This window comes from Thalassophryne amazonica, chromosome 6 (assembly GCF_902500255.1).
Source record: "Thalassophryne amazonica chromosome 6, fThaAma1.1, whole genome shotgun sequence".
NCBI lineage: Eukaryota > Metazoa > Chordata > Actinopteri > Batrachoidiformes > Batrachoididae > Thalassophryne > Thalassophryne amazonica.
Genome location: NC_047108.1, coordinates 10,292,660 through 10,581,017, shown reverse-complemented (window position 1 = coordinate 10,581,017; position 288,358 = coordinate 10,292,660). Strand labels below are relative to the sequence as shown.

Sequence of the window (288,358 nt, the reverse complement as noted above, 5' to 3'; positions counted from 1 at the left end):
CTGAAACATTAATGAATGAGGTGCGATGTGACTCTTTCAACTTGTGGCGCAAACAGTGACCTGTGGGGGTGAGGCTCTGCTGACAGCACCACAGACACCCAACCAACAGATTACACCTGTAGCAGACCGAGCCGGTCTCACATTGGCCCGGACAGCCACACTAGGGGCTGCAACTCAGCCACCTGATGGATGGATCTCCGGCGCAGAAACCGTGATCTGACGGAGCAACTGTGGCACAAAGTGCCGGTGTCACAGAGGGACTTTTCTTCAGCCAGTATTTTCAGAAGTTGTTTCCCAAAATCAGGAGGCTTTATGTGGATAATTTTTCTTCAGGATGTGATGATGAATCGCACTGAAACGAACAGGTAAGACTTTATATTTACTCCGTGTGTGAATTTGATGGTGGTTGATGCGTTGCCTTGCTCATCTCTGGTGGTTGGCTCTCACTGCGGTATTGTATCACTTCCTGTTCCGGAGCACAGCGGTGTTTTTCTGTATCTGTTAGCTGTTTAATCTGCGCAGTTAGATTGATCTAGTTATCTAGATTACGATTTGTTTCCCAGTGTAATCTTTACGTGCCTTAACTAAAGCACTCCTTCTGCTGAATCACCTCTAAATTATTTACACATTATTCACTTTGCGTGTTTTTAGGAATCCGCTAGGTTAGCGTAGCTACTAGCTCTTAGCCGATTTAGCATGGCGGCTTCTCCTGTCTCTCCCGCACTTTTCTGCTCTGGGTGTGAAATGTTTAGTTATTCCTCGGCCTCCTTTAGCAGTAACGGTACTTGTAATAAGTGTAGCTTATTCGTAGCTTTGGAGGCCAGGCTGGGGCGAATTGGAGACTCGGCTCCGCACCGTGGAAATTCTACAGCTAGCCAGGCCCCTGTAGTCGGTGCGGACCAAGGTAGCTTAGCCGCCGTTAGTTACCCCTGGCAGATCCCGAGCAGCCGGGAAGCAGCCGACTGGGTGACTGTGAGGAGGAAGCGTAGCCCTAAACAGAAGCCCCGTGTACACCGCCAACCCGTTCACATCTCTAACCGTTTTTCCCCACTCAACGACCACCCGCCGAGGATCAAACTCTGGTTATTGGCGACTCTGTTTGAGAATGTGAAGTTAGCGACACCAGCAACCATAGCAATTGTCTTCGGGGGCCAGAGCGGCGACATTGAAGGAATTGAAACTGCGGCTAAGGCTAAGCGTAAATTTGGTAAGATTGTAATTCACGTCGGCAGTAATGACACCCCGGTTACGCCAATCGGAGGTCACTAAAATTAACATTAAATCCGTGTGTAACTTTGCAAAAACAATGTCGGACGCTGTAGTTTTCTCTGGGCCCCTCCCCAATCAGACCGGGAGTGACATGTTTAGCCGCATGTTCTCCTTGAATTGCTGGCTGTCTGAGTGGTGTCCAAAAAATGAGGTGGGCTTCATAGATAATTGGCAAAGCTTCTGGGGAAAACCCTGGTCTTGTTAGGAGAGACGGCATTCATCCCACTTTGGATGGAGCAAGCTCTCATTTCTAGAAATCTGGCCAATTTTCTTAAATCTTCCAAACCGTGACTATCCAGGGTTGGGACCAGGAAGCAGAGTTGTAGTCTTACACACCTCTCTGCAGCTTCTCTCCCCCTGCCATCCCCTCATTACCCCATCCCCGTAGAGACGGTACCTGCTCCCAGACCACCAATAACCAGCAAAAATCTATTTAAGCATAAAAATTCAAAAAGAAAAATAATATAGCACCTTCAACTGCACCACAGACTAAAACAGTTAAATGTGGTCTATTAAACATTAGGTCTCTCTCTTCTAAGTCCCTGTTGGTAATGATATAATAATTGATCAACATATTGATTTATTCTGCCTAACAGAAACCTGGTTACAGCAGGATGAATATGTTAGTTTAAATGAGTCAACACCCCCGAGTCACACTAACTGTCAGAATGCTCGTAGCCGGGCCGGGGCGGAGGATTAGCAGCAATCTTCCATTCCAGCTTATTAATTAATCAAAACCCAGGACAGAGCTTTAATTCATTTGAAAGCTTGTCTCTTAGTCTTGTCCATCCAAATTGGAAGTCCCAAAAACCAGTTTTATTTGTTATTATCTATCGTCCACCTGGTCGTTACTGTGAGTTTCTCTGTGAATTTTCAGACCTTTTGTCTGACTTAGTGCTTAGCTCAGATAAGATAATTATAGTGGGCGATTTTAACATCCACACAGATGCTGAGAATGACAGCCTCAACACTGCATTTAATCTAGATCTTGTTCTGACTTATGGTATGGAAATAGAAGACTTAACAGTATTCCCTGAAAACTCCCTTCTGTCTGATCATTTCTTAATAACATTTACATTACTCTGATGGACTACCCAGCAGTGGGGAATAAGTTTCATTACACTAGAAGTCTTTCAGAAAGCGCTGTAACTAGGTTTAAGGATATGATTCCTTCTTTATGTTCTCTAATGCCATATACCAACACAGTGCAGAGTAGCTACCTAAACTCTGTAAGGGAGATAGAGTATCTCGTCAATAGTTTTACATCCTCATTGAAGACAACTTTGGATGCTGTAGCTCCTCTGAAAAAGAGAGCTTTAAATCAGAAGTGTCTGCTCCGTGGTATAACTCACAAACTCGTAGCTTAAAGCAGATAACCCGTAAGTTGGAGAGGAAATGGCGTCTCACTAATTTAGAAGATCTTCACTTAGCCTGGAAAAGAGTCTGTTGCTCTATAAAAAAGCCCTCCGTAAAGCTAGGACATCTTTCTACTCATCACTAATTGAAGAAAATAAGAACAACCCCAGGTTTCTTTTCAGCACTGTAGCCAGGCTGACAAAGAGTCAGAGCTCTATTGAGCTGAGTATTCCATTAACTTAACTAGTAATGACTTCATGACTTTCTTTGCTAACAAAATTTTAACTATTAGAGAAAAAATTACTCATAACCATCCCAAAGACGTATCGTTATCTTTGGCTGCTTTCAGTGATGCCGGTATTTGGTTAGACTCTCTCTCAGATTGTTCTGTCTGAGTTATTTTCATTAGTTACTTCATCCAAACCATCAACATGTTTATTAGACCCCATTCCTACCAGGCTGCTCAAGGAAGCCCTACCATTATTTAATGCTTCGATCTTAAATATGATCAATCTATCTTTGTTAGGTGGCTATGTACCACAGGCTTTTAAGGTGGCAGTAATTAAACCATTACTTAAAAAGCCATCACTTGAACCAGCTATCTTAGCTAATTATAGGCCAATCTCCAACCTTCCTTTTCTCTCAAAAATTCTTGAAAGGGTAGTTGTAAACAGCTAACTGATCATCTGCAGAGGAATGTCTATTTGAAGAGTTTCAGTCAGGTTTTAGAATTCATCATAGTACAGAAACAGCATTAGCGAAGGTTACAAATGATCTTCTTATGGCCATCGGACAGTGGACTCATCTCTGTGCTTGTTCTGTAGACCTCAGTGCTGCTTTTGATACTGTTGACCATAAATTTTATTACAGAGATTAGAGCATGCCATAGGTATTAAAGGCACTGCGCTGCGGTGGTTTGAATCATATTTGTCTAATAGATTACAATTTGTTCATGTAAATGGGGAATCGTCTTCACAGACTAAAGTTAATTATGGAGTTCCACAGGTTCGGTGCTAGGACCAATTTTATTCAATTTATACATGCTTCCCTTAGGCAGTATTATTAGACGGTATTGCTTAAATTTTCATTGTTACGCAGATGATACCAGCTTTATCTATCCATGAAGCCAGAGGACACACACCAATTAGTTAAACTGCAGGATTGTCTTACAGACATAAAGACATGGATGACCTCTAATTTCCTGCTTTTAAACTCAGATAAATCTGAAGTTATTGTACTTGGCCCCACAAATCTTAGAAACATGGTGTCTAACCAGATCCTTACTCTGGATGGCATTACCCCTGACCTCTAGTAATACTGTGAGAATCTTGGAGTCATTTTTGATCAGGATATGTCATTCAAAGCGCATATTAAACAAATATGTAGGACTGCTTTTTTGCATTTACGCAATATCTCTAAATCAGAAAGGTCTTGTCTCAGAGTGATGCTGAAAAACTAATTCATGCATTTATTTCCTCTAGGCTGGACTATTGTAATTCATTATTATCAGGTTGTCCTAAAAGTTCCCTAAAAAGCCTTCAGTTAATTCAAAATGCTGCAGCTAGAGTACTGACGGGGACTAGAAGGAGAGAGCATATCTCACCCATATTGGCCTCTCTTCATTGGCTTCCTGTTAATTCTAGAATAGAATTTAAAATTCTTCTTCTTACTTATAAGGTTTTGAATAATCAGGTCCCATCTTATCTTAGGGACCTCGTAGTACCATATCACCCCAATAGAGCGCTTCGCTCTCAGACTGCAGGCTTACTTGTAGTTCCTAGGGTTTGTAAGAGTAGAATGGGAGGCAGAGCCTTCAGCTTTCAGGCTCCTCTCCTGTGGAACCAGCTCCCAATTCAGATCAGGGAGACAGATACCCTCTCTACTTTTAAGATTAGGCTTAAAACTTTCCTTTTTGCTAAAGCTTATAGTTAGGGCTGGATCAGGTGACCCTGAACCATCCCTTAGTTAGGCTGCTATAGACGTAGACTGCTGGGGGGTTCCCATGATGCACTGTTTCTTTCTCTTTTTGCTCTGTATGCACCACTCTGCATTTAATCATTAGTGATCGATCTCTGCTCCCCTCCACAGCATGTCTTTTTCCCGGTTCTCTCCCTCAGCCCCAACCAGTCCCAGCAGAAGACTGCCCCTCCCTGAGCCTGGTTCTGCTGGAGGTTTCTTCCTGTTGAAAGGGAGTTTTTCCTTCCCACTGTAGCCAAGTGCTTGCTCACAGAGGGTCGTTTTGACCGTTGGGGTTTTACATAATTATTGTATGGCCTTGCCTTACAATATAAAGCGCCTTGGGGCAACTGTTTGTTGTGATTTGGCGCTATATAAAAAAAATTGATTGATTGATTGATTTACACCGCATGAAGACCGCGGCTTTCAGCCAATCAATGAACAGCATTAATAGACGTATTTTGACTTAAGCCCCTTTCACACTGGCGTATTCGTAGAGCTGCATATTGCACCGTTGTGTTTCATTAAATACGCCTGAAATGCGCACATACTCAGCCCTTTTTCCGTGTTCTTAGATCTGCTTGCAGCTGCGTGTGTTCGCTTTTTAATGTGTGCACACAGTCGCGTGAAGTCCTTGCCGCTATTTAAAACCAGTTCCCCTCCTGCCGGCTGTGCAGAACACATCTTGCACTTGGAAACAGTGGACTGTATCATGAGGGTTTACAGTTGCATTATTGGCACGTATGTAGCCAAAGCTGCTATTTTCTGCCTCTGTGGAAGTGTGCTCTGTTCTCTACTGCACGGTGTGGTGCACGTCAGAAACAGCCATTTAACATTTTTTTTTTTTTTATTATTATTAATATTTTTTTGTCTTGGTGGATCATTGTCATTGCGTACAGATGCTGCTGAGTCTGGTTGTGGGTGAAGGCTGCTGTGAATGAAGCAAACTTTTAAAGCTCCAGTTGCTCAGATCAGGTCAGCTGATTTGATCAGACCTGATCGATCAGGGCGTCTGATGATCGCACTAACATGCAGCAATGAGGCTTTTATTTTAAAGTCACAGCGCTTATTCAGGTTTGATCAGACACACACACAGAGACAGAGACAGAGAGAGAGAGAGAGATTTCTGAGTTTCGATTTCTGAGGTTCGATTCCCTGTTCTGAACACACACAGGCGCTGTGGGCTGTGTGATCAAGTTCTCAGCTGATTCCTCTGGATGCAGCACTCAGTTTTTGGATGTGTACAGAAGCGCTGTGTTGCCAGTGTGAAAGGGGCTTCATGAGTCAATTACAAGGAAAACCCGTAAAAAATCCATAATTAGCTGCATTCATTGTTTAAGCCGCAGTATTCAAGCGTATGAAAAGTAGCGGTTTATGTCTGGAAATACGCTATAAATTTGCACCCTGGGATCCCCACTTTTCTTCAAAGTTTAAGTCCGGCCACTCTGCTCCAGACAAAAGGAGGCCAGGCCAAATGTGGTCCACAGGCAACAAAGTAGCAGCCCTGATTGGTGCATTGGCACTGCATGATGGCCAACTTAACAAGCCACCATCTGTTATGACAAAACCACAACATGGACCACATTAAAGAATCACAAATATTTATATGTTTTTCCACGACACTAACTTCAGCAGCACAGGTGTCTGGTGTGTAACAGTTATCTGCAGTGCATAATGTACACCATGAGTGAGGGTGTGAGAGCAGTGTCCAACTTCTGCTACATCAATAGGAGTATAAAGAAAATCTCTCAAGCAGAAGTCAGACTCAAACATCTGCACCTCCCACTGAAAGCTCTGATGCTATGTTCAACTGATGCTAAGAGAAGGTTGTTTGCATGAAGTTGTTAAAGGACTGTGCTGCTGTTAGCTGACCACCAGTAAGGACTGAAAAATAACAATACTAAACCAGATTAGCATGTTGTCAATGCACTTCCAAAATCCAGTTACTCCACAGAAGATGGCCTGTGTGTTAGACAATAATAATACATGCTGTGTATGTGTCAGAATCATTATTGACTCCCAAATGAATCAGTCCCAAAAACCTTCAACGCAATGTTTTAACAACACAACCATAAGTGATTTTTTTTTTTATTTTTAAGTAAAATTTTCTCCAAACAGTTTCAAGTCCAAACTCACAGTCACTACAGTCCAGACTGGGTTTTGAGCTCATCTTGATTTTCTGCTCCAGGTTCTTGGTGATGAAGTTGGTCAGATCTCCGTCGTGGCTGACTGTTCCTTCCAGCTCCAGAGCTGAAGAGATCGTGGCCCGTCGGCCCTCTGACTGGCCACCCCTGGCCCCTCCTCGAGCCCCTAAACCACCTGTTGCAAAAAAATGTCAACATTAGTTCAATAACACTGTGAATTAATGCACACACAGAGTTAGGGAAATATTGTTTGAGCCTACTGGTCAGGACTAGTAGCACCAATTTTGTTAAATTTTGTTACTGGTCCTCCTGGTCCTGGAAGGTGAGAGCCTCCAACGGCAAGCATCAGCATAACATTAATCATCACATCATGCGCATATATTCAATCAATTTTTAAATCTATAGCACGATAGAACATTTCATTTTGTGTTGAATATATGTAAAGTAATAAACATTTGCTTACATGATCCTCTGCTTTTATGTGAACGTACTGTGAAACTTATATTTCGCCCTGTAATACTGGCCTTGTGCTCGTCTTATGCAGCCCAAATAGCTGTGTAAGCGCTATAATATCACAGATTTTTGGGCAACAATTATATCTATTGCTTCTCAGCTTAGTATGATGATTTTATGATTGTTGAGGTAAATTATGTTAAAGGTTCACATCCCATTCAGATTTTGCAGCATAATACAATTGATCTAAGTTAACTTTTTGTGTGCCATATATCTCGTATATGCAGTGTTGCTATGGTAACTCTCGCCGAGTCTGTCTGGACCAGCTCTGCTGTGCTACTCTTTCTATGCATTGCTCCTGTTAAAGATGTTCTATTTAAGCTAAAAGTAGCGTGTGGATACTGCATACTTTCACACGATTCTCCTTTGTTGACTGAGTGTCACTCATGAAGTCAGTGGTTTGACTGAGTGGCACAGCACGAGCCACTGTAATGTGCAAACAGCGGCTCAGTTATTTAAGGCGCAAGATTGAAAATAATCATCAGTCTTGTCCAACACTTAATCATTAGACCGACAAGATTTTTAACTAGGCACTGGTCTAGCAGGGAAAAATATCAGCTAGACATAGGTTAAACGTTACTGGTCTGTGTCCTCGGACCAGTGGATTTCTATTCACCTGATATAAATAACCTTTGAGGTCAAAGTGAAAGCTGAAAATTTAATGTACCACCACATGCTTGGCTGATTTCATCCAGGCTTTTGCTGTCCTGCATCCCCCGGACGTTACGGACCCAGACCTGGGCCATGACATGTGGAGGACAGGGGGCATCATCTGAAGGAAGAAGAGGAGGTGGAGGAGACGAAGATGAAGGGGTGCTTGGACCAGGAGCTGAAGAAGAGTACTGTTGTGACGACTAAAAATGAAAGCACGGAGAAGAAAAAGAAAGTCTGTTTGGATCCTTTGCCACCCTGATCCCATCCATCAGGGCAACACTTTGACTCATTCATACAACATTCTTAACTGAAGTTTAGATGTTCTGAAAGCTCAGCAACATTTAGCTGCCCCCTGATTTATCCAAATTTTAAATCATTATTCTGTCTAATGTTGGCGTTTAATGCTGAAATGGACAGAAATACAATCCAGTAGACTCACCTCAGCCTCCGTCCTCTCTCCAGCATGCTGGGTCCTCCACTTCATCTCGTTCTTCTCATCATCCTCCTCGTCCTGTTTCTCCTTTTCTCCCTCCTCTTGTTTGTCAGTGCCACCATCCACAGTCTGCTTTTCTGCTTGCTGTCTACCTGCTGTGGACAAGTCTCCTCCCTGAGATGAGTATTTAGGGGGTGTGTGATGCACAGAGTCCCATGGCAGAGCAGTGTCAGGAGGCTCAACAGGTGAGTCCATGCCTTTGGATTTTGAATCTCCTGTGTTTGTCACATGAAGAGTGTGTAATGATAAACTGGATGTTCTGTCATTAATATCAGTCTCTGTGTCCAGCTGGACTTCCCCCATGTAAACTCTGCTTTCCATGTCCCTTTTCTCTTCTGTCTGTCCAAAGGATGCGTCACCTGAAGCCTCCACATCGCAGCAGACTCTGCTGTGCCCTAGCTTTACACCGACCGGGACATGAGGTCCATTTTCCAAAGACAGGGGCGTCACAATCCCGTTAGCTATGTCTGGCACATCAGTGCCAATCACAGTGGAGAGACTCATCCCTCCACCTGCTGGGGATGAAAGAGAACAAGTGAAAATTTAGCAAACAGAAGAAAATCTTAGAAGTATCAATTACCATATTTTCCAGCGTATAAGTCACACTGAACCTTTTTTCTGCATATGGAACTGACTTTGTAACATAGCAGGAGGGTTTAACAACAAACAGAAACTCAGTGTAACACATGTGCACACAACAGATTGTGCCGTTACTCAACATAAGGACTTTTAAATACCAAAAATAAATGAAAATAAATAAGATGGACAAATAAAAATGCTACAGACAACATATTTGATGTTATTTGATGCATGCACATGAACACAGATTGTGGTCCACACAGATGGAAACACTACAATAAAACCATCAGTATATTTGAATTTTTCCATTAGCTCTTTAATATGGGATTTTTGCACATTGCTGTGGGCAGCATGGTGGCTTAGTGGTTAGCACTGTTGCCTGTCAGCGAGAAGGTCATGGGTTCAATTCGCCTGTGGCCTTTCTGTGTGGAGTTTGCATGTTCTCCCCATGTTTCCTCTGGGTGCTCCGGTTTCCTTCCACATCCAAAGACATGCAGCTTAGGTGGATTGGAATCTTTAAATTGTCTGTAGGTGTGCGAGTGGGTGCGACTGTTTGTGGCCCTGTGACAGACTGGCGTCCTGTCCTGGGTGAACCCCGCCTCGTGCTCTATGACTGCTGGGATAGGCTCCAGCCCCCCGCGACCCTTAACTGGACTAAGCGGTTGAAGATGAGTGAGTGAGTGTGAGTGCACATTGCTGTTGTGTACATTTATTACTGGGGTTTATTATGTTTAGTGTGTTGATTCCAGGGAAAGCCCAATATAAATAGCTATTATTATTATTATTATTAATTATTATTATTATTATTATTATTAACGCGTGACTTATCTGTATACAAGTCCCACTGCAGCATAAGTCACATGACCTTTCAAACTAATAAAAACCTGCGGCTTATATGGTATTTCACAGTGAGAGCACACAATCTTATCTCTGGTTGTTGTAGCTCAATTGGTGGTTAAGTTGCAACCCACGAATGGTTGATTGCACATTTTAGAAAATGCCCAGATCACTGAAGAAATATGCATTTTCATGCAGCAAACTGATGCCGTCACATGCTTTCGGTTCCACACGAAGATCCTCCATTTCCTCCAGAAAGCACTGTTTTAATCCACACTTAATTCAGACCTGGAGACACTAAGAGGTTGTTTCCCATCGAAATACTAATCATGACCTACTTTGTTGAGCTTCTGAGATCGGATGGGAAGCATATACAAAGCAGAGGGACTGCTAACCCCATAATCAGTAAGACTCATATAATCACATGTTCTTATACTAATTTTAACACGTCTGTGTAATGACACTACTTCCTTAAGACAAAACATTATCATCTAACACTGGACTTAAGTCATCTTATCATGTAGTATGACTATAAATAAATACAAAAAAACTTTAAAAACATTGGCAATTAAAAAGTCAGAGAGACAACTGGTAGCTGCATACACAGGATTAACAACAGTTTAGTATTTAAAATGTCAGAAAACATGGAAAAAATGGACAGGTTATACGAGCTCAACAGAGCATCTTCAGTTTACTATAAACTACTCATTTTAGCAGGGTTAAAATTCCTTCACAGAAGCCAGTGTATTGATATGTACTGATTTCAAACAGCTCATCTAAACTGTCATTTTAAAATCTGGCTAAACTGAGGAAAGCTGGGTGTACTGTTCTCTGGCCCAGATTATTATAAAACACTTTATATAGACATTTGCTGTCTTTCACCTGGTTTGGGGGTGTTCTAAATTTGTTTTAATTGTACTAAAATGGACTACATTTATATAGTGCTTTTCCATCTGCATCAGACGCTCAAAACGCTTTACACACTAATGCCTCACATTCACCCCGATGTGAGGGTGTTGCCATACAAGGACACACCGGGAGCAACTAGGGGATCTTGCCCAGGGGACCTTAGTGATTTTCCGGTCAGGCTGGGATTTGAACCGAGGATCCTCTGGTCTCAAGCTCAACATTTAACCACTAGACCATCACCTCTCCTAAAACACTCCTAAACCACTTTAGACAGATACCAGACCTCTGACCTAATTCAGAAGAATGAAGGAAAGTCTGTTTCCTCAAATAAAAAAATTATTCTATTTTAATTCTAATTAGTTTTTAAAAATAATTTTTGAACGTTTGCACTTTGTTTTCCTGTCAGCTGTTTAGCATATCGTGCTGTGAAGTGACGTAACTTTGCTATCTTAGCATTAGCTCCAAACCCTAAGATGATAAGTCATGAACATTCACAAGGTTTTACGCAAAAACCGCAAATGAAAAGACAACAAAGCTTAATATCGATAAAACAGAATAGAATGGCATAAAACAATCCAACATATAAATAAAACAACCCAAACAAACCACTGCGGAAGTTGCTACAGCGCATTAGCCTCAGGCACCGCTAACGTTAGCTAGCACCTCAAAATCACACACCTGACATTTTCATTTCTAACACTCAGACATCGTAAAAGACATCAGTCTTTCATATTTGTGATTATCTGCTGTAACAGTTAGTTTGAATGAATTAAACACTCACCAGCAGTTTGAATCCTGAAGAATGTAGCGACAGCCGAGTCCGACGCACAAAATCTTCCTCCAAAAACAAACCCGATAAAAACAAAAATAAATGAATACCCGAGAAAAAGTTCTGCCTGGAGGAAAAATAAAATAAAACAACAACAACAACAATAACAATAATAATAATAATAATAATAATAATAATAATAATAATAATAATAATAATAATCCCTGTTCATTCTAACTTTAGGTTTAAAATAATGTAAAAACTTTGCTGAGACACCCCACTGATATTTATTGTAGTTAGTCAAAGAGTGGAATTATTCTTATAGCCTATTAATAAATTTTGCACAAGGTCCACACTATCCTGTCACTCTGCTGCTATAGGTTCTCATTTTTTAGACATTTTTTAAATCATTCATCTGTTTTTATTGTGGCTTTTATTATTGCAGAAATGCCAGACTAGGTTCATTATACTATAATGACAAATAATGTTTATTCTATTCTATTCTATACTATTCTATTCTATTGTAATTGATACATTATTCATTCTCTACAGTGATAAGGGCAGAGGGTTTGGACAACAAAAACAGAGTGAGTGAGTGAATGAGTGAGTCCATCTCAGCCAGCTTGTGTAGGCAACAACTCCATACAATAAATGTTACTATTTTGTATGTCTCTAACTTGAAAAGTCATATAAAGAGGACAGTCCCCACTAGGACCAAACTGGGACCTTTCCTTCAAATAATTTTCTGAAAATCAAATCACCTTGCAGTTATTACATCACGCTGAGTTCAATTCTGATAAAATCTCATTGGGTTATGTTTTTAAAGCACGCACACGCACGCACACATGCATGCACACACACACACACACACGTGTCATGGCTGCATTTGTCTTTCCTGATGTGTTAAATGGAGACAAAACTTCTTCATCCTGTCTGCTGTCCCACAGATGGAGACAAAGTCCACAAAAAGGTTTGTGATCACTTTTCAAAAATAAAAACAGCCAAGAATCAGGATTTTTAATTCATGTGTTGTTTTTTTGTTTTTTTATGACAGTGTCTGCAACTCAGCATGACCTGTGACCTTCACACTCCCTCGAGAATGTGTGAAGTTTTGAACCACTGAGTGCAATGTGGAGAAATGTTGGTTTCAAACGATGGAGAGCCACGCCCTACGTTTTCTGGGTCAGCCTCAAAACTTCTCAGTCGACCCTCAGAATTGATTAATTTACAGATCTGAGTGCAGGTTACAGTAACAGCTGCAAAGGGTTTGTTTGTTTGTATATTTGTTTCTTTGGTTTTTAGGGGGTGGGGTTTGGTGCTTAGTTTATATGATATATAAGTGATTTTTTTTTTAACACGGGCACGTTGAGTTGTGTCATTAAAAGATGGTGAAACATAATTTGTTTCAGGGTGTCCAAAAAAAAAAAAAAAAAAAAAACCCACAAAGATGTTTTCTTTAGAAATGAGATGTGCTCATGCAAAAGTCCCTTATGACCAGAATCATAAATCAGTTCTTCCACACAGAGCTGTGTTTCATGAGCCTGTCATCGGCGGCTTTAGGGTGGGGCTTGATGGTGCTGAAGCCCCCTTGAATATTACAGATGGCCCCCACAAAAACAAACACTTTTCATTCAAAATCCTGTTTTCAACCCAAGGTTAATCTCTATTCAAAGACTGATCCGGTCCCAGTAACCCCCCCATTTCTATCACAACCATAAAATATTGTTTGTGCACTACACAGAGATCAAATGAGCGATTTCACCCCACTTACATAACACAGGATCAACTTATTTTTATTCTTCTGCTTTCTTTGGTTTGGTACCATGATTCCCAATTAACTGCTTCCTTGTCAAACAGTTTTGTTCAGAATCCAAAACTTTCTCAAATTAAGAAACAGGAAAATGAGACTCCAACATTAAGAAAGAATAAAGGAGAACAGTGCCATCTGTACGAGAGCTGTCTTAATAAACGACATCAGAGGGCTATTAACACGTACCCCGCCAACCCGAACTCACGCCAAGTTCATGATAGCGTCAAGAAATGTGATTTAATCAGTTAGTTTGTGATACAGTAACAAAATGGAGTCGATTTTCGTGCTTGGCTACACGACTTTACACTTTACATAAATCCTGCATGATACTGGCAGCTGCCGACAAGCTGCTAATAAAGTAACTGTATAAAGCTGCCAATGAAGTAACTGTATAAAGTAACCAAAAATTAACTAATAAAGTAACTTTTCAAAGTAACTGTGGCAACACTGATCATATGCCATCTGCATGAAATCATAATGAACTCCAGATTAGTTACAAATACTTTGCTGATCAACATGTACTTTTGATCATCCATCTCAGCTTCTTGGTTGTTCTGAGCCATACAAAAAGTGGCTTTTGGGTGATGTTTTCTTTGGACTTTTGACCAAACTATTCCTTTAGATATCTATCCACATAATATTCCCACCAAGTTTGATCCATCTAGGTTTCTTGGTTGTAGCGATATACAAAAAAAGGGAGAAAAAGGGTGTTTTTTTGGAAAATGTTTTCCAAACTACTCCAAAAATCTAATCACCTTTTGATATCTATCCAGGTAATGTTCCCACTGAGTCTGAAGGAAATCCATCCAGCCATTTTTGAGTTAACAAGGGGTGACTGAGATGTTTTCAGCCTGACCCATAAAAAAGATTGGGGAAGCACGCTCTGCTTTTTCTTGGTCAGGCTCAAAACTTCTCAATCACCCCTCATATCTTGTTTAAAGTCACACAGACACACAGGTGCCAGTTGACCAACACGCGGGGTCGTAATGAAAGTGTTGTTTATTTGTGGTGTCACAAGTGTCAAAAATGTAATTGTTGGTATTTTTAAACAATTATTGTACATGTGAACTGGCAAAATGTATGTAGTAGATATTTTAAAATTACTTTTAAATGCATATTTGCACATTTAATATAAAATCTGTCACTCCCACACGACTATGTAACCCATCACAGCCCCACCAAGATCAAAACTCTGGACCCGCCCCTGAGGCCTATACGACATCTGTACACACGATGCTCGACGCTTCCACGCTGCTAATGTTTTAATTTGGGATTCAGCTTCGACACACATACAGGAGCAGCAGGTATCTGATCCCACAAGCTTTTGGTTTCATGGAGAACCCAGTCCACCAACAGATGAATCCCCAAATCTCGATTCACACTGGTAAACTTTTTACTCCATTTTTGCCCTAAGGTGAAGTTTTTTTTAAAGCCCCTTGATGAGCAGTCGGATGATTTGCAGCTCCAAACAATGAGCTCGGGTTTCCAGATTTCCACATTCAGCTGTGTCCCATCAGGATCCAGCAGATCCTGTGTCAGGAGGGAAAATATATTCTGCTCCATTCCAGCAGTCTGGGTCAAACCGTGAAGATGTTCAGGGTCACTGAAGGTCAAATTCTAACTTGTACATTGTAAGTTCGCCCACGTATGACTTCATATTAACTAATGCAACTAACTAATGTAACTAGTAACTAATGAGTTCTAAGGTTTGCCCCATTAATTTCAATTGGGAACAATTTTTGACCTTGAGCTGTGACCTGAAAAGTTAATGGGTTCATCCTTGAGTAGAAGTTCATTAGTTAGTTAGCAATAACTAACTAATAATAATAATAATAATAAATAATAAATAATAATAATAATAATAATAACTAGTTTTCAGTAATTAGTTGTTTGTTTGTTTGTTTTTTGTATCTTAACAACCAAGAAGCTTAGTTTGATCATTAGATTTTGAGGTAGATTGGCCAAAGGTCAAAGGTCAAGAAAAAAATTGTCAAAAAATGCCACTCTTTTTTTTCCATAACAAACAACAACCAATAAGCCTCGGTGGCTCAAGCTTGGTGGATTACTTTGATGGATATCTGGAGAGAACTAGATTTTGGAGTTTAGCCAAAGGTCATAGGTCAATGTAAAGAGAAAACATGGTATGAAAACACTTTATTTTTTAGAAGTTCAACAACCAAGAAGTGTTACAGTTCACCAGATGAATGACAGGACCCAAAATGTAGGGAGCTGAGGTGAAAACAAAATCACAATTAATGGAGCACGAAAATGAGCAAGTGTGCAGGGAGGCAATGGAGCAGGCAGACCCAGGCTAGACTAGAACGCGTGGTAGACAGCAGACTGGGACCAGGACCAAGACCAAGACCAAGACCAGGATCAGGACCGGGTGGAGCTGACAGCAGGCGGGTGACACCCAAAGATCAGCTGACTTTCTGGCGAGTGTGGAATGGCGAAGCCGGGGTATAAATACAGGTGTTTGATGATTGCTGACAGGTGAGCCAATCAGCTCCATGATGCACCCGCCTGGAAACACAGAGAAGGGAGGGGGAGCAACAAGAAGCCTCGATCAAGCTTGGTGGAAATATTACTTGAACAGATATCTGAAGATTAGAATTCCAAATAGTTTGGTCAAAGACGTGGAGAAGATGCTCTGAAAAACACCTTTTTGTATAATTCAATAGTCAATGTATGAATGACATCATAATGAAGTCACATGATACATATAAGGGACAGATGTACATTTACATTGTGATACCTTTCACTGTGTCATGATGCCCACGTGTTGGTTTTGTAAAGCTGTCGTTCCTCTGACAAACTCTGACGTTTTTTCCATGAGAAACTCTGGGAGCGAGAGCCGATTCCAAAGCTGGTCGTCACCACATCTAAAGATGCTGCAAAGTCTCTAATCTGTGCTTTCAGACCTGCTTGCTCACTGTATATCACATTTATTCCATCTTAAACCTAAAAGGAGACACTCTGACCTCTGGAATCAGCAGCAATGCATTAAGATGTTTTCATCCCGTTACGCTCCGGGTTTAGTGTAAATCTTTGGGTTTGAGGCTTTTGAAGAGATTATGGGTAATCGAGAAGGTCTTTAAGAGGCAAATTATGGCCACAGGAAAGGTGAGATTTAGGAAAACGAGGTCCTGCAAAGCAAACTGAAACCATGTGCTTCCATGTACACGTGGCTTTGATAATAAAATGTGGAGTGTGCATGTGCAACCCAAATGACAGCAGGGGGCGACAGTGTGATCTGTGGGGCTCTAATTACTAACCAATCACAGAAACAATGACCCAAAGGCTGGACAACTTCATTCTGCTTCATCAGTATCACACACAGGTCATTTTAAAAACACCTCCAAATGTTTTATGCACCCTGACATCACCCCGATGTCAGGGTGCTGCCATACAAGGCGCTCACTAGGGCAATAGGGCATTGCCTTAAAGGCCTTGCCCAAGGGCCCTTAGTGATTTTCCAGTCAGGCAGGGATTTGAACCCATGAACTTCTGGTCTCAAGCCCAACACCTTAACCACTAGACCATCACCTCCCCATCACCTCCCATCACCTAAAGAATTATTTTAAACCCGTAAAGGACATAGAGAGTGCAACAGCTTCATGTGCACTTTCATTCTTTGTGATTCAGTGATACCAGAATATATGACATTTGACATTTTAAAAATTCTGCCCAAAATTGAAGCACATTTGGCCTTGTGCCCATACAGCATTTTTGAGGGTGAGTACTTTTTACCATTGCACATTATAAGATAGCCATTACCTGTTTACTGTTGTCATAGAAACAAATCCCATGTGTAGACCTTTTTTCCCTCTGAAACTGCTGGGATGAACAGTTTCTGGGTGTTGTCTCAATACTTCTCTGCCAGGAAAAAAAAAACTAAACAATATGGACACGGTGTCAGGATTTCCCTCAGAGCCTTGTTTTAATTCTGTTTTACCAGTGTCATGTGTTAGTTTCTCCACTAGATGGCGCCCTCAGTTTTGTTTCACACCTGGATCAGATGAGTGACTGATTATTGATAGACTATTTAAACCCTGACTTTCTGTTCATATATTGCCAGATACTTGTGTGCCATGTTTGTCTGTTGCCTTGCATGCCTCGTTTTGCCTCACCAGATTCCAGAGCCACCTTCAATGATTCAGGCAGTTTCCAAGATGATCATACCTGAATGCCGCCCTGTGACCTTGACTGCGTCTTCCAGCTGTGCGCTTAAGACACTGAAGCATCCCACAGCAAAAGCTCAGGTAACCTGGTCTCCCCTGTAATTCCCGTATTAGAGGGAACTGTCTTTTCGTTATGTTCCAGACCTGATGCTGGCTCTGACTACCTGCACAGCAACATTATTTTGGAACTCCTCGGCTCTTGGCGCATAGCACGTCTCGACTACATGCCAGTTAAGTTCCTCCTCGTCTCACTGAGATCCTGTTCTCACTCATCCCTGTTTGTGACTGTGCTATGATAAAGAACTGTTCCAAGAACTCTTCCTAAGAACCACATGAATTCAATTGAGAGCCAGCTGTATCAAGTCCTGTTTAATTGGAACTGCGTTACAACATGTAGCACTTGACCTCTGACCTTTGGATACAACTAATGAATTACGAACAATTCCTGAACAGTGAACTTTATTTCTTAAGAAGAGAACTGAGGGCTGTGATGGCGATGTTGTAGCAGGCAAGTTCTCTAGCCACAAGTGCTGTCCGCCGACTGGGTCTATCAGCTTTGGCATTGTCAAGCAGGGTTCGCATGTTCCACATGCCTAGAGTAAGTGTGGTTTCTTTCGGTTTCTTTGCCTTTCTTTTTCGACCATATGGTGGGATTCCCTCCAGCCGCGGCCTGCTGGTTGGGTTGGGGTTGAGGCAGGCTATGTTTGGGACACCTTTTCTAGTCCCGTCCTCATGCTATGGAGGCGAGCAGAGCTGTCCTGAAGAGGGGTGCTTGGTCACTTAGGTTGCTGCCGGGTTCCACTTCTGCCTCAGGTCGGTGGAAGACGACCCAATGGCCCAAGTCACCTGTGTGCAGGATTGCAGCTACAGCCTGAATGTAATCCGCACTTGCTGGTTAGCTGCTCCCCCATCGCCACATGACTTTTGAAGTCAAGACTCGCGCTACTTATGTTGATTTAGGTGAGAAAGGGTCACGCACAGTCAGCCAGCCTCACCCTCTCGCTCGGCACAGGCAGAGCAGAGATGCATATATTTGGAATGAGCAGAGATGCAGATATTTGACCCATACCTGGGACAGGTCCCCTCACGTGGTTTGGCCCACCTGCTGAAGAGGTGTACCAGGGTGTGGCGCTTAGAGCCACCACGTGAGAGTTATAGGATGGATGAGGGACAAGGTGCATGTCCACCTTACTGATGGTTGATTCAGGTGCAACAGACAGCCACCCCTGTATTCAGAGCCTCCTACACCACTCTCTCTCTCTCTCTCTCTCTCCTTCTCTCTCTCTCTCTCTCTCTCTCTCTCTTTCTCTCTCTACTCAACAAAAATATAAACGCAACACTTTTGGTTTTGCTCCCATTTTGTATGAGATGAACTCAAAGATCTAAAACTTTTTCCACATATACAATATCACCATTTCTCTCAAATATTGTTCACAAACCAGTCTAAATCTGTGATAGTGAGCACTTCTTCTTTGCTGAGATAATCCATCCCACCTCACAGGTGTGCCATATCAAGATGCTGATTAGACACCATGATTAGTGCACAGGTGTGCCTTAGACTGCCCACAATAAAAGGCCACTCTGAAAGGTGCAGTTTTATCACACAGCACAATGCCACAGATGTCGCAAGATTTGAAGGAGCGTGCAATTGGCATGCTGACAGCAGGAATGTCAACCAGAACTGTTGCTCGTGTATTGAATGTTCATTTCTCTACCATAAGCCGTCTCCAAAGGCGTTTCAGAGAATTTGGCAGTACATCCAACCAGCCTCACAACCGCAGACCACGTGTAACCACACCAGCCCAGGACCTCCACATCCAGCATGTTCACCTCCATGATCGTCTGAGACCAGCCACTCGGACAGCTGCTGGAACAATGGGTTTGCATAACCAAAGAATTTCTGCACAAACTGTCAGAAACTGTCTCAGGGAAGCTCATCTGCATACTCGTCATCCTCATTGGGGTCTCGACCTGACTCCAGTTCGTCGTCGTAACCGATTTGAGTGGGCAAATGCTCACATTTGCTGCCGTTTGGCACGTTGGAGAGGTGTTCTCTTCACGGATGATGCGAAGGAGATGTGTTGCACTGCATGAGGCAAATGGTGGTCACACCAGATACTGACTGGTATCCCCCCCCCCCCCCAATAAAACAAAACTGCACCTTTCAGAGTGGCCTTTTATTGTGGGCAGTCTAAGGCACACCTGTGCACTAATCATGGTGTCTAATCAGCATCTTGATATGGCACACCTGTGAGGTGGGATGGATTATCTCAGCAAAGGAGAAGTGCTCACTATCACAGATTTAGACTGGTTTGTGCACAGTATTTGATGGAAATGGTGGTATTGTATATGTGGAAAAAGTTTTAGATCATTGAGTTAATCTCATACAAAATGGGAGCAAAACCAAAAGTGTTGCGTTTATATTTTTGTTGAGTATATATATATATATATATATATATACTCATATATATATATATATATATATATATATATATATATATTGCAACAAAGTGTTCATAAGATCTGCAACTTGTGTCTAACTAGATGAAAACTGTCTAAGGTTTTATCAAAAGAGTTGCTTGTTTCAAAAAATGAGTTCAGGCCACTGTGAATTTGGTTCAGGGAGTTTAGTGTTTTAGCAGTTCAGAAAAAAACTATAACAAAGTGTGGGCTAGTTATAGAACCAGATGCGTCTTGGCTGGGGGCATCACCTGATGGGCTTCATGTAATAAAATTATCACCGTTTATTTATCTGTCTGTCTGTCTGTTAGAGGGATTACATGAAAAACTACTGCACGGATTTTGACAAAATTTTCACCACAGATACATATTAAGGCATTCAAGACTCCATTAAATATTAGAGGTGATCCGGATCTGGACTGGTGGATGTCAGATATCTTTGATTGCTCTTGTTTGTCATTTTATTTAGCCAACTGTATTTGTTTCCACAAGCTATAAAATTTCAGGATCTGAATATTTTCAAAACAGTACAAATAATATTCAAAGCAAGAAATAATCTACTTCCATATAAAATAAATTGTTTTCGGGGGGGACTTCAGAGGGGAAATGAGTTTTGCAGTAAAATATTGTGTGTCAGAACAATGTTGAAAAGTATGTGTTTCTGTGTCAGGGGAAAGATTATGAAACAGTCCAACAGATGAACTTAAAGTAAAACATTCATCAGTTTAAAAGAGTATAGAAAATACATATTTTAAATAAATATCAAGATGAAGTATGGCAGTTTAATCCAGGACAGTAATGGCACTGTAAGAAGAAATATTGTTTTGTTCTTTTGTTTTTCTTTGTTTGTTGTTTTCAATAAGAAGACTGAGCAATGTTGTTGTGAAAAGTGTAGGAACACGGACCCACAACAGGGGGCGCAAATGAACGGACAATGGAATAAGCCGAAAATATAACAATGCTGTGAATGTGCACAACAGAGCAACAGACAACACAATTGAGATCAACAGTCAAATTAGTCACAGTGATGTGTGAGCAGGCTCGAGGATAGAAGACGCCCGTCCATAAAAGAGCCGGATCCCACACGCCTTCCACTCCACCGGATCTGAAGCAACCCTGGAGCCACCAAGCGCTGGGTCCCCAGGTAGCCACTGCCTCAGGCTGTCAGATCGGGTACTGCTGGCAGGAAGAACAGACAGGTGATGGTGGGTGTGTAAACACCCAGCAAACAGTTCAGTATAAAGGTGGAAAGCACCTCCACCTCCCAATTAGAATGTTTACATGCAGATCCTGTTGGCAAAGTACGTAGCCTCCAACCGAGGAGTAGAGTACGCCAACTCCCCAAACACGACTACTCCGCACAAACAGGAACGTCTGCAAAAATACTAGTACACAGAGAAGCAAGGACGTCACTAATGTGATACTTCAGGCTGAGCGGTTTACCTGTTCGGTAGACGATTTCTCGGCAGTGAGGTGAAGATGCTGCCCGGCTCTTATGGAGATGTGGATGATGATGATGAGTGACAGCTGGTGTTGTTGATGAGTGACAGCTGCCACTCCCGGTTGCTCTGGCGCCGTCTCGTGCCTGAAGCCCGCACTTCAGGCAGGGCGCATTCTGGTGGTGGGCCAGCAGTACCTCCTCTTCAGAAGCCCACACAACAGGACCCCCCCCCCCAATGGGCGCCTCCTGGCACCCGACCAGGCTTGTCCGGGTGACGGGTGTAGAAGTCAGCCAGGAGGGCCGGGTCCAGGATGAAGCTCCTCTTCACCCAGGAGCGCTCTTCGGGTCCATAACCCTCCCAGTCCACCAGATACTGGAACCCCCGGCCCTTACGACGGACGTCCAGGAGCCGGCGAACTGACCACGCGGGCTCCCCGTCGATGATCCGGGCAGGAGGCGGCGCCGGTCCGGGGGTACAGAGGGAAGAGGTGTGGTGAGGCTTGATCCGGGAGACATGAAAGACAGGATGTATCCGCAGTGAAGCTGGCAGCCTCAGCTTCACCGCGGCAGGGCTGAGGACCTTGATGATGGAGAATGGGCCAATGTACCGATCCTTCAGTTTCTGTGAGTCTACCTGTAACGGAATGTACTTCGTCGATAGCCAAACCTCCTGCGCAGGCTGGTATGCAGGGGCCGGGGATCGCCGGCGGTCTGCATGGGCCTTGGCCCTCGTCCGGGCTTTGAGCAGGGCAGAGCGGGCAGAGCGCCACACCCGACGGCACCTCCTCAGATGGGCCTGGACCGAGGGCACCCCGACCTCTCCCTCCACAAGCGGAAACAGTGGGGGCTGGTACCCCAAACACACCTCAAACAGGGAGAGGCCGGTGGCAGATGAAACTTGGCTGTTGTGTGCGTACTCGATCCAGGCCAGATCTCTTCATCACTGACGGCACCTTCACAGAGAGATGACACAAAGGTTTCTGCACCGCAAGGGGCCGTCCCGATCAACCCTTTGGAAGCCCAGTGGGATTTATAGGTAGAGAACACTTGTGCGTCAGAGTAATCCTGAAAAAACACCTGGCAGCCTCCTCGTCCAGCCAAATACCCACAGCCCCCGAGTATAGTATAAACAAAGTTAGCCCGTTAGCCCATTAGCCTTCCTGATGAGTTGCCTGGTGGATTTTGAATCCTTCTGCATCAGACCCAATGACAAATACGTCATGAAGAGCAAGAAGGCATCAATGGGTGGAAGAAGCTGAAAGGAAAGAGATTTATATTAATACCTACAAAATAATAGATTGTGACTGGCTCAATGTATTTTGATATTGTCAGGGCATGAGTTGATCTGCTTCAGGGTTTGATTAGTTTTTATCTGATTGGTTGTTTTTTTTTCTCCGTTTAACTATGTTCTTGTTTGACTTTTTTCCTGTGCTGGGTTGTCTGTCTCTCTGGAATGTGGGCGTCTCTCTCTCTCTCTCTCTTCCTCCCTGACCATGCCCTCTTTCTGGTGCCTTCTGCGCACACCTGTCTCTTTGCTGCTCATTATCTGGAGATATATATGTTGCTCTGCTTCTTCGCCAGATCGATGCACCCTGTGCCTTCATTCCCACCTTTGATTCTCGTGTCCATTGTCCTGCCTGCTTCAGCGTGTTTTCGACCTAAAGCCTGTTCACTCCGACCTTGTTTAAGCCTGATGCCTATTATACTTTTGCTGTGTTTTTTTGGACTGCCTCTCCGTGTACCGACCTGTGCTTCCCACCTCACTAAAGTCTTGCTTCAACCAAAACTGCCTAATTGAATCTTGCATTTGTCTCCAGACAGAATTGTTGTACCATGGTGAGGACAGGAAGAGAAATGGTGTTGGGGTCATTTTAAAGGAAGAGTATGTTAAAAGTGTGTTGGAGGTTAAGCGAGTGTCTGACAGGGTGATAAGTGTGAAGTTGGAAATTGAAGGGGTGATGATGAATATCATCAGTGCATATGCCCACAGGTAGGTTGTGAGATGAAGGAGAAAGAAGATTTCTGGAGTGTGTTAGATGAGGTGGTGGAGAGTGTGCCCAAACATGAAAGAGTGGTGATAGGAGCAGACTTCAATGGGCATGTTGGTGAAGGGAACAGAGGTGATGAGGAAGTAATGGGTAGATTATGGTATCATGGACGGGAATGGGGAAGGACAGATGGTAGCCGATTTTGCAAAAAGGATGGAAATGGCTGTGGTGAACACCTACTTTAAGAAAAGGGAGGAGCACAGGGTAACATATAAGAGTGGAGGAAGGTGCACACAGGTGGACTCTTTATAGGAGATGCAAGCTAAAAGAAATCAGAGACTGTAAGGTGGTGGCAGGAGACAGTGTCGTTAGACAGCATAGGATGGTTATTTGTAGGATGAATTTAGAGGTAAAGAAGAAGAGAGTGAGAGCTCAACAAAGGATCAGATGGTGGAAGCTGAAGGAGGAAGACTGTTGTGTGAAATTTAGCAAGCAGGTGAGAGAAGCACTGGTTGGAAGGGAAGCAATTTTGGACAACTGGAAAAGTACTACAGGTGGTGAGGGAGACAGCGAGGACAGTACTGGGTATGACATCTGGACAGTGGAAGGAAGACAAGGAGACTTGGTGGTGAAATGAAGAGGTCCAGGAAAGCATAAGGAGAAAGAGGTTGGTGAAAATGTTTTGGGATAGTCGGAGAGATGAAGAAAGTAGAGAGGAGAAGGAGAGAAGAGAAGTGGCAAAAGTGAAGGAAAAGGCATATTGCGAGCTGTACAAGAAGTTGAATAGTAAGGAAGGAGAAAAGGACTTGTACCGATTGGCCAGACAAAGGTACAGAGCTGGAAAGGATGTGCAGCAGGTTAGGGTGGTAAAAGATGCACATGGTAATGTGCTGACAAGTGAGGAGTGTGTGCTGAGAAGGTGGAGGGAATATTTTGAAGAGTTGATGAATAAAGAAAATGAGCGAGAGAAAAGGCTGGATGATGTGGTGAGAGTAAGTCAGGAAGTACAAGAGATTAGTAAGGAAGAAGTGAGGGCTGCTATGAAGAAGATGAAGAGTGGAAAGGCAGTTGGTCCAGATGACATTCCAGTGGAGGCATGGAAATGTCTAGGAGAGATGGCAGTGGAGTTTCTAACCAGATTGTTTAATAAAATCTTGGAAAGTGAAAGGATGCCTGAGGAGTGGAGACGAAGTGTGCTGGTTCCTATTTTCAAGAGCAAGGGTGATGTGCAGAGCTGCAGTAACTACAGAGGCATAAAGCTGATCAGCCACAGCATGAAGTTATGGGAAAGAGTAGTAGAAGCTAGGCTTAGAAAACAGGTGAAGATCTGTGAGTAGCAATATGGTTTCATGCTGGGAAAGAGCACTACAGATGCAATGTTTGCTCTGAGAATACTGATGGAGAAGTACAGAGAAGGCCAGAAAGAGTTACATTTTGTGTTTGTGGACTTAGAAAAAGCTTATGATAGGGTGCCAAGAGAAGAGTTGTGGTATTGTATGAGGAAGTCTGGAGTGGTAGAGAAGTATGTTAGGGTAGTGCAGGACATGTACAAGAATAGTGTGACAGCGGTGAGATGCGCAGTAGGAATGACATACTCATTCAAGGTGGAGGTGGGATTACACCAAGGATCAGCTCTGAGTCCTTTCTTGTTCGCAATGGTGATGGACAGGTTGATGGATGAGATCAGACAGGAGTCTCCATGTACTACGATGTTTGCAGATGACTCTGTAGTGAGAGTAGAGAGCAAGTTGAGTCTAGTCTGGAGAGGTGGAGATATGCTTTAGAAAGAAGGGGAATGAAAGTCAGTAGAAGCAAGACTGAGTACATGTGTGTGAATGAGAGGGAGCCCAGTGGAATAGTGCAGTTACAAGGAGTAGAAGTGGTGAAAGTAGATGAGTTTAAATATTTGGGGTCAACTGTTCAAAGTAATGGAGAGTGTGGTAGAGAGGTGAAGAAGAGAGTGCAGGCAGGGTGGAGTGGGTGGAGAAAGGTGGCAGGAGTGATTTATGACCAAAGAATATCAGCAAGAGTGAAGGAGAAAGTTTACAAGACAGTAGTGAGACCAGCTATGTTGTATGGTTTAGAGACAGTGGCACTAACAAAAAGACAGGAGGCAGAGCTGAAGATGTTGAGATTCTCTTTAGGAGTGACGAGAATGGACAAGATTAGGAATGAACATATCAGCGGGACAGCGGGACGGTTTGGAGACAAAGTCAGAGAGGTGAGATTGAGATGGTTTGGACATGTGCAGAGGAGGGACCCAGGGTATATAGGGAGAAGGATGTTGAGGATGGAGCAATCAGGCAGGAGGAGAAGAGGGAGGCCAAAGAGGAGGTTTATGGATGTGCTGAGGGAGGACATGCAGGTGGTTGGTGTGACAGAGGAAGATACAGAGGACAGGGTGAGATGGAAACGACTGATCTGCTGTGGCGCCCCCTAACGGGAACAGCCGAAAGACAAAGAAGAAGATTTGTCTCCAGACAGAATCAGATATAAGGATTAATTTGAAAATATGATGACATAATATGCTTCATAAGAACAACAGGACAGTGTTCACTGTTGCATTGACAGTCAAGGGTGGAAACACTCAAGCCTTATCCCCAACCCAGAAGTGCAGTTCCTTGACTGGCCACTTGAGGTTGGCTCTAAAACAGAGCACATTCCCACCCTGCTCAGAGTGCCGCTCTTGATGGACCAACATCTCTGCTATTTTGGCATTGTGGGATAGCTCCACAGGTTGAGCTTGCTGGACTACTTTGTCCGCTCTGATCAGCGTGCCGCTCTCGTTGGAGCGACAACGCACAGAATGTGTCTCTTCCCAGATAGATCTCTTTCAGTGCAGCTTCTTGTTCTGACTTTAACACAAAGTTAACACCCAAGTCTTTCATCGGCAACTGTAAATGGTCATCAAAAGATTCCAATCGTATCTTTCTGAACTCTTCCGCTTCAAAATCCACCGTGTTATTGTTTACAACGTGCTTGAGCGATAACAGGTGAAGTTGCTCATAAATTTTAAGTTTCTTAAATATTTATTACGGCCACTCTTAGAACTTCAGTTACCTTTATAATTTTATTACTGGTAAATTGTAGAATTAATTTAGATGAGACATACTCATTATCTCACAAGAATATTGCAATTATCTGAGAACTACTTTTTGCGCAAGAATTCATCAAGCACATCGACCGCAGACGTGTACTAACACAGAATATCCAGAAACGGAGTAGTTGTTTGGCCAAAACACCAGCGTCCACTTTTAGCTTGCCATACGCTAAGCTAGTGGCGCTCGTTAGAGTGTGAGCACATTCCCATAGAAGCCCATTTTAAGATCTTCAACCTTTGAGTAGAAATAAACATGTTTACAGCCTGGTGCAAAAAAAACAAAACAAAAAAAAACAAAAAAAAAACAGTTTTGGTCTCTATAGACAGTTTCCTCCTCCGTGACAACTGAATTTTTTTTCAAACTTCTTAGTTTAAAAAGTTTTAATTAAAAAATTCTGTCTAATTGTGGGCGTGGATGCTTTGATTGACAGGAGGTGGGTCCAGCGACTCCGCCTCTCATAGCCTCCAGCCGTAACAGAGCCGCTCGCTGTTGTGTCTGTTTGGAGTATTTATTACAAACACCTGGAATAATGCGGCTTGTTGTGCGGTGAAACATCTAAGACGTCTCTGTTGCTGTATTCACACTGAGTGAAACTCTGATCTTATTTAATGTTGTATGGTAACAGCGTTAGCACTTTTAGCAGCTGTCAGTAGGTCCACTTGGAAATACGCATCTGATAAATGTCACTGTCCACACCAAAGTAAACCATCAGGAGAACAACCGCGCAGTCTCCAAAAACATGAATTAATAAACACCCAGACTGAGGTCAGCTGTTAGCTGGTGCGTCGGAGTCGAAGAGAGGGCCGTTTTCAGGCTTTTTGTGTCACACACTGGGCCACCCACGCTCCGCCCCCTTTATAGAGGGTTTTCAATCACGTGACCGATTTGCTGCAGGACAGGTGCTGTCTCCATTCTGGATTACAAGGAGGCTGACGCGTGATAGAAAAATGAAGAGAATATCCGGTTATTACGAGGCTTTAAATCCTCGAGATAAAGCTATTTATCGTGATAGATGTGTAGCAGTCGGTTCAGTGGATCCGTATCTTATACCAGATAGTGAATTTAGTGTTAATGTAACGAACTGGCCGACCGTGTCACACTGCGATATTGTGAACTAGGAAGCTGCCGACCAGGTCAGCCTCGCCGGCCTCCTGAAGAGCATCACAGCGGAGCTCTGAAAGCGGAGGTCGTCTTGAGGTCCTGAGCGATTTCTCTCACTAGGTGCTGGAAGGGCAGCTTGCGGATCAGCAGCTCGGTGCTCGAGGACCACAATGTAAATAAGCATCCGTATTGGAAGCGTTCTTGTGTTATCCTCTGCAGTATTTTTATGTATTTTATATAATTTTATTGCCGAATAAAATAAAATTCTGGGAGCAGTGGATTTCTGTTAGCGGCGGATCTCTCACAGCGCCACAGTGCCGTGAGGCTTCTTCACACCGACGTTGAAACTTCTGCAATTGTTCGCCAAATGCACGAAGTGTAATCACAGCGGCCACCGCGTCGTAATCCAGAATGGCCACGGGACACAAAATGACGTGACCGATACGTCACATGAAAATCCTCTATACATTAATGAGTTCATCGTGAATCAGTGCGGGCGGGGCTTTCAACATAGCGACAGCCAGAAAAGAGAGTCATTTCGGCTGTTCCGGTGTCACCAACTGAATGGTCCCCCATAAAAATCCGTCCGCCCTGCCTTCACTGCGCATGCGTCATTTTGGCACGACAGCAGCAATTCACCGATTATCACCTTGTTTCTGCTTATAACTGACTTTAGAATGATTTAAGAGGTTTTACTTTGTCATCCGATGGTTAATGATCACATTATTCCCTTTGATTGCTTTGGGTGTAGAGAGTCAGACTCAGAGAGTCAGACTCAGACATGCTGCTGCTGCACTCTGATCGCTTCCCCATTATGAAATAATACTGAATTTATGTGGAAATAACTGTTGTACAAAAGCTTCACACATCTGTTGTTGAGATATAGATGATGACTGGAGTGCAGTTTGAGGCAGAAATGAGGTGATAATCGGTGAGTCGCTGTGGCCGCTCTGAAATGACGCATGAGCAGTGAAGGCAGGGGGGACCAAATTTTAGAGGGGATCGTTCGGTCGGCAACGCTGGGTCTCAATAGAAAACCAATGGATGATGTCACACAGGCTCTGTCCAGTATGTATACAGTCTATGGTTGCCTTTCCCGAAAGTGTGGAACTGGCCATGCTTGTGGTTTGTGCCGCTGTCACACCGTGCTAAGCTAAGCTATGAGGTGAGCCGGTGAGTGAGGAAACTGCATTCTGTTCGTAAGTGTGACCACGAAGAGAAAGTGCCAGTGAGTGACTACTGTACATGGACAGCTGGCGATCATAATACATGTAAATGGGAGAGCCGTGCTGTGGACGTGGGAACGGCTCTCAGCTGTTTGTGTGTGGATGTTTGTTGTTTACCGTGGACCATTTCCTCTGCATGGACAAATGACGGCACAGGCAGCTGAACAATATTCTCCATGTCTCTGTGTGTGAACACAGCAGGAGTAAAATCAGCAATGCGCCTTTCAGGGTGTGTATTTATGTATTTACCACTGCTTTGTGCTTATTCACTTATTTAGATGTATTTGAGGGGGATTTTTTTTGTTGTTGTTGTTGTTCTTTTGGATACACTGCAGGATACAAAGGAGGTGGAGACATACATACATTGATCAGCAAAATCCAAGAATTTGGCTTGAAAGCCAAATTAAAGACATATTACATTTGTAGACAAAAAGTAACCTGGATTGTCTGTGTATGCTGGTGTAAGTCATGAAGTGGACTGTAACTGGCCCCAGGTGGACCTTCAGGCAGCTAAAGGTTTGTCCCCCAAGGTCACGTAACCATTCTGGATTAAAATGGTTACGGATCTGTCACACATTTTTCACATGCACATTGGCTTATTTTACTTTTATCAGCAATAATAAGGTGCCACACAAGTAAATGACTTGGAAGAAATGATTTATAATCTGGTATAGAATTTTACAAATATAGTGCTGACTGGACTGATATATGCACTTTATCACACTATAACTATCCACAGCCCAACCCTTTGGTGCCAGACTGTCTTGCCTTCATGCCTGCTTTCTCACGTTGTTTCCTTGTGTTTGATCCAAAGATGCCCATCTATGTGTTTCCTGGGTTTAGCCTGATGTTTTTTGATCTGTCAACCCAGTATGTTTGATAGCTTATTTATTGCCTGTTTCTCTGGATTACTCCTTTACTACTTCCCTCATGGACACTTTCACGACTCGGTTAGATTTGATGACCGAGCAGAACGTCCTCCTGAACCGCAGGGTGGAGGCTCTCGCCGCGCAGGTGGAAGCGCGCCCTTCGGGCGCCGCTGCAGCTCTCCCTCCCGTAGACCCTGTGCGTAGCGTTGACGTTCCACTGGTTGTTCAACGACCTCTCCCACCTTCCCCGGAAGCATACATAAGCCCCCCAGAGCCGTACGGAGGCTGTGTGGAGACGTGCGCGGATTTTCTGATGCAGTGTTCGCTCGTCTTCGCACAGCGTCCCGTTATGTACGCGACCAATGCTAGTAAAGTAGCTTATGTTATAAATCTGCTTCGCGGTGAGGCACGCGCTTGGGCTACAGCGCTCTGGGAGCAGACTTCACGGCTCCTTCTGACATACGATGGGTTTGTAAGGGAGCTCAGAACCGTGTTCGATCACCCTAATAGAGGCGAAACCGCTTCAACCGTGCTACTGTCAATGAGACAGGGGCGCCGGAGCGCAGCTGCCTATGCAGTCGGCTTCCGCATTGCGGCTGCGAGATCCGGCTGGAATAGCGCTGCCCTCCGCGCCACCTTTGTAAACGGACTGTCTTTGGTTCTTAAGGAGCACCTGGTGGCTAAGGACGAACCGCGGGATTTAGATGGGCTCATCGATCTTGTCATACGGTTAGACAACCGGTTAGAAGAACGTCGGCGGGAACGAGACGAAGGGCGTGGCCGGGCACGCGCCGTCCCTCTCCCTTCCGGTTCCGACCGTGCTCCGCCTTCCCCACGCTCCACGGCCCCTGCGCTCCGTGGGGCCACAGCTCCCCCTACTGACGAAGCTATGGACACGAGTAGGGCAACATTTAGGGCACCAGATGCACAGAGGAGACAGGCCCATGGAGCTTGTTTTGTTTGTGGTGCAATAGAGCACCATATGAGAGACTGCCCCGAGCGGTTAAAACTCCAACGCCCGCCCCTAGAAACTGGGCTAGGGGTGGGCCAAGACATTCACGTGGGACACACCCACATTGCCACACGACTCCCAGTTACGATCCTTTATGAGGACTCAACCCTGAAGGCCCCAGCACTGGTGGACACGGGCTCTGAGGGGAATCTGTTGGACAGCAGATGGGCCAGGGAGATAGGGCTCCCTCTGGTGGCGCTTACCTCACCTGTACAGGATCGGGCACTAGATGGCTCCCTACTCCCTCCGATCACGCATAAGACACCACCTGTAACGCTGGTGGTGTCAGGAAACCACCGGGAGGTGATCGAGTTTTTTGTGACTCAGGCCACTTCCCGTGTGGTTTTAGGTTTTCCCTGGATGTTGAAGCACAACCCCCGGATTGATTGGCCGTCCGGGGTAGTGGTTCAGTGGAGCGAGACCTGCCATCGGGTGTGTCTAGGTTCCTCGGTTCCTCCCGGCTCCCAAGCTAAGGAGGAGGTCAGAGTCCCGCCCAATCTGGGGACGGTGCCGGTGGAGTACCACGACCTTGTCAACGTGTTCAGCAAGGATCTGGCTCTCACGCTTCCCCCCCACCGTCCGTACGATTGTGCCATTGATTTGGTTCCGGGCAGTGAGTTCCCGTCCAGTAGGCTGTACAACCTCTCACGGCCTGAGCGTGAATCAATGGAGACCTACATCCGGGACTCGTTAGCTGCCGGGTTGATCCGGAATTCCACCTCCCCGATGAGCGCAGGTTTCTTTTTTGTGGGTAAAAAAGACGGCGGACTTCGTCCATGCATTGATTATAGGGGGCTGAACGAGATCACGGTTCGCAACCGATACCCGTTGCCCCTGTTGGATTCGGTGTTCACACCCCTGCATGGAGCCAAAATTTTTACCAAGCTTGATCTTAGAAATGCGTATCATCTGGTTCGGATCCGGAAGGGAGACGAGTGGAAAACGGCATTTAACACCCCCTTAGGTCACTTTGAGTACCTGGTCATGCCGTTCGGCCTCACAAACGCCCCCGCGATGTTCCAAGCCTTGGTTAACGACGTCTTGTGGGATTTCCTGCACCGGTTCGTCTTCGTATATCTAGACGATATACTCATCTTTTCTCCGGATCCTGAGACTCATGTCAGGCATGTACGTCAGGTCCTGCAGCGGTTGTTGGAGAACCGGCTGTTTGTGAAGGGCGAGAAGTGTGAGTTCCACCGCACTTCTTTGTCCTTCCTGGGGTTCATCATCTCCTCCAACTCCGTCGCTCCTGATCCGGCCAAGGTTGTGGCGGTGAGAGACTGGCCCCAACCCACAAGCCGTAGGAAATTGCAACAGTTCCTAGGCTTTGCTAATTTCTACAGGAGGTTCATTAAGGGCTACAGTCAGGTAGTTAGCCCCCTGACAGCCCTGACCTCACCAAAAGTCCCCTTCACCTGGTCGGATCGGTGCGATGTCGCATTCAAGGAGTTGAAACGGCGCTTCTCGTCTGCACCTGTTCTGGTGCAGCCCGATCCTAATCGCCAGTTAGTGGTTGAAGTGGACGCCTCAGACTCAGGGATAGGAGCCGTGCTGTCCCAGAGCGGGAAGACCGATAAGGTCCTTCACCCGTGTGCCTATTTTTCCCGCAGGTTGACCCCAGCCGAACGGAACTATGACGTCGGCAATCGAGAGCTCCTTGCGGTGAAAGAGGCTCTTGAGGAGTGGAGACATCTGTTGGAGGGAACGTCCGTGCCATTCACGGTCTTCACTGACCACCGGAACCTGGAGTATATCAGGACCGCCAAGCGGCTGAACCCCAGGCAAGCCCGCTGGTCACTGTTCTTCGGCCGTTTGACTTCCGGATCACCTACCGTCCCGGGACCAAAAACCAAAGATCGGATGCTTTGTCCCGGGTACATGAAGATGAGGTCAAAACGGAGCCGTCGGATCCCCCGGAACCCATCATCCCGGAGTCCGCTATCGTGGCCGCTCTCACCTGGGACGTGGAGAAGACCGTCCGGGAGGCCCTGACACGAGACCCGGACCCCGGAACCGGACCGAAGAACAAACTTTACGTCCCACCAGAAGCCAGGGCTGCAGTTTTGGACTTCTGTCACGGTTCTAAGCTCTCCTGTCATCCTGGGGTGCGAAGAACCGTGGCAGTCGTCCGGCAGCGCTTCTGGTGGGCGTCCCTGGAGGCCGACGTCCGGGGTTACATCCAGGCCTGTACCACCTGCGCCAGGGGCAAGGCGGACCACCGCAAGACACCGGGATTGCTACAGCCGCTGCCCGTGCCTCATCGCCCCTGGTCTCACATCAGCCTGGATTTTGTCACGGGTCTCCCGCCGTCCCAGGGAAACACCGTCGTCCTCACGATAGTGGACCGATTCTCCAAGGCGGCCCACTTCGTGGCCCTCCCGAAGCTACCAACGGCCCAGGAGACAGCGGACCTCCTAGTCCGCCACGTCGTCCGTCTGCATGGGATACCATCAGACATCGTCTCCGATCGCGGTCCCCAGTTCTCCTCACATGTTTGGAGGAGCTTTTGCCGGGAACTGGGGGCCACGGTCAGTCTCTCGTCCGGGTATCACCCCCAGACCAACGGACAAGCAGAACGGGCCAACCAGGAGATGGAGCAGACCCTACGCTGTGTGACAGCCGCGCACCCGACGGCCTGGAGTACCCACCTGGCCTGGATCAAGTACGCCCACAACAGTCAACTGTCGTCCGCCACCGGCCTCTCCCCCTTCGAGGTGTGCTTGGGGTATCAACCCCCGTTGTTTCCGGTGGTTGAGGGGGAGGTCGGTGTGCCCTCGGTCCAGGCCCACCTACGGAAGTGCCGTCGGGTGTGGCGTGCCGCCCGTTCTGCTTTGTTGAGGGCCCGGACGAGGGCGAAGAACCATGCAGACCGGCGGCGGGCCCCGGCTCCCACGTATCGTCCTGGGCAGGAGGTATGGTTGTCCACCAAGGACATTCCCCTTCAAGTGGACTCCCCGAAACTGCAGGAACGATACATTGGTCCTTACAAGATTCTCAAGGTCATCAATCCCGCCGCAGTGAGGCTCCAGCTTCCGGCCTCACTGCGGATTCATCCGGTATTCCATGTTTCCAGGATGAAACCCCATCACACCTCACCCCTCTGCACTCCGGGTCCGGCGCCACCTCCTGCCCGGGGCCAGCAGTACCGGATCCGGCGAGCGGAGGCAGTGGCCACCTGGGATTCGGGACTTGGCGGCTCCAGTATCCCCGGGGTCCGGTGGCGGAGGAGATCGGGTTGGTTCCGGTTCGACTTGGACAGACGTCTCCTATCGTCGAGCCTGCCCACACGACACCTTTGAATTAGACTTACTCTCTATTGTTATCAGTTGTATTTGTTGTGCCCTTTTTTCACAACAGTAAAAACAGTGTTATTTGATTCCTCCATTGTCCGTTCATTGTCGCCCCCTGTTGTGGGTCCGTGTTCCTACACTTTCACAACAGGTCGTTTGGAAAGAATGCCATGGTTACCGCTGCACTCCCTAACTCGGCAAAACTGGTTAGAAAAGTATCTCAAATTACTTTTCCAAGGCAGGTACTCTGTCAGTGACTGAGAGTGACGTTGTTTTAGTGTTTACTGGACTGTTTACGTTCTGACAGTGTGACCAAACACGTTCCACATATGAGGGAACCAATTCCTGTTCTTTAATGTTGAATCTGGTAAATTTGCTGTAAACAATCCTCTGACTAGTAGAATCAGAAGAAGAAGAAGAAGAATACCATAGTACCATACTGAATTGCAGTTTCTTATGTTCTATTTAAATTTTGGTATAATTTCTTTGCATCATGTTGAATCACATCATATCGCATCAAATCGCATTGTATCACATTCTGAGGAATTGAATCACCATCAAATTGCATTGAATCGGGAAAAGGGGTGAATCGCATCGTATCATCATGTATCATATCACTGGTAGTATATCGAATCGCTGTCAGTGATGAGATTCACATACCCACTCAGATTGCAATAGCCAATCACAGATTAGCCTTTCTGTCCATCATTTACCTGTATGAGGTCTGTTAGAAAAGTAACAGACCTTTTTATTTTTTGCAAAAACTATATGGATTTGAATCATGTGTGACTGCATCAGCCAAGCTTGAACCTTCGTGCGCATGCGTGAGTTTTTTCACACCTGTCGGTTGCATCATTCGCCTGTGAGCACGCCTTGTGGGAGGAGTGGTCCAGCCCCCTCGTCGGATTTTCATTGTCAGGAAATTGGCTGATCGACTGCCGCTTTGCTTCATCAAAATTTTTTCAGAAAGTGTGAGAGACAGCCAAGTGGAAACCATTTGGAAAATTCAGATGGCTTTCGGTGAAGATCTTATAGGGATCACACAGATTAAGGACAGTTACAACTGGATTAAAGACAGCCCACAGCGGCGGATGGCATGCTACGCACAGAGCGGCGATCGACAGTCTCAAACGACCAGATCATTTCCAAAGTGAACGCTTTGTTGATCCGGGACGTCGTCTGACTACCAGAGAAGTGCAAGACAGCTGGACATAGCACTTTTTCAGCACATTCCACTGTTACAGGAGTTTTTGTAATGGAAAGAGGAGCAGAGAAATTTGACACGGAGCCGCTCATGGCGGCGGGACGAAAGCACCTCCGTGTTGGTCTCACAGGACAAGCCCTAACATGCCCAGCTCTTGCACCATTCGGAAAATTCAGACGGCTTTTGGTGGCTTTTCAGTCCTCCACATGTCTTTTCATGACAAAAAACTCCTGTAACAGTGGAATTTGCCATTCATTTCCAAAGTAAACAGTTTGTTGATCCGGGACGTCTTCTGACTACCACAGAAATGGCAGAAGAGTTTGACATTAGCACTTTTTCGGCATGAAAAGACGTGCGGAGGATTTCGCGCGTCGGGACGGAGGCGCAGGGCACAGAACAAAAAGCAACACCGTGATGAAGCCTCACAGGACATGTTGTAGCATGTCCAGGTCGTCCACAAATTCTTGGATAGTCACACGACTGAAAAGCCACCAAAAGCCGTCTGAATTTCTGAATGGTGCAAGAGCTGGGCATGTTAGGGGCTTGTCCTGTGAGACCAACACGGAGGTGCTTTCGTCCCGCGCCATGAGTGGCTCCATGGCGAATTTCTCTGCTCCTCTTTCCATGACAAAAACTCCTGTAACAGTGGAATGTGCCGAAAAAGCACCAGCGCAGTGCAGATCCATCCCGGTGACAAACAACGCAGGCTGTTAACCTTGGCGATCGTCAAGCTGCCCATAAGCCGACCATGGGGCCTAAGAAGGTTCTGACAGCGGAGGAAGGTGACGATATTAAAAAATCTCTGGACTTCTATCAGAGGAGATTTCTGTTGTGAAGCAGCAACAGAAATCAATCATGGATCTGGTGGAGGAGGTGAAGGCATTACGGCTCCAGAACGCCGAGAAAGACCGGCATCTGGTGCAGCTGGAAAATAGAGTGGCTGAATTGGAGCAGTACACCAGAATTAACGACGTCATCATCACAGGTCTTCACATCAAACCACGGTCCTACGCACGTGCGGTAACAGATGAGAGCGGAGGGGAGCCCAGTGAACAGGAGGTCAGCTCTGTGGAAAAACAGGTTGTTGATTTCCTCCTATCTAAAGGTATAGAAATGGATTTAAATAACATTGAAGCGTGCCACCCTCTGCCCCGGAGAAATGACGGTGATAAACGAACCGTCATCATGAGATTCATCAACAGAAAACACAAAACAGCACTGTTAAAACAAGGAAGAAAACTGAAAGGGACAAACGTATTCATCAATGAACATCTCACCAAACGGAATGCCGACATCGCCAGGAAAGCACGCTTCTTAAAGAAACAGGGAAAAATCCAGCACACATGGACTTCAAACTGTAAAATATTCATCAAACTGAACGGATCACCAGAACAAGCAAAGGTTATGGCAATAAGGAACATCGAGGAGCTGGACAAATATGAACAATAGGTATGAGGACTCAAACACATCACAGCACCATGATGCAGACTGGAGCAACCCACTCATCCACATCATCTACACCTGGAGACAAGAGAGACATAATGACTAAGGATAATGATCCGTTTATTTCTGCCCAGGAGCTCTGTCTAGATACATTTAATTATAATAACTCTGCTAACCACCCCTTCGAATCTGAAAATGATCCTGATACCTTTTTCAGTGAGAATATTGTGAGACAGTGCAAATATTTTACAGAAGAACAATTCAAAAATTATAAAATCAATGATGAAGATTTTTCAATTATACATTTCAACAGCAGAAGTCTTTCTCGTAATCTGTCCACTATTAATGATTGTTTGAAAACATCCAAAAAACGTTTTCAGTTATTGCAATTTCAGAAACATGGTTAAATGAGGATATAAAGATCTGGTATATCTTGATGGTTATGAATTGTTCCTGGTTAATAGGCAGATGAGAAGGGGCGGAGGTGTTGCATTGTTTGTAAGGTCAGATTATAACTGTAAACTCATTAAAAACATGTCATTTACAGTGGACAACATCATGGAATGTGTTACCATAGAAATTACATTTATAAACTCCAAAAACATAGTTGTTAGTTGTATTTACAGAGCTCCTGGACAAATATTGACACCTTTGAAGACATTATCTTAGGAATGTACAACAAAATCAACAGAAATAAGCATTTATTTGTCTGTGGAGATTCCAATATAGATTTTTTTAAACCTCACACTCCACAGATTACCTCATTTATAAACACCTTGTATTGTTTAGGATTGTTTCCAACCATCATTCATCCTAGCAGAATAACTATGGATACAACAACTCTCATTGACAATATTTTAACTAACGTTATATCCGGTAATCTTAGTGGGGGACTACTGGTCAGTGATATCAGTGATCACTTGCCAGTTTCTCAGTCTTTGCATTGGAGGGTTGTTGTAGTATCGAAGCAATATCAAATTCATGAGTAGAAAAGTAACACCTGAAACAATTGATAATTTAAGGGAGGATTTATCAAGTCAGAATTGGTCGGATGTTTTGTTGATGATGTTGACAGGTCATATGATGCTTTCATTTCCATTTTTTTCCAGTTTGTATAATAAACACTGTCCATTTGTTGACAAAATATCTAGAAATCAATATAGCAACAAACCATGGATAACTAATGGGCTTCAGAGGGCATGTAAAAAGAAAAACATACTATACGAGGGCTGTCCGTAAAGTATAGGTCCTTTTTATTTTTTTCAAAAACTATATGGATTTCATTCATATGTTTTTACGTCAGACATGCTTGAACCCTCGTGCGCATGCGTGAGTTTTTCCACGCCTGTCGGTGACGTCATTCGCCTGTGAGCACTCCTTGTGGGAGGAGTCGTCCAGCCCCTCGTCGGAATTCCTTTGTCTGAGAAGTTGCTGAGAGACTGGCGCTTTGTTTGATCAAAATTTTTTCTAAACCTGTGAGACACATCGAAGTGGACATGGTTCGAAAAATTAAGCTGGTTTTCAGTGAAAATTTTAACAGCTGATGAGAGATTTTGAGGTGATTCTGTCGCTTTAAGGACTTTTCACGGTGCGAGACGTCGCTCAGCGCTCTCAGGCGCCTTCGTCAGCCTGTTTCAAGCTTAGAACCTCCACATTTCAGGCTCTATTGATCCAGGACGTCGTGAGAGAACAGAGAAGTTTCAGAAGAAGTCGGTTTCAGCATTTTAATTCCGGATATCCACTGTTAAAGGAGATTTTTTTAATGAAAGACGTGCGGACGGGTCCATGCGTCGGACGCAGCCACGCGGCGCGGCGGCACAGGAAAAACACCTCCGTGTTGATAACCATTTGTAAAATCCAGGCGGCTTTTGATGGCTTTCAGTGGAGTGAGTATATGAGAAATTGTGTATCAGCTGGAGATGTTCCAACTTGTCCTCAAGGCTTCCAACAGAGGTGTTTTTCCTGTGACGGAGCGTCGCGGCGGCTGCGAGCCGACGCTACAATCCGCCCGCACGTCTTTCATGAAAAAAATCTCCTTTAACAGTGGAATATCCGATAAAATGCTGAAACCGACTTCTTCTGAAACTTCTCTGTTCTCTCACGACGTGCTGGATCAACAGAGCCTGAAATGTGGAGGTTTTAAAGCTTGAAACAGGCTGACGACGGCGCTTGAGAGCGCTGAGCGACGTCTCGCACTGTGAAAAGTCCTTAAAGTGACAGAATCACCTCAAAATCTCTCATCAGCTGTTAAAATTTTCACTGAAAACCAGCTTAATTTTTCGAACCATGTCCACTTCGATGTGTCTCACAGGTTTAGAAAAAATTTGATCAAACAAAGCGCCAGTCTCTCAGCAACTTCTCAGACAAAGGAATTCCGACGAGGGGCTGGACGACTCCTCCCACAAGGAGTGCTCACAGGTGAATGACGTCACCGACAGGCGTGGAAAAACTCACGCATGCGCACGAGGGTTCAAGCATGTCTGACGTAAAAACATATGAATGAAATCCATATAGTTTTTGAAAAAAAAAAAGGACCTATACTTTACGGACAGCCCTCATATAAACAATTGATAAAACTACGAACTAAGGAAGCTGAAAGTAAGTATAAAACATATAAGAATAAGTTAATCAATATCATGAGACTCAGTAAAAAATATATTATAATGAGTTACTTGTCAAAAATAGAAATAACATCAAAACACATGGAACATATTAAATGAAATAGTAAAAAAAGAATAGAGTAACTAGAGATTATCCTTCATTTTTTCAGAGTACAACTACATCACGATTGATAACGACGAGTCTATTGCTGAACACTTTAATGAATACTTCGTTAATGTGGGTAAAAATCTTGCCAGTAAAATTGACTCATCAACTAATAACTTCTGTGTAAATAATTCAATGTTTACAAATCTGTTTCAATGTTCATTGGTGGTACTCATGAAAGGGAAATACTTGATCTGGTTCATGGTTCAAAAAGTAAGAAATCGACTGATTTTAAATAATTTGGATATGGCTTTATTAAAAAGTTATTGATTGTATAGTAAAAACCGTTCAATTATATTGCAATATGTCACTAAGTACTGGTAAATTACCTTCTCAAATGAAAATAGCCAAAGTAATTCCTCTGTTTAAAACTTGTGACAAACACACATTTTCTAATTATAGACCTATATCACTCCTGCCACAATTTTCCAAAATTTTGGAAAAAATATTTGCTAAAAGATTAAATGATTATTTACTGAAGCATAACATCATTCGTGAAGAACAATATGGATTCAGAAGGTCTCGAACTACATCACATGCTTTGATGGACTTTGTGGAAAGTATAGCAACTGCAATTGACAAACAATACACAATAGGTGTTTTTTTTTTTTTTTGATTTACAGAAAGCATTTGACACAATTAACCATGGAATACTATTAATTAAACTGCAGAAATATGGAATCAGAGGTCTGGCATATGAATGGATAGCTAGTTATTTACAAGGCAGATTTCAGTATGTTCAATTCAATAATACAAATTCTGAACTCAGGGATGTCACATGTGGGGTGCCGCAGGGCTCAGTGCTGGGTCCTTTGTTGCTTATAATCTATATAAATGATATAAGTTGGGTGTCGAGTTCACTGAGATGCATTCTTTTTGCGGATGATACAACTGTGTTCTGTAGCGGTGAAAATCTTGAACAGCTTCTGGACATAGTGTAGAAAGAACTGGAAAAATTTAAGGTTTGGTTTGACGCTAATAAGTTGTCACTCAGCCTTGGAAAACTAAATGTATTATATTTGGAAATAAACAGGCACCCAAATGTAAAAATTTAACTATAAACAATATGGAAACTGAGTTAGTAACAGAGAATAAATTTTTAGGTGTTATAATTGATAATAACTTAGCTGGAAACCACATATAAATTATGTGAAATCAAAATTGTCAAAAAACTATAGCCATTTTGTATAAAGCCAAAGACCTACTGCCGCAAGAAGGGTTACTTACTTTATATCATTCTCTGATGGTACCATATATGACATATTGTGTTGAGCCATGGGGAAACACTTACAAATCAAATACCAATCCAATATTCCTTTTGCATAAACGAGCCATACGAATCATCTGCAATAAACAATATCGTGAACCAACTCATTCTCTATTTGTGTCTTAAATTTATTAAAATTCATAGATTTGGTTGATTACATTACAATTCAAACTTTATTTCGTGTTGTGGGCTGGGGTGTTTGGCTGGTTTGGTTTTTGTTTCTGTTTCTCCCACCAGGTGGTATGCATTCAGGACTGAGTGGCTGAGCATCAGGACCTCACCCTGAACACCTGAGGCTTGTTATCACGTGCAGGTCATCAGGACTCACAGCTGTGGTGTATTTTGTCATAATCAGAGATTGCTGCATTTGAACCTTGAATGTGCGGTGTTGTGATTGCCAGAGACTCGACCTTGTGAGCAGACGTGTGAGATCGACGTCAGGAGAACAATCTCACCATCACGGACGCAGAGACCGCTCCAGGTTTGATGCCACAGTCTGTGAAGGAGGATTGGTGAGGTCTCACGCTCTTCAGTACACTTCCTGAGGTAATTTGGTTTTGGTGACTTTTATGAAGTAATGACAGTGGATTTGGTGTCCCTCACACCTTGTGTTATTGAGCTGTCACGTTATGCTAATTGTCGAATCGCTTCTGCTGCAGTGGAGATTTGAACTGAGTTGTTCCGTGCCTGCAGGGTGAGAAGCTGATGTATAGATTTAAGCCAGGAAGGTGTTGCTGATTGCGTGCACCTTTGAGTTGTGTCTCTCTGTGTGGAGTTGGACTCACCTCATGTTTTCTTTCTTCACAGACTTGGTTTGTCGCGGCCACCTGGGGGGTGTCGGCGGGGTCCCTGGGTCCGAACTGCTGTGGCTCCGGACTGTTTGCCCTGCTGAGAGCGCGCCGTGTTTTCACCTCACCAGACCGCGGACTGTTTAGTTGTTTAGCATCACTACACTGTTATGTTTATTAATTCTGTTATCTTTTGAACCGTGCTCTGCTTATTTTATGCTGGCTCCTTTCAAACGCTGGGTCGGTGCTCTGACCGCGTCCAAAACATAACATTTCGAGGCGAAAAACCAGCCTTACCGAGACAATGTCCAGATCTGGTTCCGATTGAGGGAATCCAGATATAGTTTAAGAGGTTGTGCAATTTTTATGAAACACCAGTAAGAACAATGTAAAGGGCTTTGTGTGTCTGTGTTGGGTGAGGAAATGGAACAAATGTTCAACAGAGGTTAGAATAGTAGTACCTTAGGAAGATTTAAGGAAAACTACTCAAAAAGAACATTATGCCTAAGTATCATAAGAAGCAAATATAATTTGATTTAGATGGAATGTTCAATTTATAAGTGGGGACTTATTGTATATTGAATGTGTGGGGTATGTATATGCGTATATAGATATGGTAGGTGTATAATGTATATAAGTGACTGTGTATATGTATGTATTATTTATGTTTGTAAAGTATATAGGTATATATGGCACAGCCCAAGCAGAGGGTCACCCCCAAGAGCCTGGTCTGCTTGAGGTTTCTTCCTTATAGGGAGTTTTTCCTCACCACAGTTGCCTAGTGCTCGCTCTGGGGGTTGGTAAGGTTAGTCCTTACTGGCGTAAAGTGCCTTGATTCAACTTTCTTATGATCTGGTACTATATAAATAATTATAAGTGAATAGTATATTGATGTGTATGTCTGTGTGTCGACATGTAGTAGTGAATTTGTATTTATGTAAATATGACTGATTAGAATAGTTGGACTTGTACTATCAGGGGTGGGCGCTAATAAGCTTTGCTTCAGCCCACACCCTTTCGGACTCACTAGTTTTGTCTGTGTTTGTTTGTGGAATTGTTCATTTTTTTCTATTTGAATATTTTGTGCGCCGAATAAAAAAACTTGGTCACTTGTCACTTGTATGTTCCAGGTTTCACCTCATGAAATATTCATACCATTGAACTCACGAACATTCATTATTTGTATGTATACATATATATTTCTAAATAAAATGAATTTTCTCACTGAGCATACTGGAGTTATTTTGTTCATGGCACTCGGGACTGGAAACGACTCGCCTGCATGCGCCATGGGTGCACGAGTGTGTGTAATTCATACAAGGTACCACGCAGACTCATTTAAAAGTTTACTTTTCCTGAATTATGGGACGTAAGTGGATTCCCATGCACAGTTAAGCCCGGTAATAACAGACTTTAGATTCAAGCCGTAAGCCGTTTTGGTGATGTCACTCTTGCCAGCGTTTTACAGGAACCAATTTGCAGCACTTTGCCTCCACACACTGACTGCATGTGTGGGTTTAACGTCAGCGCCATCAGAGTAGCTGAAACAAAGGGTCACAGGTCAAACTCATAAAATCTGCCCGATGTGGTTCTGAGACACTTTTGATGCTGAAGAGAAGTAAATTGGCGGCGGCGTGCAGAGCAGAAGGGAAATTGAACGTAGGTTTGGCTGCTCAAGTTCTGCAGCCACATGAAAGAAGAACCCGGCACGGAACTCCTGAATGTTTAAAGAAGCAGAAACAAGCAACAGACTACACGCACGCCTGCTTTGTGTCTGCTGCCATCAGACGTGCAACAAAAATAAAAGCATGAAACTGTTGGTACATTAAAAATAAAATCACGTGTGCACTGGTCAAAGTGGAGTTTAGGTCCAAAATAAATATAAATTCAGGTGCGTTTTTTTTTTTTATGTGGTGCACACGTGAGTCGCTGTGGAACAACTTGTAGTGTGACTTCAGTATTCAGACTGTGTTTTAAGATGTTGGACCAGATTTATTAAAAGACCGTGATCAGGATTTCAGTATGAACTAGTGCAGCACTGGGCTCTGAGGTGAACGTCTTACTCTGTCATGGTTTTTTACTTGTGTGTATTTGTCTGTTTTTATTGGACTGATCTCTTGATGTAACAATGTCTTAATACGTGTAGATTATGTTTGACTGTAAGGCAGCTTTGAGTGCCTTGGATGGGCGGTTATATGTGTGGAGGCTGTGTATGTATGTGTGTGTGTCTGGGGGGTCCCACATACATACGGTACAATCATTCTTCTTTCGGCCACAGCAGATCAATTGTTTCCATCTCACCCTGTCCTCTGTATCTTCCTCTGTGTCACCAACCACCTGCATGTCTTCCCTCAACACATCCATAAACCTCTGCTTTGGCCTACCTCTTCTCCTCCTGCCTGGTGGCTCCATCCTCAGCATCCTTCTCCCTATATACCCTGGGTCCCTCCTCTGCACATGTCCAAATCATCTCAATCTCGCCTCTCTGACTTTATCTCCAAACCATCCCACCTGAGCTGTCCCTCTGATATGTTCATTCCTAATCCTGTCCATTCTCGTCACTCCCAAAGAGAATCACATCATCTTCAGCTCTGCCTCCTCTCTTGTTGTTTGTGCCACCGTCTCTAAGCCATCCAACATAGCTGGTCTCATTAATGTGTTGTAACTTTCCTCTTCTGTCTTGCAGATATTCTTTGGTCATAAATCACTCCTGCCACCTTTCTCCACCCACTCCACCCTGCCTGTATTCTCTTCTTCACCTCTCTACCACACTCTCCATTACTTGGGACAGTTGACCACAAGTATTTAAACTCATCTACTTTCACCACTTCTACAACCCCTGGAAAAAATTATGGAATCACCGGCTTCGGAGGATGTTCATTCAGTTGTTTAATTTTGTAGAAAAAAGCAGATCACAGACATGACACAAAACTAAAGTCATTTCAAATGGCAACTTTCTGGCTTTAAGAAACACTATAAGAAATCAAGAAAAAAGATTGTGGCAGTCAGTAACGGTTACTTTTTTAGACCAAGCAGAGGAAAAAAATATGGAATCACTCAATTCTGAGGAAAAAATTATGGAATCACCCTGTAAATTTTCATCCCCAAAACTAACACCTGCATCATATCAGATCTGCTCGTTAGTCTGCATCTAAAAAGGAGTGAACACACCTTGGAGAGCTGTTGCACCAAGTGGACTGACATGAATCATGGCTCCAACACGAGAGATGTCAATTGAAACAAAGGAGAGGATTATCAAACTCTTAAAAGAGAGTAAATCATCACGCAATGTTGCAAAAAATGTTGGTTGTTCACAGTCAGCTGTCTAAACTCTGGACCAAATACAAACAACATGGGAAGGTTGTTAAAGGCAAACATACTGGTAGACCAAGGAAGACATCAAAGCGTCAAGACAGAAAACTTAAAGCAATATGTCTCAAAAATCGAAAAATGTACAACAAAACAAATGAGGAACGAATGGGAGGAAACTGGAGTCAACGCCTGTGACCGAACTGTAAGAAACCGCCTAAAGGAAATGGGATTTACAGAGAAAAGCTAAACGAAAGCCATCAACACCTAAACAGAAAAAAACAAGGTTACAATGGGCTAAGGAAAAGCAATTGTGGACTGTGGATGACTGGATGAAAGTCATATTCAGTGATGAATCTCGAATCTGCATTGGGCAAGGTGATGATGCTGGAACTTTTGTTTGGTGCCTTTCCAATGAGATTTATAAAGATGACTGCCTGAAGAGAACATGTAAATTTCCACAGTCATTGATATGGGGCTGCATGTCAGGTAAAGGCACTGGGGAGATGGCTGTCATTACATCATCAATAAATGCACAAGTTTATGTTGATATTTTGGACAATTGAAAGGATGTTTGGGGATGATGAAATCATTTTTCAAGATGATAATGCATCTTGCCATAGAGCAAAAACTGCAAAAACATTCCTTGCAAAAAGACACATAGGGTCAATGTCAATGAGCAGATCTGATTTGATGCAGGTGTTAATTTGGGGGATGAAAATTTACAGGGTGATTCCATAATTTTTTCCTCAGAATTGAGTGATTCCATATTTTTTCCTCTGCTTGGTCTAAAAAAGTAACCGTTACTGACTGCCACAATCTTTTTTTCTTGATTTCTTATAGTGTTTCTTAAAGCCAGAAAGTTGCCATTTGAAATGACTTTAGTTTTGTGTCATGTCTGTGATCTGCTTTTTTTCTACAAAATTAAACAACTGAATGAACATCCTTCGAGGCCGGTGATTCCATAATTTTTGCCAGGGGTTGTACTCTTTGTAACAGCACTATTCCACTGGACTCCCTCTCATTCACACACATGTACTCAGTCTTGCTCCTACTGACTTTCATTCCCCTGCTCTCCAAAGCATATCTCCACCTCTCCAGGCTAGACTCAATCTACTCTATACTCTCACTACAGATCACAATGTCATCTGCAAACATAGTACACAGAGACACCTGTCTGATCTCATCAGTCAACCTGTCCATCACCACTGCGAATAAGAAAGGACTCAGAGCTGATCCTTGGAGTAATCCCACATTGAATGAGTTGGTCATTCCTACTGCACATCTCACTGCTGTCACAATGTCCTTGTACATATCCTGCACTATCCTCACATACTTATCTGCCACTCCAGACTTTTTCATACAATACCACAACTCTTCCTTGGCACCCTGACATAAGCTTTCTCAAAATCTACAAACACATAATGCAACTCCCTTTGGCCTTGTCTATTCTTCACCATCAGTACTGTCAGAGCAAATATTGCATCTGTAGTGCTCTTTGTCAGCATGACACATATTGCTACTCACAGATCTTCACCTGCTTTCTAAGCCTCACTTCTGCTACTCTTTCCCATAACTTCATGCTGTGGGTGATCAGCTTAATAGCTCTGTAGTTACTTCATCTCTGCACATCACCCTTGTTCTTAAAAATAGGAACTAGCACACTTTGTCTCCACTCCGTAGGCATCGTCTCACTTTTCAAGATTTTATTAAACAATGTGGTTAGAAACTCCACTGCCATCTCTCCTGGACATTTCCATGTCATCTGGGCCAACTGCCTTTCTGCAGTTGATATTTCATAAGATGGTTTTTAAATCATTTTGTTCCTAGATGAACCTACGGCACCCCTCAGTATCCGTGCTGGCTGAAAATCTCTTATTTTCTGGCAGTGCCACAATGGAGTTTTCATCAGAAACCATCTGGTAAGGGCTGAAGACCGCGTTAGGCTTCACAATTACAAATGAGACATCAGTGTAAATAACAATTAGGTGGTGTGTACATCCTAAAACACTTGTGTTAGCCATTATTGCTAATGCTGGATTCTGGCAGCCATGTTTACTGACTAGGCTACCTCAGAGACAGATCGACAGAATTGGCACCAAGGAGGCAGTGCCGCCATCGCTGAATAGGGCAACTTGCAGTGAGTCAGCACAATAAGCACAACGTTCTGCCACAATGAAACTGACTCAACCAGCTTTCTGCCGTTGTACTTAATTAGGTGTCGTGTTTGCGAGTGTCTGTGCTGCTGAAAGTCATATGACCTGTAAAGGCGATAAACAGTTTTCTAATTATGGCTTTTCAACTACCACTACCATACATTTTAGCACTTTGAGCATCTGATGCAGATGGAAAAGCGCTATATAAATGCAGTCCATTAACTCACCTGAAAAACCACCTCATGAGCACAAAAAGTGTAGTGATATTTATAGTGATATTTATAAATTGCGTCTCCATTAAGCATATTTTCAATTTGCCACTTCAAACTGCACTATTGTGGAGTGTAATGGAAAACTGTGGAAAGACTTCCCGCACCCATCCAGTGATGGCGGACAGACCCACATGGGTCTGTGCTCTAGTTCTGGTTGTCTCTACATACTCGCTGTTCCCATTTACCCTCAAAAGTAACTGACGTTTCATATAGTGAAATTAAAGATCCATTTTGCACTTTCTCGGTTTCCAACTTTAATAAACGTGACTTTATTGAAGACGGGAGCAGATTTCTCATGTAGACGTGCTCACAGCATTTTTTTTTTCACCTGTTTGTTGGCTGCAAAACACCAAAAGTCACCAGTGGTTCATTTTCAGTCCCGAACCACAGGTTGAGAAACATGCATTTTCTGTACAAGGTTCATACATATTTTTTTCATCTACACGTGATATCAAATGTCACGTAAAGTTATTTCAGATGCAGTTTGATATTTTTAAATCTTTAGCTGAATTTAGAAAACTTTAAACCTTTTGTCTGTTAGATACCAAAAACTGCATACTTTTTTTTAACTCACAATGACAATTTTAAATGTGTTTTCTGTCAGAAACATCTCTTAATACTGAAAAATCTAAATATTACCAGTTTGGCTGCTACACATTAAATTAAAGACCTGATTAATTAGCAAAATATGCATTAAAACCATTTTAAACACAGTGAATCATAATAATTAAAGATATTTTAAAAGCAGCAAAACATTCTTTGACAAACTTTAACCACCAAAGGTTTGTTTGTTATACACAAAAATAAACCTTTACATTTTTACTAAATATTTACAACCAAACTCACGTGAGTCCAAAACAAACACCGAACATTTTCATCACTGTGCTGCAGCTCTTCCCCTTTTCCTTTTCTTTTTTCACACCTGCTGCGCCATTTGTACTCAGAGGAAAAGCATGAGGGGAAAACCTCCTGCAGATGGTTAATGTTCTTGGAAAGCCTTTCTGTGACCTCATCAAAGGCGCTATTTTTCCAGCCTTTCATCTTCAGTCATGTTGCGGTCAAACCGCAGTGATCTGAAGAAGCTAAAGCTCTTGGTGTTAGTGAGCCGTTTGAAACGTTGGATGTCCACGTCATCTGCCATTCACAAACCTCTCACAGCATGAAAAGTCCTCTGAATCAGCAGCAACTCTGTTGTCAGCATGTTCACACTTTAGTAACACGACTTTACAATCATTTACCGTACATTTTAAAATGACCTGGAATCAACAACACAGCACATTTTGGTGTACGTGTGTATTTTGTCTGATCCGTCATGCTTCCAACTCCCAGTGATGTGTTCAAGGATCCTCTGACATCTCATATTTGGCTGCTTTTGACAGAAAGAGGCGGAGTTTATGTGATTGTAAATGTCTGACTGATGGGATGAATTTTGACTTGCATCAGGGGACAGCTGATTCAGTTTGGTGGTGAGACATCTGCAAACATTTCCTTCTATTTCTTTAACATAAGATTTTTTTTATTTCACACTAGCAATTTTGTCTCATGATGTCACAAACACCAGATGGACAAAAAAGAATTCAGAATTCTCAGTGAAAGGATGAGCCTCTGGGTGCTCTTCTAGTTCATCGTATTTTTTACTTTTCAGTGGTCGAACCAAAAAAAAAAAAAAAAAAAAACCTGAGTGAATGTATGATTCAATAACTAAAAATTAACAAATAATAATATTTTTTTTTTTTTAAGTAATAAAATAAAAGCAGCACGAATAAAACTAAAATAGTTTGGAGTGCAAACTCGTCTGAAATTTCTGTTTTGTATTGTGCTGGTGAGGCTCATGGGAACTACTGAGAGTGCACTTGGTCCCATTCCAAATAAGTAGTGATAAAACGCTGTCAACACTATCTGCCTTAATTTAGCCCATGATAGAGTTGATTTAACACTGATAGAGTTCATTTTCATGATAACGGATTGGATTTACACTATGGAGTTTATTTAACACTGTATTGAAAGGGGCCACATGCACTTAGAGCAGTGTTAATTTAACATTTCCAAACTGAATTGATCAGAGGCAGAAATGAACATTTTTGTGTTTTGGAATCTCATGAGGAAAAAGAGACACTTTCACACTAAAAGTACCAGAACTAATAAGGAACTGAAGCACCAGAGATGTAACTGCACAGCTGCTTCCTTTCAAACTGCATTTTAAGTCATAAAAACATTGAACAAATTACTCCAACACTTTGATCCTCATGCTACTTTTTCAAAAATTACCATTTTTTTCCCATCAACTACGCTTCATGGAGAGACACATTGTTGTCATCCGTATGATGACGTTTGAAATTTTGTTGTTTCTGCAGAATCATACTGTGAAGTTATGAATTTGGGTTTGTTTTAAAGAAAAGCTCAGTGCGAGACGTGACAGCTTTCACAAGACTTTCTGCTGACATGGAAAAGTCAAATTCCTCGATGCTCAAAGGTACTTTCTGGTTGACTGAGCAATCGTTTTCATATCGGACACCTGTAGGATTTTTAATTCAACACAAGTACAAATACGGAAGGATTCCTATACGACTTCACTCATCACTTCCTACCACCATGTTCAAACAACACAACCCAACAGGATTCTACAGGATTCCTATAGGAAAAGAGGGGTTCTAAAATTTCTAAATAGGAATCCTATCTGATTTGAATCCTATAGGAGTCCCATAGAAAAATAAAATCCTAGGTTATTTCTATAGAATTAAAAATCCTACATGATTCTACAGAATCTCTACTGGAAACACAGCAGATTTTATAGGATTTCTACAAAAAAATCTACATAAAAATCTGATTCATCACAGGAATTGCATCAGATTCTTAGACACTCCAGTTTCTGACAGACATCCTACAGGATTGACATTGAAGAAATATTCCTGTAGGATTCCTACAGAACGTCTGGGTGGTTTGGGCACAGCGGTCAGAAATGGTTTAAAGACAGATGAATTCTCCTCTTTCATGGCTGATTATTAATGGATCTGTGGGGTCATGACGATACACTCGTAGAGAGGCGCCTGATGTGGGATTTCTCTGAAAACAGGGAATGTTAAGAAGGCGGCTGACACATCAGCCTGAAGGGCTGGAAGTGGTACAGACCAGCTAACAAAGCTGCCCATGTTTGGTGACTCCTCCATAGTTTTGTTGACATTTGAGATAAACATTTATGTAGTCGTGATCCAACGACGAGTCATGTGACAACAGCAACAACACGGGCTGTTTGTGAGGAGGACGGGTAGCTCCAGAGTAGGACCAGAGCCGGGCCATGCCTGCTGTTCCTGAAGGCGCACCACCTGGATCTGCCAATGATTTGGTGGCTTCCCTCATATGGCATCTCTAGGACTTGCATGTCTCACATCAGAGATGGAATAGAATTATTTCACATGTGAGTAAAGGCTCCATATTAGGTGGTGACAGAGTTAAACTAATAATACTCAATGAATGGATTAAATTTGCAGCAGCCGTAATGCAACACGATAATGAAAGCAAGTAAGACAAGTACGACGCATCAAAGGCTGTTGGACAAAGTGCAGCTGAAGATACTAGAGCTCTTGGTGATATTGTATTGTACCCACATTAATGGTAAATGTCCAGCAGGTGGAGATATTGCTCCATTTCCAGAACCTTGAGTACAGGCTACTGTGGGGCATGAGATGATCCCGTTGCACAGTTGTACATGATGATAATAATAAAATAATAATAAATGATGATGATCTGAACACCTGAAAGGGAGCTGAAGTGTGAAAGCGGCTCATGAGGAACCAACAACAAGCAGAGATGCCATTTAAAACAGCCATTTTTGTTTGTTTTGAAGGACTTGATGCTTAATTTGCTCATTTACTTTTGAAATGCCACGTGTGGTTTTGCACATGCGGTTCATCCTTCATTCCACATGCTGTGACTTTAAGTCTTCTATGTCTTTATTTACAGTCCTCTGTGTCCTCGTGTGTTTCAGGTGAATGAAGTTCAGTATGAACGTCTGTCACTAAAACAGATGGATTTTTTTTTTTGTGGGGGGGGGGGGGGGCTGCATGCATCTCTGTACATACAGTGTGTGTGTGTGTTGTGTGTGTATGCCCCAGTGTGTCTATGGTAACATAAATGTGCGTGCGTTCAAGTCGGTGAAAACCCGCCCTCCCGTTGTGCAACACATTCAGGCGCTCCTCGGCGCCCTCTGCTGGGGCTTGCTCCTGCTCTTCCTCCCCACAACTCTCCCTCCCCCTCCTCTGCCTCCTCCCCCTCCTCCTCCGTGCTTGTTCCGCTCCCCCTTCTGACTCTGCTTGATCTGCTCCATGTATGCATAGCGGCGGTGATTGCGCGGCGGGCGGTATCCCAGCACTCTGCAGTGCTGGCCGAGGTTTCCTGGGTGGATCAGCGCCATCATGTCCTGGTACCAGGGTTGGTTTCCTGCGTCCTGATAGGAGGAGCCAGACCAGGAGGAGAGGAAGCGATTGGCCAAAGGGCTCCAGACGGCGAGCCGCACAGTGACGGCGGTCCAGTGGTAGCCGTGCTCCTCCACCTGGCAGTGGTAGACGCCGCTGTGAGACAGCTCTGCCCGGCGAATCAGGACGCCGCGCTCAATCACCACCATCTGCTCACCTGTGACCACCTACAGAGAGAAAACAAATAAATAAATACAAATCAGCCTTCAATTCCAGAGCTCAAAAGTAACTGGACAATCTAAATGTAACAATTATTTTAAATACTAATCGTCACTTTTACAGCCAGGCTTCTTTGGACGTGCACACAAAATTAAAGTACATTTACACGGTTTTAAACATTAAACATCTTTAACGAAGTGTTTGTATGTGTGTGTGTGGGGGGGGGTGGGGGGTGTAACTCGGTACATGATAGAAGAGTAGACTCTTGGTCTTGGTGGAGGTCTGCGCTCCCTGAACGCTCTCCTATTTTTAAACTGGGGCGGCTTGTTCGAGACGAGAACTTGAACACACCTGGTGCAGTTCTGGACTGTTCTCTCCAGCCTGCTTGTACCAGGTAACAGCAGCGTGTCTGGACCGAGGCAGACACTCCAGGTACGTACTGTTACCCTCGGCAACCATCATCACTCTTTGCTCCGCCTCCACCTGCAATCCGGCTGGACAAGGGCAAAGAAATAAGATGTGGGGTCAGACAAGGAATTATTCATTTGTTCATGTTGACTTCAGTTTTTTTAATAACATTTTTCACTATTTTGTTCTTGCTTCACATAATATTTTCTCTCTCTTTCTGATTATCTGATTCAGCCTAACTAACAATAATTGATAACTGACTAACAAAACTAATCAGCTATTTTGACCATTTCCCCCCAAAATTTGGTCTTCTGAAAGTATTTAAAAAAATATGTCTTGAAAAAGTGAGTTTGTCTTATAATCAGGCTCGTCTTATATTTGGATCAATACAGTACGAGTGGGAAGCTTTCCACTCTCGGATGCTTCATTGTAACTCAGATGTTCCTTTGGCTCCTCACCTCCTTGTCTGACACACTGAGTTAGCGGGTCTTCGTCCTCCCCTAAGTGACGAGCGTTCCTCCTGCAGAGACAAACAAATTAATCATCATTAAGGACGTCCATCAGAGCACCGCTGGTTTATGACGAATAACATCTCACGAGTTAATAAGACAAACACAATGACAGTCAAATAACACACACCATCTGTCCACACGTCTTCTACTCGTTATCCCTGCAGGGATTATGAGGAGGTGATGGAACATTTCCCAGCATGCACTGGGTGCAAGGTGAGGTCCAACCTGGTCTGATCATCACTCCATCACACGGTGAAAACACACACACACACACACACACACACACACACACACACACACACACACACACACACACACACACACACACACACCACACACACACACACACCACCACATGCACTCTCTCAGCCCGTCTGGATGGGTGGAGGTTATGCAGCGTACAATCTAATGACCGTCAAAGTCACGGTACAAATCCACTTGAAATGTGTCCAATCGCACTTTGTTATCTAGAGGGCGCATATGAGTGAAACCTGAGCGCTGAGTGCAAAAAGGGCCAAAATAATGGTCCACATGACTCAAGGGCATATGAAATACTAATATGGAGTCATATATTACCTTTCTGTTGGCCACATGACCTTTCACCTTGCACTACCTTGTAAGGTAAAGGACTATAATGTTGAATAAGTGTGCGGGGAAGATGTTTTGGTCGACTTTACGACTGCGCATACGGATTGCGTTAAATAGCACATGGGTAATATTTCGCACGGATCTTTGAAAGCGAGTGATGACAATTTTTACATACAGTAGTGTTCAGAATAGTAGTGCTATGTGACTAAAAAGATTAATCCAGGTTTTGAGTATATTTCTTATTGTTACCTGGGAAACAAGGTACCAGTAGATTCAGTAGATTCTCACAAATCCAACAAGACCAAGCATTCATGATATGCACACTCTTAAGACTATGAAATTTGGCTATTAGTAAAAAAAAAGCAGAAAAGGGGGTGTTCACAATAATAGTAGCATCTGCTGTTGACGCTACAAACTCAAAGCTATTATGTTCAAACTGCTTTTTAAGCAATCCTGTGAATCACTAAACTAGTATTTAGTTGTATAAGCACAATTTTTCATGATTTCTTCGCATCTGCGAGGCATTAATTTTGTTGGTTTGGAACCAAGATTTTGCTTGTTTACTAGTATGCTTGGGGTCATTGTCTTGTTGAAACATCCATTTCAAGGGCATGTCCTCTTCAGCATAAGGCAACATGACCTCTTCAAGTATTCTGACATATCCAAACTGATCCATGATACCTGGTATGCGATATATAGGCCCAACACCATAGTAGGAGAAACATGCCCATATCATGATGCTTGCAGCACCATGCTTCACTGTCTTCAATGTAAACTGTGGCTTGAATTCAGAGTTTGGGGGTCGTCTCACAAACTGTCTGCAGCCCTTGGACAACAATTTTACTCTCATCAGTCCACAAAATATTCCTCCATTTCTCTTTAGGCCAGTTGATGTGTTCTTTGGCAAATTGTAACCTCTTCTGCACATGTCTTTTATTTAACAGTGGGACTTTGCGGGGGATTCTTGCAAATAAATGAGCTTCACACAGGCATCTTCTAACTGTCACAGCACTTACAGGTAACTCCAGACTGTCTTTGATCATCCTGGAGCTGATCAATGGGTGAGCCTTTGCCATTCTGGTTATTCTTCTATCCATTTTGATGGTTGTTTCCATTTTCTTCCACGCATCTCTGTTTTGTTTTTTTTGTCCATTTTAAAGCATTGGAGATCATTGTAGATGAACAGCCCATAATTTTTTGCACCTGCCTATAAGTTTTCCCCTCTCCAATCAACTTTTTAATCAAACTACGCTGTTCTTCTGAACAATGTCTTGAACGTCCCATTTTCCTCAGGCTTTCAAAGAGAAAAGCATGTTCAACAGGTGCTGGCTTCATCCTTAAATAGGGGACACCTGATTCACACCTGTTTGTTCCACAAAATTGACAAACTCACTGACTGAATGCCACAATCCTATTATTGTTGTGAACACCCCCTTTTCTACTTTTTTTTACTAATAGCTCAGTTTCATAGCCTTAAGACTGTGCATATCATGAATGCTTGGTCTTGTTGGATTTGTGAGAATCTACTGAATCTACTGGTACCTTGTTTCCCATGTAACAATAAGAAATATACTCAAAACCTGGATTAATTTTTTTAGTCACATAGCACTACTATTATTCTGAACACTACTGCATGTGCGGATTAATGGACATAGGCCATAACAACAACAAATAAACAAGCGAGAATGGAAATGGACTTGCAGATTTTCAGAGCAACTTTCAGTGTACAAGTGCAGACTGCAGATTTTAATTTTTTTAGCTCTTATTTTGTGCAGATGTGAATGTTTCAGTTGCCTAACATTCGAAAATCCAGCCTTTTCTTCCACCTCCTATTCTGACCGGAGGGTGCCAAATGGCACTGCTGGGGTAATTTACAACTCATTAGGCCACCTTTTCTTATGTACCTGTTCTTATGTTTCATATGTAAGTGCAGCCATTAGATTGGAATGTGCCAGTACCAGTGCCTGGCAGTTTGAGCTTTCTGCTCAAGCTTGCATTCTGACTTTGAGAAAGAAGTGTTATGCATACAAATAAAAAAAATTGAACAAATTTAAGACTGAAAAAACAAAACTAAACTTCATGAATTAAATGTAAAGGCAATTTTCTTTTAAAAGTTTGCAATGATGAGCTCTCTGTTACATTTCTTTTATCATTCCATATTTGTACAACACAATATCTGATGGAAAACAGACCATGTTTAGTTTTATAGAAAAGAGGTGAAGATGACTATTCTGTTTGGTGTTATATGAATGAATCTGTGAATTTAATATGAACAAATTTCTAAATGCTGATGGTAAACATAAAGGTGAGAACATGTTTTTGTAAATAAACACACATCTGATGAATATTTATATTGTATATTGTGAGAATCAAAAAATAATACAGGGTCAGTGGACAAGCCTTATCTACAAAATGTATGTTCAGGAACACGGTGTTGGCCAGCTGCTGTGTTTTACAACATGACTGACATTGCAGCACTGAATGCACATGTGCTTTATCAGGCATGCACTGGGGTCAAGGAGAGACGGATGAACTTCTTGGTGGAGCTTGCAAGCGAGCCAAGGAGGTGAATCAGGAAAACCTTCAACAACAACCACCCACACCTGACACAGGGAAAAGGGCATTGTGCCAGGTGAAGTGTTGCTGCAAGAAAAACCACGCCACGCCAAGCTACGATACTGAATATGATAAGGATGGACAAGCAGTACTTGAAGTTTATGCTCATGCTGCAGCTCTGTCAAGCTGACAGAGTCACATACAGTAGTGTTCAGAATAATAGTAGTGCTATGTGACTAAAAGATTAATCCAGGTTTTGAGTATATTTCTTATTGTTACATGGGAAACAAGGTACCAGTAGATTCAGTAGATTCTCACATATCCAACAAGACCAAGCATTCATGATATGCACACTCTTAAGGCTATGAAATTGGGCTATTAGTAAAAAAAAGTAAAAGGTGGTGTTCACAATAATAGTAGTGTGGCATTCAGTCAGTGAGTTTGTCAGTTTTGTGGAACAAACAGGTGTGAATCAGGTGTCCCCTATTTAAGGATGAAGCCAGCACCTGTTGAACATGCTTTTCTCTTTGAAAGCCTGAGGAAAATGGGACGTTCAAGACATTGTTCAGAAGAACAGCGTAGCTTGATTAAAAAGTTGATTGGAGAGGGGAAAACGTATACGCAGGTGCAAAAAATTATGGTGCCCGCCACAGGAAAAACACCTCCGTTGGAAGCCTTAAGGACAAGTTGGAACATGCCCTGCTGTTAAACAATTTCTCAGATACTCACTCCACTGAAAGCCACCAAAAGTCGCCTGGATTTTACAAATGGAGCCGACGCACCAATCCGTCCGCACATCTTTCATTAAAAAAATCTCCTTTAACAGTGGAATGTCCGGATAAACTGCTGATTCCGACCTCTTCTGAAAGTTCTCTGTTCTCTCACGATGTCCTGGGTCAACAGAGGCTTAAATTTGGAGGTTTTCAGCTTGAAACAGGCTGATGACGTCGCCTCGGAGCGCTGCGCAACGTCCCGCTCCGTGGGTAGTCCTTACAGCGACTGTAACAATCCAAAATCTCTCATCAGCCGTTAAAATTTTCACTGAAAACCAGCTTAATTTGTTGAATGGTGTCCACTCGGATGTGCCTCACAGTTTTGGAAAAAATTTTGATGAAGCACAGCGCTAGTCTCTCAGCAACTTCTCAGACAAAGGAATTCCGACGAGGGGGCTGGACCACTCCTCCCACAAGGCGTGCTCACAGGCGAATGACGTCACCGACAGGCGTGAAAAAACTCTTGCATGCCCACGAGGGTTCAAGCTTGGCTGATGTAATCACACGTGATTCAAATCCATATGGTTTTTAAAAAAATAATAAGGTCGGATACTTTTCTAATAGACCTCGTATTTAAATGATCCTACATTTTAGTGAAAAAAGTCACATAATCTTGTCTAAAATCCTGTTTGAACAGCAGAATGTTTATTTTCCAGGGAGAGAAAAATTCTTACCATGTTTTCCCAGAGGGCACAGTTCACTTTTCCCATTTCTTTTATCTTTCAGGTGTGTTCATGAAGCCAGCGACGACTCCATGGATTCTTGTCCTGATAAGACTTTTTCAAACAGTCTTTCTTGCCATCTTCTCTCTGTGCGACGTCGCTCCGTGACACAGACATGCTGCACAAATCTTTTTAAAAACTTGAAAGCTCTAAAAGTTTGGGATGTCCACATGCTACATTTAGCTTAAGCACCACACAGGAGCCACACAGCGTCACAGCAGTTAACCAACCAGTCCTGCTTTACGACAACTGTCATAACAGCTACACTTTGAGTGGCATTTTTCCTTCACAAAACTCAGCAGATCCGAGGAAACTGATTTGTATCTGTAACACACAGATCAGTGTCCGCAGACTTATAAAACTTACATGATGTCGTAAAAAAAGCGCACGCTGCGATAAGCATTTTAAAAACTCAGTGTTCACGATTAAAGAGTACATCACTAAAACCCCACCCCACCCCCCCCTCCCCATGATGAAATCCAGGGAATCCTGCGGATCCACTGAGTTTTCACAGTCCTGTTAATTTGTTCACTTTTTTGGTCATTTTTTTATTTGTATGCATGCATAAAACGTCTGAGAAAGTCAGAATGCAAGCTTGAGCAGAAAGCTCAAACTGCCAGTCACTGGTACTGGCAGATTCCAATCTAATGGCTGCACTTACATATGAAACATAAGAACAGGTATAGAGCCTGACCGATATGGAGTTTTGAGGCCGATGCCGATAATGATATTTGGATGAAAAAATGCAGATAATCGATAAATCGGCTGATTTGCCAATAGCCGATAAATCAGCCAATATTATTATTTTTTTTTTTTTATGAATAAAATGTTCTTTTTTGGACCCTTAACAAAAAAAGGTATGAGCTAAAAGCTGAAGCTTTGTCCTCATATTGATTAACTTTATAACAGAGAAGAATTTTCAAGTTCAAAAAAATTCAAAAATGTAATATGAGCAGTTAGGGGGCTATTCAAACGGGCTAACTAGTAAGATATCACTCCTGAAAACGATCTTTGCCGTATCATGTGAGGTAAATCTGCCCTATGATTGGATTTTGGAAAACCATGTGACGGAGAACCAATTCCGATTGGACACTCACATTGCGTACATTATCACACATCTTCTATGAGGAGTACCAAGATGGCCGACGGTGGATCGAAAGTCTGCGGAGTTACCTTTTCAGCAAAAAAAGAGTAAGTTTCTATCTCATATCATTAAAAAGTTATTTACAATTTAGTAAAGCTTGGTCCCAGAGGGTTAATGGCGAACGGCAGTAATTCCCGGAACCCTTCCGGACGACCAGTGAATCTGAATGTTTCAACCTCTTAGCAGTAAACGAAAGCTTTTCATGCTAGAAATAAAGTCTACACAACGTGGGCTTAATAAAAAGCGTGACCGACGCAATGAAGCACATTTGACACATTACTACATAAACTGAGTTAATCAAAGTGAGTTGTACTGAAATGGCAGAAATGTGGGGTGAATGTAATCGCAAAGTTATTACAAACAACATCCTTATAAACTTACTTGTATGCTTTTGTCAGCTGATCAGTGCAGTGTGACGGTGAACTACGGGGGCCGGTGATAAACACATTTAAGCAGGGGTGTAAGCAGCTCTCAGTTGAATGGAGTCAGAGCTCCATCTACTGGACAAACGGTGCAAGGACATTTTACATTGCCGACAAACATTATTTCAGTAACTGTTCTGTTTATGAGAAATTATCGGCGTTCTATCGGCAAAATTTCAGCCGATAGTGAGTACTTTGAAAAGGGCTTATATCGGCCGATAATATCGGCCGGCTGATATATTGGTCGGGCTCTAAACAGGTACATAAGAAAAAGTGGCCTAATGAGTTGTGCTAAAAGCATATGCAGAGATGTGGACTTTGTGGGGAAACTGCAGAGAAAAACTTCTCTGCACGCAACAAACTTTCCAATTTGGGTTACGACTGCCTTACTTAAAGCCTTTGGAGTCTGTAAGGATTAAATATGGTGGACGCGCTGCATGCAAGTCGAGAATAAAGTGGTTCAGTTTTAGACAAAACTGGTCAAATGTCAAGGCCACACAGAACCACATATTCTGGTCTCACGGAATGAATTTGGGTGAACTGGTGTCTAAAATGCGAGCTGTTGGTGTTGTGCTCTCTGAGTGTCCTTTCAAACCCAAAACTCCTCCAAACATCAAAAGTCCTGACAAGCTGCAGACCACGGTGCAGCTTAAAGTTGTGTGTGCAGGATGCTGACTCACACTGAGGTCTGGGTCACGCACCGTGAGGACGCATCACACTGTCTCCATGTGCACCAAGCACAGGACTGACACAACAACGTGCACTCAAACACTGTTCTCATCATCTCATCACGTGCAATAAAATGAGGAACAATCCTTCATCAATGAGTGAAACCTCATAATATCAACGTATCAGGTTTCAGATTAAAACAATGTTCAAAGTAAAAATCAGCAGAAAATACAGAAACATCATTTTATTCAAAACATTGCAAGTTATTAAAAGTATCAGATGCTGTTTGAAAAAAAAGTCCAGAATCCTGCCCTTAACATGATAAATTATCTATATATATATTTATATTTAAAAAAAAACACAGTTCTGCTGTCATTTAAGTAGTTTTTGATCAATTTATTATCAACTGAATATAAGGAGCCATTTGTGTTGTGATGTAAAGACAAAGGTTTTTTTTTCTTTTCTTTTTTACTTCTTTTTATGTGGTTTATAGTTTGACTTTTGGATTCTTATTTTTTTGCTTGTTTCCTTTGATGACAATAAAATCAAATATGATGTCGTTACTAAACTTGTGGAGTGTCTAAAACCTTTTGCCTCATCTGGTAGACATGGACGTACCTGCGCACGGTGGGCATGTAGGGGCTGCAGGCATGCCCGTCCCAGGTGCAGTACGGGTCTCTGGCCAGGCAGCATTCAGCACAGGCCTGACCGTAGAGCTCACACTGATACAGGGCCAGCTGGGCCACGCCCTCCCTGGAGCCAACAAACAACCACTGCTAGACAGAGAGGAGGAGTGAAAAGAGAGAGAGGTGACAAAGAAAAACTGGCTCAAAGATCAGTATTTATCTTGCTGGGTTCAACTAAATAGAAATTCTCAGGTCATTAAAGTGTTATGGGTCGGACGCAGCTCGGAGAACCGACCAGCGTTTGAAGGACCCAGTATGAAATAAGCAGAGCACGGTACAAAGGCTAACTGAATTTAATACATAACAGTGATACAAAAATAACAGAAAGTGCGGTCTGGCGTGGTGCGCTCCCAGCAGCGCTAACGGTCCGGAGCCAGAAGCTGTTCGGACTCAAGGACCCCGCCGACACCCCCCAGGTGGCCGCAACAAACCGAGTCTGTGAAAGAAGGAACCATTATGTGAGTCCACACTCTACACACAGAGAGAACACTTAAAGGTGTACAAACAGCAAACACTTCCTGGCTTGATTACTAATCAGCTTCCCAACCTGCAGGCATGGAACATCCAGTTCACAAAACTCCACTGCAGTGGAAGCCGATACATGACTAACATACAGCTCAATATAATAAAGGTGTGAGGGACACCACATTTACTGACTGTATAAATGTTAGTCACAAAATCTAACGTACCTCAGGAAGTGTGCTGACGAGCGTGAGACCTCACCCCCTCCTCTTTCACAGACCGTGCATCAAACCCTGGACGTTCTCTGCATCCACTGATGATGAGATGGCTCCCGAGACGACGATCTCACCCGTCTGGTCACAAGGTCGAGTCTCTGGCAAATACACACTGTATACTCCAGTCTTAAATGCCACCATGTTCCAATCCATATAGATGCACCTCAGCTGTGAGTCCTGACGAGCTGCAGGTGATCAGGGTGAGGTCCTGATAACCTCAGCAACACAGCCACTCAGTCCCAAATGCAAGCCACCTGGAAGGAGAAACAAAGGACAGAAACAAAAAGGCAGCCAGGCCCCCCCAGCCATATAACATAAAGCTGAGAATGAACTTAATGTGTGGTAGGTGCAGCAGTTTTCAGTGCACATGTGGGGCCCCAAAAGCATGAAGCTAATAAGAACATAGTAGTAGTAATAGATTTTCTTAATTTTCATAAATATTCACATTATTTTTGGCTAGAATATTGGCATTTTAATTTTCTGGTCTCTTAGCAGCCGCTCTGCTCCGTGTACAGCTGATCCAGACAGACCTCAGAAGGGAAGCAGAGTACCAGCAGGTCCTGACTAGTACTTGGTTTGAAGATCACTTGGGAAGACCAGGAGCTGGGTGTGTTTCTCCAAGTACCAGTGGAGTTGTGTCAGGAAGAGCATACAGTGTAAAACATGTGCCGAATCCCAATGTGGCTCTGTACTGGTTTCACTGCAGTGACCTCAAGAAGTGCAACACTTTTCTGGACTTTTAACGTGATATTAATGTGGGGGTCTGGGTGAGCTCTGAACTAGTCTAACGTGGGGCATTTGCTGAGGTACTCGGGGCGTCTCGGCAGTGGCACTCAACTCACCCCGAGCACAGAAAAATGTTAATCTACAATATCAAGAAGAGTTTGCCTGCCTGAAGCGCTGTGACACATCAAAAGTGTTTTATTTAATAACCAAACATGCAGGATGATGCTCCTGAACATAAAAATACGATGCGAATTGTTTTGTAAATATGACTTATTATATACTATAAGCATATTAGTCAACTTTTTCCTCAAGGTGTAGTGTTACAAAAAAGAAAAAAAATCATGACACATTGTAATATTGAATCACAACACTTTTGTGACTCAATACACAATTGCAGTGTGTACTGAATCAGCACACAAGTATCACAATACGCATCATTATCTGGAGGTAAATATATCAATCCAGCCTGGGTATTTTGTGATAAGATGTTGAGCAAACTGTGAGGCTGAGTTGACTTAAATTCTTTTGCTGTTGCTGAACTATTTCTTTTATGTGATTTAAGTCTGTGAGATATGTTTTCTTTTAATAATAGCACTCACTAACATTTTTGCCTTATGACCTCACAAAGATCCTTTTCTGTCTTTATTATGTCAGCAGAAGGATACGATCTGTAAGTGCATGTTACACTCTAAGAAATGAAACAAGGGTTTTAAATGTAATTAATACTATTATTTTCAATATTTGCAATTGTTAATTTTAGGGATTTAAGTTAATGTTTCATTTGATTTAATTACTTTCAACTACAATATTGTTTTGCACGTAATTGACAATGTTATGTGGAAAAAGTTACTTTAACTTTATCAATTAAATTTAATGTTTTATTTCTTAGAGTGTGCCTTTAAAATTCATCATCTAACCAGTGTTGTTGTGTGTACATTTTTTAATATTCTTGCTTTGATAAACTACAGTCATGTGCTAACAATAAAGAAACTAAGAGCTAAATCATGGATCCAGTTCCAGATCTGGATCCGCATCAGTGTTTTCCTCTTACAACAAACATGTTTTTCATTCGGTTTAATGAAAATCTATTCAAAACCTCTCGAGTGACTCTGACAATAAACAAACTAACATAGCAAACATAAAAAATCTAGATGTAAAGCTGGAGATTACAGAAAAAAAGGAAGAAGATGCACATGAGGGAAAGAGGGTGGAGGATGACAGAGTGAATGAGACCACATGTTTTATAATACAAGGTGCATTTGTAGTGTGTGTGTGTGGTGTGTGTGTGTGTGTGGTTCGGCTTCATCATTACTGAGGTGTCTGAGGCACTGTAACCATAGCAACTGCTGATGAAGTTGTCCTTGGAGACATAAGGTGGAGAGACGAGTGAAAAGTGTGATGCTGTGAGCAGAGTGTGGAAGTTTGAGAAGTCAATTTTTATTTCTCTCCCCTGTGTTACCTTTTTCTTTGAGAGCGTCATGGCTGTCACCGCTGATTTGTGCTGCACAAGACAAAAGAGAATAAGAACTTTGCATAGACCGAAAAGAAAAGCACATATTTTTACTTTAAACAGCATTTAAAAAAAAATAAAAGCACAGAAAGAGAATCCAAGTTCAGCCTGAGTTTTTCAATATGAGGTTCCAGTGGAATTAATTTTGTAATGAGCTGAAGCTACAGTTGTAGGAACAAGCGCCTAGTCTGCATAAAAGATGGCGCCCTGGTGATGCTTTTCTGCAGAAATATTTTACAATGTACACTGAGCTTTTGACCCTCCAAATTAATAGGCTTCTCGGGGTCACAGTGCAATCAGACAATTAGGAAATAAGTTACTGTGCTCACAAGTTTTTTCTAAAGTATGCTGTAGTGGCCTTAACCTTTTGACTCCAAACACAATCTTGGGGTCAATAAATCTAACACATGTAACATGTTCAGGGATTAAAGCAAAAAAAAAAAAAAAAAATCATCTGACTGAAAAAAATTTCACGGCTAAATCATAAGCTGTCATCATCTACCTTTTTATAGAAACCCTTGTGCGACCGCATCCTAGAGTTTAAGGTAAAACAAGGTGGAGACGTCGAAGAAAAGAGCAAATTGTTCTCCTGCTGAACAAGATTATATTTCACTCACTAACTATTGCTGCTCTTTTCTAATGCAGCATCATATTATAGAAAGACTTTAACCTACACATTATTTAAATATTTCAGGATAAACACATTTTAAAGGGACAGCTTTTCTACAGCTTTTACTTTATTCAGAAAATTGGGATTTTTGATGTCCACGGATGCATTCTGGAGGTTTTTTGATGACTATTTTCTCACCTCAGTCCGCCTCAGTTTAGTTGTGCTGCTTAATGTGTTTTGTGTTTGTATTTTATTTTGCACATTTTCACATTTTCTTTGCCTTTAAGCAAAATTGATATAACTTGATAAAATTACTAACCACAAGAGCTGTACTCATTTTTATATTACTGGCTTCCCTCATCCCAACTGACCTGATTTTAAAGCTAGAACCCCAAACAGACCCAGTACAGACCCTGAGCTTAGACATTACATAAAAAAAAGATTTTGCTTCATATCCCACTTCGATTATGCAGAAAAGTTAAATTAACTACACTTATTTTTATATGGATCATCAGTTAAACTTAGTCCTGATCTATAGTAAAACTTAGGCTCAGAGAAATACTGACTTAGACATCTTAGTTGTTAATATTGCTATTATTTTTATTATCATAAGTAGTAATAGTATGAAAAATATCTTCAAAAGTGGACCTTTAATCAAGAGGGTGTTGTGGGGAGCCCGTGCCCCCAAAACAACCTCTTTCCGTCTAGATGCGCCCCTGGTTTGCAGTCTTTGAGCAGGAACAATTAAGAATTTGTGTATTTATGTGGAAAGTGCAGCCTGACTGAGAGGTAAGAAGGTTTTATCAGCACATTTATATCATGTCGTCCTCAGAAAGAGATTTTAGGTGTACGTGTATTTTGGGGGGAAAATGTTAGTGTTTCTTGTCAATGCAGTCGCAGGTCTGCAGCTGTGTTTTTAGTTTAACTGCAGTGAGGACACTCACAGAGACACTCAGAGCAGATTTTGAAAGAAAAGTTTCAAAATATTTGTAGATCTCTGGACTGTGCTCACTGTGACACACTTGAACACACTGCCCCCCCCCACCCTGCAGGCAGGACACGACCAGGGGAAAAAAAAAACCAAAAGCAAAACAGAGACACTATTCTAGAAACTGCTTTTTGAACATTTTGAACAAGGTAAATTTTATATCTTACATCCAGCCTTGATTCTGCATCAGGACGCCGTCAGCACGAAATCTACCCTTTGGCAGCCCATCTGAAGGAAATCTGTTGTAGCGACCGAGAACTTGAATCTCTGCATGTTTGTTGGGAATTGAGCAGTTTTCTCTCCCTGCATGTATTTGTGTGTTGTGGGCATGGCGCTCCTCTCTCCTCTTTCAAACAAACCTCCCGTCTCCCATGACCTTCACCACAAATCTGTGTCATGCATTTGGGTTCTCTCGCACTGAACATAAGTGCAGCTTCAGAGCTAACTGGTCTCTGGTGGTAAAAACAAAGAACATGAAACATTACATTTTATGCACCTGAAAGACCTGCAGCTGCTCCAGAGTGACCTCCTGACCTTGACCGTGCTCTCGGGGCAGGTGGATCGCCTTCAGGACCACTCCAGAGTCTGCATTAAGCACAGCGCAGAGTTTGACAATAATTCACATATACCTCAGCTTTCATGTGCACGCTCCTGAACTTTCAGAAACCTGCCTGTGCCAATGAAGAGGACGTCGTAGGTGCCGTCCACGGCCTCCACTCTGTCCACCTGCAGTTTGCTGAACTTGTAGTGAACGCCCACCCTAACCAAGAGGGGGCGCTCTCCCAGAGGCAGAACATGTTCCTAAGACAACATAAAACTGAGTGTGAATTAATCCCCTGTGAAAGTTAACCGGTTAATTTTTGAGATAAGCCAAGCATGGCTGTGATGATAATTAAGAAGCTCAAAGAGCTGCAGTGGTCAGTTTATATCTTTAAACCGCCTTTAGATGACCTGGCTGTAAAATGGGCCACAGTCTTATTTAAATAAGTGTAACGTATTAAAGTGAACCATCAGCTGCACCTGCAGCAGTGGGTGAGTCCTGCTGAAGAAGATGACGTCGTCGGGATACTCTCTGGTCGAGCTGTAGCTTCCATAAGTGCTGCTGGGACACTGAGAGACACAAAACAAAAAACAAACCTCAGGCATCATATCTCAAGATATCAGTTATTTAAACCACAGAGAGATTATCATTTTATCCAGGTAACATGTAAAATTAAAGGAAAATGTGGAGTAAGACTTTATGAAGAAAAATTGTAGCTGTTGGCTTCATTTAAATCCTGTTGCTCACAATGGTGGCATGTCATGCCAACGTTAGCCCATTAGCATCATGGTCAGTGATGCTAACACGCTTTCAGGCTAAAGTGTCAGGCCATTAACATTGTAATGCGATGCTAGTGAGTTTTCATGCTAATATCAACCCATCAACCCTTAGCCTCATGTTATCATCGCTGGTAAGCTAACATTAGCATGTGTATGTAAGTATGTTGTATTTATAAGCACATTATAAATCCTGTTGCTCACAATGGAAGCAGCTTATGCAAATGTTAGTCCATTAGCATTGTGTTAAGTGATGCTAGCATGTTCTGTCTCTATACAGAGACTGGTAGTGCGTTTTTGAAAACATGGCTGTGATTGGTCCATACGATATGTTGGCCGCTATTGGCTATCACACCACACTCTGTGATTGGCTGTGGCATAACCGCAGAAAATACAAGTTGGTTCCACTCCTCCAGATACTGTGGTACCAGTGCTACATTGTAAACAAAGGCTGCGGCCAATCAGAGAGCAGCGTGTCTCGGCCAATTAGCAAAATGTCAGAATCCGGACTAAAAGTCATGTGACCAAATAACCCGATACCAACTCCTTTGCATTGGCTGGAGGATTGGAACCAACTTAGTTTTCATGCAGATGTTAGCTTGTTAGCAAATTTTCATGCTCTGTCAGGCCACTAGCACTGCATTATGTGACGCTAGGAAGTTTCCATGCTTACATTAGCCACCTTAGTCTCGTGTTAACATTGGTAATGAGCTAACATTAGCCTATATTCATATAAGTATGTATTTCTAAGCACATTATAAATCCTCTTGCTCACAATGGAGGCAGCTCATGCTATCATTAGCCCATTACTATTGCATTAAGTGATGCAGGTTTTCATGCAAACATTAGCACTTAATTGTTCATGCTAGATGTCAGGTTGCTAAGCACTGCTTTATGTGATGCTAGCGAGATTTCAACCAAACACTAGCCTGTTAGCCTCAGGCTAGCATTGCTAACGAGGTAACATTAGCATTTATAATACACTAAAAATACATATTTACATAACTATGTATTTTTAAGAAAGCGCATGATAAACCCTGCTCCTCACAGTGGAGGCAGTCAGGTCATGCTAACCCTAATGCTAAGCAACTGACCTAAAGACTAAACTGTGCACTGCATCCAGAAAGCATTCACAGCACTTCACTTTTTCCACATTTTGTTATGTTACAGCCTTATTCCAAAATGGATGAAATTCATTTTTTTCCTTCTACACACAATACCCCATAATGACTGTGAAAAATGTTTTTTTTTAGATTGTTGCAAATTCATGAAAAATCAAAAAGAAATCACGTGTACATAAGTATTCACAGCCTTTGCCATGAAGCTCAACAATGAGCTCGAGTGTATCCTGTTTTCACTGATCATTCTTGAGATGTTTCCACAGCTAAACTGGAGTCCATCTGGGGTAAATTCAGTTGATTGGACATGATTTGGAAAGACACACCCGTCTACATATAAGGTCCCACAGATGACAGTGCATGTCAGAGCACAAACCAAACATGAAGTCAACTGTCTGTAGACCTCTGAGACAGGATTGTCTCGAGGCACAAATCTGGGGAAGGGAACAGAAATATTTGCTGCTTTGATGGTCCCAATGAGCACAGTGGCCTCCATCAACTTTAAATGGAAGAAGTTTATGGAAGAAGTTTGGATCCACCAGGACTCTTCCTAGAGCTGGACGCCCATCTAAACTGAGCAATCGGGGGAGAAGGACCCTCAGAGTGGATTTATCCACAGTGACTGTGCTGGGATATTTAGATTGCTGCAGCAGCTTCAATTCTTCATGCCTGTTGCTCACTCTTGTTCTTGTTTCGTTGTTGAGTCCGTACATCGACACGGAGATCTGACAGGATCAGACCGAAGGCCAGATCTGTCCCACACAGTTTCAAAAGACTTCCCACATGTTGGAAGTCTGCATTCTGCAGTCTGCAAATGCAGCCTGCATTGTTTTTTTTGTTTTTTTTCTTTCAGTACGGCTGTGGCTGGAAGCAGTACATTTTTGGGTCATTCCCACTGGTGGTACTTCTGGGTAAAATAAATAACTTTTAACATTAATAATAAGTAAGCAGGCTCAGGCTCATTTTAAAGCCAGCCATAAGCTAGCTAGTAAAGCTTGCTAGACATTTCATTGAATGGGCTGGGCTAGTTATGGCCCTCACACACGGCAATTAACAAAGGGTAACAAAGCCCAAAAAAACAAGAAATCTGGACTTTCGTTCACTTTCCTTGGCATTGTTTAACCTTCGCACAGCTTTGTTCCTGCAGCTGGCGCTTTGTCAGGATTTTTAAACTGTCAAAAAATTTGAACAAATTATTTGTTATTTTTTTATCGGGGGGGGGGATGTCAGCTTCACTGGGCTCAGGCACCTTATATATGCCATAATTAATCTTTTGTGTGGATACAATGAATTATTTCACCAAAAATAAAATGAAAACCATGCTCCTGCCACAAGCAACTGCTGAATTTGAAACAACAAAAAGTCATGTCATTTCCAATGGTAATTCAACGTAGCGGCAGTGGCAGCAGCAACAGTGATCGCCTCCTGCGTGCGCTTATTGTTTTTTATTAAATATAACAATATGAGTGTAGGAATGACAATCCAGCCCTTCTGTACATGTAGCAACAGGTAGATAATTCAGACGATTACACAACCCCAGTTCCAATGAAGTTGGGATGTTGTGTAAAATGTTAAAAAAAACAATACAATGATTTGCAAATCCTCTTCAACCTATATTCAATTGAATACACCACAAAGACAATGAGCCTCATGTATCAACATGCGTACGGCGATATTTGAGCGTATATGGGTGTACGCCAAAACGGCTGCGCTACTTGGCATTGATCAGTGTGGTCGTTGGCGTACGCTGCGCTGAAAATATACACCAGGTCGAGAGGTGGCGTAAATTATACACCAAAATGAACCAGCACTGGAATCCACATAAAAATGAAAATGATCAACATGATAAACAGTGCCATTATACAAATCAATGCATATGTTACATAAATAACACTTTCCTGATTATACTACATAATAATCAATACAAATCCCGCTTTTGCGGGATTGTTGGTCTATCGAGCACGATCCGTGGCCACAGCGCTGACCGCAAAGAAAGCGCTGCTCGCCTTTTTCTCCAGAGCCTGGAGCCAGAGCAGCGCTGAGCTTAACTTTATGTGGTGTGATCGTTTTAGACAATGAAATTGATAATTACAACTGTAGTGTTGTCATTCCCTTCGCCCGTGCTGCAATCAGGTTGTCGTCTCCATTCGTTTGTTACAATAAAATAAATAAAGAAATACATTTTAAAAATAAAGAAATCTGAAAAATTAGGCGTGTCTTATTAATTGAGCGAGCAAATATCCACGTCAAGAATTATTGACATGTGAAAAGAGAATACAGTGGTCCCTCGCTATAACACAGTTCACCTTTCGCGGCCTCGCCGTTTCGCGGAGTTTTAGTCCAATTTTGCATGCTTTTTTTTTTTTACAGTGTTCTGTGTCCTGTGTGTCTGTTTATAAGAATCTTCTCGCCCAGAAAATCAGCGGGACAGCGGGACGGTTTGGAGACAAAGTCAGAGAGGTGAGATTGAGATGGTTTGGACATGTGCAGAGGAGGGACCCAGGGTATATAGGGAGAAGGATGTTGAGGATGGAGCAATCAGGCAGGAGGAGAAGAGGGAGGCCAAAGAGGAGGTTTATGGATGTGCTGAGGGAGGACATGCAGGTGGTTGGTGTGACAGAGGAAGATACAGAGGACAGGGTGAGATGGAAACGACTGATCTGCTGTGGCGCCCCCTAACGGGAACAGCCGAAAGACAAAGAAGAAGATTTGTCTCCAGACAGAATCAGATATAAGGATTAATTTGAAAATATGATGACATATATCTTCATAAGAACAACAGGACAGTGTTACTGTTGCATTGACAGTCAAGGGTGGAAACACTCAAGCCTTATCCCCAACCCAGAAGTGCAGTTCCTTGACTGGCCACTTGAGGTTGGCTCTAAAACAGAGCACATTCCCACCCTGCTCAGAGTGCCGCTCTTGATGGACCAACATCTCTGCTATTTTGGCATTGTGGGATAGCTCCACAGGTTGAGCTTGCTGGACTACTTTGTCCGCTCTGATCAGCGTGCCGCTCTCGTTGGAGCGACAACGCACAGAATGTGTCTCTTCCCAGATAGATCTCTTTCAGTGCAGCTTCTTGTTCTGACTTTAACACAAGTTAACACCCAAGTCTTTCATCGGCAACTGTAAATGGTCATCAAAGATTCCAATCGTATCTTTCTGAACTCTTCCGCTTCAAAATCCACCGTGTTATTGTTTACAACGTGCTTGAGCGATAACAGGTGAAGTGCTCATAATTTTAAGTTTCTTAAATATTTATTACGGCACGCTTAGAACTTCAGTTACCTTATAATTTTATACTGGTAAATTGTAGAATTAATTAGATGAGACATACTCATTATCTCACAAGAATATTGCAATTATCTGAGAACTACTTTTTGCGCAAGAATTCATCAAGCACATCGACCGCAGACGTGTACTAACACAGAAATCCAGAAACGGAGTAGTTGTTTGGCCAAAACACCAGCGTCCCAACTTGTAGCTTGCCATACGCTAAGCTAGTGGCGCTCGTTAGAGTGTGAGCACATTCCCATAGAAGCCCATTTTAAGATCTTCAACCTTTGAGTAGAAATAAACATGTTTACAGCCTGGTGCAAAAAAAACAAAACAAAAAAAAACAAAAAAAAAAACAGTTTTGGTCTCTATAGACAGTTTCCTCCTCCGTGACAACTGAATTTTTTTTCAAACTTCTTAGTTTAAAAGTTTAATTAAAAAATTCTGTCTAATTGTGGGCGTGGATGCTTTGATTGACAGGAGGTGGGTCCAGCGACTCCGCTCTCATAGCCTCCAGCCGTAACAGAGCGCTCGCTGTTGTGTCTGTTTGGAGTATTTATTACAAACACCTGGAATAATGCGGCTGTTGTGCGGTGAAACATCTAAGACGTCTCTGTTGCTGTATTCACACTGAGTGAAACTCTGATCTTATTTAATGTTGTATGGTAACAGCGTTAGCACTTTTAGCAGCTGTCAGTAGGTCCACTTGGAAATACGCATCTGATAAATGTCACTGTCCACACCAAAGTAAACCATCAGGAGAACAACCGCGCAGTCTCCAAAAACATGAATTAATAAACACCCAGACTGAGGTCAGCTGTTAGCTGGTGCGTCGGAGTCGAAGAGAGGGCCGTTTTCAGGCTTTTTGTGTCACACACTGGGCCACCCACGCTCCGCCCCCTTTATAGAGGGTTTTCAATCACGTGACCGATTTGCTGCAGGACAGGTGCTGTCTCCATTCTGGATTACAAGGAGGCTGACGCGTGATAGAAAAATGAAGAGAATATCCGGTTATTACGAGGCTTTAAATCCTCGAGATAAAGCTATTTATCGTGCTAGATGTGTAGCAGTCGGTTCAGTGGATCCGTATCTTATACCAGATAGTGAATTTAGTGTTAATGTAACGAACTGGCCGACCGTGTCACACTGCGATATTGTGAACTAGGAAGCTGCCGACCAGGTCAGCCTCGCCGGCCTCCTGCAGAGCATCACAGCGGAGCTCTGAAAGCGGAGGTCGTCTTGAGGTCCTGAGCGATTTCTCTCACTAGGTGCTGGAAGGGCAGCTTGCGGATCAGCAGCTCGGTGCTCGAGGACCACAATGTAAATAAGCATCCGTATTGGAAGCGTTCTTGTGTTATCCTCTGCAGTATTTTTATGTATTTTATATAATTTTATTGCCGAATAAAATAAAATTCTGGGAGCAGTGGATTTCTGTTAGCGGCGGATCTCTCACAGCGCCACAGTGCCGTGAGGCTTCTTCACACCGACGTGAAACTTCTGCAATTGTTCGCCAAATGCACGAAGTGTAATCACAGCGGCCACCGCGTCGTAATCCAGAATGGCCACGGGACACAAAATGACGTGACCGATACGTCACATGAAAATCCTCTATACATTAATGAGTTCATCGTGAATCAGTGCGGGCGGGGCTTTCAACATAGCGACAGCCAGAAAAGAGAGTCATTTCGGCTGTTCCGGTGTCACCAACTGAATGGTCCCCCATAAAAATCCGTCCGCCCTGCCTTCACTGCGCATGCGTCATTTTGGCACGACAGCAGCAATTCACCGATTATCACCTTGTTTCTGCTTATAACTGACTTTAGAATGATTTAGAGGTTTTACTTTGTCATCCGATGGTTAATGATCACATTATTCCCTTTGATTGCTTTGGGTGTAGAGAGTCAGACTCAGAGAGTCAGACTCAGACATGCTGCTGCTGCACTCTGATCGCTTCCCCATTATGAAATAATACTGAATTTATGTGGAAATAACTGTTGTACAAAGCTTCACACATCTGTTGTTGAGATATAGATGATGACTGGAGTGCAGTTTGAGGCAGAAATGAGGTGATAATCGGTGAGTCGCTGTGGCCGCTCTGAAATGACGCATGAGCAGTGAAGGCAGGGGGGACCAAATTTTAGAGGGGATCGTTCGGTCGGCAACGCTGGGTCTCAATAGAAAACCAATGGATGATGTCACACAGGCTCTGTCCAGTATGTATACAGTCTATGGTTGCCTTTCCCGAAAGTGTGGAACTGGCCATGCTTGTGGTTTGTGCCGCTGTCACACCGTGCTAAGCTAAGCTATGAGGTGAGCCGGTGAGTGAGGAAACTGCATTCTGTTCGTAAGTGTGACCACGAAGAGAAAGTGCCAGTGAGTGACTACTGTACATGGACAGCTGGCGATCATAATACATGTAAATGGGAGAGCCGTGCTGTGGACGTGGGAACGGCTCTCAGCTGTTTGTGTGTGGATGTTTGTTGTTTACCGTGGACCATTTCCTCTGCATGGACAAATGACGGCACAGGCAGCTGAACAATATTCTCCATGTCTCTGTGTGTGAACACAGCAGGAGTAAAATCAGCAATGCGCCTTTCAGGGTGTGTATTTATGTATTACCAATGCTTTGTGCTTATTCACTTATTTAGATGTATTTGAGGGGGATTTTTTTTGTTGTTGTTGTTGTTCTTTTGGATACACTGCAGGATACAAAGGAGGTGGAGACATACATACATTGATCAGCAAAATCCAAGAATTTGGCTTGAAAGCCAAATTAAAGACATATTACATTGTAGACAAAAAGTAACCTGGATTGTCTGTGTATGCTGGTGTAAGTCATGAAGTGGACTGTAACTGGCCCCAGGTGGACCTTCAGGCAGCTAAAGGTTTGTCCCCCAAGGTCACGTAACCATTCTGGATTAAAATGGTTACGGATCTGTCACACATTTTTCACATGCACATTGGCTTATTTTACTTTTATCAGCAATAATAAGGTGCCACACAAGTAAATGACTTGGAAAGAAATGATTTATAATCTGGTATAGAATTTTACAAATATAGTGCTGACTGGACTGATATATGCACTTTATCACACTATAACTATCCACAGCCCAACCCTTTGGTGCCAGACTGTCTTGCCTTCATGCCTGCTTTCTCACGTGTTTTTCCTTGTGTTTGATCCAAAGATGCCCATCTATGTGTTTCCTGGGTTTAGCTGATGTTTTTTGATCTGTCAACCCAGTATGTTTGATAGCTTATTATTGCCTGTTTCTCTGGATTACTCCTTTACTACTTCCCTCATGGACACTTTCACGACTCGGTTAGATTTGATGACCGAGCAGAACGTCCTCCTGAACCGCAGGGTGGAGGCTCTCGCCGCGCAGGTGGAAGCGCGCCCTTCGGGCGCCGCTGCAGCTCTCCCTCCCGTAGACCCTGTGCGTAGCGTTGACGTTCCACGGTTGTTCAACGACCTCTCCCACCTTCCCCGGAAGCATACATAAGCCCCCCAGAGCCGTACGGAGGCTGTGTGGAGACGTGCGCGGATTTTCTGATGCAGTGTTCGCTCGTCTTCGCACAGCGTCCCGTTATGTACGCGACCAATGCTAGTAAAGTAGCTTATGTTATAAATCTGCTTCGCGGTGAGGCACGCGCTTGGGCTACAGCGCTCTGGGAGCAGACTTCACGGCTCCTTCTGACATACGATGGGTTTGTAAGGGAGCTCAGAACCGTGTTCGATCACCCTAATAGAGGCGAAACCGCTTCAACCGTGCTACTGTCAATGAGACAGGGGCGCCGGAGCGCAGCTGCCTATGCAGTCGGCTTCGCATTGCGGCTGCGAGATCCGGCTGGAATAGCGCTGCCCTCCGCGCCACCTTTGTAAACGGACTGTCTTTGGTTCTTAAGGAGCACCTGGTGGCTAAGGACGAACCGCGGGATTTAGATGGGCTCATCGATCTTGTCATACGGTTAGACAACCGGTTAGAAGAACGTCGGCGGGAACGAGACGAAGGGCGTGGCCGGGCACGCGCCGTCCCTCTCCCTTCCGGTTCCGACCGTGCTCCGCCTTCCCCACGCCCCACGGCCCCTGCGCTCCGTGGGGCCACAGCTCCCCTACTGACGAAGCTATGGACACGAGTAGGGCAACATTTAGGGCACCAGATGCACAGAGGAGACAGGCCCATGGAGCTTGTTTTGTTTGTGGTGCAATAGAGCACCATATGAGAGACTGCCCCGAGCGGTTAAAACTCCAACGCCCGCCCCTAGAAACTGGGCTAGGGGTGGGCCAAGACATTCACGTGGGACACACCCACATTGCCACACGACTCCCAGTTACGATCCTTTATGAGGACTCAACCCTGAAGGCCCCAGCACTGGTGGACACGGGCTCTGAGGGGAATCTGTTGGACAGCAGATGGGCCAGGGAGATAGGGCTCCCTCTGGTGGCGCTTACCTCACCTGTACAGGATCGGGCACTAGATGGCTCCCTACTCCCTCCGATCACGCATAAGACACCACCTGTAACGCTGGTGGTGTCAGGAAACCACCGGGAGGTGATCGAGTTTTTTGTGACTCAGGCCACTTCCCGTGTGGTTTTAGGTTTTCCCTGGATGTTGAAGCACAACCCCCGGGATTGATTGGCCGTCCGGGGTAGTGGTTCAGTGGAGCGAGACCTGCCATCGGGGTGTGTCTAGGTTCCTCGGTTCCTCCCGGCTCCCAAGCTAAGGAGGAGGTCAGAGTCCCGCCCAATCTGGGGACGGTGCCGGTGGAGTACCACGACCTTGTCAACGTGTTCAGCAAGGATCTGGCTCTCACGCTTCCCCCCCACCGTCCGTACGATTGTGCCATTGATTTGGTTCCGGGCAGTGAGTTCCCGTCCAGTAGGCTGTACAACCTCTCACGGCCTGAGCGTGAATCAATGGAGACCTACATCCGGGACTCGTTAGCTGCCGGGTTGATCCGGAATTCCACCTCCCCGATGAGCGCAGGTTTCTTTTTTGTGGGTAAAAAAGACGGCGGACTTCGTCCATGCATTGATTATAGGGGGCTGAACGAGATCACGGTTCGCAACCGATACCCGTTGCCCCTGTTGGATTCGGTGTTCACACCCCTGCATGGAGCCAAAATTTTTACCAAGCTTGATCTTAGAAATGCGTATCATCTGGTTCGGATCCGGAAGGGAGACGAGTGGAAAACGGCATTTAACACCCCCTTAGGTCACTTTGAGTACCTGGTCATGCCGTTCGGCCTCACAAACGCCCCCGCGATGTTCCAAGCCTTGGTTAACGACGTCTTGTGGGATTTCCTGCACCGGTTCGTCTTCGTATATCTAGACGATATACTCATCTTTTCTCCGGATCCTGAGACTCATGTCAGGCATGTACGTCAGGTCCTGCAGCGGTTGTTGGAGAACCGGCTGTTTGTGAAGGGCGAGAAGTGTGAGTTCCACCGCACTTCTTTGTCCTTCCTGGGGTTCATCATCTCCTCCAACTCCGTCGCTCCTGATCCGGCCAAGGTTGTGGCGGTGAGAGACTGGCCCCAACCCACAAGCCGTAGGAAATTGCAACAGTTCCTAGGCTTTGCTAATTTCTACAGGAGGTTCATTAAGGGCTACAGTCAGGTAGTTAGCCCCCTGACAGCCCTGACCTCACCAAAAGTCCCCTTCACCTGGTCGGATCGGTGCGATTGTCGCATTCAAGGAGTTGAAACGGCGCTTCTCGTCTGCACCTGTTCTGGTGCAGCCCGATCCTAATCGCCAGTTAGTGGTTGAAGTGGACGCCTCAGACTCAGGGATAGGAGCCGTGCTGTCCCAGAGCGGGAAGACCGATAAGGTCCTTCACCCGTGTGCCTATTTTTCCCGCAGGTTGACCCCAGCCGAACGGAACTATGACGTCGGCAATCGAGAGCTCCTTGCGGTGAAAGAGGCTCTTGAGGAGTGGAGACATCTGTTGGAGGGAACGTCCGTGCCATTCACGGTCTTCACTGACCACCGGAACCTGGAGTATATCAGGACCGCCAAGCGGCTGAACCCCAGGCAAGCCCGCTGGTCACTGTTCTTCGGCCGTTTTGACTTCCGGATCACCTACCGTCCCGGGACCAAAAACCAAAGATCGGATGCTTTGTCCCGGGTACATGAAGATGAGGTCAAAACGGAGCCGTCGGATCCCCCGGAACCCATCATCCCGGAGTCCGCTATCGTGGCCGCTCTCACCTGGGACGTGGAGAAGGACCGTCCGGGAGGCCCTGACACGAGACCCGGACCCCGGAACCGGACCGAAGAACAAACTTTACGTCCCACCAGAAGCCAGGGCTGCAGTTTTGGACTTCTGTCACGGTTCTAAGCTCTCCTGTCATCCTGGGGTGCGAAGAAACCGTGGCAGTCGTCCGGCAGCGCTTCTGGTGGGCGTCCCTGGAGGCCGACGTCCGGGTTACATCCAGGCCTGTACCACCTGCGCCAGGGGCAAGGCGGACCACCGCAAGACACCGGGATTGCTACAGCCGCTGCCCGTGCCTCATCGCCCCTGGTCTCACATCAGCCTGGATTTTGTCACGGGTCTCCCGCCGTCCCAGGGAAACACCGTCGTCCTCACGATAGTGGACCGATTCTCCAAGGCGGCCCACTTCGTGGCCCTCCCGAAGCTACCAACGGCCCAGGAGACAGCGGACCTCCTAGTCCGCCACGTCGTCCGTCTGCATGGGATACCATCAGACATCGTCTCCGATCGCGGTCCCCAGTTCTCCTCACATGTTTGGAGGAGCTTTTGCCGGGAACTGGGGGCCACGGTCAGTCTCTCGTCCGGGTATCACCCCCAGACCAACGGACAAGCAGAACGGGCCAACCAGGAGATGGAGCAGACCCTACGCTGTGTGACAGCCGCGCACCCGACGGCCTGGAGTACCCACCTGGCCTGGATCAAGTACGCCCACAACAGTCAACTGTCGTCCGCCACCGGCCTCTCCCCCTTCGAGGTGTGCTTGGGGTATCAACCCCCGTTGTTTCCGGTGGTTGAGGGGGAGGTCGGTGTGCCCTCGGTCCAGGCCCACCTACGGAAGTGCCGTCGGGTGTGGCGTGCCGCCCGTTCTGCTTTGTTGAGGGCCCGGACGAGGGCGAAGAACCATGCAGACCGGCGGCGGGCCCCGGCTCCCACGTATCGTCCTGGGCAGGAGGTATGGTTGTCCACCAAGGACATTCCCCTTCAAGTGGACTCCCCGAAACTGCAGGAACGATACATTGGTCCTTACAAGATTCTCAAGGTCATCAATCCCGCCGCAGTGAGGCTCCAGCTTCCGGCCTCACTGCGGATTCATCCGGTATTCCATGTTTCCAGGATGAAACCCCATCACACCTCACCCCTCTGCACTCCGGGTCCGGCGCCACCTCCTGCCCGGGGCCAGCAGTACCGGATCCGGCGAGCGGAGGCAGTGGCCACCTGGGGATTCGGGACTTGGCGGCTCCAGTATCCCCGGGGTCCGGTGGCGGAGGAGATCGGGTTGGTTCCGGTTCGACTTGGACAGACGTCTCCTATCGTCGAGCCTGCCCACACGACACCTTTGAATTAGACTTACTCTCTATTGTTATCAGTTGTATTTGTTGTGCCCTTTTTTCACAACAGTAAAAACAGTGTTATTTGATTCCTCCATTGTCCGTTCATTGTCGCCCCCTGTTGTGGGTCCGTGTTCCTACACTTTCACAACAGGTCGTTTGGAAAGAATGCCATGGTTACCGCTGCACTCCCTAACTCGGCAAAACTGGTTAGAAAAGTATCTCAAATTACTTTTTCCAAGGCAGGTACTCTGTCAGTGACTGAGAGTGACGTTGTTTTAGTGTTTACTGGACTGTTTACGTTCTGACAGTGTGACCAAACACGTTCCACATATGAGGGAACCAATTCCTGTTCTTTAATGTTGAATCTGGTAAATTTGCTGTAAACAAATCCTCTGACTAGTAGAATCAGAAGAAGAAGAAGAAGAATACCATAGTACCATACTGAATTGCAGTTTCTTATGTTCTATTTAAATTTTTGGTATAATTTCTTTGCATCATGTTGAATCACATCATATCGCATCAAATCGCATTGTATCACATTCTGAGGAATTGAATCACCATCAAATTGCATTGAATCGGGAAAAGGGGTGAATCGCATCGTATCGTCATGTATCATATCACTGGTAGTATATCGAATCGCTGTCAGTGATGAGATTCACATACCCACTCAGATTGCAATAGCCAATCACAGATTAGCCTTTCTGTCCATCATTTACCTGTATGAGGTCTGTTAGAAAAGTAACAGACCTTTTATTTTTGCAAAAACTATATGGATTTGAATCATGTGTGACTGCATCAGCCAAGCTTGAACCTTCGTGCGCATGCGTGAGTTTTTTCACACCTGTCGGTTGCATCATTCGCCTGTGAGCACGCCTTGTGGGAGGAGTGGTCCAGCCCCCTCGTCGGATTTTCATTGTCAGGAAATTGGCTGATCGACTGCCGCTTTGCTTCATCAAAATTTTTTCAGAAAGTGTGAGAGACAGCCAAGTGGAAACCATTTGGAAAATTCAGATGGCTTTCGGTGAAGATCTTATAGGGATCACACAGATTAAGGACAGTTACAACTGGATTAAAGACAGCCCACAGCGGCGGATGGCATGCTACGCACAGAGCGGCGATCGACAGTCTCAAACGACCAGATCATTTCCAAAGTGAACGCTTTGTTGATCCGGGACGTCGTCTGACTACCAGAGAAGTGGCAAGACAGCTGGACATAGCACTTTTTCAGCACATTCCACTGTTACAGGAGTTTTTGTAATGGAAAGAGGAGCAGAGAAATTTGACACGGAGCCGCTCATGGCGCGGGACGAAAGCACCTCCGTGTTGGTCTCACAGGACAAGCCCTAACATGCCCAGCTCTTGCACCATTCGGAAAATTCAGACGGCTTTTGGTGGCTTTTCAGTCCTCCACATGTCTTTTCATGACAAAAAACTCCTGTAACAGTGGAATTTGCCATTCATTTCCAAAGTAAACAGTTTGTTGATCCGGGACGTCTTCTGACTACCACAGAAATGGCAGAAGAGTTTGACATTAGCACTTTTTCGGCATGAAAAGACGTGCGGAGGATTTCGCGCGTCGGGACGGAGGCGCAGGGCACAGAACAAAAAGCAACACCGTGATGAAGCCTCACAGGACATGTTGTAGCATGTCCAGGTCGTCCACAAATTCTTGGATAGTCACACGACTGAAAAGCCACCAAAAGCCGTCTGAATTTTCTGAATGGTGCAAGAGCTGGGCATGTTAGGGCTTGTCCTGTGAGACCAACACGGAGGTGCTTTCGTCCCGCGCCATGAGTGGCTCCATGGCGAATTTCTCTGCTCCTCTTTCCATGACAAAAACTCCTGTAACAGTGGAATGTGCCGAAAAAGCACCAGCGCAGTGCAGATCCATCCCGGTGACAAACAACGCAGGCTGTTAACCTTGGCGATCGTCAAGCTGCCCATAAGCCGACCATGGGGCCTAAGAAGGTTCTGACAGCGGAGGAAGGTGACGATATTAAAAAATCTCTGGACTTTCTATCAGAGGAGATTTCTGTTGTGAAGCAGCAACAGAAATCAATCATGGATCTGGTGGAGGAGGTGAAGGCATTACGGCTCCAGAACGCCGAGAAAGACCGGCATCTGGTGCAGCTGGAAAATAGAGTGGCTGAATTGGAGCAGTACACCAGAATTAACGACGTCATCATCACAGGTCTTCACATCAAACCACGGTCCTACGCACGTGCGGTAACAGATGAGAGCGGAGGGGAGCCCAGTGAACAGGAGGTCAGCTCTGTGGAAAAACAGGTTGTTGATTTCCTCCTATCTAAAGGTATAGAAATGGATTTAAATAACATTGAAGCGTGCCACCCTCTGCCCCGGAGAAATGACGGTGATAAACGAACCGTCATCATGAGATTCATCAACAGAAAACACAAAACAGCACTGTTAAAACAAGGAAGAAAACTGAAAGGGACAAACGTATTCATCAATGAACATCTCACCAAACGGAATGCCGACATCGCCAGGAAAGCACGCTTCTTAAAGAAACAGGGAAAAATCCAGCACACATGGACTTCAAACTGTAAAATATTCATCAAACTGAACGGATCACCAGAACAAGCAAAGGTTATGGCAATAAGGAACATCGAGGAGCTGGACAATATGAACAATAGGTATGAGGACTCAAACACATCACAGCACCATGATGCAGACTGGAGCAACCCACTCATCCACATCATCTACACCTGGAGACAAGAGAGACATAATGACTAAGGATAATGATCCGTTTATTTCTGCCCAGGAGCTCTGTCTAGATACATTTAATTATAATAACTCTGCTAACCACCCCTTCGAATCTGAAAATGATCCTGATACCTTTTTCAGTGAGAATATTGTGAGACAGTGCAAATATTTTACAGAAGAACAATTCAAAAATTATAAAATCAATGATGAAGATTTTTCAATTATACATTTCAACAGCAGAAGTCTTTCTCGTAATCTGTCCACTATTAATGATTGTTTGAAAACATCCAAAAAACGTTTTTCAGTTATTGCAATTTCAGAAACATGGTTAAATGAGGATAATAAAGATCTGGTATATCTTGATGGTTATGAATTGTTCCTGGTTAATAGGCAGATGAGAAGGGGCGGAGGTGTTGCATTGTTTGTAAGGTCAGATTATAACTGTAAACTCATTAAAAACATGTCATTTACAGTGGACAACATCATGGAATGTGTTACCATAGAAATTACATTTATAAACTCCAAAAACATAGTTGTTAGTTGTATTTACAGAGCTCCTGGGACAAATATTGACACCTTTGAAGACATTATCTTAGGAATGTGCAACAAAATCAACAGAAATAAGCATTTATTTGTCTGTGGAGATTCCAATATAGATTTTTTTAAACCCTCACACTCCACAAATTACCTCATTTATAAACACCTTGTATTGTTTAGGATTGTTTCCAACCATCATTCATCCTAGCAGAATAACTATGGATACAACAACTCTCATTGACAATATTTTAACTAACGTTATATCCGGTAATCTTAGTGGGGGACTACTGGTCAGTGATATCAGTGATCACTTGCCAGTTTTCTCAGTCTTTGCATTGGAGGGTTGTTGTAAGTATCGAAGCAATATCAAATTCATGAGTAGAAAAGTAACACCTGAAACAATTGATAATTTAAGGGAGGATTTATCAAGTCAGAATTGGTCGGATGTTTTTGTTGATGATGTTGACAGGTCATATGATGCTTTCATTTCCATTTTTTCCAGTTTGTATAATAAACACTGTCCATTTGTTGACAAAATATCTAGAAATCAATATAGCAACAAACCATGGATAACTAATGGGCTTCAGAGGGCATGTAAAAAGAAAAACATACTATACGAGGGCTGTCCGTAAAGTATAGGTCCTTTTTATTTTTTTCAAAAACTATATGGATTTCATTCATATGTTTTTACGTCAGACATGCTTGAACCCTCGTGCGCATGCGTGAGTTTTTCCACGCCTGTCGGTGACGTCATTCGCCTGTGAGCACTCCTTGTGGGAGGAGTCGTCCAGCCCCTCGTCGGAATTCCTTTGTCTGAGAAGTTGCTGAGAGACTGGCGCTTTGTTTGATCAAAATTTTTTCTAAACCTGTGAGACACATCGAAGTGGACATGGTTCGAAAAATTAAGCTGGTTTTCAGTGAAAATTTTAACAGCTGATGAGAGATTTTGAGGTGATTCTGTCGCTTTAAGGACTTTTCACGGTGCGAGACGTCGCTCAGCGCTCTCAGGCGCCTTCGTCAGCCTGTTTCAAGCTTAGAACCTCCACATTTCAGGCTCTATTGATCCAGGACGTCGTGAGAGAACAGAGAAGTTTCAGAAGAAGTCGGTTTCAGCATTTTATCCGGATATTCCACTGTTAAAGGAGATTTTTTTAATGAAAGACGTGCGGACGGGTCCATGCGTCGGGACGCAGCCAACGCGGCGCGGCGGCACAGGAAAAACACCTCCGTGTTGATAACCATTTGTAAAATCCAGGCGGCTTTTGATGGCTTTCAGTGGAGTGAGTATATGAGAAATTGTTTATCAGCTGGAGATGTTCCAACTTGTCCTCAAGGCTTCCAACAGAGGTGTTTTTCCTGTGACGGAGCGTCGCGGCGGCTGCGAGCCGACGCTACAATCCGCCCGCACGTCTTTCATGAAAAAAATCTCCTTTAACAGTGGAATATCCGGATAAAATGCTGAAACCGACTTCTTCTGAAACTTCTCTGTTCTCTCACGACGTGCTGGATCAACAGAGCCTGAAATGTGGAGGTTTTAAGCTTGAAACAGGCTGACGACGGCGCTTGAGAGCGCTGAGCGACGTCTCGCACTGTGAAAAGTCCTTAAAGTGACAGAATCACCTCAAAATCTCTCATCAGCTGTTAAAATTTTCACTGAAAACCAGCTTAATTTTTCGAACCATGTCCACTTCGATGTGTCTCACAGGTTTAGAAAAAATTTTGATCAAACAAAGCGCCAGTCTCTCAGCAACTTCTCAGACAAAGGAATTCCGACGAGGGGCTGGACGACTCCTCCCACAAGGAGTGCTCACAGGTGAATGACGTCACCGACAGGCGTGGAAAAACTCACGCATGCGCACGAGGGTTCAAGCATGTCTGACGTAAAAACATATGAATGAAATCCATATAGTTTTTGAAAAAAATAAAAAGGACTTATACTTTACGGACAGCCCTCATATAAACAATTGATAAAACTACGAACTAAGGAAGCTGAAAGTAAGTATAAAACATATAAGAATAAGTTAATCAATATCATGAGACTCAGTAAAAAAATATATTATAATGAGTTACTTGTCAAAAATAGAAATAACATCAAAAACACATGGAACATATTAAATGAAATAGTAAAAAAGAATAGAGTAACTAGAGATTATCCTTCATTTTTTCAGAGTAACAACTACATCACGATTGATAACGACGAGTCTATTGCTGAACACTTTAATGAATACTTCGTTAATGTGGGTAAAAATCTTGCCAGTAAAATTGACTCATCAACTAATAACTTCTGTGTAAATAATTCAATGTTTAACAAATCTGTTTCAATGTTCATTGGTGGTACTCATGAAAGGGAAATACTTGATCTGGTTCATGGTTCAAAAAGTAAGAAATCGACTGATTTTAATAATTTGGATATGGCTTTATTAAAAAAGTTATTGATTGTATAGTAAAACCGTTCAATTATATTTGCAATATGTCACTAAGTACTGGTAAATTACCTTCTCAAATGAAAATAGCCAAAGTAATTCCTCTGTTTAAAACTTGTGACAAACACACATTTTCTAATTATAGACCTATATCACTCCTGCCACAATTTTCCAAAATTTTGGAAAAAATATTTGCTAAAAGATTAAATGATTATTTACTGAAGCATAACATCATTCGTGAAGAACAATATGGATTCAGAAGGTCTCGAACTACATCACATGCTTTGATGGACTTTGTGGAAAGTATAGCAACTGCAATTGACAAACAATACACAATAGGTGTTTTTTTTTTTTTTTGATTTACAGAAAGCATTTGACACAATTAACCATGGAATACTATTAATTAAACTGCAGAAATATGGAATCAGAGGTCTGGCATATGAATGGATAGCTAGTTATTTACAAGGCAGATTTCAGTATGTTCAATTCAATAATACAAATTCTGAACTCAGGGATGTCACATGTGGGGTGCCGCAGGGCTCAGTGCTGGGTCCTTTGTTGCTTATAATCTATATAAATGATATAAGTTGGGTGTCGAGTTCACTGAGATGCATTCTTTTTGCGGATGATACAACTGTGTTCTGTAGCGGTGAAAATCTTGAACAGCTTCTGGACATAGTGGAGAAAGAACTGGAAAAATTTAAGGTTTGGTTTGACGCTAATAAGTTGTCACTCAGCCTTGGGAAAACTAAATGTATTATATTTGGAAATAAACAGGCACCCAAATGTAAAAATTTAACTATAAACAATATGGAAACTGAGTTAGTAACAGAGAATAAATTTTTAGGTGTTATAATTGATAATAAACTTAGCTGGAAACCACATATAAATTATGTGAAATCAAAATTGTCAAAAAACTATAGCCATTTTGTATAAAGCCAAAGACCTACTGCCGCAAGAAGGGTTACTTACTTTATATCATTCTCTGATGGTACCATATATGACATATTGTGTTGAGTCATGGGGAAACACTTACAAATCAAATACCAATCCAATATTCCTTTTGCATAAACGAGCCATACGAATCATCTGCAATAAACAATATCGTGAACCAACTCATTCTCTATTTGTGTCTTTAAATTTATTAAAATTCATAGATTTGGTTGATTACATTACAATTCAAACTTTATTTCGTGTTGTGGGCTGGGGTGTTTGGCTGGTTTGGTTTTTGTTTTCTGTTTCTCCCACCAGGTGGTATGCATTCAGGACTGAGTGGCTGAGCATCAGGACCTCACCCTGAACACCTGAGGCTTGTTATCACGTGCAGGTCATCAGGACTCACAGCTGTGGTGTATTTTGTCATAATCAGAGATTGCTGCATTTGAACCTTGAATGTGCGGTGTGTGATTGCCAGAGACTCGACCTTGTGAGCAGACGTGTGAGATCGACGTCAGGAGAACAATCTCACCATCACGGACGCAGAGACCGCTCCAGGTTTGATGCCACAGTCTGTGAAGGAGGATTGGGTGAGGTCTCACGCTCTTCAGTACACTTCCTGAGGTAATTTGGTTTTGGTGACTTTTATGAAGTAATGACAGTGGATTTGGTGTCCCTCACACCTTGTGTTATTGAGCTGTCACGTTATGCTAATTGTCGAATCAGCTTCTGCTGCAGTGGAGATTTGAACTGAGTTGTTCCGTGCCTGCAGGGTGAGAAGCTGATGTATAGATTTAAGCCAGGAAGTGTTTGCTGATTGCGTGCACCTTTGAGTTGTGTCTCTCTGTGTGGAGTTGGACTCACCTCATGTTTTCTTTCTTCACAGACTTGGTTTGTCGCGGCCACCTGGGGGGTGTCGGCGGGGTCCCTGGGTCCGAACTGCTGTGGCTCCGGACTGTTTGCCCTGCTGAGAGCGCGCCGTGTTTTCACCTCACCAGACCGCGGACTGTTTAGTTGTTTAGCATCACTACACTGTTATGTTTATTAAATTCTGTTATCTTTTGAACCGTGCTCTGCTTATTTTATGCTGGCTCCTTTCAAACGCTGGGTCGGTGCTCTGACCGCGTCCAAAACATAACATTTCGAGCGAAAAACCAAGCCTTACCGAGACATGTCCAGAGTCTGTTCCGATTGAGGGAATCCAGATATAGTTTAAGAGGTTGTGCAATTTTTATGAAACCACCAGTAAGAACAAATGTAAAGGGCTTTTGTGTGTCTGTGGTTGGGGTGAGGAAATGGAACAAATGTTCAACAGAGGTTAGAATGAGTAGTACCTTAGTAAGATTTAAGAAACTACTCAAAAAGAACATTATGCCTAAGTATCATAAAGAAGCAAATATAATTTGATTTATATGGAATGTTCAATTTATAAGTGGGACTTATTGTATATTTGAATGTGTGGGTATGTATATGCGTATATAGATATGGGTAGGTGTATATGTATATAAGTGACTGTGTATATGTATGTATATATTTATGTTTGTAAAGTATATAGGTATATATGGCACAGCCCAAGCAGAGGGTCACCCCCAAGAGCCTGGTCTGCTTGAGGTTTCTTCCTTATAGGGAGTTTTTCCTCACCACAGTTGCCTAGTGCTCGCTCTGGGGGTTGGTAAGGTTAGTCCTTACTGGCGTAAAGTGCCTTGATTCAACTTTCTTATGATCTGGTACTATATAAATATAATTATAAGTGAATAGTATATTGATGTGTATGTCTGTGTGTCGACATGTAGTAGTGAATTTGTATTTATGTAAATATGACTGATTAGAATTGTTGGACTTGTACTATCAGGGGTGGGCGCTAATAAGCTTTGCTTCAGCCCACACCCTTTCGGACTCACTAGTTTTGTCTGTGTTTGTTTGTGGAATTGTTCATTTTTTTCTATTTGAATATTTTGTGCGCCGAATAAAAAAACTTGGTCACTTGTCACTTGTATGTTCCAGGTTTCACCTCATGAAATATTCATACCATTGAACTCACGAACATTCATTATTTGTATTGTATATACATATATATTTCTAAATAAAATGAATTTTCTCACTGAGCATACTGGAGTTATTTTGTTCATGGCACTCGGGACTGGAAACGACTCGCCTGCATGCGCCATGGGTGCACGAGTGTGTGTAATTCATACAAGGTACCACGCAGACTCATTTAAAAGTTTACTTTTCCTGAATTATGGGACGTAAGTGGATTCCCATGCACAGTTAAGCCCGGTAATAACAGACTTTAGATTCAAGCCGTAAGCCGTTTTGGTGATGTCACTCTTGCCAGCGTTTTACAGGAACCAATTTGCAGCACTTTGCCTCCACACACTGACTGCATGTGTGGGTTTAACGTCAGCGCCATCAGAGTAGCTGAAACAAAGGGTCACAGGTCAAACTCATAAAATCTGCCCGATGTGGTTCTGAGACACTTTTGATGCTGAAGAGAAGTAAATTGGCGGCGGCGTGCAGAGCAGAAGGGAAATTGAACGTAGGTTTGGCTGCTCAAGTTCTGCAGCCACATGAAAGAAGAACCCGGCACGGAACTCCTGAATGTTTAAAGAAGCAGAAACAAGCAACAGACTACACGCACGCCTGCTTTGTGTCTGCTGCCATCAGACGTGCAACAAAAATAAAAGCATGAAACTGTTGGTACATTAAAAATAAAATCACGTGTGCACTGGTCAAAGTGGAGTTTAGGTCCAAAATAAATATAAATTCAGGTGCGTTTTTTTTTTTTATGTGGTGCACACGTGAGTCGCTGTGGAACAACTTGTAGTGTGACTTCAGTATTCAGACTGTGTTTTAAGATGTTGGACCAGATTTATTAAAAGACCGTGATCAGGATTTCAGTATGAACTAGTGCAGCACTGGGCTCTGAGGTGAACGTCTTACTCTGTCATGGTTTTTTACTTGTGTGTATTTGTCTGTTTTTATTGGACTGATCTCTTGATGTAACAATGTCTTAATACGTGTAGATTATGTTTGACTGTAAGGCAGCTTTGAGTGCCTTGGATGGGCGGTTATATGTGTGGAGGCTGTGTATGTATGTGTGTGTGTGTCTGGGGGGTCCCACATACATACGGTACAATCATTCTTCTTTCGGCCACAGCAGATCAATTGTTTCCATCTCACCCTGTCCTCTGTATCTTCCTCTGTGTCACCAACCACCTGCATGTCTTCCCTCAACACATCCATAAACCTCTGCTTTGGCCTACCTCTTCTCCTCCTGCCTGGTGGCTCCATCCTCAGCATCCTTCTCCCTATATACCCTGGGTCCCTCCTCTGCACATGTCCAAATCATCTCAATCTCGCCTCTCTGACTTTATCTCCAAACCATCCCACCTGAGCTGTCCCTCTGATATGTTCATTCCTAATCCTGTCCATTCTCGTCACTCCCAAAGAGAATCACATCATCTTCAGCTCTGCCTCCTCTCTTGTTGTTTGTGCCACCGTCTCTAAGCCATCCAACATAGCTGGTCTCATTAATGTGTTGTAACTTTCCTCTTCTGTCTTGCAGATATTCTTTGGTCATAAATCACTCCTGCCACCTTTCTCCACCCACTCCACCCTGCCTGTATTCTCTTCTTCACCTCTCTACCACACTCTCCATTACTTGGGACAGTTGACCACAAGTATTTAAACTCATCTACTTTCACCACTTCTACAACCCCTGGAAAAAATTATGGAATCACCGGCTTCGGAGGATGTTCATTCAGTTGTTTAATTTTGTAGAAAAAAAGCAGATCACAGACATGACACAAAACTAAAGTCATTTCAAATGGCAACTTTCTGGCTTTAAGAAACACTATAAGAAATCAAGAAAAAAGATTGTGGCAGTCAGTAACGGTTACTTTTTTAGACCAAGCAGAGGAAAAAAATATGGAATCACTCAATTCTGAGGAAAAAATTATGGAATCACCCTGTAAATTTTCATCCCCAAAACTAACACCTGCATCATATCAGATCTGCTCGTTAGTCTGCATCTAAAAAGGAGTGAACACACCTTGGAGAGCTGTTGCACCAAGTGGACTGACATGAATCATGGCTCCAACACGAGAGATGTCAATTGAAACAAAGGAGAGGATTATCAAACTCTTAAAAGAGAGTAAATCATCACGCAATGTTGCAAAAAATGTTGGTTGTTCACAGTCAGCTGTGTCTAAACTCTGGACCAAATACAAACAACATGGGAAGGTTGTTAAAGGCAAACATACTGGTAGACCAAGGAAGACATCAAAGCGTCAAGACAGAAAACTTAAAGCAATATGTCTCAAAAATCGAAAAATGTACAACAAAACAAATGAGGAACGAATGGGAGGAAACTGGAGTCAACGCCTGTGACCGAACTGTAAGAAACCGCCTAAAGGAAATGGGATTTACATACAGAAAAGCTAAACGAAAGCCATCAACACCTAAACAGAAAAAAACAAGGTTACAATGGGCTAAGGAAAAGCAATTGTGGACTGTGGATGACTGGATGAAAGTCATATTCAGTGATGAATCTCGAATCTGCATTGGGCAAGGTGATGATGCTGGAACTTTTGTTTGGTGCCTTTCCAATGAGATTTATAAAGATGACTGCCTGAAGAGAACATGTAAATTTCCACAGTCATTGATGATATGGGGCTGCATGTCAGGTAAAGGCACTGGGGAGATGGCTGTCATTACATCATCAATAAATGCACAAGTTTATGTTGATATTTTGGACAATTGAAAGGATGTTTGGGGATGATGAAATCATTTTTCAAGATGATAATGCATCTTGCCATAGAGCAAAAACTGCAAAAACATTCCTTGCAAAAAGACACATAGGGTCAATGTCAATGAGCAGATCTGATTTGATGCAGGTGTTAATTTGGGGGATGAAAATTTACTGGGTGATTCCATAATTTTTTCCTCAGAATTGAGTGATTCCATATTTTTTTCCTCTGCTTGGTCTAAAAAAGTAACCGTTACTGACTGCCACAATCTTTTTTTCTTGATTTCTTATAGTGTTTCTTAAAGCCAGAAAGTTGCCATTTGAAATGACTTTAGTTTTGTGTCATGTCTGTGATCTGCTTTTTTTCTACAAAATTAAACAACTGAATGAACATCCTTCGAGGCCGGTGATTCCATAATTTTTGCCAGGGGTTGTACTCTTTGTAACAGCACTATTCCACTGGACTCCCTCTCATTCACACACACATGTACTCAGTCTTGCTCCTACTGACTTTCATTCCCCTGCTCTCCAAAGCATATCTCCACCTCTCCAGGCTAGACTCAATCTACTCTATACTCTCACTACAGATCACAATGTCATCTGCAAACATAGTACACAGAGACACCTGTCTGATCTCATCAGTCAACCTGTCCATCACCACTGCGAATAAGAAAGGACTCAGAGCTGATCCTTGGAGTAATCCCACATTGAATGAGTTGGTCATTCCTACTGCACATCTCACTGCTGTCACAATGTCCTTGTACATATCCTGCACTATCCTCACATACTTATCTGCCACTCCAGACTTTTTCATACAATACCACAACTCTTCTCTTGGCACCCTGACATAAGCTTTCTCAAAATCTACAAACACATAATGCAACTCCCTTTGGCCTTGTCTATTCTTCACCATCAGTACTGTCAGAGCAAATATTGCATCTGTAGTGCTCTTTGTCAGCATGACACATATTGCTACTCACAGATCTTCACCTGCTTTCTAAGCCTCACTTCTGCTACTCTTTCCCATAACTTCATGCTGTGGGTGATCAGCTTAATAGCTCTGTAGTTACTTCATCTCTGCACATCACCCTTGTTCTTAAAAATAGGAACTAGCACACTTTGTCTCCACTCCGTAGGCATCGTCTCACTTTTCAAGATTTTATTAAACAATGTGGTTAGAAACTCCACTGCCATCTCTCCTGGACATTTCCATGTCATCTGGGCCAACTGCCTTTCTGCAGTTGATATTTCATAAGATGGTTTTTAAATCATTTTGTTCCTAGATGAACCTACGGCACCCCTCAGTATCCGTGCTGGCTGAAAATCTCTTATTTTCTGGCAGTGCCACAATGGAGTTTTCATCAGAAACCATCTGGTAAGGGCTGAAGACCGCGTTAGGCTTCACAATTACAAATGAGACATCAGTGTAAATAACAATTAGGTGGTGTGTACATCCTAAAACACTTGTGTTAGCCATTATTGCTAATGCTGGATTCTGGCAGCCATGTTTACTGACTAGGCTACCTCAGAGACAGATCGACAGAATTGGCACCAAGGAGGCAGTGCCGCCATCGCTGAATAGGGCAACTTGCAGTGAGTCAGCACAATAAGCACAACGTTCTGCCACAATGAAACTGACTCAACCAGCTTTCTGCCGTTGTACTTAATTAGGTGTCGTGTTTGCGAGTGTCTGTGCTGCTGAAAGTCATATGACCTGTAAAGGCGATAAACAGTTTTTCTAATTATGGCTTTTTCAACTACCACTACCATACATTTTAGCACTTTGAGCATCTGATGCAGATGGAAAAGCGCTATATAAATGCAGTCCATTAACTCACCTGAAAAACCACCTCATGAGCACAAAAAGTGTAGTGATATTTATAGTGATATTTATAAATTGCGTCTCCATTAAGCATATTTTCAATTTGCCACTTCAAACTGCACTATTGTGGAGTGTAATGGAAAACTGTGGAAAGACTTCCCGCACCCATCCAGTGATGGCGGACAGACCCACATGGGTCTGTGCTCTAGTTCTGGTTGTCTCTACATACTCGCTGTTCCCATTTACCCTCAAAAGTAACTGACGTTTCTCATATAGTGAAATTAAAGATCCATTTTGCACTTTCTCGGTTTCCAACTTTAATAAACGTGACTTTATTGAAGACGGGAGCAGATTTCTCATGTAGACGTGCTCACAGCATTTTTTTTTTTTCACCTGTTTGTTGGCTGCAAAACACCAAAAGTCACCAGTGGTTCATTTTCAGTCCCGAACCACAGGTTGAGAAACATGCATTTTCTGTACAAGGTTCATACATATTTTTTTCATCTACACGTGATATCAAATGTCACGTAAAGTTATTTCAGATGCAGTTTGATATTTTTAAATCTTTAGCTGAATTTAGAAAACTTTAAACCTTTTTGTCTGTTAGATACCAAAAACTGCATACTTTTTTTTAACTCACAATGACAATTTTAAATGTGTTTTCTGTCAGAAACATCTCTTAATACTGAAAAATCTAAATATTACCAGTTTGGCTGCTACACATTAAATTAAAGACCTGATTAATTAGCAAAATATGCATTAAAACCATTTTAAACACAGTGAATCATAATAATTAAAGATATTTTAAAAGCAGCAAAACATTCTTTGACAAACTTTAACCACCAAAGGTTTGTTTGTTATACACAAAAATAAACCTTTACATTTTTACTAAATATTTACAACCAAACTCACGTGAGTCCAAAACAAACACCGAACATTTTCATCATTGTGCTGCAGCTCTTCCCCCTTTTCCTTTTCTTTTTTCACACCTGCTGCGCCATTTGTACTCAGAGGAAAAGCATGAGGGGAAAACCTCCTGCAGATGGTTAATGTTCTTGGAAAGCCTTTCTGTGACCTCATCAAAGGCGCTATTTTTCCAGCCTTTCATCTTCAGTCATGTTGCGGTCAAACCGCAGTGATCTGAAGAAGCTAAAGCTCTTGGTGTTAGTGAGCCGTTTGAAACGTTGGATGTCCACGTCATCTGCCATTCACAAACCTCTCACAGCATGAAAAGTCCTCTGAATCAGCAGCAACTCTGTTGTCAGCATGTTCACACTTTAGTAACACGACTTTACAATCATTTACCGTACATTTTAAAATGACCTGGAATCAACAACACAGCACATTTTGGTGTACGTGTGTATTTTGTCTGATCCGTCATGCTTCCAACTCCCAGTGATGTGTTCAAGGATCCTCTGACATCTCATATTTGGCTGCTTTTGACAGAAAGAGGCGGAGTTTATGTGATTGTAAATGTCTGACTGATGGGATGAATTTTGACTTGCATCAGGGGACAGCTGATTCAGTTTTGGTGGTGAGACATCTGCAAACATTTCCTTCTATTTCTTTAACATAAGATTTTTTTTATTTCACACTAGCAATTTTGTCTCATGATGTCACAAACACCAGATGGACAAAAAAGAATTCAGAATTCTCAGTGAAAGGATGAGCCTCTGGGTGCTCTTCTAGTTCATCGTATTTTTTACTTTTCAGTGGTCGAACCAAAAAAAAAAAAAAAAAAAAAAAAACCTGAGTGAATGTATGATTTAATAACTAAAAATTAACAAATAATAATATTTTTTTTTTTTAAGTAATAAAATAAAAGCAGCACGAATAAAACTAAAATAGTTTGGAGTGCAAACTCGTCTGAAATTTCTGTTTTGTATTGTGCTGGTGAGGCTCATGGGAACTACTGAGAGTGCACTTGGTCCCATTCCAAATAAGTAGTGATAAATTAACGCTGTCAACACTATCTGCCTTAATTTAGCCCATGATAGAGTTGATTTAACACTGATAGAGTTCATTTTCATGATAACGGATTGGATTTACACTATGATGGAGTTTATTTAACACTGTATTGAAAGGGGCCACATGCACTTAGAGCAGTGTTAATTTAACATTTCCAAACTGAATTGATCAGAGGCAGAAATGAACATTTTTGTGTTTTGGAATCTCATGAGGAAAAAGAGACACTTTCACACTAAAAGTACCAGAACTAATAAGGAACTGAAGCACCAGAGATGTAACTGCACAGCTGCTTCCTTTCAAACTGCATTTTAAGTCATAAAAACATTGAACAAATTACTCCAACACTTTGATCCTCATGCTACTTTTTCAAAAATTACCATTTTTTTCCCATCAACTACGCTTCATGGAGAGACACATTGTTGTCATCCGTATGATGACGTTTGAAATTTTGCTGTTTCTGCAGAATCATACTGTGAAGTTATGAATTTGGGTTTGTTTTAAAGAAAAGCTCAGTGCGAGACGTGACGGCTTTCACAAGACTTTCTGCTGACATGGAAAAGTCAAATTCCTCGATGCTCAAAGGTACTTTCTGGTTGACTGAGCAATCGTTTTCATATCGGACACCTGTAGGATTTTTAATTCAACACAAGTACAAATACGGAAGGATTCCTATACGACTTCACTCATCACTTCCTACCACCATGTTCAAACAACACAACCCAACAGGATTCTACAGGATTCCTATAGGAAAAGAGGGGTTCTAAAATTTCTAAATAGGAATCCTATCTGATTTGAATCCTATAGGAGTCCCATAGAAAAATAAAATCCTAGGTTATTTCTATAGAATTAAAAATCCTACATGATTCTACAGAATCTCTACTGGAAACACAGCAGATTTTTATAGGATTTCTACAAAAAAATCTACATAAAAATCTGATTCATCACAGGAATTGCATCAGATTCTTAGACACTCCAGTTTCTGACAGACATCCTACAGGATTGACATTGAAGAAATATTCCTGTAGGATTCCTACAGAACGTCTGGGTGGTTTGGGCACAGCGGTCAGAAATGGTTTAAAGACAGATGAATTCTCCCTCTTTCATGGCTGATTATTAATGGATCTGTGGGGTCATGACGATACACTCGTAGAGAGGCGCCTGATGTGGGATTTCTCTGAAAACAGGGAATGTTAAGAAGGCGGCTGACACATCAGCCTGAAGGGCTGGAAGTGGTACAGACCAGCTAACAAAGCTGCCCATGTTTGGTGACTCCTCCATAGTTTTGTTGACATTTGAGATAAACATTTATGTAGTCGTGATCCAATGACGAGTCATGTGACAACAGCAACAACACGGGCTGTTTGTGAGGAGGACGGGTAGCTCCAGAGTAGGACCAGAGCCGGGCCACGCCTGCTGTTCCTGAAGGCGCACCACCTGGATCTGCCAATGATTTGGTGGCTTCCCTCATATGGCATCTCTAGGACTTGCATGTCTCACACCAGAGATGGAATAGAATTATTTCACATGTGAGTAAAGGCTCCATATTAGGTGGTGACAGAGTTAAACTAATAATACTCAATGAATGGATTAAATTTGCAGCAGCCGTAATGCAACACGATAATGAAAGCAAGTAAGACAAGTACGACGCATCAAAGGCTGTTGGACAAAGTGCAGCTGAAGATACTAGAGCTCTTGGTGATATTGTATTGTACCCACATTAATGGTAAATGTCCAGCAGGTGGAGATATTGCTCCATTTCCAGAACCTTGAGTACAGGCTACTGTGGGGCATGAGATGATCCCGTTGCACAGTTGTACATGATGATAATAATAATAATAATAATAATAATGATGATGATCTGAACACCTGAAAGGGAGCTGAAGTGTGAAAGCGGCTCATGAGGAACCAACAACAAGCAGAGATGCCATTTAAAACAGCCATTTTTTGTTTGTTTTGAAGGACTTGATGCTTAATTTGCTCATTTACTTTTGAAATGCCACGTGTGGTTTTGCACATGCGGTTCATCCTTCATTCCACATGCTGTGTGACTTTAAGTCTTCTATGTCTTTATTTACAGTCCTCTGTGTCCTCGTGTGTTTCAGGTGAATGAAGTTCAGTATGAACGTCTGTCACTAAAACAGATGGATTTTTTTTTTTTGTGGGGGGGGGGGGGGGGGGGGCTGCATGCATCTCTGTACATACAGTGTGTGTGTGTGTGTTGTGTGTGTATGCCCCAGTGTGTCTATGGTAACATAAATGTGCGTGCGTTCAAGTCGGTGAAAACCCGCCCTCCCGTTGTGCAACACATTCAGGCGCTCCTCGGCGCCCTCTGCTGGGGCTTGCTCCTGCTCTTCCTCCCCACAACTCTCCCTCCCCCCTCCTCTGCCTCCTCCCCCTCCTCCTCCGTGCTTGTTCCGCTCCCCCTTCTGACTCTGCTTGATCTGCTCCATGTATGCATAGCGGCGGTGATTGCGCGGCGGGCGGTATCCCAGCACTCTGCAGTGCTGGCCGAGGTTTCCTGGGTGGATCAGCGCCATCATGTCCTGGTACCAGGGTTGGTTTCCTGCGTCCTGATAGGAGGAGCCAGACCAGGAGGAGAGGAAGCGATTGGCCAAAGGGCTCCAGACGGCGAGCCGCACAGTGACGGCGGTCCAGTGGTAGCCGTGCTCCTCCACCTGGCAGTGGTAGACGCCGCTGTGAGACAGCTCTGCCCGGCGAATCAGGACGCCGCGCTCAATCACCACCATCTGCTCACCTGTGACCACCTACAGAGAGAAAACAAATAAATAAATACAAATCAGCCTTCAATTCCAGAGCTCAAAAGTAACTGGACAATCTAAATGTAACAATTATTTTAAATACTAATCGTCACTTTTACAGCCAGGCTTCTTTGGACGTGCACACAAAATTAAAGTACATTTACACGGTTTTAAACATTAAACATCTTTAACGAAGTGTTTGTATGTGTGTGTGTGTGTGTGTGGGGGGGGGGGGGGGGGGGGGTGTAACTCGGTACATGATAGAAGAGTAGACTCTTGGTCTTGGTGGAGGTCTGCGCTCCCTGAACGCTCTCCTATTTTTAAACTGGGGCGGCTTGTTCGAGACGAGAACTTGAACACACCTGGTGCAGTTCTGGACTGTTCTCTCCAGCCTGCTTGTACCAGGTAACAGCAGCGTGTCTGGACCGAGGCAGACACTCCAGGTACGTACTGTTACCCTCGGCAACCATCATCACTCTTTGCTCCGCCTCCACCTGCAATCCGGCTGGACAAGGGCAAAGAAATAAGATGTGGGGTCAGACAAGGAATTATTCATTTGTTCATGTTGACTTCAGTTTTTTTAATAACATTTTTCACTATTTTGTTCTTGCTTCACATAATATTTTCTCTCTCTTTCTGATTATCTGATTCAGCCTAACTAACAATAATTGATAACTGACTGACAAAACTAATCAGCTATTTTGACCATTTCCCCCCAAAATTTGGTCTTCTGAAAGTATTTAAAAAAAATATGTCTTGAAAAAGTGAGTTTGTCTTATAATCAGGCTCGTCTTATATTTGGATCAATACAGTACGAGTGGGAAGCTTTCCACTCTCGGATGCTTCATTGTAACTCAGATGTTCCTTTGGCTCCTCACCTCCTTGTCTGACACACTGAGTTAGCGGGTCTTCGTCCTCCCCTAAGTGACGAGCGTTCCTCCTGCAGAGACAAACAAATTAATCATCATTAAGGACGTCCATCAGAGCACCGCTGGTTTATGACGAATAACATCTCACGAGTTAATAAGACAAACACAATGACAGTCAAATAACACACACCATCTGTCCACACGTCTTCTACTCGTTATCCCTGCAGGGATTATGAGGAGGTGATGGAACATTTCCCAGCATGCACTGGGTGCAAGGTGAGGTCCAACCTGGTCTGATCATCACTCCATCACACGGTGAAAACACACACACACACACACACACACACACACACACACACACACACACACACACACACACACACACACACACACACACACACACACACACACACACACACACACCACATGCACTCTCTCAGCCCGTCTGGATGGGTGGAGGTTACGCAGCGTACAATCTAATGACCGTCAAAGTCACGGTACAAATCCACTTGAAATGTGTCCAATCGCACTTTGTTATCTAGAGGGCGCATATGAGTGAAACCTGAGCGCTGAGTGCAAAAAGGGCCAAAATAATGGTCCACATGACTCAAGGGCATATGAAATACTAATATGGAGTCATATATTACCTTTCTGTTGGCCACATGACCTTTCACCTTGCACTACCTTGTAAGGTAAAGGACTATAATGTTGAATAAGTGTGCGGGGAAGATGTTTTGGTCGACTTTACGACTGCGCATACGGATTGCGTTAAATAGCACATGGGTAATATTTCGCACGGATCTTTGAAAGCGAGTGATGACAATTTTTACATACAGTAGTGTTCAGAATAATAGTAGTGCTATGTGACTAAAAAGATTAATCCAGGTTTTGAGTATATTTCTTATTGTTACCTGGGAAACAAGGTACCAGTAGATTCAGTAGATTCTCACAAATCCAACAAGACCAAGCATTCATGATATGCACACTCTTAAGACTATGAAATTTGGCTATTAGTAAAAAAAAAAAGCAGAAAAGGGGGTGTTCACAATAATAGTAGCATCTGCTGTTGACGCTACAAACTCAAAGCTATTATGTTCAAACTGCTTTTTAAGCAATCCTGTGAATCACTAAACTAGTATTTAGTTGTATAAGCACAATTTTTCATGATTTCTTCGCATCTGCGAGGCATTAATTTTGTTGGTTTGGAACCAAGATTTTGCTTGTTTACTAGTATGCTTGGGGTCATTGTCTTGTTGAAACATCCATTTCAAGGGCATGTCCTCTTCAGCATAAGGCAACATGACCTCTTCAAGTATTCTGACATATCCAAACTGATCCATGATACCTGGTATGCGATATATAGGCCCAACACCATAGTAGGAGAAACATGCCCATATCATGATGCTTGCAGCACCATGCTTCACTGTCTTCAATGTAAACTGTGGCTTGAATTCAGAGTTTGGGGGTCGTCTCACAAACTGTCTGCAGCCCTTGGACAACAATTTTACTCTCATCAGTCCACAAAATATTCCTCCATTTCTCTTTAGGCCAGTTGATGTGTTCTTTGGCAAATTGTAACCTCTTCTGCACATGTCTTTTATTTAACAGTGGGACTTTGCGGGGGATTCTTGCAAATAAATGAGCTTCACACAGGCATCTTCTAACTGTCACAGCACTTACAGGTAACTCCAGACTGTCTTTGATCATCCTGGAGCTGATCAATGGGTGAGCCTTTGCCATTCTGGTTATTCTTCTATCCATTTTGATGGTTGTTTTCCATTTTCTTCCACGCATCTCTGTTTTGTTTTTTTTGTCCATTTTAAAGCATTGGAGATCATTGTAGATGAACAGCCCATAATTTTTTGCACCTGCCTATAAGTTTTCCCCTCTCCAATCAACTTTTTAATCAAACTACGCTGTTCTTCTGAACAATGTCTTGAACGTCCCATTTTCCTCAGGCTTTCAAAGAGAAAAGCATGTTCAACAGGTGCTGGCTTCATCCTTAAATAGGGGACACCTGATTCACACCTGTTTGTTCCACAAAATTGACAAACTCACTGACTGAATGCCACAATCCTATTATTGTTGTGAACACCCCCTTTTCTACTTTTTTTTACTAATAGCTCAGTTTCATAGCCTTAAGACTGTGCATATCATGAATGCTTGGTCTTGTTGGATTTGTGAGAATCTACTGAATCTACTGGTACCTTGTTTCCCATGTAACAATAAGAAATATACTCAAAACCTGGATTAATTTTTTTAGTCACATAGCACTACTATTATTCTGAACACTACTGCATGTGCGGATTAATGGACATAGGCCATAAACAACAACAAATAAACAAGCGAGAATGGAAATGGACTTGCAGATTTTCAGAGCAACTTTCAGTGTACAAGTGCAGACTGCAGATTTTAATTTTTTTCTAGCTCTTATTTTGTGCAGATGTGAATGTTTCAGTTGCCTAACATTCGAAAATCCAGCCTTTTCTTCCACCTCCTATTCTGACCGGAGGGTGCCAAATGGCACTGCTGGGGTAATTTACAACTCATTAGGCCACCTTTTCTTATGTACCTGTTCTTATGTTTCATATGTAAGTGCAGCCATTAGATTGGAATGTGCCAGTACCAGTGCCTGGCAGTTTGAGCTTTCTGCTCAAGCTTGCATTCTGACTTTGAGAAAGAAGTGTTATGCATACAAATAAAAAAAATTGAACAAATTTAAGACTGAAAAAACAAAACTAAACTTCATGAATTAAATGTAAAGGCAATTTTCTTTTAAAAGTTTGCAATGATGATGAGCTCTCTGTTACATTTCTTTTATCATTCCATATTTGTACAACACAATATCTGATGGAAAACAGACCATGTTTAGTTTTATAGAAAAGAAGGTGAAGATGACTATTCTGTTTGGTGTTATATGAATGAATCTGTGAATTTAATATGAACAAATTTCTAAATGCTGATGGTAAACATAAAGGTGAGAACATGTTTTTGTAAATAAACACACACATCTGATGAATATTTATATTGTATATTGTGAGAATCAAAAAATAATACAGGGTCAGTGGACAAGCCTTATCTACAAAATGTATGTTCAGGAACACGGTGTTGGCCAGCTGCTGTGTTTTACAACATGACTGACATTGCAGCAATGAATGCACATGTGCTTTATCAGGCATGCACTGGGGTCAAGGAGAGACGGATGAACTTCTTGGTGGAGCTTGCAAGCGAGCCAAGGAGGTGAATCAGGAAAACCTTCAACAACAACCACCCACACCTGACACAGGGAAAAGGGCATTGTGCCAGGTGAAGTGTTGCTGCAAGAAAAACCACGCCACGCCAAAGCTACGATACTGAATATGATAAGGATGGACAAGCAGTACTTGAAGTTTATGCTCATGCTGCAGCTCTGTCAAGCTGACAGAGTCACATACAGTAGTGTTCAGAATAATAGTAGTGCTATGTGACTAAAAAGATTAATCCAGGTTTTGAGTATATTTCTTATTGTTACATGGGAAACAAGGTACCAGTAGATTCAGTAGATTCTCACATATCCAACAAGACCAAGCATTCATGATATGCACACTCTTAAGGCTATGAAATTGGGCTATTAGTAAAAAAAAGTAGAAAAGGTGGTGTTCACAATAATAGTAGTGTGGCATTCAGTCAGTGAGTTTGTCAGTTTTGTGGAACAAACAGGTGTGAATCAGGTGTCCCCTATTTAAGGATGAAGCCAGCACCTGTTGAACATGCTTTTCTCTTTGAAAGCCTGAGGAAAATGGGACGTTCAAGACATTGTTCAGAAGAACAGCGTAGCTTGATTAAAAAGTTGATTGGAGAGGGGAAAACGTATACGCAGGTGCAAAAAATTATGGTGCCCGCCACAGGAAAAACACCTCCGTTGGAAGCCTTAAGGACAAGTTGGAACATGCCCTGCTGTTAAACAATTTCTCAGATACTCACTCCACTGAAAGCCACCAAAAGTCGCCTGGATTTTACAAATGGAGCCGACGCACCAATCCGTCCGCACATCTTTCATTAAAAAAATCTCCTTTAACAGTGGAATGTCCGGATAAACTGCTGATTCCGACCTCTTCTGAAAGTTCTCTGTTCTCTCACGACGTCCTGGGTCAACAGAGGCTTAAATTTGGAGGTTTTCAGCTTGAAACAGGCTGATGACGTCGCCTCGGAGCGCTGCGCAACGTCCCGCTCCGTGGGTAGTCCTTACAGCGACTGTAACAATCCAAAATCTCTCATCAGCCGTTAAAATTTTCACTGAAAACCAGCTTAATTTGTTGAATGGTGTCCACTCGGATGTGCCTCACAGTTTTGGAAAAATTTTGATGAAGCACAGCGCTAGTCTCTCAGCAACTTCTCAGACAAAGGAATTCCGACGAGGGGGCTGGACCACTCCTCCCACAAGGCGTGCTCACAGGCGAATGACGTCACCGACAGGCGTGAAAAAAACTCTTGCATGCCCACGAGGGTTCAAGCTTGGCTGATGTAATCACACGTGATTCAAATCCATATGGTTTTTAAAAAAATAATAAGGTCGGATACTTTTCTAATAGACCTCGTATTTAAATGATCCTACATTTTAGTGAAAAAAGTCACATAATCTTGTCTAAAATCCTGTTTGAACAGCAGAATGTTTATTTTCCAGGGAGAGAAAAATTCTTACCATGTTTTCCCGAGAGGGCACAGTTCACTTTTCCCATTTCTTTTATCTTTCAGGTGTGTTCATGAAGCCAGCGACGACTCCATGGATTCTTGTCCTGATAAGACTTTTTCAAACAGTCTTTCTTGCCATCTTCTCTCTGTGCGACGTCGCTCCGTGACACAGACATGCTGCACAAATCTTTTTAAAAACTTGAAAGCTCTAAAAGTTTGGGATGTCCACATGCTACATTTAGCTTAAGCACCACACAGGAGCCACACAGCGTCACAGCAGTTAACCAACCAGTCCTGCTTTACGACAACTGTCATAACAGCTACACTCTGAGTGGCATTTTTCCTTCACAAAACTCAGCAGATCCGAGGAAACTGATTTGTATCTGTAACACATAGATCAGTGTCCGCAGACTTATAAAACTTACATGATGTCGTAAAAAAAGCGCACGCTGCGATAAGCATTTTAAAAACTCAGTGTTCACGATTAAAGAGTACATCACTAAAACCCCACCCCACCCCCCCCTCCCCATGATGAAATCCGGGGAATCCTGCGGATCCACTGAGTTTTCACAGTCCTGTTAATTTGTTCACTTTTTTGGTCATTTTTTTATTTGTATGCATGCATAAAACGTCTGAGAAAGTCAGAATGCAAGCTTGAGCAGAAAGCTCAAACTGCCAGTCACTGGTACTGGCAGATTCCAATCTAATGGCTGCACTTACATATGAAACATAAGAACAGGTATAGAGCCTGACCGATATGGAGTTTTTGAGGCCGATGCCGATAATGATATTTGGATGAAAAAAATGCAGATAATCGATAAATCGGCTGATTTGCCAATAGCCGATAAATCAGCCAATATTATTATTTTTTTTTTTTATGAATAAAATGTTCTTTTTTGGACCCTTAACAAAAAAAGGTATGAGCTAAAAGCTGAAGCTTTGTCCTCATATTGATTAACTTTATAACAGAGAAGAATTTTCAAGTTCAAAAAAATTCAAAAATGTAATATGAGCAGTTAGGGGGCTATTCAAACGGGCTAACTAGTAAGATATCACTCCTGAAAACGATCTTTGCCGTATCATGTGAGGTAAATCTGCCCTATGATTGGATTTTGGAAAACCATGTGACGGAGAACCAATTCCGATTGGACACTCACATTGCGTACATTATCACACATCTTCTATGAGGAGTACCAAGATGGCCGACGGTGGATCGAAAGTCTGCGGAGTTACCTTTTCAGCAAAAAAAGAGTAAGTTTCTATCTCATATCATTAAAAAGTTATTTACAATTTAGTAAAGCTTGGTCCCAGAGGGTTAATGGCGAACGGCAGTAATTCCCGGAACCCTTCCGGACGACCAGTGAATCTGAATGTTTCAACCTCTTAGCAGTAAACGAAAGCTTTTCATGCTAGAAATAAAGTCTACACAACGTGGGCTTAATAAAAAGCGTGACCGACGCAATGAAGCACATTTGACACATTACTACATAAACTGAGTTAATCAAAGTGAGTTGTACTGAAATGGCAGAAATGTGGGGTGAATGTAATCGCAAAGTTATTACAAACAACATCCTTATAAACTTACTTGTATGCTTTTGTCAGCTGATCAGTGCAGTGTGACGGTGAACTACGGGGGCCGGTGATAAACACATTTAAGCAGGGGTGTAAGCAGCTCTCAGTTGAATGGAGTCAGAGCTCCATCTACTGGACAAACGGTGCAAGGACATTTTACATTGCCGACAAACATTATTTCAGTAACTGTTCTGTTTATGAGAAATTATCGGCGTTCTATCGGCAAAATTTCGGCCGATAGTGAGTACTTTGAAAAGGGCTTATATCGGCCGATAATATCGGCCGGCTGATATATTGGTCGGGCTCTAAACAGGTACATAAGAAAAAGTGGCCTAATGAGTTGTGCTAAAAGCATATGCAGAGATGTGGACTTTGTGGGGAAACTGCAGAGAAAAACTTCTCTGCACGCAACAAACTTTCCAATTTGGGTTACGACTGCCTTACTTAAAGCCTTTGGAGTCTGTAAGGATTAAATATGGTGGACGCGCTGCATGCAAGTCGAGAATAAAGTGGTTCAGTTTTAGACAAAACTGGTCAAATGTCAAGGCCACACAGAACCACATATTCTGGTCTCACGGAATGAATTTGGGTGAACTGGTGTCTAAAATGCGAGCTGTTGGTGTTGTGCTCTCTGAGTGTCCTTTCAAACCCAAAACTCCTCCAAAACATCAAAAGTCCTGACAAGCTGCAGACCACGGTGCATCTTAAAGTTGTGTGTGCAGGATGCTGACTCACACTGAGGTCTGGGTCACGCACCGTGAGGACGCATCACACTGTCTCCATGTGCACCAAGCACAGGACTGACACAACAACGTGCACTCAAACACTGTTCTCATCATCTCATCACGTGCAATAAAATGAGGAACAATCCTTCATCAATGAGTGAAACCTCATAATATCAACGTATCAGGTTTCAGATTAAAACAATGTTCAAAGTAAAAATCAGCAGAAAATACAGAAACATCATTTTATTCAAAACATTGCAAGTTATTAAAAGTATCAGATGCTGTTTGAAAAAAAAGTCCAGAATCCTGCCCTTAACATGATAAATTATCTATATATATATATTTATATTTAAAAAAAAACACAGTTCTGCTGTCATTTAAGTAGTTTTTGATCAATTTATTATCAACTGAATATAAGGAGCCATTTGTGTTGTGATGTAAAGACAAAGGTTTTTTTTTTCTTTTCTTTTTTACTTCTTTTTATGTGGTTTATAGTTTGACTTTTGGATTCTTATTTTTTTGCTTGTTTCCTTTGATGACAATAAAATCAAATATGATGTCGTTACTAAACTTGTGGAGTGTCTAAAACCTTTTGCCTCATCTGGTAGACATGGACGTACCTGCGCACGGTGGGCATGTAGGGGCTGCAGGCATGCCCGTCCCAGGTGCAGTACGGGTCTCTGGCCAGGCAGCATTCAGCACAGGCCTGACCGTAGAGCTCACACTGATACAGGGCCAGCTGGGCCACGCCCTCCCTGGAGCCAACAAACAACCACTGCTAGACAGAGAGGAGGAGTGAAAAGAGAGAGAGGGTGACAAAGAGGGAAAACTGGCTCAAAGATCAGTATTTATCTTGCTGGGTTCAACTAATAGAAATTCTCAGGTCATTAAAGTGTTATGGGTCGGACGCAGCTCGGAGAACCGACCAGCGTTTGAAGGACCAGTATGAAATAAGCAGAGCACGGTACAAAGGCTAACTGAATTTAATACATAACAGTGATACAAAAATAACAGAAAGTGCGGTCTGGCGTGGTGCGCTCCCAGCAGCGCTAACGGTCCGGAGCCAGAAGCTGTTCGGACTCAAGGACCCCGCCGACACCCCCCAGGTGGCCGCAACAAACCGAGTCTGTGAAAGAAGGAACCATTATGTGAGTCCACACTCTACACACAGAGAGAACACTTAAAGGTGTACAAACAGCAAACACTTCCTGGCTTGATTACTAATCAGCTTCCCAACCTGCAGGCATGGAACATCCAGTTCACAAAACTCCACTGCAGTGGAAGCCGATACATGACTAACATACAGCTCAATATAATAAAGGTGTGAGGGACACCACATTTACTGACTGTATAAATGTTAGTCACAAAATCTAACGTACCTCAGGAAGTGTGCTGACGAGCGTGAGACCTCACCCCCTCCTCTTTCACAGACCGTGCATCAAACCCTGGACGTTCTCTGCATCCACTGATGATGAGATGGCTCCCGAGACGACGATCTCACCCGTCTGGTCACAAGGTCGAGTCTCTGGCAAATACACACTGTATACTCCAGTCTTAAATGCCACCATGTTCCAATCCATATAGATGCACCTCAGCTGTGAGTCCTGACGAGCTGCAGGTGATCAGGGTGAGGTCCTGATAACCTCAGCAACACAGCCACTCAGTCCCAAATGCAAGCCACCTGGAAGGAGAAACAAAGGACAGAAACAAAAAGGCAGCCAGGCCCCCCCAGCCATATAACATAAAGCTGAGAATGAACTTAATGTGTGGTAGGTGCAGCAGTTTTCAGTGCACATGTGGGGCCCCAAAAGCATGAAGCTAATAAGAACATAGTAACATAGTAATAGATTTTCTTAATTTTCATAAATATTCACATTATTTTGGCTAGAATATTGGCATTTTAATTTTCTGGTCTCTTAGCAGCCGCTCTGCTCCGTGTACAGCTGATCCAGACAGACCTCAGAAGGGAAGCAGAGTACCAGCAGGTCCTGACTAGTACTTGGTTTGAAGATCACTTGGGAAGACCAGGAGCTGGGTGTGTTTCTCCAAGTACCAGTGGAGTTGTGTCAGGAAGAGCATACAGTGTAAAACATGTGCCGAATCCCAATGTGGCTCTGTACTGGTTTCACTGCAGTGACCTCAAGAAGTGCAACACTTTTCTGGACTTTTAACGTGATATTAATGTGGGGGTCTGGGTGAGCTCTGAACTAGTCTAACGTGGGGCATTTGCTGAGGTACTCAGGGCGTCTCGGCAGTGGCACTCAACTCACCCCGAGCACAGAAAAATGTTAATCTACAATATCAAGAAGAGTTTGCCTGCCTGAAGCGCTGTGACACATCAAAAGTGTTTTATTTAATAACCAAACATGCAGGATGATGCTCCTGAACATAAAAATACGATGCGAATTGTTTTGTAAATATGACTTATTATATAATCTATATAAGCATATTAGTCAACTTTTTCCTCAAGGTGTAGTGTTACAAAAAAGAAAAAAAATCATGACACATTGTAATATTGAATCACAACACTTTTGTGACTCAATACACAATTGCAGTGTGTACTGAATCAGCACACAAGTATCACAATACGCATCATTATCTGGAGGTAAATATATCAATCCAGCCTGGGTATTTTGTGATAAGATGTTGAGCAAACTGTGAGGCTGAGTTGACTTAAATTCTTTTGCTGTTGCTGAACTATTTCTTTTATGTGATTTAAGTCTGTGAGATATGTTTTCTTTTTAATAGCACTCACTAACATTTTTGCCTTATGACCTCACAAAGATCCTTTTCTGTCTTTATTATGTCAGCAGAAGGATACGATCTGTAAGTGCATGTTACACTCTAAGAAATGAAACAAGGGTTTTAAATGTAATTAATACTATTATTTTCAATATAATTGCAATTGTTAATTTTAGGGATTTAAGTAATAATGTTTCATTTGATTTAATTACTTTCAACTACAATATTGTTTTGCACGTAATTGACAATGTTATGTGGAAAAAGTTACTTTAACTTTATCAATTAAATTTAATGTTTTATTTCTTAGAGTGTGCCTTTAAAATTCATCATCTAACCAGTGTTGTTGTGTGTACATTTTTTAATATTCTTGCTTTGATAAACTACAGTCATGTGCTAACAATAAAGAAACTAAGAGCTAAATCATGGATCCAGTTCCAGATCTGGATCCGCATCAGTGTTTTCCTCTTACAACAAACATGTTTTTCATTCGGTTTAATGAAAATCTATTCAAAACCTCTTGAGTGACTCTGACAATAAACAAACTAACATAGCAAACATAAAAAATCTAGATGTAAAGCTGGAGATTACAGAAAAAAAAGGAAGAAGATGCACATGAGGGAAAGAGGGTGGAGGATGACAGAGTGAATGAGACCACATGTTTTTATAATACAAGGTGCATTTGTAGTGTGTGTGTGTGTGTGTGTGTGTGTGTGTGTGTGGTTCGGCTTCATCATTACTGAGGTGTCTGAGGCACTGTAACCATAGCAACTGCTGATGAAGTTGTCCTTGGAGACATAAGGTGGAGAGACGAGTGAAAAGTGTGATGCTGTGAGCAGAGTGTGGAAGTTTGAGAAGTCAATTTTTATTTCTCTCCCCTGTGTTACCTTTTTCTTTGAGAGCGTCATGGCTGTCACCGCTGATTTGTGCTGCACAAGACAAAAGAGAATAAGAACTTTGCATAGACCGAAAAGAAAAGCACATATTTTTACTTTAAACAGCATTTAAAAAAAAATAAAAGCACAGAAAGAGAATCCAAGTTCAGCCTGAGTTTTTCAATATGAGGTTCCAGTGGAATTAATTTTGTAATGAGCTGAAGCTACAGTTGTAGGAACAAGCGCCTAGTCTGCATAAAAGATGGCGCCCTGGTGATGCTTTTCTGCAGAAATATTTTACAATGTACACTGAGCTTTTGACCCTCCAAATTAATAGGCTTCTCGGGGTCACAGTGCAATCAGACAATTAGGAAATAAGTTACTGTGCTCACAAGTTTTTTCTAAAGTATGCTGTAGTGGCCTTAACCTTTTGACTCCAAACACAATCTTGGGGTCAATAAATCTAACACATGTAACATGTTCAGGGATTAAAGCAAAAAAAAAAAAAAAAAAATCATCTGACTGAAAAAAATTTCACGGCTAAATCATAAGCTGTCATCATCTACCTTTTTATAGAAACCCTTGTGCGACCGCATCCTAGAGTTTAAGGTAAAACAAGGTGGAGACGTCGAAGAAAAGAGCAAATTGTTCTCCTGCTGAACAAGATTATATTTCACTCACTAACTATTGCTGCTCTTTTCTAATGCAGCATCATATTATAGAAAGACTTTAACCTACACATTATTTAAATATTTCAGGATAAACACATTTTAAAGGGACAGCTTTTCTACAGCTTTTACTTTATTCAGAAAATTTGGGATTTTTGATGTCCACGGATGCATTCTGGAGGTTTTTTGATGACTATTTTCTCACCTCAGTCCGCCTCAGTTTAGTTGTGCTGCTTAATGTGTTTTGTGTTTGTATTTTATTTTGCACATTTTCACATTTTCTTTGCCTTTAAGCAAAATTGATATAACTTGATAAAATTACTAACCACAAGAGCTGTACTCATTTTTATATTACTGGCTTCCCTCATCCCAACTGACCTGATTTTAAAGCTAGAACCCCAAACAGACCCAGTACAGACCCTGAGCTTAGACATTACATAAAAAAAAGATTTTGCTTCATATCCCACTTCGATTATGCAGAAAAGTTAAATTAACTACACTTATTTTTATATGGATCATCAGTTAAACTTAGTCCTGATCTATAGTAAAACTTAGGCTCAGAGAAATACTGACTTAGACATCTTAGTTGTTAATATTGCTATTATTTTTATTATCATAAGTAGTAACAGTATGAAAAATATCTTCAAAAGTGGACCTTTAATCAAGAGGGTGTTGTGGGGAGCCCGTGCCCCCAAAACAACCTCTTTCCGTCTAGATGCGCCCCTGGTTTGCAGTCTTTGAGCAGGAACAATTAAGAATTTGTGTATTTATGTGGAAAGTGCAGCCTGACTGAGAGGTAAGAAGGTTTTATCAGCACATTTATATCATGTCGTCCTCAGAAAGAGATTTTAGGTGTACGTGTATTTTGGGGGGAAAATGTTAGTGTTTCTTGTCAATGCAGTCGCAGGTCTGCAGCTGTGTTTTTAGTTTAACTGCAGTGAGGACACTCACAGAGACACTCAGAGCAGATTTTGAAAGAAAAGTTTCAAAATATGTTTGTAGATCTCTGGACTGTGCTCACTGTGACACACTTGAACACACTGCCCCCCCCCACCCTGCAGGCAGGACACGACCAGGGGAAAAAAAAACCCAAAAGCAAAACAGAGACACTATTCTAGAAACTGCTTTTTGAACATTTTGAACAAGGTAAATTTTATATCTTACATCCAGCCTTGATTCTGCATCAGGACGCCGTCAGCACGAAATCTACCCTTTGGCAGCCCATCTGAAGGAAATCTGTTGTAGCGACCGAGAACTTGAATCTCTGCATGTTTGTTGGGAATTGAGCAGTTTTCTCTCCCTGCATGTATTTGTGTGTTGTGGGCATGGCGCTCCTCTCTCCCTCTTTCAAACAAACCTCCCGTCTCCCATGACCTTCACCACAAATCTGTGTCATGCATTTGGGTTCTCTCGCACTGAACATAAGTGCAGCTTCAGAGCTAACTGGTCTCTGGTGGTAAAAACAAAGAACATGAAACATTACATTTTATGCACCTGAAAGACCTGCAGCTGCTCCAGAGTGACCTCCTGACCTTGACCGTGCTCTCGGGGCAGGTGGATCGCCTTCAGGACCACTCCAGAGTCTGCATTAAGCACAGCGCAGAGTTTGACAATAATTCACATATACCTCAGCTTTCATGTGCACGCTCCTGAACTTTCAGAAACCTGCCTGTGCCAATGAAGAGGACGTCGTAGGTGCCGTCCACGGCCTCCACTCTGTCCACCTGCAGTTTGCTGAACTTGTAGTGAACGCCCACCCTAACCAAGAGGGGGCGCTCTCCCAGAGGCAGAACATGTTCCTAAGACAACATAAAACTGAGTGTGAATTAATCCCCTGTGAAAGTTAACCGGTTAATTTTTGAGATAAGCCAAGCATGGCTGTGATGATAATTAAGAAGCTCAAAGAGCTGCAGTGGTCAGTTTATATCTTTAAACCGCCTTTAGATGACCTGGCTGTAAAATGGGCCACAGTCTTATTTAAATAAGTGTAACGTATTAAAGTGAACCATCAGCTGCACCTGCAGCAGTGGGTGAGTCCTGCTGAAGAAGATGACGTCGTCGGGATACTCTCTGGTCGAGCTGTAGCTTCCATAAGTGCTGCTGGGACACTGAGAGACACAAAACAAAAAACAAACCTCAGGCATCATATCTCAAGATATCAGTTATTTAAACCACAGAGAGATTATCATTTTATCCAGGTAACATGTAAAATTAAAGGAAAATGTGGAGTAAGACTTTATGAAGAAAAATTGTAGCTGTTGGCTTCATTTAAATCCTGTTGCTCACAATGGTGGCATGTCATGCCAACGTTAGCCCATTAGCATCATGGTCAGTGATGCTAACACGCTTTCAGGCTAAAGTGTCAGGCCATTAACATTGTAATGCGATGCTAGTGAGTTTTCATGCTAATATCAACCCATCAACCCGTTAGCCTCATGTTATCATCGCTGGTAAGCTAACATTAGCATGTGTGTATGTAAGTATGTTGTATTTATAAGCACATTATAAATCCTGTTGCTCACAATGGAAGCAGCTTATGCAAATGTTAGTCCATTAGCATTGTGTTAAGTGATGCTAGCATGTTCTGTCTCTTATACAGAGACTGGTAGTGCGTTTTTGAAAACATGGCTGTGATTGGTCCATACGATATGTTGGCCGCTATTGGCTATCACACCACACTCTGTGATTGGCTGTGGCATAACCGCAGAAAATACAAGTTGGTTCCACTCCTCCAGATACTGTGGTACCAGTGCTACATTGTAAACAAAGGCTGCGGCCAATCAGAGAGCAGCGTGTCTCGGCCAATTAGCAAAATGTCAGAATCCGGACTAAAAGTCATGTGACCAAATAACCCGATACCAACTCCTTTGCATTGGCTGGAGGATTGGAACCAACTTAGTTTTCATGCAGATGTTAGCTTGTTAGCAAATTTTCATGCTCTGTCAGGCCACTAGCACTGCATTATGTGACGCTAGGAAGTTTCCATGCTTACATTAGCCACCTTAGTCTCGTGTTAACATTGGTAATGAGCTAACATTAGCCTATATTCATATAAGTATGTATTTCTAAGCACATTATAAATCCTCTTGCTCACAATGGAGGCAGCTCATGCTATCATTAGCCCATTACTATTGCATTAAGTGATGCAGGTTTTCATGCAAACATTAGCACTTTAATTGTTCATGCTAGATGTCAGGTTGCTAAGCACTGCTTTATGTGATGCTAGCGAGATTTCAACCAAACACTAGCCTGTTAGCCTCAGGCTAGCATTGCTAACGAGGTAACATTAGCATTTATAATACACTAAAAATACATATTTACATAACTATGTATTTTTAAGAAAGCGCATGATAAACCCTGCTCCTCACAGTGGAGGCAGTCAGGTCATGCTAACCCTAATGCTAAGCAACTGACCTAAAGACTAAACTGTGCACTGCATCCAGAAAGCATTCACAGCACTTCACTTTTTCCACATTTTGTTATGTTACAGCCTTATTCCAAAATGGATGAAATTCATTTTTTTCCTTCTACACACAATACCCCATAATGACTGTGAAAAATGTTTTTTTTTAGATTGTTGCAAATTCATGAAAAATCAAAAAACTAAGAAATCACGTGTACATAAGTATTCACAGCCTTTGCCATGAAGCTCAACAATGAGCTCGAGTGTATCCTGTTTTCACTGATCATTCTTGAGATGTTTCCACAGCTAAACTGGAGTCCATCTGGGGTAAATTCAGTTGATTGGACATGATTTGGAAAGACACACACCTGTCTACATATAAGGTCCCACAGATGACAGTGCATGTCAGAGCACAAACCAAACATGAAGTCAACTGTCTGTAGACCTCTGAGACAGGATTGTCTCGAGGCACAAATCTGGGGAAGGGAACAGAAATATTTCTGCTGCTTTGATGGTCCCAATGAGCACAGTGGCCTCCATCAACTTTAAATGGAAGAAGTTTATGGAAGAAGTTTGGATCCACCAGGACTCTTCCTAGAGCTGGACGCCCATCTAAACTGAGCAATCGGGGGAGAAGGACCCGAGTCAGAGTGGATTTATCCACAGTGACTGTGCTGGGATATTTAGATTGCTGCAGCAGCTTCAATTCTTCATGCCTGTTGCTCACTCTTGTTCTTGTTTCGTTGTTGAGTCCGTACATCGACACGGAGATCTGACAGGATCAGACCGAAGGCCAGATCTGTCCCACACAGTTTCAAAAGACTTCCCACATGTTGGAAGTCTGCATTCTGCAGTCTGCAAATGCAGCCTGCATTGTTTTTTTTGTTTTTTTCTTTCAGTACGGCTGTGGCTGGAAGCAGTACATTTTTGGGTCATTCCCACTGGTGGTACTTCTGGGTAAAATAAATAACTTTTAACATTAATAATAAGTAAGCAGGCTCAGGCTCATTTTAAAGCCAGCCATAAGCTAGCTAGTAAAGCTTGCTAGACATTTCATTGAATGGGCTGGGCTAGTTATGGCCCGGTCACACGGCAATTAACAAAGGGTAACAAAGCCCAAAAAAACAAGAAATCTGGACTTTCGTTCACTTTCCTTGGCATTGTTTAACCTTCGCACAGCTTTGTTCCTGCAGCTGGCGCTTTGTCAGGATTTTTAAACTGTCAAAAAATTTGAACAAATTATTTGTTATTTTTTTATCGGGGGGGGGGGGATGTCAGCTTCACTGGGCTCAGGCACCTTATATATGCCATAATTAATCTTTTGTGTGGATACAATGAATTATTTCACCAAAAATAAAATGAAAACCATGCTCCTGCCACAAGCAACTGCTGAATTTGAAACAACAAAAAGTCATGTCATTTCCAATGGTAATTCAACGTAGCGGCAGTGGCAGCAGCAACAGTGATCGCCTCCTGCGTGCGCTTATTGTTTTTTATTAAATATAACAATATGAGTGTAGGAATGACAATCCAGCCCTTCTGTACATGTAGCAACAGGTAGATAATTCAGACGATTACACAACCCCAGTTCCAATGAAGTTGGGATGTTGTGTAAAATGTTAAAAAAAACAATACAATGATTTGCAAATCCTCTTCAACCTATATTCAATTGAATACACCACAAAGACAATGAGCCTCATGTATCAACATGCGTACGGCGATATTTGAGCGTATATGGGGTGTACGCCAAAACGGCTGCGCTACTTGGCATTGATCAGTGTGGTCGTTGGCGTACGCTGCGCTGAAAATATACACCAGGTCGAGAGGTGGCGTAAATTATACACCAAAATGAACCAGCACTGGAATCCACATAAAAATGAAAATGATCAACATGATAAACAGTGCCATTATACAAATCAATGCATATGTTACATAAATAACACTTTCCTGATTATACTACATAATAATCAATACAAATCCCGCTTTTGCGGGATTGTTGGTCTATCGAGCACGATCCGTGGCCACAGCGCTGACCGCAAAGAAAGCGCTGCTCGCCTTTTTCTCCAGAGCCTGGAGCCAGAGCAGCGCTGAGCTTAACTTTATGTGGTGTGATCGTTTTAGACAATGAAATTGATAATTACAACTGTAGTGTTGTCATTCCCTTCGCCCGTGCTGCAATCAGGTTGTCGTCTCCATTCGTTTGTTACAATAAAATAAATAAAGAAATACATTTTAAAAATAAAGAAATCTGAAAAATTAGGCGTGTCTTATTAATTGAGCGAGCAAATATCCACGTCAAGAATTATTGACATGTGAAAAGAGAATACAGTGGTCCCTCGCTATAACACAGTTCACCTTTCGCGGCCTCGCCGTTTCGCGGAGATTTTAGTCCAATTTTGCATGCTTTTTTTTTTTTACAGTGTTCTGTGTCCTGTGTGTCTGTTTATAAGAATCTTCTCGCCCAGAAGAAAAAAGAGCCAACAACTACTCATAACTGTGTTTGTCACTCGGAAAAAGACACCTGCAGTGAGGTGAGTGGAAAAAGGAGCGGCGTCAGGACGCAGAGGCGCGATCTGTGAAATACTGGTCAGTCACTATTAATAATTTCTTATGTGTCCAACCTCGTACGTTGATCGTTAAAATTAAATTTGTTAGTTCTAAAAGCCATCATAATTATTTATAGGAAAACGTTCTATTTTTATTTCTCAAACAAATGTTTGGGCCTGAAAACAGTTTGGTCTTATTTTTCTACTAAGGTTTGAACTTTGAGAGTGTTTACACACAAGAGAAAAGTGAGAAAATGTTCATGCCTGATTGAGAAAGTGTATAAAGTGGTTTTACAGCTTTGAAACGTCTATAATAATTGTAAAAAATAACGCTGACGCTAACGCGGTTTCGCGTATTACGGGCTATTTTTAGAACATAACTCCCGCGATAAACGAGGGACCACTGTAACTGTGATTGGTGGAGTTCTTTTTCTTTGCCGTCTACCTGGTTTCCATGTCATAAAATGAGGGTGTGTCTGAAGCAGATCTGAATATTTATGGGCGTGTTTATTATAATTCCGATTGTTTTCACCCGCCGCATTTATCAAGGTCACATCAGGCGTACGCTGGAAATGGGCAGGTGTGCACTGCTTGATACATGTCACGGTAACTTTGGTGTACTTCAAATTTACACCGTAAATTTACGCCACAAGTGCGCAACGTTGATACATGAGGCCCATTATATTTAATGTTCAACCTGATAAACGTTTTTGTTTTTGTGCAAATATTTGCTCATTTTGAAATAGATGCCTGCAACACGTTTCAAAAAAGTTGGGACGGGGCAACAAAAGACTGGGAAAGTTGATGAATGCTCAAAGAACACCTAATTCGAAACAGTTGAGTGACATGATTGGGTATAAAAAAAAGCATCCCCAAAAGGCTCAGCCATTCACAAGCAAAGATGGGGCGAGGATCATCACTTTGTGAACAACAAATTGCAAGGAATTTAGGGATTCCGTCATCTACAGTCCGTAATATAATCAGACGATTCAGAGAATCTGCAGAACTTTCTACAAGTAAGCGGAAAGGCCGAAAAACAACATTGAATGCCCGTGACCTTCGATCCCTCAGGCAGCATTGCATTTAAAACCGGTATCATCCAGATGGTTACCAGCGCAAAGTTCAAAAGCCAGCATCTGTGATGGTATGAAGGTGTGTTTGTGCCCATGACATGGGCAAATTACACATCTGTGATGGCACCATCAATGCTGAAAGGTCCATTGAGGTTTTGGAGCAACACATGCTGCCATCCAAGCAACGTCTTTTCAGGGATATCCCTGCTTATTTCAGCAAGACAATGCCAAGCCACATTCTGCACGTGTTACAACAGCATGGCTTTGTAGTAAAAGAGTGCAGGTACTAGACTGGCCTGCCTGCAGTCCAGACCTGTCGCCCATTGAAAATGTGTGGCGCATTATGAAGCGTAAAATATGAGAACAGAGACCCCGGACTGTTGAACAACTGAAGTCGTACATCAAGCAAGAATGGGAAAGAATTCCACCTACAAAGCTTCAACAATTCGTGTCCTCAGTTTCCAAACGCTTATTGACTGTTGTTAGAAGGAAAGGTGACATAACACAGTGGTAGCATAGCTTGGGACTCCAACGAGGGCGGTCGCATCTCCACCACTCTCCCTTATCTCTCTACTTTTAACCTTCAAGTCCCTACTTCACCAGGTTGTGAATTCCTCAAAAATTATATTGGATTCTGGATCTATTGGACTACTATTGGATTAACCATGGAATTGATCAGCTGGTCTCTGAACGCTATTGACACCATTTTTTCTACAAGAAGGTCAGGACCGCAAGATGGCGTTATCAAGAACCACGGGCCCTCGCTTATCCGTCATGATTAATGAGGTTGGCAAGCCAGGACATTCTCAGACTGCGTTGACTCTTGAACCCAGATGCAAATTGGATGACACCTTGGAGCTGATGCGTGCCTTGCAGTTGAAGCTGAAGGTTTTGGAGGCCGGTGAATATTCTTAATTCATAATTAGGAATATTCTTAATTCATAATTAAGAATATTTACATGTTTAGCCGCATGTTCTCCTTGAATTGCTGGCTGTCTGAGTGGTGTCCAAAAAATGAGGTGGGCTTCATAGATAATTGGCAAAGCTTCTGGGGAAAACCTGGTCTTGTTAGGAGAGACAGCATCCATCCCACTTTGGATGGAGCAGCTCTCATTTCTAGAAATCTGGCCAATTTTCTTAAATCCTCCAAACCATGACTATCCAGGGTTGGGACCAGGAAGCAGAGTTGTAGTCTTACACACCTCTCTGCAGCTTCTCTCCCCCTGCCATCCCCTCATTACCCCATCCCCGTAGAGACGGTGCCTGCTCCCAGACCACCAATAACCAGCAAAAATCTATTTAAGCATAAAAATTCAAAAAGAAAAAATAATATAGCACCTTCAACTGCACCACAGACTAAAACAGTTAAATGTGGTCTATTAAACATTAGGTCTCTCTCTTCTAAGTCCCTGTTAGTAAATGATATAATAATTGATCGACATATTGATTTATTCTGCCTTACAGAAACCTGGTTACAGCAGGATGAATATGTTAGTTTAAATGAGTCAACACCCCCGAGTCACACTAACTGCCAGAACGCTCGTAGCACGGGCCGAGGCGGAGGATTAGCAGCAATCTTCCATTCCAGCTTATTAATTAATCAAAAATCCAGACAGAGCTTTAATTCATTTGAAAGCTTGACTCTTAGTCTTGTCCATCCAAATTGGAAGTCCCAATAACCAGTTTTATTTGTTGTTATCTATTGTCCTCCTGGTCGTTACTGTGAGTTTCTCTGTGAATTTTCAGAGCTTTTGTCTGACTTAGTGCTTAGCTCAGATAAGATAATTATAGTGGGCAATTTTAACATCCACACAGATGCTGAGAATGACAGCCTCAACACTGCATTAATCTATTATTAGACTCAATTGGCTTTGCTCAAAATGTAAATGAGTCCACCCACCACTTTAATCATATCTTAGATCTTGTTCTGACTTATGGTATGGAAATTGAAGACTTAACAGTATTCCCTGAAAACTCCCTTCTGTCTGATCATTTCTTAATAAAATTTACATTTACTCTGATGGACTACCCAGCAGTGGGGAATAAGTTTCATTACACTAGAAGTCTTTCAGAAAGCGCTGTAACTAGGTTTAAGGATATGATTCCTTCTTTATGTTCTCTAATGCCATATACCAACACAGTGCAGAGTAGCTATCTAAACTCTGTAAGTAAGATAGAGTATCTCGTCAATAGTTTTACATCCTCATTGACGACAACTTTGGATGCTGTAGCTCCTCTGAAAAAGAGAGCTTTAAATCAGAAGTGCCTGACTCCGTGGTATAACTCACAAACTCGCAGCTTAAAGCAGATAACCCGTAAGTTGGAGAGGAAATGGCGTCTCACTAATTTAGAAGATCTTCACTTAGCCTGGAAAAAGAGTCTGTTGCTCTATAAAAAAGCCCTCCGTAAAGCTAGGACATCTTACTACTCATCACTACTTGAAGAAAATAAGAACAACCCCAGGTTTCTTTTCAGCACTGTAGCCAGGCTGACAAAGAGTCAGAGCTCTATTGAGCCGAGTATTCCTTTAACTTTAACTAGTAATGACTTCATGACTTTCTTGCTAATAAAATTTTAACTATTAGAGAAAAAATTACTCATAACCATCCCAAAGACATATCGTTATCTTTGGCTGCTTTCAGTGATGCCGGTATTTGGTTAGACTCTTTCTCTCAGATTGTTCTGTCTGAGTTATTTTCATTAGTTACTTCATCCAAACCATCAACATGTCTATTAGACCCCATTCCTACCAGGCTGCTCAAGGAAGCCCTACCATTATTTAATGCTTCCATCTTAAATATGATCAATCTATCTTTATTAGTTGGCTATGTACCACAGGCTTTTAAGGTGGCAGTAATTAAATTAAATTACTTAAAAAGCCATCACTTGACCCAGCTATCTTAGCTAATTATAGGCCAATCTCCAACCTTCCTTTTCTCTCAAAAATTCTTGAAAGGGTAGTTGTAAAACAGCTAACTGATCATCTGCAGAGGAATGGTCTATTTGAAGAGTTTCAGTCAGGTTTTAGAATTCATCATAGTACAGAAACAGCATTAGTGAAGGTTAAAAATGATCTTCTTATGACCTCAGACAGTGGACGCATCTCTGTGCTTGTTCTGTTAGACCTCAGTGCTGCTTTTGATACTGTTGACCATAAAATTTTATTACAGAGATTAGAGCATGCCATAGGTATTAAAGGCACTGCGCTGCGGTGGTTTGAATCATATTTATCTAATAGATTACAATTTGTTCATGTAAATGGGGAATCCCTCTTCACAGACTAAGGTTAATTATGGAGTTCCACAAGGTTCTGTGCTAGGACCAATTTTATTCACTTTATACATGCTTCCCTTAGGCAGTATTATTAGACGGCATTGCTTAAATTTTCATTGTTACGCAGATGATACCCAGCTTTATCTATCCATGAAGCCAGAGGACACACACCAATTAGCTAAACTGCAGGATTGTCTTACAGACATAAAGACATGGATGACCTTTAATTTCCTGCTTTTAAACTTAGATAAAACTGAAGTTATTGTACTTGGCCCCACAAATCTTAGAAACATGGTGTCCAACCAGATCCTTACTCTGGATGGCATTACCCTGACCTCTAGTAATACTGTGAGAAATCTTGGAGTCATTTTTGATCAGGATATGTCATTCAAAGCGCATATTAAACAAATATGTAGGACTGCTTTTTTGCATTTACGCAATATCTCTAAAATTAGAAAGGTCTTGTCTCAGAGTGATGCTGAAAAACTAATTCATGCATTTATTTCCTCTAGGCTGGACTATTGTAATTCATTATTATCAGGTTGTCCTAAAAGTTCACTGAAAAGCCTTCAGTTAATTCAAAATGCTGCAGCTAGAGTACTAGCGGGGACTAGAAGGAGAGAGCATATCTCACCCATATTGGCCTCTCTTCATTGGCTTCCTGTTAATTCTAGAATAGAATTTAAAATTCTTCTTCTTACTTATAAGGTTTTGAATAATCAGGTCCCATCTTATCTTAGGGACCTCATAGTACCATATCACCCCAATAGAGCGCTTCGCTCTCGGACTGCAGGCTTACTTGTAGTTCCTAGGGTTTGTAAGAGTACAATGGGAGGCAGAGCCTTCAGCTTTCAGGCTCCTCTCCTGTGGAACCAGCTCCCAATTCGGATCAGGGAGACAGACACCCTCTCTACTTTTAAGATTAGGCTTAAAACTTTCCTTTTTGCTAAAGCTTATAGTTAGGGCTGGATCAGGTGACCCTGAACCATCCCTTAGTTATGCTGCTATAGACTTAGACTGCTGGGCAGTTTCCCATGATGCACTGAGTGTTTCTTTCTCTTTTTGCTCTGTATGCACCACTCTGCATTTAATCATTAGTGATTGATCTCTGCTCCCCTCCACAGCATGTCTTTTTCCTGGTTCTCTCCCTCAGCCCCAACCAGTCCAGCAGAAGACTACCCCTCCCTGAGCCTGGTTCTGCTGGAGGTTTCTTCCTGTTAAAAGGGAGTTTTTCCTTCCCACTGTCGCCAAGTGCTTGCTCACAGGGGGTCGTTTTGACCGTTGGGGTTTTTACGTAATTATTGTATGGCCTTGCCTTACAATATAAAGCGCCTTGGGGCAACTGTTTGTTGTGATTTGGCGCTATATATAAATAAAATTGATTGATTGAATTGATAATTGGGATTTGGCTGTACAAGTGGAACTGTTAAAAAGTGTTTTTCACTGCTCAGCTGCAACACTACAGGCTATCTAGCCTCAAGGTCAATTGCCCACTGTTTACCTCCAGAGGAATTTATTCAGACCTTGGTGAGATTATTCGGCTCCATTCTTATCTCAACCCACAAAGACATTAACTGACTTACACATGGACTGAAGCATGCTCCAGTTTCTCCTTTTACCTCTCTTCCTGCCCCTCCCCTCCTGTGGCAGGCCCCTGTTCTTCCCAAGCTGGCAGGCGGCGCGACTTGACAGTTGCAGCGGCTACCAACACACTCACATCGCCTCAATTGGAAAATGGACTGTTTCAAGTTTAGTGCACATAAACAATGTCAAATGTATATGTGTTGTCCTAATTCTGATGTGTGCCATTATTACGGTAAACAAGTAATAACTGCAGATTAATTGCTGTTTGTATGTGGAATGTGAGTGCAGAAATCTCGTTGTTGTAATGACAATGACAATAAAAGCTATCTATCTATCTAAACATACGAGGTCTGTGAGAAAAGTATCCGACCTTTTTATTTTTTTCAAAAACTATATGGATTTGAATCATGTGCGCTTGCATCAGACAAGCTTGAACCTTCGTGCGCATGCGTGAGTTTTTTTCACGCCTGTCGGTTGTGTCCATTCGCCCTGTGGGCAGGTTTGAGTGAGCACTGGTCCCCCCCCCCCTTGTCGGATTTTTATTGTCAGTGAAATGGCTGAGAGGCTGCCGCTTTGCTCCATGAATTTTTTTTCAGAAACTGTTAGAGACAGCCAGTTGGAAACCAGAAGCTTTTTTGAAATGTGTTGCAGGCATCCATTTCAAAATGAGCAAATATTTGCACAAAAACAATAATGTTTATCAGTTTAAACATTAAATATCTTGTCTTTGTGGTGTATTAAACTGAATATAGGTTGAAGAGGATTGGCAAATCATTGTATTCTGTTTTTATTTACATTTTACACAATGTCCCAACGTCATTGGAATTGGGGTTGTTTGAAGAGCTGTTCTGGAAGGCAGAATTCATGTTGTGGATCAGCTGATCCACAATGCAGCTGGTTGAAATAACCACACATGGGGAGTCAATGCACAGCGTTCACATGGACTGATCAATTTACTGCTCTGATATATTCAATCTTTACACTTATATTTATTCCCCCTTTAGACAGTTTTATGTTAAAAATCAATATATATGGCTTAGTAACATAATACAGTGAAACAGCAGCCACCACGGCATACCAACGTTTTCTTTTTTTTTTAAATTGGAGCAAGATGAAGCGTGCAGTGTGTCGTCAGTCTGAACCAGACAGTGAGGATTCTGATGATGGAGATGATCCCTCTGTCGTTCTGGATGAGCAAACAGAGTAGGTGGATCCACCGACGTGTGCAGAGATATCCACAGTGGGTTGGATCACACGCTTCTGATTGCAAATTCTCCAGAACTCAGGTGGTACAGCGCTCCGTCCCAGCACTGAGTCCTGGAACACAGAGCAGGTTGCAGACACACACTGCTCCAGCATGTCCAGATGTGTTTCATTTAAAGCGTGGAGATCAATGTTAGCTTCGGTTTCGTTTTGTTCTTCTTTCGTTCCTTTTGCGCTCTTGATTTGCAGGCTGTTCGGTGATGGGAAAGGTCAAAAGCTCATTCGTCCGCCTTTTCTCAGCGATTTGTGACTTTTTTACTTTTTTACCCTTTCGTTCAGGAATCGTCATATGCTGTGTGACCGGGCCTTTATCTATGAGCCAGCTTTGTAGTTACATGTAAGAAAAGGCTGAACAGTATAAATACATTTTCTTCATGTGTGTCATGAGTACCTCAATAAAACGCTAACAAGCGTTTTATTGAGGTACTGAGAGGTCATGTCCTTAAATGTGTTGCGTGTTGCCGTGGCCACCACACTATGACTCCTGATGGCAACCATCCAAGCAGGTAGACATCCCCACCTCCAAAAAGTAACCATGTACTGTCATTATAATTTCATTTTAATTGTTTTTCAATTTATATTCATTTACACTAGCGCCAATCACAACAAAGTTGCCTCAAGGCACTTCACACAAGTAAGGTCTAACCTTACTAACCCCCAGAACAAGCACACAGGCGACAGTGGAAAGAAAAAACTCCCCTCTGAGGATGAACCTCAAGCAGACCAGACTCAAAGGAGTGACCCTCTGCTTGGACCTGCTACCGACAGAAATTACAAAAACAATTCACAAAACGAATATACAGGAAATGTTGCCGTGTGCACAGGACAAGAGGGGTTTTCTGGAACAGACACCCACACCCATCTCTGGATGGAGCCGCACCTCAAACAGAAAGAAAAGAAAAAAAACAGATCAGGCATCATAAAGACACAAATACAGTATCATTTTTCAGCATTAAGCAACGAGGGAAAACAAAAGAAATACTAAGGTGATCGCCGGCCACTAGCCCTAAGCTTCACTCAAAGACCCAGAATTAGATAAGTTGATGAGGGCCGCGACCCACTCTGTTTCCTAATAAAATGAATGAGTAAAAGAAAAGTAACATACTATACCAGATACTAGCCATACGAAAGGGAAAAGTAGTTCGTCTTAAGTCTGGACTTGAAAATCCCCACAGAATCTGACTGTTTTATGACGCAGGGAGATCATCCACAGAACAGGGGCAGATAAGAGAAAGCTGTATGGCCGCAGTCTTTTTATTCACCCCTAGGGACACAAAGTAGTCCTGCACCCATGGGAATGCAAAGCCTGGGCCTGTACGTAGGGTTTAATTAGGTCAGCTAAGTAGGGAGGTGCCAGTCCATGAACAATTTTATAGGCTAGTAGCAGAACCTTAAAATCTGATCTCACAGGGAGAGGAAGCTAGTTGAAGGCATTGCCAAAATGGGTGTAATGTGGTCAAACTTTCTGCTTTGTGTCGAAGGTCTGGCAGCAGCATTTTGAACCAACTGGAGACCCCTAATGCTGGACTGCGGTAAACCAGAAAATAGAACATTGCAGTAGTCCAATCTAGAAGAAACAAATGCATGAATCAGGGTCTCAGCATCAGCCATAGACAGGATAGGATGAATCTTCACTATATTTCGCAGGTCCTTATAATATTTCTAATGTGGAGGTCAAAGGACAACGTAGGATCAAAAATGACCCCAACGTTCCTCATTTTGTCAGTGTGGTGTATGACACACAAGCCTAGGCTGAGCGTTAACTGGTCAAATTGATGCAGATGTCTCACTGAACCAAGAACCATCATTTCAGTCTTTTTCAGAGTTTAAAAGTAGGAAGTTGCTAGATATCCATCTTCTCACTGATGCAAGGCAATCTTCTAAGGATTTTATGTGGATGAGATTACCAGCAGTTATCAGCATGTATAACAGAGTATCATCAGCATAGCAGTGAAAGATAATCCCAAAATGCTGCTGTATGTGTCCAAGCAGTGCTATATAAAGGGAGAAAAGCAGTGGGTCTAAGATGGACCCTGTGGAACACCACATTTCATATCACTAAGGTTAGAGGTAGTGTTACTGTACAAAACACAGTGGGAATGACTGGTCAGGTATGACGTCAACCATGCAAGGGCACTCCCAGTAATCCCAAATAGAATATGATGATCCACGGTGTCAAATGCAGCACTGAGATCTAACAACACAAGAACCATAGTGGTGTCTGAATGCCCTGCAAGCAGAAGATCATTCACCACTTTAGTGAGAGCCATCTCTGTGGAATGATATTTTCTAAAAGCAGACTGCAGTGGCTCAAAGAGATTATTCTCAGTAAGATAGTCCACGAGCTGCCGTAACGCCACTTTTTCCAGAATTTTAGTGCAAATGATAGTTTTGATATCGGCCTAAAGTTTTTCAATACACTAGTGTCAAGATTAGGTTTCTTACGTAATGGTTTAATCACTGCAGATCTGAAACATTTAGGAACAGATCCAGAAGTTAAAGAAAGATTAATAATTTCCAGCACAGTCGGCCCAAGAGTGGGCCACAGGTCCTTAAACAGTTTTGTTGGTATGGGATTAAATAAACAGGCTGTGCTTTTGTAGATGTTATGAGTTTCATCAGCATGCCTAGTGAGATACTATCAAATTCTGTAAATCTAGGTAATACTTCAGTAATGGCATCGGCCTCAATAATAAAATAATAAAAGGCTAACAAGTACCTGAAGAAAATGTCTTGATACTATCCAGTCTTTTCTTACATATTACACATTATTATCACTTACTGAGGCGTTGCTGGACAGGTAGCATAGATTTACATTTACGCTACCTGTCTATACTGCCCACAGAATGGGCGGGTATCCCAATACCCGCCCGCTGTGCATAAAGTTATGCACATCATAGCATGCGCAGCCCAAGAACTGTCTGCAGACGATAACATGAAAAGGTGGGAAGTGTGTGTTGGTCCCAATATGGATATTCCGGATGATGTTATCATGGATAGTCTGACAATGGACAGCAGCCAAAGCAGCCAGCTTGATGAGGACGCCCTGACGAATTTGGAGAGCAGCGCTCTGGGGTACAGCCAACATGACAAGTTAAAGTGAGCCAACTTTTTATGTGCGCTGGGTGTAGTGCGTTTTGAAATGACATTAAATATTGTTAATGTGATTCCACGTGTTGTGTATCTCAGTAAGTGATAATAATGCAAATAACATGCAGTTGTCGAGTTCCTCCGTCCATGCCCAGTCGCCCAAAATGACCGATATTCACCCGAGTTAGACGAGGGCGATATATCGTCTAACTCTGAAAATGCATACCGCACGACAACTGCATGTTATTGTATTATTACTATGTGTGAACAGTTTATACCCAAGCACACTGTGACTAAAATCAGATTATGCAAAATGGCTTGTTAATATATCTATGAATGCCATTCTGGATAAAAGCTGCTTACACTGGGCATCAAAGTGAATTTGCACGTCAAAGTTCGACAAAACTGAAACCGACATGAGCTGGGGAAGTAACCTGCATCAGACTGGCGCCCCATCCAGGGGGAGTTGCAGACTCTCGTCCACTTGACGCTACAAAATCCTAGGATGAGCCCCGACACCAAAGAGCCTCAGGTCCTACATATGATTTAATGGTGCCAGATAAGGTCAGGAACATCGCCAAAGCGGATGAATCCCAACTAATACAGAACAAACTCAGAGTGTTTGGAGTCTGGACTTACAGTTCCTGGTCGTGGGTAGGGCACCTTGCCTGTAAACTCTGCCCATTTATACTGAGGCCCGTCCCTATGCAGGAAGTCGCCCTTGAAAGCCCGAACCACATCTTCCATTCGGTATACGCACACAGCAGAGCCGTTCAGAATGTCACTGAAGATAGAGAGAGAGAGAAAAACAAGCTTTCAGATGTCACAATCAGAGGAATAAATATTTCCACACCATGTCCAAGCAGACATAAATACAACAGAAGCTCCGTGTGTCTGGTGGTTTGACTTCATGAGTTACACACTCTTCAAACAGTACATTAAATAAGAAAGTTATGAGCCCTTATGTTCAGCTGCGATGACTCATTGTTGGCTTCAAGCATGAACGCATCACCGTTCGGTCCTGACCAAGTCCGCCTCAGATGAACTCATCACTTCTTCCACTCAATTAAGCATCATGGTATCAGACCTTTAGCAGAGTGTGAGTTATAGACTTGGGATGGGCAGAACTGGAACCACTTTGAGATGCCTGGCCCAGTTAGTTCTGTTACTTCAACACATTCTCACACCCAACTCCTCACACACTCAGGCAGAGTTCTACTCGTGACCAAACCTCAGTATGTGACGAGTTGGGTACCGCTTTCCCATCATTTAGTAACCTTAACTGTCACACAGATAAATGTTGCCTGCTGTTGTCGAGGGATGATGCACGAGTCAGGCCACCTAGTACATCGCTTACACAAAACCCCATGTAGTATTCAGCCAGGAGGGAGTGATCGCATGACCAAAACAAGTTATTGTTATTCAAACCCTAACCCTTGCCAAGGTTCATGTTTCTGGTGTTCTGTCCTGGTCTCTGGGTTTTGCTGTTTCTAGCGTGATCTCCTGTGGATTATATTCTAGTGTTGTTCATTTTGCTCTCTTATGATTCTCCTTCGTGTTAGGGTGACATGAAGTAAATGGAAACTTTCACTGTTGGAGGGCGGGTGCATTGGTAGCACAGTCTGTTAATCAGCATAGCTCGGTGGAGCTGATCACTGACTCAAGTGACGTAGCATACTGTAGATGAACTCGATGTAAATCTGTGATTTTGCTACTTATTACTGGTACGATGTTGAGACGGGCTCCACATATACCTTCACATTTATTCATATTTCTTCATACCCAAGAGATCCAGAAGACTCTGGCGGAGGTGAACGAAGCAGTAACAGCGCAATACTGAAGGTGACGTAGTGATAGCGAAGTTCAATTCTTGCTAGCGTTTTAGCATGAACGTCAAAGATTTTAAAGATGTTGAAAATTTTTCTGGCCCCACGACAAACATCAGCATTTCCTGACTGACGCTGACTTTGCCTTGTTGTCGAGCTTCACGCCTGCTCTCTCGTGTTGTTTGCCTCTGTGTTATTGACCCATGCTGCCATCCTGTGTTTTCAGAGCCTTACCTGCTGATTCTAGCTTTAGTCAGCTGGTGTGATGGATTTTTTGTGTATTGAACCTCTCCCTATATTTTTTGTTGCTCCCATTAAGGATGTGGTTGACTGTTGGATTGATTTCCTACGTAGCTGAACTCAGCCTATCACCACTTCACAGACTATTGTTTGGTGAAAACTGCTGCTGCTACGTGCTCTCGCACAACCTGTCAACATTGACTGTAATGAACCAGGTTTTTATCCTACCTTCACTGTGGTTCTCTGTGCTGGGGTCTCCTGCTGTGACATTACAACTCTGACCCTTGGTTCTGAATGCAAAATTATGCACAAAATAGTGTAATTAACTTTTTAACAATATCATAGGAAATGGAATGCAATAGTAGTTATGTTGTTCCCGGAGTACCAATATCTTATAGATCATAATAAAGCTTTTCATATCAGCTTTCGTACAGTATCCATATTAAACATGGATCTTAAATACACAGCAGAAAAAGGCTGTGCACCCCTTATATTCATTGTTACAATTCTATTTCATAATCTAGATGACCGACAGGCTTCCAAAAAAACCTTGGCTCATTAAGATGTTGGGGGGGGGGGGGGACTTTTTATGTGTCACATCGTCCCTCATCCACTCTCATTCTCAAATGTTTAAACACATCAACCCCAGATTTGACGCAGTTGCCTGAGTTCCATTAATAGATGAACAACTGATGAATGAAATTAAGGATGGAAATCCTCTCGTTTTGCTACTTTCCCCCCATCATCCTGGAGGATAACAAACCTCCGTGTTTGCAGTCACTGCAGAGCCAAGAAGAGAAATTTCCATTCTGAAGGAAATGATCATCTTGCACTCTGCACTTCTGCGGTTGGGACCCCACCCTGGGATTTTCATGAGATTTCTGCTCTTTCTCCACTGAGATTCCACACACGTTCCAAAACCCAGAAACAGGCCAACTCCCTGCTCTGCGATGCCAAATGTTATGGTATTTCTGCTGCTACTGTACGGCTGTGCAGTCCGCCACAGTTATGGAGTTATTCTCAAAGTATGTGACGCATTTTGAACATCTGGAGAAAATAACTACCTCACCTTTTCAGACTTTTCCTCACTTTTTATTCCATTTTCTTTCACAGTATCTACTGCACATGTCTATCCAGAAGATATATCTGCCTCTTTTTTTGTAGTTTTCATGTTTTCATGTATGAAGACTTCAGTCAAAAATTGTCACAAACATGAAAAGAAACACAGAAGGCGTTTTCCTTGCTTCACTTTAGAATCTTCACACTCCTTGTCTTTCTCTTCATGTAAATTGTTAATTGAAAAGCACTGACATCATGCCGACAAACCATCTGTGTCATTTCTGAAATTACCGGACACGTGCCAGGGCAGAACGCTCCCAAACTGAGCCGCTACATGCCCATGTGATGTAAAAACTAAACCGACAAATCATCTGTGTCATTTCTGAAATTACGGGACGTGGCGGAGCGGAAGGCTCCCAAACTGAGCCACTGCACGCCCCCAACTGAGCCGTTGCACGCCCCCAACTGAGCCGTTGCACGCCCCCAACTGAGCCGTTGCACGCTCCCAAACTGAGCCGCTGCACGCTCCCAAACTGAGCCGCTGCACGCTCCCAAACTGAGCCGCTGCACGCTCCCAAACTGAGCCGCTGCACGCACCCAAACTGAGCCGCTGCACGCTCCCAAACTGAGTTGCTGAACGCCCATGTGATGTAAAAAATAAACCGACAAACCATCTGTGTCATTTCTGAAATTACAGGAGATGTGCCGGAGCGGAAGGCTCCCAAACTGAGCAACTGCACGCCCCCAAACTGAGCCGCTACATGCTCCCAACTGAGCTGCTGCACCCTCACAAACTGAGTCATTGCACGCCCACAAACTGAGCCGCTGCACGCTCACAAACTGAGCCACTGCACGCTCACAAACTGAGTCATTGCACGCCCACAAACTGAGCCGCTGCACGCTCACAAACTGAGCCGCTGCTGTTATTATTATTTATTCAGAGCCTCACCGAACATTAACTTTAAGAAACGGGTGGATTGTTATATAGATGGTGAACCCCCACGAGAGATTTTCTGGTGAGAAAAGAGTTCTGTGCACAAAATGTGCATGATCAGGAGCAGCAGGAGGTGTTGTTCCAGCTCCCTCCTGGAACAACACCTCCTTCTTTAACCACCTGGTTTACGCAAGACACCACCAAGTGCAAAAAAACTCTCTCCCGACCCTGTCTGCTGCACCAATACACTGTGGCCACTCCCATCTTGGTGCTGACCACCTTCGAACCTGGGGTAAATGTGTGCACATCATGAACACGCCTTCATAAGGCGTATCTGAATACTGCACCATATAAATAGCAGAAAATCTCTATGGTCAACTTTAGATGAGGTTTTTGGTGTTCCATGGCATGTTCACTTTCTACAGCCAAAAGGTAGCGATGCACCATAACTCATTTTTCGTTGAACCTGGGAGCACCCATGAGCACAAATATGGATGGTATTTAAACATGTGGGCACTGGGTGTGAAAATGACAACTGTGTCGATTGGAAATTAGTAATAAAACGAGCAGTGATTGTGCCTTACAAGCTAGGCCCGACAGTCTTTTAGGGCCCATTCACATTATGTGAAGTGGTGGATGTTGGCTAACGTAGCAGATTCTCAAAAATCTCTGGGAAACTCCAGCAGTCCAAGTTTCCCGTCTTCAATGCAGGTCGACATGGCTCAGCGGAGGGCAACACTGCACTGGTGGAGCTCAACGTTTGATGATGGTCCACTGACTCACTATAAGATGTAGTTTAGCTTTCTCTGTTGGAGGGCAGGCGCATTGGTGATGAAGTCTGCAGAGCAGCAACGTAGCTTATCCTAGATTCAACGTTTGTGACATCAGGTGATGTAGCCTATATGAACCTGACGTAACTCTGCGATTGCCTCATTTACTGTGTTGTCAAGAAACGTTCTACATACCAACGTTCTTAATGCTGACGAATTGTACCGTATTTGTCGTCTTTCTGCTGCCTGACTCTGTTTTTTCTCTCTGTTTGAGGTGCGCCTCCATCCAGGAGTGGGACTGGGTGTATTCTTCTGCAGGCCTCCCGTCCTGTGCATCAGCATGGACTCCCAAAATTTTCTGTATATTTGTATTGTGAAGTGTGTTGGTAGCATGGCCCAAGCAGAGGGTCACCCCTTTGAGTCTGGTCTGCTTGAGGTTTCTTCCTCAAATCATCAGAGGGAGTTTTTCCTTACCACTGTCACCTATGTGCTTGCTCTAGGGGTTGGTAAGGTTAGACCTTACTTGTGTGAAGCACCTTGAGGCAGCTTTGTTGTGATTTGGCGCTATATAAATTAAATAAATAATACTAATACATATTCCTTCACATTTTTTCATGCCCAAAGGATCCAGAGTTGGTGAAGCGTCCAGTCAAGCCTCCAGCGTTGGTCAGCAGAGGCTGGTGGAGGGGAACAGAGCAGTAACAGTGTACTATGGCGGTGACGTAACGATAATGGACCTCAATTCTTGCTGGCATTTTATTATTATTATATTTTGTGAATGGATACCTTTTTTTTTTTTTTTTTTGCAAAAATATTTAAAAATAAACATTCAATAATAACTGAAAAACAGCAGTGTACAGGTAATATGAATGTACAGCTAATGTGATATGTGCAGTTAATAGAACACAGGCCAAACTATAATGTGCACGTATAGCTCATGACAATTAAGATTGCGCTGACACAGATCTTTTGGCAGTTTTTTGTTTGTGGAGATAGGATTTGTGATCAAGATTTCCTTAAGTAATTCTCCTGTAAACTACTTAAACCGAAAGAAAACATATTTCATGAATGATATTCACGTTTTGCAACTTACATTTTGTGAGACCTGCGTTCACGTTTTGTGGGATATTTCATTCACTGTTTGCAGCAAAAATCATTAACGGCTCGCAGATATTCATGGTGTGTGTAAATTTTTCGTTTAATGGTTCCTGATCTGCAGCAGATTCACAATCTGGGGTCAACAAGGCAGATAGGTTATTAAATACCTCATGAAATACTAAAAGCATTTTAGCATTTTTCTGTTTATTCAGAAACACTGAACATTACCTGGAAGTTGTAAACAGGCCATAGATGAGGGGGTTCTTCTTATCTTTTCCGTGAAGGATAAAGATGTCCTCTGAATAGAGAGAATAGGGAAAATATAGAGGAAAAAAAACAGAGAAAAAGAAAATCTATCAGAAAAGCCAGTAAGAGGAGAAACATAGTAATTTGGTAATATCATGGGGTGAACTGTGAAGTAATAATAATAGTGGGATTTTAGTTTGTGAAGAACATCGGCAACTGTTGCAGAGGTTTAAGGCCCGGTTGCACTGGGGAGAGGATTAATTGCGCATGAATTGAGTACACAAATTACGGGCATTCGTTGTCGTCCGCAACAAAATTGGCCAAAAATGACAAATGTCCCAGTATGAAGTATGGATATATTAATAATGTATAGCGAATATATGACGAACCATCACGGTTGTATAACACATGTACTGAGGAAATGGATGAGACGCACTGCGATTATCATGGCAGTATTACCAATGTATTGTTAATGCATTGCGCACGTGTTGTGCGTGCGCAGCATCTGCATTGTGTTTATAAAAGAAGCGCACTTGGGCCTTTCAGCATCACTATTCACACCAACACCACAGCCTCTGGAGCAACTGCTGGACTCGGACAAGTTAAATGGTATTGTAATGATCATAGAGTTGATGTTCATGTTGTCATGCAAGGGTTAACTGTTCATGAGTCTGCGGAGCGGGAGGGGGAAAGATGCGCGGGATTGTGAGACTTTTTTTTTTTTCAAAAACAGCAACTCTTCCTTTTGTTGGCATTAAATAAATGTTCTGAAAGAGAACCGAGGTCCACGGCTGACTTCTCTGCAGCTGGGGATTTACAGTATGTTGTTGGATGGCAGCAGCTATTATGTCTTTGGGGATCAATACCTACATCTGTACGTCTCCACAGCTGGACTGGCACTGACTGGCAGGTATGTCAATTTCTGCCACATATAGTACTTTGGGTTTACATGACGTGTTTGTTATGCATTTGCAAACTGTCCGCAAATCAGATGCAAAGCAGACATAATACAAACGCTTTATCTGTGGCCAATCTGTCTGCATTCGCTACAACTTTTAGTTTGTGATGTGGACGTGATAGGCATGCTATATATCCATTTTACACACTGTCCCAGTCTGCTGCCAAGCTGCAATACCCTGTCAGTTGTGGATATTAGCGGATAACGGCGGATAAACAGCGCATAAATTGAGTATGTAAGGCGGATGTTATCTGCCTTACATACTGGCAACGGAAAAACGTGCCTCTGTGGATAATTGCGGACGTTGGCCAACTCATACAAGCATGTTTCACGGATATTACGAATGTTTAGCGAATATGAGCCAATTCTGTGTGCAATCCATACGCAAATCTTCCTGAACGCCATTGGGACCAGGCCTTTACATAGAGCGTGCGTGTGCACTAGGCATGCGTAGATCCGTGAGAGACGTTTGGCAGCGATGGTGTGTTTTTTGTGTGTTTCTCTCAGTCTGACTCTGTGACTAACAGCGCGGCTCATGCTGGCTGCTTGTAATGAATCTGTAGCCGTTAATAACCACCCTGAGTGCAGCAGAAAAACGCCAACTGTCACACTAACGAACGCCTCAGTCTTCACACTGACAAACATGTTAGTTAGCCTCTTTTTCAGCTCAGTCGTGATGACAGCGGGCTTTTGGTGCTTCCGTGTATTTGAATCTCAGATTTTGGTCACAAATACAAATCCAGAAAAATGGTGCATCCTCACAGGTACCAGAGTGGGTTTGTATCAGGCATCATCAGCTCTGCAGCAGCTTTTGAATCGCCTCAGGCTCAAGTTGGTGCTCGTCGTTTGTTTTGCCACTGCGTGTGGTTCTTTCACACAGCAAACATGTCAGCCACTATTCCGTCTTCCTCCTTTATTGCTTTTATGGAACATTTCTTCATAACGGTAGAGCCCCAAATCCTTTTAGTCAGCACCATAATGTTGTTATTGTTATGAAAAAGTGCTTCAAATCAAAAACTACTGAGGAAAAAAAAAGTTTATCCATGTTGAGTGTGAAAGTGCTCAGAGGTGACAGTGAAATGAAAAAAAAAAAAATCTGACAATTAGTCTGCTCAAAGCTTGACTATACTCGTATATAGCACGCAGCAGCTGGGCAGCACAGGCACTTAGGGTTTAGCACTGTTGCCTCACACTGAGAAGGTCATGGGATCGATTCCTTCTGTGTGGAGTTTGCATGTTCTCCCTGTGTTTGCCTGGGTTTCCTCCGGGTGCTGCCGGTTTCCTCCCACATTAAAGACATGTAACGTTAAATTGTAAACTGTATAATGTCCAGGGTTCTCCCTTGCAAAAGAGATCTCGATCTCATGGGACGAACCTGGTTAAATTAATTAAATAGCTATATATGTCCTCTGCGTATGTGTACTACTATAAGCAGCAGGTTGGTCCTTGTGTATGTATCTGGTGAATCAGTAAAATCTGACATATTGAATAAATCCTGAGTTAAATCAATCTTGTAATTATTTTTAAAATAACTCAAAGTAAACTAACCCAAAGATAATGCAACACCATGAATGATCATCAAGTGTCACTAGCAGAGTCACAATGCTGACCTGGCCAGCCATGATGTTAAAAAGGAACTGCACATCATTCAGCAGACAGCTAACGCTAACCTTTGACCTCAGAAGTAGATCAATAGGTCCCACAGGTCAATGCGTGCCCAATGATCAATCGATCTTTCAACATCCAATTTCCAAGTTTTTGAGTTGTATGTTGATGAAAATATTTAGTGGAGATTATTAGTGGAGATGAGACAATGAATTAATAATAATAATATGTGAATGTATTAAGGTTACATATAACAAGTCCTATTAAACAGAAATTAGAATCTGACCTTTGACCCGGTTATAATGAACCACCATTAAATCTACATTTCAACATTTCCCTGCCAGTGTCACAACAGCTCCTTCAAAGCAGAAAACTGAATTTGACCTTTGACCCTATTTTTTTGGGGGGGGGGGTTCATCAAAGGTCAAGGATCAGCACAGCCACTGACCCACCCCACTGAACAGTTATGATAAGTTGACCTTTGCCCCAGACGGTTCTTGGCCATCCTTTCTAGAGTCATCTAGAGCGTCACAGCAGGTCCCCCAGCAAAACACAAAACTCAGCTTTACCTTCATTACAATCTCATCTACTGTAATCTGTGGATTTGGCTGAACTGTCTGATGTCAGTATTTTATTCACTGCAGTCATTTACACAGTCAGTTGAGTTTCAGTGAATTTTGACACAAAAATCTGTTCTGGTGTTTACAGTTTTTGCCAACTGCTTACACCCAAAAACTGAATGCTTAGACTAAAACTTCAAATGCAAAACTTCTTGTAACAATAGCTAAAACACAATGTGACAACACCGTAAACACATTTTCTGCTTTGCACTTTGTTTGCAATTCTTCAACACAGTTGTTGCAGAACATTACAGTTTCCTACATTAGACACTAAATTCAAAGATAAAATACCTTGTTATCATTGGGAAAACACTTTTAGTAAAAAAGCAAAACATCTGGTAACTGAAAATACTTATGCAAACATTTGAAAACACTCACACAGAAAAATCACCACCAATTATTCTGACCTTTGTCACTACAAATAGAGCTCAGGTAAGACATTTTGTCAAATCTAAAATAATGGAGGCGATTAAAGAGGAAGAGGAAGAGGACAAGGAAGACAGAGATAAGTGGACAAGGACAAAGACAAAGAAGAGCAAGAAGGAGAAATGTTTCAGATGAAATTCAAGCAACTTTTGGTGGACCATGTGATCAACCACGGGCTCAAACTGAGACAACTGCACTCTAAAAAGGTGCTGTCTGAATGAGAAAAACTGATGCAACAATTTGCATATATTTTTTCTTTTGTTGTTTCAATTTAGTTATTTCATAATGCCACAAGACATCTCTAGTTACGTAAGTTGAAATAACTTTATGTAGTTACGTAAGTTACAGTAAAATAACAACGTAGCGTAAGTTACAGTAAAAAATTCTATGCAAATTGTACATCACTTTTTTCCTCACTGAGACAGCGGTTAATTTTTTAGAGTGTGGACAAAGGGTCAACTCAAACCTCAGCCACCACACAGTGGATAGTACTGTCAGGTGCAATATCATTATGATATTACCGTACCATGTATGTAAACTACAGTACTGTAAACACTTGTGTTCATGGTTTTGATTTGTGTTTTGAATTTGAACTGTACAGTACTCTGTCTTTCTTTAGGTATTTGTAAGAAATTTTTATTTCTTTGTAAAAAAAAATAAATAAATAAATAAAAACAGGGAAATAACATTTGTTCCTAACTACTGTAGCTTTCAGCTCCTTTGAGAAAGAGTAAATAAAAATATATTGATTTCAGTGTTTTGTGTAAACACGCCAGTGTGTTGCTGTTGATTTGAAAGTGTTTCAAATGGTGCATGTGTGTATCATTTGTTGCTAGAATGACATTTGTAGAAGGGATTGTTAGGTTTTGACTGTAGGGTTTCATTTTGACAGAGCTGTGAGGTCTTCCACAACACTTGGTCTTATCTTGCTTGTGTGTAGAGTTTTGACACAGCAAGCCAAATTTTGCAAAATGTGTGTAAGTAATCGGCAAAACTGTCATCACAAGTTATCTTGATGATCCTGAGCCTTTTGTGAGAGAGAAATAAACTGTGTCCAGAGTGGCAGCTGCTGTATTTAGTCTAGTGTTTGGAACCACGCTTGCCACAACAATAATCATGTGGGTCAGTGAGAAGACACGACCTCAACACGTTCCCATGTCTGTCCAGTTTGGACCTGGGAACTGTGTGGAGAACGTTTGTTCCCCAGTTTGACTCACTGTGTTTAGACCCGAGTCAGTGGCATCTGGCAGGATACCTTGATAGTAGTTTTTTTTGGTTGTTGTTCTGAGCCTGGACACACCGCTTTACTGGACATTTTGACGTGTTACTGCCCCCTGCTGGTTGTATGAACAGCACAGCATTAGGCGGCCCTTTCTGACCTGCCGTCAGAGTCACACGAGGCTCAGCTTCTCGCTGCGTTTATTTAAATCACCACAAATCAGCCTTTTTTATTTGAGTTTGCACTTTAATCTCAGATGAAAGTGGAGAAAGCTGGTCACCATGGCAAACGCAGCCTTTTTCTGTTTCCGTCAGCATCCTGTGATATTCTATAAATACACCACCTGACTTCTAGGCTCCTGCAGTTTGTCTGACAAATATTTTAAAAATCAAAGAAAGCGTTCAGCGCTTTTAGTCTCAAAGTTTCCCGTCTGATGTTGAGATACGAACAATTACACGTCTGCTGATGGAAAAAAAATAAATCTTTAAAACCAGGAAGTTTCTGACGCTCTTCACGTTTAATCTCCTGCATCACGTCTTTTCTGCTCTCCTTTGGATCTTTCCTCCCTTCTCTTGTCCACTCCTTTCTTCCTCTCGCACCTTCACTTCCTTTTCCCATCACTTCTCCTTTTTCATATCCTCTTCACTTCCTCTACTCCTCTGTTCCCTTCATTTCCTCTTCTCTCCCATCCCAGTGCTCCTCTGATAACCTCTCATGTCCTGTCCCTCCTCTCCTCTCCCATCCTCTTTTATTCATTTTCTTCACGTTTCACTCCTATTTTTCCATCATCTTTTTTTCTCCATATCTCTTAAACATCTTTTTATCCCACCTTCCTCTCCTTCCATCATATAACATCTTCTGTCACCCCTTCAGTCTCTCTCTCCTTTTATTCCCATCCTTTTCTCATTTTTCTCCCGCTGTTGTCCTCTCTTCCTTCGCGCCTCAGTTTTTCCCATCTTCACATTCCTCCTTTCTTTCTCTGCTTCTCTCCCTTCTTCTCACCTCTCCTTTTTCCTTTCCTCTTTTCCTCCTATTCTCCTCTCACATCCAACCACCTCTTTCTGCACTCATCTTCTCTCTCTCGTTTCCCATTTTTGCTCCTTTGTCTCTGTTGTTTCTCCTTTAATCTCCTCTCCATCACTACTGTCTTCCTTCCTTCCTTCCTTCCTTCCTCTCCTCAAACATCTCCTTCCCACTGCCCTAATGTCCTCGTTGTTGTGGGAATGGAGACAACACTCCGTATCAGCATTCCCACATTCCTGACGTTCCTGCTGTTTCAGGTGGCCTCCATGGAGCTGCGCTCCTGCAGGAGGTCTAATCTCGCCTCATCTCATCACGCACACAAACCACCCACAGTGGCACATTTTGTCAGCACATTCAGCTCAAAACAAAAACCAACATAAGCAGATAACAGCCCACAGGGCTGCAGAAAAACTCACTTTTCCTCTTTTCTGCTTTTAATTGCTTCCACCAAAGAGGAGGTGAACGTTTCACCTGTCAGGTGGTTGAGTGTTTTTTCCCCTTTAACACCACAATTACTCAAAACCATAATATGGGATGTGGATGCAGGTGCAGGTGGGGGGCAATAAATACCTGGTAAATGTTATGCAGATAAAGGAAATGTTTTTAGATTTTAGGAAATAAAGCACAATAATGAAAATAATCCACTTTAAACTAAAAGGCGTTTATAGCGCACGTGTTCCTGAATGCTTAAAACTTCCAAAATATATTCCAGATCAAATCCAGAATAAAAGCCCTCATTTTCTTGGATATTATCTGTCTGCTCACCAACTTTCATCAACATCCTCTCACACCTTTCCGATTTGAATGTTGCTGTGCGCCAAACATTCTTCTGGATCTGAGTTCCAGAATTTATTACAAATCACCCCCAGAACTGAATCACTCATTTACCGGAACGCTGTCCATCTCCTCACCAAATTTCATTAACATCTGTTCATTATGTTTCGAGTTATCCTGCTAAAATACAAACAAACAGACAAACACCAGTGAAAACATTACCTCCTTTACCAATGTAAAAAAATAAAACAAAACAATGTACACTCAACAAAAATATAAATGCAACACTTTTGGTTTTGCTCCCATTTTGTATGAGTTGAACTCAAAGATCTAAAACTTTTTCCACATACACAATATCACCATTTCCCTCAAATATTGTTCACAAACCAGTTGAAATCTGTGATAGTGAGCACTTCTCCTTTGCTGAGATAATCCATCCCACCTCACAGGTGTGCCATATCAAGATGCTGATTAGACACCATGATTAGTGCACAGGTGTGCCTTAGACTGTCCACAATAAAAGGCCACTCTGAAAGGTGCAGTTTTGTTTTATTGGGGGGGATACCAGTCAGTATCTGGTGTGACCACCATTTGCCTCATGCAGTGCAACACATCTCCTTCACATAGAGTTGATCAGGTTGTCATTTGTGGCCTGTGGAATGTTGGTCCACTCCTCTTCAATGGCTGTGCGAAGTTGCTGGATATTGGCAGGAACTGGTACACGCTGTCGTATACGCCGGTCCAGAGCATCCCAAACATGCTCAGTGGGTGACATGTCCGGTGAGTATGCTGGCCATGCAAGAAATGGGACATTTTCAGCTTCCAAGAATTGTGTACAGATCCTTGCAACATGGGGCCGTGCATTATCCTGCTGCAACATGAGGTGATGTTCTTGGATGTATGGCACAACAATGGGCCTCAGGATCTCGTCACGGTATCTCTGTGCATTCAAAATGCCATCAATAAAATGCACCTGTGTTCTTCGTCCATAACAGACGCCTGCCCATACCATAACCCCACCGCCATCATGGGCCACTCGATCCACAACATTGACATCAGAAAACCGCTCACCCACACGACGCCACACACGCTGTCTGCCATCTGCCCTGAACAGTGTGAACTGGGATTCATCCATGAAGACAACACCTCTCCAACGTGCCAAACGCCAGTGAATGTGAGCATTTGCCCACTCAAGTCGGTTACGACGACGAACTGGAGTCAGGTCGAGACCCCGATGAGGACGACGAGCATGCAGATGAGCTTCCCTGAGACAGTTTCTGACAGTTTGTGCAGAAATTCTTTGGTTATGCAAACCGATTGTTTCAGCAGCTGTCCGAGTGGCTGGTCTCAGACGATCTTGGAGGTGAACATGCTGGATATGGAGGTCCTGGGCTGGTGTGGTTACACGTGGTCTGCGGTTGTGAGGCTGGTTGGATGTACTGCCAAATTCTCTGAAACGCCTTTGGAGACGGCTTATGGTAGAGAAATGAACATTCAATACACGAGCAACAGCTCTGGTTGACATTCCTGCTGTCAGCATGCCAATTGCACGCTCCCTCAAATCTTGCGACATCTGTGGCATTGTGCTGTGTGATAAAACTGCACCTTTCAGAGTGGCCTTTTATTTTGGGCAGTCTAAGGCACACCTGTGCACTAATCATGGTGTCTAATCAGCATCTTGGTATGGCACACCTGTGAGGTGGGATGGATTATCTCAGCAAAGGAGAAGTGCTCACTATCACAGATTTAGACTGGTTTGTGAACAATATTTGAGGGAAATGGTGATATTGTGTATGTGGAAAAAGTTTTAGATCTTTGAGTTCATCTCATACAAAATGGGAGCAAAACCAAAAGTGTTGCGTTTATATTTTTGTTGAGTATATATTGGTATTTGTGTTTGGAACAGTCTGCCTCAATCAGGACAATTTTTTTTCAAAAAGTACGTTTTTATATTTTAAATTCAATTCAATTTATTATAACCTTAACCCGTTTATGAGCTCCATTTAATCAGGTGTCCGTCCATACATGTTCTGGACCTTTTAGTAAAGGGTCACGGTGGACTGGACTCTGTCCCAGCAGTCACTGAGTTCAGCCTGGACGGGCTACCAGCCCCTCACAGGACCACAGGAACACAATCACACCTACAGTCAATTTACAGTCACCAATTCACTGAAACTGCGAACCTATAATACGGTGTTTTATTTGTTGCTTATTGCCATCTTGAATCTATGTATATGAGATCACATTGGAATGGGTGTTTTTATGTTTTACTGTGTGTTATCCTCAGTGATGATTCTATTTGCAAGTTACACAGATCAGTTTCTACCCAATGAATCCAAACACGTGCCTTTGAAACGTTTCCACTTTACTATAAAATGATGGTGTCTGTCTTCGAGCTAAACACTGTTTGAGTTTGCTGCACTTTTTTCTTTCATGCCCCATCTGCCACTATAACGTCCTGTGGTTAACCCGTCGCTAATCATAATCCCTTTTCATCCCTCATTTGATTTTTTTTTTCTCCTCTTTCCACTTCTGCTTGCTATAAATATGAGTTTTATGACAGTTCTGCTTCAGTACACCAAATTTATATATATATATATAGAATATAATATATATATATAATATACAGTAGTGTTCAGAATAATAGTATGCTATGTGACTAAAAAGATTAATCCAGGTTTGAGTATATTTCTTATTGTTACCTGGGAAACAAGGTACCAGTAGATTCTCACAAATCCAACAAGACCAAGCATTCATGATATGCACACTCTTAAGGCTATGAAATTGGGCTATTAGTAAAAAAGTAGAAAAGGGGGTGTTCACAAAATTAGCAGCATCTGCTGTTGACGCTACAAACTCAAAACTATTATGTTCAAACTGCTTTGTTAGCAATCCTGTGAATGACTACACTACTATTTAGGTGTATAACCACAGTTTTTCATGATTTCTTCCACATCTGCCAGGCATTAATTTTGTTGGTTTTGGAACCATGATTTTGCTTGTTTACTAGTGTGCTTGGGGTCATTGTCTTGTTGAAACACCCATTCAAGGGCATGTCCTCTTCAGCATAAGACAACATGACCTCTTCAAGTATTTTGACATATCCAAACTGATCCATGATACCTGGTATGCGACATATAGGTCCAACACCACAGTAGGAGAAACATGCCCATATCATGATGCTTCCACCACCATGCTTCTGTCTTCACTGTGAATTGTGGCTTGAATTCAGAGTTTGGGGGTCGTCTCGCAAACTGTCTGCGGCCCTTGGACCCAAAAAGAACAATTTTACTCTTATCAGTCCACAAAATATTCCTCCATTTCTCTTTAGGCCAGTTGATGTGTTCTTTGGCAAATTGTAACCTCTTCTGCACATGTCTTTTATTAACAGAGGGACTTTGCGGGGGATTCTTGCAAATAAATTAGCTTCACACAGGCATCTTCTAACTGTCACAGCACTTACAGGTAACTCCAGACTGTCTTTGATCATCCTGGAGCTGATCAGTGAGTGAGCCTTTGCCATTCTGGTTATTCTTCTATCCATTTTGATGGTTGTTTTCCGTTTTCTTCCATGCATCTCTGTTTTTTTTTTTTGTCCCTTTTTAAAGCATTGGAGATCATTGTAGATGACAGCCTATAATTTTTTGCACCTGCGTTAAGTTTTCCTTTCTCCAATCACTTGTTAATCAAACTACGCCGTTCTTCTGACAAAGGTCTTGAAACCTCCCATTTTCCTCAGGCTTTCAAAGAGAAAGCATGTTCATACAGGTGCCTTGGCTTCATCCGTAAATAGGGGACACCTGATTCACACCTGTTTGTTCCACAAAACTGACAAACTCACTGACTGAATGCCACATACTATTATTGTGAACCACCCCCTTTTCTACTTTTTTTTAACTAATAGCCCAATTCATAGCCTTAGAGTGTGCATATCATGAACGCTTGGTCTTGTTGGATTTGTGAGACTCTACTGAATCTACGTGGTACCTTTGTTTCATGTAACAATAAGAAAAATGTACTCAAACCTGGATTAAATCTTTTAGTCACATAGCACTACTATTATTCTGAACACTACTGTGTATATATATATGGAGTTTCGTGAAGGCTTTTATCCAGCGTCTCACCTAAACCTGTTTTTAAGGAGAGTATGAGCCAGAGTCAAAAGAAGGCCACTAGAAGATTTATCCTGACCTGCAGAGTGGAGTTTTATAGCCACAAATCCGGGTCTGCGGAACCCATTTCTGTCCAGACGAAAGACCTGCCAGGACATGGCGACAGGGTGACTGTACTCTGATTACAGCGAGATAACAAACATATGTAAACACGTCTGTATACACACTCAGCACGATGGTCAGATCTGATTTGGGCAACAAACTACAGCATGCACAAAGAAAGAACAAGTGAAGCCTCCACAGATGTCAATTCTTTGCTGTTGCCAAGAGAAAACAAACGTCAACAATGCAGGAACAAGACACTTTTGGATAAGACCACATTCGTGGGAACTATAAATGTGTGAGCAAGAACAATGTAACACAATGAGAAAATAAAGGAAGGGCTGATACCCTGTATGCTCTACACGCCACAGTATCAATGTATGAGTAAATTTACATCTGTCTGTCATGGTGATTTTTACCCGAGATCATCGAATATGGCCATCGGATTTTATGAAGACTTTGCATCCGTCTGTCCGTCCGTCTGTCTGTGCTCAGCATAAGTCCAGTCCTATTACTGCTAGAGTCTTCAAATTCCAAAGGGAACATTCTTGGGACACAGACCTTGGACAAGTTCAGAGATGGCTAACCTTGACCTATTTTAAGAGGTTAAAGGTTAAATCAACATGCTGTTTCAATCTGTTCCATTTTATTTTTTGAGTGGTGGAGGTGACAGCCAATCAGAGTAGAGCGGTGCCGTGACGTAAGTGGCTGGTCTCTCTAAAAACGCTTAATTTATGTGTTTATATAACATGTTTCTCACATATTCTGTAAAGACTAATGAGAAATAAAGACTTCTAAAATTTGAAAAAGCTGTTTTTGGAACCTAATAAGACCTCTGAAGTCATTTACAAGACATTTTCTTTCTTTCTTTCTTTAATATTTATTTCATTCATTTAAAAGAAAAACAGAAAAGCAAAAAACAAAAGCACCACAATACCAGAATGAAAAGGAGCAGAAAGAAGAACAAGTCTTATGATTTCTGCCCCTTTTAACAATACAATCTTTCAATATACAGCATCATAGTCACATTATTTAACAGATTGCATTTCTTTACTTGTCACATACCACTGACCCATTTCATAATTATGACCATTAATTAATAGATTACATCACTGACAGGTTACATTTAAACTTAAGACACTCCAAACATTATTAACAGTTACTTTTTTTTTTTTTTGACTTTCTTGCAGCCCACTGACTTACTTCATAGTTTCATACTTACTTAATACATCTAATTTAATATGTTTTTTAAAGAATTAAGCGACCTTAATTCTTTAATTTCTTTATTAAGATTGTTCCATAATTTGACACCATTTACTGCAATACTCCTTTCCTTTACTTGGTTCTAAATCTTGGTTTTTTAAAGACTTCTATTCCTTTCAATTTATAACTACTTAATCTTTTTTCAAACATATTTTGAATGTTTGTTGGTAAGTATTTTTATTAACTTGGTACATCGTTTGTAATATTTCAATCAACTAAATCATGAATTTAAGTACCCTATACTTAATAAACAATGGATTAGATGAATCTCTAAAACCACTGTTACTAATCACTTTTAAAGCTCTTTTCTGCAAAATAAATAAGGTGTATATAGGTTGTATATGTTGATCCCCAGATTTCTACACAGTAAGTTAAATATGGGACAATCAATGAATGTACAATGTTAATAAACCATAACTATTTAATGAATATTTTACTTTATGCAAAACAGCAATGGCTGTCGCTATTTTTCCTTTATGTAATTTATGTGTGACTTCCATGTAAGATCTTCATCAATCATGACTCCTAAAAATGTCATTTCTTTACCCTTTGTATATCCATTCCAATCTATTTGTAATGACACATTATTTTCTTTCGCTCTATCATAAACAATATGAAATTTGTCTTATTAATATTTAGTGACAATCTGTTTATATCAAACCAATGTTTAACTTTTTCCAACTCTGTATTTATCACTTGTGCTACTTCCTGTATATCTGATCCAGAGTAAACAGCGTTGTATCATCAGCAAATAAAATGCTGCCAAGCACATTGGATACATTCACAAAATCATTGATATACAAAATAACAGTTTGGGTCCAAGTACCGATCCTTGTGGTACTCCATAAATAATGTTACACAATTCTGATTTGGTATTATTTATCTGAACAAACTGTTTTCTATTTTCTAAGTAGCTTTTACCCACTGATGTGCAACACCTCTTATTCCATATTGTTGTAACTTGTGGAGCAATCTTGAGTGGTCTATAACATCAAAAGCCTTTTTCAGGTCAATAAAAATACTTACAAAATAATCCTTATTATCTATTGTTGTTGATATTTTCTCTATTAGTTCCATAATTGCCATAGCTGTCGAATGTTTTGTTCTGAATCCATACTGAGCATTATTTAAAATATGATGTTTCTCAATAAATTTATCCAATCTTGTTACAAAAACTTTTTCCATAATTTTAGAAAACTGTGGAAGCAATGATACTGGCCTGTAATTAGAAAAATTATGTTTGTCTCCATTTTTATATAATGGGACTACCTTAGCAATTTTCATTTCATCTGGAAAAACCCCCAGTTGACAGAGACAGATTACAAATATAAGTAAATGGTTCAATAACAATTTCTATTATACTTTTACAGTCATCATGTCTAAATCTTCATGGTCAGTTGATCTTTTGCTTACACAGTTTTTTACAATATTTCTTATTTCATCTTTTCCACATTGTCCAGGAAAATACTATTGACCGTATTTACCAATGTACATAATTTATCTTCTATTATTGGTTTATTTCCCACCAGACTTGACCCTACATTTGAAAAATAATCATTAAACCCATTTGCAACTTCTTTAATATCATATATCTCTTTATTTTCCTTAACAAAGTAATTTGGAATAGTTTCTTTCGTTCCATCACTATCAATCACACTTTTTATAATTCCCCATGTTACCCTCATATTATCTTTACTCTTATTTAGTTTTTCACTGTAATAATCTTTTTTTGTTTCCTAATTATTGTTAATAGTTTATTTTTATATTTTTTGTATTTATGTTCTGATTCCTTTGTTTGCAATTTTAAAAAGCACCTGTATAAATAGTTTTTTCTTTGCACAAGCATTTTTTATTCCCTTTGTCAGCCATGGTTTATTTACTCTTTTCTTACTAATTTCAATTAATTTACAATTTTTATTGTATGATTTCATCAATATTTTCATAAATGAGTTATGATGCTACATTAACATCACTGACATAAACTTCTTCCCAGTTTTGATTTTTAAGGTCATATTTTAATGCCTCTAAGGCTTTTACTGACTTATCTCTTTTAAAGTTTATATCAGTTTTTTTGTTGTACCTATTTTTATATTTAAATATTGAAAAAAATTGGTAAATGGTCGCTAATATCTGTCATGAAGCATCCATTCTTGATAATTTCATCTGTTCTGTTTGTAAATATATTATCAATTACCGTTGCACTTTGCGATGTAATTCTGGTTGGTTTTGTTATCAAGGGGAAATAACCCCAAACTATACATTGTATTCACAAAATCACTTGATCTTTGGCAGCTGGAGCTTTCTATGTTAATATTAAAGTCCCCACACATAAAAAGCGTTTTGTTTTTAATTGATGGAATAATTCAATTATTTTATCTGTAATTTCACAACACAAGAATCTGGTGCTCTGTATACACAACTAACTAAAATATTCTTAGATGTTTCATGTACAAGTTCCACTGTTACAATTTCTATGACATCATTCATAATTGTCATTTCTTCAACAATTGTACACATCAGATCTGTTTTTGTATACAGAGCAATACCACCGCCTTTTTTATATCTTCTGTTTACAAAATACAGCTCATATCCCTCCATTTGAACTTCATCCATGAGATCATCTTTAAGCCAAGATTCAGTGATTGCAACAATACTAAATCTATTTTAAACTGATTTAAATAATCTTTTATTTGTGACATTTTTACAATACAAGCTTCGACTGTTTATATGTATGAGTGACAGGGTATCTTCTGCAATTTTTTCACTATTCAGCTGTTCTACTGTATAATACTCACAACCAATCGTTTTTAAGTCAAATATACTTTCATCAATATTAGTGTCTATGTCATATATTTTATCCTGTTTCCATGTTTGATCTGATTTTTTGTTGGTCCAATTACCAACAGATGTTATATTTGATTGTCTATTCAGGTCTGTATTTCGTAAGGTCCTCCATGTTTTTGATTTGTATACCGTTTGTTCCTTCTTTCACTCTAATCCATACCCTACAATTCCAGACCCATGTAGCAACAATATGTTTCTGTTTTCTTAGTAGTCTTGCTTCCCTAGCAATATCTGCATTTTTTTTTGTTAGATGCTCATTTATATAGACACTCGTTCCTTTCAAATTCTTTGCCTGTCTTAATAACTCATATTTATATTTTCTGCTTGTAAATCGTATAACAATGTTAGATAGTTTATTTTTTCTATCTTTAGTTGGAATAGTATAACAGTCTGATATTGTGTCTTGATGGATGACAACACCTTTTTGATATAAAAAGTTTGTAACTTGTTGTTCCAATGATTGTCTTTCTTCAGGTGGTACATTCTCCCCACTGGTTCCACCAGAATCCACCACCCTTGCATATGTCCGATGCCTTGTTTCTAGTCCAGATATTATAACGTCATCTTTTCTAGTAAATTGTTCAAGTTCATCTACACGTTGCTCAAGTTTCTTAATGATCTTGTCCTTCTCTTTAACCAGATTTTGGAGTTCTTTAATTTCCACCATCAGTTTGTCTAGATTAGACATGTCTTTTGATATATGGTTTAATGAGGTCTTTATCTCCTCTATATCTTCCTCGAGTTTATCTGTTTTCCTGGGTGGTGCCATGCCGACTGTCGTGGCTCAGTATGGCCACTATTGATTACAAAAACAATTCTCACCAGTAGCCTCCACCACCACAGGTCCGGTAGCCGCACCCCAACCCTCCCCGTTGCTAACCTCGTTCACAGCCGCCCCAGCCACGGTCGTAGCCGCCGCCAGCCCTGGATGTAGCCGCTGCTAGCCGCGGATGTAGCCGACGCCTCGGGCCTGGATGTATCGCCGCCACCGATGCCTCGGGCCTGAATGAACCGCCTCCACCGATGCCTCCGCTGCTAGCCTCGGACGTAGCCGCTGTTAACCTCGGATGTAGCCGACGCCTCGGGCCTGGATGTATCGCCGCCACCGATGCCTCGGCCTGGATGAACCGCCTCCACCGATGCCTCCGCCGCCAGCCACGGATGTAGCCGCTGCTAGCCTCGGACGTAGCCGCTGCTAGCCTCGAACGTAGCCGCTGCTAGCCTCGAACGTAGCCGCTGCTAGCCTCGAACGTAGCCGCTGCTAGCCTCGAACGTAGCCGCTGCTAGCCTCGAACGTAGCCGCTGCTAGCCTCGAACGTAGCCGCTGCTAGCCTCGGACGTAGCCGCTGTTAGCCTCAGGATGTCCACATTTAGTGGACATTAGCGTGGTGATGTCACTGGCTAGCTGCAAACTGTTTTGTTTGTGTGTAAACATAACCTCTTTGTTATATATTATGTGAAATCTAGTGAGAAATAAACAATTCTAAAACTGAAAACACTGTTTTTGTAACCTGATAACACCTCTGGAGTGATTTAAATGACATTTTGCCAACGTCAGCGTGCACACTATTTTCCACTAACTAAAAACTAACTTCTGGGCTTCTCAAAACCTCAGAAATGTAAATATTGTTCATGACTGATTGATTGAGGAGCTTTATTGAACAAAATGCAAGTTGTAAGTAAGACAATAGGATCTTAATAATTATGTAAATAACATATATACTGTGTATATATACACACACACTTTGCACTGGGATACAATTAAACAACTGTAAATGATAAAGAAGACAATGCTGATACGGCCGAGGGTATTTTAGCATTGCATTATATTTTAGAGTAGGTATGATTTCATCATATATAACTTCATTATGACGTCATTTACACCAATCAATCAAAAATATTTTGGTGATCAATATATGCTTCAGATCATCCAGCTAGGCTCCTTGGTTCTTTGCAGATATGCAGTGATGGTCGGATGTTTACATACACTCATCACGGGCATGAATGTCTGGGTAATTTTGGGTGTTTAATGATGTCTTTGAACTGTTCTTTTTCCAGGGTGGAATGATTGTTACAGCAAACATCATTAAAACAACAAAAGCAAAAATAAGAATTGGGAGCACAAGTGTGAATTTATTTTGGATCTTATCTAATCCGCACACGGTCAAAAGATGAGAAAAGAAAAGGAGGACTCGAGACGATCCAAAATAAATTCAAATTTTGTGCTCCCAATTCTTATTTTTGCTTTTGTTGTTTTAATGATGTCTGCTGTAACAATCATTCCATCCTGGAAAAAGAACAGTTCAAAGACATCATTAAACGCCCCAAGTTATCCCGAGATTCGTGCCCATTGATGAGTGTATGTAAACATCTGACCATCACTGCACAAAAAAAGATGTTTTTCAGGCCATGCTTTCCTTGACCTTTAACCAAACCACTCCTAAATCTAATCACCTCTAGATATCCATCCAAGTAATATTCACACCAAGTTTGATCCATCTGGGGAGAAGAATTCCCAGCTCACAGCTTCGTTAACACACAGCGTAATTATTTCTCTGCCTTAATAAACCTCTGTGCAGAAACACTGTCAAAGCAACACATTCAAGGTTGATTATGACCCCCATGTTGGGAAAGTGTAAGTACACGGACCCACAACAGGGGGGCGCAAATGAACGGACAATGGAATAGGTCAAATAACAACACTTTACTGTTGCGAACGTGCACAACAAACACAACAGATCACACAATAGATGGAAGGTCAAATTACAAGGTGTCGTGTGGGCAGGCTCGAGGATAGGAGACGCCTGTCCAAAGCAGAACCGGAACCACACGATTTCCTCCGCCACCAGACCCCGGGAATACTGGAGCCGCCAAGTCCCGAACTCCCAGGTGGCCACTGCCTCCGCGTGTCGGACCTGGTACTGCTGGCGAGGAACAAAAACACAGTTAAACGTGGGTGCGTCTGCACCCAGCAATCTGCACGGCAGGGAAGCTACCTCCACCTCTCGTTGGAGAAAAAGTCTGTTATCACTCACAAAATCACAAAAAAAGGCTTTCAATCAAGCTGTCAGGCTGAGGATATTAGCTTTCAGGTAGAACGATATCTCGGCAATGAGGTGGAGATGCCGTCTTGCTGATATACCATTGTGGATATGATGATTGATGACAGCTGTCGTCGGTGATAAGCAACAGCTGTCACCCCGGCTGCTCCTGTGAGGCGGCAGCGCCCTCTGGTGCCTGGAGCCCGCACTCCAGGCAGGACGCCCTCTGGTGGTGGTGGGCCAGCAGTACCTCCTCTTCAGCGGCCCACACAACAGGACCCCCCCCTCAACGGGCGCCTCCTGGCGCCCAACCGGGCTTGTCCGGGTGGCGGCGGTAGAAGTCGGCCAGTAGGGCCGGGTCCAGGATGAAGCTCTTCTTCACCCAGGAGCGTTCTTCGGGGCCGTACCCCTCCCAGTCCACCAGATATTGGAAGCCCCGGCCCATCCGTCGGACATCCAAAAGCCAGCGCACTGTCCAAGCCGGCTCACCATCGATGATCCGGGCAGGAGGTGGTGTCGGACCCGGAGTGCAGAGGAGTGAGGTGTGATGTGGTTTAATCCTGGACACGTGGAACACAGGATGGATCCGCAGTGAGGCCGGAAGCTGAAGCCTCACTGCGGCGGGACTGATGACCTTGAGAATTTTAAAAGGACCTATGTACCGTTCTTGTAGTTTTGGAGAGGCCACTTGCAGTGGAATGTCCTTGGTAGACAACCACACTTCCTGCCCAGGACGATACGTAGGAGCCGGGGTCCGCCGCCGGTCTGCATGGGCCTTTGTCCTCATCCGGGCCCTCAGCAAAGCAGAACGGGCGGCACGCCACACCCGACGGCACTTCCGCAGGTGGGCCTGGACCGAGGGCACACCGACCTCTCCCTCAACCACCAGGAATAACGGGGGCTGATACCCCAGACACACCTCAAAAGGGGAGAGGCCGGTGGCGGATGACACTTGGCTGTTGTGGGCGTACTCGATCCAGGCCAGATGGGTACTCCAGGCCGCCGGGTGCGCGGCTGTCACGCAACGCAGGGTCTGCTCCATTTCTTGATTGGCCCGTTCTGCTTGCCCGTTGGTTTGGGGATGATACCCGGATGAGAGACTTACCGTGGCCCCCAGTTCCCGGCAGAAGCTCCTCCAGACGTGCGAGGAGAACTGGGGACCACGATCAGAGACAATGTCTGTTGGAATCCCATGCAGCCGGACGACGTGGTGGACCAGGAGGTCCGCTGTCTCCTGGGCTATTGGGAGCTTCGGAAGGGCCACGAAGTGGGCCGCCTTGGAGAATCGGTCCACTATCGTGAGAATGGTGGTGTTGCCCTGGGACGGCGGGAGGCCCGTGACAAAATCCAGGCCGATGTGGGACCAGGGGCGATGAGGCACGGGCAGCGGCTGTAGCAATCCCGAGGCCTTGCGATGGTCGGCCTTGCCCCTGGTACTCAAACCAGGTACTCAAAGTGGCCTAAAGGGGTGTTAAATGCCGTCTTCCACTCGTCTCCCTTCCGGATCCGAACCAGGTGATACACATTTCTAAGATCTAGCTTGGTGAATATTCGGGCTCCATGCAGGGGCGTGAACACCGAATCCAACAGGGGCAATGGGTATCGATTACGAACCGTGATTTCGTTCAGTCCCCTGTAATCAATGCATGGACGAAGTCCGCCGTCTTTTTTACCCACAAAAAAGAAACCTGCACCCATCGGGGAGGTGGAATTCCGGATCAACCCGGTGGCTAAAGAGTCCCGGATGTAGGTCTCCATTGATTCGCGCTCAGGCCGTGAGAGGTTGTACAGCCTGCTGGACGGGAACTCACCGCCTGGAACCAAATCAATGGCACAATCGTACGGACGGTGGGGGGGAAGGGTGAGCGCCAGATCCTTGCTGAACACGTCAACCAGGTCGTGGTACTCCACCGGCACCGTCCCTAGATTGGGTGGGACTCTGACCTCCTCCTTAGCCTGGGAACCGGGGGGTACCGAGGAACCTAAACATACCCGATGGCAGGTCTCGCTCCACTGAACCACTACCCCGGACGGCCAGTCGATCCGGGGATTGTGTTTCAACATCCAGGGAAACCTCAAGATCACACGGGAGGTAGTTGGAGTCACAAAAAACTCGATCTCCTCCCGGTGATTCCCTGACACCACCAGAGTTACAGGTGGTGTCCTATGCGTGATTGGAGGGAGGAGGGAGCCATCTAGTGCTCGTACCTGCACAGGCGAGGTAAGAGCCACCAGAGGGAGCCCTATCTCCCTGGCCCATCTGCTGTCTAACAGATTCCCTTCAGAGCCCGTGTCCACCAGTGCTGGGGCCTTCAGGGTTAAATCCTCATACAGGATCGTAACTGGGAGTCGTGTAGCAATGTGGGTGTGTCCCACGTGAATGTCTCGTGAATGTGTCCCTAGCCCAGTCTCTAAGGGCGGGCGTTGGTGTTTAACCGCACGGGGCAGTCTCTCAATTGATGCTCTATCGAGCCACAAACAAAACACGCCCCGCGGTCCAGCCTCCTCTGTCTACTTGGTGCTCTAAATGTGGCCCTGCTCGTGTCCATAGCGTCTTCAGCAGGGGGAGCTGTAACCACACGAGGCGCAGGGGCCGTGGAGCGTGGGGAGGGCGGAACGCGATCGGAACCGGAAGGGAGAGGGACGGCGCGTGCCCGGCCATGCCCTTCGTCTCGTTCCCGACGGCGTTCCTCCAACCGATTGTCTAATCGTATGACGAGATCGATAAGCCCATCTAAATCCCGCGGTTCATCCTTAGCCACCAGGTGCTCCTTTAGAACCAGTGACAGTCCGTTTACAAAGGCGGCGCGGAGGGCAGTGCTATTCCAGCCTGACCTCGCAGCCGCGATGCGGAAGTCGACTGCATAGGCAGCTGCGCTCCGGCGCCCCTGTCTCATTGACAGCAGCACAGCTGAAGCGGTCTCTCCTCTATTTGGGTGATCAAACACTGTTCTGAACTCCCTCACAAACCCATCATATGTCAGAAGGAGCCGTGAATTTTGCTCCCAGAGCGTTGTAGCCCAAGCGCGTGCCTCACCACGAAGCAGATTTATCACATAAGCTACTTTGCTAGCATCAGTCGCGTACATGACGGGACGCTGTGCGAAGACGAGCGAACACTGCATAAGGAAATCCGCGCACGTCTCCACACAGCCTCCGTATGGCTCTGGGGGGCTTATGTATGCTTCCGGGGAAGGTGGGAGGGGTCGTTGAACGACCAGTGGAACGTCACTGTTATGCACAGGGTCGACGGGAGGGAGAGCCGCAGCGGCGCCCGGAGGGCGTGCTTCCACCTGCGCGGCGAGAGCCTCCACCCTGTGGTTCAGGAGGACGTTCTGCTCGGTCATCAAATCCAACCGAGTCGTGAAAGCGGTGAGGATCCGCTGCAACTCACCGATCACCCCTCCTGCGGATGCCTGTGTGCCCTGTTCTTCCATTGGCCGTTCAACAGCCGGTTGACGCCCCTCGGGATCCATGACGCTGGCCGAGATATCCTGTTGGGAAAGTGTAAGTACACGGACCCACAACAGGGGGTGCAAATGAACGGACAATGGAATAGGTCAAATAACAACACTTTACTGTTGCGAACGTGCACAACAAATACAACAGATCACACAATAGATCGAAGGTCAAATTACAAGGTGTCGTGTGGGCAGGCTCGAGGATAGGAGACGCCTGTCCAAAGCAGAACCGGAACCACACGATTTCCTCCGCCACCAGACCCCGGGAATACTGGAGCCGCCAAGTCCCGAACTCCCAGGTGGCCACTGCCTCCGCGTGTCGAACCTGGTACTGCTGGCGAGGAACAAAAACACAGTTAAACGTGGGTGCGTCTGCACCCAGCAATCTGCACGGCAGGGAAGCTACCTCCACCTCTCGTTGGAGAAAAAGTCTGTTATCACTCACAAAATCACAAAAAAAGGCTTTCAATCAAGCTGTCAGGCTGAGGATATTACCTTTCAGGTAGAACGATATCTCGGCAATGAGGTGGAGATGCCGTCTTGCTGATATACCACTGTGGATATGATGATTGATGACAGCTGTCGTCGGTGATAAGCAACAGCTGTCACCCCGGCTGCTCCTGTGAGGCGGCAGCGCCCTCTGGTGCCTGGAGCCCGCACTCCAGGCAGGACGCCCTCTGGTGGTGGTGGGCCAGCAGTACCTCCTCTTCAGCGGCCCACACAACACCCCACTCTCCTTTTCTTTTGAGGCTAAATTCATACAAAATTCTAGTTCTGAGGACGAGTCACTGACTTATTTGAGTTTTCGAAGGCAACAACCATGAAACAATCATAAAGTCAAAGTTTACTTCTCTGATTTTGTGCATTTTTGTGCAGAAATGATCTGTCTGTCATTAATAACGACACCTGCTCTTAATTAATCATCAATCGAGTATGCACTAACCATCCAGCAGATGGTGGACACATCTATAGGATATTATATAGGTAAAACAAACTTGCTTTTTGGGTTGATGTGGTGCAACAAAAAGTTCATCAAATTTGAATGAGTTTGTGGTTGTTAAATACCCTTTCAATTTGTTGTCATGATTAGCATTTCTTGTTTATGAGTTATTGTGTGAACAAACTTGAGCGGATGGACTCTATCTATCTATCTATCTATGCATTCAGTCACTGTATTTTCTAGGAATATTCAGATTTCTTTCCAAACATGGTAGCTGTTTCGTTCGCCGTGCACTTAATGATCTCTGTAGATTTATCTGCAGGTCCAGGTGCTTGCATGTGCAAATGCATAAATGGGTATTTTTAAACAAAACCAGCCAATACTTTGTTGCTCATTTAAATGTAGTCTATGTGTTGGCAAGAGAATGAGAAAACATATTTTGAATGCACACAACAACTCAGTTCAAACTTGCAGACGTTTTGTGTAAAGTTTATACTCACTTTTTTTGAATCCCTGTACAGAGACTCTGAATCTGCGTCTTTCTAGTTGAAAGTCATTCTCAGTTTTCTTTTATTTTCCTTTTTCAGTGCCTCCCTGTGCATTCAGCTCCACAAGAAGACAAAGCTAAAGTTTGGAAGTCTCTGCCAGAATATTTCTCTGCAGGCTTTGATGACGATATCTCAGTTATTTAGAGCTCTGCTCAGAAAAATACACTCTTATCACACCAAGACACATTAAAATCATGTCTGATTTACAACTGCAAAAACTTTTCAGCATCTCTCATCTGATTTATTACCAGAGACCATCAAATATGGCCATCGGATATTGTAAAGACTTTGCATCCATCATCTGTCCTTCTCCCCGTGTTCACGTTGGTTCCCTCTGGGTGCTCTCTCTTCCTCCCACTTCTAAAGACATGCAGGTTTGTTGAAATGGACACTTGGAATTGACCGTAGGAGTGCATGACAGCATAACCAAGTTACGCTGTCCATCTACATGTGGCCCTGTGATCAATAGGTGTCCTGGTCAGGGTGAACCCCGCCTCTCACTCTATGTCTGCTACGACAGACTCCCTTGATTGGAGTAAGCGGGTAAAGAAAATGAATGAATGAATTTTCCGAGTATATATTTCATCAGGCGCTCATTAGTCATGTTTCTGCTCAAATCCAGCACAGACGACCAATGATCCATCGGCTAATCTCCCTAAGGAGGCTCTGTTACTGCCTCAGGTTCGTGCACTTTCTGGGAACAAAGCGCTTTGGCAGAGGTGTGCGCTCTACCTGCAGTTCTGTTTGTTTCACTTTCATCCTCTATCACTGCCTCATCTCTCCGTCTGCTGTTCATCTATCTGTCTGGCCTATTTTCTATGCAGGATTATCCTGGTGGTCGCTTCCTCCTGAGGGAATATAGTTCTTGTCTGGCCCGCAGACCAGCAGCCTCAGCCCCTATCTTCTTCCACCACCTCCTCCTCCTAACTGTCTGGCTAAAGCCCCCCCAGGTGACAGCCCCTATGTTCTTCATTTCCACATTCCTCCCTCCTCCTCTCCCTCCCTGCAAAGCCACCCTGAATGCCAGCATCCTTTCTGCCTTGTCCTCATTGTCACCTTTCCTCTTCGCCAACGTAATTTGCCTCCATCTTGTCTGGTCCTTTAACCCCAGCGGCTATTGTCCCTAATCCTTCTACACATTATCCCGCTGATATATTTCCCCTCAAACCGTTACCCTGGTCTTCATGTCGCATTAAATTTTCTTCATTTGAATCTGACACGTCTACCACAGACGTTTATATCAAACATGTTCTTCACTGTTGGTCGTTCTTCACTGGCTACTTGTTCACATGAGGGGAAATTTAAAGGTTTTTTGTCTTGTCCTGTTCTTGTGTTCAATCATAAAAAACACAAACAAACAACCAAAAAAAGAACCCTACTGATGTCACAGCACACTCGACCAATCAATGCACTGCTTTCAAAATATCGAAGTTGGAAAGTCTGTCAAGTTCCTCTTCCTGCTCACTACAGTAACAACGGTTTTGGACTCTTTGAACAAGCTATCATAACCAGTGTTGGACATCTCTAGGCCAGCCTCGCTATGTGATGACTTGGTCTTGGTTTTAGTCTGCATTGTCTGGACTCGAAGAATAAGTCGAGGCTGCTCGTTTTTGCCTATTTTTCACACTGTTTACTTCCCACCAAACCAAAAAGCAGCCATAATGGGAACTTTATACAGAAAACAGTGCTTGAATGCATTGTTTTCTACACGCACACATAGACTCACACTATGCTGAGCTATGCTACAAGTACTAATGCATAAAAATCTTCCGAGACAGTCTTGCCAGAACCAAAGCATTATTATATTCCTTCGCCTGGGTAACGTATTAATGTCTCTGTTCCCAACACATAGCGTGACAAAAGTACGCAAAGGATTATATAACACCGTGCTTGACTCACTTGGTTGTTGCTTGAAATTACACACGAGTCTGTGGGAATGGGCTGTGACAAATACAATAGACTCTGTCAACCTCAGGTGATGCTGTGCAGAGTCATGAAAATGGCCAAGCAGTTGTGACTGACCTCGAATGGCTGTTTCTGGCCTCAAAGGAGGTGAACACCACCAAGGTTAACACCAGCAAGGTTGACACCACCTGCTGCTGAAAATCTGTGGAATGCCTTGAGATACATGGTAAAAAGTTTCAAAATTAGCTTTAATTCTGGGGTACAGGTTGATTAACTTCATTTTTATCTATCAGTTTTAATGTTTTAAAAATGCCTTGGTGACAAGGAAGACAGTCTCTTGAACGATCATCAGACGGGACATCTACAACCAAGGTGGATGTACGAGGTCTATTAGAAAAGTATCCGACCTTATTATTTTTTTCAAAAACTATATGGATTTGAATCACGTGTGATTGCGTCAGACAAGCTTGAACCCTCGTGCGCATGCGTGAGTTTTTTCACGCCTGTCAGTTGCGTCATTCGCCTGTGGGCAGGCTCTGAGTGAGCACTGGTCCACCCCTCCCGTTGGAATTCCTTTGTCTGAGAACTTCCTGAGAGACTGGCGCTTTGCTCGATCAAAATTTTTTCAGAAACTGTAAGGCACATCCAAGTGGACACCATTCGAGAAATTCAGACGGTTTTTGGTGAAAATTTTAATGGCTGATGAGAGATTAAGGAGTGTTACTATCGCTTTAAGGACAGCCCACGGCGCCGGACGGCGCGCCGCGCCCCGAGCCGCCGTCGTCAGCCTGTCTTGAGCTGAAAACTTCCAAATTTAAGCCTCTGTTGACCCAGGACATCGTGAGAGAGCAGAGAAGTTTCAGAAGAGGTTGGGATCAGCAGTTTATCCGGACATTCCACTGTTAAAGGAGATTTTGTAATGAAAGACGTGCGGACGGATTCGCGCGTCGGCACCCAGCCGCTCAGCAAAACACCTCCGTTGGAAGTCTCACAGACAAGTTTGAACATGCCCAGCTGTTAAACAATTTCTCGGATACTCACTGGACTGAAAGCCATCAAAAACCGCCTGAATCTTACAAATGGTTATCAACATGGAGGTGTTTTTCTGTGGCGCCGTGCGATGAGCGGCTGGGTGCCGGTGCGCGAATCCGTCCGCACGTCTTTCATTACAAAATCTCCTTTAGCAGTGGAATGTTCAGATAAACTGCTGATCCCGACCTCTTCTGAAACTTCTCTGCTCTCTCACGACGTCCTGGGTCAACAGAGGCTTAAATTTGGAAGTTTTCAGCTCAAAACAGGCTGACGACGGCGGCTCGGGGCGCAGCGCGCCATCCGGCACCGTGGGCTGTCCTTAAAGCGATAGTAACCCTCCTTAATCTGTCTTAGCCTGGTCCGATGGCTGTGGAATCCCAGATGATCAGGATCTGAGGACCTGCTGCAGCCTTCATGCACCTTCACAGCTGTTGGGTTACAAGCAGCTGCTGGGTTACAACCAGATCTGCTGTTGAGGACTTATTGTTGTGGTTAGGGGTCCAGATGGGACTGGACCGTTCAGGAACTGGAACCAAATGCAGGGAACAAGGAGGAGACCAGGTGAATGAAAGGAGATTTATTCACAATCACTTGCAACAGAAAGAGTCAATTAATCAGTGTTAGGGTTACAGAAAGTAGGCCTGGAGAGTACAGATAGGGCCCGCTCCAAGCTGTGGAAAGCTGCAAGCTGTGGCACATCTGTGACGCAGTTCAATTAAGATGGAACTCAGCTTCAGGAATGACTTGGAAGTTCGTCGTAGTTCTGCACACAGTTCATACAGTTCTTGAGAATAAACAGAAGAAGCCACAGACAGGAGCTGAATGAGAGGCGGAAATTTCACAAACCAGGAACTTAGCTGATGGAGCAGAGCAGCACACAGGCTGCAAACAAACAACGGTTAAGCTGACAGTTCCGTTAGTGGCGTCGTGGTTTGCAGATAATGGCATGGAAGCCAGGAGACACTGCAGCATAGAAACTGCACAGGAAGGTGTCTTAAAAACACCAACGATCAGAAGACTCCACTACGGGAATTAAACCAACCTGGTTACCTTGGAGAGAAACTGCTGGAAGCTCAGGATTCATGTTGAGGAACATGCTGGTGTGAGATCCTGGCATCTTCTGGCACAGATTGTGGAGTACTGGCCAAACTGCCAAAAAATTCCGGCGCTGATGTGCTGGAACACGGGGTTTAAGTACACAAGTGTGAGAAGCAGATTAATCACAGGTGTGAGAACAGGTACTTCTGCTCCGCTTCCGCGCCACCTGAGGGAAAACAGCCGAACAACACACAGAAAACAGACGGACAACAGGGCCAGAGCAGACCATGGCAGTACCCCCCCCCCCCCCCCCCCCCAAAAGGGCACCTCCTGGTGAATAAACGGGGCAGGATGGAACCACTTGTCCAGGAAACCAGGAGAATGCCGAGGTGGGGGGAAGGCGAAGACAGGGCGGAAACCATACGACCCATTCAGAGCCCATGGCAGAGAACATTGAGGCCATGCGACTCTCAGGATCTAAGGTGGACAAAAACCTGGAAGTGGTTTGGGAACCAGGAGACACAAACATGGGGCTGGTCTGGGAACCATTGGACAAAAAACCCAGGACTGGTCTGGGAACCAGGAGACACAAACATGGGGCTGGGCTGGAAACCAGGGGACTACGACTAGGAGACAAAGACTGGGGAACTAAGACTAGGGACAGCCTGGTCTTCGAACAGACCAGGAACCAGAAACTTGGAACAGACCAGGTACTGGCTGGACACAGAACAGCCTAGGAAACTAGAGATGTGGAACAGACCAGGAAACTAGGGACTTGGAACAGACCAGGAAACTAGGGACTTGGAACAGACCTTGACTTGGAACAGACCTGCTACGTTAGCCTTCGTGGCTAACATAGCAGCTATGGGGCACACATTTCTCCACTGTATTTCACCCCAAAAGGCGATCCCATACTTGATCCACTTGCCAGGTGTCATGACGCGGATGAGGGGTTAGATTTTGACACCGTCTCTGATCAACAGCACACAAGAAAAGGAGAACCCCAAGGCCCCGGACCCCAAATCTTTGTCCTAGTGGTACCGCAGAACCAAAACAGTGTAATGTGAAATGTCAGGGATTTTGATTACATGTTGGCATTAACTATATCTAAATACTAATCAACTAAATACACTAAACTTATTTCCTGAACTAAAGCCTCGCTGACAGTCTCGGGCCCTGCCTTGTCATATTATTTTTGAAGTATTCCGGTGCCTTTAGGGTTGACAAGACTCACAACTGTGGCTGTTAAGACACAAACTAATAACTACAGTATACTGAAGTTAATTCAGCTCAGCACTGGGCCTGAAATCCAGTTTTCCTCTTGTTCCTGAAAAATACGACCTGAAATTCTCCTTCTAATCGCTTTAAAACTTTGGGTTCCAGTGTACCTACGATACCATTTCTATATACTTCATGTTTACATATAGCAGCTTCTACAAAGTCTGGCTGCGTTTTATTTACGTGTGTGATTAAGTGTGTGTGTCACAGGTTTTGTAGACTCATGGTAAAACCTATTTTTCCTCACTGTACCTCCTTTACATTCCCGTTCTTCTGCCAGATTTACTGCCGGCTCCATCTCCCTCTGTATCGACGCCTTTCCCTTCCATCCCTCCGCCCTTCACCCCTCACAACATTTTAGTTTCACCTCACCTCACTCATGACCTCCACATCCTTCAGGGAAAAATACCATCTGTAAGGCTCCAATATTTCACAGAAAATTATTTTCCAGTCTGGACTGGCTAGTGCACTGTAAAAAACAAAAACAAACAAACAAAGATGCTTCAGGAGAGGCGGCTGGAACATACGCCACCCTGGACGTAAGAATGAATGAATTGTCTCATACGCTTTAATTAATCAAAATACGGGAACAAATTATAACTTGTGCACACGATATAATATAATGTGGCCTCGACTTATGTATTTCTTCTTTCAACTGCGGTGCTGAGACTCTGTTTTAGAGAGAATTCTCAGGCTGGAGCACACACACACACCAAGAAACTACACGTCTTCACACAGACACACCGAGAAACTACACGTCATCACACAGACACACCGAGAACCTATATGTCCTCACACAGACACACGGAGAACCTACACGTCCTCACACAGACACACCGAGAACCTACACGTCCTCACACCGACACACCGATAACCTACACGTCCTCACACAGACACACCGATAACCTACGTCCTCACACAGACACACCAAGAACCTACACGTCCTCACACAGACACACGAGAACCTACATGTCCTCACACAGACACACCGAGAACCTACACGTCCTCACACAGACACACCGAGAACCTACATGTCCTCACACAGACACACCGAGAACCTACACGTCCTCACGGACACCAACAAAATGAAATTAAAAAAAATGAGAGAGAAGGGGAAAGAGAGAGGGGGGGAGGAGAGAAAGAACAGAGAGAGAGAAAGAAAGAGAGGGGAAGAGAAAAAGGAAAGAGAGAGTGGACAGAGAGAAGAAGGGAGAGAAAGAGGGAAGAGCGAAAGAGTGAGAAGAGGGGAGAGAAAGAGGAAAGAGGGGGAGAGAGAGAGAGGGGAGAGACTTGACTTTTAAAATACATTTATTTAATTAATGGGAAGAGGGGAGAGAAAGAGTAAAGAGAGGGGGGAAGAGAGAGAGAAGGGGAGAGAGAGGAGAGAAGGAGATGTGGGAAGAGAAAAAACAAAGAGAAAGGGAGAGAAATAGAGAGAGAAGAGAAAGAGGAAAGACAGAGAGGGGGACAGAGAGAGAGTGGGAAGAGGGGAGAGAAAGAGGAAAGAGGAGGAGACAGAGAGAAGAGGGAAGAGAAAGAACCAAGACAGAGGGAGAAAGATAGAGTGGGAAGTGCGGAGAGAAAGAGGAAAGAGAGAGAGGGAGAGAGAGAGAGATGCTCAGTGTGTAAGTGCAGCTCATTCCATGTTTTCCTATGTAGAAGTGACTCCATCAGCCCTGATGTCCATCCTGTTGGATCCTATGGATCCTGCTGGATCCCATTGGTGCTGGTGCTTATCCCTGGATTCCGTAGCATGCAGCAGATGAGAGTCTATGGTCCCAGTCCAGTGCAGGTTACTTCCCTTTTCCGGCTGGGTGACTGAGGCGATGCAGCTGAAGTGTGTTGTCCAATTGAACCCAATTGTTAGTCCACTTTCTTATCTCTGACGTGTCAAATCATCCAAAGGTCAGTTCAGGTTACCTACGTTTAATTAAAAATGTGCTTTTGTGCTATTCTGGGGTGTTGTAGCTTCAGGGGAATAAAAACTTGCAAAAGAGGGACGACTGTGAATGAACCTGCTGCTGTAAGTTCATTAGGAGACATTCATTGTAAAATCGTTCATTTAATTCTTCTCGTTCTGGCTTCATATCGATCCACCACCCTTCCACTGACCAGGGCTAAAATCCTTCACTTAGAGAAGTCAGGAAGGGCGGATGAAAAAGCCTCATCCACTCCTTCATCCTCCCTTCCTGCTGCTTTATTTTTCTATATTTCAGCCAGTTTTCTATCCTCCACCCAGAACTTTCTCCTTTTTCTCCACCATTTGTGAGAAACACTCAAAGTATATTCACCTTTTCCTTTCTCTTCTTCCTGCTGGCCTTGATTCCCCTCCATCCTCCTCTTGAGCCATAACCTTCTTCTTGGCCCACTTACCCTGTGTCGTCTTTACCTCTCTTTAATCTTTTGTCTGATCCTCCTCCTCTTCCTCCTCCACTCTTTCTCCTTCTCTCACAGTGAGCCTCCATTCAAGCAGTTCATAATAAACCCCCTGACTAAGAAACACGAAAACATGATTAATTTCCTTCACTATTACAAAATGTTTTCCTGCTCGTGTCGAAAGCTCTTACTGATGAGGTAATTAAGCAATAAATAGCAATGAAAATAACGACTGTTGCAATTAGAAATTGAAACACTCTCATCGTGGAACTTCGGACATCTTTAGCAGATGGACGGCAGCCTCATGGTCCATGATGATGATGGTGATGATGATGAGAATCTGGTTTGACAGCAGACGGTGACGGTGTTCCAGCAGCTTCCAGTTCATGGTTGGCCTGTGCCTTGGTTGTTCCTGACCATCCGACCACTTTCATCCCAACTGAGTGACAGTTTGGGTTTTTTGCAGACCTATGTAAAGTGGCTCCACCTCTCAATAACTCAAACTTATGCACAGTCGAATGGACTCTGCAGTTACTTAGAAGAGACTTTCTCAACGTGTTTAAATTGAGGATCCTCTTTCTCAGATCTGCACTGAGCTTGTTACATATTCCCATTGGACTATATGTTGGTGACGCCAATGAGTGCTGTCAATCAAACATCACCACAAACACAAAGTTAAAAGGTATTTTGACTTTTTGTTGATTTCAGTCCAATCCTGAATCAAGGTCCAGGCTTTTAATGGCTTTCAAGACTCGGCCATCAGAAGTGTATCTGTGTGTGGTGAACGTGCTGAACTTCTGAAGTCGTTCACTTATCTCAGCAGTGACACTCGTGTCTGTGGGTCCTGGGCCTTTGAGACTGAGAGACACCTGGGAAGAGCATATGGAGCCACGAGGTTGTGGGCGGAGGTGCTTGGTGATGCTGGTATCTTTGCAAAACAGTAAAGGTCCAGGTCTTTTGGATCTTGGTGCTTCCTGTCTTACTGTACAGCTGTGAAATTTGGATGTCATCCAGTGACCTAAGATGAGAACTGGATGCTTTTGGTACAAGGTCTCTTCAGCAGATCCTTGGGTACTGATGGAATGACTTTATACCAAATGAACGGTTACTAAGAGAGACTTTGATGAGGAGGATCATTTGCATTGCGAGGAAGCATCAGCGTCAACATTTCATCCATGTGGCGCGTTTCTCTGTGCCAGAGTGTTCAGCACACAATGGCTGGAGAAGGATAACGGGGCACCCACAGTTCACCTGCCTGTGGCAGGTAGATGGTTATTTTAGAGAGGTGGAGATGAACTGGTTCGCTGACTGGGTGGTTGCCATCCGGGACAAAAGGCGATGTTAAGGTGATGTGGATGCGGTGAAGTGCAGCACCAGCACATGTTCCCAGACTTGACGTGTTATTTTCAGAAAAACCTAAATGAATTCAAAAGTTCTTTTTGTAAAGATGCATGTTGTGGCTCAGTAAAAGAACAGCTCAAAGATTGTTGCCATGACATCCATACCCATGTGTGTACAGTGCATGCAGAAAATATTCACAGCACTTCACTTTTTTCATATTTTGCTATGTTACAGCCTTATTCCAAAATGGATGAAGTTCCCCCCCCCCCAACAATAAAAATCTGCACACAATACCCCATAATGGTGAAAAGGTTTTTCCTTATATTTTTGTAAATTTATTGAGAAAAAAAAAAAAAAAACAAAACTAAGAAATCACATGTACATAAGTATTCACAGTCTTTTCCATGAACCTTAAAATTGAGTTCAGGTGCATCCTGTTTCCACTGATCATCCTTGAGATGGTTCTACAGCTTAATTAGAGTCCCCCTGGGGTAAAATCAGCTGATTGGACCATGATTTTGGAAAGACACACATCTGTCTACATAACAGGTCCCACAGTTGACAGTGCAGGTCAGAGCAAAAAACAAGCATGAAGTCAAAGGAATTGTCTGTACACCTCTGGGACAGGATTGTCTCGAGGCACAAATCTGAGGAAGGGAACAGAAACATTTCAGCTGCTTTGAAGGTTTCAATGAGCACAGTGGCCTCCATCATCTGTAAATGGAAGAAGTTTGGATCCACCAGGACTCTTCCTAAAGCTGGCCACCTATCTGTATTGAGTGATTGGGGGAGAAGGTACTTAGTCAGGGAGGTGACCAAGAAACCAATGGTCACTCCGTCAGAGCTCCAGCATTCCTCTGTGGACAGAGGAGATCCTTCCAGAAGGACAACCATCTCTGCAGCAATCCACCAATCAGGCCTGTATGGTAGAGTGGCCAGACGGAAGCCACTCCTTAGTAAAAGGCACATGGCAGCCCACCTGGAGTTTGACAAAAGGCACTTGAAGGACTCTCAGACCATGAGAAACAAAATTCTCTGGTCTGATGAGACAAAGATTGAAGTCTTTGGCATCATGTTTGGAGGAAACCAGGCACCATCCCTAGAGTGAAGCATGGTGGTGGCAGCATCATGCTGTGGGGATGTTTTTCAGCAGTAGGAACTGGGAGACTAGTCAGGATTGAGGGAAAGATGAATTCAGCAATGTACAGAAACATCCTGGATGAAAACCTGCTCCAGAGCGCTCTTGACCTCAGACTGTGATGACGGTTCATCTTTCAGCAGGACAATGACCCTAAACACACAGCCAAGATATCAAAGGAGTGGCTTCAGGACACTCTGTGAATGTCCTTGAGTGGCCCAGCCAGAGCCCAGACCTGAATCCGATTGAACATCTCTGGAGAGATCTGAAAATGACTGTTCACCGACACTCACCATCCAACCTGATAGAGCTTGAGAGGTGCTGCAAAGAGGAATGGACAAAACTGTCCAAAGATAGGTGCACCAAGCTTGTGGTACCACATTCAAGAAGACTTGAGGCTGTAATTGCTGCCAAACGTGCATCAACAAAGTATTGAGCAAAAGGTGTGAATACTTATGTACATGTGATTTATTAGTTTTTATTATTTTTAATAAATTATTGTACCAAAAACAAAAAAAAACTTTTTTTCATGTTGTCATTATGGGTGCTATGAGTAGAACTTTGAGGGGGAAAAATGAATTTACTCAATTTTGGAATAAGGCTGTAACAAAATGTGGAAAAAGTGAAGCGCTGTGATACTTTCCAGATGCACCGTACGTCACAGACTGAAATATCCACTGATGGAAACTCTCGGATCTTTCCTCTTGGTCCATCCTTTGGTTTCTTTCCTGCATGAGAAGCTGGTGACCCACTGATGACTCCGTGCTTCCTGACTTGTGGCCTTTAACAAGTGGATCTCACATATGCAGACAAAAATAGATAACAGAAAATACCTCAGTGCGTCATGACGCTGTGTGTAATCACAGTGTGCTGCCGGCCTGAATAACACAACTCTCCAGAAAAACATCAACCACAACAAGGACAGCAGCAGCTCTTCAGAAACATCTCAGAGATGACAGCAGGATTCTTCTCCAAGAGCGAGGAAGCGATAAACAAACAAAGAATAAATTACAGCTTAAACACGCCTGAACTCTGAACTACACATAAGCCACAACACCAACACACACTTACAAACCGCCGAGGGTAACCCACCAACATGGAATACGCCCGAGTATATACGGTTCCCAGAACACGACTGCTGCCATGGATACTACACTACTTCTACCCAAACAGCTGTCTGTCAAAATAGCTGTGGAACACCCTTACTGGCGTAACTGTTGCAGAGGGAGAAGCAGAACAGACAGAGGGCTTCTGCTGGCAGAAACACACTACATGACAAAACTAACATGCAGTAATTGAGATTGGCTTGTTTACTGCATATTACACCACTTCACTTTCTTTTCTAACAACCATTACACCCAATTGGCACAACTACGTCTGACTGTTCACCTTCTGTGATGGTCATGCTTCGGCTTAGACATCACAAATTTGTTCGAAATGTTCGAAAGCCTCTAGATTGGTCACAACAATGTTCTACAGTGCTACTACTACCACAGATTGCACGTTTTCATCACCAACTGGATATCCAATTATTATTTATTTATTTATTATTGCAATCGGGTGTCAAAATTGACAATGGGATCCCGACTGAACAGAGAATTATTTCAAAATGTAAGTAAACCAACACTGAGAAAAAAGGAAGCTTGAATCATTTTTTTTTTTTTTAATTCTATGTACTTCATAGAGCAGGTAGCTTAGTGGACAAGGAAGTGGCTTGCAAATATGTCGACCTGCATTCAAATCCTGCTCATGCTACCTGTTTGTGTCCTTGGACAAGATACCTAATCCGTGCTGTCTCAGTCCAACTAGCTGTAAAAATGGGGACCAGCTTTGGCTGGGGAAGTAAATATAAGGCATCATTGTAAAGCACTTTTGAGCATCTGCTAGATGGAAAAAATGCTACAGAAATGCAGTCCTTTTCTAATTTGTTTCTCTCAAAGTAGATTCATAATTTAAGGCCAGCGTGCTCAACCAGTCGATCGCAGGCTGAGTTCCAGTCAATAATAGTAATAAAAAAATCTCACGTGTTTCCTTCTAGCTGCGCGTGTGCAGAGTATGGTTGCTAGGTTGTAACTAAGACTCGAAAGGGTGCAAGAAGCTAGACTAGACTGAGTGGATACTACAATGGCGGAAGCTAACAAAACTAATACATATCATTTTCATTCAGAGTGGCAGGAGGAATTTCCACAAGAGCTACAATACAAACTTCCCGGCTAAATCACCTCTGCACTGTCGAAAAGTCCAGGGATTGAAAAATTGGCTAGCAACACAACAGTCCCTAAATATGGAAGACGTAACGGATGTGACTAACAAGACTGCGTGTTGTGTTCGGGCCAGCAGTCTGCAGAGGTGTTTATTCCATGCGCAGCTGGAGGAGACAGGCACCAGTGGTGGGCACAGTTCAGCTAATCCGATAGCAGATAATTATCGAAGCTAATGTTTTTGCTATCGGATTAGCTTTTCAGATAAGTTTTAAAAACATCATCGGACTAATTATCTTCCGATAAATTTAGTTCCGATAACTTTCAGTCCGATAACATTTAATTTGCTGGTAAAGTTTAACAGTCAGAAACATTTATAAACCCTAAAATCAAACATTTTAGTCTGTTTGTTGTGTGTTTGTAGCCACGGAGCAGACTGGCTGCCTGTCGCTTGCTGATGACGTCATCATTAAGTGCAAAACGTGATTGGCCGGTCGACGCAGGGAGCATTGTGGGTAGTGTAGTTCAGGTTCACTTTGCACACGTTACAGTGACTTGTCCACTCAACACAAAAACAAAACAGACTAATTTTAACATTATTTTATTTTATTTCTTTGTGACTGTAATTTAATCGCCAAGACTCGGTGGTGGAGAGGAGCCTTCACGGCACAGCTATGTGTACAGAGGGACTTTTCTTCACGTTTAGACATTGTTTTGGATTTAAAACATGGATTATTTATTCAGATGAATCCCACTGAAACTAACAGGTAAGAATTTATATTTACTATGTGTATTTTACTCTGCCAATCAATGCATTAATGGATGTATTTCGGCTGTTTAAGCCACAGGGTTCAAAGCGTGTGAAAAAAGCAGCAGCTTTTAGCTTGTAAATGACGGTGCATCTAATACCCAGATAAACTGTGACTTCTAAGACTGTGTGTTACTGCTTTTGAAAGATGATGACAGTGTTTGGGGTTTTATTTTTTGTTTATTAATTTTTCATGTGTTCTTTGTGTTTGTGATGCTTGAATTTACTCAGAAGCCCGACGCTTAAAGTGAAACTGGTTTATTCGAAGCCGACAGTTTAATCTGATGTGGCCACGTCCAAATCAGTAATAATAGTATCGGTTATCTCTAATAAAGATATTTTTTTAGCATTTTAGTATCGGTTATCGTCATAAAAGATAACTTTTCAGTTATTCTTATTAATGGTTATCGAAGCTAACTTTTTTGGTTCGCTGTGCCCACCACTGACTGGCACAGAAACCCAGATCTGTTGCTGCACAAGAGGTAAATATACTGGACATGGTTTCTGAATTGTTGATTGAAATTAAAGAATTTCTGAAACATTCTAAACCATGCTGAATATGCCAAAGCTAGAAGACAGTCAGTGGCTCTTGGGTTTAGCCTTTTCTTACTGATCTGACTGACAACGTCAAGGACCAACACATCATCAACATGGATCAGCTCTGTGAACACGTTTAAAAGCCGTACACCTGCTATCAGTAGGTTGCAACAGTGTGGTCTGTGGAACTTTCCACACATGGACACAGAACTTAAGCATCAGGGCAAAGACTGTGTAGAGCTTGTGAGTGCATGCTATGATGATCAGCATCTTATCAGAATTTGGCAGGCACTTTACTTACTGACTTTGCATCCATTGAGCCTGTTGTTAGTCTTCTCTATTTTCCATTTGGGGATCATAAGATGTGGACTGTAATAATGTCCAAAGTGGCATCACTCTTCACCTGAATAGCTGTGCTATGGAGAATGAGGATCTTCACACGAAAAATGACATTGAGCTCATATCCAGAGCAACACCTGGCACGAATGTCAATTGTGAAATCTAATGCGAAGAGAAGTACCCCAACCTCAGACAAACTGCACAGATATGACTGCCACTTTTTGGATCAGCATGTGTGTGAGGCTGCCTTCACACATGAAAATCATCAATCAAATACAGATCCACCATGATTGATGAATACTTGGCGGCCTGTTTATGGCTGGCACTCAGCTCCGACTGTCCGGACTATGAGAAGTTCCAGAAGTTCAACTAAGGTAGAGAACAATTGTATAATTTGGGTTGTTTGTTGTTGTAGTCCTTGGCCTACTTGTGCTTATTCTTTGCACCACGCACATTTACTTAATAATGTATTATTATTGACAAAACTTTATCTTTGTGCCAGAAAATTGTGTTATTATATTGGTGCATACTAAATTGTGGCTATGCTATGGCTTTGAATGTGGCTTGGTAGATCTCGACACACTATCAACTTTAAAAGTAGATCTTCATTAAAGAAAGGTTGGGCACTCCTGATTTAAGGTTTCAAACAAAGTCTACATTCAAGCACTCAGACAGAAGCAGCCACTCTGCAGCAGTACATGTTGTCAGTGTGGTTTTAAAGATCTTTTTTTCTGAATTAAAGCACTAAACTGAGCTCGATGGGTTAACGTTGTGCACATGGGTTGCAGGAGGATTTTTGCTTTTTTCTTTTTTGTGGCTGTCCTAGCTTGTATACTGTTGATGTGCAATCTCAAACACATTTCTGTCAACACTTATCAGATGTGCAAGACGTCCCCACAGGCATGCAGGGCAGAAATGTTTATGCCCCCGACAAGTCACAACTGCACCGCAGCACAGTCTCATACTGTATACGAGGTGTGTCTGGTCCAAATCTGTGAGTGTGTGCGTGGAAAACAAACAGAAGGCACATTTCGTTTATGGCTGAAAGACGACTGTTTACAAAAACTGTGACGATAAGAAAACTGGTCTCGTCTGTGGTCCTCAATCGCTGGGCCTCTCTGCTTTTAGAGCAAGATACAGAAACAGTTACCAACTTGGAACTGAATTCTTCTCCAAAATGTTGGCAAACTAAAACTGCTGAATAACAGAACCATTTTAAAATGATGATCAAAAGGATTTTAGCTCTTTAAACATCATGACGTTTATTGCCTACTCACGTCACAACTTTCACATCTTGTGACCTCAACGACACATACAGGACTGGATTATGAATCCATGATGTGTTAGGTTCTAGTCGGTCTCCCAGTGGTCTAATGGATAAGTACTGGTCTCCTTATCACAGTGTGTCAAATGAAGTCCCGTGGTTGTGAACAGAGTGTCATGGCAGAAAGAAAAGGCGCTGGCCTACTCAATTCTGGATTGTGGTTCTAGGTTGCTATTTGGTGTGGTAGTGAGCCGAGTTGTGGGTCCATAACCCAGAACAAGGTCATTATGTCTGTTGTAAGCTAGGAGCCAGGGCTTGCACCTACCTGTAGTGTCATGGGTCACATGTTGAGGTTTGGGTTATATTGTCCATGAGTCATTATTATTCTATGTGTTGTTCAGCTAATTCTCCCATGTGGTAAATATTTGCTGGTGCTTCACTTTAACATTTCTGCCATGTACCTTTCATGTTGCTGAATGTCTGACTTCCAGTTTCCAGCCTTCCGCATGTTTGATTGTTTGGTGGCCTATTTAACTGCTGTTAGAGAATTCCCTTTTCACCAGACTGTGTAGGTTCTTCCTGCTTTCTAGCTTTATAATTCCCACAGCATCTTACTTCAACCAACAAAGCAGGAAGGAGGTTATGTTTTCACCCATTTGTTTGTTTGTTTGTCTGTTTGTGAAAACCCTGTAACCCACAATTTTTCATATGTCATTATAAAATTTTTACAGAGGATTCATATCCCAATAGGCAAGAACTGTTTCAAGTCAAAGAAAAATCTTGGAAAAATCCCTATCCTTTAACATTGAATTAATTTTCAAAAATTCATAGCTCTGTCAAAGAAGATCAAATTTCTTCCATATTTGACAGCATTATGTAGGATGGTATCCTTTATCAATTGGCAAAGTTTGATCTGGATCTGATTCAGATTACAGATTTTATGGGCATTTAAATTTAACACTGAAAACCCCACTTATTGTATATTTTACATTATATCTTAATTAAACATGCCCCAACCACTCTCATAGTTTAAAGTGAGGTGCAGACTGGCACTCACTATCGCCTGACAAAGACTGATCCAGACCTGATCCGGATTGTGGATTTTGTGGACATTTAAATTTAATATTGAAAAGCCTATTTGGTATACATTTTGCATTATATCTCAATCAAAAGTGCCTCAATCACTCTCATTTGTGACAGTGAGGTGCAAATTGGCACTCTCAATGAAAAGACTTTGATCTGCATCTGATCTGTATTGCGGAATTTCCGGATACATAGGTGTCACCCTGACTCCAAAAAAGGCAAAGAGGGTGCAGGTTTCTTTGTAACCACCGACTCCACCAGGCGATTTCAATTTCAGTTAAATTTCAATTTATTTCATTTATATAGCGCCAAATCACAACAAGGCTGCCTCAAGGCACTTCACACAAGCAAGGTCGAACCTTACCATTGATGAACTCATCTCATCTGATGTTAATCAGTGAAATCACCAGGTTAGTGCAGCAGATAACTGAAACAATCCTTCACTTGGTGATACATGCATCAGATTTGGCATGAATGTTCCTCATAAATCAGTGTTTGAGGAAAAAAGTGCAGGCCACTTAAAAATCCAATATGGCGTCCAGGTAGGGGTCAATGAAAAATTACATAGGGGTGAAAATTTAAAAATGCTCCAATCATATTGAAAGCTATACCACATTATGTGTCTGATCACAAAGATTCCAAAAAGGTATAGTTTGGACTATCTATGACTGAATGTTATGGAGTTATGGGGTAAAAAAAGCAAGAATGGTGACAAAGGTCAATTTCAGTTTGTACAAGGGTCAAAAGTTAAACTTGCTTCAATTTTGGTAAAAGGTGGTGGTTGGTGGTTACAAAGAAACCTGCACCCTCTTTGCCCTTTCTGGAGTCACGTTACCACCTATGCAGATATTTGATTTTAACATTGAAAGCCCTTTTGAGCTACATTTTGTATTATATTTTAGTTTATGAAAAGTCACTTCTACCAGGACTTTGACCATGAAAATGTTTCCCAGGGTAAAAATTGTGGAACTGGAAACTATTTTTTGGCAGAGGTATGCACCCTACGAGCACGGTGCTCTAGTTTTGTGTGTTTGCCTTCCTGTTACAGACCTTTGCTGTTGTGTTGTGTCATTTTAGATTGTTCGCTTGGTTTGACAACTCTGTTACTAACCATTTGCCTGTGTTTTTGGATAACCCTCTGCTTCTTCTCACAGACAGCCAGCTGCCTGTTTGACCGATCACCTGTGTGCCTGTCATCGGCTAAGCCTGCTGCCAGCTACTTACTGTGCATTTTCATCTGAAATTAGCTGTATTTTTACATACCCTCTGTTGTGGTCCTCTTCACTGGAGTCCATTAGCAAACAGTTACATATAACTGAACCCACATATTTCAGGAAATAGAATTTCCAGTTTACTTCATGTAAATAAAATGTGTTGGTATTTTTTTTCCCCAGATGCCACCATCAACATTTCATGAGCAACCTCTATCAGATTCTTTGAGGGGGTGTGATTTGTGTGAGGATACTGAGTGCAAGGCTGAAGTGCTGCAGCTCTTCAGCTTTAAACACAGGAAAATGAGAAAAATCCTTGATAATGAATAAACCCACAGCAACCAAATGGTGAAGCCAGTTGCCGTGGTTACCAAGGCTGAAGCATTAAGACAAACCCAAGGTGACCAACAGGCCTGCTGATCACCGTGGTAACAGTGGAGCCAGTCAGACATTGCTGTTATGTGGTTGAGAACTTTTAAGTTTCTTTGGTCTCTTTCATTGTTGGAACAGGAAAACACCAACTCTGTATTTTGTACACACCCAGGATCAGGTTGAGGTTAAAAATCTTTGAGGCCATCTGACCATGTAAACTAAAGTTTTCTTCCAGACGACAACCTACATGAATTAAACTTAAATTCTGCTCAAGTCCACACAGAAACAGGCTATTCTTTTTAAAATGTGTGTTAAGTTTCTTTGAATCTCATTTTGAAACTGTGCGTGGAACCCTGAGCCTGATCTCCACATCCACCATCAGCTGTACGTTCTTACCTTCACAGATCTACACTTAGGCTTGGATTCATGCAGTTGTTCTGTCTGCTTCATTATACTGACTGTGGCAGACTCAAAGTTCATCATATCAGTCAGGGTTTAGAATTCATCATAGTACAGAAACAGCATTAGTGAAGGTTACAAATGATCTTCTTATGGCCTCAGACAATGGACTCATCTCTGTGCTTGTCCTGTTAGACCTCAGTGCTGCTTTTGATACTGTTGACCATAAAATTTTATTACAGAGATTAGAGCATGCCATAGGTATTAAAGGCACTGCGCTGCGGTGGTTTGAATCATATTTATCTAATAGATTACAATTTGTTCATGTAAATGGGGAATCTTCTTCACAGCCTAAGGTTAATTATGGAGTTCCACAAGGTTCTGTGCTAGGACCAATTTTATTCACTTTATACATGCTTCCCTTAGGCAGTATTATTAGACAGCATTGCTTAAATTTTCATTGTTATGCGGATGATACCCAGCATTATCTATCCATGAAGCCAGAGGACACACACCAATTAGCTAAACTGCAGGATTGTCTTACAGACATAAAGACATGGATGACCTCTAATTTCCTGCTTTTAAACTCAGATAAAACTGAAGTTATTGTACTTGGCCCCACAAATCTTAGAAACATGGTGTCTAACCAGATCCTTACTCTGGATGGCATTACCCTGACCTCTAGTAATACTGTGAGAAATCTTGGAGTCATTTTTGATCAGGATATGTCATTCAATGCGCATATTAAACAAATATGTAGGACTGCTTTTTTGCATTTGCGCAATATCTCTAAAATTAGAAAGGTCTTGTCTCAGAGTGATGCTGAAAAACTAATTCATGCATTTATTTCCTCTAGGCTGGACTACTGTAATTCATTATTATCAGGTTGTGCTAACAGGGACTAGAAGGAGAGAGCATATCTCACCCATATTGGCCTCTCTTCATTGGCTTCCTGTTAATTCTAGAATAGAATTTAAAATTCTTCTTCTTACTTATAATGTTTTGAATAATCAGGTCCCATCTTATCTTAGGGACCTCATAGTACCATATCACCCCAATAGAGCGCTTCGCTCTCAGACTGCAGGCTTACTTGTAGTTCCTAGGGTTTGTAAGAGTAGAATGGGAGGCAGAGCCTTCAGCTTTCAGGCTCCTCTCCTGTGGAACAAGCTCCCAATTCAGATCAGGGAGACAGACACCCCCTCTACTTTTAAGATTAGGCTTAAAACTTTCCTTTTTGCTAAAGCTTATAGTTATAGGATCAGGTGACCCTGAACCATCCCTTAGTTATGCTGCTATAGACTTAGACTGCTGAGGGTTCCCATGATGCACTGAGTGTTTCTTTCTCTTTTTGCTCTGTATGCACCACTCTGCATTTAATCATTAGTGATTGATCTCTGCTCCCCTCCACAGCATGTCTTTTTCCTGGTTCTCTCCCTCAGCCCCAACCAGTCCCAGCAGAAGACTGCCCCTCCCAGAGCCTGGTTCTGCTGGAGGTTTCTTCCTATTAAAAGGGAGTTTTCCCTTCCCACTGTCGCCAAGTGCTTGCTCACAGGGGGTCGTTTTGACCGTTGGGGTTTTTCCGTAATTATTGTATGGCCTTGCCTTACAATATAAAGCGCCTTGGGGCAACTGTTTGTTGTGATTTGGTGCTATATAAATAAAATTGATTTGATTTGATTTCATTTGTCTGGCTGTTGTTTGGTGTTTCTGAGTCGACTCACGTAGCTGGTCGAAGTGCGTCTGCAGTCCGTCTGGTCCAGGAACTGAACACACCATGCGAGCCTTCTGGAAGGTGCTCCACTTATTAACCAGACTTCGCTGACCACCAATATCATTCTACACAAACAAAGAAATGGATGAAAATTAGACACAAACACATTCTGCGTCCACTCAAATGTTGGTCTAATACAGTGAAATACAAGAATTAAACCTGCAAAGATGCTTTAATTCAAAGAAGGCGCATGTGAGAATTTCATTATTCACATCTGCTGTGGGAACAAAAGAGTAGAAAGAAACCATGAAGTGGAAGCTACACCTGGGAAGAGCTCATGAGGTTTCTGGACAGAGGTGTTTGGTGATGAAGATACCTTTGAAGGAAAATGAAGGTCCAAGTCTTAAGTGTCCTGGTGTTTCCTGTCTTACTGTATGGTTGTGAGACGACACACTGATGACTGGATGGCTTTAGTACAAGGTCTCTTTGGAGGATCCTCAAGTGCCAATGGAATGATTTTGTGTCAAGGGAGTGGTTACTTTATGTGAGAAAGACTCAGATGAGACTCAGACGATTGCATTGTGAAGGACCATCAACAACATTTTTGCCGATAACAATGAGGACCTCAGCAACTGGAAGGGGCCAGGGAATGCCAACCTTTCAGCTGGGTAAGATATAATATATTATATATATATATATATATATATATATATATATATATATATATATATATATATATATATATATATATATATATACTTAGTAAGTTGTGGTAAGTTTTGTGGTAGTGACACGTCCACGTTCAGGGGAGTGGCCCAAAGTCTATTTGGATAAAGCTGGCACACCCCCTAATGTTCCAACATACAAAGTATGTATGAAATTCTTTGTTAAAACCACAAGTGAATACAGACAGAAAAACAGATGGTATACTGCAGATTCTGAAAAGTATATCTGTATAAACATCCAGTCAGACAGTGTCCAGCACATACACAGTCTGTGTGTTCATGCAAACACAGGTTTATTTAAACTATCCGCTGGCTTTTTCTCTGATATGAGCACACACACGTTGTGTCTGTCACAGACTTGTTGTCTCTTAAACACTCTCCATACCTTGCAGACTCGTGCCACTCTCGAGTAGAGTACTTTCCCAGCAGCCCCCTCTGCCTCCTGAGCGCGCTCGGTGAAGAACACGTAGACCTTATCGTCCTCCGGGTTATCAGTTTCAGACAGCGGCGCTACCCGCACAAACTGGGCATCTGCAGACAAAGACACAGGAAAGAGAGGCGGCCGTGTAAACTATGGACAAAATAAAAGCACTGTCCATCTTCGTGGTATGCACGTAGCGTACACGTACAAGCATTAACCTGTCCTGAGACACTGTACATCACATGGATGCAACTGAGAAAGAAACAACGTATATCGTGTTATCTGCAGCGGCGTCCACACGCTGGCCTGATAAACATCCTGCAGAGCGTGCAGGAAATGTTTACAGACATCTATTTATATTAACATTCGTTCAGTATGACAGCAGAGTTACTGCTGCAGGTCTGGACCACTCAGAAATATAACTCATATATCTACGTAAACACTGACGAATGCAGGATGTTCCCTTAAATAACTCGTACACACCATCAGGCCGTGGCTACTGGATTATTGATTTATGGATTCGCCGACTGCTCTCAATATCACAGACTCGGTGACAAAATTGCCACTGGGAACATTTTTTAATTATTTTTCCTGCTGACTGCTTGGTGTGCCATCCAAAAATTTCAAGACTTGAATGTGACCTCAAGAGTGGTGTTATGTTCTGGGTCTGTGAGCTTTAACTGATACCCTACATTATTATCACTTTACCGAGGCGTTGCTAGGCCAGTATCGTAGATTTACATGGACGCTATCTGGCTGTACCCGCCCGCTGTGCATAAACAAACGACATCATAGCGCACAGACCAAGAACTGTCCGCAGCGGAAAACATAAAAAGGCGAGAAGTGTGTTTGGTCCCAATATGGATATTCCGGATGATTTTCTCACGGATAGTACGACAATGAACAGCGCAGCCAAAGCAGCCAGCTTGATGAGGACGCACTGGCGAATTCGGAGAGCAGCGTGCGCCAGCCGACACGAAAAAAAGTTAAAGTGAGCCAACTTGTTATGTACGCGTTACGTGTTATGTATCTCAGTAAAGTGATAATAATGCAAATAACATGCTGTCATCGCGCGGTATGCATTTTCAGAGGCCCGACGTTCACGCCCAGTCGCCCAAAATAACTGATATTCGCCCTCGTTCGTCCCTGAAAATGACCGATATTCGCCCGAGTTAGACGAGGGAGAATATCGGTCATTTTGGGCGACTGGGCATGAAAGTCGGGCCTCTGAAAATGCATACCGCACAACAACAGCATGTTATTGTATTATTATGGAGGAAACTCAATTTTTATCAGAGTGTTTCCAAAGGATCACGGTGTCTGTGCGTCCTGTCCGACCATGGAGGAGCTGCACCATCTAATGGAATTAGGTTTTAATGCATGGACAGGCTGTGCATGCATGTGGAAATAAGTCTGTTTCCAGGCTTGCAACGACCCCCATGCACACGGCGACAGCTGGCTTCATTCGGTGATCCGGACTGATTTTTTTTTTTTTTCATTGTCTGTGAGGGCATCAATGGAAGTTGAGAGACACAGCTCCTGGACATCATCAGACATGTAGGTTTCCACAGAAACGCTGATTTCATCTTTTTTGAAATTTTCCCAAAACAAATCAGATGTTTGGGTCTATCACAGATCCATGGATTGCTCCGTGAATCCACCACAATTGACTGCCTTCATGGTCTTCATCAGCCAGCGCGGCCCGCAACATTAACACTGTTCTGAGCTCTTCGTCTCCAAATGCCGCACCGATATATTAATGTTTAAATCAGTCCACGGTGTGAACTTTGCAGAGATTTGAAGAACAATTGCAAAGATTACACAATTGCAATTTTGCGTCACAGTGACTTGATTTTAAAGTCGGCAAAAAATCACAGTCTGTTTGGAAAAAATGCTGCAGCTCCGCAGATTTGTTTGTTCATGAGATTGTTTACTATAAAAGTATCAAACATTGGTCCTGGTTCATATTTTCAATAAAAAGGTCAAACCATCAATTCCCGAATTGATGGGTTTTGGAATTGATTTTTTTTTTTTTTTTTTTCTTCCACAAACCGACCCATCAAACCATGTTTCTTCTGTGTAGGCTCTCAGTTGTCCAGGCGGTTCCATGGTAGAGAAGCTTGAATCTTCAGATTCAAGCTTCACTACCATCAAACCATGGTTTTCCTTGTTTTTTCCAACCGACCCCGGCCCTCCAGTCCCAGAAACATCAGTAAACCAATAAAACCAATATATGGCCTGAATGAATGAACATATGGACCTGTTAGTATGAGTGGTCCTTGAATGCAGCACAAATTCTGCACTAACCAACTTAAATATGCAACAAAGCGGCGGGATTTAACACTGAAGTTGTTTTCCACTTGCTTACCCTGCAGCCAGGTGGAGTCGTACTGCTCAGTGCGGATGACATGACGTCTTCCAAGACTACGGAAGAAGGCGGAGTCCCGACTCATGAAGTCCGACGTGATGCCTGCATACAGTTCTCCGTCTACTCAAAAAACCCCAAAGGTTAGATCAGCTCTCTAGCAGAACCTTTTGGAAGTTGTTCCAATATATTCTCACTGCGGTTAATCTGACAGCACAATCTGAGGTACAAACAGATTTTCACTAATGAAAGCATCACATTTTGTAGTTTTGTTGGACGTACCAATGACAGCGGACGCTGTTTTCTGGAAAGGGTCATAGGGACATTTTCCCTTCCCGCACTCGGTCTGTCTGTCGTATAACGCCTGATGTTCTGACTGGTGCAGAAAACAGAGGCTGAGGTCAATGACACAGAGAAAATCAGCTGGACAGAAGACAAGAGAAATCAATCAAAACTGCTGATGCAGACTGACAGGCTTAAGTCTTTAGTCCTTCATTTGTCCACACTGACGAATGACATACATGACAGTATCATTACGAAGCCCGTGTCTGAGACAAACACAGAGTGAGCAGCTAATTAGAGGCTAACGGGACTAACAGGTGGGATTTTAAAATGTGTGAAGTCCAGTGTTAAAGTAATCGGCACTGACGGCTCCTTTAAATCCTAAATCTGAACCTTTGCTCTGATCTCAGAAAACCTTTCTGATCTTACATGACCTTTCATGGTATTAGCTCCTCCCTCGCACACACACACACACACACACACACACACACACACACACACACACACACACACACACACACACACACACACACACACACACACGCACAGTTTAAAAAATGAGTAAAAGCAATTAAATCCAAAAGTAACTAATCGTTTACCATCAGCTTATTGTGGTGGAGAGGTTTACATGTCACTATGAACCTGAGAGCTGTGTTGTCTGGTAGAGTCACCCATGGCAAATTGGTCTCAGGTGAGGGACGAGACTAAGAATGGTTCACAAAGACTCCATAGACAAACGAGGCAGAGGGAATGTGACCCAGCCCAGATGAAGCCCAGGGGCCCCCGTCTGGAGCCAGCCCTGGGTGGAGCGTCAGTGAGCGCCTGGTATCCAGGCTTGCCACAGAGCTGAGATCCATCCAAAAATGCTGAAAGCTCTGGGTGCAGAGAGATTAGCCTGACAACCAGCCTGGCTATGAACTGGGCCAGATACTGGCCTCCATTTTGGAGTGAGATTTCCCACTCCTAAACGACCAATAGGAGAGCAGAGCTCGCGCCCCATCAAAGTGAGGCTGACGTCAGCATCTCAGCCGCCAACCAATCACAGGCTAGGAGAGACAGGCCAGTATCTGGCCCAATTCAGGGCCGGTTGTTGGGCTATGCAAGTACTGTCTTGGATGAGAAGTCACATCAAAATTGTGTTGAGGTCTGGGACAGTGCCTAGGTAGTGGCAAACTGGGGTGGTGGTTCCCATATTTAAAAAGAGGGACCAGAGAGAGTGTGCCAACAACAGGGGCATCACACTACTCAGCCTCCCTGGTAAAGTCTACTCCAGGGTGCTGGAAAGGAGGGTTCCGTTGATAGTTGAACCTCTGATAGAAGAGGAACAATGCGGGTTCTGTCCTGGTCATGGAACAACCGACCAGCTCTTTACTCTCACAAGGATCCTGGCGGGGGCCTGGGAGTACGCCCACCCAGTCTACATGTGTTTTGTGGACTTGGAGAAGGCATATGATCGAGTATCCCGGGAGATACTGTGAGAGGTGCTGCGGGAGCATAGATTGAGGAGGTCAAATCAAATCATTATATTCATTATATCATTATATTGTAAGGCAAAAGCCATACAATAATTACAGAAAAACCCCAACGGTCAAAACGACCCCCTATGAGCAAGCACTTGGCGACAGTGGGAAGGAAAAACTCCCTTTTAACAGGAAGAAACCTCCAGCAGAACCAGGCTCAGGGAGGGGCAGTCTTCTGCTGGGACTGGTTGGGGCTGAGGGGAGAGAATCAGGAAAAAGACATGCTGTGCAAGAGAGCAGAGATCAATCACCAATGATTAAAAGCAGAGTGGTGCATACAGAGCAAAAAGAGGTGAATAAAAAGAAACACTGGGTGCATCATGGGAAGGACCCTTCTCAGGGCCATCCAATCTCGGTAGTCACAAAGTCAGAGCTGTGTTTGGGCCCTTGGCAGTAAGTCGGACTTGTTTCCGGTGGGGGATGGCCTCTGTCAGGGCTGTGCCTTGTCATCAATCCTGTTTGTGATATTCACGGACAGGATATCGAGGCGTAGTCGGGGGGAGGAGAGTTTCCAGTTGGGTAGGCTCAGGGTCTTGTCACTGCTTTTTGCAGATGATGTGGTCCTGTTAACATCAGCCTGTGATCTCCAGCACTCACTGGATCGGTTCGCAGCCGAGTGTGAAGTGGCCGGGATGTGTATCAGCACCTCTAAATCTGAGACCACGGTTCTCAGCAGGAAACCAATGGATTGCCAACTCTGAGTAGGGAATGCAGTCTAGACCTAAGTGAAGCAGTTCAAGTACCTTGGGGTCTTGTTCACAAGTGAGATTACAATGGACTGGTCAATCTTTGTTCCTGCTCTCAGCTATGGTCATGAGGGTTGGGTTATGACCGAAAGAACTAGATCGCAGGTACAAACAGCCAAAATAGGCTTCCTCAGGACTGTGGCTGGTGTCTCCCCAAGAGATAGGGTGAGAAGCTCGGCCATCCATGAGGAGCTGGGAGTAGAGCTGCTGCTCCTTCATGTTGAGAGGAGCCAACTGAGGTGGTTCGGGCATCTGGTAAGGATGCCCCCTGGGTGCCTCCCTAGGGAGGTGTTCCTGGCACGTCCAGATGGGAGAAGGCCCCGGGGAAGACCCAGGACACGCTGGAGGGACTACATCTCTCGGCTGGCTTGGGAACGCCTTGGGGTTCCCCCGGAGGAGCTGGGGGAGGTGTGTGTGTGGATCGGGAGGTCTGGGCGACTTTGCTTGAGCTGCTGCCCCCGCGACCCAACTCCGGATAAAGCAGAAGAAAATGCATGGATGGATGGACATTCAACACAGTCAAAACTATTCCATTTATTAATCCTTTAATTTCAACCAATAACTTGCAGGATTTTTTTTTACTGAAATTGGAGCAACTTTAACTTTTGACGCCTGTACAAACTGAAACTGACCTTTGTCACAATTCTCGTACAATCCATAACTCCAGAACATTCAGTCACAGATGGTCCAAACTATACCTTTGTGGAATCTTTATGATCAGACAAATAATGTGGTATAGGTTCCAATATGATTAAAGCATTTTAAAATTTTGACCTCTGTGTAACCCTTCATTAACCCCTACCTGGCTACAGCTGCCACCCTGGGATTGCCATCATATGTTTTTGTGTAGGTCCTGGTACACTGACGCTGGATGCCAAGGGTCGTTTTGTCACCTTACGTGGTACCGATTAGGTCAAAATTGATGACTGGCTCATAGACTAAAGAACACTATAAAAAATTTATTGTACTTTCTTGTCTGTACTGCAGTTTGTGAGCGTATTTTCAGTTTGTATTCTGTCATCTTATTCATGTACTCTTTTCTGGAAATATTTTGTCCTGAATGATCGTGTCGGAGAAAAATCTTTAAACAATGCTATTGCTGCAAGTGTCAAGATGCACAAGGATAAAAACTGCCACTTTAGGAGGTGAAACTACAGAAAGAATATAAAACGAATGGATGGATTTAAGATTTGAGTAGCTATTTGGCAAAAATCATCACATCTAAGTGAATAATTCATCATTTTTGTATTAATCAGTGTCGGTAATCTGAAGCCTTCAATAGTGTGTAGTTGTACTAATCCGCTTAGGTACGAGTGTAGTAGATGTAAAAAAGAGATTTTTCAAGGCAAAAATAAAGATGAGAAATAAGGTGAAGATACAGCGACTGGATCGCTGTTGTGTGTTTGTTGTTGTACCTGATGGAAGATGCTGGTAGCCACATAAGCACAGCGAGGGTTGAAGGCTCCAGTTCCACACACATAGAGGTGAGTCTGATTAAAAGGCTGAAGAACTCGTAGAAAGTTTGCGCACTCCAGCTGTAGAGAGGACATAATCATGACTCTTTAAGTGTTTGAGACCAGGGACCGATCATCTCTTCTTGATGTTCTTCACAGTCTCTTGCCATAAAGGAGGGGCCACCCTTCATTAGCTCCTGCAACTGGAATTATAATACTGGGATCCACCCGTATGCGTGTGCATACATCCACGGCCTTCGTCACGCAATTCCCAGGTACCAATCGGTCACAGAGCCAAAACATTTAGGATATACGTTGGTCTCCCAACTCTCTTACTCAAGTTCATATTGCCCTACTGTTTTCTGCACCAAACCAGGGAGGACTCAAATGTCACTTCTTCTTCTGGTTAGTATTTCTCAAGTGAAGGGTCAGCATCCGTGACCACTCTTCTGGTCAAAACTCCTGATACTTCAGTCTACAGCCTCACCACAAGATACAGCTTAGGATCTTACCCTCAATGTACCTGTCTGTCCACTTGCATTGATTAGCTTAAATTAAACAGTGAGTCCTCTACAGATTCTGGTCATTATCCTTGGATAATGTACTATGAGGCACATGAGTGTCTACAACTCCTCCTCTAGGGGTTGGTAAGGTTAGACCTTACTTGTGTGAAGCGCCTTGAGGTAATTTCACTTACTTACTTGTGATTTGGTATGGGTATAAACTAAATGAATTGAATTCTCAAGGATGATCAGCGGAAACAGGATGCACCTATTAGCTCAATGCTGAGCATCATGGCAAACACTGAATACTTATGTACATCTTAGTTTTTTTATTTTTAATAAATTTGCCAAAATCAGAAAAAAAATTTTTTCATGTTGTCATTATGGGGTATTGTGTATAGAATTTTGTGAAAAATGAATTTTATCAGTTTTGGTATTAGGCTGTAACCTAACAAAATATGGAAAAAGCGCAGTGCTGTGAATACTTTCTGGATGCACTGAAAATCAGATTTTTACTCGCAGTCCAAACAAGGCCTGAATCTCAAAATTATTGCCAGCGTATCCAGCTGTATCTTCTGGTCTTGAAAACAGTTACACAAGGCATTAGGTATGTGGTAATCAGTTGATGTATTCCAAAATTCTACACAGTCAGAAGAGCTGATCCGGAGCCTCAGTGATGAGACGTATTTGTCTGTGAGACTGGATAAGTGTGATATTAGATTTGACAGTTTGCGTGATTTCCTCCCATGTATGACAGTAAAAACACATTTACTGCCCATCACAGTGGTTATCTTGGTTGTTTACTTTATTCAAGCAATCAAGCATGTGTGTGTTTGTGTTGTTGCTGAGTCACCTCTGGATCCTTTCCCGCCATGAGACATTCTTGGACACGGTTCGGACTGGCTGGCCAGTACAGCTATGGAGAGTCAGAAAGAGACGGAAGGAGAGAGAGAGTGAGGAAACAATTTTTAAATGTTTTTATTGTTTACTCAACACTTCCAATGATTTGACGTGTGTTTTATGAGGACGTGAGGTGAGGAGAAGCAGCAAAACATCACTACGTGCAAATAGAAGAGGGCAGGAGATTTTGAGGCCTTTTGTTTCGAGGATAAACAGAGCGGCGTATCCAGGCAGGAGAAGACAAAATCCATCGGGCAGCATGTAGGAATACACACGATGATAATCCAAGGCCTGAAGGTGGACGTATGATTAGTTTATCTGCACCTACACAGTAACTGACTCCTACATTACACCAAGAAATTACGCAACGATGAGCATAATTTGGAGTAAAAATTCGGAATATCCAGAGTTTGTGCACTTGTTTTCTTTTACCGTTGTGTAGCTGTGCCACAGATGTGTACATGCGTCATTATCCACGCCTGACACGTGAACAGAGAACCATCTGTGGCTCCGCCCAACAGTGTTTATTATTCAGTCTAAACAGAACAGAATACTAAAATGTAAAAAAAAAAGAGTCACAAACGTGTCAATTGTTAGATTCCGACTTTACATATCACCAGTGTATTGTGGTCATGTGATCTGTCAGCTGATCATTGATATATCCCATCATGCATGAACCATGTTTTTACATCTGCACTGCTGCATGTCTTACAGAGAGAAGGGAATTATGGGTAATCACCAGTGTTGGGGAAAGTAACTTTGGAAAGTTACTTCATTAGTTAATCTATAGTTATATTTTACAGTTACTTCTTACATTTACTTCATTAGCAGCTGCGGACACCTTGTCGGCAGCTGCTGAATGTAATTAATAAAGTTACTCATAATCTAATTTGGTTATTTTTAAGATTTAGTACTCAGAAAAGTAACTATTAGTTACTTTGCTGATTAGTTACTTTTGTGATTGCTCAATCTTACGAGTAACCAAGTTAGATTACTCGTTACCTTATTAGTTACATTACTTATTAGTTGCAAGTTTTCTGCAGATTCTAATAAAGTAATTGCATAAAGCTGCTAATGAAGTAACTGCATAAAGCACCTGTATAAAGCAACTAAAAAAGTAACTAAAAAAGTAACTTGTCAAAGTTACTTTCCACAACACTGGTAATCACACAACGCAAAAGCTTTCATACAGGCTAACATACATCGCGACCAACTATCAGCAATGCGTCATCGCTGTTGTAGTGTTTCCTCAAAGACTTTTATTATTCCTAAATATTATTATTTATATAATTCATTATTACACACACACACACACACACACACACACGCATGCGCGCGCACACACACACATTTTCAACCGCTTAGTCCAGTTAAGGGTCTTGGGGGGCTGGAGCCAATCCCAGCAGTCACAGAGCGCGAGGCAGGGTACACCCAGGACAGGATACCAGTCTGTCACAATTCATTATTATACTTATATCATAATCATAATAATAATAATAATAATAATAAGACGAAGATTACAATATACTGTATTTTCTGGAGTATAAGTTGCAGCTGTCATAGTTTATTGCTGGGGGGCTTTTGTTTGACCCCTCACCTCTCTGGCTTTGTACTTGCACTCTCTCCATATACGGGAGGAATACAGCCACAAACAACAAGAAAAACTAGTTTATTTTTGTGAACCCACGACTTGATTGGCCTGTAAGAAGGGTAGCACACACACCATCCATCAGAAACAGACTTTGTGAGTATTTTAAGCAAAGGAGAGTGAAATGTTATATGTTATCGCAGTGTGTTTATGAAACAGAACGAACCTGATACTCTGTCAGATACACAAGTTGTACCATTTCATAGAGAAAAAAACCTACCAGGTGAAGTGAAGAACATACTTCTGCCAAAAATTTGTTCCCAGGTTTGTTTTGACGTCAATATGTATGCTGATGATCAATAAATTTGCGAGCGCACAGGGTACAGAGAGGCTACTGGATCAGTGGTGGCAATAATCTTGTGGCCTCAAAATGTGCATGGAGGAAAAGCAGCTGTTGTATGCCAAAAGAAGCTGATTGGTTGGGTTGAATTTATTGATGCAGTCAGATAAAGAAATCACAGAGCAGATGGAGGAGGTCAATGTTTGCATCAATCATCAAGAAGTACAGCTGAGTTTCAGCACACCAGAAGCCCAGGTAACTGCTTTATGATACATTACCCTACCACAAGAAACAACATGGTACGCTATGCTTGCACTTAGACAATGGCGTTTTCTGGAAGCTTCCTGGTAGTCTTGGAATCTTGGGTGGTGGTATGGAACTACGAGGGCTGTCAATAAAGTATAGGTCCTTTTTATTTTTTTCAAAAACTATATGGATTTCATTCATATGTTTTTACATCCGACATGCTTGAACCCTCGTGCGCATGCGTGAGTTTTTCCACGCCTGTCGGTGACGTCATTCGCCTGTGAGCACTCCTTGTGGGAGGAGTCGTCCAGCCCCTCGTCGGAATTCCTTTGTCTGAGAAGTTGCTGAGAGACTGGCGCTTTGTTTGATCAAAATTTTTTCTAAACCTGTGAGGCACATCGAAGTGGACACAGTTCGAAAAATTAAGCTGGTTTTCTGTGAAAATTTTAACGGCTGATGAGAGATTTTGAGGTGATACTGTCGCTTTAAGGACTTCCCACGGTGCGAGACGTCGTGCAGCGCTCTCAGGCGCCGTCGTCAGCCTGTTTCAAGCTGAAAACCTCCACATTTCAGGCACTATTGATTGAGGACATCGTGAGAGAACAGAGACGTTTCAGAAGAAGTCGGTTTCAGCATTTTATCCGGATATTCCACTGTTAAAGGAGATTTTTTAAATGAAAGACGTGCGGACGGATTGCAGCGTCGGCTCGCAGCAACTTCTCAGACAAGGAATTCCGACGAGGGGCTGGACGACTCCTCCACAAGGAGTGCTCACAGGTGAATGACGTCACCGACAGGCGTGGAAAAACTCACGCATGCCGCACGAGGGTTCAAGCATATCTGACGTAAAAACATATGATGAAATCCATATAGTTTTTGAAAAAAATAAAAAGGACCTATACTTTATGACAGACCCTCGTATTTAAGCAAACAAACATGAAACCGTCTACACATGCTAGACTCAGAGCTGCTTCACACATCTCTGCGCTCATCTGGATTTGCACGTCGTCTCAGGTGGAGGCTCTGATCGTGTTCTTCATGCAAGCTTGGTTAACTCTGCAAGGAACAACTAGGTCAGAAACGTAAGTTACTGAGGCTAGGTCAGCTGGTATGCCAGCTTACCCACTAAATGAGCACTCAGCAGATTTGATCCCTGTGAGAGACAGTAAATGTCTTATCTCACATGGTTCTGACAAGACATCAAGACTGAAGAAGAAGGTGAAGCCTACTGGTTGAACAATCCACCAAATTACACTAAATCCATATCCAGTGCAGAGTGAGTTTAACCCTTCTGGTTTAGATGAGGACTTTTTGTAAAGCAGCCAGATTTCATCACCACACAACAACGCAATTTACAGTGAACCAAAAGCAGTTTACTTTCCTTGCAGTGAGCCTGAGATTTATAATCTTAATCACATTACAACTCGAGTTTTCTGGCTGCATATGATCAGCATATCATGAATTCTCTGCCAGACAGGCGTTACTCCACTGATTTTATGTCAGTCCACTTGGAGGAGAGATACAGTGGGAAGGTCTAGTGTCAGATGACTCATCCCACAGAGACTGCATCAGTATAAGTGACCTTAATCACTTTTATGTCCTCATACCACACAACCTGCTAAATGTGCTGATAAAAATCAAGTCCAACACACAGACGACTGTGCAGCAACAGAACCAAGACGAGAATAAGATGAGTGTGAAAAAATATGTGGAAACAGTAAATGGACTGCATTTATGTATCGCTTTTCCATGTCAGGGTGCTGCCATGCAAGGCGCTCACCACATACCACGAGCAACTTGGGGATTAAGAACCTTGCCCAAGGGTCCTTAGTGATTTTCCAGTTGCAGAGATGAGGTACTGTTGATATACAGTATCCAGCAGCAGTAAGTCTGCTACGGTGTAATGTTAATTAAATGTCAGATGATTCTAAACTGTATCAGCTCTCAGTAACTGTATTACACCTACGTTGGGCAGTAGAGTGCTTCCCTTCATGAATAATCTAAAATAAATACATTGGAAAGACAATACTGAAAATAAAGCCTCCACACCTGAAACTCTACCCAGATGCTGTAATGGAAGGACCAACAGATGAAAGCTGCTCAGTTTCTCCAATTACATCCACAGATGATTGTATCTCTAAGCTTTTAGAAGCTTTCCTCATTAGTCTTTACCATTACATTGTTTTAGAAGTGACGCTGTTATGTACAAAACTACTAGACAGTACTACACTGTTTCTATTTAGTACCGATTGATTTGAAACCCCCATTACACACAGTCCGTTCTGCGTCCCTTGTGCCACCAAAAAATCACGGACAATGCCACAGGACGCTGAAGGAATGCACAGCGCACACCAAGCTCATACAAGGCGTGCTCAGTGGAAGCACACAGGGCACCATGGTTGCCATGAGGTATGAAGCATGTTCCATACGCAGAAGGGACTGTGATGTGGGTTGTCATTTCATGTGTGGGTTTTTGTATTTTCATTGTATTCATGTTTGTTTTTTCTTTATGTTCACGTTTCGTCTGCTTTGTGTTTTTCTGACTGCACGCTCTAGTCTTGTGTTTGAGGTTGGGTCTGGGCAGTGGTGGGCACAGCTAACCAAAAGGTTAGCTTCGATAATAGCTAATCAGCTAACTAAAAGTTATCTTTTATAAAGCTAAACCAATAAACCACTCAGAAATTTACCGGAAGCTACAGCTAGCCGATAACTTTCAAAATTGAGTTTTAACACCACAATCACAAACCCAAACAATGAGTCACCACTTCTGTCTTTGTGTGCCCTACCCACTGCTGGAAGCTCCTGTTTACTACGTATTTTGCAGCAGTGAAGCAGTTGATAGGCGTTAAGCTCAACTCTACGGCAGCAAAAGGAGCCTGACCACCAGGTTGCCACAAAAAAAAAGAAGTCATTATTCCTTAACAGCATACAGCAGTCCCGGCATGAGGCAGAGGTCTTGGAAATAAAGCAGTTTTGACTTATGGTTTTGATTTTAGAAATCAAATTAATCTGGATAGAATAAGGACATTAATGGCCCTTCTGTCATTGTACAAAGTTAAAATGTAACACATATCTTTTAATTTTAAATAATGCACTAATTCTGAAGTTTTGTAACAAACACACACAGATGCCAAAGGGGTTATGGGTAAAATGAGCCTCTGCGAACTCTAACCACTGATTGGTTGACTCATTTATTCTAAGTAAAAACAAACACATTAATGTGACGTGTGTGTTGTTTACATATAAATGTGTTTTCGTAAAATATGCCATTTTTTCATATGTAAAAAAGGCCATTTGCAAAAGCCAAATGTCAAGTTGTGATTAGACAACCGTCTGATATAACTGGGGTCAAAATGCATAGAACACTGCCATCTACTGGCGTCCAGATGCTCAGACCCTAGCCCATAATCCTTCCACGCCAGAGAGTTGCTGCGGTTTTAAACAGCACAGACTGAATCCACATGACAACAACTGGAAATGAACATTATACAACCAAAATGTACATTTTTATTTCTTTTCATCAGCTGCAACAAGGGGCTGCAACAAGTCTCCTGCACGCAAAGGGATATCTCAATACTTAGGGCGAATACTGCCATGAACACTACTGGCCAGGAGATGGCAGTAGAGACCCTGAAAACTTGCTAAAACAACTATTCCAAATCAACAATCCGTGTCTGCTATGTTTAATCTGCGTGGAATTTAAGAAACACAAACCGAATTTCCAACATGTTACATATATTACTCCTGGAACAAAGACAACAAACGTGTTGTAAAGGACAATAAAGCAGGACATTAAAGACCAAACAGGAAGCGAATGCAGCTCACAGTGATTCCGTTGAAAATCATTGAGAGCACCTATGAGCTTCTTCTGGACATTTTTACATAAAACAAACACAATGACAACATCTATAAACCCAGAGAATATATTCACAAGAGTTTTTAGGCACAAATACTAAGAGTTTAATGCTGTAGTCCGTGTGGATCCTGATCAGAGCATCTCAAATGCATTTCTCCTGTCGTGATCTTTCACCATAATGCACTGTGAGAGAGCATGTCCACCTAACACCTTCAAATTAGTTGCAATACTTTAAAACTAAACAATAGCTGATATGTTCACTATATAAATATTCAGACATGACGTTAAGTTAAATAAGTTGTCAGAAATTAGTTTGGTTAAAATTTAAACATGAGTTAAAGTGTATGCCTCTGGATGACTTGGATGATACTGCCGGCAAGTTAGTATGGTGTCAAGAGAAAATTTTTTTTCTCTCTGTCACTTTCTTTCTCTTCCTGTGACCAGTTGTCCTCTGACTACAGAGAATAGAACTGTACATCTGCTATAAAACATTTAACAGGTAGGCACTAAAATCTTTGATAACAGATTTCACAAATGTATTAACTGTTTAAAGCTTATTCACTATGCCTCTAAGAATATGTAGCGGTCTAAAAATTATCAGACCAAAATTTATCGGAAGATAATTGGTCCACTGATTTTCAAAATTATCTGAAAACTAATCTGATAATGAAAAGATTAGCTTGATCATTAGCGGTTAGCGGAACTGTGCCCACCACTGGGTCTGGGTGTGTCTTGTCCCTTTTTTTGCCACGCCCTCTTCCTGGTTGTTCTTCCACACTATGCTTCATTTTCCCACCTGTTATTTAAATGCTCTGTTTTCCCTCCTGTCTTTGCAGGTTTGTTGTTCCTCGTGTCTTTGTTCCAGTCTTTTTTTTACAGTCCTTGACCTTGTTTTTGCCTAGCCGTGGTTACTGAACCTTTTGTCTGTTTTGATCTCAATTTAGTCTCATGATTTGGATACCATTGCTGATTTTGGCTTGCCTACCTGTGTACCGACCTCTGCCCATTTTACAATAAATCCTTTTTCAAATGAACACACAATGATTGGGGCTGTTTGTCGTGATTTTTATGAATAAAGTTTATTTTATAAAGTGCTGGCATAAAGTGCAAAATTAATTCCTTGTCCTCTGATGTCCCCCGAGTTCATCAGAAAGTTTTGCCCATGTTTAATACGTTGAGCAGAGATCAGGTGGAGTCTCTCTCTCTCTCTCTCTCAAGGAAAAGGTCGGCATAGTTGTTGATGTCCTGGCACACGTTGCAGTGAGGAAATATGACATCAGGCTTTAACACCATGGCAAACTTGCTCAAATCCAGCATACAGTAGTGTTCAGAATAATAGTAGTGCTATGTGACTAAAAAGATTAATCCAGGTTTTGAGTATATTTCTTATTGTTACATGGGAAACAAGGTACCAGTAGATTCAGTAGATTTTCACAAATCCAACAAGACCAAGCATTCATGATATGCACACTCTTAAGGCTATGAAATTTGGGTTTTAGTCACAAAAAGTAGAAAAGGGGGTGTTCACAATAATAGTAGCATCTGCTGTTGATGCTACAAACTCAAACTATTATGTTCAAACTGCTTTTTTAGTAATCCTGTGAATGACTAAACTAGTATTTAGTTGTATAACCACCGTTTTTCATGATTTCTTCACATCTGTGAGGCATTAATTTTGTTGGTTTGGAACCAGGATTTTGCTTGTTTACTAGTGTGCTTGGGGTCATTGTCTTGTTGAAACACCCATTTCAAGGGTGTGTCCTCTTCAGCATAAGGCAACATGACCTCTTCAAGTATTTTGACAAATCCAAACTGATCCATGATACCTGGTATGTGATATATAGGCCCAACACCATAGTAGGAGAAACATGCCCATATCATGATGCTTGCACCACCATGCTTCACTGTCTTCACTGTGAACTGTGGCTTGAATTCAGAGTTTGGGAGTCGTCTCACAAACTGTCTGCGGCCCTTGGACCCAAAAAGAACAATTTTACTCTCATCAGTCCACAAAATATTCCTCCATTTCTCTTTAGGCCAGTTGATGTGTTTCTTTGGCAAAATGTAACCTCTTCTGCACATGTCTTTTATTTAACAGAGGGACTTTGGGGGGATTCTTGCAAATACATTCGCTTCACACAGGCGTCTTCTAACTGTCACAGCACTTACAGGTAACTCCAGACTGTCTTTGATCATCCTGGAGCTGATCAATGGGTGAGCCTTTGCCATTCTGGTTATTTCTCTATCCATTTTGATGGTTGATTTCCGTTTTCTTCCATGCGTCTGTTTTTTTTTTTTTTTTTTTGTCCATTTTAAAGCATTGGAGATCATTGTAGATGAACAGCCTATAATTTTTTGCACCTGCCTATAGGTTTTCCCCTCTCCAATCAACTTTTTAATCAAACTACGCTGTTCTTCTGAACAATGTCTTGAACGTCCCATTTTCCTCAGGCTTTCAAAGAGAAAAGCATGTTCAACAGGAGCTGTCTTCATCCTTAAATAGGGGACACCTGATTCACACCTGTTTGTTCCACAAAATTGACGAACTCACTGACTGAATGCCACACTACTGTTATTGTGAACACCCCCTTTTCTACATTTTTTTTTACTAATAGCCCAATTTCATAGCCTTAAGAGTGTGCATATCATGAATGCTTGGTGTTGTTGGTTTTGGGAGAATCTACTGAATCTACTGGTACCTTGTTTCCATTTAACAATAAGAAATATACTCAAAACCTGGATTAATCTTTTTAGTCACATAGCACTACTGTTATTCTGAACACTACTGTATGTGCCTATAAACTGGGAAAATCCTTCTGCCTAGCGCCGATCTCCATGCAAATGTGATGTCATCTGTAGCACCCCAACTCCATGGGAGACAATAGTGATGCACAAGGGATGCTGAAGCAATTACAAAGAAAGATGGTTTTGTATCGCTTCTGCATCCTGGCAAATTTTTAAGACACACAACAAACTCTTAAAGGACACCATCCTGTGTAAAGGGGCCTTAAAGCAGCTTCAAGAAATATTCAATGACTTGGAAATGTTCTTATCTAGAAGGCCTGGGGCCTGAAGTCGAGTGTAATTGGTAGTAAAAATAGTGTTGTAGAACAATGCATGCATTCAGGCAAGTTTTAAACATTTTTTTAAAAATTCTTGACAGTGGGATAAATAGTGATGTACAAAAGAGACTAATCAGATATAATTGGTGCAGGTCCAAGGTAATCTTGTGGAAAAGTCGCCAAAAGTGGACAGTTGATGTTTTTCCAAACACGCACTGTCGGGCAACATCAATCGGGGTAAAAAGTGGCAAAAGCAGACAATTCAGACACATCTTTACTACCTCCATTTGCACACAACTTTGTGCCTGATTACTCAGTATGACTACAGATTACAGACGATTTCAATGAATGAACGAATGAAACAGACTTAACAATAACAAAAAATAAGACAATTTAACAATGAACATGTGCGAGCAGAAGCAAAGCTTATAAACGCCCACCCCTTATATACAGTGAGGAAAATAAGTATTTGAACACCATGCGATTTTGCAAGTTCTCCCACTTAGAAATCATGGAGGGCTCTGAAATTTTCATCTGAGGTGCATGTCCACTGTGAGAGACATAATCTAAAAAAAAAAACAAAAATCCAGAAATCACAATGTATGATTTTTTAAATAATTTATTTGTATGTTACTGCTGCAAATAAGTATTTGAACACCTGTGAAAATCGTTAATATTTGGTACAGTAGCCTTTGTTTGCAATTACAGAGGTGAAACGTTTCCTGTAGTTTTTCACCAGGTTTGCACACACTGCAGCAGTGATTTTGGTCCACTCCTCTATACAGATTGTCTCTAGATCTTTCAGGTTTGGAGTTTCAGCTCCCTCCAAAGATTTTCTATTGAGTTCAGGTCTGGAGACTGGCCAGGTCACTCCAGGACCTTGAAATGCTTCTTACGAGCCCCTCCTTAGTTGCCCTGGCTGTGTTGTTTGGGGTCATTGTCATGCTCGAAGACCCAGCCATGACCATCTTCAATGCTCTTACTGAGGGAAGGAGGTTATTTGCCAAAATCTCACAATACACGACCCCATCCATCCTCCCTTCAATACGGGGCAGTCGTCCTGTCCCCTTTGCAGAAGAACACCCCCAGAGTATGATGTTTCCATTCCCATGCTTCACGGTTGGGATGGTTTTCTTGGGGTTGTTCTCATCCTCTAAACATGGTAAGTGGAGTTGATTCCAAATAGCTCTATTCTGGTCTCATCTGACCACATGACCTTCTCCTATGCCTCCTCTGGATCATCCAGATGGTCACTGGTGAACTTTAAACGGGCCTGGACATGTGCTTGCTTGAGCAGGGGGACCTTGCTGCCCTGCAGGATTTTAAACCATGACAGCATCATGTGTTACTAATGTAATCTTTGTGACTGTGGTCCCAGCTCTCTTCAGGTCATTGATCAGGTCCTCCTGTGTAGTTCTGAGCTTTCTCAGAATCATCCTTACCCCACAAAGTGAGATTTTGCATGGAATCCCAGACCGAGGGAGATTGACAGTCATCTTGTGTTTCTTCCACTTTCTAATAAATAATCATAACAGTTGTTGTCTTCTACCAAGCTGCTTGCCTGTTGTCCTGTAGTCCATCCCAGCCTTGTGCAGGTCTACAGTTTTGTCCCTGGTGTCCTTAGACAGCTCTTTGGTCTTGGCTATGGTGGACAGGTTGGAGTGTGATTGATTGAGTGTGTGAACAGGTGTCTTTTATACAGGTAACAAGTTCAAACAGGTGCAATTAATACAGGTAAAGAGTGCAGAATAAGAGGGCTTCTTAAAGAAAAAGTAACAGGTCTGTGTGAGCCAGAATTCTTGCTGGTTGGTAGGGGATCAGATACTTATTACAGCAGTAACATACAAATAAATCATTAAAAAAATCATACATTGTGATTTCCGGATTTTTTTTTTTTTTTTTAGATTATGTCTCTCACAGTGGACATGCACCTAAGATGAAAATTTTAGACCCCTCCATGATTTCTAAGTGGGAGAACTTGCAAAATCGCAGGGTGTTCAAATACTTATTTTCCTCACTGTATATACATACATACACATATACACATACTTTCAACAGCAAATGCCAGTACAGACAGTATAAATTAATCCAAAATAAAAAAATAAAAAACCAACACGACCAGACAAACTGCACAGTTTAGATTTAGATTTTGATTGAGAATTAATTAGATTTAGAGATAGGAATTGTGTCCAATCAGAGTTAGCTGAGAATAATTTGAGTGGAGAACAGGGATCCCTATGAAAAGGGTGGCAGATCTCCCCCTTCTGCCAATTCATTCATGACATTCACTGTGCCAACGCTTCAAGACTCTCAGTATCAACATCGTTAAGGGCACCTTCACACATAGTACGAATAAGTACAAATCAGAGCGAATCATGGCAGAACAGCTCGTATGAGTGAACCACAAAAACATCAAGCCGACGGGCAGGCGTGAACGAATCCGCTGCAACGGTGGAATGCATGGAACGGTGTTGTGTGAGCAGGAACACAGTGAGAGGAGCTGAGACATGCTGCACCACATCGCGCCACTGATGTGGAGAACAATAAAATAAAAACTAGCTGTATAATTAGTGAATATCTCTGGGTTAATATAAATAATAAATAAAAGGGGACACAATACAGAACCCTGTGATTAAATAACCATAGTTAGTAAAAAAATAAATGCCACTCATGGGATTCGAACCTGCAATTTACAAAAGCTCTGACTACCAGACGTAAACTTTACCACTGCGCTACAATCACTGTCATAACAGCAGCATGAAATGGCTAAAATCAACAAACAGATAAATGTATTTTTTTTTAAAAAACGAAAAAAGCGCCATCAAAGCGATCATAAGTTTAGGATAAATTACTTATCATGAATTGAATTTTCGAAGTGGCACTAATGACAACACTCATACTGAACATAATTTGGCTTGCATAGACTGATTTTGGAGATCAAGCAATAATTGCAGATGGGCTTTCTGAGGTCCCAGATAGCTTTTCTGATTTCCTTTTCTAACTTTCAGAATTTAGTAAATTAGCATATGGTCCATTGATACTTATGTGTAGACACTAGTCCCTAGAGGCAACTATTTTTGGTTTCAAATCTGGGTAAATGCAGTCCCAGAAAATTCTGAATGTGACAAACAAGAAACAGGTGTTGTAAACAAGTCAGTGCTGCTAAAAACACAAACTTGCAGAAACAAAGATACTATTCTGACATGGTTTTGCACATAAGATGTCAGAAGGTGGGGGGGAGACATACCATATTCTGTCCCCTCTGGTTGAAAAGGTGGGGGGGGGCATGTCCCCCCTATTCCCCACAAAATTGCGCCCATGGTAATCAGGTGTAATCAGTTATTATTAACAGAACTGCAAATTTTGGCTAAGTTTTTGTTTGGTTTTTTGGAAATTGGTAACAGGAGACAGCCCTTTATCTAAAAATAAATAAATAAATAAATAAATAGTGAGTGTATAGTGATGATTAGATGTGTTCATACTTGGACTGACTGGTGTTTATTTGGAAACTGTATTATCAGTGTTGTCCTTCTGTTGTGTTTGGTGTTTTTTAAAGGAAATACTGCACATATAATCCTATTACAGAGAGGTGATACAATTTGGAATCATTTGACATTTAAATGATATTGCGTAGGCCCATACTGACCATACATTTTCAGTGATTATTTCTATTTCTGATTGTAGTTGGTTTAAAAGTAGTGTTGTGGAAATGCACAAAGACTTTGGCTGAAAGCAGCATTTGTGTACAGTTAACTTCTCCATTACCTTTTGAGACTGCTTACACATAACAGTGGTTCAGGTGCTGAAAGATTAAATGACACACACCACCTGGATATTCAGCTTGTGCGTTTAAATTCAACATTGAACTGGCTGAAAATGGCATTTTCACCTGAGCAACCAAGTAGAGGAGGGTTATGTTACAGCATCAGATGTACAGTGACTCATGACCGCTTCAGAAAAATTAACTGCACAATATGACTGTAAAAGGACGCCGTCATCTGTGCAGAACAGTGACTACAGGGAAAAATGTCAACAACCAGACTGACATTCCATGTTCCAAGCTGCCGGATAATGTCGGCCGTGTTTACATTAGGCATTTCTTTAAAGACAAGTTGCTGCAGCAACAGTCGTTCCATGCACTGAATGGCGCTGCACGCTCATTAGCGGGGTGTTATAAGTAGTGAGGTGACAACTGGTGAGATCGCTCTCTGCAATGCAAAAATAAAAAAATAATTCACCCCGATCATGTGTCAGCAGCTGTCACTGGCATCAGTCCCTTCATTCATGTTTCTGAATCACTGGTGAAATTATCAGCTGCAAAGGTCAGGTGACTGACAGCGTCCAATCATATTCATCCAGATGTGTTTCTACAGTATAGCCGGACAGCTGCTGTAACTCCCTCCACCATTCCAATCTTCTCCTCACATAATTCTGTCCTGTTTGCTGGATCGGATTCTCACGGATGTTTCCATACTGTGGGAAGAAATCCTCAAAGCTGACTTGATTCTTTACAAGATCTCTCAAAAAGCATTAACAAAATTGTCATTAATGGTCACTTTGTTTAGTAAAGCCTTGCTGAGTGAAATTGTACAAAAACACTTATTAATGGAACTAGAGTGATATATATATCCATGACGGCAGCCCGCCAACAGAGGGATGAACTCCCTAAAAATCAATACATGTGTTTAAATCTGATATCTATTCTAAGTAATGATGGTGCTTTCAGTAAACGATTCCTGGGTGTCTCGTAATCGTTCCCTGATGATGTCATCCCCACAGTGTGGACAGGAGATGATCAGATTAAATTAGAGGCTGTGGTCGGCCTTATCGGCAAATACCCGCACACAGAGACGGGAAAAAGGACTGTCACTCTCACTGGGCAGGTAGCGGCGTTAAGTTTATGGAAATGTACCATTGCCAAACATTTACACAACATACAAGGACAATGTGGGTTTATGTGAAAGGGAGAAGTCTAAAAATAAATAAAAAAAATAAAACAGAACTAATCAAATATTTCAAAAAAGACAAGTGAGAAAAATATTTGTGACAAAATGGAGCAAAAAGCCCACAAACAACCAATGTAACAACAGGTCAGGTTTTGTTAATGTGGTTTGTGAGTTCAGACTCACACCGAAGGAATGCTGGAGGTTCAATGAGAAGAACAATGAAATCAAAGGCAACAGTTCAGCACGTTGCCTTGAAGTGGGATCAACTAACGAATCCGGTTACAAATCGGTTTTATAGAGCCAGGAAGGATGTGACAATGTGTTATGATTAAAGCTGCAAAAAGAAAAAAGAAATACATGCAGGAAGTCACAGAGGCACAGAGAAAAAGCTCGGGATGTCTGCAACAGAGAAAAGAAACAGAAATCTTGAGAATGTGGCACCGCGGTTGATCGCCACAACCCAGAGGAAAAAAAAACTGCAGTTGAGACAGTATACACAGACTATAAATACAGAATGTACAAATATATAAGGTTACAGCACAGAGATGAGTAATGAGATGACTACTACCGTCAGTATCCTTCCACTGGCAGCCTGCCTGGCTGAGTGGTGGAGCTACCGCCTCAACGTGTCTGTCTGTCTGTCAGTGTGTTTGTCTCTCAGCTGGATTGGGTGTCTAACAGATAAAGGCATTGATTTCACTCAGCGGGATGCCGTCTTTGTCCTTGTCTTGACCCTGGACCCAATCGGACTGACTGGCAAACCAACATTACATTAACTACATTAAACCTAACTATTCATTTGGATATAATTAATACTCATTATTACCTTCACCAAGCAGAATGTTCCACATAACAACAAGAGGGCACTCGCAGAGCACATGCCTTCATCAAGGCCTGATCTTTGTGATGTCATAGGACAGATTTCTGAAAACTGTGCAATGTTAAAGATGCTATGACTTGTTTAGTTGTCGCACTAGCTCCCCTATTTCAGGAATAAAACAAAGCTTCCCTCTTCAGTTACCCCCCACCAAAAAAAAATAAAACAGTTCAAATAGTGGAAAGAAGATGAAAGAAGTATGTCGCACCTGTCAACAAAATTAATTATGAAGAAGAAAAAGTTGTATCAAAGTCACACCAGAGTGTAAGCCATGCGACACTGGAACTCAGTGTAGCACATGTGCACACCACAGCCTGCAATGTTTCTTAAATTCAAAAATACACAAGATGGAGAAAGATATTGGATTTTATATGACGCTGCTGGGACAAAAGAAGTTGTCAGATCGTCACGGATTGTTCACCCAGAGCAACATGGAGAAGTGAAGAGTAGATTTATGCAGGAAGCCTCCAGCTTGTGGTATGCAACATAAGGACTGTCCAATTCCAAAAATAAGCAAGATGGACAAATAAATGTGATTTGGGCAATATGTCTGATGTTATCTGAAACAATACAATAAAAACAGTCCATTTGATTTTTTTGTTATTCGATCTTTAATTGGGGATTTTTGTGTATTTCTGTGATGTTCTTTTATTGTTACTGTTTATTCTTTTACTATTAGAATTGATTTTGTTTAGTGTGTTGACACTTGGGAAAGTACCAAACTAATCTTAAAAAAGTGACTTAATTTTACAGTTGTGAAAATGATATCTTAAATTGTGTTTGTGACAAACAGAGAAGAACAATGAAGGAAAATAATTCTAATAAGAGTAAAGGATTATGGGGAGAATTGCTTCTACAGTCTTTAGTAAATATCTGAATCGAGTAGAGTTCAGCATGTGGAATGTGGCATTGTGTTTGCTCTGACCTTGCGTGGATTCTGAGTTATGTCATCCAGACTGGTGGAAAGCAGGTTATCTTTCATGGCTATGTACAGGCGTCTCCCATCTTCATCAGGCATCAGGGAGTGTATGTCTCCAGCCACTAGGGGCAACGTCAGCAGACGGCTGTTCTGAATCAGCTCTGTCAAGGAGAAGGGAAAGAAGAAATGAAGGATTTGAATGCATCAGTTGAAATTGCTGAATGTAAACATCTATGCAGTACAGAACAATATTTTGGAAATGGAAGGAATTTAATCTGGAATCCAATGAAAGAACACATCAGAAATCTGCACTATCTGAGAGATTATCTTCAATTAGCTAACAAGGTTCTGACTAGGGCTAATTAAAAAAAAGCATTACTATCTACGTACCGAATCATAGAATTAATTTTTTTTACATGAATGAACTGAAAAATGCAAAAATAATTGTCTTTGTGGAAAACCTCTCAGCAGAGGTGGGTCGAAGTCACCATTGAGTCACTCTCAAGTCATGAATCAGCAAGTCCCAAGTCAAGTCTCAAGTCATAATGACCACCAATTGTTTGCAAGCTGACTTGAGACTTGACTTGGGACTTGCAGATTGATGACTTGACAGTGACTTCATCCCACCTCTGCCTCCCAGTGATGTCACAGCACGTATAACAACTCCAGTATCTTTCCATTAAAATCCATCGATGATGGGAACAAGCTCTGTACAGCATGTGGACTTTGCCCTAACTATGATCTAATAAGGTGTCATCTAAAACAAATAATGAATGTTTTCCATACATGCAATGGGAAGAATACTATCATGAGTTATTCCATCTTTCAACTCATGAAAATATCCTTTCCACTGCACTCCAAAACATTCATTCTTTGTATCATAATGGAACTGGAATTCACTGCAGACACACTCCTGGGTTTAAACTGTGACCTTTCTGTAAAAACTAAAACAGAATTTCTTGCGAGCTACAACCAGGTGTGTTGATATTTGGCGTGTACAACCCTAACAGTGAACACTTCTTTTGTACTTAAAAAAAGATGTTTTCATGAAAGCCTAAAACTTGTGGTTTTATATTTTTGACATTCATTACTGCATGTTTTAACACTTATTCCATGCTTCAAGTAATCTGAGTGATTGAGTCTGTGAGTGTATTCACGTTCTTTCAGACACAATAATGCCAGAACTAAGAATGCCAGCACTTTTTTTTGTTTAATGTGTCACATGTTGGTATGTAAGAGATGATGTGATTAACTTTTAATCAATACGGGTACTGGGTAATGTTCAAATACTGAATGACTGATTTTAAAGTGCTTGTAATGACAGCTGCTAGTTACGGAATTACAAGCTGCTGCCTGCCAGTCTTGAGCTGGATTTAGAAACACTGGCTAGTAGATCATGATATCTGGTTATGGAAAGTGCAACAGATCAATATATCAGAACAAATGTGATGTGATGCCCAAAGGTTAATGCTAAAACATATCTGATGCTGCCTGTAGAAAATAGGCATTCAGTGGCAGTAAACAGGAAGTTTTCCTGCTGTCCACACAAACAAACAAATAAGTAAACAAATAAGGAAGTGCAAGAGAAATGAAAGTGAAGGACACAGGAGAAGTTGGCACGATGTGAACTCGGCCCCAGGTGTGAACTTGGCCAAGGGTAAGCCTAACCCCTACAAATACCCCAACCCAAACCCAGGCAGAGTTCTCTTGTTACTGTCTTGAATGTACAATGACGGTGCATGACACCTGATTATGACAGGTACAACAGGTCAATATAAAATGTCACATGATGCCCAAACACGGCTAAAGATAAGACTGGCCAATGCCAATAAAAACAGATCAGCTGCCAAGTCCATCTGTCCGTATTACTTACCCACCATGAATTACAAGGAGAAGATACGCGTGGTCTGTACAACCGATAGGCCTGAAAGATTTCACTATACACATAGACTAAAACACAAAGATGCTATTTGTGCTGGAGACCCTCCTGTCCTGTGCACCACCAGCACCATTTAGTGTGTATTCGTTTTGTGAATTGTTCTGTAATTTATGTCTGCAGCATGGCCCAACCAGAGGGTCACCCCTTTGAGCCTGGTCTGCTTGAGGTTTCTTCCTCAGAGGGAGTTTTTTGTTACCACTGTTACCTGTGTGCTTGCTCTGGGGGTTGGTAAGATTAGACTTTACTTGTGTGAAGTGCCTTGAGGCAACTTTGTTGTGATTTGATGTTATATAAATGAAAATAAATTGAAAATTATATTGAAATTGAAAAAGTAGAAGTACGAGTTAAAAACTGCACAGGTGAATAAAGTCAACAGGAGAAGGAGGAGATGATTGAGGAAGAACAGGATGGAAAGTAGATGAGACAAATGACATGACAAAGTAACAGCGGGATGAAAACGGTTTGATAGGCGAAGACAGAGAGGAGATGAGAAAGGGAAAAATGTCAAAACACGACATCGTGACAGACAGATGATGAAGAGAAGCAGATGAAGTGAGGAGAGCAAAATGGCACGACGCCAGACAAAGAAAGACCAGAAAGAAGAAAACGCAGCAGATGAATAAATATTGATGGATGATGATGAGGAGGAGGGGAAGAAGATGAAGCGGAGCAGACAGGTGGAGATTAGGTGCAAAAGGTCGATGCAGGTAGAGAAAAATTGTGTTAAAAACACGTCATGATGCGAGTGAAAAATGATGGACAGGTGGGTGGAGGAGGGAGGAAGTGGGAAATGGTGAGAAAGGATAGATTGAAAGAGTGAGAAGATTGCACTGAGTAAAAAAAATGATGGATTGATACGGTGGATTGCGGATGAGGACAGAGGTGAGAAAGGTTGATGATGAAAAAGATGATAAAAGGTGAGATGGGAACGAGGGCAATAAACGACAGGGTGTAAAACAATGATTGGATGGATGAACGCTGAGCAAAAGGAGAGTAGAAGAAGAAAGTGACAATGACAGAGGAGACCAAAAAACTTGAAAAAAAAAAAAGAATTAAAAACGGGATGAGGCAGTATGACAAAGAAAAAAATAAACAAGCGTCCGAAGATGGAGGAAGGAAAAACCACAAACACACTGATGATCAGCCAAAAAATACAGCAGATGGATTAGCAGAAGAGGAATAAAGAGGGAGACGTGACTCAACGGGAATGAAGAAATAATGTGAAGCAGAGGAACTGTCGCAGTAGGAGAGGAAAGTTTATAAAGGAGAGAGTGAAGTTCTGTATGTGGAGCAGAAAGGATGAACTTCTGCAGCTCAGTGGGGAATCTCACTGGGAACTTTCTTAATATTCTGCAAATGGTCGGTGATGTCAACTGTTTTGCTTCACACTGATTTGATCTGAATTAATCCCACAGGGCACATCGGGAGCACTGACTTGTTTAGTTGAAGGTACAGCCTTGAGCTTAACCAGCTCTGCATGCTGAATTTTCTCCCAAACAATTACTGAGCAGCGGCAACGGTGGCACACCGGCATGTAAAAGATACCGTGCACAGCACCTATTACCCAGCTGCCTCGGGGACTCGCTTCTTTGAGGGGGTACATCTGATACATACTCCTGCTGGAGACAAATTTATTATTATTATTTTGCAATAAGATGTTATGATGCAACCTAGAAAAGCACCTCCACCAAGACCAAAACAGAACAGAGCAAGTTTGTTCGTCTGTAGGAATTCATGGGGTATTCTAGGGGGGCCTGAGACCTTTTCGAGCATCTCCACTGAAAAGGGGCGTTTCGAGGGTGAAAATATTCCAGGGCCCCTGCTCTTGCATCGGCACGTCTGAGCAGCCCTGAAAAAACTTTGGCCGAGGTCGACAGACTGGCTGTTAACCCGTGCAAGAGAAGACGAGAAACACCAAGCGCCAAGCCAGACGAGCACAACGGGAGAAAGACCAGAAGAATGGAAACCGTCGAAGAATCACCAGAATCACCCCACACACAGCCGCATGAGCCCACAGGGTCTTCACCACAATGGAGACACAAAGGCTGAGAGGACAATTACAAAGTCGTTCCTGCAGATGTTCTCCACATCTGGGAAGTAGACGGAGGTCCAGAGGTGGACTGTTGGCTTACTGCTGGGAGCGAGAGCTTTTTGTGTTGTTATTTTGGGCTGATTGGTTCTGTTCTCCTTCTCTCTGTTTAAGGTGCTGCTGCTGAGCACGCCTCAGGTGTTAATGCCACCTGCTGAACCCCTGGTTGAAGGTCCAGCTGCATTCTTACCTGTAAATCCTGCTCTACGGATGCTGATGGGGACATTTACAACAACCGTGGGTCGCAGAGTGCAACCAACCATATGTACGCAGGCAGTATTAATTTAACACTGGTGATTTTGCTGTGTACAGTTGGACTTTTGATTTTGTTTTACATGTTTAATGCTTCTTTGTTGTACCTTGTTTATTGTTACTGTTACCGTTAGTACGGCCTAAACAGTGGGCCACCCCTCTGAGTGGTCTGCTTGAGGTTTCTTCCTCAAATAAATAAATAAATAAATAAATAAATAAATAAAACATGCCAGGAGTTTTTCCTCACCACTGTTGGCTATGTGCTTGCTTGGGGAAGGAGGGGGGGTGTTGTGATTTGGTGCTATATAAATAGATGGAATTAAAGTGAAATTTAATTGAAACTAGTGCACTGCCCATAGGAAGTTTGTATTTGTATAGAAAATTGGGAGCTAAAAAATGATATTAAAAAAAGACCATCACCAGAGCAGTACTACATAATAATGCCAAATTCCATCACGAGACCACACACACAATCATCTTCAACCGCTTAGCCCAATTAGGGGTCACGGGGGTGCTGGAGCCAATCCAAGAAGTCATAGAGCATTGAGGCGGGGGTACACCCTGGACAGGACCAGTCTGTCACAGGACCACATATAGACAAACAAGCACATTCACACCCGCACGCACACCTACAGACAATTTTTAAAGTTTCCAATTGACTTAACCTGTGTGTCTCTGGATGTGGGAGGAAGGTGGAGCACCTGGAGGGAACCCACAAAAACATGGGGGGAACACACAAACTCCACCCAGAAACGCCATAGATGGGAATCGAACCCATGACCTTCTCGCTGTGAGGCAACATTGCAAACCATTAAGTCACCGTGCTGCCCATCACCAGACCAATTGAATTCTAAATAAATTGTTGTGAAAAGCCATCACCAGAATGCAGCACTTTCAAATATAAATAATAAAAATCATAACCAATGACTATACCCGTACAGTATTTAGCACAGTGTTTTAATTTTGCCTCAACATATTTTATTTTACAAACTATATCTCGTCATTTTTGAATGGTTTATCTATTAAAGAGTAAAAACTGAAGAAATCCATTGTAAGGACTAAAAGAAGTTTCTGTAGGAAGTATTTTAGCCATAAGATGAAGTGGGAGGGGAAAGTGTTGGCTTTTTAAATACTTGAAAGACTCTGGACTCATCGAGAGGATTTAGTGCTGCTATACCGGACCGATGCAGAAGGCGGCAACAATGCAACAATAAGGATGCCGGCTGCTATTAAACGAAGAGAGGGGTGTGCTTGATTTACTCCACAGGGTCACGTTTTGGAGGAGCATGGCTTTGTGTCAAAATAAAGCCATAAAATATATATTTAGATTTTCTGTAAGTTAGAGGTTTTATATGACGAAATAAACAGAACATGGAAACAAATTTTGACTGAAATCTGTATACCATCAGAGGTTTTCCAGGACAGAGACACCATGGAGGGTGACATCTCGGAAGTACTAATGTTACAATGTCAAAATAAAGGTTTAATATCAAAATAAAGTTTTTGAAAATTAATCCCAAAAATTTCCATAAAGGCCCCTTCACACATAGTGTGAAGTTTGGATGAAGTGCACACTTAGTGCGCATGATGCAGGAATCGTGTGCAAACTGTGTAATGTCATCCCTGCCTCTAACGCCTTGTACACCTGTTGCTACAACAGGTGTACGAGGCGTCTTTCAGGCGTAAGTACCTGAAAGACAGAGTGTGTGCTGTGTGAACCCATTGCACTCTCTCGTGGCAGAAAATGTGTGGCGAGTCCCACTCTTGGCATGACAACAGACTGCAGACAATCACTGTTGTACTGCTGTGAAATTTGTCTAAGTGCCCCACGAGTGTGACTTTGCAAACACACACACTGACACGTGGGTGTGTTTGCTCCACTCACGGGAAATGTGGCTTCCAACAGAAGCAGCTGTGAGAATCTGTGGATCTGGACATTCCAGCTACACAACACCTACTGTGTTTGGACAGTCATGGACTAACAACTGTCCACTGTGAGGCGTGTGTGTCTGATTGCTGTATATACGTGGACATAAATAAAAACATATATTGCTGTGGTGGAGACAAGCTGCAGCAAGCAAGCATGCGCACAGAGCGGACACTGACAGCCCCCCAGGTTGAAACGGACCGTCAGATCAGAACACACAGCGGGCAATCTGACCGTCACGCCACCCATGTGAGCTCTGTTCCACATGACGCAGTGTCTGTGCTGCGGCGCCCCATCCACAACACAAGCATGTCGGGCAGAACATGCGCACGGCCGACTGGACGCACCTGACCAGTAGATGTGGACATCAGAGCACACTGCTTCTCATTCATGTCATTTCATGACTGTATGTCTGTGACCATGGATCATCACCAGAGGAACAGATGGATCATATTTGTATTGCTCACTTGATAAATGTGGTGTTTTTATATGGTGTGTGACTTTAATAATTTTTTTTGTAATACTTCCATGTCCTTCCTGATATGAGGCAGCTTCCCGCAGCTTTCAAAGGACAGCTCCATAGCTCAGTGGTAAAGTGTCTGACTGTGGATCAGAGGTTTTGGAACGTGCCGGTTCGCGTCCAGTGGGTGGTATGTTTTTTTGTTTTTGTTTTTATTTATTACACATAAGCAGTGCCATGTGGTTCCACAGGTACCAGCTGTTTTTTTATTTTTTATTTATTCCACATAAGTGGCGCCATGTGCTGCACGTCACACTGTTCCTGCTCAAAAGACACTGGTGCATGCACGAACTCTCGCACCAGGTTCATGCACGCCTGCCCATCGGCGCAATGTTTCGTTGTGCTCTAATTTTGAACTGTTTCACGCTGTTTCGCCATAATCAACCGGACATCGACCAAACTTTGCACTATTTATGAAGGGGCGCTAATAAAGGATGCACATCATTTTGCCATGCGCAAGCCATATCTGAAAGTTGATGTTGATCTGACAAACAGTCAATACACAGCCACATACACACACACACGGATGTTTCTTGCTTTATAGACAGACGGATGGACCCACAGTCACCTAACGTCACCTCCGTTTGAACGCACTGGTACACATCACTGTAACAGAAGTGGATTCTTGTCAACATGAAATGTCATGGGATATGTTTGACAAACAAGTTATCGGGATCTGTGTGTGAGGTTTTGAGAAACTGATCAAAATGTCAACAAATTATTAATAATCACCAAAGTGAAGGAGTATGAGCCAACAGGATCTTGTGACAGACGCTGAAAGGGTCTAGTATTTACACCACAGAAGAATAAGCTCATCTTTTCCATGTGTGTTGAATTAAGTGAGGTCACCACTGTTGTGGCATAAAGACTGTGATTCAGATGAAGTGCTAAAGGTTTCAGTGGTAAGAGCAAGGCATGAATTCCACCAGTGTTCAATTCCCCGTGAAGAGCGTGGAGCCTTTTCAATGGGGTCTTTTGACAGTTCCCTCGGCTGCCAGTGTCTACTGTGTAATTCTGTTAGGTTTTTGGAAAGCATGGCAACACCACAATGTTTGGATGATTTACTCTCACCAAAGCTGCGGCTGCAGTGGCAGCAACTCAACAGACTGAACAAGAGACTTTTTAAAAAACTTTCATTTATTCATTTTGTAGAATTCAATTGGAACAAATTCGATTCTTGTAGAAATAATACTGTAAATCTGCAAACCCATCAAGACTCAAGTTAGCCAGATTTATTCTGACTGTAAAATAAACATAAAACACATTTGATTTTGATATAGGAAGAGTCAGACAGGTGCAACATCCCCATCAGATGAGTACGTGATTACAGGGAAGGTGACTGTCCAATCGACCAGAGAACACTGACAATGTCTTTGTGAACTGATCCTATAAATCACAGAAACAAACACAATGATTCAAAACTTTCAGGCTTGTTCCAAAATTTTCCAAAACACGGGTGTTGCAAAGGTTTGACAAATTCAAGAAGAATGTTTGGAGTTAGTCATTTTAGTATTGACAAAAGGTTTTCCTGTCATCCCCAGCCGCACGTTCTATTCTTTCATTTTGTATTTACTTCCCCGCTGTGTTTGTTTCATCCTGTATTTTCCACAGACTTTACACTGGACAAAGCTGGCCTAGCGTCCCCCACAGGTTTTCCATAGAGAACCGAACCGCTGATATGAAGTTGATATGTGTCTAAGTGTTGCCATGTTGGCAGCACTGATTCTGGCTACGTTACGAAGAACTCATTAATGTATAAAGGGGTAGAGCATTGGTGGCTCAGTGTGTGACAAAATAAGCAGGAAAACATCCCTCTCTTTGACTCCAAACAGCTAAGCTAACAGGCTATCACTGGTTCAGGTGTTTATTAAATCATGTTTTAAAGTTGGACATTTTAACATTTGAAAGGGAACTCGCTCACTTTTGAGCCAGCCTCAAGTGGTCAGTCAGGAACTGCAACCATTTCTTCTTCTGGTAGAACTTCATCTGAGATCATCAAAGCTTAACGCTTGGTATGTGCCCATGTACTGCACTGTCACTCCCTGTGGTTGCTTGTTTATGTTATATAACACCTAAATAGATCCTTGTGATTTGCTTGGTGGTTTTTATGTCACACGATATTTATCATTCGTCCCATTTGCAATTTTGTTCTACTTACCGAGCAATTTTAGTTCCACACGTTTTGCACCATTGCATGCTGTGACCAACTTAACACTAAAACATAATGTATTGCGTTTGCATGTATGCAATCAGGCATCGACGGACCGCGTGCTCACACTAGCACTCTTGCAACCTTTGACACGGTGACACTGCTTATTTTAAAAACAAACATAGTGGGGTGTGTCTTGGTGACAGACGACGATTTGAATTAACTTATTGATGGTGCTTATTCATCTAACACACACACAAAAAAACAAATCCAGTAAGCCATAAGCCGTCTGGAAGCATTTGCAGTATTTGCTGGAACATCTCTAGCTGAAGTAGAAGTGCTGTCAAATGAAGAGCTCAACAAACGTCTGTTGTGATTTTCCGCTGGACTGAGGAAAGTAGACATCAGTCTGTACACGAAGTCAATGCACAGCATCAGGTATGGACTACATCATTTTAAGACGGTGAGAGATGTTAAGTTTTTGCAAGTTAACTGAGAATAATTTTGGATTGGACTGCTATTTAAAGTTTGTGTTGGACTGTTTGGAACCCTTGACCTCAAAGGACCAGTGAAACAGCAAAATGTAAGTCCCTTTACTTTTGTTTATAAAATTAATAAAATATCAAATGACAAGGTGAGATTTTAGGTGTTATATAAAACAAATAATGAATGTTTTTCATTTAATCAATGGAAAAAATATTTAATTTGGTGACAGATGAAATGTTCCATTCTCATGCTCATGTGAAGACACCTGCCAGCAAGCAAAACACAGCGATGAACACATGGCATGCCCAATGTAACTTCACAGACATGGGTTTCTTGTTTTCCATAATTCATCCACTATACACTAACCATCCAACAGGTGGCAGACACGTCTACGGGGTATTACAAAGCGCTTCAAAAAAGCAGACGTGGCACACCTATTGGCAAATATCAGTAAGCCCACGCTGGGTGTTCAAACAGCTTGTGCAAAGACCTCGGGGGTCTACCACAGTTTCATTAGATTCGTGTTTATTTTTTTTTTTTTCAATCTCTCTCCACTGCATCAATTCGCCCGGTTATTCTCTCCCTCTCTGATTTTCCCAGCTGCACCCAGTCAGCAATCACACACACCTGCATCTCCTAATTATGGACTCTGATTTAACGCACTTCCTCAGTTGTTGGCAGACTCTGACACTCATGTTGCCCTCATCTTTGACGTCTTTGTACCTGCTCATTTATAGTCTTGGTATTTGATTAAATGTGTTTCATTTTTTTCTGAACCTTGGTGCAAATATTTCCTCTGTAGTGTTTGCAGCCATCTGTTCGGCGTGCAGACTTGTCTCATCTCACTCTTTCATTCATTTGGCAACAGTAACATTCTCTTCTGTTTTGCTCTGTACTTGACCTTGTAGTGGAGCAGATAAGTTAGGCCAGAATTGTTCACTTGGTGGTACAAGCATCAGATTTGGCATGAATGTTCTTCATAAATCAGTGTTTGAGAAAAAGTGCGGGCCACTTGAAAATCCAATATGGCAGCCAGGTAGAGGTCAATGAAGAATTACACAGGGGTCAAAATTTAAAAATGCTCCAATCATATTGAAAAGTATAATACATTAGTTGTCTGATCATAAATATTCCAAAAAGGTATAGTTTGGACGATCTATGACTGAATGTTATGGAGTTATGGGATAAAAACAGCAAGAATCGTGACAAAGGTCAATTTCAGTTTGTACAGGGGTCAAAAGTTAAAGTTGCTCCAGTCTTTGTAAAATGTGATGCAACTTATTGGTTGAGTTAATAAGGTTTTAAAAAGGAATAGTTTGCACCATGTGTCATGCTCAGTTATCATGTTACGAGGTAACATATGTCACATGTCATGTCTTGTTTGACGTTTACTTTAGAGACCAAACATTCAACACAGTCAAAACTATTCCATTTATTAGTTCTATTAGCTCAACCAATAATTTGCACCACCTTTTACCAAAATTGGAGCAATTTTAACTTTTGACCCCTGTACAAACTGAAACTGACCTTTGTCACCATTCTTTTTGTTTTTACCCCATAACTCCATAACATTCAGTCACAGATTGTCCAAACTATACCTTTTTGGAATCTTTGTGATCAGACACATAATGTGGTATAGTTTTCAATATGATTGGAGCATTTTTAAATTTTCACCCCTGTGTAATTCTTCTTTGACCCCTACCTCGCTGCCATACTAGATTTTCAAGTGGCCCGCACTTTTTTCTCAAACACTGATTTATGAAGAACATTCATGCCAAATCTGACGCTTGTATCACCAAGTGAAGGATTGTTTCAGTTATCTGCTGCACTATAGTGTTCGTCTTCTTGGTTGCATCCAAGCTTTGTTTAAATAAACACGTATGTTTAACCACAACTTGCTAAAACTGTGTCAGAGATGGTGGCTTGATTCCTGGTGAAGTGCTGCCTGACCAGGCATCCATCCAATCACATCCATACTGTACAGATGGACAAACATCAGAGTCAGCAGAAGGTCTTGGGTTGGGTTCCACCCAAGCCCAGTTCCTCTGTGTGGAGTTTGCACGTCGTCCCGTGTCTGTGTGGGTTTCCTCTGGGCACTCCAGTTTCCTCCCACCATCAAACATGCACATTCATGCGCGTCTCTGGTCTTGACCAAAGAGGCATGTCTAGATTTAGAGTTGGCCCCTGAGTGCGGACTGTGGCTGCCCGCTGTTCCTCGTGGTTGAATTATGTCCAACTCTAACTAGGATCAGTTAAATGCAGAAGACAAATTTTGTTGTGTATGTACAATGACAATAAAAGTTCTGCTCTTTGTTTCCATTTACCCAAAACTCTCTACAAAGGTGGAGTACCTGGAGAGAACCAGTGTTACTCCACAGTCTGGGTCCAACCTCACACCCTTTTTGCAGGTGACACTGCAACACTGTTCCGCCCTTGGGCACAGCGATGAGCCTGAAATTACTGATTTGGATAGAAACTTGGGTGTTGGTGTTTCTGTGAATGAGTGAATATGAGGAATTGGTGTTATCTGCACAGGAAGGGACAGAACAGACTGTACTTTCTGAGGAGGTTGCGGTCCTTTATCATCTGCAGGAAACTCCTGTGGTTCTACCAGTCCGTAGTAGTCAGCGTCCTCTTTTATACTGTGGTGTGCTGGGGGGCAGCATATCCAAGAAGGACACATCCAGGCTGGACAAAGTGATCAGGCGGGCTGGCTCCATGGTTGGTATGAAGCTGTACTCTCTGGTGACGGTGGCCGAGAAGAGAACACCGGACAAACTGCTGGACATTATGAACGATACCAGTCACCCTCTGCACACGACTGCTCCTTCCCAAGTGCAGGACCAACAGACTGAAAAACTCCTTTATCCCTCAGGCCATCAGACTGTACAACTCCTCACTCAGGGGGAGGAGGAGTAACAGGAAGACAGGGGACGGGAATGAGAGGAACAGTAGTCACCAGAAACCAGTATTGATCAGTATGTCTGGTATTTATATTTGCAAACTGGTTTTCTTTTTTACTTTCACTTTTGATGCTCTGTGTGCAGTCATTCCAAGGGATCAGTAAAGTTCTATATAATCTAATATAATCTAATCTCTAATAACGATCATATATTCTTTTGTTATTAGACCCAAGATTTGATTGTAGCCATGTAATAAAGTCATTAAGAAAGATTCAAGAGTTGCGGGGAGATATCAAGCAAGATATAGATCAAAGATTACTGCTGAATTTAATTTTTTTTTCCCCATTCTTAAATTCTACTTTGGTTACCCGGGATGACAGAACTAGCCCAGTGGTGCTTTGGAAATTTGAGTTTGTTCAAAGCAAAAAGGAGGCGGAGCTGTGATTAGTCAACAACCATGATACATAAATGCAAAAATATTAACAATCGCTGCAGTCAGCGGTACGTCACTCTGTCCATCTCATTAACAATAAATGCACTAAATTTCTGGAAAATTTTGCCACATTTAAAATGTTTCACATTTTTGAATTTGGAATGATGAAACAGTCTGATTCTATGTGGCAAAAAAAACAAACAAACAAACAAAAGCCCACATTCTTTTCTCCACAAATGCACTGACTCTGTACTCAAACACCAGCTGCACCTGCCCCACCCATACTCATGGGACAGTTGCCTTGGCAACAGCAACCATGCTGACATAATTTGTGAGGAAGGGGTGAGTGCTGGCTTTACACACACACACACACACACACACACACACACACACACACACACACACACACACGGAGGCATGAATAAATTGGCTGACACCTCTCATCAACTCTTTGGCTCAAGCACAGCGGGCAGTATGGAATAATGGATTGTTTTTCCAAGACATCAAAGCAATTTCGCGAATAGGAGGATCTGTTTATTCTGGAAAGGAAAGGAGACACACACACACACACACACACACACACACACACACACACACACACACACACACACACACACACACACCGTCATCCCCATCCATATACACACTTTTAAGCACACACACAGCTGTGCCACGCAGCCTGGCTCTCCGTTACTGCAAATGTTCAACCAGACATCTACAGAAATGAGGCTAAATTAAATCTCTGGCTATTATTAACCATGATAAAGGTCACAAAAGGTCAAACATATCTTCTGATAGTCAACAATAAATTCCAACAGTACCTTCTGAATGATTAACCAGAGCTTGTTGCTTTGGTTTTCTGTAACTTTGAGTTTGATATGCAGATCACTTTATATGTCTCGTATACGCAAAACATCTGGAGTGCAACAGGTGCACGTGCACAAATGAATTCTCTTCCAGCGCACCCTCGTGGAATTCCCCAGTTAATGTGGAAAATTTATTACACCCTTGGCGGACGTAAGAAAATAAAATAATAAAATTTTCCTCAGGTGGAAAATCATTGGCATTTATTACATCCACCAACATCACTGGCGTTTATTTATTTGTCTGTCTGTCTGTTAGCAGGATTACGTCAAAACTACTGCACGGATTTTGTCGAAATTTACACCACAGATAGATACTATTAGGCCATGGAAGACTCCACTCTATTTTGGAGGTGAGCTGGATCCAGATCTGGATTCTGGATCAAGATGTCACTTTATATACGCTTTGAAGGATTACATCAAAACTACTTCATGGATTCCCACCAAATTTGCACTACAGATAGATATTAGGGCATGAAAGACTACTACGTTTTGGAGGTGATCCAGATCCAGATTGTCAGACATCAAAATAACCTTACATCCAGGAAAAGGCCGGTCTGACAGCTAGCACACACGCTTCAGTGTTTCCTATTAACCACATTAACATAGTTCTAGCGGTATTTACTCTGAACATCCCCGCATTCTGTGTGCTTAATGGTGCATAGCGCACAGTGGAAAGATGTGTGTGACCAATCAAATTTTTGGAACAAATTTTAGCTCCTGTGCACACAGGACGCCTGGATGCCCACAACTGCATCCCCAACTACTCCTCCAACACCTTCATCAAGTTTGCAGAGAAGCTGCTCGTCTCGTTCTACTGCTGTTCTATCAGGAGGGTGTTGACGTACTGGATCCTTGTGTGGTATGCTGCTAACTGCACTGCAGCTGACAGGAAGGATCATCAGAGGGTCATTAACACTGCTCAGAAGATCATCAGAAGCCCACAGCCCTCACTGGAGGACTTATTCAGATCCCGCTGCCTCAGGAAGGCAGCTGATATTCTTACAGACGCCTCTCATCCCTGACACCTATTTGACCTGATGTCCAGACGGCAGACACTACCAGGCTGTCAAAGCACACACAAACAGATTTATAAAACAGTTTCTAACCCAAAGCCATACATGAGCTGAACTCACACACATGCTGACATTTTCTGCAAGGCACCTTTATATTTTATTTATCAAACATATTCCATTTCAAACACTCTCATGCACTATGTGGAATACCTCTCACTTTACTGCAGTACTGTCAGTTCACGGATCTTTAAGCATTCTTTGTTGTTTCACTGAAAATAGTATTACTTGTGAATTCCCAGAACAGGAGTGCTGCTAATTTGTAATGTAGCCTTAATATATATTTTTTCCCTAGCACTCTGGATATCCATAGTAGTGCCAGACCAATATACTGGTTAGTCGATAAGACTGGCTGATATAGTGCAGCAGATAAGAGAATAGTTAGAGCAGAATCCTGCAAATGGTGATAAAAACATCAAATTCAGCAGAAATACTCCTCCAGAAAGACATTCCTCTTTTGAAAAAAACGATTGGCCACTTGAATTTTCAGTTGGTGTTCAGGTAGAGGTCAATTGAAGAATTACACAGCAGTCAAAATTAAAAGATGCTCCAATTATATTGAAACCTACGACACATTTACTTGCCTGATCATAAAGATTCCAAAAAGGTATGGTTTGGACGGTCTGTAACTGAATTCTATGGAGTTATGGGATAAAAACAGCAAGAATGGTGACAAAGGTCAGTGTCGGTTTGTGCAGGGGTCAAAAGTTAAAGTTGCTCCAATTTTGGTAAAAAGTAGAGTTAGCACGGTTTTAAAAAGGAATAGTTTGGACCATGTATCATCCTTACTTATCACGTTACGGGGTAACATATGTCACATGTCATAGAATCCAATAGACATAGACCTTGTTTGACCTTTACTTTGGAGACCAAACATTCAACACTGTCAAAACTATTCCATTTATTAATCCTATTAGCTCAACCAATAATTTGCATCACTTTTTACCAAAATTGGAGCAACTTTAACTTTTGACCCCTGTACAAAATGAAACTGACCTTTGCCACCATTCTTGCTGTTTTTCTCCCGTAACTCCATAGAATTCAGTCACAGATAGTCCAAACTATACCTTTTTGGAATCTTTATGATCAGGCAAATAATGTGGATTTTTTTCAATATGATTGGAGCATCTTTTAATTTTGACCTCTGTGTAATTCTTCAATTAACCCCAAACTGACCATCGATTGAAAAGTCAAGTTGCCAATCGTTTGTTTTTTTCAAAAGAGGAGTGTCTAAGGAGTATTTTTGCCGAATTTGATGCTTTTATCATATTTGCATGATTGTTTCAGTTGCCTGCTGCTCTAATATGAGCCTTTCACAAACATATCAGCATATGCATTATTTTTTTCTGCTATGAAAATGATTATTTTACAGAATAAACAATGCAGAAAAAAACTTTGGCTATTGGAAATTGTGTCATTACACAGTTTGTCCAGCAGCATTTTTTACAATGCTGTCAAGTATGGCTGGGACCCCATCATCCCTTGGTCATATTTGCTACAAGACACTGAGACAAAGCGACCAGCTGCCATTCATTTTCAATTAGAGTGAGTGTTTTTCTGTGACAAGAGACAAATGGTCACTATGCTGCAAGGTTGGGCCAAAATAGATGAGAAGTCTGTTTTATGTAAATGCAACATGATGACTGTCAATCTGAGTGAAGGCAGTGTGATGTAGGCAGGTTTGTTTGTTTGTTTGTTATATTTACAGTTAAAACAATAAAGTGACTGTTTAAACTATAGGAAAAAAAGCCACAAATACATTTCTTTGTCATATGGGTTTGATAACAAAATGTTAGGAGCATTGCCATTTTTTCTGTATATAGTGACAGATAGATTTTTACTCCTTAATATCAGTATCAACCCATGGTTGGCTCTACTGTGTAGCACCACAAGATCTACACATCGACCACGGATGGGACCACAACCTGCTGCGTACCTCCTGGGCCTTTGCTGCATGGAGCGGACTGTGGTACTTATGTTGACACTCTTATGATACAACAATATCATACTGTCTAATGTCTGGCCGGCTTTGTCTTAGCAAAGGATAACTAGAACAGTGTTCAACTGTCTTACAGAGGACAAGACCAGTTACAGCTGTTTAGTCCTGGGAATTGGCAGCACGGCGGCTTGGTGGTTAGCACTATTGCCTCACAGTAAGATGGTCATGGGTTTGAGTCCCACTTGTGGCCTTTCTGTGTGGAGTTTGCATGTTCTCCTCATGTTTGTGTGGGTTCCCTCCGGGTGCTCCGGCTTCCTCCCACATCCAAAGACATGCAGGTTCAGTGGATTGGAAACTTTAAAAATTGTCCATAGGTGTGAATGTGTTTGTTTGAATGTGTTGAGGCTGCAGCAAAACTACGACCAAGTTCCACTGGTAGAAACATGCAGAGCACAAATTAGTTAACAGTTCCTGAATATGGCATGTGCCTCTGGTGAAAAAGCAGATAATCTGGAGTTGGGGGTTTGGCTTATAACCCATCAACATTGATGGGTTATTATGGTGGGTTATGGTACAAAAGTCTGCAGCCTTTTCAGAAACGCTGAATTAAAATTGATTTTTTTTCTTCTTTTTTTTTAAATCGACTGCCAGCTTCAAAATGCTTTCAACATGCAGCTAAAGCCACAATCTGATGGCACAATATCGACTTGTTTATGCTGCACTCTGTGAGAGATGAAAATAAATAAAAAAAATGTCAAAAGAAACCTTATAGCATGGAGGAAAAGGTTCAAATTTAAAGAATATCAATCATCACCTGTCCAGGAAAAGCCTGCATTAAATATGAACTAAATAATTCTTCAATGAAAAACATTTAAGCTTCAAACCTGCAGCTTACGTCATTACATTTGAATAAACACCATTATTTTTCTGAAACATTACAACAACAATCCTATTCACCTTTAACAGAGATGACGACAGCGCCACACGGAGGAAGATATGACTGCAAATCTAATTCTAATCTCATCTCCAATTATGTTTTAAATTAGATTACTTTTGCTCATGTTTTTGCTCACCGTGTTGATCTGGCACACATTTTACACCAGATGTGTTCCTGAGACAACTCCAGATGTGCAACGAGACAGACATGGGGCCAAATACAAAAGTATTCATATTTGAAAATACTTAAATACATTTTTCGGAGTATTTGTATTTTCTGATTTTGAATTCAAAGTATTTGTATTTTTATTTCAAATACATCGCCGATCCCAAGTATTTTTCAAATACTTTTACAAATACTTTTTCAAACTTGGGAATCTCTGTGACACCGTGTTGAGACACACCAGATATGACATTTTATTATTGTTTTGTGATATGGTGGATACAAAAGGATGCAATATTGATGGAAACAGAATATATATTGTGATAGTTTGATTATTGCCTGTGATATTATAATAGTGAATTTGTGATAAAACATTCAATCCTTTACTTATCAATAGTATTTGGTAATGGTATTTTCACAATAAACTGTCACCGGTTTATCAGTTTTTGTGTTGATTTGTTGTTTATAGTTCATAGAAAGTATTTGTATTTGAAATACTCAAAATCTAAAGTATTTGTATTTAAATACAGTGCAAAGTATTTGACCCCATGTCTGCAATGAGAACGCGGCACAGGTGGTCTTGAACCAGCGACCTTCTGTATCATAACTCCACAGCTTGTTTTGAAGTGTATTTCCACACCATCTGCATACAAACACTGAGCTAAAACTGAATTTCTGTTGACATTTTATTTGCGGCACAGTGAAGTGGCTTCCATTAGACCAGTATCTATAATGCAGTAACAGAGAGTGAACACTGGGGATGCTGTGGCTCAGGTGGCAGGTTGGGGTGTTCGTTAGTCACAGAGTTAGAGGTTCGATGTGTGTGTATTACCAGCCCACAGTGTCAACATCATAAAAAGCTTTGGACTTTCCTCTGTTGCCACTTGACACAGAAGGCACCCTCCCCTCTCGGGATACGTGGGAATATTAATGTTCCATGTCACAGAAATTTAAGTGGAAGCATCATGAATGCCACAAAACAAATTTCAAACCATAACTAAAAAAGGATTATAAAGAGAAGAAAAAACAATCATGGCTTCAGACTGTTGAGAGGAAGTTTAAATCATCATGTTTCCATTTGTCATGTAGGATCAGCGACGCATTTGTACCAAAATCCATCTGTTGGCAGCATGATGCTTTACAACGGTGACCCGCGGCTGCGTGCTGTAATGATGTGAGAGGGTGCAGGTTTTCAATGCATCAGCTGATTTAATTTACAGACTCGTTCCAACTGTTCCAAGTGGAGTTAATTAGTGAAATTTGCTGCAGTGGAAGCGCAGGGCATCTTCTCAGGCCTTAAAAAAAGGTTTGAGCATAAAGTCTGCTGCCGTAGTTTTAGATATAAATCACACAGCAAACGAACAGGGGGAATAAAAGCTCAAAGTATTCTGGAAAAAGTCTGAGCCACATAATCAAACACACACACATGAATACGACTAAACACACACACACATGAATGCGCCTGCTGAGTGCAGCCATTGTTATCAGTCTGGAGTTGACAGTGAGGTCAATGAGGGTCATGACCTCTGGGCCCCGCCAATTGACCTTTAGCTCCTGTCACTGGGGATCAAAGACGGAAGAAGTTAAGACATGGAAGAAGAGAAAAGCTACGACATAATCCCAGCGAGCACGCACAGGCAGAGTGCTGGCTCTGGATGCGTCTGCCTGTGTATATTTGCTGCAGCGTGCTGAGTGTGAGGTCTTGTTTTTTTGGGTGGATGCCTGTGAGAGTGTGGCGGCTGTCAGCATTTTTCTCTGCGGTGAACATTAGATTAAAGGCTGCTGGTCAGCTGGGATCCGAAGGACCTCAATGTGATTAGAGGAAATGTGCAGCGTGTGATTTCTGCATTGTTCCACAACACAAACGCACACACACATGTCCGTGTGTGACAAAAAATATGTGCACCTGCACACAAACAGAAAGACTTTTCACAAAACAGTGCAGGTTTAAGAGCTTCCCAGCTGTTCAGATGTTCACTGCTTTTTGAACACACTGACGAGGCCTTCAGGAGGTCGGCGGACTCTTTGTCACCTTGGGCCTGCCCGCACTTGGCTCGGGACAACACGGAGCACACACAAAACGCAATTCTGTGTAATTCCATGTGTAGTGTACAGTCCTTCCACAACTCTTGATATCTCGGGGTAATTTTTTTTCATGCTAGGTAAGAAAATTAGATGCTGATTTGCGTCAAGCCTGCACAGGGTCAGCGGGAGTCGAAAGTGAGATGGCCGACGGGTCCATGAGTCTGACCAAGACCTGAAAATTATTAACATGTTCAAAACCTTGATCAACTTGTCCTGATCAAAACTCTGCTCAGGAAACCTTGGCGCCGATATTGCTGAGGTGTGACAGCTGCTTCAGCTTAAGTGTGACTTACTTTCATGGTAAAATGTATGAAATAAACAAACATCATATGAAAAATTAAACGCTGCAATTTTGTCCTTAAATCTCCCCCCATGGTGTAAAACGTTCCGCAACACTGTATGCAGGTATGGGCAGACCATGACCTCCAACAGGTGGACAAAAAAGCCCACAGAGGAAGACCAAGTGCACCAAATGAAGGCCGAGAATAAATGAATAAGTTTCATTTGTCGAACCTCACGTGTCATCATTCATTTTGCACTTTCTTTTTAAAGCAGAGAAGAATCATTTGAGCAAAGCTAAGTCACAAACGTGAAGCTAGCGGCCACAATAACAGCAGCAACAAGAACAAAAGGTCAAATAAAGCATATGATGAACTTTGCAGTAAGAAAACGGGGAAAAAAGCTTTGACAGTTTATCCAAATTTTCCAGTTTGTGCAGCACAGACTAATTTATTTATTTTATTTATTTTTTGGGGCGTATTTCATTGACGGTGGTACAGCTGATGCAAGAACCGGCACGACCGTTAGGTGGCAAGTATGCTTTGGCCAAAGACGGCGAAAGTTTACTGAGCCGGGCCCTGAACTTGCTCCGTCTCACTCACACACAGTATACATGTTTATCACGCTACTAGCGTGCAGGACACTGACAATATTTAACATGGAAGCAAGATTTATTTTAAAAATAGCTGATATTTTCAGTTCCTCTCTGGGTATGCAGGTGCTGTCTGTGTCGTTTTTCAGGTTTGAAACGACACTGTACATACCTGTCTCTAAGAAGAAAAAAAAATCCACCTGTCCTCATCACTTTTTTCTGATGTCAAGGATGATAAACTAATGTGTTTTTTTTAATGGGGCCTTAATAGGAGAAACATCAGGACAGTTCTGTGAAGCTTGTAAAAGAAACAAATCAACTGCAGCAGATCAATGTTTGGGAGGAGGGGAGAAATGCACCTTATCAGGATAATCTTATCAGTGATCTATCCCATTATAGTCTGTTGTCTGTGGGTAGTAGTGTTTTGCATCTGTGTCCATAGTCCATCTATCCTTGTCGCGCTGTTCGTCTGCTCGCGGAGCCCCAGGGAACTGTCGCTGCTTGTTGTAACGTTCCCAGGGGGAGGACTTTGTTGGCTGCGCTGCTGCAGGGGGCTGGTCCGGGGGTGAGGAAACCGGGACACATTTCCTGTGGAAATGGGGTTATCACTTCCCCAATTACTGCTGCAATTACAGCAGGAGGCCTGCAGAAGCCTGGGAACAAAGCCTATAGGCACACAGACGGAGACGACCATGTGCACGTACAGAAAAAAAATGGCTGCATTAACAACTCGCTCCTTATAAGTCACCGCGTGAATATCTACTTTGTTACATTTTATTTGGGTGTCTGAATTCTAACGGTTACAGTTGTTCACTATAAAGTACTGTCCCCAATAAACTGAGATTTGTAGCATCTGTAGTCCAGCATGTTCAAGACTTCTACAAATCCTCAGTTTGGATTAACAGAGTTTTAAAAAGGAATAGTTTGCACCATGTGTCATGCTTAGTTATCATGTCACGGGGTAACGTGTCACAAGTCATAGAATCCAATGGACGTCAACCATGTTTGACCTTTACTTTAGAGACCAAACATTCAACATAGTCAAAACTATTCCATTTATTAATCCTTTTATTTCAACCAATAACTGGCATCATTTTTTTTTTTTTACAGAAATTGGACCAACTGTTAGCTTTTGATCCCTGTACAAACTGAAATTAACCTTTGTCACAATTTTTGCTATTTTTACCTCATAACTCCAGAACATTCAGTCATAGATAGTCCAAATGATACCTTTTTGGAATTGTTATGATCAGACAAATAATGTAGTATAGTTTTCAACATGACTGAAGCATTTTTACATTTTGACCTCTCTGTAATTCTTCACTGACCCCTAGCTGGCTACAGCTGCCACCCTGGGATGGTTATCATACATTTTTGTGTAGGCCATGGTACACTGAGGCTGGATTCTAATGCCGCGTTCACACCGGATGGCACACAATGCCACAAATTCACGTCCCTCGCCTGGCGATGGACGCACCACCATCGCCTGGTGTGTTGCTCTGCTTGAGCTGCATTCACACCAGATGCCACAAATTCATCATTTGCTGCAGGAGCTGCGTCTGCATGACGGCCACTTTCAGCAGTACTTCTGCCTCTCCAGGACCCAGTTTGAGGACCTCCTGTCGCGTTTGCGCATGCACATGTGAACAAAGAAAAGAAAAACTGGCTGCTGCTGCAGTTCATGGCTCTCCCCTCAAACTCTGTCTTAATTATGTTATAAACCAGTCACCATTTGTTTTATTATACATCTGTGTAGCTAAAAAAATTATCTTCACAGACGATTCGTTCGCGCATGCACATGTGAAAAAAAAAAAAAAAAAACTGGCTGCTGCTGCAGTTCCTCACTCTCCCCTCAAACTCTGTCATAATTGTGTTAAATAAAGGACAAAAGGAACATAAGTCCTGCTCACAGGCTGATTGCCAGAGACAGGACATGTCCACATCAAGTATAAACTCCAGACATCTCCATGTCACTACATATCCAGTCCCTGATTGGTCATCACGGTGCGACAAAATGAAAAAGTTCAGATTTTTCAACTTGGGGAAAAGGGTGACGTGATGCAATGCAATATTGCGCCACAAATGGGCCAATCGCTCAAAATCGCTTTATTTGCATCCATCCCGTCGCATTGCGTGGCTTGGACTGTTGTGATGCCACAACACGTCTTTCCATAGGGATTACATGGCAACCTCTTTCCGCTGTCGCTCGCGTGGTGTCCGGTGTGAACGCGGCAGTATAATAATGAGGAGCCTCTTTCACCACGGTCACACTTAGGCTATAAGATGTTGATCCTCTGTTCTGGTGTTTTGTCATGTTTCTGACCTGTTAACAGACAGAACGCTTCGATGTGGAATAAATGTGATGGGGGGAAAACCTCCGAATGATTCCCAGAATGTTTGACATTGTAACGAAATATCTTCACAGAAAGTGACACTAGTTTAGAACAAGTAGCTGCTCTAAAGAGTTTGATGCAGTAATGATGTGGCCCACCATCTGTACAATCCGTTCATCTCTCTCTCCATTTTAAAACAGATGACACAGCGTGTATTATCGCTGACTTCTTAATAAATCTGTCAACTTCTTAACAAGTCATGTCCAGCACTGATGTTTATTCCATTTGCTGTTGTGCGCTGCATGCACCATGACAGCGCTCTCTCACACACTTGTGTATCATCTCACCAACTTCTTACTGAATAATTTACTGAGTAATCTGCACCGTGCCACAGAAGACGCACCGAGGAGCCATGCTGGCACGAACGTGATCGCATGATTTCAGAGACGAGATCTCAAATATTGTATGTTTGAACAAAGTGATTACAGGAGTCCTTTGCATCAAAACTCGTATGAGTGTCAAATTTGGGTCTGCAAGGATGACTGTTGTGTAAAGTACTGAGTTCCTACAACGAGAGTGCGTGAGGGCCTCTTGCTACAGTCAGGGGTCGTCCACAAAACGCCAGTGCGTGTCTGTGTTTACTAAAATGTTTGTGTGATGTTTGTTTGCTTTCATAAAACATATGTGATGGTGACATAAAGCCCAGAGTCTCCACATGTGGTGGAGCCGCACATCATGCATTTCTCTGAAGCGTGGGCGGAGTTAGTGTTTCCTCTGACTATGCGGCCATTTCTCAGTATAACAGTGAAATGTCAACTGAAACTGTGTCACAGCCACTAATCTGCACAACAGAGGCTGATAAATATGTTTGTGACAACTAGTTAAATGATTTGAGACGTCTATTGCATCCATTTGTCTCGGGTCAAACCCAAGTTTCAAGTTGTTTGTGAAAACATCAGGCCATGAATGTATCCATGAGCTGATACATAATCTGCATGCTCTCCACACCGCAACACAAATGTACAGTTTCATATACGTGTATCTATCTGTAATGTTTTTATCTAAGTATGACTTCATTGTATCACTTCTATGTGGCTTCATTATAAAGCCAGACGTGCCAATCAGATGACCAACGTGCTTTAGAGATCATCCATGTCGACGTCTTGGTTGTTGTTGGGTTTTTTTTTGTATTTTTAGACCATGTTTTCTTTGACCTTTGACCAAACTACTCCAAAATCTAAACTCCTCTTCATATCTATCCAAACAATATTTCCATCAAGTTTGAAGGAAATCTGTTTGCTTTTGAGTAATCTTGTCAAAAGACACACACCAGTGAAAACAATGCCCTTGGCCAACGTGCATGGTAACTAGCATTAGTGATCACATGGTACCCAGACACATTTGATGAAATTAACTGTACATTTATTAAAAAAGTAAGGCCCTTTGGTTGCTCCCTTGTTTTCACTCGGGGTCGCCACAGCAGATCCAAGGTGGAGCTACCTGTAGATTTGCCACAAGTTTCACGCCAGACACAACTTCACATTGCATGGAGAAATGGGGTTTGAAGAGACAACCTTCTGCACTGAAACCAAGCAAACAAATTGCATTACATTAATTTAAATGGAAAAATAAATGCGAATGGCCAGAGATTCTTAGAACTGTGGTCCTTCCACAAGCTAGCAGTGACCAACACCTTTTTCCAACTCAAGCAAAGGCACAAAGTATCATGGCGCCACCCAAGATCCATCTACTGGCACCGGCTAGACCCGATCCTGACCAGGAAGCAAGACCTGAACAGCATGCACAGTGCCAACTGTGACACAGAACACATCCTGGTCCGCTCCCAGATCTGCCTCATCCCACACAAAATGCACCACTCTAAGACCAAGAGTCCCCCACGCATCAATGCCAGAGCCAGAGTTCCTCAGAACCCTCAGAACATCACTGCATAGTGGGCACACAGACGCCAAAACTGCAGACTCAAAATGGATGCAAGTGCAGTCTGTTCTATACCAATCAGGGCTGGAGCATCGAAATGAGGACTGAGGCGAGTTGGCAGGAAATGGAGCCGGTCCTGGAGGCCAAGTGCACGCACCGAGCGCATAAGAGCAACCCATGCCAAGACACAAGGGACGCACTGAGGGCTGCACGCAACAACTGCCAGCAAACAGCCCAACGCTGCTCTAATGACTACTGGCTGAAGCTGAGCCAGAGGATACAGTCCAACCCAGACTGTAGTAACACAGGCAGCATGTACACAGGCATCAAGAAGGCCACCTTAGGCTGCCTTAAAGAGCATCCCGCTAATGACCAAGTTAAGTGAGAACATCACAGAAGAAGAGATGTAGCAATGAGTGGAGCACTATCTAGAGTTGAATTGGCTGACTGACAGTGTCTGACACAGCGCTGGACACCATCAGCCACCTGCCTGTATTGGATAAACCAGACAAGGAGCCAACAGTAGAAAAACTGAGCAAGGCCATAGACTGTCTCTCCACTGGCAAAGCCCCAGGAAAAGACAAAATCCCTCCAGAGGTGATCAAGCGAGGAAAGGAAGCACTGATGAAGAACTTGCACGATTTGCTGTGCTTGTGCTGGAGGGAGGGCTCTTTATTTCAATAGTTTCAATTTATTTCATTTACATAGCATCAAATCACAACAAAGTTGCCTCAAGGCGCTTCACACAAGTAAGGTCTAATCTTACCAACCCCCACAGCAAGCACACAGGCAACAGTGTTAAGGAAAACTCCCTCTGAGGAAGAAACCTCAAGTAGACCAGACTACGAGTGGACCATGCTACAGGCACAAATTACAAAACAATTCACAAAACGAATATACAGGAAATGTTGCCGGTACACAGGACAGGAGGGATTCAGAAATAGACACCACACCCATCTCTGGATGGAGCTGCACCTCAAACAGAGAGGGGGAAAAAAACAGAATTAGGCATCAGAAAGACAACAAATAAGGTATAATTTGTCAGCATTAAGCAACAAGAAAAACAAACAAAATACTAAGGTGATCACTGGCCACTAGCCCCAAGCTTCACTAAAAGACCCAGAATTTAGATAAAGTTGAGGCCGCGGCCCGCTCCGTTTCCTAATAAAATGAATTTTAAAGAGTAAAAAGCATAGTAACATACTATGCCAGTATGCTAGCCATACGAAAGGGGAAATAAGTGCTTCTTAAGTCTGGACTTGAAAGTCTCCACAGAATCTGACTTTTATTGACGCAGGGAGATCATTCCACAGAACAGGGGCACGATAAGAGAAAGCTCTGTGACCCGCAGACTTCTTATTCACCCTAGGGACACTAAGTAGTCCTGCACCCTGAGAACGCAAAGCCCGGGCCGGTACGTAGGGTTAATTAGGTCAGCTAGGTAGGGAGGTGCCAGTCTGTGAACAATTTTATAGGCTAGAAGCAGAACCTTATAATCTGATCTTACAGGGACAGGAAGCCAGTGAAGAGATGCCAAAATGGGTATAATGTGGTCAAACTTTCTGCTTCCTGTCAAAAGTCTAGCAGCAGCATTTTGAACCTATTGGAGACCCCTAATGCTGGACTGCGGTAAACCGGAAACTAGAACATTGCAGTAGTCCAATCTAAGAGACAAACACATGAATCAGGGTCTCAGCATCAGCCATAGACAGGATGGGACGAATCTTTGCTATATTTCAAAGTTTGATGAAAGCAGTCCTCATAATATCTCTAATGTGGAGGTCAAAGGACGACGTAGGATTAAAAATTACCCCAAGGTTCCTCACTTTGTCAGTGTGATGTACGACACACGAGCCTAGACTAAGCGTTAGCTGGTCAAATTGATGCCGATGTCTTTCTGGACCAAGAACCATCATTTCAGTCTTATCAGAGTTTAAAAGCAGAAAGTTGCTAGACATCCAGCTTCTCACTGATGCAAGGCAATCGTCTAAGGATTTTATGTGGATGAGATTACCAGCAGTTATCAACCTATGCCTTCAACAACAACAAAGATGGAGTCTACCGACACACATGATCCGATGGCAGGGTGTTCAACCTAGCCAGACTGCGAACCAAGACCAAGGTCAGGCACATCACCATCAGAGAGGCTTTCTTCGCCGACTATGCTCTGGCAACACACGCAGAGACTGATCGACCGATTTGTTCATGCCTGTGATGAGTTTGACTTCACCATCAGCCACAAGAAGACTGAAGTGATGGGACAGGGCATCAGCTCTCCCCCAAGAATCCTTATCAGGAGCCATGAACTAAACACAGTGGCTCAGTTCCAGTACCTGAGGTCCACGATCAGCTCCAATCTCTCCCTCGAACCTGGGATCAACTCAAGAATCGCTAAAGCCTCTGGGATCACGTCCAAGCTCCACAAGAGGGTGTGGTCAAAAAAGAACCTGACAGTGAACACCAAGATGCATGTGTACAGAGCCTGTGTACTCAGCACCCTCCTATACTCCAGTGAAACGTGGACCCCACACTCTGCCCAGTAGAAAAGACAACAGTTTCCACCTCCGTTGCCTGAGACATATACTCGGCATTCAATGGTGGGGCAAAATCCCCAACACTGAGGTACTGGAGCGCGCAGGGCTACCCACTGTCTTCTCCCTCCTGAGCCAACACCGTCTGCGCTGGCTTGGACATGCATATTGCATGGATGACGGCCGCATACCAAAAGACCTGTTGTATGACGAACTCTCAGAGGGATCCAGACCATGCGCTCACTGAAGGCTGTGCTTCAAAGACATCTGTAAGTAGGACATCAACAGCGCAGACATCGATGTGCAATCCTGGGAAAGCATTGCAGACTGGTGTGGTTTCTGGAGGACAGTCGTAAAGCAAGGGATGTAGAAAGTCAGGGAAGATTGCAGTGATTCCCTGAAGTAGAGAGCCATCCACAAGTTGAGCACCACAGAACAAACAACATCAACCTACATCTGCCCAACTTGCAACAGAGACTGCCACTCCCACATCGGCCTACACAGCCACACAAGGACATGTAGTATCCAACAGTGACGTTCTCCTGGTGCAGCCATCATCTCCCGAGATGGAAGGAGGCCGACGATGATACATTTAAATGCTGGCAGGGTGGTGGCCAAGTGATTAGTGCACTTGTTTCTAGAACAGATGATTCCCAGTTCAAGACCATCCCAGCCCATTCTCCATGTAATGTGGAGATGCATCAGGAAGGGCATCTGGCAGAAAAATACGGTGCATCTGGAAAGTATTCACAGCCCTTCACTTTTTCCATTTTGTTAAGTTACAGCCTTATTTCAAAATGGAGTAAATTATTTTTTCCCTCAAAATTCTACTCACAACACCCCATAATGACAACATGAAGAGGAATGAGCAAAACTGTCCAAAGATGGGTGCGCCAAGCTTGTGTCATCATATTCAAGAAGACTTGAGGCTGTAATTGCTGCATCAACATCAAAGGTGCATCAACAAAGTATTGAGCAAAGAGTGTGAATATTTACGTACATTTATAATACATTTAATAAACTTTTTTCATGTTGTCATTATGGGGTGTTGTGTACAGAATTTTGAGGGGAAAACAAAATTACTCCTTTTTGGAATAAGGCTGCATCAAAATGTGGAAAAATTGAAGCGCTGTAAATACTTGCGCGCACACACACACACACACACACACACATATATATATATATATATATATATATATATATATATATATATATATATATATATATATATGCATATATATCAATCATTCAATTAGAGTAGTTTCATTTAAATTTGTACATGTAACGTTTTGAGATATACTGCTGACAATCCCACCCAAAAATGAACTCTGGTGAGCAAAATACCTCTTTTGTAAAAGATAAATCATGTGCCAGCAGACGTTACAGTAAGTGTGTGTGAGAAGCATCTGATAAGGTCAAAAAGAAGTGAGGCAACAGACAGGAGTTTCTGTTTTCTTCACACACATTCAAGCACAATGACTCACATGCACACACATTCCATAACAAAATTATAGCCACACACACAGACACACTATGTCTGTGCTGTCATTGTCAGACCAGACCTGTGTGGACAACTTAACCTTTGACCTCAGTGTCTGATGATGATCTGTCATCAGGCTGTTTCAATGCAACGGCACATTAAGTTCGCTGCTTCCTTCACTCTCTTTTGCCGCCTTTTTGCAGGATGGTTCAGCGCTGACTACAGACAAAATATAACAGATTCTTGCACTGTGGTGCAGAAAAGGTCCTTGGATTAGGGAAGAGTTTGTTAAATTTTCTTGGTGACCCCAAATCAGAATCATCACCTCCAAATGTGAGTCCATGGTCCTCTGTTGGAAAAGGGTGGACTGTCCCCTCTGGGTCTGGGGGAGCGTTATCTCCCCAGAGTTATTTCTTGTTCATGAGTGGGGGTAAGTGTGAGATTAATAAATGGATTGGGGCGACATCTGACGTTTTAAGGATGCTGTACCGAACCGTTGTGGTGAAGAAGGGGCTGAGCCAGAAGGTGAGGCTCTCAATTAACCAGTCAGTTTATACTCCTGTCCTCACCTACGGTTATGAACGTTGGGTGATTGACAATGACAAATGACAAAGAACAAGGTCGTGGATACAAGCGGTGGAAATGAGATTCCTTTGTCGGGTATGAGGACTTACAGTCCTGGACAGGGTGAAAAGCTCGACTATCCAGGAGGGACTCTGAATAGAGCGCCATAACCAGGACAAACGGCAGAAAATGAATAAATTAATAAATGCAGATTTTTACAAACTGGATGTAGACGTCTGTCAATGCAGAGCCCAAACACAATCAAACCTGAATATGAAAGGGTATGTCATAAAAATATCATACAAAAAAGATCCCAAGGAACACAGCAATGGAGCAAAAATTATATGTGAAGAAACAAAGTACTTCAAGAAACAAAAGTGTGTGTGTGTGGGGGGGGGGTTCCAGATGATATACCAAATTATATAACAGCTGAGTGGATCCTTGTCATTTGATTGGTGCTTTGTATGTCGCCCCTTGTTGAATGGTTTGTTCCAGCTTTCACCTCATGAAATATTTGTACCAGTGAACTCATAAACATTCATTATTTGTATACTATATGAACAGGCAGGCGTAGTAGAAAAGATGTAGGGCAGCACAGTGGATTAGCGGTTAGCACTGCTGCCTCACAGCAAAAAGGTCATGGGATCGATTCCCACCTGTGGCCTTTCTGTGTGGAGTTTGCATATGTTCTCCCTGTGTTTGTGTGGGTTCCCTCTGGGTGCTCCTGCTTCCTCCCACATCCAAAGACATATAGGTTAGGTGAACGGTGACTCTAAATGGACTGTAGGTGTGAAGGTGTTTGTCTACATGTGGCCCTGTCCAGGGTGTACCCCGCCACACACCTTGTGACTGCTGGCATAGGCTCCAGTCCCCTTGTGACCATTAATTGAAGTAAGTGGGTATATAAAATGGATAGACTGACTTAGGTACTTTTGTCAGTGAGGAAAGGTTCACTGGACTCGAGTCTGTAGACAACAATGTGTTTTTTGCTGAATCCATGGCCATCAAAAATGTATCTGGATGCAGTGAAAGTGTTGAACTTGTAGAGACATTCACTTATCTCAACAGGGACATTCATGTCTCTGGGTCTCTGAGACCGAGAAGAATAAATCTTCATATCTTACAAAAATAGAAGATACTAAACATGGAGCCCTCTCATGAAGATTGTGAATAATTAAGATGTATAAAAAGACATCAGGTCGGCTTCAAGGGTGAAATTTATTACGAGTTGGCGGGATGATGCGACAGGAAGAAGACAATCTGTCACAGCCTCAATCGTCTGATAAGACTTGGCTCTGTTTAAACAGGAAAAAGGAAATCTGACTTCCGAACCTTTTGTTGCACTTGTCTGATCTTCACATTGCTGACAAAATGAGGAGAATCAACTTTTTGTGGTTACTCTGTTTATGTAACCACAGGAACATGACATCGATAAGGCCAAGCCTTCAAGACTAGATGTTGTTTTTTCAAAACTGAGCCTTAACGAGGTTTTGTGCTGTTTGTTGGTCTGAAGACACTGCTGATTAAAGACCAAAATGTTTGCAACATTTCACTTTTTATTTATTGTCAAGCTGAAACCCAGTTAGGAAGATAGGTTGTTAGATCTTACTCATGCATGGTGCTTTGAGGTAACTTGTGCTCTGGTTTGGTGCTGTGAGGTAGGTCACACACTCGATTCTGATTTGCCAGTTAGTAGAACACAGGACCCAAGCCACAGAATGAGGTAGGGCAGCCGCTTCCTTTCCTTCTCTCCTTGTACCTCTTTGTACTTGATTTCTTTGGTACCAAGTCTCTTTAGAGGATCCTTGGGTACCGCTGGAACGACTGTGTCAAACCAATGGTTAATTTTGGAGATTCAGAAATCTACGATCAGTCGCATTGTGATGGAACATAAACTTTGACTTTTTGGACATGTGGCCTGATTCTCTGGACACAATCCACCACGCCTATGCCTGAGTGTTGTGGACCCCAGCTGCTGGAGAAGGCCAAGGACACGCCCATATTTCACTTGGCTACAGCAGATAGATGGGTACTTTTGAGAATTGGCAATTACAGTCCAACCAATATATCAGTTGGCCAATAATATTAGCTGATGCGAGCCTACTATGAACACATCAGTATCAGTAATATTTTATTTTACAAAATAAACAACATAGAAAAACACTTTGGCTGTTAGAAATATTCTCATTACTTGGTTGGTCCAGCAGAGAGCGCTCAGATGGCACTGTTTAAAATGCTGTCAAGCATAGTTGGGACCCCATCACCCCTCAGTCACATTAGCTACAATTCAATTCAATTTATTTATATAGTGCCAAATCACAACATAAGTCGCCTCAAAGTAATTCACATGGGTAAGGTGTAACCTTACCAACAAGAGACAGATGCAAAGCGACCAGCTGCCATTCATTTTCAATCAGAGTGAGCGTTTTACTGTGATAAGAGAGTGTCCGTTATGCTGCATGTTAGGTGGGGCCAAAATAGACAATAAGTCTATTTTATGCCCATGATGACCACAGCAACGTGCCGGCTGTAACTCAGAGTGAAGGCAGCATGATGCAAGTTAGTTAGTTGTTGGTTCTAATTTTGCTTATTTATAATCAATTTTATGTTTAAACTGTAAAACAAAAACCTTCAATTCTATTTCTTTGTTATCAGGGTTATCTCAGCTGGGACTGGAGCTCATGGTTTTATTAAAAACTTTATCCTTGCGGTTACATATTTGTGCACAATTAGATCCACAATAACTGCAGCACAAGTTTTTCTCCTTCTCATTTAAAACAAACTGATGTCAGTCTTTAATCTGACACTCTTAGATCTCGCTCAAACAAAATATAAGCCAGTGCTCAGAAAATAATGTTAAAATTACTTTTATGAGCCTCATCGTTTAAAACCAGATCAGTTAAATGACACTTCAGGGTCACTGCACGTTTTTCTGGTAAAAATACACACTGCAGTTCCTTCAAAGCACTTTTTGTTTGAGCAAACATTCAAAACCCACAAACATTCAGTTCATGATGGTATAAATCAGAGAAATTCAGTAAAGCTTTATATTTGAGAAGGAAAAATTCCAACTTGACTTTAGCTCTTTGGTGAAAGACTAAATGCTGTGGTGAAATGAACTCAGAAGAACTATAAGAACTCCGTGCGCCCAAACGTCCTGTGGGCACCAACTCCTCTGATCGACAACTAATGAGGCAAACTAGCGGTTCGAGTCGCTCTTAGCATGTTGATCCCGTCTACTTCAAACTTGCAGCCGACCGACCAGTCGAGTGTGCCTTTGTGGCTTAAGTTCCTCCACTGAGCTGAAGCGAAAGGAATGCTGCAAGAAATCTAAATTTAAGGGGTCACTAGCGTTAGAACAATCATAGGTCCAAAAGCCTTAGTTATGGTAAATGGACTGCATTTATACAGCGCTTTGCCATCTATATGAGAAGCTCAAAGAGCTTTCCATTGATGGTATTCACACACACACACTCACACACCAATGTCAGGGTGCTGCCATGTAAGGCGCTCACTACACACCAGGAGCAACTTGGGGATTAAGGACCTTTCCCAAGGGCCCTGAGTCATATTCTGGCCAGACATGGGTTTGAACCGAGGATCCTCTGATCTGAAGTCTACTGCATAACCACTAGACCATCACCTCCTCATGTTATAACACAGGGTGGTGTCAAACTGTAGGCCCCAGGACCATATGTGACCTGGGAGCAGGAATATTATTGTGTTTCTTTATTATTATTGTTATTATTATTATTATTAAGTACATCCTGCATAGCATTGGTTCTGGGTTGTGCATCTAACCCTTGACTGACTGACCCAGTCACTGGTGACTGCATCAACACCACCTTTTTGTAAATGAGATTTCTCGAAGACATGTTTGTCAAGTTATGGGATTGCTTCCACCCATCACAAGCGACTGTGAGCTGTACATGCTGAACTGAACCCATCATGGTGCACAATACAGCAGACGTGCAGAAGAATTCTCACCAGACATGAGGAGAAACACCGTAATTTTGCCTTATTCAAAGGAAGCTGTAGAAGAATAAAATGTCAATCCTTTCACGGATAATTGTCTAGCTCTTTGTCACTGGGATTCACTGTAGCTAAAGGGCAGCATGGTGCACTTGCCTCCCAAACAGTAGGTCCCCAGTTCAATGCCACCTGTAGCCCATACATTGTGTACATATGGAGTTGCTTCAGGAAGGTCATCTGGTGTAAAAGTTGTGCCAACATGCAGATCCAATGAAACTGAGAATACTCCAAAATGTTTTTCTCGCAGTTGTTCTTCACCATAATATTGTTGTGATTTGTGGTATTATTAAGGCTGAATGTCTCCAGGTGTTGCAAGAAAACTCTGAATCCATGCAGGAGACAGGTATCACCTCACCAGACTGGAAGAGAAGACTTGTTTTCCCTCTCTGAGCACCTGCACTGATCTCTGTGCCAGGAACGACTCTTGTGGGGGTCTTTCGTGACAGGATTCACTCCTAGTTGCTTGCCATTCAGCAACCAGAAGAGTCTGGCTTCACGCCTACAAGGTCAACCATCGATCACTTCCTAGCACTGCAAGTACTCAAGAATGCCAGACCAAATATGCACAGTGTGTTTTTTGCAGCCTACGTTGAATTTCACAGAACATTTGACTCAGTTGATCAGGCTGCTCTCTGAGATTTCCTGAGAATTTACGGGGTCACCTACAAGCTGCTGGACATCATGGCCAGCCTATTCGCCCTATTGAGGCTTCGAATCCTGCAAAATCTCACAAAATCTCAGAGAGGTCTGCGAGATGTTAACAACATTGAGAAATGCATGAAGACTTTCAGATAATGCTGCAATTTAACCATTGCACACTGACAACAGCATCAACATCGCAAGGTAAAACTCTTTTTATATTGTGCGTAAAACTCATGTGAATATATTATCAAGGTTTTTAGATGTTGTTCTTGTGTTTGTTTTATGTAAACATGCGAGAATCTGAAGTGATTTCACTGTTATTTACAATGAGAATTGCTGTGAGCCACGATCGCTTCCTGTTCGTATCATTCTGAGGGAAAGTGAAGTATGCGCTTCAACGCCCAGTGCGTGCATGGCCTGGGTGTTGGGTTGTGTTCCTGGAGCTACTTGGGTGCCTTTGTCACGGAGCAAAGGTTTACTAACCTTGACTACTTTGCAGATGATACTGTGATTTTTGTGGAAGGAGTCAGTGCTCCGACTGCAGCACTTGAGAAGCTGTGTGAGGAGGTGAAGTGTCTGGTTTTGTGATTGTCCTGGATCAAGACTAAGATTTAGGCTGTCATTGACTTGATGGCCTCGGCACTCAGATGTATCTGTTTGTGATGTAGATCCCCTTTTCTCAGTGACACTGAAGTCTCTGAGACCTAAGCCTATGAGACACCTGGGAAGAGCTTTTGGGTGATGTTGTCACTGGACAGAGGCATTTGGTGATACAAATTCCTTTACAGAAGACTGAAGGTTCAAGTCTTTAATAGGGATGGGTATCAAGAACCGGTTCCTTTCGGGTATCGTTAAGAAATGATTCAACCCACTGACATCAATAACCTTTTTACTTAACGATTCCCAGTGCTTCGATCATTGCTTCGTTGATTAATTTTTTTCTTTCGCTTTCCCCCGCTAAAACCCTAAAGAGCATATGGCTGTGAGTATTATTTACCTTTTTATGTTAAACTGACCTGTTATGGTCTTCTGAAACAGTTCATAGATGTATTTTATAACTTAAAAATGGGACCGATGCTAACACGTTAGCATGTCTATGGCATTTTCAATGTTTTTCAAAGTTAGCATTAAGCAGTTGCAGCTGTCAAGCGTTTGTTGTCGTAAAAGAGTCAAATGTATTACAAATTGTAATATTTTTTAAATTTATTTTTGTTTATATATTAATAATAATAGCAAGCACAAAAATAATAGTAATAATAACTAATCTAATGATTATATACAATTTTAGAGAAAGAGACAAAAAGAACATGAATAAAAACACAACAGAAAATATAAAACCAACTAACAATGAACATACATAAATACATACATACATATAGAAATAAATAAGTGTTTCCTGTGAACACCTAGTGACTCCATTTCATCCCTGTCTTATTTAAGTTTAATGACAGTTTGTTTCGGTCAAACCATATTTTCAATGTGTTAATTTCTTCAGTGATTTCCTCCAGAACTATCTGCCAAGCTACAAAGCTGCTGCATCCTAGTAAGAGCAGAATACTACTGGAATGAATCTGAATAAGGAAAGTTGTTTTTTTTCCCCCTCACCTAAATGAATGCTGCACTCACTGCAGTTTATTGTCTGGAATAGTCCCAGATTGCATTTCAGAGCTTCTAGAATTCAAACTTTTTCGTGCACGTGGTGTTGGGGGGTAATTTTGGGTTTCAGCTTTTTTTGTTTTTCACCACTTTCAATCAATTAATCAATCAATTTTTTTTTATATAGCGCCAAATCACAACAAACAGTTGCCCCAAGGCGCTTTATATTGTAAGGCAAGGCCATACAATAATTATGTAAAACCCCAACGGTCAAAACGACCCCCTGTGAGCAAGCACTTGGCTACAGTGGGAAGGAAAAACTCCCTTTTAACAGGAAGAAACCTCCAGCAGAACCAGGCTCAGGGAGGGGCAGTCTTCTGCTGGGACTGGTTGGGGCTGAGGGAGAGAACCAGGAAAAAGACATGCTGTGGAGGGGAGCAGAGATCGATCACTAATGATTAAATGCAGAGTGGTGCATACAGAGCAAAAAGAGAAAGAAACAGTGCATCATGGGATCCCCCCAGCAGTCTAAGTCTATAGCAGCATAACTAAGGGATGGTTCAGGGTCACCTGATCCAGCCCTAACTATAAGCTTTAGCAAAAAGGAAAGTTTTAAGCCTAATCTTAAAAGTAGAGAGGGTGTCTGTCTCCCTGATCTGAATTGGGAGCTGGTTCCACAGGAGAGGAGCCTGAAAGCTGAAGGCTCTGCCTCCCATTCTACTCTTACAAACCCTAGGAACTACAAGTAAGCCTGCAGTCTGAGAGCGAAGCGCTCTATTGGGGTGATATGGTACTACGAGGTCCCTAAGATAAGATGGGACCTGATTATTCAAAACCTTATAAGTAAGAAGAAGAATTTTAAATTCTATTCTAGAATTAACAGGAAGCCAATGAAGAGAGGCCAATATGGGTGAGATATGCTCTCTCCTTCTAGTCCCCGTCAGTACTCTAGATGCAGCATTTTGAATTAACTGAAGGCTTTTTAGGGAACTTTTAGGACAACCTGATAATAATGAATTACAATAGTCTAGCCTAGAGGAAATAAATGCATGAATTAGTTTTTCAGCATCACTCTGAGACAAGACCTTTCTGATTTTAGAGATATTGCGTAAATGCAAAAAAGCAGTCCTACATATTTGTTTAATATGCGCTTTGAATGACATATCCTGATCAAAAATGACTCAAAAATTTCTCACATTATTACTAGAGGTCAGGGTAATGCCATCCACAGTAAGGATCTGGTTAGACACCATGTTTCTAAGATTTGTGGGGCCAAGTACAATAACTTCAGTTTTATCTGAGTTTAAAAGCAGGAAATTAGAGGTCATCCATGTCTTTATGTCTGTAAGACAATCCTGCAGTTTAGCTAATTGGTGTGTGTCCTCTGGCTTCATGGATAGATAAAGCTGGGTATCATCTGCGTAACAATGAAAATTTAAGCAATACCGTCTAATAATACTGCCTAAGGGAAGCATGTATAAAGTGAATAAAATTGGTCCTAGCACAGAACCTTGTGGAACTCCATAATTAACTTTAGTCTGTGAAGAAGATTCCCCATTTACATGAACAAATTGTAATCTATTAGACAAATATGATTCAAACCACCGCAGCGCAGTGCCTTTAATACCTATGGCATGCTCTAATCTCTGTAATAAAATTTTATGGTCAACAGTATCAAAAGCAGCACTGAGGTCTAACAGAACAAGCACAGAGATGAGTCCACTGTCTGAGGCCATAAGAAGATCATTTGTAACCTTCACTAATGCTGTTTCTGTACTATGATGAATTCTAAAACCTGACTGAAACTCTTCAAATAGACCATTCCTCTGCAGATGATCAGTTAGCTGTTTTACAACTACCCTTTCAAGAATTTTTGAGAGAAAAGGAAGGTTGGAGATTGGCCTATAATTAGCTAAGATAGCTGGGTCAAGTGATGGCTTTTTAAGTAATGGTTTAATTACTGCCACCTTAAAAGCCTGTGGTACATAGCCAACTAACAAAGATAGATTGATCATATTTAAGATCGAAGCATTAAATAATGGTAGGGCTTCCTTGAGCAGCCTGGTAGGAATGGGGTCTAATAAACATGTTGATGGTTTGGATGAAGTAACTAATGAAATAACTCAGACAGAACAATCGGAGAGAAAGAGTCTAACCAAATATCGGCATCACTGAAAGCAGCCAAAGATAACGATACGTCTTTGGGATGGTTATGAGTAATTTTTTCTCTAATAGTTAAAATTTTGTTAGCAAAGAAAGTCATGAAGTCATTACTAGTTAAAGTTAATGGAATACTCAGCTCAATAGAGCTCTGACTCTTTGTCAGCCTGGCTACAGTGCTGAAAAGAAACCTGGGGTTGCTCTTATTTTCTTCAATTAGTGATGAGTAGAAAGATGTCCTAGCTTTACGGAGGGCTTTTTTATAGAGCAACAGACTCTTTTTCCAGGCTAAGTGAAGATCTTCTAAATTAGTGAGACGCCATTTCCTCTCCAACTTACGGGTTATCTGCTTTAAGCTACGAGTTTGTGAGTTATACCACGGAGTCAGGCACTTCTGATTTAAAGCTCTCTTTTTAGAGGAGCTACAGCATCCAAAGTTGTCTTCAATGAGGATGTAAAACTATTGACGAGATACTCTATCTCACTTACAGAGTTTAGGTAGCTACTCTGCACTGTGTTGGTATATGGCATTAGAGAACATAAAGAAGGAATCATATCCTTAAACCTAGTTACAGCGCTTTCTGAAAGACATCTAGTGTAATGAAACTTATTCCCCACTGCTGGGTAGTCCATCAGAGTAAATGTAAATGTTATTAAGAAATGATCAGACAGAAGGGAGTTTTCAGGGAATACTGTTAAGTCTTCTATTTCCATACCATAAGTCAGAACAAGATCTAAGATATGATTAAAGTGATGGGTGGACTCATTTACTTTTTGAGCAAAGCCAATAGAGTCTAATAATAGATTAAATGCAGTGTTGAGGCTGTCATTCTCAGCATCTGTGTGGATGTTAAAATCGCCCACTATAATTATCTTATCTGAGCTAAGCACTAAGTCAGACAAAAGGTCTGAAAATTCACAGAGAAACTCACAGTAACGACCAGATGGACGATAGATAATAACAAATAAAACTGGTTTTTGGGACTTCCAATTTGGATGAACAAGACTAAGAGTCAGGCTTTCAAATGAATTAAAGCTCTGTCTGGGTTTTTGATTAATTAATAAGCTGGAATGGAAGATTGCTGCTAATCCTCCGCCCCGACCCGTGCTACGAGCATTCTGACAGTTAGTGTGACTCGGGGGTGTTGACTCATTTAAACTAACATATTCATCCTGCTATAACCAGGTTTCTGTAAGGCAGAATAAATCAATATGTTGATCAATTATTATATCATTTACCAACAGGGACTTAGAAGAGAGAGACCTAATGTTTAATAGACCACATTTAACTGTTTTAGTCTGTGGTGCAGTTGAAGGTGCTATATTATTTTTTCTTTTTGAATTTTTATGCTTAAATAGATTTTTGCTGGTTATTGGTAGTCTGGGAGCAGGCACCGTCTCTACGGGGATGGGGTAATGAGGGGATGGCAGGGGGAGAGAAGCTGCAGAGAGGTGTGTAAGACTACAACTCTGCTTCCTGGTCCCAACCCTGGATAGTCACGGTTTGGAGGATTTAAGAAAATTGGCCAGATTTCTAGAAATGAGAGCTGCTCCATCCAAAGTGGGATGGATGCGGTCTCTCCTAACAAGACCAGGTTTTCCCCAGAAGCTTTGCCAATTATCTATGAAGCCCACCTCATTTTTTGGACACCACTCAGACAGCCAGCAATTCAAGGAGAACATGCGGCTAAACATGTCACTCCCGGTCCGATTGGGGAGGGGCCCAGAGAAAACTACAGAGTCCGACATTGTTTTTGCAAAGTTACACACTTTCATCCCTGAATATGTGAAATCGTGAGTCACTTTTGTGCAGATTAAAGTTACTAACTGGGACTCCTGTCTTGTTGCAAGAAAGAAATGAGAATCATCCTCCGTTCTGTTCACACAGCTCCAAACGCTGCGCGAGTCCAGTCAGAATTAATAACTTCAAAGCGCAACACCATTTTGTTTATTTTTATTTATGTCCAGAGATCAAGGATACAGTGACCAATTTCATATTTATTTATTTTAAGACTCAATGAAATACATAGAAAACCTGTAAAGCCTACTTTTAGTACAAAATTCACAAGAGGTATCGATAAGGGAATCGATAAGGAATCGGATCGATAAGCAGAATCGATAATGGCATCGATATCGATAAAATCTTATCAATACCCATCCCTACTCTTTAAGGTCCTAATGTTTTCAGTCTTACTGTATGATTGTGCGACTGGGAAGCTAACCAGCAACCTAAACCGATGACTGCATGTCTTTATTACTTTCTGGAACATCCCGATATATGACTGGAACAAATGGCTACTTAGGGAAGCTCAGATGAGATGTAATACTCTCATTACGAGGGAACATCACCCTCAACACTGCAGTCATGTGAAGTTCTGCTTTGTGTATGACGCACCGGTGCTGAGGACCCCCGCAACGCCATGTTTCACCTGGCTGCATCAGATATACAGCTACTTTCAAGACACAGGGATTGACCAGCTGTCGTCAGGGGTGGCTGCCAACCCAGACCCAGGGTGGGTACATAGTATGAAGCTTGCACTTTTCACATAATTACAAGCTTAAGGCTAAAGATAGCAGCCGATATTAAGAGCAGAAACCTCAAGAGGGCAAATTTACAGCATGTCCACTGTTGTCACGGACTGCTGTTGCCAAAGCAAGAGTATAATTAAACTCCTTTCAGCGTGTCTGAAAACCCGACGGCACAGAGCCTCTTCATCAATTTTTTTGTATTTCTGAGCAAGAACTAAATTTTGCAGAGGAGGCTAAAAAAATGTTTTAGGTAGACTAAATGTTTCAGAGGAATGAAGGCACTCCTGCACAAAGTTTAGTTTTGCCAAATAATTATGCAAAAGCAGCCAGAGAGAGCATTCGCCCTGCATGAGATACTGTCGGAGTCTTTCCTGAGGAGTGGTGCACGCAAACAGCTGCACGTATGAATGGAATGGTGACAAACAACTGCAGTGCCACCACTGAAAATGGGCCCCGATTAAAATTGATAACAGAAAACAGCCAGATTCTGCCACAGAAAATCAACATTTCAGCAACATCCAAAGCCCAGAGCCTGGAAAGCACTGGCCTAGATAGAGGCAGATCTGAAAGAATAAATGAATGAAATACATTTAGATTTTTAATGTTGCTCTGGAGGTTTTTTTGCTTGGTTAGTACAAAACAGAGGGAAGAGAAACGTAAAGATGGAGGGCAACAATGATTTGGTTGAAAGATGATTCTCAAAGTAAGAATATTGTGCATCATAAAAACATTGTGACTCGACACTGGCTGCTTCCATTTTGCTCAGAGTTGCCGTAGCAGGTCTGGTATGGATCTGCACATTGATTTGGCACAGGTTTAATACCACATGCCCAACCTGGGAGAACTCCAAATGTACATGGAGAATGGGGCACAGGTGGTCTTGAACCTCAGACCATCTGTTTAGGAGGCAAATATGTGAACCGCTTTCATTGTTAATATTTCAAAAATATATATATATAAATATCAGAGTCTGCAGACTGGAAGTTTTGTATGATAGTGACATTGTGAAGGACAGCCCGGAATTACTAAACAGATGAGAGCCTAATGTTATGTGATGAACACATAACCACAGAATTCATTTGTTCATAAATAAAGCTCAACAGGTGCTTGTTATTGCGGCAACTCCAAGCTACACTACAGGGGTTCACAAATGGTGAACCCCTGTAGTGACAGAGTGATCAAAGCACAAACTAGACTATATGTTAACTAGAGGTCTTGGGGGAAATTCCATTGTATCTGAATGAATGGTAAAGATCCAGCAGGTGGAGATATTGCTCCATTTCAAGAACCTTGAGTACCGACTGCTGTGGGATGCACCCACAACCAACCTGTTACTTATATGAGTAGATGTGTATGAAGAAAGCATATTCATACTGTGCAGTCGGGTCTATAGTTTATACTTAAGTCTGACATAATGTTATAGCTAGACATGGGCCGATAACCGGTTTCACGGTATACCGCGGTATGAAAAAGCCACAGTATCAAAACCACTCAAATTTTCCATTATACCATCCCTACGGTATGAGCGGGTTATGAGAATTCTTGACAGGCAGAGCGGAGGCGGCCGCTGCCGCCCTTCCCCAGCACGCACCTCTGTCTCTGTTTACAAACAGGCAGCTAATGTTAGCCAGCTCTGCATCATGGCTGAAGGAGGCAAAGCCTGCACTGAACTTTTCTCTCCATCTTAAAGGACCAAGTCGGTTGTATGGGATTACATTGGCTACCAATTTAATAGAAAAAGTTGCCGGCTTTTTCGTTTCATTTTCCGCAGAAGGAGTAAACTTTATCCCATCTTTGAAACCACTGAGAAGTACAAGCGGTGGACTCAAGTCGTGCTTGTGGTTGACCAAATTTCTCCCACAAACATGTCAAGAAGGACAGATAGATCTATTCCAAGCACTTTGTTGGTGAAGCTGGGCCAAGTATTGAGCATCCGGAGTTCTGGACCTAATTCCACATTTCTCCCTAAGCAAGTAAGACATGTTTCCCACTGGGCAGATGCTGCACCTCTAAAAGAGAGACTATCATTTTGCGGTATAGTATAGTGCTTGTAGCGGTAAACATTGCGTCAATTAGTGCTCCTGAATCACGCTCGTTTCATATGCAAATAGCCATAATTGTTGTGGGCAGGGGTGTTTGGCTGGTTTGGTTTTTGTTTTCTGTTTCTCCCACCAGGTGGTATGCATTCAGGACTGAGTGGCTGAGCATCAGGACCTCACCCTGAACACATGAGGCTTGTTATCACGTGCAGGTCATCAGGACTCACAGCTGTGGTGTATTTTGTCTTAATCAGAGATTGCTGCATTTAAACCTTGAATGCACAGTGTGTGATTGCCAGAGACTCGACCTTGTGAGCAGACGTGTGAGATCGACATCAGGAGAACAATCTCACCATCACGGACGCAGAGACCGCTCCAGGTTTGACGCCACAGTCTGTGAAGGAGGATTGGGTGAGGTCTCACGCTCTTCAGCACACTTCCTGAGGTAATTAGGTTTTGATGACTTTTATGAAGTAATGACAGTGGATTTGGTGTCCCTCACACCTTGTGTTAGTGAGCTGTCACGTTATGCTAATTGTCTAATCAGCTTCTGCTGCAGTGGAGATTTGAACTGAGTTGTTCCGTGCCTGCAGGGTAAGAAGCTGATGTATAGATTTAAGCCAGGAAGTGTTTGCTGATTGCGTGCACCTTTGAGTTGTGTCTCTCTGTGTGGAGTTGGACTCACCTCATGTTTTCTTTCTTCACAGACTCGGTTTGTCGCGGCCACCTGGGGGGTGTCGGCGGGGTCCCTGGGTCCGAACTGCTGTGGCTCCGGACCGTTTGCACTGCTGAGAGCGCACCGTGTTTTCACCTCACCAGACCGCGGACTGTTTAGTTGTTTATCATCACTCACTGTTATGTTTATTAAATTCTGTTATCCTTTGAACCGTGCTCTGCTTATTTTATGCTGGGTCCTTCAAACGCTGGGTCAGTTCTCCGCCCGCGTCCGACACATAACAATAATGTTGTTAAAGCATATTTTAAAGCCATACATAATACTATGAAACCGTGAAACCATAGTGTTTTTGCCCACGGTTATCATACTGTCCAAATCCCATACTGGCCTATGCCTAGTTATAGCACTATATTATGTTGTAGTTACACAATTTCAGAACATAAAAAGAACAGGTTTTGTGCAATCAGCATAGTCAACATAGAGATCAATGCAGTGTTTTCTGAATGTCTCATGATTAATTGTTGACTAATATCCTTGCTGATGTAACGGATGACACACAGCAAAATCACCAGTGTTAAATTAACACTGACAGTGTCTATATGGGTCAGTGTGGACCCATATCGACACTGTCAGTGTTAATTTAACACTGCCAGCTACACATGGTCTGAATTTATTTAAGAGCTGCTATAAAACACCTTTATATGACTAATCGCTGGTTATTTATTAATTATTGAATTGTACATGATTAAAAACCTACAACACTGAAGAAATCGAGGACAAATATCAGTAACTGAGGTACACATCTTTTACATTTGAAGAAATCTAAATCTGCTGTTCAACAAACATGCATTCAGACACTGTCTAAACTGCCAAGTGTAACAACCAACAATTTCAGTGCAACCCGCCTTCCCTCCCTCCCTCCCTCCCACACACATACACACACAGTGATCAAAATGACCCATTCATACATACATTACATTTTGGGTATTTGCCCAGAAAGAGCCATATCAGTTTAAACACCTTAACTGAAACAACACAAGGCATCAGCAGTATGGAGGTCAAAGGTCAAAATCAATGCCTAAAGTGTCTGCACTCATGCCAACAAGCTCAGAGGATTCAATTTAAATTGTCTCCAGTGACTGATTAACATTAATCATCTCTGGCAAAGCAATTTACTAAGTGAGCTGCAAGATTAATAAAAGATGAACACACAAGAAGAAACAGATTCAGTCTGTTTTAATGAACCATCTCAGCCTTTTCTGAAGCATTTAACGACTTCTGGTTTGTGGACTGTAACCGTAAATCTTCAGAATCTGACGTGATGTTTATGAGCTGACAGAGTCGGTGCAGGTGTAAAAATTCAGTCAATGCTTACTCATGATGGAGCTGATTCAGTTCAAATTTGTTCTTTGAAAATGTACCACTTATTGATTACAAATTTTAGTTAAATCACCTAAAAATGTAGTAAAAGGAAATGGAATACAAGGGCAGAAAGTGGAATAGATGCTAAAATTAAACTGGGAATCTGTCAGTGGAATATATTTCAGTTGAACAGTTGGATAATCAAATTACTAACTAAAGCGGGACATCTTCACTAAGGTGCAGTCGACCTGTCAACCATATCAACCCCAACTAGTGCAGTAGATAAGAGAATATTTACAGAGGAATCCTTCAAATGGTGATGCAAGCACCAAATTTGGCACAAATACTCCTTAGACATTACTCTTTTGAAAAAGCACAGTATCCACGTGAATTTATAAGAGGTGACCAGGTAATGTCAATGTCAGCTTTATTTATATAGCAAACTTACACGGCCAAAGGCATCCCAAAGTGCTTTACAATAAAACAGGCACAGCAATAAAAACAATAAAACAAATTTAAAAAACAATAAAACAGTACAGTGAAATAAAACATAAAATACCCAATAAAAGTGGTATTTCTCAGCCAAAGGCCAAGGTGAACAAATGAGACTTGAGAAGGGTTTTGAAATTGGGGAGGCGATTTGCAGTGCGCACCGTAAAAGGTAGCATGTTCCACAAAGTGGGAGCCGCAACCACAAAGGCTCGATCTCCTCGAGTCTTTAAGAACATATGAGGAATGTCCAGAAGCATCTGCTTCACTGACCTGAGGGCTGCGGAGGGCTGGTGCAACCCAATAAGTTCAGACAGGTATTCTGGGCCAGCCCATTCAGAGACTTAAAAACAAATAAAAGAATCTTAAAATCAATCCTGTACCTAAATGGAAGCCAGTGAAGGGCAGTGAGCACCAAAGTTAAGTGCTCACGCTTCTTTGCCCCAGTTAGGAGATGAGCTGCTGCATTCTGCGTAAGCTGTAGGCGGTTAAGCTGTGACTGGTCACTGCCAACATACATGGAATTACAATAATCGATGCGAGATGTAATAAAAGCATGAATCACTTTTTCCAGGTCTTTCTGGCTTAGATAAGATTTAACTTTGTAAAGAAGCCGTAGCCGAAAAAAGCTAGACTTGACCACATAGCTAACTTCAATAATCACTCCAAGATTCCTAGCGTGGGATTCTATGTAAGGTGCTAGTGGGCCTAGGGAACTGGCAAGGACCTGAACCAGGTCAGGGCAACTGAACAGGACAACCTCTGTTTTGTTTTTGTTTAATTTTAAGAAGTTTAAGTCCATCCACGTTTTAATGTCACCTGTGCAGTTAAACACAGCCTAAAGCGAATCTTTAGAAGGGATCTTCATCGGCAAATATACCACAACATCATCGGTGAAGCATTGAAAAGGAATATCATGCTTCTTAAAAATCGACCCCAGGAGTAACAAATAGAAGGAAAACAGCCAAGAACTGGCCCCTGGGGCACTCCTTCAGACAGAGACTGAGGATGATAACTGCCTCAAATGCACAGAGAAGAATCTGTCTGAGAGGTACAATTTAAACCAACGCAAAGGAATACCTTCAATGCCTACATGTTTGTTTCAATGCCTAGTGTTTGAGGTATGACAGGAGAATTGTGTGATCCACTGTGTCAAACGCCGCTGTCAGATCAACAAGGATTAAAAAAAAGCACAGTTACCAGAATCAAGGTTTAATAAAAGATCATTAAAAAAATTTAAAAATGCTGCTTCAGTGCTGTGAAGAGGCTTAAAACCAGACTGAAGAAATTTGCAGATGTTGGCCCCTTTTAAAAATTCTTGGAGTTGGTTAAGAACAACTTTCTTTAAAACCTTAGAAATAAAAGGGAGTTTAGAAATTGGCCTGAAATTAAACAACGCCAAGGGATCCACATTTTTCTTTTTCAAAAGAGGCTGCACTGAAGGAGGGTGGAACACATCCAGAGCTGAGACACCGATTAATAAGGAGCAAAATAAAAGACTCAACTGAGCTAAAAAAAAAAACTCTTTAAACAAATGGAATGCTGTCAGTTGGGCAGTTAGCAGGATGCAAGTGTTCCACTATTTTAGTAAGTGAAGAGAGTGAAACAGGCTCAAAGTGGTGAAAGACAGCTGAGCTTACTGTCGGAACTGATAGGTGATCAGAAGAAAAATCCTTTATATTTCATTCCAATAAAATCGGTCTAAATGATCTTTACGCAATAATTTTGTTAAAAATATACAAAAGTACATTTCAAAAAGTCTGCACAACAGTGAGATATTACAGAACCTGGGCGAGGTCACTTAAAGTGATTTTTTTTTCTGGCCATGATAATTTGTGTGCATGTTTTCCTTTAATTGAGCCCACAAATTAATAAAACGTGCTCTCAAATTAATAAAATGTGCGCATGTTTTCCTGGCTGTGATAATTTGCGCACACGTTTTCCTTTAATTGAGCCCTCGAATTAATAAAACGTGCGCACATTTTCCTTTCGTTCAAAATGAACTCCATAATATGACCTAAATTGTCATCTTCACGACAAGGAGACGCATCACCCTCAGCATCCTTTTCAATGTGCTTAAACTCCAGATGATGTCATGCTGGGCAGCTGGAGTTCTCTGTATGTCCTTGTGCACCCAAATCATTTCTAATGGGGAAATGTATTACACTGTCTGCTGGTTTGTTGGCTAATAGCCAACATTTATGTGTCAAGACAATATTGAGAGCACGTTTTACAAATCGGGGCCACGTTTAAATAGATCGTGCCCTTGTTTTACTCAAACAATGCTTAAAATGTGCGCACAATATCATAAAACGAGCACACAATATAATAAAACATGCGCACAATACCATAAAACGTGCGCACAATATAATAAAATGAGCGCACAATATCATAAAACTTGTGTACAGTATAATAAAATGTGCGCACATTCTCTCTACATACAAAACATTTTGCAATGACACTTCCAGGGCTCAGTAAGATATAAATGCGAGAAAACATATTTTTCCCTGAGAAGCAGAACCCCATATGATCAGTCTGAACCAATTACTGCTCAGCTTTCACCAGTGGTGGGCACAGATAACCAAAAACTTAGCTTCAATAACAGAAAATCAGTTAACTGAAAAGTTATCTTTTATAAATCTAAATCGATAAACCACATAAAAATTTATCGGAAGCTACAGATAACCGATAAATTCCATTATTATATGGTATGTGATTTTGCCAACTTCTGATTGGCCCATTCACTACTTTCTGAGCTGCACCACATGCCGAGTTGACCGCTGGTGGAGCCGAGTACACCTCGCGTACAGCGTAGCGCTAGCCAATCGAGCAACGCCTTCTATCGATAACGGCCAATCAGATAACGCAATACAACGCCGACTTTGGCCCGCTTCGAGTTGCGTCGTGCGTCATCATGACAACGCTGTGTACACAATGCAGTAAAAACTAAGGGCACAGAAAAAAAAAAAAAAAACGCTGCTGGCTGCAGCTGCTCCTCGGTCTTCTCTTACAAATGTGTTTAAATACAGTCCATAAAAGTCCTGCTCACAGACTGATTGCCAGAGACAGGACATGTCAATGTTCAGTAAAAAGTCCGGACATCTCCAGTCCACTCACAAATGATTCGTTCGTGCACGCACATGTGAACAATTAAAAGAAAAAAAGGTTGCCTGCGCTCCTCGCTCTCCGCAAACTCTCTCATCACTGTGTTAAAGAAAGGACATAAGTCCTGCTCACAGACTGAGTTTTTTTAAAGAAATTAGTTTTTTTTTCTTTTTTGTGACCAGTTCTTTTTGGCTGCAGAGGATAGAGTGGTTTCTTCTGGAACCAGTTCTCCTCTGTTTATGAAGGGTAGAACTACACATCTGCTACAAAACATTTAACAGGTAGGTACTCAACTGATTTTAAATTTTATAAATGTTTGTAGTTATTCAGCTTTGTTTACTAGAGGTGGGCGAAACCGTGAATTTTGGTATTGATCCGATACCAAGTAAATACAGGCCCAGTATCGCTGATACCGATACCGATACTTTTTCATATTTAAGCTTCATAGATCCAACGGATCCAAAAGACCCTTGATAGAATTTCACCAAAAATTGTACGTGACAACAAAATACTTTATTATCACAATCAACATTTTTGTTTAAAAAAAATATCACTCAACACAACTTAAAACAAAATCTCCTAACGTAGAGGGCTAACTCGAGGAGAGCGCTGAGTCTACCTGCATGGCTGTTGGCTGGCGCCGCTGAGCCACGTGACGGCGCAAAAACAAAAGACCAGAAGGGGGAGGGTGCGCTGCTCCGTGTTGTATGACACACCGCAGCACTGCTCTTACAGGCAGAGAGTAGACTTTGATGAATCTGCTTGCGCAGCAGTCAGTGCGTGCGGGAGAGAAAAAAAACTTGAGTATCGATCTTTTTACACGAAGATCATTCAATATCAATACCAGCGTTGGTGTCGATATTATCGATATTAGGATCGATCCGCCCACCTCTATTGTTTACCACATACATTAGCGGTCTGAAAATTATCGAACCAAAACTTATCGAAAGATAATTAGTCCGGTAATGGTTTCCAAAGGTATCTGAAAAGCTAATCCGATAATGAAAACATTATCTTCGATAATCAGCGGATTAGCGGAACTGTGCCAACCACTGGCTTTCACATCCTCGCAGCGTGTAAACAACATGGAGAGTGAAGCTCGCTGGCTAGAGAAACAGAAATTAAATGCTTTTTCCACCTTAAATCCGTAAATAATGAGAAATCTGCCCCAATGACAGCAGCGAGGTGGATTAAGGTTGTTGATTGCTGTAAATCCTGGTGAAATGGAGGGAAGTCCTTTCATGTTGTTGCGGAACACCACAACTTCAGGTTTCATTGACGTGTTATCATCGATTCACCGCCATAAATTTTATGTTAATTGGAAACAGGTGAGTGTCATGATTGGGTATAAAAGGAGCATCCCCAAAAGTCTCAGCTGTTCACAAGTAAAGATGGGGTGAGGATCACCACTTTGTAAACAACTGCATGAAAAAAATAGTCAAACAGTTTAAGAACAATGTTTCTCAATGTTCAATTGAAGGAATTTAGGGATTCCATCATCTACACTCCATAATATAATCAGAAGATTCCGAGAATCTGGAGAACTTTCTACACGTAAGCGGCAAGGCCGAAAACCAACATTGAATGCCCGTGACCTTTGATCCATCAGACGGCACTGCATTAAAAACCGATATTGTGTAAAGGATCTTACTGCGTGGGCTCGGGAACACTTCAGAAAACCATTGTCAGTTAACACAGTTCGTCGCTACATCTATAAGTGCAAGTTAAAACTCTACCATGCAAAGCAAAAGCCATACATCAACAACATCCAGAAACGCCGACACTTTCTTTGGGCCCGAGCTTATTTGAAATGGACAGATGCAAAGTGGAAAAGTGTGCTGTGGTCTGATGAGTACACATTTCAAATTCTTTTTGGAAATCATGGTCGTGTCCTCAAGACAAAAGAGGAAAAAACCATGCAGACTGTTAACAGCGCAAAATTCAAAAGCCAGAATCTGTGATGGTATGGGGGTGTGTTAGTGCCCATGGCATGGACAACTTACACATCTGTGATGGCACCATCACTGCTGAAAGGTACATCCAGGTTTTGGAGCAACACATGCTGCCATCCAAGCAACTTCTTTTTTAGGGACGTCCCTGCTTATTTCAGCAAGACAATGCTAAGCCACATTCTGCACGTGTTACAACAGCGTGGCTTCATAGTAAAAGAGTGCGGGTACTAGACTGGCCTGCCTGCAGTCCAGACCTGTCGCCCATTGAAAATGTGTGGCGTATTATGAAGTGCAAAATACGACAATGGAGACCCCGGATTGTTGAACAACTGAAGTCGTACATCAAGCAAGAATGGGAAAGAATTCCACCTACAAAGCTTCAACAATTAGTGTCCTCAGTTCCCAAATGCTTATTGAGTGTTGTTAGAAGGAAAGGTGATGTAACACAGTGGAAAACATCCCACTGTCCCAGCTTTTATGAAACGTGTTGTTGGCATCCATTTCAAAATGAGCAAATATTTGCACAAAAACAATAAAGTTTATCAGTTTGAACATTAAATATTAAATATCTGTATTCAACTGATTATAGGTTAAAGAGGATTTGCAAATCATTGTATTCTGTTTTTATTTACATTTTACACAACGTCCCAACTTCACTGAAATTGGGGTTGTAACTGAATACATTTGCACTGAGTCATTAAATGTAATCCTCCTCACTACTCAGGCTGAAAAGATCAAGATGCTGCTCCACTGAATGAATCACCAGCCAAAAAAAAAAAAAAAGTGGCAGCACCAGCCTGGTTCAAAAGTCAACTATTTTACCACCAAACTGTATCATATGCAGTAAAGTGGAGAAGTGGAAAACCACCGGTGTGTTTGTTACAGTTCATGAATTCCATGTATTCCCTAAGTTTGTCTTGGTAAGAGTTAGGCTCGGAGGCTGTTACCTTATTAACATCAAATGTGTCAAATCAAAACACTCTGCAAGCTTTTATTTCTAACTTCACATTGTGCAGAGAAAACTATTCAACTGCAACAAAATTGCCCTGATATGTCGTTAATGTTGCAAGTACAAGAATGAACATGAAAGACACAAATATTTAGCATTTTGCCAATTTCTCAACATTATGATGTGTCTTTGTATTGTTCCAAGGATTCTGACATTGAAATCTATGCTTTTTTTGGTTTGCAGGTTTTCCTAAATTCAAACCAAATTATTGGTCTTCCACAGCACAAGAGGACATGGTTACAGTCTTTCTGAGATGATTCAGTTGATGAGCTCCATCTAATCATTGTTGCTCTCATCGCAATTAATTTAAATTCCCTTTTGGAAGATCACTTTGTGAGGAGTAATGGAAGGTGGCAGGGCAGCAAAGGATGGACACCTTATTGTAAATGATGTGCTCTACATCTGCCGTGTAGACAACAAAAGCATGGAAAGCTTGATGATGATTATTGCTTTGGGTGTTTGCTATAACAGCAGAAAAACAGGAATTTAGAAGTTAATGTAATTGCAATAACATTTATGACATCTAATATACTTTGGGGGGTATTCTTCTATCAACATGTAAAAAGTTGCTCTTATAAAAAGAAAAGTTATAAGTGTTAAGAAACAGTCGACACAAGTCTAACATGTCTAAAAATGTGCAGGAAAAACATGCAAGACGAGATCCAGAAAAAGGCAGGTCGATAATACACATCAATCTGCATGAACTGGCACGTCAAATGCAACATATTGTTGTGTGTTGGGGGGTTTGGCTGGACATTTGGGTGTTCTTTTCTTTTCTTTGCTCTCCAGGTGGTATGCAAACTGATTCAATGTCTGTGGAGAAGGTGCTGGCAGAAGAGTCCTTCACCCTCATCAACGTGATGTGCAGCACCTGTGGATGGTGCTCACGTGCAACCTTAAAGACTTTCAGCTGAAGCAGATAATGAGATGGCATTCTGCATTTAAGCCATGTGTGATTCAAGCAGAATTGCCGGGAACTCGACCTTGTGATGTTCGTTTGTGAGATGCTGAGGACCGCGCCTGGGTTTGACACATAGTGCCTGTGAAGGAGGACGGGTGAGGGACACATGCTGTCAGCACACATCAGAGGTGATTGATTGTCTGAATAATTGTTAACAGTAACTTGGTATTTTGTTACGCAGTATATTTGAATATTGATGAGAATTGTGCAGCTCGCTTCTCACTGCCGTGGCGTGCAGACTGATGATCCTCCACCTGTTGTGAGAAGCTGCTCATTTACATAAAGCTTAAATTCAGACCTGAATGTGTTGCTGATAGTGTGTGCCTTTGAAGGATATTAGTTGTAGCTGCTGACTTACCTCACGTTTTCTATCCTTCGCAGAGTCGGTTTGTCGTGTCCACCTGGGGGGTGTTTGGCGGTGAACGTGGGTCCAGAAGCGCCGGGCTTCGATCCTTTTGGGCGCTGGAGAGCGTGCCGTCCTTCACTCCGCCAGACTGACGCAGTTTACGTTTGTACACTTTGTATTGCACAGAAGGGGGAAAAATAAAACTGTTTTGTTATTGGAACCGCTTTCTGGTTGTTTTAGCGCTGGGTTCCGTCAGACGCAGGTCCGCTCCTCAACCCGCGTCGACACATAACACATATAACAATATATAATCCGAATCTACTGGAATGAAAACTTGTTTCTGAGAGAATTCTAGCGTTGATCCGATGGCCTATGAGGGGTCCTGATCAGACTGAGGCAGCGAAAATGTTATCAATAACGAAATGCAAAAAAAAACTTAGAAAACAAAGAAAAAGAAGGCTCAATACAGACAGCATCACAAGGTTTCACTAATGAGTCAAATACATTAAAAAGAACCTGCGATTTGTGAGCATTAGTGAAGACAAGAGAGGAAAAATATTCAGCTTTAGCAGCTTGAACAGCCTGCTGATAAGTTAGAAAACACTCCCATAGAATACTCCAAGAAATTTGGAGTTTGTTCTTTTTACAGTTTCTCTCCACCTGTCTACATGCGTGTCTGCGTGCACGAGTAGACTCATTCAGCCAAGGCTCAGCTTGTGGGTTTAAACACTTTAAAGTCATTGGTGCAGAGTGACTCAAACGTTGACATACAGACATCAACACTGAGGCCGCCAAAGTCTAGAGAATACAAAGAAGAATCTTTAAAAGCAGCAGAGAATTGCAAAGGAGTTAAAGAATTCAAACACGGAGACGGCAAACGGGAGCAGAGTCCGTGGTAGAAGGTGCAGGCTGTAAGAGGGAAAATAAAGCAGGTAAATGGTCGGACAAAGGTGTGTGGCAGATATCAGTAATCTGTACATTCAATCCCTGATTCAGCTTGGGACTCTGACGAGGGCGGTCGCATCTCCACCACTCTCCCTTATCTCTGCTTTAACCTTCAAGTCCCTACTTCACCAGACTGTGAATTCCTCAAATTATATTGGATACTGGTTCTATTGGACTACTGGCGCCTTGTATGGCAGCACCCTGACATCGGGGTGAATGTGAGGCATAATTGTAAAGCACTTTGAGCATCTGATTCAGATGGAAAAGCGCTATATAAATGCAGTCCATTTACCATTTACTGTTGGATTAACCATGGAATTGATCAGCTGGTCTCTGAACGCTATTGACACCATCTTTTCTACAAGAAGGTCAGGACCAGGGATCCTACCTGCCCAGATGGAATGCATCCTGCAGGCTTTGTTCTCGACTCCTGGGGGTCTTGGCGTATTGCATGCTTGGTGCCTTTCTCCGTTGAGGACGTCAAGGATTTATTCATATTTGGGCTTATGGTAGCAGGGTTGGTACTTTCTGGCTTATGTGCTGCCCTGATCTATCGGAAAATTGGCAAGACGGCGGCATCAAAAACCACGGCCCCTCGCTTGTCCGTCATGATTAACGAGGTGGGCAAGGTGTTGCATTCTCAGACTGCGATGACTCTTGAACTCAGATGCAAATTGGATGACATCTTGGAGCAGATGCGTGCCTTGCAGATGAAATTGAAGATTTCAGAGACCGGGGAATATTCTTAATTCAGAATTTGGAATATTCTTAATTCGTAATTGGGATTTGGTTGTTCAAGTGGAACTGTAAAAAGTATTTTTCACTGCTCAAACCACAACACGGCAGGCTTATCAAGCCTGAAGGACAAATTGCCCGACTGTTTTCCTCCAGAGGAATGTCTTCAGGCCTTGGTGATTATTTGGCTCCTTTCTTATCTCAACCCACAAAGACAATAACTGTTTTTCATAGGATTGAAGCATGCTCCACTCCCTCTCCCCACACCGCTCCTACACCCCATTACACCCCCCCCCCACTCTGGCTTCTGCTCACGTCACCCCCTTCCCTTCTGCGGGGGCGGCGTGGTTTTAGCTGCTGCTGGTCCCCGCCCCCCAAAAGCTGACGGTGGTGCAACTCAGGGTTGCTGCAGGACCTTCACCCACTTGCCGCAATTCGAATAACAGACTTCTTCAAATTTAGTGCACACAAACAATGTCAAATGTGTATGTGCTATCCTTAATTCTGATGTGTGGCATTATTACGGTAAACAAGTGATAATTGTGGAATAATTGCTGTCTGAGGTAACTGGAGTGTAAACATAATTTCTCCACTGTGAGATCAATAAAGTATATCTCATCTCAAAAGACAACACAAGATCCTAAATGTGGCCTTTTCATGCGTTGGCTCCGAAACAGACTGCGTGAGATTAAAATAGTCCATAGGATTCAAGAAGTCTCTGACTAGAGGTCTGGTCTCACAACAGACATGCACGTTAAAATCGCCAACAATTAAAAAATTATCATATTTAAGAGTGGCACCCTTACAAAGTCCTTGTTACATTTCAGTGGCCGATAGACCACCGCAAAGAGAACAGTCATAGGGAAGTTTACCTCAAAGAGATGTAGTTTGAAACTGGATCAGGTGACAGCTGGAGACTGCTGGCAGTGAAAGACGGATTTAAATATGGAAGCCAGAGCTCCACCTTCGCCGGTGATACGAGGGGAGCTGAAGGAACTGCATCCAGGGGGAAAGAGTTCAAAAAAGGAGCAAGTTCACCTTCATGGAGCCAGTTTTAAGTTTAAAAATATAAAATCCAGTTTGCATGAAGTAAAAAGATCATTCAATAAAAACGTTTTGTTGGTGATGGATCTCACATTCAGCAAAGCCAGATGAAGATTAAAAAGTGTTATATGAGGAGGGGTCAATGGAAGAATTATACAGGGACCAAAATATAAAAATGCTCCAATCATATTGAAAGGTATTCCATATTACTTGTCTGATCATAAAGATTTCAAAAAGGTATAGTTTGGACCATGTATGACTGAATTCTATGGAGTTATGGGGTAAACAAAATACCAAAAATGGTAAGAAAAGTCAATTTCAGTTTGTACAGGAGTCAAAGGTTAAACTTGCTCCACTTTTGGTAAAAGGTGGTGCAAATTATTGGTTGAGCTAATAGGATTAATAAATGGAATAGTTTTGACTGTGTTGACCACTTGGTCTCCAAAGGTCAAACAATGTCGACATCCATTGGATTCTATGACATGTAACATATGTGACCTGTCAGGACGGGTGGCTGCCCAGCACCCATAGTGGCTGGACCCGCGATGCAGACTCCCACACTCAGTTTAGGTGTAAGAGGAAACATGATCTTTATTCCAGGCCTAGGTTCGGTACACAGGCAATCAAGCAGCGGAGCAGAGGTACAATCAGGATTAGGCAGAGACGCAGTAATGGGTGAGCAGGGGTCAGAGGTACGAGCAAACACAGAGTTCTGAGATGAGGTGAGAGGCATGGTCAAGGAGAACACAGCAATAACTGGTACACGGCTTGGCAAAAACAGGACTGTGAACAAATGTTGGAATGTGTACTAAGACAACAAATTGGCGGGGGAGTGGTGGCTGGGAGGTGTTTAAATAAAACAGGAGTTAAGAAGGTGCACGTGAGGAACAATCTAGAAAGGGGCGTGGTCAGTGAACGAAGATTATGCACGGTGCAAGATAGTGAGGGAGGACAAGGCGGAGTGGAGAAAAGACAAAGATATACTCAACAAAAATATAAACGCAACACTTTTGGTTTTGCTCCCCTTTTGTATGAGATGAACTCAAAGATTTAAAACTTTTTCCACATACACAATATCACCATTTCCCTCAAATATTGTTCACAAACCAGTCTAAATCTGTGATAGTGAGCACTTCTCCTTTGCTGAGATAATCCATCCCACCTCACAGGTGTGCCATATCAAGATGCTGATTAGACACCATGATTAGTGCACAGGTGTGCCTTACACTGTCCACAATAAAAGGCCACTCTGAAAGGTGCAATTTTGATTTATTGGGGGGGGATACCAGTCAGTATCTGGTGTGACCACCATTTGCCTCATGCAGTGCAACACATCTCCTTTGCATCATCCGTGAAGAGAACACCTCTCCAAAGTGCCAAATGCCAGCGAATGTGAGCATTTGTCCACTCAAGTCGGTTACGACGACGAACTGGAGTCAGGTCGAGACCCCGATGAGGACGACGAGCATGCAGATGAGCTTCCCTGAGATGGTTTCTGACAGTTTGTGCAGAAATTCTTTGGTTATGCAAACCGATTGTTTCAGCAGCTGTCTGAGTGGCTGGTCTCAGACGATCTTGGAGGTGAACATGCTGGATGTGGAGGTCCTGGGCTGGTGTGGATACACGTGGTCTGCGGTTGTGAGGCTGGTTGGATGTACTGCAAAATTCTCTGAAACGCCTTTGGAGACGGCTTATGGTAGAGAAATGAACATTCAATACACAAGCAACAGCTCTGGTTGACATTCCTGCTGTCAGCATGCCAATTGCACGCTCCCTCAAATCTTGCAACATCTGTGGCATTGTGCTGTGTGATAAAACTGCACCTTTCAGAGTGGCCTTTTATTGTGGACAGTCTAAGGCACACCTGTGCAATAATCATGGTGTCTAATCAGCATCTACGTATGGCACACCTGTGAGGTGGGATGGATTATCTCAGCAAAGGAGAAGTGCTCACTATCACAGATTTAGACTGGTTTGTGAACAATATTTGAGGGAAATGGTGATATTGTGTATGTGGAAAAAGTTTTAGATCTTTGAGTTCATCTCATACAAAATGGGAGCAAAACCAAAAGTGTTGCGTTTATATTTTTGTTGAGTGTATGTGAACAGGTGCCAAGAGCGTGACTGAATGATAACACAAAGCAGACAGAAACAAAGTGAGACACAAAGACACGAGGCAGGTGGAGTGATGTGGAGTGAGAACATAATCAGATAGGCGTGAGGGAAACAGGGAACTATGAACAGAGATAAAACAGAGACAGAGGACAGAATAAAATACTACCATTAAGCAGATCCGGACCAAACGTGAACATGAGAATAAATCGAAGAAGAAAATAAACACAATGACAAAACTAGACTGGAACTGACTCAAGACTAAAGTATAAAACAGAAGATAACCAGATGACAAAACAAACAAGGAAAGACTAACAGATTAACAGAAAGCAAAACCCCATATAAAAGTACAACAGAAAACAACAGAAATGAGAACTGCAAAAATAAACAGCTGATAACTACATGATAAACAATGAAAAACAAAACCTGGCAGAACAAACTAGAATGGAACACAACTTGTGGCCAAAGTATAGAAGTAACAAAGAAACAAAGTGGCAAAGCAAAAAAGAACATAGAATAAACACATGATGAAAATAAACAACTAATAAAACAAGAAAGAAAAAGTAGTAGTGAGTAAAAGAAAAGGGGGAAAAAATGGAATTAAGGACCAGATCAGGTCCAAACATGACATGACCCTGTAACGTGATAACTAAGCAAGATACATAGTGCAAACTATTTCTTTTTAAAACCCCATTAACTCAACCAATACTTTTTTTTTTTATTTTTCCAAAATTACACCTTTAACGTTTGACCACTGTACAAACTGAAATTGACCTTTGTCATCATTCTTGCTGTTTTTACTCCATAACTACAAAGAATTCAGTCATAGATGGTCCAAACTATACCTTTTTGAAATCTTTATGATCAGACAAGTAATGTGGAATACCTTTCAATATGATTGGAGCATCTTTTAATTTTGACCCCTGTGTAATTCTTCAAATGACCCCTACCTGCCTATTGTAAATTCAAGTGGACACCCTGCCTTTTCAAAAGAATAACGTCTAAGTTGTATCTGTGCCAAATTTGGTGCTTGCATCACCATTTGAAAGATTTTTTTTCAGTCATCCGCTGCACTAAACCCATCAACCACATGTGAGCCGCTGACAGGTCAAATATATCACACATGGAGGTCATCTGAGACACGACCAAATTCAGAAAAAAAACCAAAGGAAATTTTACAGGAAGTTACAAATTTTACATGACAAATAAAGCAGAAACAATAACAAAGGTTAAATAATTTTAAACCGTGCAATGTTTGGAATATGAGGCGGCACAGTGGCTTAGTGTTTAGCACTGACGCCTCACAGCAAGAAGGTCGTGTGATGACTTTCCCCTCTTTCTGTGTGGAGTTTGCATGTTCTCCTCGTGTTTGCATGGGTTTCCTCTGGGTGCTCCGGCATCTTCCCACATCCAAAGACATGCAGGTTAAGTTCAGTGGCTTGGAAACTTTAAATTGACTGTATGAGTGCGTGTGTGTATGAATGTGTTTGCTTGTCGGTATGTGGCCCTGAGACAGACTGACAACCTGTCCAGGGTGGACCCTGTCTCATGCCCTATGACTGCTGCGATAGGCTCCAGCTCCCCTGTGACCCTTGACTGGATTAAGCAGGTGTAGAAAATAGATGGATGGAAAATACAGTTATCTAATTTTTTCTGGGATAACCCACTTTTACCTCTCAGCAACTCACACACACACACACACACACACACACACACACACACACACACACACACACACACACACACACACACACACACACACACATAACATATATGTAATATCCAGATCCTCCCCATATCTTAACGGGTTCATCTTCTTGATAAATTTGGTAAAGAAAATCAAGTTTCTAGCAAACTGGCAAAACAAAAACACTTAACAGAAAAACTGAAAATAAACTAAAAATGTATCATCAAAACATGAACAAACCAGGGGCAGCGGGTCAGCAGAGGGTGCTAGCGTGCTGTCTTCTCAAAAAAAAAAAGTGAGATAGGAAAGTATGTTACAACATAAATAATAACTAAGATGAAGAAAATACATATACAGAGTCAGAGCATGAAAGTGCCTACCAGTGTCAGTCTGCATTTATATATTTAAAACATATAAAATACTTTATTTCCGACCTGGTCTCACGGCAAGTCGTGCTTCAGCAGCACGAAATATACATTAATCGATAGGGGTGCCGGAAATAAATCGATTCAGGTCCGAATCGCGATTCTTATTTATTACGATTCTGAATCAATCCAAAATGTCCAAGAATCGATTTTTAAAAAGCATTTTTTAAACATTTTCTTGCTTACTCGCTGCGTGTACTGTTTGTCAGGCAACGGCTTCCGTACTACAGCGTTCCCGCGAGGGGAGCGTCCAGCGTGCTTCAAGCATTCGTGAGCTGTAGCTTAGCATGGCAGACGAAGAGCTAATTCATCCAGCACCGTCTTTGCTGATGGCAAATGTTTGGGCGCATTTTGGATTTTATTATTTGCTGCGTAAGAAGGAGCTTGACATGACTTATGCAGTGTGCAAAATCTGCAAAATGAAAGTCAAGTACTTCGGAAACACTTCAAATCCGCAAGCCCACATGCTACGCTATGACCCATAGCTAAAAGGAGCGGAGCAGCGGTATCTGCTGACTACTGACCAGCGCTTCGCTAAACTGCCAGCCAACTCTGAACAAGTAAAGCAGATAAGTAAATTTACATCTAGAATCACTTGATTAACCTTGTAAAGCTGCATTTTCTTAAACATAAACATTTTTTAAGTAATATAACTATTTTTCAGAGCTCTTTGAATCGAAAATCGATTCTGGATCGAATCATCACCCAAAGAATTGGAATCGAATTGAATCGTGAGTTGTTGTACGATTCACATCCCTATTAATCTATTGGTTCGTGATATTGTGACAGAAAGCGCCTCATTTTCGTCATGGCAGCACAAATTCATTCTCATTCATTCTGTGATGGCTGCACAAAATTAAAAGTGAAGTGGGGGGTCGGGGGAGGTTATGGTTAGGGTGGGGGGAAGGCGTAAGATTAGGTTATGGTTAAGGTTATGGTTGGGGGTGGGAGTAGGGTTAGGAATAGTGAGTTAAAAAAGCTCTGTCACGAAAATTTGACTATTTCATCACGGGAGCACGAAAAAAAAAACGTGACACTGGGCTGTTATTTCAGTGTATTCATTTCATTTCAGTTAGTGACGGTAAAGCCCACTTCCTGGTTGGGCCTCCGCTCATTTGCTCTGTGCATCCAGGATCATTTATCATTTGTTTTATCTAATTTAATCACAGGAGTTTTAGTCACCTGCCGTCACTCCGGCTGTAATACCCAGAAAACATTATTGGTATGCCGACGACCACCACGACCTTTGTGTTCCACATTCACTTTCCAGCTACTTTTCTCTTATTTAGTCTGTGCGCTTTTGCAATCGTCACATCATTGGAAGCAAAGATAATCAAGGAGCAAGCTTTGGAATGTTGAACTGCGCTTTGACTCAAAATGTTTCGTTGGCTGAATTCAAAACAAGCCGACTGTGGACTAACTACGAGACCTAGTTATCGAGTGATAAAGTTAGATATGAAGATGGGATATCAGATAAGCAAAGACTGCAGCCGAAGCACCCTGGAGTACTCAGCATGTAGCCGAACAAACAGTGAGTTTTAAAGCATTTCAATGGTTCATATACATTAGGGAGAGTTAACAAGGTTACTTTGGCTACAAATATACACTCAGATGCCAGTTTATTAGGTACACCTCATGAAAAGTAATGCAGACCTGCAGCAAATTTCGCTTCACCAAGAGTGATGTGTCCCCTCTTAAAAATCAACGCCACCAGTCACCACTGGTACAAACACATATGCACAGTACATGTGCGTTTGTGAAAGACCAGTTCAAGTCAGTTAGTCCCTCAAGAAAGGCCATTTTTGCCAAGTGGGGACACTTTTTGGATTCCTCGCTTTTTCAAGTGCTTTCAAAGGATTACTTAGGAATTCAGTCTTGGTTTGTGAAATCTCAGGAGGATTTGAGTTCAGGTCACTTTAGGAAGAGTCTTACAGGGTTACGGTTGAGCAATGCATTCTGGCCCCTTATTTTCATCAGGACCTACATGTTTCTTGATGATTGTGCATCTTTGTTGTTTGTTGGAACATAAGTGCTTTGATTATAGTTATTGTTTTTTGGAGTCTTTTGCTACTTTTTATTGCTTTTCAGCACTGCTTTGTGCTGTGTGACATTTCAAGCTCAAATAAGGATTTTCCATTCCAATAAAGGCTTACACTGGCAAACGGGTCTTCAGTTTCAGTGCATTTTACTTTTTTAATGAACCACAGTGTTGTTATCTGGAAGGATGTTTGTTGCCCTTTTTGTATCTGGTTCCACGCCTGATCCATCTGGGATATCTCAGCCTTGCAAGCTCCTCCTATAACCTGTACCACAAGGTACCTACCCTGGAGTTGGAAGACAACAAGTCATGAACTGTGGTTCAGTAACATACAAGAAACAGGTTGCAGTTCTTTGGTGCAAAATAGCTGAAACTGTTTCTGGGTCCGGAAATAGTGAGAACAAGCAACATATGTATGAGTGTACAAACAGATCCTGCACTGACTCTAGTCTTTAAGTGTAACAACAAGATCAACGCAAAGTGCAGCACATGTCCTCACTCGTGTGTTCAGTTGGTGTATGGTTTTATAGCAGTGGTAATAATGAAGTCTAGAAATTATTTCTGTGGTGAAAGACTAGTGCTTTAAAGATGATATACAAACAACCCCTGGCAAAAATTATGGAATCACTGGCCTCGGAGGATGTTCATTCAGTTGTTTAATTTTGTAGAAAAAAAGCAGATCACCACATGACACAAAACTAAAGTCATTTCAAATGGCAACTTTCTGGCTTTAAGAAACACTATAAGAAATCAGGAAAAAAAATTGTGGCAGTCAGTAACGGTTACTTTTTTAGACCAAGCAGAGGGAAAAAAATAAGGAATCACTCAATTCTGAGGAAAAAATTATGGAATCATGAAAAACAAAAGAACGCTCCAACACATCACTAGTATTTTGTTGCACCACCTCTGGCTTTTATAACAGCTTGCAGTCTCTGAGGCATGGACTTAATCAATCAATCAATCAACTTTTTTCTTGTATAGCGCCAAATCACAACAAACAGTTGCCCCAAGGCGCTCCACATTGCAAGGCAAGGCCATACAATAATTATGAAACACAGTCTACGTCTAAAGCAACATAACCAAGGGATGGTCCAGGGTCACCCGATCCAGCCCTAACTATAAGCCTTAGCGAAAAGGAAAGTTTTAAGCCTAATCTTAAAAGTAGAGAGGGTATCTGTCTCCCTGATCTGAATTGGGAGCTGGTTCCACAGGAGAGGAGCCTGAAAGCTGAAGGCTCTGCCTCCCATTCTACTCTTACAAACCCTAGGAACTACAAGTAAGCCCGCAGTCTGAGAGCGAAGCGCTCTAATGGGGTAATATGGTACTACGAGGTCCCTAAGATAAGATGGGACCTGATTATTCAAAACCTTATAAGTAAGAAGAAGAATTTTAAATTCTATTCTAGCATTAACAGGAAGCCAATGAAGGGAGGCCAACACGGGTGAGATATGCTCTCTCCTGCTAGTCCCCGTCAGTACTCTAGCTGCAGCATTCTGAACCAACTGAAGGCTTTTTAGGGAACTTTTAGGACAACCTGATAATAATGAATTACAATAGTCCAGCCTAGAGGAAATAAATGCATGAATTAGTTTTTCAGCATCACTCTGAGACAAGACCTTTCTGATTTTAGAGATATTGCGTAAATGCAAAAAGGCAGTCCTACATATTTGTTTAATATGCGCTTTGAATGACATATCCTGATCAAAAATAACTCCAAGATTTCTCACAGTATTACTAGAGATCAGGGAAATGCCATCCAGAGTAACGATCTGGTTAGACACCATGCTTCTAAGATTTGTGGGGCCAAGTACAATAACTTCAGTTTTATCTGAGTTTAAAAGCAGGAAATTAGAGGTCATCCATGTCTTTATGTCTGTAAGACAATCCTGCAGTTTAGCTAATTGGTGCGTATCCTCTGGCTTCATGGATAGATAAAGCTGGGTATCATCTGCGTAACAATGAAAATTTAAGCAATACCGTCTAATAATACTGCCCAAGGGAAGCATGTATAAAGTGAATAAAATTGGTCCTAGCACAGAACCTTGTGGAACTCCATAATTAACTTTAGTCTGTGAAGAAGATTCCCCATTTACATGAACAAACTGTAATCTATTAGACAAATATGATTCAAACCACCGCAGCGCAATGCCTTTAATACCTATGACATGCTCTAATCTCTGTAATAAAATTTTATGGTCAACAGTATCAAAAGCAGCACTGAGGTCCAACAGAACAAGCACAGAGATAAGTCCACTGTCCGAAGCCATAAGAAGATCATTTGTAACCTTCACTAATGCTGTTTCTGTACTATGATGAATTCTAAAACCTGACTGAAACTCTTCAAATAGACCATTCCTCTGCAGGTGATCAGTTAGCTGTTTTACAACTACCCTCTCAAGAATCTTTGAGAGAAAAGGAAGGTTGGAGATTGGCCTATAATTAGCTAAGATAGCTGGGTCAAGTGATGGCTTTTTAAGTAATGGTTTAATTACTGCCACCTTAAAGGCCTGTGGTACATAACCAACTAACAAAGATAGATTGATCATATTTAAGATTGAAGCATTAAATAATGGTAGGACTTCCTTGAGCAGCCTGGCAGGAATGGGGTCTAATAAGCATGTTGATGGTTTGGATGAAGTAACTAATGAAAATAACTCAGACAGAACAATCGGAGAGAAAGAGTCTAACCAAATACCGGCATCACTGAAAGCAGCCAAAGATAACGATACATCTTTGGGATGGTTATGAGTAATTTTTTCTCTAATAGTCAAAATTTTGTTAGCAAAGAAAGTCATGAAGTCATTACTAGTTAAAGTTAATGGAATACTCAGCTCAATAGAGCTCTGACTCTTTGTCAGCCTGGCTACAGTGCTGAAAAGAAACCTGGGGTTGTTCTTATTTTCTTCAATTAGTGATGAGTAGAAAGATGTCCTAGCTTCACGAAGGGCTTTCTTATAGAGCAACAAACTCTTTTTCCAGGCTAAGTGAAGATCTTCTAAATTAGTGAGACGCCATTTCCTCTCCAACTTACGGGTTATCTGCTTTAAGCTACGAGTTTGTGAGTTATACCACGGAGTCAGACACTTCTGATTTAAAGCTCTCTTTTTCAGAGGAGCTACAGCATCCAAAGTTGTCTTCAATGAGGATGTAAAACTATTGACAAGATACTCTAACTCCCTTACAGAGTTTAGGTAGCTACTCTGCTCTGTGTTGGTATATGACATTAGAGAACATAAAGAAGGAATCATATCCTTAAACCTAGTTACAGCGCTTTCTGAAAGACTTCTAGTGTAATGAAACTTATTCCCCACTGCAGGGTAGTCCATCAGGGTAAATGTAATGTTATTAAAAAATGATCAGACAAAAGGGAGTTTTCAGGGAATACTGTTAAGTCTTCTATTTCCATACCATAAGTCAGAACAAGATCTAAAATATGATTAAAGTGGTGGGTGGACTCATTTACTTTTTGAGCAAAGCCGATAGAGTCTAATAATAGATTAAATGCAGTGTTGAGGCTGTCATTCTCAGCATCTGTGTGGATGTTAAAATCGCCCACTATAATTATCTTATCTGAGCTAAGCACTAAGTCAGACAAAAGGTCTGAAAATTCACAGAGAAACTCACAGTAACGACCAGGTGGACGATAGATAATAACAAATAAAACTGGTTTTTGGGACTTCCAATTTGGATGGACAAGACTAAGAGACAAGCTTTCAAATGAATTAAAGCTCTGTCTAGGTTTTTGATTAATTAATAAGCTGGAATGGAAGATTGCTGCTAATCCTCCGCCCCGGCCCGTGCTACGAGCATTCTGACAGTTAGTGTGACTCGGGGGTGTTGACTCATTTAAACTAACATATTCATCCTGCTGTAACCAAGTTTCTGTTAGGCAGAATAAATCAATACGTTGATCAATTATTATATCATTTACCAACAGGGACTTAGAAGAAAGAGACCTAATGTTTAATAGACCACATTTAACTGTTTTAGTCTGTGGTGCAATTGAAGGTGCTATATTATTTTTTCTTTTTGAATTTTTATGCTTAAATAGATTTTTGCTAGTTATTGGTGGTCTGGGAGCAGGCACCGTCTCTACGGGGATGGGGTAATAGGGGGATGGCAGGGGGAGAGAAGCTGCAGAGAGGTGTATAAGACCACAGCTCTGCCTCCTGGTCCCAACGCTAGACAGTCACAGTTTGGAGGATCCCAAAAAATTGGCCAGATTTCTAGAAATGAGAGCTGCTCCCTCTAAAGTGGGATGGATGCCGTCTCTCCTAACAAGACCAGGTTTTCCCCAGAAGCTTTGCCAATTATCAATGAAGCCCACCTCATTTTTTGGACACCACTCAGACAGCCAGCAATTCAAGGAGAACATGCGGCTAAACATGTCACTCCCGGTCTGATTGGGGAGGGGCCCAGAGAAAACAACAGAGTCCGACATTGTTTTTGCAAAGTTACACACCGATTCAATGTTAATTTTAGTGACCTCCGATTGACGTAACCGAGTGTCATTACTGCCGACGTGAATTACAATCTTACCAAATTTACGCTTAGCCTTAGCCAGCAATTTCAAATGTCCTTCGATGTTGCCTGCTCTGGCCCCCGGAAGACAATTGACAATGGTTGCTGGTGTCGCTAACTTCACATTTCTCAAAACAGAGTCGCCAATAACCAGAGTTTGATCCTCGGCGAGTGTATCGTCGAGTGGGGAAAAACGGTTAGAGATGTGAACGGGTTGACGGTGTACACGGGGCTTCTGTTTAGGGCTACGCTTCCTCCTCACAGTCACCCAGTCAGCCTGCCTTCCCGACTGCACGGGGTCTGCCAGGGGGGAACTAACGGCGGCTAAGCTACCTTGGTCCGCACCGACTACAGGGGCCTGGCTAGCTGTAGAATTTTCCACGGTGCGGAGCCGAGCCTCCAATTCGCCCAGCCTGGCCTCCAAAGTTACGAATAAGCTGCACTTATTACAAGTACCGTTACTGCTAAAAGAGGCCGAGGAATAACTAAACATTTCACACCCAGAGCAGAAAAGTACGGGAGAGACAGGAGAAGCCGCCATGCTAAAACGGCTAAGAGCTAGTAGCTACGCTAAGCTAGCGGATTCCCAAACAGGGAATCCGACACTAGACAGGCTGTGGAGCAGCACAGGTAACGCACGACAACAGTGCTAAAATAAAATAAAAATCCACTAGACAGGCTGTGGAGCAGCACAGGTAACGCACGACAACAGTGCTAAAAAATAAAATAAAAATAAAAATCCACTGGACAGGCTGTGGAGCAGCACAGGCAACGCACGACAACAGTGCTAAAACAAAATAAAAATCCACTGGACAGGCTGTGGAGCAGCACAGGTAACGCACGACAACAGTGCTAAATCAAAATCCACTGGACAGGCTGTGGAGCAGCACAGGTAACGCACGACAACAGTGCTAAAACAAAATAAAAATCCACTAGACAGGCTGTGGAGCAGCACAGGTAACGCACAACAACAGTGCTAAAAAATAAAATAAAATAAAAATAAAAATCCACTGGACAGGCTGTGGAGCAGCACAGGCAACGCATGACAACAGTGCTAAAACAAAATAAAAATCCACTAGACAGGCTGTGGAGCAGCACAGGCAACGCACGACAACAGCGCCAAAAAAAAATAAAATAAAAATAAAAATCCACTGGACAGGCTGTGGAGCAGCACAGGTAACGCACGACAACAGTGCTAAAAAATAAAATAAAAATCCACTGGACAGGCTGTGGAGCAGCACAGGTAACGCACGACAACAGTGCTAAAAAATAAAATAAAAATCCACTGGACAGGCTGTGGAGCAGCACAGGTAACGCACGACAACAGTGCTAAAAAAAAAAAAAAAAATTAAAATCCACTGGACAGGCTGCGGAGCAGCACAGGTAACACACGACAACAGTGGTAAAAAATAAAATAAAAATCCACTAGACAGGCTGTGGAGCAGCACAGGTAACACACGACAACAGTGCTAAAAAAAAATAAAATCAAAATCAAAATCCACTGGACAGGCTGTGGAGCAGCACAGGTAACGCACGACAACAGTGCCAAAAAATAAAATAAAAATCCACTGGACAGGCTGTGGAGCAGCACAGGTAACGCACGACAACAGTGCCAAAAAACAAAACAAAAATCCACTGAACAGGCTGTGGAGCAGCGCAGGTAACACACGACAACAGTGCCAAAAAATAAAATAAAAATCCACTGGACAGGCTGTGGAGCAGCACAGGCAACGCACGACAACAGCGCCAAAAAAAAATAAAATAAAAATCAAAATCCACTGGACAGGCTGTGGAGCAGCACAGGTAACGCACGACAACAGTGGTAAAAAATAAAATAAAAATCCACTGGACAGGCTGTGGAGCAGCACAGGTAACGCACGACAACAGTGCTAAAAAATAAAATAAAAATCCACTGGACAGGCTGTGGAGCAGCACAGGTAACGCACGACAACAGTGCTAAAAAAAAAAAAAATAAATAAAAAATAAATAAATAAATAAATAAAAATCCACTGGACAGGCTGCGGAGCAGCACAGGTAACACACGACAACAGTGGTAAAAAATAAAATAAAAATCCACTAGACAGGCTGTGGAGCAGCACAGGTAACACACGACAACAGTGCTAAAAAAAATAAAATCAAAATCAAAATCCACTGGACAGGCTGTGGAGCAGCACAGGTAACGCACGACAACAGTGCCAAAAAATAAAATAAAAATCCACTGGACAGGCTGTGGAGCAGCACAGGTAACGCACGACAACAGTGCCGAAAAACAAAACAAAAATCCACTGAACAGGCTGTGGAGCAGCGCAGGTAACACACGACAACAGTGCCAAAAAATAAAATAAAAATCCACTGGACAGGCTGTGGAGCAGCACAGGTAACACACGACAACAGTGGTAAAAAATAAAATAAAAATCCACTGGACAGGCTGTGGAACAGCACAGGTAACGCACGACAACAGTGCTAAAAAATAAAATAAAAATCCACTGAACAGGCTGTGGAGCAGCACAGGTAACACACGACAACAGTGCTAAAATAAAATAAAAATCCACTGAACAGGCTGTAGAGCAGCACAGGTAACACACGACAACAGTGCTAAAAAATAAAATAAAAATCCACTGAACAGGCTGTGGAGCAGCACAGGTAACACACGACAACAGTGCTAAAATAAAATAAAAATCCACTAGGCAAGCTGTGGAGCAGCACGACAACAGTGCTAAAAAATAAAACAAAAATAAAAACGAAAGCGTTAGCAAGCTAGTTAGCCTGCCAACGCTGATGAAGGCCAGCTGATAAAAGAGCTCCGTCGCGATGCTTCGACCGTTAGAGGTCTTCCTTAGGCGTTGGAGCACGGTGAAAAAGTAAAAAAAAGTAAAAAAGTAAAAAAGTCTTGAAAAAGACTGTTAATTCAAAGAACTCAAACAGCTCAGTTCAAACAGCTAACAGATACAGCAGAACACCGCTGTGCTCCGGAACAGGAAGTCAATATGTCAAGTGCATATGTCACAGAATGCTCCTGGCTGTGCAACGAAAGCTCACTGAGACCATTTGTGTAACACCCACATAATCTGTTGTAAAAAGATGAAAAATAGAGTCATTAAGTTTGTCACTTAATGAGTGACAAACAGTACTCTTCATCAATCTGGCTCCAACTTTCTCTGATTGCTGTTGCCAGATCAGCTTTGCAGGTTGGAGCCTTGTCATGGACCATTTTCTTCAACTTCCACCAAAGATTTTCAATTGGATTAAGATCCGGACTATTTGCAGGCCATGACATTGACCCTATGTGTCTTTTTGCAAGGAATGTTTTCACAGTTTTTGCTCTATGGCAAGAAGCATTATCATCTTGAAAAATGATTTCATCATCCCCAAACATCCTTTCAATTGATGGGATAAAAAAAGTGTCCAAAATATCAACGTAAACTTGTGCATTTATTGATGATGTAATGACAGCCATCTCCCCAGTGCCTTTACCTGACATGCAGCCCCATATCATCAATGACTGTGGAAATTTACATGTTCTCTTCAGGCAGTCATCTTTATAAATCTCATTGGAAGGGCACCAAACAAAAGTTCCAGCATCATCACCTTGCCCAATGCAGATTCGAGATTCATCACTGAATATGACTTTCATCCAGTCATCCACAGTCCATGATTGCTTTTCCTTAGCCCATTGTAACCTTGTTTTTTTTCTGTTTAGGTGTTAATGATGGCTTTCATTTAGCTTTTCTGTATGTAAATCCCATTTCCTTTAGGCGGTTTCTTACAGTTCGGTCACAGACGTTGACTCCAGTTTCCTCCCATTCGTTCCTCTTTTGTTTTGTTGTGCATTTTCGATTCTTGAGACATATTGCTTTAAGTTTGCTGTCTTGACGCTTTGATGTCTTCCTTGGTCTACCAGTATGTTTGCCTTTAACAACCTTCCCATGTTGTTTGTATTTGGTCCAGAGTTTAGACACAGCTGACTGTGAACAACCAACATCTTTTGCAACATTGCGTGATGATTTACCCTCTTTTAAGAGTTTGATAATCCTCTCCTTTGTTTCAGTTGACATCTCTCGTGTTGGAGCCATGATTCATGTCAGTCCACTTGGTGCAACAGCTCTCCAAGGTGTGATCACTCCTTTTTAGATGCAGACTAATGAGCAGATCTGATGTGATGCAGGTGTTAGTTTTGGGGATGAAAATTACAGGGCGATTCCATAATTTATTCTTCAGAATTGAGTGAGTCCATATTTTTTTCCCTCTGCTTGGTCTAAAAAAGTAACTGTTACTGACTGCCACAATTTTTTTTCCTGATTTCTTATAGTGTTTCTTAAAGCCAGAAAGTTGCCATTTGAAATGACTTTAGTTTTGTCTCATGTCTGTGATCTGCTTTTTTTCAGCAAAATTAAACAACTGAATGAACATCCTCCGAGGCCGGTGATTCTGTAATTATTGCCAGGGGTTGTACTGTGGTGTATATTCAAAAGTAACCTTACTCTAGTCTCCCCCACCACAAAACATTCTCTACATATTGTTTGGAATCAAAATATTGACAAATGGATGCCAGGACAGACAACTGGAAAGAAGGAGGAGAACATAATGCTGCCCAACTTCACTGAGCATGGGCATAAAAATTAGAATGTGATACGGTTATGCTGAATATGTTTTTGAAAAGTCCAGCAGATGCCCATGTTGGATAGACTCTAGAACAATGTTCTATAACAGGTTCTTAAATGTTCTTGAACAGTATTTCATGCTGACCATCATCAATATGTAGCACTAATGTAAAATTGTATCCATTCTTTAATTCCAGTTTTACTTTACTGTTCTGTTGTATACTTCATCCCATATTTGCCCACATGGTGGGCATCATGTTTTCTCCATGACTAGTGGAGCAGATACTGTAACAATTGTTCATTTCTGGAAACAAGCACAAAAATTGGCACACATAATCCTTAGATGTTAGTCTTTGAAAAAACTGAGTATCCACTTGAATTTTCAATAGGCCGGCGGGGGGGGGGGAGTCAACTGAAGAATTGCACAGGGGTCAAAATTTAAAAATGTTCCAATCATATTGAAAGCTATACCACATTATGTGTCTGATCACAAAGATTCCAGAAAGGTATCGTTTGGACTATCTGTGATTGAATGTTATGGAGTTATGAGGCAAAAATATCAACGTTGAACTAATAGGATTAATAAATGGAATAGTTTTGACTGTGTTGAATGTTTGGTCTACAAGGTAAAGGTCAAACAATGTCAACGTCCACTGGATTCTATGGCATGTCAATCAATCAATTTTTTTATATAGCGCCAAATCACAACAAACAGTTGCCCCAAGGCGCTTTATATTGTAAGGCAAGGCCATACAATAATTATGTAAAACCCCAACGGTCAAAACGACCCCCTGTGAGCAAGCACTTGGCTACAGTGGGAAGGAAAAACTCCCTTTTAACAGGAAGAAACCTCCAGCAGAACCAGGCTCAGGGAGGGGCAGTCTTCTGCTGGGACTGGTTGGGGCTGAGGGAGAGAACCAGGAAAAAGACATGCTGTGGAGGGGAGCAGAGATCGATCACTAATGATTAAATGCAGAGTGGTGCATACAGAGCAAAAAGAGAAAGAAACAGTGCATCATGGGAACCCCCCAGCAGTCTACGTCTATAGCAGCATAACTAAGGGATGGTTCAGGGTCACCTGATCCAGCCCTAACTATAAGCTTTAGCAAAAAGGAAAGTTTTAAGCCTAATCTTAAAAGTAGAGAGGGTGTCTGTCTCCCTGATCTGAATTGGGAGCTGGTTCCACAGGAGAGGAGCATGAAAGCTGAAGGCTCTGCCTCCCATTCTACTCTTACAAACCCTAGGAACTACAAGTAAGCCTGCAGTCTGAGAGCGAAGCGCTCTATTGGGGTGATATGGTACTACGAGGTCCCTAAGATAAGATGGGACCTGATTATTCAAAACCTTATAAGTAAGAAGAAGAATTTTAAATTCTATTCTAGAATTAACAGGAAGCCAATGAAGAGAGGCCAATATGGGTGAGATATGCTCTCTCCTTCTAGTCCCCGTCAGTACTCTAGCTGCAGCATTTTGAATTAACTGAAGGCTTTTTAGGGAACTTTTAGGACAACCTGATAATAATGAATTACAATAGTCCAGCCTAGAGGAAATAAATGCATGAATTAGTTTTTCAGCATCACTCTGAGACAAGACCTTTCTGATTTTAGAGATATTGCGTATATGCAAAAAAGCAGTCCTACATATTTGTTTAATATGCGCTTTGAATGACATATCCTGATCAAAAATGACTCCAAGATTTCTCACAGTATTACTAGAGGTCAGGGTAATGCCATCCAGAGTAAGGATCTGGTTAGACACCATGTTTCTAAGATTTGTGGGGCCAAGTACAACAACTTCAGTTTTATCTGAGTTTAAAAGCAGGAAATTAGAGGTCATCCATGTCTTTATGTCTGTAAGACAATCCTGCAGTTTAGCTAATTGGTGTGTGTCCTCTGGCTTCATGGATAGATAAAGCTGGGTATCATCTGCGTAACAATGAAAATTTAAGCAATACTGTCTAATAATACTGCCTAAGGGAAGCATGTATAAAGTGAATAAAATTGGTCCTAGCACAGAACCTTGTGGAACTCCATAATTAACTTTAGTCTGTGAAGAAGATTCCCCATTTACATGAACAAATTGTAATCTATTAGACAAATATGATTCAAACCACCGCAGCGCAGTGCCTTTAATACCTATGGCATGCTCTAATCTCTGTAATAAAATTTTATGGTCAACAGTATCAAAAGCAGCACTGAGGTCTAACAGAACAAGCACAGAGATGAGTCCACTGTCCGAGGCCATAAGAAGATCATTTGTAACCTTCACTAATGCTGTTTCTGTACTATGATGAATTCTAAAACCTGACTGAAACTCTTCAAATAGACCATTCCTCTGCAGATGATCAGTTAGCTGTTTTACAACTACCCTTTCAAGAATTTTTGAGAGAAAAGGAAGGTTGGAGATTGGCCTATAATTAGCTAAGATAGCTGGGTCAAGTGATGGCTTTTTAAGTAATGGTTTAATTACTGCCACCTTAAAAGCCTGTGGTACATAGCCAACTAACAAAGATAGATTGATCATATTTAAGATCGAAGCATTAAATAATGGTAGGGCTTCCTTGAGCAGCCTGGTAGGAATGGGGTCTAATAAACATGTTGATGGTTTGGATGAAGTAATTAATGAAAATAACTCAGACAGAACAATCGGAGAGAAAGAGTCTAACCAAATACCGGCATCACTGAAAGCAGCCAAAGATAACGATACGTCTTTGCGATGGTTATGAGTAATTTTTTCTCTAATAGTTAAAATTTTGTTAGCTAAGAAAGTCATGAAGTCATTACTAGTTAAAGTTAATGGAATACTCAGCTCAATAGAGCTCTGACTCTTTGTCAGCCTGGCTACAGTGCTGAAAAGAAACCTGGGGTTGTTCTTATTTTCTTCAATTAGTGATGAGTAGAAAGATGTCCTAGCTTTACGGAGGGCTTTTTTATAGAGCAACAGACTCTTTTTCCAGGCTAAGTGAAGATGTGACATATGTTACCCTGTAACGTGACAACAAAGCACGACACATGGTGCAAACTATTCCTTTTTAAAACCCTATTAACTCAACCAATAATTTGCATTTATATGATGAAGCACACACTAAATAATTCATGCTTATTATGCTTTTTTTTCTGTATTTTTCGACTTACAAATTGATGGCATGTATTGTTTCTTAGTTAATGTCTACACAATGTAGCTGCGATGGACAAACACTCGTCTATATTTGCTGTCCAAACTCCACACCATTACCAGTCCAGAGCAGACTGCGAACAGAAAAGACCCTTATGGCACAAAGTAACCCAGCAATGTGTGTGTGTGTGTGTGTGTGTGTGTGTGTGTGTGTGTGTGTGTGTGTGTGTGTGTGTGTGTGTGTGTGTGTGTGTGTGTGTGTGTGTGTGTGTGTGTGTGGTACTGAAACATTATCGCTAATTACCATCTATCATCATGACAATCACACTACAATCCCTGAGTGGCTTCATAATGAGCTCATTACATTAAACACACTCTTCCATGTCAACACCAAGTCTGAGTGAACACAGAGAGAGAAAGAAGGAAGAATGGAGCTAAACGTGGTTATAAGTATTTAAAGCTGTTCTCTCAGACGTGAGGTTGTTTGGTCGATGTGAAGACCTTTAAACAATTACAACATCTGAACCACTGCAGCAAGAAGGTAAAGACACAACACATATCAAAATTCAAAGTTATGCACCTAAAGTGTCACTCATTTATGTACTTTTTAAATTTACGTTGTCAATATCTGGACTTATTACTGATCCCATATGCTGATGTGGTGCATTAAAACCCCCGTCGATATGGATTTCACTCTGGGGGTGGTCGTCCTTTTCTAGTGTCTCTTGGAGTTCACTTATTCCATTAAGAAATGGAAAAGTAAGGCACAGCACGCCATCCACAACCGAGTCAACGTGTACCAAAAAGACAAGTGAGGGAAGCCACCAAGACACCCAACACAACTCTGAAGGTGTTACAAGGTTCAGTCGGTGTGAGTGTGGAGGGCTGTGCATCCAGACACATTTGTCTGGTCCTTCACCCGTCACAGCTTCATGGTCGAGTGGACCGCCTGTTGGCACAGGAAGATCCACTGAAGTGACAAATTAGAGCCAAATGACACCTGCCGAGCAATTTGAACTCCAACCTATGTAGTTCTGACACTATCTGACACTCACTTTCATGTCAGTGTCAGCTAACAAGATACAGTAAGCTCGCTCCTGTGGGGAGGAACATGATGCCAACTACATGGGCAAACAAAGGATGAAATCTACAACAGAACAAAAGTAAAACTGGATTAAAGAACAGACAGAACGTCTGGCTAGGGATGACACCAGAAGTTTTTGTCTGTACTATAAATTAGAGATGCAAACACTGATCTGTTGTGTGGGCCGCTGAAGAGGAGGTACTGCTGGCCCACCACCACCAGAGGGCGCCCTGCCTGGAGTGCGGGCTCCAGGCACCAGAGGGCGCTGCCGCCTCACAGGAGCAGCCGGGGTGACAGCTGTCACTTATCACCGACGACAGCTGTCATCAATCACCAGATCTACAGAGGTATATCAGCAAGACGGCATCTCCACCTGATTGCCGAGATATCGCTCTACTAAGGAGGTAATATTCTCAGCTGACTGTGTTTGTTGACAGGAATATCTGTTACTTGTGTGAGTTGGACAGTATTCATTCTGTTCCTTTTTTCGACGAGAGGTGGAGGTGGTTTCCCACCTTACGTGTTGCTGGGTGCACACGCACCCACATCTAACTGTGTTTGCTCCTCGCCAGCAGTACCAGATCCGACACGCGGAGGCAGTGGCCACCTGGGAGTTCGGGACTTGGCGGCTCCAGTATTCCCGGGGTTCGGTGGCGGAGGAAATCGTGTGGTTCCGGTTCGACTTCGGACTGATGTCTCCTATCTTCGAGCCTGCCCACATGACATCTTGTATTTGACTTCATTCACTATTGTAATCTGTTGTTGTTGTGCATTTTCACAACAGTAAAGTGTTGTATTTGGCTTTATCCATTGTCCGTTCATTTGCGCCCCCTGTTGTGGGTCCGTGCTCCTACACTTTCCCAACACTGATCTGTCCCATTGATTGATTTTATTAAGCAAACATACTTGTAACACATACATAAGCAGGGATGACACAAAAAAAACTCTTTCCATTGTGGTCACTCAGTGCTCCGGAACGTATCGAAGCCTTCACAACACCTGCGTGTTGCTCCATATGATGACATCAGGCATTGCAATAACTGGGTCTCACTACCTCATGAATGGTTTAGAAAATAATGTTTCCAAACGTTCCTTCTGATTTGCACCCTCTGGTGTTGAAACAGAATAAAGCAGAAGTTAATAAACAGGTTTAGTCTGCGTTTCATTCCAGACAGAGAAATCTAACAATAAAGAGGTCAAATATTAACCCTAAGCCATAAATATTAACATGAACCCTAAACACACCCCAACCAATCAGAAGAAAATTTTCAACATCTACTGAATTTTTCAAAGTAAAAGACAACCGTGCATATTTGTTAAAATATAATCCTTTTTTTAATTGCCTAACTAGAAGTCATCTATCTGGAATGTGTCCAGTGCATCGCAGTGATGCTTCACATTTATTCACTCGCACCAGTTTGAGGCGTTCAACTGCACACTGGGAAGGACTTTAGTGATTTTCATGTCAGATGTGGAATCAAACCGAGGATCTTCTGGTCACAGGGCTGTCACTCAAACCTCTAGACTCTTAACTATCCCCTTGTGTAGTAGTGCACAATCTGAGCACTGGTCTCCAAATCAAATCAAATCAAATCAATTTTATTTATATAGCGCTAAATCACAACAAACAGTTGCCCCAAGGCGCTTTATATTGTAAGGCAAGGCCATACAATAATTACGGAAAAACGCCAACGGTCAAAACGACCCCCTGTGAGCAAGCACTTGGCAACAGTGGGAAGGAAAACTCCCTTTTAACAGGAAGAAACCTCCAGCAGAACCAGGCTCAGGGAGGGGCAGTCTTCTGCTGGGACTGGTTGGGGCTGAGGGAGAGAACCAGGAAAAAGACATGCTGTGGAAGACAGCAGAGATCAGTCACTAATGATTAAATGCAGAGTGGTGCATACAGAGCAAAAAGAGAAAGAAACACTCAGTGCATCATTTATCTGAGTTTAAAAGCAGGAAATTAGAGGTCATCCATGTTTTTATGTCTGTAAGACATTCCTGCAGTTTAGCTAATTGGTGTGTGTCCTCTGGCTTCATGGATAGATAAAGCTGGGTATCATCTGCGTAACAATGAAAATTTAAGCAATGCTGTCTAATAATACTGCCCAAGGGAAGCATGTATAAAGTGAATAAAATTGGTCCTAGCACAGAACCTTGTGGAACTCCATAATTAACCTTAGTCTGTGAAGAAGATTCCCCATTTACATGAACAAATTGTAATCTATTAGATAAATATGATTCAAACCACCGCAGTGCAGTGCCTTTAATACCTATGGCATGCTCTAATCTCTGTAATAAAATTTTATGGTCAACAGTATCAAAAGCAGCACTGAGGGCTAACAGAACAAGCACAGAGATGAGTCCACTGTCTGAGACCATAAGAAGATCATTTGTAACCTTCACTAATGCTGTTTCTGTACTATGATGAATTCTAAAACCTGACTGAAACTCTTCAAATAGACCATTCCTCTGCAGATGATCAGTTAGCTGTTTTACAACTACCCTTTCAAGAATTTTTGAGAGAAAAGGAAGGTTGGAGATTGGCCTATAATTAGCTAAGATAGCTGGGTCAAGTGATGGCTTTTTAAGTAATGGTTTAATTACTGCCACCTTAAAAGCCTGTGGTACATAGCCAACTAATAAAGATAGATTGATCATATTTAAGATCGAAGCATTAATTAATGGTAGGGCTTCCTTGAGCAGCCTGGTAGGAATGGGGTCTAATAGACATGTTGATGGTTTGGAGGAAGTAACTAATGAAAATAACTCAGACAGAACAATCGGAGAGAGTCTAACCAAATACCGGCATCACTGAAAGCAGCCAAAGATAACGATACGTCTTTGGGATGGTTATGAGTAATTTTTTCTCTAATAGTTAAAATTTTATTAGCAAAGAAAGTCATGAAGTCATTACTAGTTAAAGTTAAAGGAATACTCGGCTCAATAGAGCTCTGACTCTTTGTCAGCCTGGCTACAGTGCTGAAAAGAAACCTGGGGTTGTTCTTATTTTCTTCAATTATATAATATTATAATCCTCTCCAATTTACGGGTTATCTGCTTTAAGCTGCGAGTTTGTGAGTTATACCATGGAGTCTGGCACTTCTGATTTAAAGCTCTCTTTTTCAGAGGAGCTACAGCATCCAAAGTTGTCTTCAATGAGGATGTAAAACTATTGACGAGATACTCTATCTCACTTACAGAGTTTAGGTAGCTACTCTGCACTGTGTTGGTATATGGCATTAGAGAACATAAAGAAGGAATCATATCCTTAAACCTAGTTACAGCGCTTTCTGAAAGACTTCTAGTGTAATGAAACTTATTCCCCACTGCTGGGTAGTCCATCAGAGTAAATGTAAATGTTATTAAGAAATGATCAGACAGAAGGGAGTTTTCAGGGAATACGGTTAAGTCTTCAATTTCCATACCATAAGTCAGAACAAGATCTAAGATATGATTAAAGTGGTGGGTGGACTCATTTACATTTTGAGCAAAGCCAATTGAGTCTAATAATAGATTAAATGCAGTGCTGAGACTGTCATTCTCAGCATCTGTGTGGATGTTAAAATCGCCCACTATAATTATCTTATCTGAGCTAAGCACTCACAGTAACGACCAGGTGGACAATAGATAATAACAAATAAAACTGGTTTTTGGGACTTCCAATTTGGATGGACAAGACTAAGAGTCAAGCTTTCAAATGAATTAAAGCTCTGTCTGGGTTTTTGATTAATTAATAAGCTGGAATGGAAGATTGCTGCTAATCCTCCGCCTCAGCCCGTGCTACGAGCATTCTGGCAGTTAGTGTGACTCGGGGGTGTTGACTCATTTAAACTAACATATTCATCCTGCTGTAACCAGGTTTCTGTAAGGCAGAATAAATCAATATGTTGATCAATTATTATATCATTTACCAACAGGGACTTAGAAGAGAGAGACCTAATGTTTAATAGACCACATTTAACTGTTTTAGTCTGTGGTGCTCCACTCCAAAATCCTCGCACATTGTTCAGCGCAGGAGTCACCATAACAACCCACATTAACATCTCGCACCGACGTGAACGCATCATCGCTATGTTCCAGTTTGAATCCTGGAGCTTTTGTTGAGCCACTGACATTTCACCACCGTCACTTATCAGACTGTGGCATTCCAAACAAAGCTGAAAATTGCTTTACAAACGCTATAAGCCAACGCTGTGTTACATCTGGATGATGTTACACACAGATGTTCTCTGTCCATCGGGCACATCAGCAGTGCACAGATGTGTGAACAGAAGAGCACGTGAGTGAAGCTCTTTAGAAGTGTTACAGCAGTTCAGATCTGCAGGTGTTGATCGGAGTCTATAAAATTCCATAGAGCAAGTTTACACTTAATGGCTCACAGGTGTCAGACGGGTTGTCTGGTGGACGAAACCGTCTTCATCTGCAGCAGCATTTTGTTCAGAAATCATCGACTCCAGTAGCTCAACATCTCATCACACTGGACTTCCTGAGATCAATAAACCAAATCATTACAAAAAGTGATATATGGGTTTGACGGCAGCACACACACACATTCTTTTGCTCACGTGCACAAGCACACTTCATGCACGTGTGCTCAGCAGCAGCTCTTCACATTCAGATTTCATTAGAGCTAAATTCCCACTTAAGACCATCCAAAAAGGCTTCTCTGTGTTTTCTAGGCCAACGGCGGTCGTATGCTTGTTCCTTCACAGAACCTTTGTGTTGATACGCAAGAATGTGTTTTCTTACATGGAAGCGGAAACAAATTTATTTAACGCCTCAAACCTGATTTTAATTTGAAAGTGAGAAGGTGCAGATGTTTAGCTTCTCCTTCATTCTGATGAAACCATACGTGCAGCACGCGGGCACATTAACGTCCCATATTACCTAATGGCTGATGGCTGAGGGCGCCACCTAGGTGCCACTCCACACAGTGATAACGTGAGACCTTTTTTCTCGTTTCCCATCTCACGTTCACCGTGCAGTGTTGGTTCGAGCTGAATTCATTCCAAAGGCGCGCCTGATGGAAAACGCTGGCGAGCTCCTCCCCTGCAGGCCGCCATTTAGACGCGTTTGGTAAAAAGCCACAAAATATATGAGGTGATGAAACTGAAACTTGTAAAAACATTGTAAAGCTCATTTAATTAAGGCTTGGCACAGCTTTAACAGCACTCTCTGACTTTTTTATTTAATGCTGAATATGTCATTTAAGAATGTAATTACACATTTATTCCTTTATGACTTCAGACAGCCAAATGAATACTTTCACAAATGTCTCTTCTGAAAGAGCTCATGCTGAGTGAGATTTCACTTCCAAAGTAGATGACTGCAGGAAACTTAATTCCACAGAAGACTACAGAGACAAAAACACATTGACACTATGTGTCACACGGGAGTGTGCTGCCATTAATAGACGAGAACAATGAGTAAATAAGGAAAAAGTGGTGTTAAGTTCTGTCAACTGCATATGTGTGTGTGTGTGGGGGGGGGGGGGGGGGAGGGGGTGAAGAGAGAACATGAGAGATGTATGGGACAGCTACAGAAAGGAATTGAAATGTTTTCAACAATTCCCTGTTTACAAGCCACCGACCTCCACAAAACCTCTTCTGATAAACTGGTTTAAGTTTTAATCGGCTTTTAATAAAACTGCGGAAATTAGACGGAGCGACCGAGAGAAAACATCCCTCAAACATCAGATTGTTATTAGATATTTCTGATGGGGCACTCAGAGAGTAAAATATCTGGTCTTTACACTTTTTAGCACCAACTCCAAGTTGACCTTTCAAGGTCACCCAAGGTCAAAGGTCACATGACCAGCAGAAATGTGATATGACTTTATATTAGTGAGTCAAAGTAACCATAAGTTAACCAAAACTCAATAGAGCCATTCTAAAATATCCCCTATATACACAAATTTCAAATTTGAACCGTTTTTCAACAGTTTTTCGCTGGCTGTCAATCATCCCACAAAAGATGGTCCAAATTAAAGCAACAGCACCCCCATGTGCCACCACCTGCCCGTGTAAAGACGGCAAAGCCCCGGCCAATAAAACTCAATCACTTTTAACTGTAGGGGCTCGTGATCGGAACATGATCAGGAACAACGGGAGACGCTGCAATGTCGCCATGGTAACTTGACAGCAATAAATAAAAGGTGGAGTAACATTTAAAGATGCACTCACAACTGTTTAACTGGCATTTCCTTTTGTTCTACCAGATAGAAGTCCAATATTTATCTTAGTTTTTTCATGCGACCTAAATACTTAGGGGGAGTTTTATCATTTTAACTCTGAGTAATTTTAACTCTGATCTCAAAAATATTATCAAGAATTTTAGGAAATGTCACAAAAGTATTCTAACTTCGACTACACTGTGAGTTATATTAACTCTTTTAAAAACAGTTAAAGCTTCAAACAACTAAGTTGCTCATAAGGACAAAGGATAGAATTGTATGTTGGGTTTTGTCTGTCGGCCCAGGTTTTGGAAATCACGTGACCATTGATTCAACATATTATTAAAGTTGATTTAACTTTTAACGTTAAGACGTTTGAGCATGAGTACATATCTGTACTGGTGTGATTAAAAAAAGGCATTTATAAATGTCAGAAATGCATGATTTTTTGGCACGCACAGCTTTGACCTCCCAGTATTAATGTATAAAAATTTCCATTTTGAGACTTCTACGGTTCTTGAGTTTTAAGATACAAAAGTTTGCAGGAAGGGCCAGATTTCTCCTGACAAGCACAGCAGTTGTGAATATTGGTGTCATGTTTATCTTTGTTTGAATGTTTTAATGAATGCAGACAATCACACTCTCACTGGTTTACATTTATGAGAATAAATAAAAATCTGGTTTGTCGATGCAACTATTAAAAGCAGAAAAAGCTATAAAAATATATAACTTTAAAAATATGCAGTTCTCACAGCAGCCACACAGCAGCAGTGTTTTCTGTCAGAACAGAGCTTCCTGTGTGCTGATTAACGTGAAGGTTTCTTCAAGATTACTGTGTCTGTTTTTAATTAAATCTATGGACATATTGAACAGTGCTCCACCTCATGATGCCATAAAAAAAACATCGAAAACCTGATCAACAACAATCATCAATCAGGTTTTCTTCTTGATGGATTTTACAGAGAACTTTTTTGAGTCTCATGGCCAAACAAACAAAGTTAATCAGTTTGTTTTTCTCCTGTTTTTTGTTTTTGTTTTTTTTTCTTGGGATCCACCAGTCAATGTGGCACAAATTTTACACCAAATACCCTCTAGGAAGGAAATAAAAAAAAAAAATAATTCCTTCAGTGCAACATAAGCAAACACGTGTGCTACACGTTGTTGTTGTCCATTCGGCTGCTCCTGTTTTGTTCGGGGTTACCACAGCAGACACAGCCAGATCTGCATTGGTATTTGGCACAAGTTTTACACCGGATGCCCTTTCTGACGCAACTCCAGTTTTACCTGGAGAAACACACACAGCCGATGGTGTTCCAAAGAGGTCTCTATCCAAGTACTAACCAGATCCTGCAGTGCTTAGCTTCTGAAATCTGACGGGATCAGGCTGACACAGAGGAGACTGGCTGCACATGTGCTACACGTTAGTGGATAAAAATCAATGCAAAATTCAAACTGCAGTTTGCACAAACATCAATTTGCAACATTGTGCAAAATGTGTTGTTTTTCTGTCTGAATAACGCTGACGTTCCTGTTGGGTGATGGATTCGGTTTTTCTTGCACTGTTCCTTTTTTCCTCACCTCCCCTGCAGTGGATTTCTGCCTCCACAGACTGTAAACAAACGCGTGAGGAAACGCAGGCAAAACGATGAAGAAGACAAAGTTGCCTCTTACCGGAATACGTGAACTGCAGTCTGGGTTGTGATGTTCTCCATGCCTCCGTTAACGTGACCCCGAGCAGGGCGAGGAGGACTTGTGTCACCAGCAAAGCCATCCTCCTCATCACTCACACACTGCTCTGGACTCAGAGTCTCAGTGGCAAGAACAACACACACACAATCAGAATCCAAAGTCTGGGATCCTGAGCCCAAATCCCAACGAGGCTGAATCCAAACTCTGTGACAGTCCAAAAGAGTCTGGGTCCTGAACCTGACTCAGCACTCGCTCTGAGGAACAGCACTCACACACACTGGACCATCTGTGTGTTGATGATTATGTGAGGGGTCGTGAGGGGTTCCGAAAGAAAAACTCAAATGACTCGGCGCTCAATCCTCACAGCGTGACAGCTCTGTGCTGCTCTGCCTCTCCTCCCAGCTCCGCTCTGCATGCGACTCTCCCTCTCTCTCTTTCATTCTCCCTCCCTCTCTCTCTTTCTCTCTCTCCCTCTCTCAGTGGGAGGGAGAGAGACCAAGTGTCCAAATTATTGTGGACACCCCGCATGCACACTCTCACACACAAGTCTATTCAACGCTGCTAGTTAAAGTGGAAATAAGCAAATCAGCTTTTTATTATTTTTTTAGTCCCATCCCTCTCTCCCTCACTCCGCTTTCTTTTGTCGTTTTTGTTGCACGCCCACTCTTCAGGAGTCACTGCAGCTGTCACATTTCACTGTCTTTGCCAAGACTGTTGAATGCGGCGTTCTAGGTGCCAAACGCCACTATCGTCACTGTGCCCGAGTGTCTTCCGCTCTTCACAAAAAGGTGACGCTTGTGAAAAACTAGAGCAGCATTCATGAGAGGGAAAACCACCGCCAATTTGCCATCTGATCTAAGCATCTGATCTGACTCTCGTCCTGGATTCAGCTCAAACCGCACTGCTGACACATAACAGGAGGTGACAGCAATTTTTAAACATCAAAACAAGCACGTTCATTTTTCATTTCTTAGCAAACAAGCTCATTTCAAGCTACAAGTAACTTCAAAACCATAAATATAACTACATTCACACAAAATCCTTTCTGCTGGGTTTTGTGGTCTTGTGAATGCGTTATTTAAGATTTAGAACAGAATCAGAAAATAATGTTTCATTTCTCCAATTTAGTGCATTTGCGTGCTGAAATAGTCTCTCAGTGACAACCACACCTGCTCCTAATCCATCATCAATACAGCGTCAACTAACAGTGTTCATTTTGAGAGCATATTTTGGATTACTTTTACTTATAGTCCTCTAAAATGTGGTCTAGTTTTAGTCATAATTTCATCATCTGAATTGTTTTAGTTTTGTTCTAGTTTAATCAAGTAATTATTCTAAGATTTTAGTCAACGAAATCTCCTGTAGATTTAGCTAACTAAAACCTAGAGTAAAACTACAGTAAAACTAAAACAATTCAGATGACTAAATAATGACTAAAATTAGACTACATTTTAGAGGACTATAACTAAAACTAATCCAAAATATTATGTCAAAATCAACACCGTCTCTCTTTCTCTCATTAGATTCACTTTCGTAAACCAAATGCGACCACTAAGAGGTACTTACTCAGAAACACTCCGTATTTTCATAAACTAGTAGCTCACTGGGGAGAGAAAGTTTAAAGCGCAATGCATTTTCCACCAGCTCGTCGGTTCAATCCCAGGCTATCTGTAGCCATTTATTTATTCACTGAGATAAATAATGAATTTGGGCTGTGTGCCAGTGAAGACGATTATGACATCTCTAAGGCATTATAAATGTTTTATTCACCACACTTGCCGGCTGTTGTGTAATTTCTGTTGATATCACATTTTTATAGCATTTAGTTCAGTATTATAAGGTCTTGTAAGTGACTTGGCACAGATTTATTTGTTTGAGGACCAGACCAGATGACCCGCTATTAACTAACACTATGACACCTCCATTGGCTACAAACTACTGGAATGTTATTAACCCAATGTTGTAGTCAAGACTACCTAAACCAAGACCACATCATGGCAAAGGCCAGAGACAAAATCAAGACTTTGAGGAAATGAGACCAAGTCCAGGCCAAGACCAGGGCTGGATCAGTGTCAGTGTCAAACAGCATGATGCAGTTCCAATAAAATGTGCAACATGCAAACCATATGTACAGCTGACCCGAACAATCCACAATCCCGTAAAAGCAACCACATACAAACAAACAAACACTAAGAAAAGAAAACAATTGAACCATCTGTATTTGATCAGCCACAAAACAGTCCCCAACCCAACAAGCAAAACTTGGGAAAGCCCACACGATTTAGCACTCGCTATGTAGCATCTTAGTAAATCAGGCCCAGAATGTCTGAATTACTTAAGACTTTACTTTGCTGTCTTCTACTACATGATACAAATGCTTGTTATTTTTTCAACAACAGTGCTTGCATAAATGTATGCAATTTCCTAAGTACATACCGTATCTAAATCTACAAAATGTTATGTACTGCAGGTACTCAAGATAATACACTGAAATTTGTGTACTCTTTCAGCTAGTACAAACAATATTAGAAATAATACATGTAAATGTAAAATACTGAAGCTTAGTAACAATAAATAAAGAGTGCAAACTACAGACAAGAGCTTTCTCTGTTTTACAAAATAAAATTTGTATTTGAATGAATTTGGCAGCTCCAAAAGAGGTCTGACCATCTCAGCATCAATATCAGGGGTATTCAACTGGTTGCAGAAAGGGCCGAGCGAGTGCAGGTTTTCCTTGCAACCACCCACTGATTAACATCACTTTGAGCAGATGGAATCAGTTAATCAGTGAAATCACCTGGTGGAGTGGGTGGTTGCAAAGATAACCTGCACCCTCTTGGCCCTTTCTGCAACCAGTTGAATACCCCTGATCTATATGTTACTGACTGCCGGTAATTTAGTGAATTCACTGTTGTGGTCCTTACCAGTCTTGAAATAAAATCCTGATTCCTTTATATCTGAGACACAGACACGACTGAGTAAAAACGTGGTTGAGTGTGAGAGGAGACCCGTCTGAGACCTTCCTAAAGTGGTCTTGGGACTGGTCTTGAAACCAAAACAGACCTCAACTATTACAACACTGGTCACATGGCACACAGTGTTAGCTGAACGAAGGAAGAAAAGTCACAAAGCCACAAATCGTCGAGAAAAAGTGAATGAATGAGCCAACACTTCTTCCATCCCCGACAAACCTATGAGTGCAGCGCGTATAAAAGACCGAAATGAAAACGAAACTAACAAAAGAAAAACGAAGTGAACGGCAACCATGACGTTGTGATCATTTCTGCAGCGAGTCTGTGCTCTCCACAGCCACCTGCAGCTGCGTTGTCTTGACAACAGGTTTGTCTTCACTACAAAAACGTGTGCACGCACATGCACGTTGCAGCCAGAGATGCCTGCAATGTGCATAAATAGTTAAAGTAGTTGATCAAACGTTCTTGCCGCTATTGTTTCTGTATGAAAACGTTGCTTTTCGTCCCAAACATGGACGAATCACATTCAGCTCAGCGGATCTCTAACTTATTAATCTGTTCACATACCATCAATGTTTGTGCAAGATGTCGGACTTGGGAGATTGGATGAAGTTAGACGACGATCAAATGAAACGCTGAAGGTACGGGACCTACGCAAACGATGAGGAACCATCAAGACAGAAAGCAAAACGGAATGCGGATGAATTGAAGTTGTCGTCAGGATTCGTTCACATTTTTCAACAGTCTGAAAATTCTGACGGAGCTCCAGCTACAGAAACGAAGCCGGATGACAGTTAAACGATGTCTCCGAAAGTCAACGCAAGTCCAGATTTCTTGTTTCGTTTTGGCTTTGGTGTCTTTCGTTAGTGCTGTGTGACCGGGGCTTAAGCAAAAATGAAACTTCATATATTTATTAATATCTAATGTCTAATATTCTTTTAATGAGCTCACGGATGAAAAAAAAATGGTATGAAGCTTTACAAACAAATAAATAAATAAAACCTTGTTCACCCTCACGGGGTCCAGACACATAAAAGCCCTTGATTTGATCTCGCCGGTCAGTCCATGGACCCCAGTTCAACGCAGCATTTTTCTGTCACGTTTAAATGAGCAGCGCATCCAGAATTGAGTCCTCCGATGATTTACAAAAACCGTGATGGTCTAATGTCCTATTGATGGGGAGTTGTAGACTGTCATCAAAATCCAGGGATAAGCACCAACACCAATGGGCACCAGGGGCTATACAGGACTTTCTTCTTCTTCTTCCAAAAAATAAAAAAACTTACATTTTGTTTCTCACTACACGTCATTATTATTTTTTGTTTAACATAGATGCTTCCCACTTTTTCCTATTCATAAAATGGATTGAATTCATTTCCAAACCATGTGACAATTAGCTCATTAATTACACCTAACAACCTCCGATAAACATGGACAAAAAGCCTCAGAATTCTCTTCGATATCTCACTGCTGCTGATCTAGACATCTTTCCAGCCACACAGTCACACTTAGTGAACCCACGGACATCCTCTGAGGTTTAATGGTTTAACAATATGCGATATTAAATAAGCTCTAACTGCCATCTCCTTGCTGCCAGGCTGGACTAATGACATAAACATCACAAATTCACAAGCACTTTACTGTTTAACAAGAACATAAAGGAGTGTTTGGAAGTAAAGCAGATATCAGCAGTTTGCTCCAATGACACAAGCACTTTGGCAGTGAAAAATCAGAGGAAATTTCAATTAATTTCCTCATAAGTGACCATCGATTCACTGTGTTCTGATAATGGAGGCTCAATATTTGCTAAGTAATAATCCATTGGGATGGTTCACATCAAGTTCCTTCCACTTTAATAAATTGCAGTATTGCAACTGTCAACTGATGCGATTCAAAAGTGTAAAGTAAGTGTGAAGTAAGCTGAAAGACAAGACTGTGGAAAGTGACCATTACCTTTATAGCTAGCTAGCCTATCCCTATCAACATTAGAGGTGGGCGGATCGATCCTAATATTGATAATATCGATACCAACACTGGTATTGATATTGAATGATCCTCGTGTAAAAAGATCGATACTCAAGCTTTTTTTCTCTCCCGCATGCACTGACTGCTACGCACGCAGATTCATCAAAGTCTACTCTCTGTCTCTAAGAGCAGCGCTGCGCTGTGTCACACAACACAGAGCAGCACACCCTCCCCCCTCTGGTCTTTTGTTGTTGCACCGTCACGTGGCTCAGTGGCGCCAGCCAACAGCCATGCAGGTAGGCTCAGCCTGGCCCACCCACTCAGCGCTCTTCTCTACCTCAGGATTTTGTTTTAAGTTGTGTTGAGTGATATTTTTTAAACAAAAATGTTGATTGTGATAATAAAGTATTTTGTTGTCACGTATAATGTTTGGTGAAATTGGATCCTTTGGATCTATGAAGGTTAAATATGAAAAAAGGGCATGTATTTACTTGGTGTTGGATCAATACCAAAATTCCTGGTATCGCCCACCTCTAATCAACATAAAGGCTCACCAAGCCAGCGACCATGTAGCAGGCTCAAAAATGTAAGTGTTGTGCTCTTTCGCGAGCAAATACTGAGGTGACCATCAAGTAATGTAAGATTACTACTAACCGGGGAGCGATTTTTCAAGTAAACCAGCTGTGACATGTAATGTGATAAGCAGGGGTGTAACAGTAGACCTTGCTCAAGATTCACAATTCATATCAGGGGACATTCCTGTCAACCGTCCTCATACCCAAACTAAACACACAAAATAAAAAACATGGAATAGCATCCCTTGAAATGTTCAACAGTTAATTTGAGCATCTCAAGTTCCCACAACCTGAATATTCTGCCTGTTTTTTCCACTGCATTTTAAGTATAATGACTTTAAAAACAAACATCTGAATATGAAAACATAAATCCTAATAAATGTTTCAGACCTCATTGCTCAGAGTCAATCCCTGATGTAATCCCACCTCCATCTTGAAAAATAACCATCATTCCAACTGCCCATTTCACCACTGTCACACTCTCCTTGTACATATCCTGCACCACCCTCACATACTTCTCTGAAATGCCAGACTTCCTCATACGATACCACAGCTCTTCTCCTGGCAGCCTGTCATGAGCAAATACACAATGTAACGCCTTCTGGCCTTCTCTTTACTTCTCCATCAGCACTCTCAGAGGAAACATTGCACCTGTAGTGCTCTTTCTTGGGATGAAACCATATTGCTACTCACAGATGTTTACTCCTCCAAGCCGAGCTTCCACTACGTTTCCCCATAACTTCATGCCCCTGTTGTTACTCCACCTTTTCACATCAGCCTGGTCCACCACTCCTCCTGCATCTTCTCACTTTCCAAGATTTCAACATTCTGGTTAGAAATTCCACTGCTATTTCTCCTAAACATCTCCAGGCATCCAGTGGAATGGGATCTTCATAGCTACCCTCACTTCATCCTTACTAATCCACTGCACTTCCAGATTCACTCTCTCCACATCATTAAATCTTCTCTGAAACTCATTTTTGTAAATCCTCAGCTCCGCAAAGAACATTTCTCTAGTCATGATCCAGCACAAAACTGCTTCAGTGTTGAGGATGCCAGTACTTCAAGAAGGTCAAGGGGACACCCACATTTCACTTGGCTGCTGTAGCTAGATGATTACTTTTAAGGTTGTGACCAATCCAATCTGGTATCAATACGTCATTCAAGTATCAGAAAAATACTGATCCAACTTGCAGCATTTTCCGATACGTGAAGAGCCACTGTGAATCCTCTCAACTGCTGTTGTTTGTTCTCTGCTTTGTTTACTGCCAAGTGTGAGGAGGGGATGGGGAAGTTTCTGAAGCTGAGCTGTTTGAGAGAGCTCTCTTCTGCAGTATTCTAGCTGTGGGTAGCGGCAAATTTCCACCCGGCTCTCAGGTTCAAATTGTCTGTTCGTCAAGCAGGGATTTTCCGAAAAATTAACTGAATTGTTGCTGAAAGTGTGTGCTGAAAATTTAGCCGCTTCAGTGTCCCAAGGTTGTGAAACGCCAGCTCAGCTGAGGAGGACAGCCGAACAGAGAAATCTCTATTAAAATCCTGCACGTGAGTGTTGCTGATGATATACGAGGTCTATTAGAAAAGAAACCGACAGTTTTATTTTTTTTTAAAACTATATGTATTTGAATCACGTGTGATTACATCAGCCAAGCTTGAACCCTCGTGCGCATGCGTGAGTTTTTTCACGCCTGTCGGTGACGTCATTCGCCTGTGAGCACACCTTGTGGAAGGAGTGGTCCAGCCCCCTCGTCGGATTTTCATTGTCTGAGAAGTTGCTGAGAGACTGGTGCTGTGCTTGATCCAAATTTTTTCAATAACTGTGAGGCACATCCGAGTGGACACATTTGAGAAATTCAGCTGGTTTTCTGTGAAAATTTTAACAGCTGATGAGAGATTTTGGATTGTTTCTATCGCTGTAAGGACTTCCCATGGAGCGGGACGTCGTGCAGCGCTCCGAGGCGACGTGCGGACGGATTGGCGCGTCGGCTCACAGCCGGCGCGGCGCGCCCGCCACAGGAAAAACACCTCCGTGTTGATAACCATTTG

The 288,358-nt window shown here is 42.3% G+C and overlaps 3 protein-coding genes and 1 long non-coding RNA gene across 5 annotated transcripts in view; 1 reads left to right on the top strand and 3 right to left on the bottom strand.

The window, feature by feature from the left end:
- Window positions 1-11,561, bottom strand: part of borcs6 (BLOC-1 related complex subunit 6) — a 15,093-nt gene extending 3,532 nt beyond the window's left edge. For both annotated transcript variants that reach the window (XM_034171747.1, XM_034171746.1), the window contains exons 1-4: window positions 11,492-11,561; window positions 8,332-8,900; window positions 7,906-8,092; window positions 6,718-6,900 (exon numbers count right to left, since the gene is read on the bottom strand). In XM_034171747.1, the coding sequence (XP_034027638.1) occupies window positions 6,718-6,900; window positions 7,906-8,092; window positions 8,332-8,889 (928 nt within the window). In that variant the 5' untranslated portion in view covers window positions 8,890-8,900; window positions 11,492-11,561. The remainder of the gene's footprint in view (window positions 1-6,717; window positions 6,901-7,905; window positions 8,093-8,331; window positions 8,901-11,491) is intronic.
- A 33,015-nt stretch (window positions 11,562-44,576) lies between these two features.
- Window positions 44,577-50,876, top strand: LOC117511838. Its single transcript, XR_004561098.1, has 3 exons — window positions 44,577-44,587; window positions 44,854-44,859; window positions 50,727-50,876. It is a non-coding gene; the product is annotated as an uncharacterized LOC117511838 (long non-coding RNA).
- Window positions 50,877-51,018: 142 nt separating this feature from the next.
- LOC117511407 (semaphorin-3ab-like) lies at window positions 51,019-65,991 on the bottom strand. The gene is made up of 8 exons (XM_034171440.1): window positions 65,866-65,991; window positions 65,517-65,646; window positions 65,342-65,430; window positions 63,197-63,238; window positions 60,207-60,364; window positions 52,661-52,722; window positions 52,146-52,288; window positions 51,019-51,802 (listed from the first exon to the last, which is right to left on the bottom strand). Exons 1-8 carry the CDS (start codon window positions 65,989-65,991, stop codon window positions 51,347-51,349), a joined length of 1,206 nt encoding a protein of 401 aa, XP_034027331.1. The 3' UTR covers window positions 51,019-51,346.
- A 25,609-nt stretch (window positions 65,992-91,600) lies between these two features.
- Window positions 91,601-281,298, bottom strand: sema3h (sema domain, immunoglobulin domain (Ig), short basic domain, secreted, (semaphorin) 3H). Its single transcript, XM_034171745.1, has 18 exons — window positions 280,786-281,298; window positions 198,268-198,422; window positions 182,381-182,443; window positions 180,986-181,105; window positions 177,305-177,398; window positions 177,026-177,145; window positions 174,622-174,767; window positions 173,522-173,636; window positions 130,525-130,594; window positions 125,009-125,153; window positions 110,156-110,245; window positions 109,807-109,936; window positions 109,632-109,720; window positions 107,482-107,523; window positions 104,476-104,633; window positions 96,897-96,958; window positions 96,381-96,523; window positions 91,601-96,024 (listed from the first exon to the last, which is right to left on the bottom strand). The coding sequence occupies exons 1-18, from the start codon at window positions 280,892-280,894 to the stop codon at window positions 95,392-95,394; spliced, it is 2,484 nt and encodes an 827-aa protein (XP_034027636.1). The 5' UTR covers window positions 280,895-281,298; the 3' UTR covers window positions 91,601-95,391.
- Between the last annotated feature and the right edge of the window lie 7,060 nt (window positions 281,299-288,358).

Bases quoted from the DNA above. Each gene is read 5' to 3' on its own strand.
- LOC117511407 (XM_034171440.1), bottom strand. From the start codon at position 65,991: ATGCCTGAGGTTTGTTTTTTGTTTTGTGTCTCTCAGTGTCCCAGCAGC. The intron at 65,431-65,516 runs GCAGGTTTCTGA...TGCTTAATGCAG, and splicing joins CGTCCTCTTCATTGGCACAG to ACTCTGGAGTGGTCCTGAAG. The intron at 63,239-65,341 runs GTGCATAAAATG...TGTCTTGTGCAG, and splicing joins AGCAGCTGCAGGTCTTTCAG to CACAAATCAGCGGTGACAGC.
- sema3h (XM_034171745.1), bottom strand. From the start codon at position 280,894: ATGAGGAGGATGGCTTTGCTGGTGACACAAGTCCTCCTCGCCCTGCTC. The intron at 177,399-180,985 runs GTACAACAACAA...TTTCTGCACCAG, and splicing joins CTACCAGCATCTTCCATCAG to TCAGAACATCAGGCGTTATA. The intron at 173,637-174,621 runs GTATGGAGAGTG...TTGTTTGTGTAG, and splicing joins GAGTGGCACGAGTCTGCAAG to AATGATATTGGTGGTCAGCG.